The sequence below is a fragment of the Capricornis sumatraensis genome, chromosome 6 (assembly GCF_032405125.1).
Source record: "Capricornis sumatraensis isolate serow.1 chromosome 6, serow.2, whole genome shotgun sequence".
NCBI lineage: Eukaryota > Metazoa > Chordata > Mammalia > Artiodactyla > Bovidae > Capricornis > Capricornis sumatraensis.
Genome location: NC_091074.1, coordinates 35,417,700 through 35,706,057, shown reverse-complemented (window position 1 = coordinate 35,706,057; position 288,358 = coordinate 35,417,700). Strand labels below are relative to the sequence as shown.

Here is a 288,358-nt window from a genome sequence, read left to right as displayed (position 1 = left end):
CAACTCCCAGAGTTTACTCAAACTCATGTCCATCAAGTTGGTGATGCCATCCAGCCATCTAATCCTCTGCCGTCCCCTTCTCCTCCTGCCCCCAATCCCTCCCAGCATCAGATTCTTTTCCAATGAGTCAACTCTTTGCATGAGGTGGCCAAAGTGAAGCATCAGTCCTTCCAATGAACACCCAGGGCTGATCTCCTTTAGAATGGACTGGTTGGATCTCCTTGCAGTCCAAGGGACTCTCAAGAGTCTTCTCCAACACCAGAGTTCAAAAGCATCAAAAAAAAAGCACAATTTAAATATATTTCTCCAATAAAATATTTGGTTTTAGGAGATTTTTTAAAGATTCTTAGAAGAAAGCTGTCTCTGAAATCATTGTCCCTCAATAATGTAGACAAATCCATGTACAGTGGAAAAAGTCACTTAAAATCCTCAAATAGCTAACACGACATAAAAATTAGTAGACAAAACCCTGTTCACAGGTTAGAGCTGTTTAAAAGAATTATGTTTGGACACTAAATATGCATTCTAAACACAATGAAACTCCCATTAAGGTAACTGGAAAATCAGAAGTCAAGTACTAATCATGTAGAAAATAAAATACTAGATTGAATTCACGTTTGTTTTTTTTTTTTTGCATACCTCTATTCAATATTATTCTTCTCAAATATTTGATTTGACTTATCAAATTTTTTTCATCATACTAGCCTAGAAGAATAAAAATTTTCAATGGCCAGACTTGGAAGATGGGAGAATGGTAGGGAGAATGTGGCCAAGTAAAGGTATGTGAGATACTTTGTCACTTTGCATGTAATATGTTCTCATTAAAGAGCTGTTGAATTTCTTCTTCCCTCTGTGGCTTACCCCAGATTTAACTGATTTATCCCCAGGGTGTGACTAAATTAGAGCACTCTTCCTTAGGTGTGGTTTTCTTTCTCTGGATGAACTTCAAAAGGAGCAAGTGGTAAGAGCCTAGGGTTGAATCTTTGCATAACCATGACACTTTGGAACCAAGAAACTCACCACTTTCAACCGCTACAACTCCTGGAAACATAAGGATTAGCAGTTAATGTTATTTAAAGAATGGTTATCAAGAAAATTGATGAATTCTGCCTGAGTATTTAGGATACTGTTATTTAAATAACATTGAAAATCACAGGAGCTTTTAAAACCTTTAGGAGTGACCCCAAATAAAATTAATAGACAATTCACTATCATTAGTTGAACTACCATCAAGTGCCAGCCTTTGTATTAATACATTTCTTATTTCATTCAATCCTCCACATTTATGAAAGGTAGATACTATAATATTATTCTGCTTTTGTAGGAAAGTAATGCTCAGAAACTCAGGTGAGTTACTCCAATTAGTGGCAGAAAGGTGACTTTAATCAAGCCCCTATGTAGTTCTAGTGTTTTTCTACTTCACCATGATGCCTCATCTTCCAAATGTTTGTTGAGGGTTCTATGAATTTGTGTATCTTTTAAAGTTCCCATGGTGATTGTAATGTGTAGTTGGGTTTGTGTGCTCATGTCTGACTTTTGTGACTGATTCTTTCACTCTTTGCGACCTCATGGACCATAGCCTGCCAGGCTCCTCTGTCCATGGGATTTCCCAGGCAAGAATACTGGAGTGGGTTGTCATTTCCTCCTCTAGGGGATCTTCCTGACCCAGGGATAAAGCCCATGTCTCTTATGTCTCCTGCATTGGCAGGTGGATTCTTTACCACTGAGCCACCTGGTTATATACACATTTATACACACACATATGGCCTCAAGTGGTGAGTTGGATTTGAAGACACTCATTTAATAAAGGTATGAGGGTTTTACTGTGTTAATTCTGCAAGGGATATGGTACAGCGATATTATTTCAAAAGGCAAACACTGAGGAATTAGCAGTGTTTAACATAAATTCGGTCCCATCACTTCATGGGAAATAGATGGGGAAACAGTGGAAACAGTATCAGACTTTATTTTTTGGGGCTCCAAAATCACTACAGATGGTGACTGCAGCCATGAAATTAAAAGACGCTTACTCCTTGGAAGAAAAGTTATGATCAACCTAGATAGCATATTCAAAAGCAGAGACATTACTTTGCCGACTAAAGTCTGTCTAGTCCAGGCTATGGTTTTTCCAGTGGTCATGTATGGATGTGAGAGTTGGACTGTGAAGAAGGCTGAGCGCCAAAGAATTGAGGCTTTTGAACTGCAGTGTTGGAGAAGACTCTTGAGAGTCCCTTGGACTGCAAGGAGATCCAACCAGTCCATTCTGAAGGAGATCAGCCCTGGGATTTCTTTGGAAGGAATGATGCTAAAGCTGAAACTCCAGTACTTTGGCCACCTCATGTGAAGAGTTGACTCATAGGAAAAGACTTTGATGCTAGGAGGGATTGGGGGCAGGAGGAGAAGGGGATGACAGAGGATGAGATGGCTGGATGGCATCACAGACTTGATGGACATGAATCTGAATGAACTCTGGGAGTTGGTGATGGACAGGGAGGCCTGGCATGCTGCCATTCGTGGGGTCACAAAGAGTCGGACACGACTGAGCGACTGAACTGAACTGAACATATAGGAGTTTAAGTGGTTAGTGACTTTCATTCACTTCAGAGGTATTCCTGCTGCTGCTACCAAGTCGCTTCAGTTATGTCCGACTCTGTGCCACCCCATAGATGGCCTCCTACCCAGCTTCTCTGTCCCTGGGATTCTCCAGGCAAGAACACTGGAGTGGGTTGCCATTTCCTTCTCCAATGCATGAAAGTGAAAAGTGAAAGTGAAGTCACTCAGTCGTGTCCGACTCTTAGTGACCTCATGGACTGCAGCCTACGAGGCTCCTCCATCCATGGGATTTTCCAGGCAAGAGTACTGGAGTGGGGTGCCATTGCCTTTTCTGGAGATATTCCTGGGGAACACGCAAAGGATCTTAATGCAATCCTTGAATTATAGTAGAAAGGCAGATTTCTCTATCCTTCCCTGCCTTACAGTGCTTGTTTGTTCCATTCTGTAGCTGTGGCTTCTCAAACTCTATTTCTCAATCCACTATCAACTTGCTAAACTTCTGATAAATATTGCTTCAAAACAAAATATCTTAGTTCCTAAAAATTCTCTTTAATTTTTGTCATGAAAAGCAGTAAAATCACGAGTCTTTTTAGGTACATTTCTGAATGGGCGTATTTTAAGTTTTTCAGTGGGAAGATCTCCAAGTTTTCTTCTTAGGCTTGGAGTTCAGCAAGTCCAGCAGTTTGTGTCTACAAATGTCTTGTACCAAATGTGTAGGTTGGAGCCAGGCCTGCCTGGCATTTGGAATTCTCTACTTTTTCTTCAGGGCTTCCTGGTGGTGCAGAGGTTAAAGCGTCTGCCTGCAATGTGGGAGACCTGGGTTTGATCCCTGGGTTGGGAAGATCCCCTGGAGAAGGAAATGGCAACTCATTCTAGTATTCAATTCAGAGAAATGGATCTTTTCCTATTGTTTTAGATTATTTCTTCTTTCCCATTTTGTTATTTTATTCTTTCTGAGACATCTTTTAGGTGGATTATAGAATCTCTGGGACTATTGTTCTATATTTGTTTTTGTTTTTAGACCTAGCTTCACTGATATATACTTGACATATGACATTGTATTAGTTTAAGGTATATAACATAGTGATCTGATGTATGTACATACATTATACAATGATTGCCACAATAAATTTAGTTAAAATACATCAGCTGACATAGTTACAAAATTTTTTCTTGTGATAAGAACTTTTAAGATCTACTCTCAGCAATTTTCAAATGTACAATGTAGTATTGTTAACTATAGTCACCTACTATACATTATATCCCCAGAAGTAGAAGTTTGTACCTGTGACCACCTTCACCCATTCCTCCAACCCTCACCTCTGGAAAGCATCAATCTGTTTTCTGTTCCTATGAGTTTGGTTTATTTTAGATACCACATTTAAATTATACAGTTTTTGCCTTTCTGGTTTATTTCACATTTCACTTAGCATAATGCCCCAAGGTCCATCCATGTTGTTACAAATGGCAGAGTTTTCTTCTTTTTAGTAGCTGAGTAATACCCTGGTGTATATGTGTGCTCAGTGGCTTCAGTCATGTCCAACTCTTTGCCACCGTATGCACTGTAGCATGCCAGACTCCTCTGTTCTTGGGATTCTCCAGACAAGAATATTGGAGTGGGTTGCCATTTTCTCCTGTAGGGGATCTTCCTGACCCAGGGATCAAACCCGCATCTCTAGCACCTCCTGCATTGCAGGTGGATTCTTTACTGCTAAGCCACCAGGGAAGCACCTTGTATATATGCATACACACACACATACATGTCTATATGTATATACGTCTATGTCTATAATATATCTATAGATCACGTTTTGTTTATCCATTCATCTGCTGGTGAGCATCTAGTTTTTCCCATGTCTTGGCTATGATAGATAATGCTGCAATGGAAATGGAGATTTAGATATGTCTGTGATAGTGATTTTGTTTCCTTCAGATACATACCTAGAAGGGCAGTCACAAGGTGTTCTATTTTTAATTTCTTGAGGAGTATCCATACTGTTTCCCATAGTGGATGTTGGGGTTTACATTACCAACAAGAGTGCACAGGTTTCCCTATGTTGGACAACTTTGTCAACACTCACCTCTTGTCTTTTTGATAATAGCTGTTCTAACAGGTATGATGTGCTATCTCATTGTGGTTTGATTTGCATTTCCCTGTTGATTAGTGATGTTGAACATGTTTTCATGTACTTGTTGGCTATCTATATATCTTCCTTGGAAAAATGTTCAGGTCTTTTGCCCATTTTAAAATAGAACTATTTGGAGGTTTGTTTTTTTTTTTTTTTCCCCTACTCGGATATATGAATTCTTTACATATTTCAGATATTAACTACTTATCAGATATATGATTTATAGATGTTTTCTCTCAGTCCACCATTTGCCATCTCATTTTATTGATGGTTTGCTTTGCTTTGGCTGGTAGTAGAAATCATAGAAACTCAGAATGTAAGGACTCTACACCACTGTTACTTTAGAGATGGAGAGACCCACATGGGAAGGAACATGGTGGCCTGGAAAGGCTGACTGATAGGCAGAAAGGAGATAGGGACGTCAGACCTAAGCCTCAAGGAGGCAGATTCTGCCAACAACCTGGATGAACCTGGGAATTGTTCCCCAGAAGTTCCCAGCTGGCACCTTTTCCTGGCCTTAAGAAACCCTGAGCAGAGAAGCCGGTTGAGCCATGCTGGACCTCTGACCTACAGAACTATGGTCTAATGAGTGGATACTGTTTAAGACACTAAGTCTGAGGTAATACATAGCACAGAATACTGATACAGGGCCCATGCTATTAACCCTGATGGTTATAATGTCCTCTCCTTCCATGAGACCTCATATGAAGTGCCCCTGACCTCATCTTGTTCACTCTCCTCTGGGCTCCTTCTGGTTACTGGGAATTCCAGTTGTTTCCAGCCGCACTGGGCTTTTTCCAGTTGTTGATATACTTCATCCCTTCTTCACTCAGGACCAATCTCTTTGCTTGGAAGGTACTCTTACCAATTCACTCCCTCCTCTTGCCAAAAACTATTCAACCTTCACAATGGACTTAAAAATATCAATTTTCCAGGAGAAGCCTTCTCTGATTCCTCAGACTAGGCTGAGTGCTCCCACAAGACCCTCTATTTTGCTTTCTTAGCTCTTGCATCATTTGTAATGTATTTGTGTGATATTTTGATATATGTTTCAATTGGTCTCTTATTCTCAATTACAACATCATTTTATTCTCAGTTACAACCATCAAAGCAATTTTCTCAGTTTTTATTTTTCTGATCACTTGTTTGCTTTGCCCTTTGTCAAAGGTCTTCTCTACTTAGACTAAGTTTGCTGAAGACAGACACCAAGTGCACATGCTCACCTTTGCATCCTCAGAGCTTAGCTCAGTGCCAGCCAGAGCCAGCACTGGATAACCCATTTTATCCAATGAACAAGGAAACTACAAACTGCATTGTCCCCTTGGCTTATCCTGCTTCCCTTCCCCCACCCCGCTCCCTTTCTCCCCTGTCTCCCTCCCTCCTTCCCTCCCTCTCTCTCTCCCCTACACATACTACACACTGTTGCAACACTGTTATGGAGCCAAGCATGGGTCCATCTTGTGCATTCACTGTTTACTTTGAATTGTTTTGCTGGCGATTAAAAAAATGTTTTAAAAGGTGGCTACAAACAGTTAAAATATTAAGACCATGTACAGGATTCCTGCATAAGGTATCTGAATCATGCTCATTTTAATTCAGCCATCCAGCTATTCACAAAACCAATAAGTTATCTTCTAAAACATCTAGAAAAATGTATAAATTGCAACTGGGAGAAAATCTGAAAGAAGATAAAATATGTACTGTGTTAGAAACTAGAAAAACTGAGTTTGAACTTTGGCTGGGCTGAAACTATTACTAACCTCTTAGGGTCTGTTTGTCATATAAGAGTTTGAGATGATATATATGAGATCCATTTTCTAAATATAATTTTCCGAAGTTGTGTACCTATTACTGCTTACTTTGACAGTGCGATTTTGAAGTTATTATTTGATGGAAGTAACTTGTATATGATTTTAAAAAGTCTACAAGACAAATGATTTTTATAGACATACTGCACTTAATAGCAAGGAATAGATGAGTTCCAACAATGCTGGCATTAAAGTGAATTTTTATTAAGTAACTCTGCTTTTCCTTGATCTCTACCAGCCAATTGTAGATATGACTTACCAGAAACACTATCCTAAATAATGTTATAGATAATACTAAAATATTCATAAATACTGAGTATGCAGAAATAAAAATAAGATACAATAGAATGAAACATGGAAAAATGCAATAATAGTTTTTACATAAAAGTTAATGCTTAAAGAAGTTACAGTTCCTTAGGCTCAATCAAGTTAGCCCATTTTTTTCACCAGTCTCAAGTTCCCTTACCACTTACTGCTTTAAACCAGTGTAATTGTCAATATTTTCCTGTAACAAACAATTTTTCCAGTCTCTTTTGTTCAACTTTATCCAATAATCGTGATCTGAATCTATTCACTTAGTTATGTATTTGACAGACATTTACCAAGGTTCCACTTTTTGCCAAGTTTGCTAAATTAAATCATATTGACCCTTTTATGAAATGTATTCTGAGACTTATCACTGTTTCCACCAAGCTAATGTCTGATAGTTATCAAAAAATGTGTAAATTTATAAATATTACTGTATTTCCAACATTACCCCAACTAATAAAGTTTATGAGAGGGAATCCAGATATTTTGAGAAAGAAACCCACAAAAGCCATGGAGTAGGAGAAAGTCAGAGAACGGCTTTTGTTAGTAATACATGCCCTGCTAAGCCTGTAGACATTGCCTGTAACTAGTGCTGTTATAATCCTGATACATTGGGCAGGAATGATTGGAGATGGAAGAGTGAAGAGAGGCATGTTCAGACTCCTGATGCAGTGGGAGGATTTGATTGATTTAAAAGGAATGAGTCTGATGTGAAAAATAAAGGTGGGAATGGGAAGAAAGGACATCTTGCACAAACTCTAGTATTTCTTCTTTTCCTTACCCCTAAATAAATAGTGCCCCTACATTTGACGATATCCATTCTGAATAGTAATTTAAAAGATTGTTTTGATGTGTATGTGTTTGTGTGACTATAAGTATAAAAGTGAATATATACATCAAGCAGTTTCTTCAACGAATTGTAGATTGCAGACTATGATCAGATTGCATGCTGTTTTAAAATTCTATATAACAACTTGCCTGTGGTTGCTCTTAACAAAGTGGTTGATATCTCACTATTGTTTCTGTTCTTGTATTAATTTTAGAGGAAAGATTATTTAAGTGAATATACATTCACTTTTGTATTTATATGAAACCTGTTAAGTTTCTTGTATCATTTCTTATCTTTATGCCAGACCCCTTTCCTAGACAGTGTGAAATTTTTTGGAAAGTGTTAAACTTGTACTTAGCATATTACTTAGCCTATTGCAATTACATATTGCAAGTATAAGTGAAGAAAAATATAACTTTAAGAAGTCAGAATGTTTCAAATTTTTGTTACAAGTCAGCAGATGAAATTCAAGTGCGTAATTCATAGAAAGTAATGTGAAACTGCTTCATTCTGATTTGGAATAGTCAATGGGGCTTATATTCTACAAGGAAGTAAGCTGCTATCAATGTTCACTGTGGCTTACTAAACTGAAAAATTATGGTTAGTATTTGTTCTCTCCCAAAAGAATGTATTAATGAAATATAAATGTGTTGGTTTGAAATACTCTTGGTCCGGCAATCTCTTCCATATCGAAATTATAATTGTCGTTTGGTATATAATGCTAATTCTAATATCACTCTAATTTTCCATTTTTAAGTAGAGGTAATTCTACAATATAAAATCATGTACACTATTAAAATTCTGAGAGTATAGGAAAATAAAAGAGAGGAAGGGAATCCCAGAAACGTTTTACATTTGGGTTCAACCTAGCTAGCCTGTCACATGTGAGATTTCATAAAAGCTGCAGCAAAAGCCAAATGGGATTGTAATTTGCATCATCTGTGAATCACTTATTGCAAGAAATACTTCTTTAAGGAATTGCAAACTACAGACTATGTCCGACTACGTTCTGTTTTCATTTTCTATTTGAAAACATGTGGCTGTTCTTTTTTCAGCTGCTATTACTTTCTGTGTTGTTCCTTCTCTCTATTAATTTTAGAGGAACGGTCCTTTAGATATTTAAACAAATGCAAAGAAATATTCATAAAATAAAATGCTATATAGTATGATAGGATATGAAAACAATCTGACTGTGAGAAACATCTTATGAGTTGCCTCACTTGATGGCTAAGATTTGACCCCAAGAGTTGTCTGACCTGGCATGCAGAGCTATGAAAGCTGGTGGAAGAGAAAAGCCTAGTGTTCCTGCACATTCCAAGTCATTCCCAGACGTGCTCCCTTGTTTTTCGGATGTTTGTTGAATATCCATGGAAAGCCCATATGTAAATTTCTCTTTATTCCCTTATATTGTAATTTAGGAGTAAATCTGATAGATGTCAAGCTGAAGTTATTATTCTTATAGCAATTAGAGTATATTTTTTAGATTTGGCTTCTCCTTTTATGTTGGTTTGATAATAAAACCAAAAATCAGTAATTAACACACAGTATTAATAAATCCCATGGTTAATATGCCTTCAAATTCAAAGAAATACCGAAAGAAAATGAACTTTGGATTTTGGCATGTTTCTATCCCCAAAGTAGCTGAACTACAGATTTTTAAATTGTCTTTTGGAAATAATTGACTCTAAGCTAGAGATTTTGTTGGCTAAATTTTGTCCCAAAGCCATTTTTTAAACTACCGATTTTATAACTACTGAAAACAAAGAGTAATAAGGAAAGTGCTGATGACAGTGTAATTTACAAGAGCCATGTTTGGAGGCTTTTTAAATGACAACATTGGACTGGGAGTTAGGAATCATGGGTTTTCTGATTGATCTTGTTACAGACTCCCTTTGTAACCTTGGGTGAGTCACTTGGCCTCTGTGGCTTGACTCCATCAGTGCCCTCCAAAAGAGCACAGCATTAAACTAACAAGATGGAAGGTGTATCATAGCCTTTCCACAACTCTCTGGTTTTACTTTTCATGAAGATTATTAACATTTGGCAAAGAGTCGTTACTTGACAATTTATTATCCTGTTCAAATCCAGGTAGGTTAAAAGTTTAAACTTTTTACACCAAAAGTCAAACCTCTTGTGCTTTATAGAAACCCCAGATACCACATGGTAAAAAAAAAAAAAAAAAATCATGAATTTCATTGGAAAAGCCTCATTTCTGGCACACAGGCTCTGCATTATAATGAAATATTCCATTGAAACGTCTGCTCTGGCACCGTGAACGGAGAAAAGTCTTGTGTTTGTATATTCTGCGAAGTTGAACAACAATTTCCAACATATGTTAGGAGAGGCTGCCCTCTTTGGAGATGGGAAAATGGATAGCTCCAGAGGGAAAAGAGAACTGAGCGCTGAAAAGTTTTTGTTAATCTTTTACTGGTGAAACATGGCTGGGAACAGAGCAGCCTGTTGGCTGCGGGAAGGCTGGAGCCAAAAGGCCCAACCCACAGGAAATGAACGCTGTCCTCCTCAGTGAGGCTACTTAAGCAGAGAGAAAACATTTACAGTACTTGTAATTACGATGGTTTTCGGCACCTAAATTGTCATAAATCACATTTATAAAAGCCATCTTCACACCAGTCAAATTTTGAAAGCTGCAAAATATATTCAGCTGGTGAGTAGTTTGAAACGGTGGTACATATGTTTGGAATAAATACATGTTATAATTATGGTTTTTAATACTGGGAGGTTTCTTATGAGGATTTATACTCACATACTGATGATAATGGAGTACATTGTGAACATAATAAAGTGGTGATGGGCGGTATTTGTTCCGGCGTTTCTACAAAATACTGCTTCCAACTCTAAGGGGTATGTTCCTATGTAAATCCCCATACATCAAGATAAAAATATACTTCTCTGTGTATTTCCTGGAGCAAACTACCTAGAGAGAAAATACCTGCATTTTCACAACCAATTCATGGATCTTAAAACATAATTATGTCTTATTGCATTGTTGATCCCAGAGCAGTATTTGAATTAAAAAGGAGTGCCAATAGAATTGGTAGAAAGTAAAAGAGCTCTATTTTATAGCCATGAGCATGGTGGAGTGAAATCTAGTTTTAATAAAAGACTAGTATCATAATAAGCAGATGAGTCTAACTGGTAATTAGAGTTTTTATTATATATGTGTTGCTGCTCCTGCTGTTGCTGCTAAGTTGCTTTAGTCGTGTCCGACTCTGTGCGACCCCATAGACGGCAGCCCACCAGGCTCCGCTGTCCCCTCCAGGCAAGAACAATGGAGTAGGTTGCCATTTCCTTCTCCAGTGCATGAAAGTGAAAAGTGAAAGTGAAAGTTGAAGTCACGCAGTCGTGTCCAACTCTTCATGACCCCAAGGACTGTAGCCCACCAGGCTCCTCCGTCCATGGGGTTTTCTAGGCAAAAGTACTGGAATGGGTTGCCATTGCCTTCTCTGAGAAAATGAAGAGAAGAGGTGGTAATAGATTACGTAGCTTGGCAGGGTCAGGGAGAAATCTGAATAAACTCTTTACACAGTTGTAACACATTGGACAACTGTATTTGTGAGAACCTGGCCTGAGCTATAGCTCTCTAATAATCTTTCATTCAATTATTTACTCATTCAACAAATATTTGCTAAGCACTACTTATATGCCAGGCACTTACCTAGTCCCCGGGGCCAGAGTATGAGTAAGTTGGCATCTAGTCTTTGAGGAGTTCCTGATTTTGAGAGAAATAAAGCCATAAATGATTACAATATATTCTGTGCACTGATAGAAGTGTGAATATCATTTTTGTCTCGACATGCATTTCCATTATAAACCCTGTAGTACATGACGTGCACTATGGGTTTATTGCTGCTGGGGACTGGTCAGAGATTATAGCAGTCTAGGTAATGAATCTATTTAAGATTGAACTTGGTCAGCAGATTCAGAATGATATCCTATAGCTCTTGGTCTTGCTTCATTTCTATAAACATTTAAAAAAACATGCATCTCTTATTGCCAATGTGTGTATTTCACAGGATCCCTTTCCTATTTTGAAAGTTTGTGTCTTAGACCAGAAAATGTGATTAGACTGCCAAGTTAATGGGCTGCTCTGGGAATGCAGTGCCTCATCATAGAAAAAGAGACAGTAATCAGGTATATCAGGATTTTGCTGTCTCTCCAAGTACATGTCTGCTTCTGCCTCCACGCCCCCACCATGTCAAAATTCAATTGTAGATATTTTGTTCCATTTTTCACTTCTGTCTAGCTGTAAATCATTTGCCACCTAGTGTGACTGAACTTCAAGTCATTTTTTTGAAGTAGAATGAAGTTGTTTCCTTGAGAATGAAGGAAGGGTGTGTAAAAGGAGAAGGAGATGATGCTCAAGTGGAAGCCTGTGAAGATACCAGACTGGAGGTTCTAGAGACAAGCCCCACCTTCACATTGACTGTAAGGTGGCTTGTGGGTATGTGTGCACCTTGTTCAGCTAGCTAGGCCCAAGGTACACTGTGATGTTGATGGCAACACCCCCTGTTTGGGTTAGAGGTCTATCTTTCTCCTCGCTTTTTTAGCAAAGCTACAAATGTGGGTTTTGGAGTAGCACATGTCTTCAACAGTTATTAGAAAAATATTTGAGAGTAAGAATGTGCTAGGCACTGTGCTAGGAGCTAGAAATAAAACAGTGAGTGAAACAGTGTGTGATTTCATGCAGAGCTCCTGAATGGGGAGCGTATTGTGACTGATGGCTGATTGCTGCTCATTTGGATCCATCCCCACATTAACACCAAGAGTACATGTTCCAAGGACTGCTGCCAACCAATGGATGAGCACACTGGGGTATGAATGCAAGCCTATTCCTGCAACATATAAAATGGCTTGCTCTTTGAATGCCTCTGTTGTGGTTAGTTGCTCAGTCATGTCTGACTCTTTGCGACCCCATGGACGGTAGCTTGCCAGGCTCCTCTGTCCATGGGGATTCTCCAGGCAGGAATACTGGAGTGGGTTGCCATGCCCTCTGCCATTCGATCCTAACCCAGGGATCGAACCCAGGTCTCCCACACTGTAGGTGGATTCTTTACCATCTGAGCCACCAGAGAAGCCCAAGAGTACTGGAGTGGGTAGCCTATCCCTTTTCCACGGGAATCTTCCCAAACCAGGAATCGAATTGGAGTCTCCTGCATTACAGGTGGATTCTTTACCAGCTGAACTACCAGGGAAGCCCCTTTGAATCCATAGACAGAGTCAAATGGTAGTTGCAAGGGGCTGAAGGGTGGGAGAACTGGGTAGATGTAGGTCAAATGGTATAAATGTATAGTTATAAGTAAGTTCTGGGATATAATGAACAACATGGTGACTGTAGTTAACAATACTGCATTGAATACTTGAAAGATGCCAGGAGAGTAGAGCTTTAATGTTCTCCCCATAGCAAAAACAACAATAAAGAAATGGTAATTATGTGGGGTGAAGTATGTGTTAACCAACCTAATTGTGGGAAATGCTTCCCAATATATATACATATACCAAATCATCACATGGTACACCTTAAATTTACACAATGTTATATGTCAGTTATATTCACATTAAGCTGGGAAAAAAAGAAAACTAGAGGAAATCAACTTGACTGAAACTCTCTTAGATCTTAACTGAGGTTTGTGGCTCTTCCTGCCCCTCCTTAGCTTCCTCCGCTTCATCTTACACAAGCATCTCTTATACAGCTAATCCTTTGGGTCTGCTTTTCAGAGGATTTGAACTAACAAGTGGTATCCTGAGTCATCTGAGAAAACAGGCAGCAGGATGGGGACTGGTGACTGCTCATAGGCCAAAAAACACCATCCGGAGTGGCATATGGGATACAGATAATCCCTAAGGCAAAGTGGTGGCCCAACTGTTCCATATTTCCCTAATGGTGGGAGCTGAGAAAATGTCCTGGTGATGGTGCTCATCAGTGAGGGTACAAAATGGGAAGAAGGAAAGGCAAGGCCTCCAAGGGCAACGGAATTGACTCCATGCTGCTAAATTGTTTTGACACCCTGCAGAAGGCTAATGAGTGGATGAGGGCTGTTATCTAAGTTAAAGGCCATGTGTAAGAGTCAGAGGCTCTCTTGAGTAGCTTTCAGAGAGGCTCTTATCTCCTTCAGAGGCAGAGCTGACTTGACTGAGTGGCAGATGTGGGATCTGATACAGTCCCAGAGCTTCTGAGAGGTGTTTGGTGAATGACTGCTCAGACAAGGCAGGTCTGTTATGCTAAAGTCAGGGCCCTGATCAGAAAATTGGGCTCGTAAGCGACATCTGTGGACATCTGGATGATGTCCTGCATTCTGAGATGCTGGCTCTGCAGACCTCCTGTTACCTTTAGAGACTGCAGAGGTGCCCATGCTTCTCTAGTCAGAGCTTGCATTTTCATGGTGTTTGAAGACACAAAACATCATTCCTGAAAGGGCACAGGTTTTCATTCCCCTGAGGAGTTGCTTCCACCTCCTCTTTTTATTATCAGATCAAAACCTGGAATTAAGTTCCAGCATAATCCACTGGGGATATGATAGTCTTATAAGGGACAGAGGAGATGATATGCTGAAGAAGTGGTGAGAACTAGCTGCTATGTTTCACCAGTGACTAGCGAAGCATCTCTGGGATTGTATTTTGAAGACATTGGACCAAGGGAGCCAGAATATATGACTGAATAAGCAAGAATTCTTTAGGACACTGGATCTAACCTGCTGCAAAGGCTCACAGTGGATAGGACAGTTTGCTGCTGGCACACTTTGAAGTGTAGTTAAAGTGATGGTGAGTACTAAGTGAAACAGAAATGCCTGGGTCTTCCCAGCACAAGATATAGGAAGGAATAGAGTCTGGGGAAAGCTGTCATGCTAGAATGGATATATTATGTCAGGTCAAAAGACTTACTGGGAGATTATGCTCAACAAGAGGGCCCAGAGGACACACCACTTACCAAGGCCATTAGAAATGAGCTGGTGAAAGGGGGACCAGTATCACTAAATGTTCAGTGATGACAAACCCCAGTGTGAGAATTGCAATGTAGATCCCTGGGACATTGGAACACTGGAATGCCTTCTACAGCAGAGAATTAAATGCCTTTTGATTAACTGTCCCTGATATGTTACTGTGTCCTGGTAGAGATGTAAACACCTGATAATGGGACATCAACTGACTCTGAACCTAGCTGCCTAGAATTGGCTATATTCTTCCAGGACTGCCAAGTCACAAAGTCAGACTGACCCACCAACAGTGACAGTCTGTCTCAAGCTGGAAATGGTGTGGCCAGGCTAAACTGTGTGGGCAGGGAGCTCAGATCCCCTTGTCACCCACCACAGTCACACCAGCACCTTTCACAGCCCCTGTGGCTATGTGGGAAGGGAGTAAGTGTGTATCCTATACATCTGAAGGAGGAAGGAGAAAATGTGGATTTGGCTCACAGATGAGCTGGTTCAGTAGGTGGAAACAACCCAAAAATGAGTTAGTGCCTGCATGACAGCCACATTCAGCATTGTTCTTGAAAGGGTGAAGGGGACTATCTTTCCAAAGGGTGGATCTGCAGTCAGTTGACTTGTTCATCCATCTGCTGCTGCTGCTGCTAAGTCGCGTCAGTTGTGTCCGACTCTGTGCAACCCCAGAGACGGCAGCCCACCGGGCTCTCCCATCCCTGGGATTCTCCAGGCAAGAATACTGGAGTGGGTTGCCATTTCCTTCTCCAATGCATGAAAGTGAAAAGTGAAAGTGAAGTCGCTCAGTCGTGTACGACTCTTAGCGACCCCATGGACTGCAGCCTACCAGACTCCTCCGTCCATGGGATTTTCCGGGCAAGAGTACTGGAGTGGGGTGCCATTGCCTTCTCCATCATCCATCTGCAATAAATACTTATGTGATGTTTAGTGAATGAATGAATCAATGAATAAACACAGAGTGTAGGAGATATTCAACTCCACATGATAATAATTTCCATCAGCAAGCAAGGGATCAAATTATTGCAGAAGTTGAGCCTCTAGGACTTGTAGTCTCTTGTAGTCAGAATACGTGACTTAGACAGCAAGGAAAGTTTTGCCCAAACTCTATTAGGAAATTCCAGAAAGAGAGGACTTCATCTAGATTATCAGAATATTACCTTGAACATAAAGTGCCTTCTGTTAACATGAAGTATTCAATAAGGTCTTTCTTTACCTCAGTGTATAAAGTAGACCAAGTTGTGGCAAAAATAAAGGTTATGAAAAGCTTGAGTAGGAAGTGCATTTTGTGGGAACCTACTTTCCTATAACTCAGAGCAAGGACTGAAGGGAACAATTTAAAAAGGGAGATGAGGGAAGTCCTTTTGGATTAAAAAAAAAATCTACCTGCCTCAAAATTACTTTGCAGAGTACGTACAAATGTGCAGAACAAAGACACCTTTATCTCAGCAACACTATGAAATACTATTGGTCAACTGGCACCATTTAAAACCAGTTTGTACTCAGCATTAGTCAAACTCTATCCTCATCCTTCAAAATAAATGCTGTTACAAGAAGATTATTAACAAATATGATGCTGATTCACTTGTAAGTCTATCCATGTGATAAAAGGAGAGAAATCTGTTTTTAAAGGTACTAAACTAAGAAAAAATATTTAGGCTTACATATATCATCATGAATTATAATGCTGATATTTTATCATTTCATTTTTATTTTTCATGTAATTTACCCACATATTAGAATAAGAAATATGACAAATATATACTAAAGAAAGTAGCATTGTAAAATATATTTTGTCCTATAATAAAAACCAGTGACATTTCTGGTTGGATTATTGGCATAGACTTTTTAAAAATATCACTGGTTAGACTATTCCTGAGTTCTCAGACCAAAAACATTCCATAGGAAGCCAAGAAATATAATTTTAGTTGCAGTATAATTTTCCAGCTATTACACATAGCCATATTTTGGCATGTTTAAAAACTAGTAAAAATGTAAGGAAATATAAACCATCTGATGATTGAATCCATTTTTGTGTTTAACAACTGGGCAAGAAGTTTTACAAGCCACTGATTCTTATCTTATTTCACAGTACCTTTGTCACAAATAAAGCCAAAACTTGGTTTATAAAATCCTAGTGACTCTCCAAGATCCCTGGGACATGTGCATATGAAAATGACCCTGACAGACATGGATATAGCTCCCTGTTTTTCACTTTGCTTAGGAGATCAAGAAAAGATGAAACACAAGGTTTGATTTTCATTTTGCGTTTCAAGGAAACATCTCATCAAATAGGTAACAGCTAAGTATCAGCTAAAATCAACTGCAAGTCCAAACTGATCATTTTTGAAGAAAACAGTCCCAACTTAGATCCATCTTAATAATGATCACATCAACTCACATCCCCAGTCAACCGAAACTTTGTGCACTTCCTGGTGGCTGACAGTAACACCATTAGCAGAGGGTAGAAAAACCCATTTGGATGTTGGGTGAAGTTTCAGGACCTCTTCTCAGAAGAAGGCTCTAAATTCTCATATAAAACATGTTTTTAAAGAGTAAAAGAAAACGGAACATGTGGCATCAGAAAGGAAATCAATTACTGAAATATAACTGTCAAAATATTTAAAACAATTTTATGAGGTAGTAATTCATATGCTTCTTCATTAATGCATTAAATAACACGATCTTGCAGCAGGTCTGGTAACTACTATTATTTCAAAATAGTGATGAGAGCAAACAATATTTTTGGATTATCTGTAGTAGCTGTACCATGTTATGAAAATAGCTGTGATTTCTATTAGTGTCAACATCACAGGTGCTGGATATGCTGATATTGTTCACATGCATGATTTAAGAAATGCTACTTTGCAGTTAGAGGTTAGTGAAGATAAAGATGCAATGATCTTTCTGTCTGAATTCACTGAAGCCCTGAATTTTAGCCCTCGTGTAGGAAAAAGATCTAATATTTCAGTTATTATCTGTGTGTTGGGCCTCTGCAGTGTCGGGTATGTTCACTCATCTTATCTCACTGTGCCACTCAGAGGGGATTACTGGTGCTGTGTTACAAAAGAGAACTCTGATATCCAGAAGGTTTCTTGTGCAAAGTCTGGGGTTCCAACCCAAGTGTGGCTGATCCCAAAGCTGACTGATCCTCTGATCTTTTTGCTTTAAGTCTTCACTCCCCTATAGCAATCACCTAGCTCTTTGTTTTATCGAAATGAAGCATGTGTGTGTTTATTCTAAATAAGTTCAAAACCTCTGTGGGAGTAAGTGAAGTATAAATGATAAGCTAGTCATCTGTTTATCAATGTTCTGACTAAACCAAGTTCAAGCTCATTCCTTGGCTACCACATTTTATTTCCCTCTTCTCTAGTTCTAGTCCCTACATTATCTAAATAGAAATGAAAGTTGGCATTTACTTTCCCCTAAATGATGAACTTCAGTACATTATACTGACAAAAGGCTCTTTCATTTCATTCTCTTTTAATAACCAGCTCCCCACTTGTGAAGTAAGTGGGTAGCTTGGTCCCAAAAAGACCTCTACCTTCCCCAAGTCAAAAAGGGAGCCAACAGCTGCAGCTTGATCCTCCCAGAGTTTCCAACCTCAGCCTTGCCAGAGAGAGACAGTGCTCCTTCTAATAAGAGGTCATTCCGTCCCCCTGGGCTCATTACAAACTCCTCCTGATCAGAGGCTGCTGGTTCTAAACAGTGCCAAATTATGTGAGGTGGTTTTTCTTACCATGTACTACTGTCCACCAGGGATGGAATTGAAACCACTAAAATAATTCTATGTGGTAGTTTAGGTCTAACTCATATTTAAGAGAAATATTTGGATACTGGTATATTTTAACTTCAGGATAAACTCTTAGCAATTCCCAGATGCAATAGTTTGTGTAACTTAGAAGAATCCTAAACATGATAAATGTATCAGACACATGTCTTGATGTCAAGGATAGAATTTATCCAATATAAGATCAGACAGGTTTAATAGACCACTTAAGTGTTATAAGGCATGATTCATACTAGGATGAATTATGTCCCTATCTGTTATTCAATGTGTATGTTCTATCATTTTCAGTATTGAATAAAAAAACCTTATATAAATAATGTGAAATGTCTGATTTAAAGCAATAAATGCTAATAAAGCCAAATTGAAGGCTGACAGACCTTCAGTAACTCATATAGATTGCTTAGGAAAGGTATAATAGGGACAGTTTTAAAGATGGAGTCCTAGGATACTTTACTTTAATAAGTCTGTTGAAAATCATCTTGAGTACCCTAAATTATTCAAAGGCAAATCCATTAAATTGGCAGAATTTTAAATGTTGACAATTATAATATTTGGCTTACAGCATCTGTTTTAGTGACTAATTTGCCGTGCCTGTTTTCCTGACAATATATTTCTAAAAGACTGGTGCTTTAGTTGTGTTTCAGTATGTCCACTCTAGAGATATTCCTTATGCTTACAGTGGGTTGTGTTTCTGCTGGATGTTCCTTTAAGGAAAAATGATTAAACCAAACAAATCTGATTTGTTTCCTATTATAACAATAGCACAGCAGTGTGTTATATTGGTTGAGAACCTGAAGCCCAGCTTTTCACAGAAACAAATTCAGGTAAATCTTAATTGTGGTATGCCTAAGAAAACACATAGTCATACAGAATTTGAAAAAAAAAATTCTTTCCTTATGAAAATTATCACAAGTAACTTTGAGAATCTTTTTGAGACAAGGATCATTTGATGAATGTTACAGAAATCAGTTCAGCAATGTCAGTTTTATTTCTCTCCAGTTTCTATCACAAATGATGTGGCAGCTTTGCACAGGTACTGGGCCAAAAAGTTCTTTTATTTCCTTCTGGACAGAAAACCTTTCTGCTTTCCAGAACTTATATCTCGGCCATCCTAGCTTCATCTTGCACCCTGATATTATGTAAGGCATCACTACCTTAAAAATGCATGAACTGGGACTTCCCTGGCAGGCCAGTGGTTAAGATTCTGTGCTTCTAATGTAGGGTGTGCAGGTTCAATCCCTGGTTGGGGAACAGATTCTTCATGTCTAGTGGGATGGCCAAAACAAAACAAGAAAAAAAAAATGCTATGAACCAACCCTTATTTGCACTGAATTTTTCATCCTTTGATCCTTGTTACAATGTTCTTTCACTATGTCCAAAAGCTTCAAAGCTTTGGCTTGAGTGGTAGCCAAACTCAAAGCTGAATTAGATCCTGATTTCACAAATCTAAAATCTTTTCCATCTTAGCTGTATATCTGACAACTTTATTTGAATCAATGGACAACAACCATTACTAAACTGCTTTCAGTCATTTTAAGGACCAGGTTTGTAGTATGAAGACTGGTTTGAGCTAATGAAACTAACATTTTTAAGTTAAAGGGCCAAACGAGTACTTATAGAAAGGAGCATTGCACTATAAAGTAATCCTTTGGGAAGTCATATACTTAGTCCAATGATGATGTTATTTCTCAAAACAATTTTGGAGATTTTCCTTTGGCCTTCAGAGAGAGCGTACTGGTTGCAAAGGTAAACAAGTTTTATTTCTTTATGGCCAAGGAGGTACAAGTCTCAGACTGCAAAATCAGCTGTGCAAAAAAAACAACCACCTTATTTTCTCTAACTGAACTTAATTTCAGTCTTCCTCAACTCAGGTTAACTTTAATCACTGATTCAACCAGTTCAGGATTTTTTCCCACCCTTTTCTCCTTGAGTTCCTTCTCAGTTTGAAAGCTTTAAGTCATGATGTCCATGAGGTAGGAGAGGACCACTGGTCTTCAGAAATGGTGGCATTTAGTGCTGTCCAGGGCTTCCCAGGTGGCACTAGTAGTGAAGAACCCACTTGCCAATGCAGGAGACATGAGACATGGGTTCAGTCACTGGGTTGGGAAGATCCCCTGGAGGAGGGCATGGCAACCCTCTCCAGTATTCTTGCCTGGAGAATCCATGGACAGAGGAGCCCGTCAGGCTACACACCATAGGGTCACAAACAGCTGGACACGGCTGAAGTGACTTAGCACACACTGTGGTGTCCAGGCACAGGTGTCCATCCCTGAAGACATCCTCAAGGTGGCCTTGATCTCCTCTGGACTCACAACTTTTAGTCTACACTCCTGACATGACTGGTAGGCTGCTTGAGGCCCCTGAGCCTATCTTTTGCACCTCTCTTTGAATGAACCAGACTTCCCTTATGGCTTAGACGGTAAAGCGCCTGTCTACAATGCGGGGGACCTGAGTTTGATCCCTGGGTCGGGAAGATTCCCCTGGAGAAGGAAATGACAACCCACTCCAGTACTATTGCCTGGAAAATCCCATGGACAGAGGAGCTATAGTCCATGGGGTCGCAAAGAGTCAGACACGGCTGAGAGACTTCACTTTCCTTTGAATGAGAGGACAAGGAAGCCCAGGAAATGTTTGGATGCCCTCCTGTGCTGCTCTGGGGCTCCATGCCACTCTGACATGGTCACCAGCTCCCACCTTTACTTTGCTCTTGTGGAAGAGGTGGGCGGGAAGCAGTGCGAGGCTTACTGCCTCCTCAGGTTCCACTTAGGAATCAAGGCACAAGTCTTCCTTTGCTCTGACTCCCACCCTACTTGGGGAATTTGACATTTTTGGTGGGTGTGGCAAACTTCATACTTAGGTCATCACAACATTATTTTCTCTAAATCTGTTGCTTAAAGCATTAACCTCATGCTCAGAGTCAGGACTGTGACTTTTTGCCCTCTAAAAAATTTCTGTCCAACTGCTAACTGCTGTGAGTTTCAAGGTGTCACAGTGTAGAGATTAGGAGGATAGACTCTTCAGCCAGGCTTGTTGGGACTGAATACTGGCTCCACCACACACTAGTTTTAGTGCCCTGGGACTCTCTCTTTCTCCATGTTCTCATCTTTAAAAATAGGGATGATGATAATAATGCCTACCTTGTGGAGTTGTTTTGGGGATTCAGTTCAGTTCAGTTCAGTCGCTCAGTCGTGTCCAACTCTTTGCGACCCCATGAATCGCAGCACGCCAGGCCTCCTTGTCCATCACCATCTCCCGGAGTTCACCGTTTTGGGGATTAAGGAGTTAATATTTATAAAGCACTTAGAACAATACCTGCACATAGTAAACCTTATGTATTATTAGTTATATTTGAAAAATAAGTTCATAGATCTCAACAGCTGAGCATTAGCTCTGTTTTTGTTTGGTGCCTGATGCTGTCTGAGTGGGATGAAGGAGAGGGGAAGGAAGGAAATTTGGAGAGATGCTGTGATTGTTAATTTTATGCATCACCTTAAACTCATCATGGGGTGCCCTGATATTTGGTAAAACATTATTCTGGATGTGTTTGTGAGAGTGTTTCTGGGTGAAATTAGCATTTGCATCAGTAGATTGAGTAAAGCATAGCTCTCCCCAATGTGGGTGGGCCTCATCCAATCCATTGGAGGCCTTTTTCGTACAGAAAGGTATAGGAAGGGATAATTCACCCTCTCTGCCTGACTACCTTTAAACTGAGATGTTTGTTTTCTCCTGCCTTTGCACTTGAGCTTAAACTGGAGCTTACACCATTGAATATTCTGGTCCTCAAACCTTGGGAATCATACTGGAATGATACCACCCGCTCTCTTGGGTCTCCAACTGGCCAACTGTAGATTGTGGGACATCTCAGCCTCTGTCTGTTTATGTGCCAATTCCATTTAATGACTTCTTTCTCCTTCTCTTTTTGTATGTGTGTATTCCTATTGATTCTGTTTTTCTAACAAAAACCATACCAATACAGATGCATAGACTAAAATTTCAAAATATTATCCAGCCAAAATCATCTCAAAATTTTCTTTCTCTCTGTTTAGTTTTTCCCCATTTTGTTTCATTTCCTTCTTTGCTCAGCTTAGTCTAGCTGACTCAGCTTCAGGTTAGTTCAGTTGCTCAGTCATGTTCAACTCTTTGCGACCTCATGGACTGCAGCACATGAGGCTTCCCATTCATCACCAACTCCTGGAGCTTGCTCAAACTCATGTCCATCGAATTGGTGGTGCCATCCAACCATCTCATCCTCTGTCGTCCCCTTCTCTTCCTGCCTTCAATCTTTTTCAGTATCAGAGTCTTTTCCAGTGAGTCAGTTCTTCTCATAGTGGCCAAAGTATCGGAGTTTCAGCTTCAGTATCAATCCTTCCAATGAATATTCAGGACTGATTTCCTTTAGGATTGACTGCCTTGATCTCCTTGCAGTCCAAGAGACTCTCAAGAGTCTTCTCCAACATCATAGTTCAAAAGCATCAATTCTTTGGTGCTCAGCTTCCTTTATAGTCCAAGTCTAACATCCATACATGACTACTGAAAAAATCATAGGTTTGACTAGATGGACCTTTGTCAGCAATGTCTCTGCTTTTTAATATGCTGTGTAGCTCAGTCATAGCTTTTCTTCCAAGGAGCAAGTGTCTTTTAGTTTCATGGCTACAGTCACCATCTGCAGTGATTTTGGAGCCCCAAAAGTAAAGTCTTTCACTTTATTGGAAACAATGGACATGTGACATGTTTCCATTGTTTCCCCATTTACTTGTCATGAAGTGATGGGACTGGATGCCATTCTCTTAGTTTTCTGGATGTTGAGTTTTAAGCCAGCATTTTCACTCTCCTCTTTCACTTTCATCAAGAGGCTCTAGTTTTTTGCTTTCTGCCATAAGGGTGGTGTCATCTGTATATCTGAGGTTATTGATATTTCCCCCAGTAATCTTGATTCCAGCTTGTGCTTCATCCAGCTTGGCATTTATAAGTTAAATAAGCAGGGTGACAATATACAGCCTTGACGTACTCATTTCCCAATTTGGAACCAGTCTGTTGCTTCATGTCCAGTTCTAACTGTTGCTTCTTGACCTGAATACAGATTTCTCAGGAGGCAGGTAAGGTGGTCTGGTATTCCCATGTCTTGAAGAATTTTTCAAAGTTTGTTGTGATCTACACAGTCAAAGGCTTTGGCATAGTCAATAAAGCAGAAATAGATGTTTTTCTGGAACTGTCTTGCTTTTTCTATGATCCAAAGGATATTGGTCATTTGATCTCTGGTTCTTTGCCTTTTCTAAATCCAGCTTAAACATCTGGAAGTTCACCATTCATGTACTATTAAAACCTGGCTTAGAGAATTTTGAGTATTACATTGCTAGTGTGTGAGATGAGTGCAATTGTGTGGTAGTTTGAACATTCTTTGGCATTACCCTTCTTTGGGATTGGAATGAAAACTGACCTTTTCCAGTCCTGTGGCCACTGCTGAGTTTTCCAAATTTGCTGGCATATTGAGTGCAGCACTTTCACAGCATCATCTTTTAGGATTTGAAATAGCTCAACTGGAATTCCACCACCTCCCCTAGCTTTGTTCATAGTGATGCTTCCTAAGGCCTTGACTTGACTTCACATTCCAGGATGTCTGGCTCTAGATGAGTGATCACACCATCATGGTTATCTGAGTCTTAAAGATTTTTTTTTTTTTTGTACAGTTCTTCTGTATATTCTTGTCACCTCTTCTTGATATGTTCTGTTTCTGTTAGGTCCATACCATTTCTGTCCTTTATTGTGCCCATCTTTGCATGAAATGTTCCCTTGGTATCTCTGATTTTCTTGAAGAGATCTCTAGTCTTTCCCATTCTATTGTTTCCTCTATTTCTTTGCATTGATCTCTAAGGAAGGCTTTCTTATGTCTCTGTGCTATTCTTTGGAACTCTGCATTCAAACGGGTATATCTTTCCTTTTCTCCTTTGCCTTTTGTTTCTCTTCTTTTCTCAGCTATTTGTAGCCCTCCTCAGAGAACCATTTTGTCTTTTTGCATTTATTTTTTCTTGGGGATGGTCTTGCTCCCTGTCTCCTGTACAATGTCACAAACCTCTGTTAATAGTTTTTCAGGCACTGAGTCTAATTCCTTGAATTTATTTGTTACTTCCACTGTATAATCATAAGGGATTTGATTATAGGTCACACATGACTGGTCTAGTGGTTTTCCCTTCTTTCTTCAATTTAAGTCTGAATTTGGCAACAAGGAGTTCATGATCTGAACCACAGTCAGCTCCCAGTCTTGTTTTTACTGATGGTATAGAGCTTTTCCATCTTTGGCTGCAAAGAATATAATCAATCTGATTTTGGTATTTACCATCTGGTGATGTCCATGTGTAGAGTCTTCTCTTGTGTTGTTGGGAGAGGGTTTTTGGTATGGCCAGTGTGTTCTCTTGGCAAAACTCTGTTAGCCTTTGCCCTATTCATTTTGTACTCCGAGGCCAAAGTTGCCTGTTACTCCAGTTATCTCTTGACTTCCTACTGTTGCATTCCAGTCCCCTATGATGAAAAGGGCACCTTTTTGGGATGTTAGTTCTAGAAGGTCTTGCAGGTCTTCATAGAACCATTCAACTTTGGCTTCTTCAGCATTACTGGTTGGGACATTGACTTGGATTACTGTGATATTGAATGGTTTGTCTTGGAGGTGAATAGAGATCATTGTGTTGTTTATGAGGTTGCATTCAAGTACTGCATTTCAGACTCTTTTGTTGACTATGATGGCTACTCCATTTCTTCTAAGGGATTCTTGCCTGCAGTAGTAGATTTAATGGTCATCTGAAAATAAATTCACCCATTCCAGTTCATTTTAGTTCACTGATTCCTAAAATGTCAATGTTCACTCTTGCCATCTCCTGTTTGACTGCTTCTAATTTACCTTGATTCATGGACCTAACATTCCAAGTTCCTATGCAATATTGCTCTTTACAGCATGGGACTTAACTTCCATCACCAGTCATATGCACAACTGGGCGCTGTTTTTGCTTTGGCTCTGTCTCTTCATTCTTTCTGGAGTTATTTCTTCACTCTTCTCCAGTAGCATATTAGGCACCTATTGACCTGGGGAGTTCATCTTTCAGTGTAATATCTTCTTGTCTTTTCACACTGTTCATACTGATTCAGCTTAGGAGTAGAAATAAATGAAGGAAAGCCTATGGGAGCAGACTAAGTTGGGAGTTTGAGGTCACTTGTGATATCTATCTGGACATGGCCTGACATGACATGTCTGGACATAGCCTGACGGGATCTTATCCTTGAGAAGTGTAGGTATCATGAGTGTATGACAGGAGACTAAGCTTACTGAATGGGCTATGCCTATTCAAGGCTACCTCCATGTGTAGTATGCTAAGAATTGATTGTGTCAGGCATATGTTAATTTCTGATTTTTAAATTACATTTTTTTAACTGGAAGATTTATTTTCAACAGAGATGCCATAAATTATGTGATTTATTTAATATAGACATTTTTATTAGCAATATCAAAATTGCTCACATTAGAAGCTTCAGGTTCATGACATGCTATTTGTCAAAAGAAAGTCTGTTGTCCTATATGTTATCTTGCTTCTGTGATTTCTGATGAGAATTGAAAATCAGAATCTTCTGTGTCCTAATTCTCTTTCTAAAACTTTGTCTTATTACAGTCATCAGCATGTCATTTAATCTCTCCTTGACTCAGATTCTCCATTGGTAAAATGAAACCATTAATAATATTTGCCTCTTATAGAATTGTTGTAAAGATTAGTTAGCTAATGTTTTTAAAAATTCTCTCACCATGGAAAAAGCTATCATCCTGTGGACTCTTAAGATGGGTACTGCCCACATTTTCCCTTTATAGAATAGCCAGTCTTTAAAATGTCCTTCCAGTGAATTTTGCAGATGGATAGATTTATTGGTTGTGCATTGTCTATGTTTTTTGTTGATCCATTTGAGAATTCAGGGAGTTGCAGTATATTGTTGTGATTATCCTCTTTTTAAAATAATTCTTTGTGGTTCTAAGCACACAGTCATGTACACACATACACAGACACCTATCCTATCCAAATATCTCAGTAGATGATTTTCTGATAATATTTGCAATGTGTAATGTGGCTCTGTATAGCTTAGTAATTTTAATTATTCATCTTCCATGTGAGGTGACATGTTTTTCCAGAATATATGGGGGACTGCTAATCTGAACTATTTGTCTTTTTTTTTTTGAGGAGGATGAGTTCAGTTCAGTTGCTCAATTGTGTCCGACCATTTGTGACCCCATGGACTGCAGCATGACAGCCTTCTGTGTCCATCACCAACTCCTGGAGCTTGCTCAAAGTCATATCCAGTGAGTTGGTGATGCCATCTGACCATCTCATTCTCTGTTGTCCCTCTCTCCTCCTGCCTTCAATCTTTCCCAGCATCAGGGTCTTTTTCAGTGAGTCACCTCTTCACATCAGGTGGCCAAAGTATTGCAGTTTCAGCTTCAGCACTAGTCCTTCCAATGAATATTCAGGACTGATTTCCTTTAGAATTGAGGAGAATACACAGGGAGAAAGGAAAAATCATATGTTTAGAGCTTTGATTTAGGAAAAAAATGGCATGGTGTCTACTCTTCTGTCTTCTGTATTTAAAAGTAATAATATGGATGAAATACTCTAAGACAAATTTTGTACTTGGATTTTTGTATTCCCTTCAAAGATTTTGCTAGATTTCAGTGGGAAATGTGTAGTGGGCAATCAATTTTCTTATTCCACAGAGATTTTGGGGTATGTGGAGGAAGAGTGAAAAGACAAATAGGCCTGATATTTTCTCTAATTCCATTATTTATTGCTTTTCTAGTTCACTATATCAAAGCATGCCATGTAGTATATGCCCATCTCCTAATCAAGGAAGTAACAGGGGAACACTGTGTTTTCAAGCTATAAATTTATTGTGATTATTCAGTATTCATTGGAAGGAAAATTTGCAATAAAATGTCAAATAATATTAACAAGTGGTTGTAAATGTCTTGAATCTCTGAATGAAGAAATCTGGGTAGAAAAAATATTTAGTACCCACTTTACTGCTAAGGACATCTTTTAAGGCAAATAAGAAGTAGTTAGAAGTTATAAATGAATACTAAAAAGACTGGAAGGCATTCACTGGATAGATGGATGTGGAATGGAGAATAAGGACGGAGTCAGTGACTTGGAATATAGGTGTAGGATGGGAGGGACAGGGTGCTAAGTGGCCCTCTTTCCTGGGTGACCAGTTAAGTAAGAATTACTTATGTGAACATAGCAATCTACAGGATTTCAACATTTATATATTTTGTCACTGTATTGTGCTGTGCTAAGTTGCTTAGTCGTGTCTGACTCTTTGTGACCCCATGGACTGTAGCCTGCCAGACTCCTCTGTCCATGAGAATTCTCCAGGTAAGAATATTGGAGTGGGTTGCCATGCCCTCCTCCAGGGGATCTTCCCAACCCAGGAATCGAACCCAGGTCTCCTGTATTGCAGGTGGATTCTTTACCATCTGAGCCACCAGGAAAGCCCTTGTGTGTTTCTAGGAAATGTTAAAAGATAACAATATCAAAACCATTTTCATCCAACTAAAAGCCCTGGAAATATTGGGAAAGAACATGGAAAGAAAATATTTGGAATCATCACTTTTGGAGAGACTGTTGATCATCCTCTGAATGCTTCTTTTCTCTCTGAGTTTCCATTTTCAGGAAGGTTCAGTTCAGTTCAGTTTAGTTGCTCAGTCGTGTCTGACTCTTTGCAACCCCATGGACTGCAGCACACCAGGCTTCCCTGTCCATCACAACTCCCGGAGTCTACCCAAACTCATGCCCATTGAGTCGGTGATGCCATCCAACCATCTCATCCTCTGTCACCCCCTTCTCCACCTGCCCTCAATCTTTCCCAGCATCAGGGTCTTTTCAAATGAGTCAGCTCTTTGCATTAGGTGGCCAAAGTACTGGAGTTTCAGCTTCAACGTCAAACCTTCCAATGAACACACAGGACTGATCTCCTTTAGGATGGACTGGTTGGATCTCCTTACAGTCCAAGGGACTCTCAAGAGTCTTCTGCAATACCACGGTTCAAAAGCATCAATTCTTCGGCGTTCAGCTTTCTTCATAGTCCAACTCTCCCATCTACATGGTAATTGAGGTATAAAGAACTATGCCTATTATCAGATGTTTCTTTTCTTGTCTAACCCAATTTCCCCACAAATTATTTTTTTCCTTTCTATTTGTCTTTCTCTTTCTTCTTTTCTTTTAAATCACTATTATTAATTTGGGCAGATACATGTAAATATCCTGGAATCTGCCAAATCACAGCTTACATGTTTCTTGCATCTCCCATCTTGAAAGACAGTCTATAGAACTAAAATTTATTTAGTTGTCAGAGTGTTTTTAAAAGCTCAACCTTTGAACTTCTTATTTCTACCCTTCTTGAAATAAGGATTTTCTGCTTAAAAATCCATCCCCAAACTTTTGAAACTCAAAAATGCTATGACTTTGAGCTGATGCAGTGCTTCTACAACATATAAACTTTTTAGCTGAAAGACTGAAATAAGGAAGATATTGTTGCTAGGTTGAGTAGAACTTTAGATGGAAGGATTCATTTAGTGAGTTATACTCATTTCAAATATACACAAGACTCATAAGTGAAATCTGTCAGGAGAACTCGGGGGCACAGAGTAGTCCTTCCCTCAACATGGTTTCTATGAATTGTGATTTCCTGTTGGAGATTAGCTTACTCTTCTTACCTGAAGTTTTAAACACGTAAAGTAAACAGAAGATCACACTCTCTCAAAAAAAATTACCTGACACTGATTGTTGTTGCTTTTCTGAAATGTAAGTCTGTAGAGGGGTTAAAAATGTTGTTCTTAAATCTCAATTCTAAAAAAAAGTCTCAGAGTTAGCTTGGAATTCTGTAAAACCAGTGTTCTCCAGGCTACACGGAAACAGGAGGCTTCAAATATTTCTAGAGTAGCTGGGATCTTAGCAGTCAAATAAGCCTCTCAGAAGTGGAATAATTTGGAGCAAGTACTTTGAAAGCCCATTCACATCTTTTATCACTTAGAGGTAACTATTCCTTTTCAGAATCATCCTTTTTCTTCTCCAGGACACCTACCTAACATTTATTAGGACAAGAAAATTTAAAATCTGTTCCTGAATGAATAGTGGTTCAGAATTCAGGAAAGGAGACCGGCTCTCACAGAAATATGCTGATTGTTTAGTTGTAAAATAACGAGGCAAGGGAACAGGGACATACACTGTTCAGTCCAGCTCCTAGCGTGTGGCTGCCAGCTCACCAAAAGAGATCACATAATTTGGCTGAGCAAAGGACCAGACCACAGCCAGGGACTGTAGGGGTAGCAAGCAAGGCACGTCGCTGAAGTACACCCAGCTTGATCTCTACAGAGCCCAGCACTGGGATCTGGTGGTCTCAGCAGGACAAAGGCTATCCAATACCTTCCAGCCAAACCACTCTGTGCTCCTCTGAGCCAGCCTGCTTTTGACCAAGGCCCTTAACACCCCCTCTTGCTGAGTTGCCTCTGCTCTCCCTGGAATCTCTTGGCTTAGCACCTCTCTGGCCCCTCCCAACGGGACCACTCCTGGGACAGCATGTGCTCTGCGTGGAATAACAAGGTTAACTGAACAAGGTTGAATAGCCCTGTGACGGCAGTGCCTTCAAGCCACACGACAGAAGTGAAACAGGGCCACATACGTCATAAGGGCCATGCTGGAGGAGAATCAGATTCTTCTCAAGAGTTCCAGTCCTGACCTGGTTCTCTGAGATATCCTGACTCCTCCTTTCTTTCTCTCCTCTTAACGGCAGAAACACAGAATAGCATCCCTCAAAAGTGGTCAGAGAGGAGGAATGAAGTGTAGGAATAGTTATTTTTACAACAGTTTATCTCTAAATCTCATCCTGACCAAAAGTTTTGGGAAAAGTGAAATCACTCAACCTAGGGGATGCCTGAGGAAGTGTAAAGAAGTCTTGGAAATCCCCTGAGGAAAAAGAAAAAGATCAACTAAAGTTTGATTTTGTGTTTGTTGTCAATTTTTTGGCTCAGTCATTTGCAGCAACATAAGAGGTTCCAGGCAGAAAGCAGCAGCAGGTGTTAGGAAATGACTTTTTCTGCACATGGTAAAACCCGGTACGCAAGGCTGAAAAAGCAGGGCAGTGCTTCCTGAGTGCAGCCTCGGGGCCGCATAAGTTAGGGTAGAGCTGTAGTGTTGAGTGATGAGACTGGAGTTTTCAGAAGCAGGGGAATGAGAGCAGCAGAGTGGCTGAGCAGCCTACGTGTTGGTGGAATCAGCCTGCAGGCAGGCGGCCTGGGTACCAGAAGGCAAGACAACGCAGTGGGGCAAGGTAAACTCCAGAGAATTAAGATGCAGAGTCGGACACGACTGAAGCGACTTAGCAGCAGCAGCAGCAGGAAGAACAAAGCGGTAAGTCAAAGACTCCACAACCATGATAAACTAGGTGATCTGCAAGAACTAAAATCCTGAGCCAGATGTCAGGTCTGGATGCAGGGAGTGGCTGAAGTGAGACCTGAGGCAGGCAATCTAAGTCACATATTGGTGATTCCCAGCAATGGGAGGATCTAGATCCTGAAGTTAGACTCACTCCAACCAGGAAAACTCTTATGCAGGATAAGACAACTGTTTTTTAAAAAACAGACATGCAAAACAAATCAGTTTTCGGAAATGATACATTATTCCCCATCACCTCTCACCAGGAAGGTGCACTGGCTTATCTTGTCTTCCTACCTTTGGTCTTTCCTGACAGTCTGTTCCTCATACAGCTGCCAAAGCAATTCTAAAATGCAAGTCTGATCATATCTCCCTTTGCCTAAATTCTTGCACTGACTGCTTATTGCTCAAGCAAGATTCTCCAAAATGTTTTGGTGAATGTTAGTTCTGTGAGGTGACTAGCCAAAGAAAGGTGTGTAGTCAAATAACCTGGAAATCTTTCAGTCCCTTCTTAGAGATTTCCAATGGAGAGATGCATTTTAAAGACTCTGAGAAGTCCTGCATCAATTTGTTGAAGGTTGATTAACCAATACTTTCCTGTTTTCTAATCATGGGTACTTTTCTTTCTTTGTTTTCTTTCATAAAATCTCTCAACATTGATTTAAAATGCTCTAAGAAGAACTGACCTATTGGAGAAGAAAATCCATCTTGCTTGGCTTGAATTTTCTAAGGCTCCTTTTGTCTGCTGGTCCCCTCCCACCCCATTCCCTGCTTTCTGCCTATGTTGCTCATCTCCCAGTGATCCTTCTCTTGGGTCTTATGCTTTGGCAAGACAATGTAGACCATTATTTTCACATGTAGCACTATGGTTTGGAAATCTAGTTTGTTTAACCAAAATATTTTCTCTGCATCTTCCCTAACCCCTAACTTGAAAATGTTGCTTATTATTCAAAATCTTGCCCATATATCAACTCCAGAGGAGGTTGTCTCTTAACTTAGGGCAAAGGTCAATCAACTTTTTCTGTAAAAAGTCAGACATAGAAAATCTGTAAATGAATGGGCATGATTATGTTCCAATAAAACTTTATTTACAAACATAGAAAGCAGACTGAATTTGGCTCATGAGGTATAGATTGCTGACCTCTGTTTTAGAGTCACACTTTATATAGTTCTTACTGAAGCAAAAATTAAATCTCTAGATGTGGAAAATCCAAGGCCTGTACAGGTAGGAAGCAGTATATCCATGTATTTGGTTAGAATAGACACAAAGGCAGAGATAAGGCTCAGTCTAACTAATGAAGCATTGGACACGCTTAGAGTTTTTATTTTAGACTTTTGTCATCACTCTGTGAAAGGTAACATAAATTTAGAGACACTTCTATAATGTCAGTTTAGGAATCAGCCTTTGAAAAATATTACCAGAGGCAAAATATCTATTAAAAACTGACTGAGACACTGTTATAAAGAACAATTTATACCTAAAGAGCTATGCACTCATTACCTGGTTAAAAAGCACCTCTACTCCCCTAAACAGCTGCTGTCTGGAAAAGAAAGTGACCTAGTACACCAGCAAAAGAGAAATGTGATGGACCAGGTGAAGCTTATTACTCTGCACTGCAGAATTGGCTGTGGGGGACTTTGGGTGTTTGGATTACCAGAAAGGGAGTACATCAGAAAATTGGAAGGTCCAGTATTCTTGCCTGGAAAATCCCACGGGCAGAGCAGCCTGGCAGGCTATAGTCCATAGGGTCACAAAAAAGTAGGACACAACTTAGCATGCATGCATGCTAAACGGTAAGTATCTTAAGGACTTCAATGAAAATCCAAACCTGCCTCCACCTGTTCATAAGGAAAAGGGCCAGTTTCAACCATAACAAGGGAAAAGCTAGAAAATTTAAAACTTAATCCTCAATGTAATTTAAATTTGAAGAGCAAAAAAATAAAACCTCAATAAATGGAGAGAGTTCCATTGTTTATAGATGAGAAGATTCAGTTCTGTAAGATGTCAAACCTCACCCCCAATTAAAAAAAAAATAAAGTTGGAAGGGAGAGGGAGACCTGCCCTGGAAAGGGAGTAACCAGAGGGGCATGACCCAGGGCTGCTGCTGGTCATGGTAGGCAGGAATCTCCGGTTATGAGATGCAGGGGATGAAATTCATGAGGCTTCTGAGATTAAAAACTGACAGAAAAAAAATAGACTATAGTAAGGATGAAACAGAGGGGATTGAGAATAACTTCACTGGACCCTTTTGAATAGTTCCAGTTCCAAAAATGCCCCCTCCTGTCTTAAAGTTGCAACACTCTGTGTCCAGCTTGGTAACCATGAACATTGTGAATGTTCATTATTGAATGTTCAAGCTCAGGACTTCCCTGGTGGTCCAGTGGTTAAGAATCTGCCTTGCAACCCAGGGGACACAGGTTCAGTCCCTGGATGAGGAACTAAGATCCTACATACTGCAGGGCAACTAAGCCTGCAAGCCACAATGAAAGATTCCACATGATGCAATGAAGATCCTTAGTGTGCCACAACTAAGACTCAGTGCAGCTAAATAAATGAATATTCTTTTCAAAAAACATGTTCAGGCTCCCTGTCCATGAAACCGAATTATTACAGGGATGTCATTTCTGAGCCCCCTAGCCCCTTTGCTTGTAGGTGGAGGCATGAGACTGAGTTCAGGCCAATGGAATCTGGGTGGAAATGATTTACATCACTTCTGGGCTTGGCTCATAAAATCTTCCACTGGGTCCTCTGCTATTTGTCTACCCTATCTGCTGACTAGATTTGAGCAATTTCAGATACCATGTGTTGAAGGCAGCAGAGCTTCTATCAGTTTAAGTCTCTGATGGACTCTTTGGAACAGAATGTATCTCCTCCTCATTCAAACACACAGTACTACCAGCATAAACTTACACCATGTTAAGCCACTGAGATTTCAGAGTTTACCTACTATGAAAAGCAGTACTTACTTGACAAGTACAAGCAGAAAATGAGCATTGCTTTAATAAGTGAAAAGGTTCTATAATATAAAGCAATTCTAGAAAAGTATATGGGATTCACTGAACCAGAAAACATAGTGAAGACTCCACAATTTATAGATAAGCCATTATTTTCAATTTCAAATAAATGCTACTTCCTTTAACAAATCATGTTTTTGGAAATAAATTTGTATGTGTGTCACAATCTATATTGTCAAATCAATCAACTAAAAAATCCCACTTCTTTTAGGAGCTTTAGGAAAACAAAAACAAAAACACCCAAAGGAGTAAAAGTAAAAAGAAATAAAACCTAAAAACCAAACAAACATGAGCATTGCTTAAAAACAAACTGAAAATGAAGTTCAGCCTTTTCCAGAGAAAAAATATTGGAAAGAAGAAAATTGAACAAAATGGGAACATAATTAGCAATATCAATTATTATCTAGTGAGAGCATTGTCAATAGATTTAAAAGTACTCAGTTTGGTTACCTGTCTTCCTCAGATCATGGTGGAACCCATTTCAAAAGCTGTTCAGATTTCTTCATTTTTAATTTTTACTTTTTTTCCCGTAAAGTGATAGCTAAACAGTATTACTTTCCCCTCAGTTTTACTGAAGTGTAATTTACATTTAACATCATATTAGTCCAAAGTATACAACATAATGATTTGATATATGTGTATATTATGAAATGATTACCACAGTAAATTTAATTAATATCTATCATCTCACATAGTTACAGTTCTTTTCTTGTAATAAGAACTTTAAAGATCTACTTTCTTAGCAACTTGGAAATATATGAGTATTCTTAGCTATAGTCACCATGCTGTATGTTACATCTGCAGGCCTTATTTATCTTATAGCTAGAAAGTTTTACTTTTTGACCACTTTCACCCATTTCCCCTGCATCTTAAGGAATCTTTTTCCTAGGTGAGATTATGTTTGTATCTTTATGACAACAATGACAAAAAAACGCAAAGCATGTAATTATTGATAGATATTCTAGGTGAGATAAAGTTCAGTTTGGTCATTACAGTATGTTCAGTTACAAATAACCAATCGCAATCTGTTGGGCTACTCTGGAGAAATACAACTTTGAAATGTCAATTATTTAGAAGGCTTCCTAAGATATCCATTATATTGGACTAGCCAAAAAGTTTATTTGGATTTTCCTATATGGTCTTATGTAAAAACCCAAAAACCTTTTAGGAAAATCCAATATTATCATGACACTTAAAATTACTGTCCTTTTCTAGATTGAAGCAGATTAGTGTAGCAGTTAAGAACATAAGCACTATGTTCAAAGTACTATTACAAAAGTGAAAAGACAAAGAGTAAGAGATGCTAATCATAATACATATTTGGACAAAGTATCATATTCTTAGTGTATAAATACTTCTCAAAATCAATGAGCAAAAGATGAGCAACCTAATAGAAAAATGGGCAAAAGACTTGAACAGGTACTCAATGGTTTGTTCAACATTATTTTTAGAGAAATGCAGATTCAAACCACAATAAGATACCATTACACATCCAGCAAAATGACCAAAAATTAAAAGGCAGACAATACCAAGTGTTGGTGATGATATGGAATAACTGGAACTCTCATGCACTGTTGGTGAAAGAGTAAATTGGTACAAGCACTTTGAAAATTGTTTAAAGATTTCATTTGAAGCGAGCATAAATGTCCTGTAACCCAGCAATTGCATTTCATTATATATATATAATATGATGTAATATATATCATAATATATCATCATATATAATATATATATATGATGATATACATATATGCTGTGCTGTGCTTAGTCCCTCAGTCATGTCTGACTCTTTGAGCCCCATGGACTGTCGTCTACCAGGTTCCTCTGTCCATGGGGATTCTCCAGGCAGGAATACTGGAGTGGTTTGCCATGCCCTCCTCCAGGGGATCTTCCCAACTGAAGGGCTGAACCCAGGTCTCCCACATTGCAGGCAGATTCTTTACTATCTGAGCCACCACGGACGCCCATAATATATACTATATGCCACATAAAAGTGTACATATGTGCCCAAAATAATGAGAATGAGAATCTTAAGAATAGCATTTTTTTTAGTAGCCCCAAACTGGGAGCTGTTCTTATTTCCCACAATAGTAGGATGGGTAAATAAATTGTGATGTAGTCATACGTTAGAATACTATATAACAATAAAGCTAACTGCCTCTCTCCACAGTAACAAGGATCATATTTTTATAATCCTGTTATATGATTCCATTCATAGGAAGTTCATAAAGAAACAAAACAAATCTCTGGTGTTAGGAGTCAGGATATTAGTTATCTATGGAAAGAGAATAAGAGGGAGGAGGCACAAAGAAGGACTTCTAGGGTTCTTGGTCATGCTTCATTTCTTGATTTGGGTGGTATTGCCCAAATGTGTTTTCTTTGTGAAAATTCACTGAGTTGCACATGATTTATGTACTTTTCTCCATGATATACTCTAGTACAAAGTTTACTAGAAAAGGAGGAAAGAGTGTAGACTCTGATTCAAATTCCCAGTTTCACATTACAACTGTACTCCTCACTAGTCAAGATCCTTGGAAAAGTTGTCTAACCTTTCTTTGTCTCAGGTTACTCATCTGTGAAAGGGAGATTATACAATTACCTTCCTCACAGACTATTAGGATAAATCTGACAATGCATACCAAGCTCATAGAACAGTACCAGGCACGTGTTTCACATTCAATAAATGTCAGATGTTGTCATTCTTATCATTAACTCTCGGGAGGACCAACTGATAAATATTATCTTAAAATGTCACTGGATCCAAGGTAAGAACAATTAGAATAACACAGAAAACCGTCTGATATTTTTATTTACCTTCATTATTTTTTGACTTCTTGACCTTCAAACCAGGGAGTTTCTCAGAAAAACCAACAAGGACGACTCCCAAAGCAAAAAAACAAAATTCATTTGAAAACCATGAGGTAGTCCCAACTAATATTAATATTATTGCTATGAAGGACATCTGTAAGTAGGTAAAGTGCTTGAGAAGGAAAAAAGATCAGGTTACAATTATATAAGGCATGAATTCTTACTTTAAAAAGGTTAGTAATACAATGCTCACACCTCAAGATGGAAGGAATTAGTCAATTTATCCTTGTATGCAACGGGACATGGTTTTTTTACAGTGTAGATTTTTTTTATTCATTAACAACATTTAAAATTTTACCCCTCTGGCTACTAGGTTTTCTACTTCAGTATATGATCCAATATTTAAAATGGTTTCTACTATACTTTCATGTTAACACTTTATCTCATTTATATACAAATTTGTCCTGTGTTTGCTTTTATTTCTGAAATTAGGTCAGAAAATTCAAACCCCAACTACCAATATTAGCTTAGGAAATTCAAACCAGAGCTTGGACCTTTATCAATATTGTACTCGATTTTGTACCTTTAAACTAACAGATCCAACCATAGAGCTCTTGAAATACTGACATCCTTATTCAAAATTTGTAAGTTTAGTGTTATGTTTCTACACTTCCGTGAGAATCTTAGAAGAGAGCTTTCAGTTTTATGCAGGTTCATCTTCCATCATTTGCACTGTGTGACAGCTGTGTTGGCTTCAAAACAGCTTATTTTTATGTGCTTCTTATTCAGTCAGTTCTTACTTTCCAAGCTGAAAAATTCAAGAGAATGGGACCATGTCTGCCTTGTCAATTATTATATTACCAGTGTTCCAGACAGTGCCTGGAATATAAGTGTTGACAAGTTTCTTGTATCAGCAAATGAATTTAAGAATGCAGACCTTTGGATATAAATTCTTAAGCAGCACATGACTCAGAAATAAAAAAATATAAAAGCAATAATTAGAATTTTGAGTTATTAAGATTGATTCATATGGTCTGGGCTTTAATTGTAGGAAAAACAAACAAATTACTCCAAACAGTTCACAGATGTGGGGTTTTCTTCATGCTCGGATCTCTTTAATGTGACCCAAATGAGAGACTTGATGTGAAACGATCCACTAAAAGCAGATGACCTTGGCTCGCCATGGAGAAGAGCTTAGGGCACCTTTTGCCTTCTGTCCCAAGTGTGCTTGTGTGAGTGTGGACAGATAAAGGAAGGATGGCTTTTTGAAGAATGATTCCCCCACGTGGGCTCTGACAGCATGGGGCAGGGAGTGGCTGGGACCTTCTCTGTGAGAGTCCTTTGGAATTATCACTTAGCAGGAAAAAGTAGTCATGCTCTTCAGAATGATTTTCTGAACTAGTGCTGTAAAGGAAGGTTACAAGGTCTGTAAGGAAAAAAGTTTCTTTTTTTTTTAATGCATGAGGGTGTCTTAACCATTCCAATTCTGGGCTATTTTGTTTAATCAGGTTTTCTTGTAATAATGACTCTGAAATTAGGTAATGCATAGGTGCTTCTGATGTCCCAGATATATTCTCAGCTTTTCTAATAACATGACAGCAGTTGCTTATGACCATTCAGCCCCTCCCTTTTCTTTCCCATTTCTCTCTCCATTTTGAAGAGAAAATGAAGCTCTTTTCAGAAATATGAAAAAAATTTACTTCAAAGGGCTGGTGTCTTTTTAAATTTGTTGAATCTTTTTTTTTTTTTTTGGCTTGGCTGATATTTTAGATCCCCAAGTCCAACCCACACCTTGTTGAATCCATTTTTAAGGGACATAAGAACAAGAAAAATTATGTAACTAATGATTAATTTTAATTATTTTTCATTAATTTAAGTCAAGTAATACAGAGGCATATAAAGAATTGTTAATCTTCTCTCTTGCTACCTCTTACTACCACTGCCTGTGAGCTAAACATAGTTAACAGTTTAGTATTTATACATCCTTCTATATGTTTCTCCATGCTCAGAAAATATATTTATTATATAGTTCTCTTTTAAAAAATGAGATGACCCTGTTTACATTCCTTTGCAAAATTTTTTTCTACTTCACATGGAAAACCTTCCTGGTTAACGTATAAAATTGTAGCAATATTTTAATAGCCAAATAAACTACATAGTATGGCCGTACCATGATTTATTCAATCATTCTCCTATTAATGGATAGTTCAGTTGATTCCAGATTTTGATCACTTTCAATGATGTTGTAATAACTCCACACATGTGCTCCAGCATACGAACAGCTGGCCACATGTAGGAAGGCGTTCCTCTTTTCAGGATCGATTCCCAGTGTGACATTGCTGGATCAAAAATAAAGTGCATTTTGCATTTCACAGATGCTATTACTTTATAAAAAGATTATAGCAATTCACCTACTAATCAGCAATTAATAAAAGTGTTACTGATCATTCAAGGGGGGAAATGATATCTCATTATTATTTATTTTTTAATGTAAAATATACCATATATTCCAAAATATAAAATACCATACCTGCAAAAGAAAATTTATAGTACATATATGTGCTTTTAGAAGGATTACTATTTTAAACACCTATGTGACTGCTATGACACTTATTAGTAATATTTTATTTAATAAATAAGTGATACAACAAATAGTTTACTACCAACATTTTAACATCCCAGATGTGCTCGAGCACCATGCCCCATTTGCCCTGGTGTGGGTAGCACTACTCTGATTTGTTTTTTGTTCCTTTGTATTTCTTCATATTTTACCATATGTATATATCCATACATAGTGTATTACTTAGTTTTGCGTGATTTTGAATTTAATACACATGGAAGAAGTTTGTATGCATTCTATGACTTGCTTATTCTACTCAGCATTATGTTTATAATACTAATTCCTGCTGATGGGTGCAACTAGTTCACTGATTTTTGCTGTTTTTTTCCATTGAATGAATATACCACAATTTATCCTTTCCCAAATCAGTAGACATTTTGGCTGTTTATACATTTTTTTGCCATTATAAACATAGGCACTGAGAACAATTTTGCCAATGTTTCCTGCTATGTATATGTGAGAATATTTCTACAGTAATGGTTCTCAAACTTTTTGGTTAGGAAACCTCCATACCTGTAAAAATTATTGAAAACCTCAAGGTGACAGGTGTTTATGTCATAATACTTACAGATATTTACTGCATTAGAAATTAAAACAGGAATTTTAAAATATTTATTAATTCATTTAAAATGACAATAATAAACACATTCCATGTGAACATAAACCCTTTTTTTATTTGCAAAAATATATATTTTCCAAAATAAAAATACTTAGCAACAAGAGTGGCATAGTTATACAGTTTTGTGAAAGTTTTTAATGTCTGATTAATTAAATAACAGTTAGTTTCTCTTCTCTGCTTTTGCATCAGTTTTTTGCTATACATTGTTTTTATTGATGTGTATGAAAGAAGTCTAATCTCACACAGATATGAAGTGGGAAAAGAGAGCAGTAATTGAATAGCCTTTTCAGATACTTGTAGATAGGTTTGTTGGGATGGTACACCAAAACTTGACAAGTAGTGGCTTCTTAAAAGTTAGTTGTTTAATAGAATTTGAAACTGTAGAAATGAACATTCTATACTCTTTTACATTAAAACCCACTGTCTGTCTTCTACTTTGAATGAGTATTTCACTCATGCAAGGTTTTATATTATATATTGGTCAAAATATTGGTTAACTGTGGGTTCTTCTAATATGAAATTCTTTTTTAAAAAATTTATTTATTTATTTGAATGGAGGCTAATTACTTTATAATATTGTAGTAGGTTTTGCCATACATTGACATGAATTTGGCTATGGATATGCATGTGTTCCCCATCCTGAAACCCCTTCCCACCTCCCTCCCCATCCCATCCCTCAGGGTCATCCCAGTGCACCAGCCCTGAGCACCCTGTCTCATGCATTGAACTTGGACTGGTGGTCTGTTTCATATATGGTAATATACAGGTTCCAATACTATTCTCTCAAATCTTCCCATCCTTGCCTTCTCCCACAGAGTCCAAAAGTCTGTTCTTTACATCTGTGTCTCTTTTGCTGTCTTGCGTATAGGGTCATCATTACCATCTTTGTAAATTCCATATATATGCATTAATATACTATATTGATGTTTGTCTTTCTGACTTACTTCACTTTATATAATAGGCTCCAGTTTCATACACCTCATTAGAACTTATTCAAATGCATTCTTTTAAATAGCTGAGTTCCACTGTGTATATGTACCATAGCTTTCTTATCCATTCATCTGCCAATGGACATCTAGGTTGCTTCCATGTCCTGACTATTATAAACAGTGCTGCGATGAACATTGAGGTACACGTGTCTCTTTCAATTCTGGTTTCCTCAGTGTGTATGCCCAGCAATGGGCCTGCTGGGTCATATGGCAGTTCTACTTCCAGTTTATTAAGGGATCTCCACACTTCTCCATAGTGGCTATACTAGTTTGCATTTCCACAAACAGGGTATGAGGGTTCCCTTTTCTCCAGACCCTCTCCAACATTTATTGTTTGTAGACTTTTTGATAGCCATTCTGACCAGTGTGAGATGGTACCTCACTGTGGTTTTGATTTACATTTCTCTGATAATGAATGATGTTGAGCATATTTTAATGTGTTTCTTAGCCATCTGTATGTCTTCTTTGGAGAAATATCTGTTTAGTTCTTTGGCCCAGTTTTTGATTGGGTCGTTTATTTTTCTGCAATTGAGCTGCATGAGCTGCTTGTATATTCTTGAGATTAATTCTTTGTCAGTTGCTTTGTTTGCTATTAATTCTCCCATTCTGAAGCCTGTCTTTTTACCTTGCTTATAGTTTCCTTTGTTGTGCAAAAGCTTTTAAGTTTAATTAGGTACCATTTGTTTATTTTTGCTTTTATTTCCATTACTTTGGGAGGTGGGTCATAGAGGATCCTGCTGTGATTTATGTTGGATAGTGTTCTGCCTGTGTTTTCCTCTAGGAGTTTTATAGTTTATGGTCTTACATTTAGATCTTTAATCCATTTTGAGTTTATTTTTGTGTATGATGTTAGAAAGTGTTCTAGTTTTATTCTTTTACAAGTGGTTGACCAGTTTTCCCCACACCACTTGTTAAAGAGGTTGTCTTTTCTCCATTGTATATTCTTGCCTCCTTTGTCAAAGATAAGATATCCATATGTGTGTAGATTTATCTCTGGGCTTTCTATTTTGTTCCATTGAGCTATATTTCTGTCTTTGTGTCAGTATATACTATCTTAATGACTATAGCTTTGTAGTATAGTCTAAAGTCAGGCAGGTTGATTCCAGCTCCATTCTTCTTTCTCAAGATTGCTTTGGCTATTCAATGTTTTTTGTATTTCCATACAAATTGTGAAATTATTTGTTCTAGTTCTCTGAAAAATTGGTAGCTTGATGGGGATTGCATTGAATCTATAGATTGCTTTGGGTAGTATACTCATTTTCACTAAATTGATTCTTGCAATCCACAAACATGGTATATTTCTCCATCTATTTGTGTCATCTTTGATGTCTTTCATCAGTGTTTTATAGTTTTCTATATATAGGTCTTTTGTTTAGGTAGATTTATTCCTAAGTATTTTATTCTTTTCATTGCAATGATGAATGGAATTTTTTCCTTAATTTCTCTGTTTTCTCATTATTAGTGTATAGGAAAGCAAGGGATTTCTGTGTGTTGATTTTATAGCCTGCAGCTTTACTATATTCATTGATTAGCTCTAGTAATTTTCTGGTGGTGGATGACACATTTCATTATACAAAATTTAAAAATCATATTTTTAATATTGCTATCAATCTCTTGAGCAGGGATGCAACGGGGGTGAGGAAAATGAGTCATCTGGGGTGCAGAATTAAGGAGAAAGTCACTCTCAGGGTTGTGCACCCCTGTATTTGCCTGACTCTAAAAGTGAGTACCTCCTTGAGAGTGAGGTGCCTCGCTGCAAGTGAGTGTCTCTTTACATTTTGTGCCCTAGGCACCTCACTTGCTTCACACTGGTCTTCATTCTACTCACCAGAAAAAGTCTTTTAAGCTGTTATGGTCACAATGGTTGAGACATTTACCAAATTCTAAAGTTTCTTTAAGGCTGAATTTTACCATTATTGACAAATACTGTCAGATGTTTTCCTTAAACAGATAAGTTCATTTTGTTCATTTTTGAGATGTTTGCTAAATCTCTGTCTGAATTCTATAGCTTGTCATGAGTCACACTTTCAAGTAAAAGTGGTATTCCATGAAAAAAAGTGGCTAAGTCAGTTTATAATAGAAATGATCCCTTAAGTACTTTTCCTTGGGATAGTCATCCTGCTTTAGTATTCTGAGGAAGTGCTTTTTGCTTGCTTTCTCTTTTGTCACACAGCCTATTAAAAAGACATACACTCAAAGGTTAAGTTTAATAACACTAATAATTTTTATTTCTTTGTCAAGGGCATTCTTTAATAAAACTGCTTTTGTGTTTTTATTTTATTTTTATTGAGATAATTTTGATTTCTAACATTATATAAGGAACAAGTATATATTATATTTCTACTTCTGTATACACTACAGCATGATCACCTCCAAAAATGTAGTTTCCATTCATCACCATACAACTGGGGACTTCCCTGGTGGTCTAGTGTTTAAGACATTGCATTCCCATTGTAGGGGGCACAAGTTTGAACCTTAGTCCAGGAAATAACATCCAACATGCCAAGTGGAATGGCAAAACAAACCCCTTAAAACTGTGTCGTACAGTTGATCTTCTTATACTCATTTAAGTGTACAGTTCAGTGGTGTTAGGTACATTCACATTGTTATACAACCATTATCAGCATCTGTCTCAGAACTCTTTTCATCTTGCAAAACTGAAATTACTACCCATTAAACATAACTCCCTATGCACTCTGCACACCATAGCCACTGGTACCACCATTCCACTTTCTACTTCAATGAATGTGACTAATTTAGGTATCTCATATAGATGGACTCCTACAGTACTGATCTTTTTTGTGACTGATTTACTTTACTTAACATAAAGTCCTCAAAGTTCATGCATGTTGTAGCATGTGTCCGACTTTCTTCCCTTTTAAGGTGGAATGGTATTCCATTGTACAGATAGTTCGTTCAGTTCAGTCACTAAGTCGTGTCCGACTCTGCAACCCATGAACCTCAGCACGCCAGGCCTCCCTGTCCATCACCAACTCCCGAAGTCCACCCAAACCCATGTCCATCGAGTAGGCGACGCCGTCGAACCATCTCATCCTCTGTCGTCCCCTTCTCCTCCTGCCCTCAATCTTTCCCAGCATCAGGGTCTTTTCAAATGCGTCAGCTCTTCGCATCAGGTGGCCAAAATATTGGAGTTTCAGCTTCAGCATCAGTCCTTCCAATGAACACCCAGGACTGATTTCCTTTAGGATGGACTGGTTGGATCTCCTTACAGTCCAAGGGACTCTCAAGAGTCTTCTCCAACACCACAGTTCAAAAGCATCAATTCTTTGGTGTTCAGCTTTCTCCACAGTCCAGCTCTCACATCCATACATGACCACTGGAAAAACTATAGCCTTGACTAGACAGACCTTTGTTGGCAAAGTAATGTCTCTGCTTTTTAATATGCTGTCTAGATTGGTCATAACTTTACTTCCAAGGAGTAAGCGTCTTTTAATTTCACTGCTGCAATCACCATCTGCAGTGATTTGGAGCCCCTAAAAATAAAGTCAGCCATTGTTTCCACTGTTTCCCCATCTATTTCCCATGAAGTGACGGGACCAGATGTCATGATCTTCGTTTTCTGAATGTTGAGCTTTAAGCCAACTTTTTCAGTCTCCTCTTTCATTTTCAACAAGAGGCTTTTTAACTCCTCTTCACTTTCTGCCATAAGGGTGGTGTCATCTGTATATCTGAGGTTATTGATATTTCTCCCAGCAATCTTGATTCCAGCTTGTGTTTCTTCCAGTCCAGTGTTTCTCATGATGTACTCTGCATATAAGTTAAATAAGCAGGGTGACAATATACAGCCTTAAAGTACTCCTTTTCCTATTTGGAACCAGTCTGTTGTTCCATGTCCAGTTGTAACTGTTGCTTCCTGACCTGCGTACAGATTTCTCAAGAGGCAGGTTAGGGGGTCTGGTATTCCCATCTCTTTCAGAATTTTCCACAGTTTATTGTGATCCAAACAGTCAAAGGCTTTGGCATAGTCAATGAAGCAGAAAAAGATGTTTTTCTGGAACTCTCTTGCTTTTTCCATGATCCAGTGGATGTTGGCAATTTTATCTCTGGTTCCTCTGCCTTTTCTAAAATTAGCTTGAACATCTGGAAGTTCACGGTTCACATATTGCTGAAGCCTGGCTTGGAGAATTTTAAGCATTATTTTACCTGCGTGTGAGATGAGTGCAATTGTGTGGTACTTTGAGCATTCTTTGGCATTGCCTTTCTTTGGGATTGAAAAAGCAAAATGGCTGTCTGAGGAGGCCTTACAAGTAGCTGTGAAAAGAAGGGAAGCGAAAAGCAAAGGAGAAAAGGAAAGATATACCTATTTGAATACAGAGTTCCAAAGAATAGTAAGGAGAGATAAGAAAGCCTTCCTCAGCAATCAATGCAAAGAAATAGAGGAAAACAATAGGACGGGAAAGACTAGAGATCTCTTCAAGAAAATTAGAGATACCAACGGAACATTTTATGCAAAGATGGGCTCAATAAAGGACAGAAATGGTATGGACCTAACAGAAGCAGAAGATATTAAGAACAGGTGGAAACAATACACAGAAGAACTGTACAAAAATGATCTTCATGATCTGGATAATCACGATGATGTGATCATTCACCTAGAGCCAGACATCCTGGAATGTGAAGTCAAGTGGGCCTTAGGAAACATAACTATGAACAAAGCTAAGGGAGGTGATGGAATTCCAGTTGAGCTGTTTCAAATCCTGAAAGATGATGCTGCGAAAGTGCTGCACTCAATATGCCAGCAAATTTGGAAAACTCAGCAGTGGCCGGCCACAGGACTGGAAAAGGTCAGGTTTCATTTCAATCCCAAAGAAAGGCAATGCCATTGTATAGTAATGCCACCTTTTATTTATCCATTTATCAATCAATGTACACGTGTTGTTTCTATATTTTGGCTACTGTGGATAATGTTGCTATAAACATGAGTGTGCAAAATTCTATATGAGACCTTGCTTTCAGTTCTTTTGGGTATATACCCAGAGTGGAATTGCTGGATCATACAATAGTTCAATTTTTAATTTTGGGGGGAACTGCTATACTGTTTTCTTGGGCTTCCCTGATAACTTAGGGGGTAAAGAATATGCCTGCAATGCAGGAGACATAGGAGACTCAGGTTCGATCCCTGAGTTGGGAAGATCCCCTGGAGGAGGAAATGGCAACCCACTCCAGGATTCTTGCCTGAAGAAGCCCATGGATAGAGGAGCCCAGTGGGCTACAGTCCAAAGTGATGAAAAGAGTCAGACATGACTGAGTGTACACACACACACACACACACACACACACACACACACTGTACTGTTTTCTAGAGCACCTATATCATTTTACATTCCCACCAGCAGCAAACAAATATTTAAATTTCTCTACATCCTTTCCAACAGTTTTTATTTCCTGTTTGTTTGGTGTTTTGCTCTTGACAGTAGTTATCCTAACGATTGTGAGGTGGTTTCTTGTTATGATTTTGATTTACATTTTCTTAATGATTAGTGATGTTGAGGATCATTTCAAAGGGGCATTGGCAATTTGCATATTTTCTTTGGAGCAATGTCTATTCAGGTCCTTTACCCATCAGGTGTTTATTTTTTTCTTATTTCCCTTTTAAAGCCAACGATTCATTAGCAATAAATTTTATTTTAGAAAAAACTTATTTTAAAATAACAGTTTTACATGAAATTTAAACATATTAAAAGTTTTTAAAATAAGACAGCAGGCTATACTTATTCTTGTTGTATTTCCATAGGTGCTGGGAACATTTTGAAATTTCAGAATAATGATTTATTGGATTATAAAAGATAACCAAACCTAACTTACAAGGGAAATTCAGGGATGATGTAAATTCAGGGATGCAGTAGAATTTCAAGGATGAAGTTGAGTTAGTCCCTGAAAATGCAAACTTTTATATCCTAAACCTTCTAGATTAGAAAATTTGGAAAATACAAGAATACACAAGCATGCATTCTATCAGTTATAAAAGCAACTGTGTCCTCACACATGATCAAGTCCCTTGAAAACACCACTGGATACTCATGAGAAATTAAAAGACATTTACTCCTTGGAAGAAAAGCTAGGACAAAACTAGGCAGCACATTAAAAAGCAGATACATCACTTCGTCGACTAATGGGCACGAGTTTGAGAGAGACAAACTCTGGGAGATAGTGAGGGACAGGTAAACCCAGCAAGCTGCAGTCCCTGGGATTGCAAAGAGTCAGACACAACTGAGTGACTGAACAACAACCACACACTCGTGAGATAAGGGCATTGATCATGGAAGTAGTATTATAAAAACTGTTTTGAATTTACAGACCCTGCCAAAAGTTTTTAGAGACCTTCAAGTTTTTTCTGGAACACACCTTGAGAAATACTTTTCTAGATTATCTCCCTATAAATGGAGTTTATATTTTGTATACTCTGTGCCTCTTCATTTTCGCTAAATAATGCCATTTTTTCCAACGTTTTTTTTTTTTTTTTTTTACCAATTTATACTCCTACCACCAGCAACACAGAGTGAATATTTTTCCACCTCTCTCATTGTTAGTTTTGTGTTAGTTTGGGTTTCTAAAAGCAGCTGTCACAACAGGATTATAAGTTCAAGATATGTTAGGTAAATAACTATAAAACATAAAGGAGAAGGAAAAGGAGAAAGAAGAGATAGTCTTTGAACCATAATTCAGGTGTGGCATCTGTAAAGGGTTGGGGAGAGAATTGGGTAGAAGAGTCTCATATCTTAGCATAGTTTGAAGAAAGCTTCTGCCAGTGTGAGTGAAAGTCAATCAGTCATGTCCAACTCTTTGTGACCCTATGGACTATACAGTCCATGGAATTCTCGAGGCCAGAATACTGGAGTGGGTAGCCTTTCCCTTCTCCAGTGGATCTTTCTGACCTAGGAATTGAACTGGGATCTCCTGCAATGCAAGCAGATTCTTTACCAACTGAGATATCAGGGAAGCCCAACTGATGGTAAATCCCCAAGCCAATGACCAGAGAGTCCTACTTGTCACAGGAATGAGCTTGCATTTGCACCTCCACTGTACACAGTCATTGACTGGCAGTTCCTTGGAAAGCTTGGCCTTTGTGGATCTTGCAAGACAACAGCTGAAGTCATCACTCAGTTACGATCTTCCCAGACAGGGATCTGACCATTCATGGGCTCCAAGCAAGTTATTTATCCTTGGATCTTATTGTATGACAAGTGTCTTTTTGACCTTATATCCTAGAAATTTCTTATTAATTTCCACCCTAATTTCTATTGTTGTTACTATTCAGTCCCTAAGTCATGTCTGACTCTTTGAGACCCCCTGGATTGCAGCATCCCAGGATTCCCTGTTCTCAATCTCCTGGAGTTTGCTCCCACTCACATCAATTGAGATAGTGATGCCATCCAACCATCTCATCCTCTGTCACCCACTTCTTTTCCTGCCCTCAGTCTTTCCCAGCATCAGGGTCTTTTCCAATGAGTCAGCTCTTTGCATCAGGTGACCAAAGTATTGGAGCTTCAGCTTCAGCCTCAGTCCTTCCAATGAAAATTCAGGATTGATCTCCTTTAGGATTGACTGAAGTGATCTCCAAGGGACTCTCAAGAATCTTCTCAAGCACCACATTTCAAAAGCTTCAATTCGTCAGCACTTAGCCTTCTTTATGGTCCAACTCTCACATCTGTACATGACTACTGGAAAAACCATAGCTTTGGCTATAATGACCTATGTTAGCAAAGTGATGTCGCTGCTGTTTAATATGCTGTATAGGTTTTCATACCTTTTCTTCCAAGGAGCAAGCATCTTTTAATTTCACGGGTGCAGTCATTACCTGCAGTGATTTTGGAGCCCAAGAAAGTAGAGTCTGTCACTGTTCCCATTTTTTCCCCATCTATTTGCCATGTAGTAATGGGACTGGATGCCATGATCTTAGTGTTTTTTGAATGTTGAATTTTAAGCCAGCTTTTTCACTCTCCTCTTTCAACCTCATTAAGAGGCTCTTTAGTTCCTAGTTGCCTTCTTCCATTAGGGTCGTATCATCTGCATATCAAGAAGAGAAGGGAAAGGCAAAGGAGAAAAGGAAAGATATACCCATTTGAATGCAAAGTTCCAAAGAATAGCAAGAAGAGATAAGAAAGCCTTCCTCAGTGATCAGTGCAAAGAAATAGAGGAAAACAATAGGATGGGAAAGACTAGAGATCTCCTTAAGAAAACTAGAGATACCAAGGGAACATTTCATGCAAAGACAGAGGCACAATAAAGGACAGAAATGGTATGGACCTAACAGAAGCAGAAGATATTAAGAAGAGGTGGCAAGAATACACAGAAGAACTGTACAAAAATGATCTTCATGACCCGGATAATCATGATGGTATAATCACTCACCTAGAGCCAGACATCCTGGAATGCGGAGTCAAGTGGGCCATAGAAAGCATCACTATGAACAAAGCTAGGAGAGGTGATGGAATTCCAGTTGAGCTATTTCAAATCCTGAAAGATGATGCTGTGAAAGTGCTACACTCAATATGCCAGCAAATTTGAAAAACTCAGCAGTGACCATGGGACTGGAAAAGGTCAGTTTTCATTCTAATCCCAAAGAAGGGCAATGACAAAGATGTTCAAACTATTGCACACTTGCATTCATCTCACACACTAGTAAAGTAATGCTCAAAATTCAAAAGGCAGAGAAACCAGATATCAAATGGCCAACATCCTTTGGATCACTGAAAAAGCAAGAGAGTTCCAGAAAAACATCTGCTTTATTGACTACGCCAAAGCCTTTGATTGTGTGGATCACAACAAACTCTGGAAGATTCTTCAAGAGATGGAAATACCAGACCTGCCTCTTGAGAAATCTGTATGCAGGTCAGGAAGCAACAGTTAGAACTGAACACAGAACAACAGACTGGTTCCAAAAAGGGAAAGGAATATGTCAAGGCTGTGTATTGTCACCCTGCTTCTTTAACTTATATGCAGAGTACATCATGAGAAATGCTGGGCTGGATGAAGCACAAGCTGGAATCAAGATTGCAGGGAGAAATATCAATAACTTCAGGTATGCAGATGACACCACACTTATGGCAGAAAGTGAAGAACTCAAGAGCCTCTTGATGAAAGTGAAAAGAGAGAGTGAAAAAGTTGGTTTAAAACACAAAATTCAGAAAACTAAGATCATGGCATCTGGTCCCATCACTTCATGGCAAATAGATGGGGAAACAATGCAAACAGTGACAGACTTCATTTTTTGCACTCCCAATCACTGCAGATGGTGACTGGCCATGAAACTAAAAGATGCTTGCTCCTTGGAAGAAAAGCTATGATCAAGCTAAACAGGATATTAAAAAGCAGAGACATTACTTTGCCAACAAAGGTCCATCTAGTCAAAGCTATGGTTTTTCCAGTAGTCATGTATGGATGTGAGAGTTGGACTATAAGCAAACCTGAGCACTAAAGAATTGATGCTTTTGAACTGTGGTGTCGGAGAAGACTCATGAGAGTCCCTTGCACAGCAAGGATATCCAACCAGTCAATCCTAAAGGAAATCAGTCTTGAATATTCACTGAAAGGACTGATGCTGAAGCTGAAACTCCAGTACTTTGGCCACCTGATGAGAACTGTCTCTTTTGAAAAGGCCCTGATGCTGGGAAAGAATGAAGGCTGGAAGAGAAGGGGACCATAGAGGCTAAGATCGTTGGATGGCATTACTGAGTCAATTAACATGAGATGGAGAAAACTCTAGGAGTTGGTGATTGACAGGGAGGCCTGGCATGCTGCAGTCATGGGGTTGCAGAGTCAGACACAAACGAGTGACTGAACTGAACTGAACTGAACATCTGCATATCTGAGGTTGTTGATATTTCTTCCAGCAATCTTGGTTCCAACTTGTCTTTGTGCCAGTACCATACTGTCTTGATGACTGTGGCTTTGTAGTAGAGCCTGAAGTCAGGCAAGTTGATTCCTCCAGTTCCATTCTTCTTTCTCAAGATTGAATTCATCTAGCCCAGCACTGCTTGATGAACTCTGAATATAAGTTAAATAAGTAGGGTGACAGAATACAGCCTTGACGTATTCTTTTCCCAATTCTGAACCATTCCATTGTTCCATTTCCGGTTCTAACTGTTGCTTCTTGATCTGCATAAAGGTTTCTCAGGAGGCAGGTAAGGTGATCTGATATTCCCATTCCTTTAAGAGTTTTTCACAGTTTGTTGTAATCCACACAGTCAAAGGCTTTCATGTAATCAATGAAGCAGAAGTAGATGCTTTTTCTGGAATTCCCTTGTTTTTTCTATGATCCAGTGGCTGTTGGCAATTTGATCTCTGCCTCTGCCTTCTCTAAATCCAGCTTGTACGTCTGGAAGTTCCTGGTTCATGTACTGGATTGTGTTTGTCTTCTAAATTGATAAGGTCTTTGTGCGTAAAAATTATTAGCTCATGTTTTGTCATATATAATTTCTCTTAGTTAACTATCTTTAGATTTTGAATGTGATACTTTTTTTCATACAAATAATTTTAATTTTTGACACAGATAGATCTATTGTTGTTTTTTCTTTTATACTTGCTTAGTCTTTGAATTGTTAAAAAAAAATTTCCCAACTCCTACATCCTATAAAGTATTCTCCTAAATTTTCTTCTGTTGTCTAACAGGTTTTTTTTTTTTTTTTTTTGCATTTACATTTGTAATTCATTTGGATGTTTTTGTTGTATATTTATAGTGAAGTAGAATAGCCAATTATGCAAGCATTATTTGTTAGAGTATCATTCATTTTCCATGGCATTGAAAGTCCACCTTTATTCTGTCTAATCTGAGATCTTAGAAACATGTAACTTCAATTTTCCTCAGTACATTCACTTCAGTACCTGGAAGAGAGTAAATCAGATCATTTTGGGAAAACAAATGATACTAAGTTGTATATGAGTAAAAGGTGCCAGTTCCCTGAAAGTAGCATAAGATTGCCAGAGACTTAAGATGTACTTTTTTCTAGGAGGAAAAAGAGAAAGAAAAAAATCTGTCTCCTACTAGTGTCACAAACAATGATGATTTTAATGTTAACTTTTACTTTCAACGTTTCAGAAAGGAAGGAAAAAATTATAGTGAAAACATATGGAATGATATAAATCCTCAGCATAGTAGACTTTTTAATCTATTTGCTACTTTAAAGGGGAAATTGTCCAAAAAATTGGTTTTATGAAATTATGATAAAGAATCCTCCTGCCAGTGCAGGAGATGCAGTTTCAGTCCCTGGAAGATCCCTTGGAGAAGAGAATGACAACCCACTCCAGTATTCTTGCCTGGAGAATTCCATGGACAGCGGAGCCTGGTGGGCTACAGTCCATTGGATTGCCATGAGTCAGACGTGACTAAGAGACTGAGCATGCACAGATATGCATATGTAAAGTTCTGTGTATATATAATTTCCCCATGATCTAGGTTCAATGATGTAGTCATGTGACTATATAAATTATTTAGCTTTCTTGAAACTCAAATTTTAATAGACAGTTGTGATGAAAGCCAATTGTAATGCTTTCAATAAAACCTGTCTGTGCTAAATCTTGTTATCATAAATGTTAGGTGACACCCTTAATTAAGCCATTCTTTAGAAATGCTCACTATCAGGCCTTTTAGTGCAACAATGAGTTAAGTATGCTACTTCCTGTACCAATGTGCAGAGACAAGTGAACGCTGACAGCTCTACCCACCAAATCCAAGGACAAGTCTCCAAATTGTTCAGCTACTACTAAAGAAGCAATTGTCTCACAGTGGGGTGATCACTCTTGGAAGCAGCACACACTTAATTGATCTTGTATGAAGGAGCAATCCTTTCCAGGAAATCCTTAGGAACGGATTATTTTCTCAACAAGTAGAGACCAAGTAGTGGCGGTTTTTCAATGACTGAGAGACATTTGGCAGAACAAAAACTTGGAAATTGTGGTTTGCAAGGGTGTGTGCAAATCTCAACATAATGGGTCCTAGTCTAGGTATCTGGAGGTTAGCGTGACTGCAAGGATAATTGTTTTGTGGGTGAAAATACAAAGATATATATCTTAGCAACAAATAGGAGTTCTGGAGGGAAAATCAGGCTAAACCATGAAATGGCAGAACCCTGAATGTTGATGTCATTTGTAAAGAACACTTTAGTACTCTCTAAAAATACACAGAAGTGCTTGCACAGTTTCATGAATGCAACTCTCTCTCATTTGCTCCTGGCATGTTATTGAACTAATGCCCCCATTTAGGAGCCTAAGTATCTTTGAATGTCTGACAAAATTAGAGATTTCCAAGTATTAGGAGGGAGAACTTAGCTTTCTGAAAGAGGCAATGACTGTTGTTTCACACTTAATTATTTCCATGCTTTGTCCGTTGTTAAATTTTGTTACAAACTGTGCAGCGGTAAAATGGAGAACAAAACTCAACAGCAGACTCCTTTAGGGCTGTGTTTAACTGTAGTCCAAGAAAAAATAATATTTACATGTTACATTATTCCAGTGTCATAGATTATCTCACAGGGATCACTTTTCATTTCTATCCTTTTCATTTTTGGTGTTACTTATAATTGGGAGGGGGGATCATTTGTGTATGGAAACTTGACTTTGTTTACACAGTCTCCTCAATTTTATGTAGAGTAAAAGTATATTCCTGCCAATCATAACATTCTCTTCCCATCATTTAAATACTTTGCAATTTTCTATAAGCAGCTTCATATGTACTCTTACTTTGTGATTTAGTAAATTTTGCACATAGCAATTAGACCTGGCAGGCCATATTTATATAATAAAGTGTTACTTAGTACTTACAATAATATCAGAGAGTAGGAGAGAAGAGTGTTTAACCTCTGAAAAAATGGGGTTGGCTAAATATTTGAGAATTTTACTGTTAATATGTTTGGCTTGTCCAATATTTGTAATAGAGGTTTCATTTGAGCTCCTATTTTTTCTACAATTTAAGGAAAGTACAAAGAACTCCAGGCATTCTTACCTCTGCTGGAATTTTATTGAGAGGATCACTGAAGTCAGGGAAGGGTCACTGACTCCAATCCTGGACTGTTCAGATGATGGTACACAGATTACTTAATATGTTTTCTCTCTTCTCTAAATCAGCTTCTACTCTACTGTGTTTATAACATCAAACATTTGTTGTCTAGCCCTAGAAAATAAGACAGTTTTAAGTGTGGACAGTCATTCTTCTATGTGTTTATTAATTGCAGAATAGGAGAGGGTAGTACTGGGCTCTGGAAGTTCTTTTTTGAATTTGACATCCAGTGTTAATGTCAGAAAACAAGTGGAAGAATCCTGAGGTTATATGTTGTAACTAACATCCAGCAGGGACTTCTCTCTCTTGTTTTGAGTCCTTTCTTTTTTTTTTTTTTTTAGGAAAGTACTCTTTCCAAAAAATATATAAAAATATAATTCTTCCAAAGTCTTGAAAAATAGTATGTCTCTACTAAGTTAATGTTTAAACATGTGTAAAGGGAAAGAATTACATCTCACTGTACCGAGTAAAGTAAACCTTCCTAAAAATTCTTGTTACCTTGGTGTCTCCTTAAAGTTCCTTGTCTGTGTAGTGGCTCGTTAGTGCTTTTCAGTATCTTCCTCTCAAAACTGTAGTTACTATGTAGTCTGTTTCTTTTTCTCTCTCTTTGCAGATTTTTCTTTCCTAGGGCAGCATGGTGTCCTTGCCTGTGTACATTAATCTACTCCCTTCTTCTGAAAGTGTTAGTTGCTCAGTCGTGCCTGACTCTTTGTGACCCTATGAACTGTAGCCCATCAGGCTCCTCTGTCCACAGAATTCTCCAGCCAAGAATACTGGAGTGGGTTGCTATTTCCTCCTCTAGGGGATCTTCTTGACTCAGGGATTGAACCCCGGTCTCTTTCATTGCCGGCAGATTCTTTATTGTCTGAGCCACCAGGAACTACTCCCTGCTTCTAATGCTTTCAATTCTGTCGTTCTGTTCATTTCTACAATTGTCAAAACAGGGACCCAAGTCCTATAGCATGCTGAGCAACAGAGAATGTTTTCTTCTTGACAGTAGGGTGGAGCCAATGCTTCTATGTTAGTTTAATTTCATCCTTGTCACATGTATCGTGGGGTATATCCAGGAAACACACAGTAAAGGCCTCCTGGAGGATGGCCTTTTATATACTACAGATAGCCCAGTAGATCAAGAATCATCCAGCACTAGGAAAGCTAATACCTAAAGTTTGCCTCCCATGATCAAAAGTTCTATAAAAGTATAGCAAGTTAACAGAAACCTCTGATGTTATTTGGAAATATTTAAATCTACAGCAGATTTTCAGAATGTATAGTGAAAGTATTACAATTAGGGGGGAAACCAGAGAAAATGTAGAGTTTAGGTAAAAATGAGGCAATAATTGGAGTTTTGCACTTGGTTTCATTGACTGCCAACAATCCAAGTGGTGCACAATGAAATCCATAAAACATGTTGCCAAGTTTCTGGTCAGTTGAAACTGCTATATTTCATTCTTCTCTGGTAAAAAAAAAAGTCTTCATTTTGGCCACGTGATATTATTTGTCTCTTCTGGTTTCTTGGAGACTGAAGGCCCCTTCTTAACTGCACTAATAAATAGAAGAGTCACAAAGACACTGGGAGAAACGATACAGCAACGCCACCCACTGAAGTCACTGTGGGAGTGACAACGGATGACTGCAGGCCCCACTGATGGTAAAAGAATAAGAAGACAGGGAGCTGTTTTGGGGTAAAATCTAACTTGCAAACTGGCTAGGATTCTGAGAAGAGGCACTGTGATGCGGTGGAGTGTGCTTTGGAATCACTTGGACTCATGTGTCCTCAGGCAAATGACTTGTTCTCTCTGAGCCAGTTTTCTCCTCTTTAAACATTGGAAGGGAAAATTTTTCTGCCTTTGACCTTGCAATTTAATGCGTTTCATCGACTCTAAGATTCCTTTTGTTCTCCCTACATTTTAACATTCCTGAAATGGTGTGTGCTTTGTAATCAATAGTGACTTACAATAACTGTTGTCTCAGTGTGCTTATGTCCCATTACCTGTGCCCTTATAAACATAAAATGTGCCAGTATCAAAACTACAAAATGTGAATGGGGGTCTTGAAAGAAAATCACAAGTGTAGAATATAGTGGAATGGTGTTTTACCCTTCAAGATTTAATAAGGAGAGAGTGAGGAGGTGATGAATCAGATGTATGGAGCTTTATCTACAAAGCTGAAGTCAAAAGCTAACTACATAATAGCAAAGCAGATTTAAGAACTCAAACTCAGTGCTCAGATGCTCTGACTCTTTGGACCCATGGACTGCAGCCCACTTGATTCCTCTGTCTGTAGAATTTTCCAGGCAAGAATAGTGGAGCGGGTTGCCATTTCCTAGTCCAGGGGATCTTCTCAACCCAGGGATAGAACCTACCTCTCCTGCATTGGCAACCAGATTCTTTACCATTGAGATACATGGGAAGCTCCAAGAACGAAAGACCAGTGGTTTAATTATTTCATGTAGTCTTTTAAGAAATGCAGCATCACCAGTGCCTTTGATGAACAGAGGAAAGTATTATACTGGAAAATGTGGACAACAATTCTGAGGGGGGAAGTGATTTAGAAGACAACGCCTCAATGTGCAGCAGGGTTAGGAAAAACTTAATCAACTCATTTTGCCCACATTTCCTATGTATGCAGAAGCATGATATATAATTTTTTTAAAGTGCTCTGAGACTGTAAAATGAACATGTTAAGTGACAAGAAAGCACAGTGTTTGTTTTTAAATGAAAATTATCTTTGCTTTCTGGTTTTTAAAATATTTGTGTCTTAATGGCAAGTTGTCTTAAATTCAACAAGTTTCAATGTATCAGTAGAAGTCTATCCACTAAAGCAAAACATACTGCCCAATACCTAGAGATGTTTTTACTGGACACTGATAGAGTGACTCTTTGGTTTTATGACTAACCTCCTCCCTGCCGCCTCCTCCCCGAATAAAAAGGACTGAAAAATTGCACTTATGGAAGCTGTTCATAATTAGGGAAGCTTTATAGCTTGTTCATAGAGTTTGCATAAACCCTGATGTACAACCCTTACTAGAGTTAATTTGTTGTTGTTTAGTCGCTAAGTTATGTCCAACTTTTTTTGTGACCCCATGGACTGCAGCCTGCCAGACTCCTCTCTCCATGGGATTTTCCAGGCAGGAATACTGGAATGGGTAGCCATTTCCTTCTCCAGGGGATCTAACTGACCCAGGTCTTGAAGCCACATCTCCTGCATTGGCAGGTGGATTCTTTACTACTGAGCCACCTGGGAAGCCCTAGGATTAATTAATGTGTAGTAAATTATAAACAATTTATGAAAAGATCCCAGCCTAGTCTGATACAAAATAGTTTATATAATTATGGCTACCATTATTAATAAAAAGTATATAGTCTATATATGAAAGCAAATAAAAGTGATTTTGGGTAAATAAATCAATTATTATACACTTTTATGAATCAATAAATTTAGTTACAGTATGGTCAATTGACCTGCCCAAACCATATAGTTTGCTATTCTAGAACCAGGGCTTGAATTAGGTTTTCCTGATTCAGTTATTATCATGTGGCTTCATTTGCCGATGGCCTACTACATGGACACTGGGTCCAGGTACAAAAGTGTGTACAGTGTAGTCACATTACATGTGCATTTGCTTTATTCAAATTCAACCAAAGCACCAGGAAATGTGAATGAGAGTGAGAGGCAATTTAAGAGAGCAGCTAGTTCTGCCCACCCTCCCACTCAGTAAGCACGTGTCCAGAGTGAGTGTGAGGTTGGGGCTGTGAATGCTTCCTTTCCTCAAAAGTCTGAGCTTTCACGTGTTTCTCATGACGTGAACCTCTCACCACACTGAGCATGATGATTGTTTTTATAGATATGCATGTATCATACAACATCACCCTAAAACACAATTCAACTACTCCATCGAGTGTTTAGCATGAAGATACAATCTGTTCTAGTGCAGGAAAAACAACTAGCTATGTTGAACTAACTGGGAGATTTATTTAATACACTTAATGTTTGTTCTCTAGTGTGTTAACAAAACTACTTCATACTATGCTTTCTAGACCCAAATATTTAAGAAATTTTCAAAGGTAATTTTGACTCTGTTTCTTAAAATCTTGGAGCTTGTGGTACATGAAGAAGGATACAATGATGGATGTGGGGGTAGTGGATTGACAAGATGGATCAGAGAGGATAAAAATGGACAGGGAACCCAGTTAGAAGACTCCCACAATACTTGGAGCAAATGATAACAGATGTCTCAACCAATACAGTGGCAGCAAGGGCAGAGAAAAAGGGACTATGGAGCAGGTATGGAAGAGGCAGAAACAACAGGTAGGCAATGACTAGTTGTGGCCTCTTCTAGGGAAGGAAGAATTAAAGCTTACTGAGTTTTCTAATCTGGTAGATAAGAACAATGATTAGGATAAAAATGACAAGTGAAACAGAGAACTTACATGAATCATTTTATCAATTTGAGGGAATATTTTGTGGCCCCATGTGAGGTCAGTTGTGGATATATTGAGCTAGCAGTGTTTGAGAGACTGTGGGGTGGAAAGCTCCAGTATGCAGAAAATACAAGATTTGTATTGGGGGGCATTGGGGGCTTCATATTTTAATCTAGTGAAGAAAACACAACTTCAATTAACTTACCTTCGCTAGACTGAGAAGTATAGAATGAGAGAGTCTTGCATTTTAATATCCCAGATTACAATGGCTCTAGCCCCACTAACTGATTGCCCAACCATAGCTCCACCCTATCTGATTCTTTGTTCCCCAGAAAGCAGAACCTGATGCAAACCCTTGTGCACCACTTCATTGTTAGGGATTTTAACCCCAGGTCACTGAAATGAGGGAAAAGGGGAGTGAGGCAGTAAAGAAGAGGAGCTGGCATAAGAGTGTGTTAATTAGATTGCCAACACTTGGTATCAAAGATAATAATGGATTACCCAATCTCCCAAGATTCCATTGACATGACTAGTTCTCAGGGAAGCCTAGAGGGGGGAAGAGGGATTAATTTACTTTCTGGCTCCATTTCACCTAGGTCAAAGATTGTAGTGTGTAACTCTCTCAGGCTTTCAGGTAGTCTTGCATGGGTACTGCAGGGATCCCACTGCCTCTAAAGCCACAAAGTCTTACAAGGAAGCTCTCAGGTGAGGGCAACATGTGGGTGGTATGGGATGACTCTTGTGTTTTGCCCTGTGAACTCATGGCTGGTCACCAGAGCAGTGTCACAGTGGAAACAAATTGCTAAAGGCTCTGGAAGATTGGAAAGGTCAAGAGGACCTCTGAGGGGTAAATATCTAACCTAAAGATGTCCCAGTAGATTCTGAGGATTCTGAGAGTCCCCAGAAGAATGCCTGAGAAGTGCCCATAAACCAGTCTGCCCACTTCATTGACTATGCTCACTCCAGCTTTGCGCCATCCAACTGATGCCACTCTGAGGTCCTCAAGAAAATGGCAGTGCCTCTGCTGGCAGCGATCTTCAGGCAACAGTAGTGTCTGAGCAAGTTTGTGGTTCTGTGTTGCTGCCAAAGCCACTACTTGTGGGGTGTCAGAATTATTCTGGGTTCGTGTGATGGTTGGGAATGAGGAAAAGGACAAGAATTTAATCTCCAGCCTCTTTCCACACTTGTCACCAGCACCTGAAAAACTCTGCTCTTACTGGTCACATGAAGTCCCGCAGGACTGCTTCAACTTCTCCCTTGTGTTTCTCAGCTTCAGATCATCCCTCTCCTCAATCCACACACCGAAACAGTTCATGGTTCTCTCATGAACTCATCTCTATCCAAAGTAAACAAACAAAAACCACCTTCCAAAAATTAACAAACCTATTCCCCAACCCCACTCCCACGAAACAAAGGCAAGAAGTTCAGAGAAGCTGTCTTAAGCAAAAGCAGGAATTTATGTAGGAATCTAGTACACTGAGTACCAGTGCTCAGGTAAGAATATTTTCAGTTTCTCTGAGGACCATGGGTAGCTACTTACTTTTCATTTATGTCACCAAACGGGCCTATTCCAGTGACCCCCACCCTCCTCCAAAGACTAGTCTTAGGCTCCAAATTAATTGAAGTCTCTTACCTTAGAGATAAAACTGCACAGAAGATAATCCTTGAAGTTAAATACTACTTGACTTAATAGATGAGTGTCTTAGCTTGGTTTTTCCCCAAAACAACATGAGGCAAAGACTTGCAGCAGAAAATTCCTCTGGAAATTTGATCCCAGGGAGCAGAAGTTAAAAAGGAGTAAATTCAGGGAAGGAGAGGAAGCCAATTAAGAAGTCATTATCAAACTGTTAACTAGTAAGGGTGTCCTGGGACCGTGCGAGCAGCTGTTTGAAATGAGGTTCTGAACCACTCACCTAAGGGCTAAAAGAGAGACGGAAGTGTTGATCTGTTGTCTCTTGTTCTCCATTGGTCAGGGTGCCCTCAGAAGAGTGGACTTACCTGTATGTTTGTGTTGCAAGTTTTCTGCAACTGGCCCATGTCAAGAAATACCTGTTAGGGACCTGAAGTGAGGTGCTGTGGGTTGCATCCGTGAGAAACTGGCCAGAGCCTGCAAGGACTGGTCACCACAGCAGTGGCTGTAGAGGGAAGTGGGGTTCAGAGGATATGAGTGGTACACAAGCAAGTCTGATCCATCTGACACAATGAGGTTTTCTTTATGAAGCAAGAAAAAAGAAGAGGCCCAAGAACACACATACACTTAGGAGTCTGGAGGAAAGATAGAAGGGGTTGAGAAGAGACCAATGAAAAGACACCAGAGAAGAAATAATAGCAATAATAACAGCTGCAGCTATAACAACCACAGCAGTAGTAAAAATACTAATAACAGCAAGTACTCTATAAATGTAGATGCTGGGAGGCACTCTTCTATAATTAATTCATTTAATACACCCCTATGAGTTGGGCACAGTTATTATCCCCATTTTATACATGGGGACTCCAAGTTGCTAAGAAGTTAGGATCAGCACTCTTGATTGGTGGAGACAAGATTTGACTCTAGAGCCTGTACTCTTCATCACACTGACCCAAGGAATAGAAATATCTATGAGAGTAGGGAATGGGATAATTTAACAAAGAAGGGAGTGGGCAAAGGTCAGTGTTACTTATTAGGGAGAAGTGAATGAAGATAAAGAAAAGGCCATCTAATTTGTGACCGAGAGGTAACTGTCACTTTTGGAAAAGAAGTTTGAGCTGAGTGGAGAGGGTGGTGTAGAGCCCCAGATCCATTTCTGAAGACATTTGCTAATAAAGGGAGCAGTGTATTATTTTAGTGTAATACTCCCTTGTCCTAATTTCCTCATAGAAGAGAGGGATTTTACATTTTGAGAAGGAGAAGGCAATCATCAGGACTCTAAATATTGCTAAGTTTGAAATGGCACAGTTCTGTTAGGTACAGAAAACTTGCCTCAGGTGATGTCCCCCCTTGGGCTAAATGTCATCAATGAAAGGTTAAGGAGCAACACAGGACCCATCAGTGACAGACAAACTCTTTGGAGAGAAGAATAATGAGTATATTTCATTCTCTCTCTTTTTTGCCATTTCTGATTTCCCACAAAATGGCAGAAAGGGACACACTCTGTTGCCAACCTTTTCTTTCCCTCCTCCCACCTCATTATCTGAGGCCAGCCATTATACTACATTTTCTGTGCCTTTGGATAGAAAAGCCAACTCTTCAAACCATAACGTTGGCAGCAGTTTTCTTCCTACAGTTTGTAAAAATTAGCTCACAAATCAAAAGAATATGAGCCAAACATGCCACAGCCATTTGGATTTACATGAAAGAGAAGCCATCAACACCTCCCTATCTTGACTGATGAATGTATCTGATATTGCAGACTTCTTTCTTGGTTCTTTCATGACCGCAAGACCAAAACTAATCACTCCAATTAGACAAACTTCCAGATTATAGCTCTGAAGTCAACTCAACAAGTAACATATCCAGCAATGTAATTTGCCAAGTCTAATTCAGAGGTTGAGGGAGGGTGGTAGGTGGAGGGGAGACAGTTCCTGATTTATCACAGCAGCTAAAACCATACTTCAGTCTGAATACAAAACAAAGCAATAAAGCTAGATTCAGGGCATTCTAGCTTCTGATTATCACACTTTACCAATATTAAAAAAAAAAAGAAAAGAAAGAAAAGAGAAAAACCTAAGTTGAGAACATTATCTTGTAGAAGCTCACAAAATAGTTGCAAAATATGAGAGACATCTTCAAAGGATTTAGTTAAATATTTTTAAAAATCAAACCCAAAGAGAACTAGAATATATGCACAAATATTTACCTATTATGATGGTAGGGTGGTCTTTCATAGAATGGAAAAGAAATAAAAATCATGTGGAAAAAGATTAACAGATTTCTTATTACAAATACTTAATTTTTCTGTACTAAACAAAGACTGCCTCAGTTCAGTTCAGTTCAGCCGCTCAGTTGTGTCCGACTCTTTGTGACTCCATGAACTGCAGCACGCCAGGCCTCCCTGTGCATCACCAACTCCTGGAGTCCACCCAAATCCATGTCCATCGAGTCAGTGATGCCATCCAACCATCTCATCCTCTGTTGTCCCCTTTTCCTCCTGCCCTCAATCTTTCCCAGCATCAGGGTCTTTTCAAATGAGTCAGCTCTCCACATCATTGGCCAAAGTATTGGAGTTTCAGCTTCAGCATCAGTCCTTCCAATGAACACCCAGGACTGATCTCCCTTAGGATGGACTGGTTGGATCTTGCAGTCCAAGGGACTCTCAAGAGTCTTCTCCAACACCACAGTTCAAAAGCATCATTTCTTCCTGCTCAGCTTTCTTTATAGCCCAACTCTCACATCTATACATGACCACTGGAAAAACCATAGCCTTGACTAGATGGACCTTTGTTGGCAAAGTAATGTCTCTGCCTACCTGCCTGCTAATTCACTTCAGTTGTGTCCAACTCTTTGTGACCCCATGGACTGTAGCCTGCCAGGCTCCTCTGTCCATGGGATTCTCCAGGCAAGAATACTGAAGTGGGTTACCATGCCCTCCTCCAGGAGATCTTCCTGACCCAAGGATCGAACCTGTATCTCCTTCAGCTCCTGCATTGCAGGCAGATTCTTTACCTGTCCTAAGACAAATGGAGAAGTATATTTTCAACATATATAATATGCAAATGATTTATAACCTTAATTTACTTTTAAAAGATACATTGGAATGTAATTCACATACCATAAAATTTACCCAGTTTAAGTGTACAATTAATGGTATTTTGTATAATCACTGCAATTAATTTTAGAATATTTTATTACCTCAAAAAGAAACCTCTGTGCCTGTTAAAGATCATTCCCATTTCCTCCCATCCCCTCAGCCCTAGGGGGCTTCTACTTTCTGTATCTGGATATTTTCCACTGAGGGCATTTCATATAAATCGAATCAAGCAAAAAGCAGTCTTTTGTGATTGGCTTCTTAGCATGTTTTCAAGGTTCAACCATTTGCAACATCTATTAGTACTTGGCTCCTTTTTTTTTCCCATTGAGATGTAATTCCCATGGCATAGATTTAACCCTTTTAAAGTATACAATTCAGTAGTTGTTTTGTATATTCAAAAAGTCATGTAGCCATCACCTCTATCTGATTCCTGACATTTTTGTCACTCAAAAAGAATTACCACACCCATTAGCAGTCAGTCCTCATTTCCCCCTTTCTCTAGTCTCTGGTAACAAGCAGCCCACCTACTCTGTGGATTTGTGTATTCTGGATAATTCAAATCGATGGAGTCAGAAAACATGTTGTCTTCTTTCACTTAAAATACTGTTTTCTAAATCCATCCATGTTATAGTATGAATTGGTACTTAATTCCTTTTTAATGGCTGAATAATATTACATTATATGGGTATGCCATATTTTATTTATTCATTTACCAACAGATGGACATTTGCTGGGGTTTTCCACTACTTAGCTATTAAAAATAATATTGTTACACACACCCATATACAAGTTTTATGGGTTTTTTTGTGAATATGCGTTTTCATTTCTCTTGACTATATGCTTAAGAATTTCTGGGTCATATAGTAAATCTATGTTTAACCTTTTGAAAAACTGTCTTCCTATATCAAGATATTCCCACCAGCAATTTATGAGGACCCTGACTTCTCTACATCCTCTTCAAAACTTGTTATGATCTTTTAGTTTATAACCATCTTAGTGAATGAAAGTGATACCTCATTGTGATCTGGATTTACATTTCCCAATACACTACTTTAATACTTTAATACCTAATGATGTTGAGATTCTTTTCATGTGCTTATTGGTCATTTCTATATTTTCTTTGGAGAAATGTCTGATGACATCTTTTGTTCATTTCTTAATTGGGTTATTCGTAGTTTTGTTATTAAGTTGTAAGTGTACTTTATGTATTCTGGACACAAGTCCCTTATCTGATAGATAATTTATAAATATTTTATCCCTTCTTTGGGTTTTCTTTTCATTTTCTTGACAGTGTTCTTTGAAACACAAAATATTTTAGTCTGAAAATGTCCAGGTTTTTTATTTTGCTGGGGTTTTGGGTGTTGCATTTAAGAATTCTTGCCTAATCCAAGGTCATAAGGGTTTACCCATATTTTCTTCTAAGAATTTTATAACTTTTAGATCTTATATATATGTTTGATCCCTTTTGAGTTAATTTTTTTGTGTTATAAATTCTCTTGCATTTTTTACATGTAAGTCTCCAGGTGTCTCAGCATTATTTATTGAAGTGACTTTTCCAGTGAATTGTCTTGGCTTTCCTGTCAAAAAGTCAACTGACCATAGATATAAGGATTTATTTCTGGGCTGTAATTCTATTCCATTGATCTATTTGTCTATCCTTTTGCTGGTGATACTGTCTTAATTCCTGTAGCTTTGCAATAACTTTGAAATCAGGAATTTTAAGTCCTCCAAATTTGTTCTTTTTTTAAAAAAATATTGTTTTGGTTCTTCTGGGTCCTTTAATTTTTGATACGAATTTTAAGATCAACTTGTCACTTTCTGAAGCTGTGATTTTGATAGGCACTATGTTGAATCTGTAGAGCATTTTTGGAAATATTACCATCTAAACAACACTAAGTCTTTGTCCTAGAAACATGGGATATTGTTCCAATTAGGTATTCTTTAATTTCTTTCAATGATTTTTTGCTGCTTTCAGAATACAAGTTTTGTGCCTCTTTTGTTAAATTTTGTTTTATTCCTAAGCATTAAATTTTAATGCTATTTATAAAGGAATTTTAAACTTTATTTTTATTTTTTGTTATTGTATAAAAATACAATTGATTTTTGAATTATGGTCTTATACAGACACCTTGGTGAAACTGCTTGAACTTGTTCAAACAGTTTTTTAGTAGCTGCCTTAGGATTCTTATATACAAAATTATGTTATCACAAATAGTTATACTTCTCATATCCTTAACTTTTAAGAAGTTCTTTCAAAGCAGCAAGAAAAAGACAAACACCCTAACAAAAATTGGCCGTGAATGTGAGTACATAGTTCACAAGAAAACTGTACATGGCCAGTAAGATACACTTAACCTCACTAGGCATTAAAGGGGTGCAAATTTAATCAATATGATACTACAATTAGCCTATGAAAATAGCAACACTTTTAAAAAAGGAATAATATCCATTTTTGACCAGAATCCTACACTTAACTGAGTGGACAATTCTCCTGTAGTGTTATTTGGGGATGTGTATTAATTGTTTTAATGATGTCTACAATGTTAATCTGATAATTCTTATTCCAGGAATTTATTCTAAGGAACTAATCATAGATGTACATAATGATCTGTGTTCAAAGAGGCTCATAAAGCATTATTTGTAATATAGAAAAATGGAAAAATCTCAGATTGTTGACAATAAAAAACAGATTCATATTCATATAATAGAATACTACAATATCATAAAAAATTAATTGCTTGAGATATGCATGGTCATAGGAACAGGCCCATGATATATTATTAATTGAAATAAACATGCATAATATAATTCCAATTTTGTTAAAAATTACTTTGTGTATGTGTGTTAGGAGTGTAAATATATAAACATATACACATAGTGGTTTATTGGTGAATGAGAAAATGTGAATTCATGTGATTTATTTTCTTCTTTATACTACTTTTATTCTCCAAGTTTTAAACTTATACTTATTTGTTACTTTTATAATAACAAAAAGCCATAAAATCATTAAAACTTATCAAGGCTAATGTTCTGATCCATAGATCCTCTACAGCTAGGACAATTGAAGTGGCATCAAAAACCAGATTCTTCCAAGTGGGAAGGCTGTGCTATGCAAGTGTAGCTAAATACAAATAGAGTAACTGAAAATTTTCTGACCTCTGTTGCCAGCCTTGAACATACAGTACGTGCATGTTCAGGCTCTAAGTCGTGTCCCACTCTTTGCAACCTCATGGACCATATTCTGCCAGACTCCTTTGGTCATGGGCTTTCCCAGGCAAGAATACTGGAGTGGGTTGTCATTTCCTTCTCCAGGGCATCTTCCCAACCCAGGGATCAAATGGTACTTTTCCCCTGTGTTGGTTTATGTGACTTTTTTCCCTTGTGAAGACTCACCCAAAGAGAATTAAAAAGTATGTCTGCTTCTCAGACTCTCTGCCCTGGAAAAAACAGACCTCTGATACAATTCTAAAGTATCTAGCATTCTATACACTGTCTCACTCCCACAAGTAAATGGATTTTGCACTTCAGGACCATTAAAGGGATTGACAGGGGCTTCTGAGAATCAGAAAATGTGGCATTGACTGGACTAAAGAAAGGAAGAGGGCAGACACTGAGAAAGGAACAGCCTTGGGGGCTAGTGAGTCCAACAGAAGCCCAGGTTGAATTTCCTTTCTGGTGAGGTGGCTGCAAGGTACACCTGGTGAGGCTAAATAACAGCCGTGGCTGCCTGGAATGTGCAGATTTGGGGAGATAGGTTTGGCCTAAAAGACTGGAGACACCTGACTTTGTTCAAAATGGATTAGGCTGCCCACTGTAAAACTCGGCAGTGACAGCGATGAACTGAAGGCCTGAGTGCCATTGTTCCAAATGTTCTGGACAGCATCAGTCCAGAGATTCTCTCTGGACCCTAGGAATGGTGTGTGAGACCTCTCCTCCTGTAATGATACTGTGCCTCTCAACAATCTGGCAAGTAGTGACTTAGGGCTAGAATTTAAAAGTAATATACTCTTTCCTGCATCTGAGTATCATGGATGGGATTCATAGCTATTTGGCAGTCATAAACCAAAATTAGCAAATTATCAATGCTCGCTAAAGGCTAGTTCAGCATTTTCCTAATAAGTCTGGCAGAAGTATAGTAATTTGGCTTCTACTCTGTGAAGTATTAGGAATTCCTACTAGTTTCAGAAAGAATGCAGAGTTATCTGTGTATCATTATTGTTGATTGAAACTTTCCATGATTTTCAACTTCCAATCTTTTAGCTTTTTCATTATTTCACTAATTTTAAATTTTACTGTCAGTTTCGCTTCACCCTTATTATTTTTGTTTGCTGTGGTTTGTTCAGTTCACCTAGTGATGCATATGATGATGTGTGTTTACATCAACAGAATTTTACCCTACAACTTCTCCAAATAGATTTTTAGACATCTGTTGGTCACTCTATATCAAACACATCCCTTGTTGCTAAACAGGTGTTTGTATAATAATTATGACTCCTCCCTCAATCAAATTGAATAGTGGAATTTCATTGTGATTTTCAATTTTCTTTTTCCTGCTAAAATTTGGAATAGGTGGAAACTTACTTACTAAACGAGACTTGATCAGTACGTTTGGGGATTCCCTCATAGCTCAGTTGGTAAAGAATCTGCCTGCAATGCAGGAGACCCCAGTTTGATTCCTGGGTCAGAAGATCCACTGGAGAAGGGATAGGCTACCCACTCCAGTATTCTTGGGCTTCCCTTTTGGCTCAGCTGGTTAAGAATCTGCCTGCAATGCAGAAGACCTGGGTTTGATCCCTGGGTTGGGAAGATTCCCCTGGAGAAGGGAAAGGCTACCCACTCCAGTATTCTGGCCTGGAGAATTCTATGTGCTGGGGGCCAGCGTGAGGAACTCCGCCCATGGCAAAGGTCATGAGGAAGGAGGCTTGGCATACGCAAAGGCATGATCAAGCCTCAGGAAACCCCCTGTTCCTGAGCATCTACCCCAAAACCAGAGTCTGTTTTATGCTCTCACCTACACCTCTGACTTTACGGGGGGCTCTCCCCCATAACCATTTCTCTCCGAGAAGGAGTTAACTTGCAGTTCCAAGTCAATAAAAATTCCTGGGCGTGACAAGAGTGTTTCAGCTTATGGACTCCTCTGAAGGTTATCTAGCTCACCTGTAAAGGTTCGTCCGGCCACATGTGATTGTTTACAGCCTCCCAATCTGAGAGGCACGAGATGTTTTAGACTTACTAAAGGCAAATTCTTTTGGGGAGTTGGAAATTATTAGTATAGTGGGTTGGTTAGCAATTATATTGGTGAAGGGTTTTTCATTTGTTGTGCCAATAATTGCTGCTAATTCCCTACGCTGGGTGTGACAAGGGTGTTTCAGGTCAAACCTCTCTGCTGACAAGACTAGCTTGTGTGACAGGATTATCCATGCTCCTGCCACTACGCACATGATTGTTTACTACCTCTCAACCATAAACAGCACAGAGTTTTGGAGTATTTTGAGAGTCTTAATTAGCATAGGGCTTTTCTCATTGTTGAGTCAATGATTGCACCAGGCCTCCATATCCTTAGGCACCTGGGAATATATTAATCAATGTATTTGGAATATAGAAAAGGAAATATAGTAGTTTTTAAGGTTAGCAATACTAGACTTTTTGAGTTAATGAATTTTCTCTTTTGTAATAGATCATTGTACTTTGTTATAAATCACTGTGTCCTTGCTATGTAAAAATGTAACTTTATCTCTATCTTAAGACTAAATAGATCTGAAGGGGAACATTGGTGAAAGGATTTTCATTTGTTGGGCTGATGTTTGCTGATAAATCTCCATATTCCCTGCCCTTATAATGAATATAACTAGCATATAGGAGAAATAAGTATTAACCTTTAAGCATATAGGAGAAATAAGTCTTAACCTTTAAGATTTATCATGTTAACCTTGGGTTAAATAAATTCCTTTCTTGATTGTAACTCACTACACCCTCACCCTATAGGAATGTAACTTTATTTGGAGGGTGGTGCCTGGTTTAAGAAAAAACACCCTTGGAAAAAATAAGTTTTTTTGTTATCAGAAAGAAAGGATCATAAAATGTCAGCAGATCTCATGGCCAGAAGATGATGTAATACCCCTAAGACCTTTTTTTTTAATATACATTTATGTGAAGCACCTGATTTTGATAAAGGTCAGGACTGCTGACCCCCGCATGACTCTGTATTCATCCGTATGTCTAACAAAAGGTATATAAGCAAACCCAAAAATAAAGAAATCAGATCAGTTTCCGGAAAGACTGATTCCCCCATATCGTTTTCTTTCTTGCTCCCTGTTTTTCTGGCTGAATTCCCATCTGGAGCATGGATGCTATTCCATGTAATCCAAGTTATTCAGCCTCTTTTTCTCCACTAATCTTCCTACTACACTATCCGTTTCTAATCTCTCTATATATCTGCAATTAAATATGTATTTTTCCAAGGATGCCGACGCCGTCCCCACCTTCGAATTCCCTGGATCAACCGGGGCTGGACCCCGGCAAATGGCACCCGGAACAGGCTATTCGAAGGTAAGTTCTTTGGAGCAAAAGCTCCCCCCTCCCAGAGCACTCTCTGTTGCTCCCCGCGGAGTGATTCAATCACTCCCCCCGGAGTAATTTTGGTTACTCCCCCAGTGTTGAGTTTTCCGGCTGGATAGGACCCCACTTAGGGTGCCGTGGACCCCCCTGTAGGATAGACAGGGTGAGTAGGAGTGGGAAGTGTGTATAGTCCATGGGGTCGCGAAGAGTCGAACACGACTGAGTGACTTTCACTTTCACTCAGATCATAACTACCCTGCTGTCTCTGAGGCTCTTGGCTTCTCCACTTTTTCCTTCCCTTGTCTTTTTGCCTCAGAAGTTATAGAAACAAGAGATGAAGTTCCAGTTGATCAGTTTCAGTGTTGGAACCATATGTTTTGCATTTGATATAAAAGTCATGAAGAGGTATTAGCTTATATAAAGTAAAAAAAATTTTTTGATGTGTCAGCAGCAAAAATTCTGTGAAGTAAATCACTTGTGATGATAAGTTTTAAGACTTGATTTATACCTTGCAAGTCAGCTATTCCGTAGCATTGATGCTAAATTTTATTTGGGGCAATGTTTTAAAATTATGAGAAAAAGCTATTTTTAGTACTTAAAAATGTAGAAAATAATGTAATGCATATTGTACCTAGCACCCACAATGTGTAAATGTTAACATTTTATATTAGTCCCTTCATTTAATTTTTTAAACTAAAACATTTCAGATATAGCTGAAGTTTCTCTTTTTATAGTTCTGTTTTCCTTTTTCCCAAGACAAGCATGTGCATAATTTTGATATACGTCTAACTTCTGGTACATGTTTCTGTACTATTGTTACATAAGTGTGTTTTCCTAAACTAAAGCATTGTTGTATGTTTTTAAAATTTGTTTATTTTTTAATTGAAGGATAATTGCTTTACAGAATTTTGTTGTTTTTTGTCAAACATCGACATGAATCAGCCATAGGTGTACATATGGTGTCCCGTCCCTCTTGAACCTCCCTCCCGTCTTCCTCCCCATTCCACCACTCTAGGTTGATACAGAGCCCCTGTTTGAGTTTCCTGAGACATACAGCAAATTCCCATAACAAGTGTCGATGTTACCCTCTCCATACATCTCCCCCTCTCCTCCCCTCTCCCCGTGTCCATAAGTCTGTTCTCTATGTCTGTTTCTCCATTGCTGCCCTGCAAATAAATTCATCAGTACCATCTTTCTAGATTCCATATATATGTGTTAGTATACGATATTTACCTTTCTCTTAGGTTCATCCACCTCATTAGAACTGACTCAAATATGGTCCCCTTATGGCTGAGTAACATTCCATTGTGTATATACACCACAACCTCTTTATGCATTCATCTGTTGATGGACAACTAGGTTGCTTCCATGTCCTAGCTATTGTAAATAGTGCTGCAATGAATATTGGGATATATGTGTCTTTCAATTTTGGTTTCCTCGGGGTATATGCTTATGAGTAGGATTGCTGGGTCATATGGTGGGCTTATTCCTAGTTTTTAAAGGAATCTCCATACTGTCTTCCATAGTGGCTGTATCAATTTATATTCCCACCAACAGTGCAAGAGGATTGTGTTGTGTTTTAAAATTTACTTAAATGACACTATAAAGTACATGTCATTCTGTAACTCTGTTTCTCATTCATCATTATGTTTTGGGAATTTGTTTACACATACACATTTATTTATCTATTTTATGTAGTTCATTATTTGGGGCTTCCTTGGTGGCTCAGATGGTAAAGAATCCACCTTCAATGCAGGAGACCGGAGTTCCATCCCTGGGTTGGGAAGATCCCCTGGAGAAAAAGAATGGCTATCTACTTCAGTCTTCTAACCTGGAGAATCCGATATATGTATAGCAATTTTAAGTTTTCCATTCAACTACTGGAGGGCCAATCAAAATTTATTCTGTAAGTTATCAGCATAGCTATCACATCCTACAGGAAGTTTTCTCTATCTCTTCCTTCTTCTCACCATCAAGTTATGTTAAATGCTCTTCTTCCTCTTCGCTTGGCCACCTGTATCATAGAGTTCATCATAGATTATTGAAAATGACTCCCTTTGTCTTAGATGATAGACTCCTCAAGATCAGGGACCCTGTAATCTGTTCATAGTATTCATGGTGCAGTCCCCCGGCCAGCACTGTGCATGGCACGTGGCTGGTGCTTTGGGATAAATGGATGAATAAATGATTTTGTGCTGTAGAATAACCTATGTCAACAACTTGCTGATGTAGCTTAAAATGAAGGTCCCAAACGAAGCCTTCATGAAGCCACAGTGTTCTATCTGCCAAACTTAGTTGTTCCTTCCAGTTGAATAATGGCAGTCTTTTACCCTTTGAGGTTACAGCAAATTAATCTAATGGATACAATATTCTTAATCTTAAGTTTGTTAAACCTTTGCCACCTGATACCACTTGGTCATCGTAAAATCTAACGTTAAATGGTATCTGCTTTTATTCTAAATTATGCACTCATTTTAAAATCAGTAAATCACAATTTTCTGATATTTCATAACAAATACTTACATTGTCAGGTGCCCTGCCACTTGAATAAATATGAGAAGCACTGTGTTTACTACATAAAACCATAGGTACTTAAGTTGCCCGCTGCTGCTGCTGCTGCTGCTGCTGCTGCTGCTGCTAAGTTGCTTCAGTCGTGTCCGACTCTGTGCGACCCCATGGACTGCAGCCTACCAGGCTCCTCCGTCCATGGGATTTTCCAGGCAAGAGTATTGGAGTGGGTTGCTATTGCCTTCTCTGAAGTCACCCTCTACTTTCATTAATAATGGTTTAAAAAAAAAATACAATTCAAAGTACTCAGTTTCCTAAAGTTAAAAAATAGGCTTATAGGTATAAAGGGATATTCTTTTCCCAGGAGAAAAACCTTATAAAATTTAAAGTAATTATTATTATACATTCTGACTCCCTCAGCCTAGCCAATTTGGTAGTGGCAAGAATTCATTCAGAGGCTTAGTGAGAAGGAGGCAGCTCTAGGCATAGCCCACCAGCCCATCCCCCTGTTGCCATGGATACCAGTGAAACCATGACTTTTCTATGGACTGCCACCCTATCCCTCATTTCTCCCTAGATGCTTGGAAGACCCAAACTTTAAAACTTCCTGTGCAAACAGGACTAGAAGAAAGGAGCTATCTCCCCCACCATCATAACTAAAATGCTTCCACTTCCAACTGTATAAGGATGCTTCCATCCTTGATAAGGATGATGTCCTAACTGCTTGCCCACTTACCAATCCCTCTCTGCACTGTCTCTGGTCTCTTTACCAACAAAGGGAGAGGAAGAATGGGTCATGAAAGGACAATGGCATCTCTGTGGGACTGTTGAGAACTCTTGTGGGGGGCATTGGACTTTGAAAAGTGCTTAAACAAATCTTCAAGCCAATTTTCTAATGTTATGGGGCAAGATGACCTCAGTTAGCATATGGATTGCACATGCATTAGCCTCTTTATTCCTCCCCACAACCCTAAAATGTAAGTATTATTTTATCCATGCTTTATAGATAAGGAAACTATAGTCTGGAAAACTTAGTAACTTTTCCCAAATCCAATTAGAGATGGAATTGGAATTTTTACCCATTATATAACATGGCCTCCCAGTCAACACATTTTAATGTACTAGCAAGATGTTATTTGCCTATGAAGTATCCCTATAAAAGTCTAGAGTGGAATGATAAAAGGATATTAACCCAAACAAATGGGTTTGCAGAGGGGTTGTCTTTTTTCTTTTTATAGTTCATCTATTTAATTCATTCAAACAGCATTTATGGAACATTTATTTTATTCTAAGCATTTGATGAAAAAGATACATGGTTTCTACCACTGAGTGGTATATACATTTATGTAATTATGATGGAGTCTCATAGGTATCCCAGGAATGGAATATGCAAAGTATATGGGAATCAGGGGAGTGGATGACAACTTTATAGAGTTGTACAAATCTTCAAAGATACATTAGATTAATCTATGAAATCGTGTAGGCTTCCCTAGTGACTCATTGGTAAAGAATCTGCTTGCAATGCAGGAGACACAGGAAATGCAGGTTCAATTCCTGGGTTAAGAAGATCCCCTGGAGAAGGGCATGGCAACCCACTCCAGTATTCTTGCCTGGAGAATCCCATGGACAGAGGAGCCTGGCGGGCTATAGTCCATAGGGTCACAAAGAGTTGGACACGACGAAGCAACTGAACATGCAAACATATGCGTGAAATTGTGTAGAATGGAGAGTCATGATGAAAGACCTGGTTAAAAAATATTAGTTCTTTATCTGATGTGACTTTGGGCAACTAACAATATTTCTGAGTCTTATGTCTCCTCATGGTGGAGACAAAAAAATATATTCCTCACCCAGTTGACGGAAAGATTATACATAACAGTGGAAGTAATCCTTATAGATGGTTGAAGAGGTAATTCATGAACAGAGAAAGTGAAAGTGAAGTCGCTCAGTCGTGTCCGATTATTTGCGACCCCATGGACTGTAGCCTACTAGGTTCCTCTGTCCATGGGATTTTCCAGGCAAGAGTACTGAGTGGGTTGCCATTTCCTTCTCCAGAAGATCTTTCTGACCCAGGGATTGAACCCAGGTCTCCGGCGTTGTAGGCAGACACTTTACCGTTTGAGCCACCAGGGAGGTCATCAGTGACAGTGATTGTTATAGATGGTTGAAGAGGTAGTTCATGAACAGAGAAGCCCCAGTGAAAACCTTAGTGGTGCTGCAAGCCCTTACTGGTTACTGCTGTCAGCTGTATTGCCCCCTAGACCAGAGGCTACTGCTCTTTTAACTTGCATATGCAAACGATAGCTCTGCAGATTTCTGTTCCAGACTTACCCCTAGATACAAAGCTGAGGAGATGGACTTGTAGCCCCTATTCTGGAGAAGTTCTATGCTGCTTTGGGGACCAGACAACTGGCAGTGAGACAGGGAAGGCAGAAGGGCCTGCAATCTATTATTCACCCCACCTCCCATCCTCATCAGAGAAATTTACACAGTCCTCCCAGTTTTACTCCTTTGAATCCTTTCTCAGGTCCAGGCCACTTTTCTAATTTTTTTTTCCTTAACTGTTCCTCTAGAATTTTCCCTAACAATAAAAACTATTAATGTTATTAACACAATTTCTTTGTCTTGAGTAATTTTACTGAATATAGATATGCCTATGCTTGATTCAGCCAAACTTACACAAAATTTTTCTCTAAGTCATCTATGACTGAGTGGGGATCCCAGAATAGCAGCTCCTCTCTGCTTGCCACTGTTCTAAGTATTGTAACTCTATTCACTCATTTCATCCTGATGACATCCTTGTGAGGGAGGCAGTCATCACCGCACTTTTACTAGCAGGAAAACTACAGCAGAAGAACACAAAGCAATGTGTCCAAAGTCAAGTTGTTGGTAGTGGCAGAGCAACTGAACCCTGGCAATCTACTATGTACTTTTAACCACCATGCTATCCTGCACCTGTAGAGAATATTCAACCAATATCTATATACATGATGTTTAACCAAAGAAGCTAAATTTTAGGTTGGCCCCAAATCAATCTTCTGACCTGTGCTGTGGTACCAGTGGTTTTAATTATATTGTTTTTTTGGTGTGATTTGGATTGACGCCTAGAGAGTAAAAGAGAATAAAGATAATAAGTAGGTCAATATGTAACTGGCTTGTTTTGATTACTCTGAAATGCTCCATGTTCTAAGATGACATCTTGGCCTCAACAAATTTGTGGCACAATTCCAGGGTATTTACACAATCCAGTCATTTGAAAGAAGGGGAAGAGGGGTAGAAGGGAGGAAGAAGGAGGGAGAAGGAGGAAGAGGAAGAAAACAAGAAGTACACAGAGATTAAGTGGGGTGAAATTTCCAGGGGGAAAAAGTGATCAAGCCTCTAGAAGTGTGGAGTAGATACAGAATTTAAATGCCTTTTAACATTATTTGAAAATTTTTATGTGTGTGTGTTAGTTGCTCAGTTGTGTTTGACTCTGCGACCCTATGGACTCTAGCCCACCAGGCTCCTCTGGCCATGGGATTCTCCAGGCAAGTAACAGTAAAAGAAAAGATCTTAAGATTAAAAACTGGATATTAAGCAAATTAGAGAGGTTGCCAGTGATGTCCACCAATTTATCAATGTTCCTTGGAGTCCCCTATGCTTTGTTTGATCATTTAACTAATGTCTTCTAATTCCTTTTCCAAACAGCCACCCTGAACACATTAACACTGATACTGCTCAGGCCCAGCCGATTCAAACACCATTTATATAGCAGGATGTTTTGTTAAGGTTTTCCAATAAGAAGGAGATTTTTGAAAAATCATTTCATTTACTTGCAAGAATAAGTGGTTTTAGAATTTCAAATATCAGAGTTATTCAACATACACCTTATCTTCTTAAATGGAGATTTGTCTTGGGGAACTTTTAAAACAAAATCTGTAGAGCTGGAATTATCCAATGGCTAGAGAATCCATTAAGCAAAGAAAGGGAAAAGCAAATCATGTTCTCTCAATATCTAGCTCGGTTAGGTTACCAGCTATTGATTTAGTCTGGGATACAGTTGCATTAAATCTTCTTCATTATACAAGTCCTGTATATCTTTTTAGCTTCTCTATCTATGCTTTAATCTCTGAGTTCAAAATGAAGCACAACATGCACAAGCCCTTTAAAATGTTTTTGTGTAACTGGGCACATGTTTGTTCAGAAAGTCTCTCCCAGCCTTGTGATTTGATTTGGTTTGGCCAGGAGTTCCTCTAATAATTAAAACATCCTACCATTTACCCTGTATGGCCATCTGACCTGAAAACTATTCAACGAGAAAATCCTTTTGTTTGTGATTTCTTCTTTGGACTATTATCCTACTTTTCTGAATTCTGATTATGAATTATGCATAATAACCTGGATCAGAGTGATTCCCTCAAGTTTTCCAAGGCCTTGCACTGGAAATGCAGAATTTGGGGGCCCTACTCAAGTGGAGCTCCTAAGTTGAACTCTGCCTTCTAACAGCCTCTAAGCGAATGGTGAACATCTAAGAATGATGCAGTGGTAAGGACTCCGCCTGCCAATGAGGAGATGCAGATTTAATCCCTGGGTCAGGAGGATCCCTGCAGTAGGAAATGGCAACCCACTCCACTCCAGTATTTTTGCCTGGAAAATTCCATGGACAGAGGGGCCTGGCAGGCTACAGTCCATGGGGTCATAGAGAGTGGGACATGACTGAGCAACTGAGCATGCATGCAAGTGAACGGTAGATACATTCAAGTGTGAGAAGCTGTGCTCTAAGGAGTGGCTGCATAGGGTGATATCAGTCAAGCAGAGGTCAGAGAATAGCCTTTCTTCAACTTGCTCATGAAAAAAGAAAAAGCATTTTTCTTTGGCAATGAATGTAGAAGTAAGTACCAAAATATTGTGTTCTTGAGCTGCAATCGCATTTATTTCTGAGCAAAAGAGCATGACTTAAGCTGTTAAAGAGAGTGAAGTGATAAGGTAGTGGGTTAATTTGACTGCAGGAAGTTCAACCTGATCAGGTGTGAGGATCGCATCCAGTCCGGTTTTTAGTACCCGCAGCAACTGGTTTAGGTTTTCATCTGTCATTTTTATTCATCATTTTTTTTTAACTCCCATTGACAACTCACAGATCACCAGGCATGATTAACTGTTAATCGTTTTTACAAGATGCTTTATGTCACCACTTTAATTGTTGTAGCATTGATCTGGGAACATTTTTTATTTTTTTTTAAAACATTTCTTTGTCATTTTATATTCTTTCTTTGTTTAGATCATCATGATATAGAATAAGTTAAGAAAAATAAAGGTAAGTGAATAATTTTGTTTTGAAAATATTCCAGAAAAATAGTTTAGTTTGCTAGATTTATGAACACTAATATTCATAATCTTCTTCACTGGAATATAAAAATAATAATTACAGGACTAGGTTTTCTAGGTGTTTCCCAGGTGGCTCAGTGGGTAAAGAATTCTCCTGCAATGCAGAAGACTCAGGAGATGTGGGTTCAATCTCTCGGTTGGGAAGATTCCCTGGAGAAGGGCATGACAATCCACTCCAGTATTCTTTCTGGAGAATCCCATGGACCGAGCAGCCTGGCGGGCTACAGACCATGCGGTCACAAAAAGTTGGACATGACTGAGTGCCAAACACACATGCATGTATTTTCTAGATCCCTAAATTAAAACATCCATTACCAAGAACAAAATATGTAAAATTAGAATATCTTGGGAAAACTGATTAGTAGGTTAATTATTGTTCATAAATTGAAAGATGATTTTAGAAAAATTTATAGACTCATAGTGGAATTAAATGAAACACTATTTTAGGTAACATTCCTAATCTTTTAGAGGACTCAATATGCATACTATCGCTTATATTTTTAAGACTGTTAGTTGAAATGCAAAGTATTCAGGGAAAGGTACATATTATTCTAAATATATCACTTGATACATTTTCACAGAAGGAACATACTCAAGAAGCAGAATAGAACCAACACCACAAAGCCCCTCTTGTGCTCTCTTGTATTCCCTTTCACTCACTATACTGCCTTTTAACAGCATGATTTAGTCTTACCTGTATTTGTACTTCTGTATAAATAGAATTACAGAGGTATTCTCTATTTCTTTCGACATTGTTTTTGAGATACACCCAAATTACTGTGTGTAGTTTTAGTTCATTCATTCTAATTGCTGTATAGAATTTCACTGTGAAGATATAAAACACACTGTATCCCTTCTACTGTTGATGGGCCTGTAGGCAGTTTCAGTTTTTTGGATATTACAATTAGTGCTGTTCTGAACATTCTAGTATGTATCCGTGGGTGAACCCAGATTGGTATTTGTGTATCTACTTGAGAGTGCAATTGCTAGATTTATAATGTTTTGTTTTAGTAGATTTTGCCAACTAAAATAAGTTTTATCTGTTTATACCCTGGTATATGAGATTAAGGGCTACCCAGGTGCTCTAGTAGTAAAGAGTCTGCCCATTAATGTAGGAGATGTAAGAGATGAGGGTTTGATCCCTGGGTCAGGGAAGATGCCCTGGAGAGGGGCATGGCAACCCACTCCAACATTCTTGCCTGGAGAATCCCATGGACAGAGGAGCGTGGCAGGATACAGTCCATAAGTTTATAGAGTTGGACATGACTGAAGCGTCTTAGCACATACGCACATATGAGATCAAATTTTTCCACCTTCTCTCCAATGGTTGTTATCATTTAACGTCTCATGTTTAGATTTTGCTTTGTATTTTGATATGCCTTACATTTTAGCCAAGGTTCAAAGAGAAACTTTTGTTGAATCTTTGTTGTCAGTGGTCTCAGCTCTCCTACAGTTACCCAAGCACCATGCTTAAGCAGGGTAACTAGGCATGATGTGAGAGATCTGAAACGTTTATTTGCTGAAAATTATCTCCTCCATGAGATTTTATTTGAAATTTTCATTTTTGACATTTACCCTTTTTAAGAGTCTTGTGCAGCTGTGGACCTCTTGCCTGAGCTAGAGAATTATGCAGCCTGTAGAAATTATGTAAGTAATAATTGAATATTTAATTTGATTAGCTCATCCACCATTACTTATCACCTGATGATGAAAAGGTCCTTGAAAATCAAAAAATGTGTCTTGATGGGAGTGTGTTAGAGAATGGAACAGGGCACGTGGGGGAATGAATGAGGCAGGGAAGTGAAAACGTGTCAAGCACAAAGCAATGCATGAACATGTAGGGGCCATCAAGAGGCCCAGGGGAGCCAGGGAGCTGCCCATCAGGGGGGGAGCAAGGAGTGACCAGGAGGGCATTATTGCTCTAGAAGTCTATATTATGAACAAATTAGTTTAGAGTTGTACCCACACTTGGCCCTGACTGCAATAGACAGGTGCAGGTTTTTTGTGTAAAGAGAAAATAGACTTACAGTCCTAGACAGCAAATGTTCATCAACTTCAAATTACACCTCAAATGCTGCTGGTGTCTGGACCATTGATGGATGAGCTAGGTGTTTCCAGGTCTAATGCTGAGTAATGCAAATTAGATTCTCCTGAGTTATGCCTAGTGCAGCTGGAGGACACAAAAGAGCTGCCAGGGACATATCTCCATGCCAAATTCTTGCCAGCATTGTTAATGGCATTGTACCCTGTACATGTGCAAGCACTCTTAGTTTTATTAATGACAATACTGTGCTTTTGCCCTTTCTTTCACCTTTTCATTTTTGGGTAGAGAATAACTTTGGTTTCATTCTGACTCTTCACAAAGCAAATGCTAAGCTGAAAGGCATTCCGTCCATCCTACCATGCAAGCAGTGAACAGGATCCACTGAGATAAATTTGGCTGTGCTGTCTCACACAGATTTGTGTGCCACGGGGAACAGACAATGTGAAGGAGGGAGGGAAATGCCTGGGGAATGTCATGGGCAGGAATCACATTTCTGGTTTGTTTTTTTTTTTTTTAGGCTTGTGGCTGGCCACCCATTCAACTCAGCCCTTGTCCTCTGACCCAGTAACAAACTCCTTGTCATTTTTTTTCCTGGGAATTGTAAGGAGAAGTGTTCACACACGAGTCATGCTAATTACTGGTTATGAGTGAGAATATAGTGGAAAGATGATGATTCTTCTCCGTTATACACTAAGAACAGAGAGAAAGTGAAGATGGCTCTATATGGAGCTGCTCTCACACTGCGATGTTCATTTGCAAGTTATGTAAGTAAAGGCATTGTTAAAATATACAGTAGATTTTGATAGTTCTGGTAGACGTTATAAGCCTCTTTACCATGATGCCTCAAGAAACTCCTTTGAACCACATCATTTCAATCCGATTAGAGTCTTTACGTGAAATACGGGATTACTGTCAAGTGCTTATTAAAACAGGAGACTATTACAAATATGTAACCAATTTGCGCCTTCAAATCACATCCTACATACTTTATTTAGGTTTCTGTTACAATATGAGAAGTCTGTTGCCTTGCCAAAAAAGCTCTCAGCTGTCTATGGAATACAATTCTTAGGAAAGAACGGTTTAACAGGAATTTCAGGTGAGACCAAAAGAACCAAGACTCACCGAGGCATGCTAACCACTAGAGGGCAATGTTGGACGCACACTTAGGGGCTCTAACTCTAGAGAGCGGTGTACCTATAGAATGGATTGCTTTATACACAAATTTTTGTGAACACCCAGTGTGTGCTGGAGTACTGCGTTCTGTAGTGTTCATGGCCCTGGAAAAGACCTTATGCTTCATCTTGAGGAGCATATATTAAAAAATAAGAGCTTATAATCATGTACGGATTATGATAGAACTGTAAACTATATAATTTATTTTTATTGAAGTATAGTTGATTTATTAGTTTCAGGTGATGGGAAGGGGTGTGTGTGCTTAGTCACTCAGTCATGTCTGACTCTTTGAGATCCCATGGACTTGCCTGCCAGGCTCCTCTGTCCATGGAATTTTCCAGACTGGAGTGGGTTGTCATTTCCTATTCCAAGGCATTTTCCCAACCCAGGAATTGAAACTGGGTCTCCTGTTTGGAAGGCGGATTCTTTACTACTGTGCCACCTGGGAAGCCAGGTGATGTAAACTGTATTTTAAATTATTTTTAGTTATCAACTGATAGATGATATTTATTTATTTAGATATCAACTCATAGAAAAATGAGTTGGTAGGGGAGGAAAAATACTTTTCCCTCTGCCCTTCTAGGTTCTTGGCTGAGACCCTCCCTCTAGTGAAAGATTAACAGACGGAAAAACAAACTGAAGTTTAACAACATGTATACCTTCTATATATATGGCAGATCCCAAGGAGGCTGAGTAACTCCCCCAAATGGCCCAAGCAACATATTAAATACCATCTTCAGCTAAAGAAAAAAGAAACATTTTGAGTTGCGGGGAGCCAGGTATGAGAAATTATCAGACAAAGCACAGTCAACAAGGGTCCAGTTGTTAAACAGACTTAAGACTCTGCCTTCTCTGTGCATAAGAGTTTCTAGAGATTTAGTCATCCCCTATTCCTGGTCTAGGGGGAGAAACGCCCCTACAAACGGAAATTTCCCTTATCAATGTCTTTTACAAAGGGTGATTCCACTCCGTTTTCAGAGCTTCTCTTGTGTCTGATGTTTCTTAAAAAGAATCAGCCTAAAATAATTCTTGTGCCAAAAGGCATATTCTGTTCTTTTGTAATATATCCAATTTGATGTAGGTGACATTAAAGAGGTGCAATCACTGCCCCTTAAAAAACTATGCAAAGCATAAATATAATTAATTTGGAAGTCTGTTTGGCATAAATTAGTATTAGAGGACAGACTAAGCTATTTTTATTTCGTCTTGTCTATAGAATACCCTAAGTTAATAAAGATGCTTGCTAAATTTTTAATAGGTCATTAATTTTTCTTCTTCTAGTGTAGATATACTACCTAGTTCCCTTAGTAGTAAACCCAATTTTCACTCAATTTACTGGTGAAAAGATGAGAATAAATTCTTACTGAATTATTCGTCATTTGTCTGTAGGATTAAAAATTATTTTTAATTCAAATTGAATATTAGCTTAACTAGTTACTTCATAAATTAAATGGAGACTAGAGTCAGTATAAATCCATAATTTTATTACTTTATTGACTTTGCCCATTAGCATAAAAAAGTATCTCAGGAATATCAACTAATATTTATTAGGCACTTTTAAGATACTTTAAGCAATCCTATCAAGTGCAAGTTCTTAATTTTTAAGAAATATCAGACACTATCTTGGTATAGTAATGTGATACCAAGAAACCTATTTTTTATTAAGACAACATTTGGTTTGCGTGTTTCTTAAACATCAAAGATTTTAAAAATGTAGTACCATTAAAACTGACAGTTTTTCAGTCCATGTTGATTGAATTAAACTCAGTTTGGAGAGTAGGAAATGAAGAAACTAGACCAGAGCAAATAAAAAAGTCTCAATTAGTGACATTACAGTTTTGACATGTGGACAAAAGCCAGATTATGCAGATGCTATCATCAATTCATTTGTAGTCATGTTTGCAATGTGGCAACTGGCTCCAGAGACAGAGGTGGTATATCCTGGGACACTGTTTTCTGTTTACTCCGCAAATGATAATCAGTCATAATGATGCGGCGATATTGGTGTTTGCATGAGGAACTGTCAAAGCAGAAATCAAGAGAGACCAAAGCATTAGCACATGCTATTCTACTTTAGAAAATAAAAAATATTACTTAACACATTTTCCTCAAATTTCTTAGCTTTCCCCAAAAGGAAAACAAACTCTCCTTCTCTACCCACCCACCCACAAAAAAATCTACAAGCATTTAAAATACATCAGCAACTTATTTATCACAGACATAACTTAAGTAGGTCAAGAGACCAGAATTCCATCAAGTGAAGAGATAGGCATGCATTACATGGCTCCTTTATTTAATTACAAAATACAAAAGCCCATTAGCAGAATGGCCTGTTGGCCTGGAGAAAGGATGCTTAGCCTGCCATGTGGTGGACCTGCAGCTTTCTCTCCTGCTCTGGCTTGCCAAGCTGGCAGGGGCTTGAGAGCAGGCATTTGTGCACACGGTCAGTCTCAAGAAGGTTATGTATAATGATGCTGAACTATGACTACTTCGTTGTTTTCACATTAGGGAAACATACCTATGAAATTCCTGCAAAATATGACTATTAAAGAAGTTTTGTAAATGTTTTATTTATGTGAGTTTGAATAAAGTATCTTAAGGGGCAAAGTATGAAAGTATAATACAAATCTATAATCTAGTTTGGTTCTGCTACCAGCTGTACGATGTGGGGTTGAGTGGGGGAGAAATCATCTTAAATCAGTGATTGGAATGCCTGGTTTTCTCATTAGTAATGGAGATAACTGACCTAACCACAGGAAGTTTATATGGATCACGTGAGATTATGTGTAAACAACACCATGTAAATTGGAAAGCAGAGGTCCTTATTCTGGCATCCATGACTGGTTTGGGGACCATCTCTAAAATTGCAGTCAGAACTGACTGTGAATGTTCTTACAGACATTTTCCTGGAGAGTTTATATCTGTTTCTCAAAAACAGATATATTAAACAAATATAAATCTATTTTTAACCCCAAAATAGATTTAAAAGAAATCTACTGTATTTTTACTATTGTGAAATAGGAAATAGATACTTGGCCTTACTTTAATTATTACTATTTCATTAAATGGTTCATCTTGATTAATTTTAATCTATTTTTTCAGAATTGTATGGTAATTTTAATCTCACCATTAATATTGTCTACCCAGCTGACACATACATATCCCTTTCATATGTGAGGAATAGATAAAATAAATACTTTTGACATAAGATTATCATACTTCTCAGATTGAGAAAATTTTTAGTGTAATTTTAATGTCAATAATACCAAACATCCATTGCAAGAAGGAAGAGATGCTTAGGAGGAAGGAGGTAGGCCTAAGACAGTGCACTGTCCAAAGAGAGCCTTTCACAAGGAAAGAGACATTCCCATTGGCTGGGATTCCATCAAACTCTCTTTTATTCCCCAGTCCAGTCCAGTTTTATTTAAAATAAAGAAGAAATATTGTTGTTTTTGGGCTTCCCTGGTGGCTCAGATGGTAAAGCGTCTGTCTGCAATGCAGGAGAGAGACCCAGGTTCGATCCCTGGGTTGGGAAGATCCCCTGAAGGAGGAAATGGCAGCCCACTCAGTACTCTTGCCTGGAAAATCCCATGGATGGAGGAGCCTGGTAGGCTACAGTCCATGGGGTCATACAGAGTGAGCTAAGTCAGAAAGAGAAAAACAAATATCATATATTAACACATATAGATGGAATCTAAAAAATGGTACCAATGAACCTAATTGTAGGGCAGCGGTAGAGATGCTCACATAGAGAACAGATTTGTGGACACAGTAGGGAGAGGAGAGGGTGGGACAAATTCAGAGGGTAGCATGGAAACAAACATTGCCGTATATAAAACAGATAGGCAGTGGGAATTTGCTGTATGATGCAGGGAGCTCGACCTGCTGCTCTGTGACAGCCTAGAGGGGTGGGATGGGATGGGTGGTGGGAGGGAAGTTCAAGAGGGAGCAGACCTATGGCTGATTTATGTTGATGTCTGGCAGAAACCAACACAACACTATAAAGCAATTATCCTTTGATTAAAAATAAATAATTTTTAAAAAATCAAAATAAAATATCAGTTTTTAATTATAAATTATTTCCTCTTTGTAGAAATTTTTCAGATAACACAGACTTCCAAGGAATGAAAAATCCTTCATTACCTAACTCTTAACTGCCTAAAAGTAACTACTATTAAATGCAGAAGAATTAAAATTCTCAAATAATAACCTAGAGTCACTTTGCATATTATATGTTAAGTTGGTATTTATGGAAGGCTAGACAAGGAGTATCTGACTCTGTTAGACTCAGAGATGGAGAAAGAGAACAAGATGGGTTCAGTTTCTGTCTTCATGGAGTTAACAATTAAGTAGGGGTCATGGAAAAGCGAACCTGTGTGCTAAACATGGCATCAGACAATGGGAAATTACAGGGGCACCATCGGAGGAGAGAAAGGAGGTCTAAGCTGAGATTTAGAGCAGGAGTGAGCTGGACAATTGGTGCGGGGGTGGAGTGGTCATGTTTTATTATAGTACATATATAAAAAGCCACTCATATAATCAATTTTAGCAAATCTTGTTTTGGAGTCTTTCTGTAAATGTCTTATCTGCCCATTAAAACATTGGTTGAACTGATGGTTGGTTGATAAAGTTTTCCACCTACACAGCAACCAAATCCTATCATTTTTAGTGGCGCCAGCCATGGTACAACCAGTTACCTGTCAAAGCTGCCTAATCATTCAAACCCTGTAAAACACATAAAATAAAACTGAATTAGATATGGTCATAAAATTATTCTCTGTTTCATTTATACAAGTTTCAAACGTATTAGAAGCAGGAAAAAACATGTATTTGTTTGTATGCCCTAGCACAGTATTTTTCAATATTTTTTTTTTTACTGCAACCCACAGAAAAAAATACATTGTACTTTGGGATCCAATATGTACATATATAATGCACTCTGATGTTTTATATTTCATTTCTTTAAAAATACATGCTAATTGTGACCCACCAAATGGATTTTATGACCCTAAATTGATTTCCTTATGGGTCTTAACCCACAATTTGAAAAATACTTCTCTAACATTTGTAGTACAGTTGGGGCACAGATTTAGGGGTCAGTTAAAAAATAAACCCTCTTCCTAATTGATCTGTTTAATTAGAATGTTACTTCAGCCACACAGGAGAGAAGGCCTTTGAACTCACAGCTTACATTATTTGGTATATAAGGAATATAGGAAAGTTATAGGGGCCAGAGCCATTCTTCCCAGAATTGTGATTTTCATCCATTACCCCTAGCATGAAGTCGAAGCAAGAAGCAGAATGGAAAAGCCCAATGGTCCTGAGTCAGATCTTCACAGCATCACTTCTTTTGTGTTGCTTGAAGTGTTTTGATGGAAAACAAAGTCAAATATAGATGATTTGGTTATTTTCTGTCATTTTAAATTTTGCATATTTGTTCCATTTTACTTTATGAATTTATATCACAATATCTGGAGCCTGGGGAACACACAGAGGAAGTGATTCTATCTGCAGAAATTAGAGATGGGTGCAAAAGCAGCAGAACAAAATAGATGGGTGATTTGGGAAGGTTTATCAGAATAAATCAGTAAAGACCCTTGAGGAATTTTTCTAACATTGCTGGTGAGGAAAAAGAGGCAGGGCGCTGCACAGAGGCCAGCATTAGCACAATCTCAATATAAGGGTCCTGGCAGGAGGATTAGATACTGTGACTGACCGAACAGGAGCCAAAAAGCAGAAGGATCAAAGATAATGTCTCAGACAATTAGCTGACTGGTGGTGACAAAAAAAAGGAACTCAAAATGAGGAGGGCTCAGAGGTTTGGGGAGGAAAATATTGCATTTGGCTTTAGACATACCAGTGTCAGATTCATTTAAATGAACCATCGTGGGTAAAATGACAAAATCAATGGAAAATTAAATTCAGTGAAAATTATATAAAACTGTACTACTGTAAAATTCCTTTATATACTGTCTCATGGAATTACTTATGAAATGAATTCAAGTAGACTGGCATAAGAGTACTGTCACAAGTATTAAAATCTGGCTCCAAGAATGTGAATATCAGCGATGATAAATGACAATGTATTGGAAATAGGGAGTTGTCTAAAGGTGTGGTTGGTGTAAAGGTTAGTCTTGTTTAACATTAATAATGAGCTAGAAGATAAATTAGCAGATGATACATAAGGAAGATGAGAAGAATAACACAAGTGGATGGATGAGGATAAATTTAAACTAGATTTGGAAGATGATTCTATTCGTGGATAATTTATAGAGAACACAAATATTCAATGGCTGGGGAGAACATCTGGAAAGTTACAAAGACAAAATAGGTATGGAGGTAAATAGGTATTACATTAAACTTAATTTATAGCAAGAAATAACAAAACTGAAATTAATACATTACAAAGAGGTAATTTTTCCAAAACTTTGTAGTAATACTTTTCTTCCACAGGCCCTTGGCAGTCTGTGTAACATAGAATGTTAATAATAATTGCTGAGGAATACAGAGAAACAGGTGACCAAAAAAAAAAAAACAAACACCACACTTGGCCAGCCAGTAATTTCCATATCTTTTAAAACTCATGTAAAAGGCATGATCATATAAATGTGCAGATCCAAAATGAAAAAATAAAATCAAATATGAGCTCTGTAGCCCTTATTTTTCTTCTCTCATTTTGGATGGTTGTATGCATCCAGTGAAATGTTGCTAAGGCTACAGGCTGTTATGACAGTGAAAATTTCCCTCTGAACATAAGAAGTATTCTCTAAGGAAATCTTACATTTAAAGTTATTCCTGGGGTACAAACTAGATAACATCATTTTTTATCTTTGTTCTATTTTTTATGAGTTATCTTTCCTGATTACCAAATAACATTTATTGTAAAAAATGATTTTTAAAAAAACACAAGTAATTTAAATTACTCATGATAATAGCATCATTTAAGTTAACCCAGAGTTAACCTTAGTCTGTATTCTTCCAATATATTTTCTAAGCCCATAGAAACAAAATAAAATTGGGAACACATTACAAATGTTGTTTTGTAAAATTTTCACTTAATAATAAATGACGAGAAGTTCTTATGTTTTTAAATAGTCTCTGATAACATGAGTTTCATCACATGAATGTACCATACTTTAAGAGCATTTTGTTTTGTATATAAGTTGCTTCTCATTTTTAGTGTTATAAATAACATGATGAACAGCTTTGCGCCTAAACCTTTGTTTATCTGATTTATTATAAATCTAAAGGATATAATTCCTAGGAGTAGAACTGCTGGATCAGAGAGTATTAATGCTTTTTTATAGCATGAAAATGTATTACTATCCCTTCCATAAAAGTTTCACTGGGGCATGAAGTACCTGTTTAACCTCCTCTCTGCATGGCTACACAGTGAGGAGATATTTACATACCACATAATAATAATATTGTCTTACATGTGTTTAGTGTTCACATTTTTCCAAAATATTTTCTAATTTGGCTCCAAGTATATTGTACATCATGACTGATCCCCAAAGACTAGTTAATGTTTTCTCAGAGAAGAACAATGTTTAACTAAAAGAAATTTTTTGTATTTGACATATCCAAAAACAATCTATGCATCTGAGCCAGGGCCATGTAGTCACAGGGATGCAAACTTGAGATAGGAAAGAGGCCTGGGACTATCTTGTCTTGGCAGAGAAATCAAGTGTCTGGTCTAGGAAGAGATGGATTGGTCAGACCAGCAGCAGATACCTGGCAGAGGCCCAGGGGATGCAGGGATACATAACCAATGGTTAAGCAGAAATCAGAATATACTTGGAGGGAAAACACAGTGACCTTGAATTTCTATAGACTTAGTTGATCTATCTATGAAATAGGGCATCATAATAGTAGTCATAATATAAGCCCAAATATTCATTTGAGGATTAAATGAGATAATGTTTTTGAGAGTACTTTGCACATTTTAAAACCACTATAGAAAAGCTAGTTATTATCACGCTGAAGGGAAATGCAATGAAGTGACAATCAGATAAACAATCTGTGATGTCATATTTGACAGGCTTTACATTTTAATTTTTAAATCTTCAATTTTTTATATAACATCTATAAATGTTATTATTTTCTGACTGCAGAAGTGCTACATGTCTACTACTAGCACACACAAAAAATTAAAATGACCTTCTTTTTTACCATCCTGTGATGTGTGTGTGTGTGAAGTCGCTCAGTCGTGTCCGACTCTTTGCGACCCTATGGACTGTAGCCTGCCAGGCTCCTCTGTCCATGGGATTTTCCAGGCAAGAATACTGGAGTGGATTGCCACTTCCTCCTCCAGGGGATCTTCCTGACCCAGGGATAGAACCTGTATCTCCTGCATTGGCAGCTGGATTCTTTACCATTGAGCCACCTGGGAAGCCCAACCTTGTTAAATGCCTGGCTCAAATTCCACTTTCCTATTTACCAGAGGTGGGACTTTGGTAAATTATCTCAAGGAAATAAGAATGGTAATAATAAAAACGCTTTTCAATTATTGTATACTTATCATTGCCAGTGCTGCAATCATTACTTCATTTGGATTAATTCATCTCAAACTTACACCTTATGAAGTAGACCTTGTAATTATCCCCATTTTACAGATGAGGAAGCTAGGCTTAGCGAGGTTCTCTGTGCTATACAGTAGGTCCTGGTTGGTTATCTAGTTTATACATACTAGCATGTATATGTTAATCCCAAACTCCTAGCTTACTCTTTCCCCACTTTCCCCTTTGGTAACCATAAGTTTGTTTCCCATGTCTGTGAATCTCTTGCTGTCTTAGGCAAAGCTGTTCTCAGTTCACATGGTGTTAAAAATCTATCAATATTTATGCTATTCCAAAAAGAATACCATGACTTTACAGATGCTTTCCATCTGAGCAACTTTGAGAACATGTGTGTTTGTGTTTGGCATTTCATATTGCACACACACAATATGTTTTTCTCCCAGGAAAATTGTCCTTAGTTCATATGAAATTAAATATATCAGCATTTCATAATACATTACAAAGAATACCATAGATTTTCAGGTGCTTTCCATCTGGACAAATCTGTGGGTGGATGATGAAATATTCTATAAGGTTTCTCCCAGCTCCTTTTGAAATTCTTCATTTCTAAAAGTGTTTCCTTAAATTGTTCCTTCTGGTCATCCTCCTCTTACCATTTTTTACAAACCCCATTTCAGGTCTTTTATCCTGCCATCATCTGTTCTGTATGCAGCCAGTTCCGGAGGGTTGCTTTGCTATGAGTAGAGTGCAACACATACAGGAAGGGCTGGATATTTTCTAGCATCTCAGTACTGCTAGACTAGTCTCCCATTCAGGGGTCAGTCCTGGGAATCTGACTGAAGCTCTTAGACAACACCTCATTCTAGCTTTTAGGCATAAATGTTGAAAGTCAATCAGTAATAGGATTTGCGTGTGTGTGTGTGTGTGTGTGTGTGTGTGTGTGTGTGTGTGTGTGTCTGTGTGTTGTAAATGAAAGATACGGCTAGATAAGTCTAGATTTCCTGGAGGCCTTGTCTAGGCTTACCTCTGCTTTATGATCTTTGACAGCAGCTAGATTCTATACCTTCCTGGAGTGGTTTTCTGTCTTGTCGATTTAGCAAGTTTGGAACTATTTTTCCTGGAATCTCTTTGCCTACAGGGTAGTGGGTTAAGGGTTGTGCCAAGAGAGTTTTGCACAAAATTTGGAAGGCACAGGTGAGGGCGTGGTCATTCTGTTCTAGCATTTGGTGGCAACAGGAACGCTGCAGCTTGTGCACATTATTGCTGATTGGCTAGCTCTAACCTGCCCTCCCACGGTCCAGTTTCTTTCTCCCCTGTATCACGTCCAGTATCTCCTTCCTCCTGCTAATCCTACTGCTCCACAGTGACTTCAGGTAGATGCAGAAGCAACATTCTTCATAGATTCCCCAGCTTCCACAATTGTGTAAAGTCTAATCCCTGTAATAAATTTTTCAGTCCACAGTGCTCATGGTGATTCTGCTTTGCTGATGGAACTCTATGCTGCTTTTTCAACCTTGCTTTACCATATAGAAATGTATTAATATTAGGAAGAAACACATCCAAGCCTTTTCTCTGCCCAGAGCAGTCCTTCAGGAGAATGCAGTTGATCTTGCTTCTCTCAAGAGCACTGCTGTCTGATATGACTCAGAGCACCACTCTTGGAAGTAGATATGGATTGGAGGAAATGCATACAGAGATGAAAAGAAAACATTCACTCAAAAGGTTGTCTCTGCTGCTGCTGCTGCTGCTGCTACTGCTAAGTTGCTTCAGTCGTGTCTGACTCTGTGTGACCCCATAGACAGCAGCCCACCAGGCTCCCCTGTCCCTGGGATTCTCCAGGCAAGAATGCTGGAGTGGGTTGCCATTTCCTTCTCCAATGCATGAAAGTGAAAAGTGAAAGTGAAGTCACTTAGTCATGTCCGACTCCTAGCGACCCCATGGACTGCAGCCCGCCAGGCTCCTGCGTCCATGGGATTTTCCAGGCAAGAGTACTGGAGTGGGGTGCCATTGCCTTCTCCCGTCTCTGCACTAGCTTCCAATTTATGGCTCATATTCTCTCATTTTCAGAATGCTGCTTCAGTTTGGTCCTGTGATTTCTGTGGTGCCTTCAATCTCAGGAACTAAAGATCAGTGTTCTAGGTATCTCAGTGGCCATTGGAACAACTCACTTCATCGTAAATGAAACTCTACTTGTGCTATAAGGAAGGAGTTGAACTTTTTTGATGAAAGGCTCATGGGACTGGGGGTGGGTCATTACTGTTTTTCCAAGCAAACAATCACAGAAAACAGGAGCTTCTCCTTAAACCTACCACCACTCTGAGAATAGGGTAGGCTGTGATTCTTTACCCAGAAATGGGAGAACAAATGTCAGAAATGTCTTTACTTTCAAGGAAGCCTACAGCCTGGACTTCCTTTTTTTTAAATTTAATTTTAGGGTTAGTGCTCATTGCTACTCTGACACTTCTAGCAGTCAGAGCCAGAACTCAGTCCTCCTTGTACCAGGCTAATATTTTACAAACTTCACTTATTTATGTACCTATCTTCATAATTTCATACACCTGTGTTTTTTTTAACTTAATAATTTCTACTTAAACTTAAGTATATTGACCATATTTCATTGAATCTAATGTAGGATTCATTACAAGATACACCTTTGTTTTTTGTGCCACCAAGAAAAAAATTGTTTTTTCAAACTAAATTGCACAATTCCTTATCTTAGAAGTTTTATCTTCCACGTATTGAAAGGGCTTGTTTAGATTTCCCCTCAGACCTGAATGAGTTCTCTATTTCCTGTGTGTGTGTGAGCTAACTCGCTTCAGTCATGTCCAACTCTTTTCAACCCTGTGGACTGTAGCTCACCAGGCTCCTCTGTCCATGGGATTCTCCAGGCAAGAATACTGGAATTGGTTGCCATGCTCTCCTCCAGGGGATCTTCCAGACCTAGGGAGTGAACCTGCATCTCTTAATGTCTCCTGCATTGGCAGGAAGGTTCTTTACCACTAATGCCACCTGGGAAGCCCCAACTATTTTCAACTTAAAAAAAAATGTCTTTACGATTTGTGTACATAGCTGATGAATATTAACACTGAGTAACTAGCCCAAATAAATCCACTTTTCCTTGCAGTAGGCTTGTCTAATGCAAGACTTCTGAGTTTTCAATCCAAGGAGTCCCAGCTTCGTGTATGGAGTAGAGAAGAACAGGACAAGGAACCTGGATGGGCTGAGCTGGAGAGAAGGGTTAGGGAAGGGTTGTGAGTAGCTACCTTAGAGCTGCTTTGCTTTGCTCCATGGAACAAGAAGGCAGCTAGAGGCAGCAAAAGTCTTTGAGACACATCCTGATTTCAGAGGCATTAAAACATGAAAAAAAAAAATGCATCTTAGACTCAACAAAATAATTTCTTAAAAAGGAAACTTTATATTGCCACCAGAGCCAGAAAGCCATGTAACTTCCTAGATATATAAACAGAATGTAGTACAATAAAATAGATGATATTAATCTCTAACTAGACACTATAACTGTGGAGGCTGTCTACCTGGGACATGCTCTAAAAAGGGACATTTGTCAGTGTTAAATCATGTTGGTACCAAACAAAGACTTTCTTCTTGGTTTAATGAGAAGGATTGGAAGAGAGTTGGAAAGTTATTAACCTTTCCAGTTGAGACTCAGTGTTAATTAATGCTGATTCAGGGAGCCATCAGAAACCATGTCAGTAGATACCACTAGTAGTTTGCAGCTTACACTTTGTCCTTGATCTTTTCTGTTCTTATCTGCCAGCAAGAGCACTAACAAGTAGACCAGGAAAGATCAAAAAAAGTTTTTTATCAGGTCCAAGCAAGGATGAGTAGATAAGAGGGATAAGGCACAGCTGGAAAAATGAGTCCTTATGTGACTTCAGAATTGGCAGAACCATCTGCCAAACTGACTACTGAAGCACTATTGGATTTTCTGAGTTCGTAACAAATTACCTCAAATTTAGCAATTTGAAACAACCTCTATCTATTAGCTCTGTGTGTGGGAGAAGTCTTACCTACAATGTTCAGTAGAGTTTTCTGTTTAGGGTCTCATAAGGTGTCAGCCATGCTGAGCTCTTATCTGGAGTATCAGGGGAAAAATTTGCTTCCAAGCTTATTCAGATTGTTGGCAGAATTCAGTTCCTTGTGATTGTAGGGCTGAAGTCTTCAGTGTTTTCTTATTGACTATCAACTAGGAGGTCATACCAAGTTCCTCTTTGCTCTGGTCCTTGCCTCATGGATCCTCCATCTTTGAAGCCTGTCAAACCCTTGTTTTTGACAATGATTTTCTCTTCTGCTAGTAGTCAGAGCAAACTCTGCTTTAAAGGGCTCATGTGATTAGATCAGGATTTTACAACTGCAAAATACTATCTGCATTAACATTTGATTGAACAACCAGAGGCAGGAATCTTGATGGGCCATCTTTAGAATTCTGCTACCAGAGTTGTCCTTTGAGAACAAGCTGAACTGCATAGAAATAAAAATGAGACCCTCGATATGTTTCTATAATAATTTTGGACAGAATTAAAAATGGACTTTAAACTAAGATGTCTTTTTGTTGGTAAAACTATAGTCTCCAAAATAAATCACAAGTCATAACAAATACAGGGGAATTAACCTATTTATATTATGTGAACACAGGTTATTTCACAATAATCCATTAGCGAATTTCACTTAGAAATAACACTTTGACAAACAAATAAATTATCTAAATCTCCACCTTTCTGTTTTCTGAGATGCTCCTAAACACTAATAGAGATTTTTTTTTTGGCTATTAAATCTTGAACTGGGGTCAATTTTCATAATCAAATTAATTCTCTCATCTTTTAAAAATAATTTTGGGGCTAAAAATATCGATATTTAAGTATGTGAACTGCACATATACACTTTTATCTGTGTCTGCTTAAAAGCTGGAATCAACAGTTGACCTCTCACTTTATTACTCAGAACTCAGTCACTGTAGGAACACAGAGAAGTTCAAAGATACAACATGATTTTGAAGCCAAAATACACTAACTTCTTCCTATTGAAAGGAGACGGTTGTGTCCCACTGAGATGATGGAGTTCAGGCTGCAACGAAAGTTCAGGCAGGCCTGCTGCAGCTCCTCCCCTCTCTGCAGTATGCAGCTTCTATCTGGTGCTCCCCAGAGCTGGGAATTTACCACAAACACTGCCTTGGGGAACAGTGTTAGCAGCTGAGAAACTGCAGAAACAAGCTGCTTCTCAGTGAATCCCAGATATTATCAGAATGCAAGAAAATAATTAAAATCCTAATTAAGTAGTTTCTCATCTGGTCCATTTGAAGATGCTCCAAAACGATCAGATTTAAGGCATGATAAACAGCTGAAGTGTTGAATGTGCTTGTTAGTTAAAACCTTTGTCAGAGGTCCGGTCTACATGTGAAATATGAAATGAATTGAGGTGATATCTGTGTAATTCAAAGCCAAAGCAATTTTGCTAGTGTTATTTGTATTTTTCAAGTGAAAAACCTATCTTTATTTTACTTAATTTTTTGCACAAATACTGATTCATCATTTTTTAGCATAGTATTCTCTCAGGATTAGTTTTCAAATTCATAAGTGACATGGAGAACATGGGAAATGGGCTGAAAAAAATCTGAAGAATACAATGAAGTTTTAAATGCTAATTAGTTAAAATTTTTCATTTTTTTAACTATAAAATTATAAAGCTATATATGTTATACTGCCTTGTATTGTGTCTCATCATACACAATACATGGTTTAGTCGCTAAGTTGTGTTCCACTCTTGAGACCCCATGGACTGCAATCTGCCAGGCTCCTCTGTCCATGGGATTCACTGGGCAAGAATACTGGAGTGTGTTGCCAATTCCTTCTCCAGGGGATATTTCCGACCCAGGGATCAAACCTGGGTCTCCTGCGTTGCAGGCAGATTCTTTACCAACTGAGCTAGCAGGGAAGCCCATATAGCCTTGTATTAATTTTATGCTAATAACTTAAATACAAAATATATGATATCTGTTTATCTTTACAAGTGAAATTTAATCTTGGCTCTCTACTTTGCAGTCTGATTTTCTTCTGGGTACCTTCTCTCAGTTTTACTTTATTTCTCCTTTTTTATGGATCAAGTAAGAAATGAACATTCTGTGTTTTCCACAAATGTCATTTCCTAGAAAACATTTGTTAGAATTATACTGTAAAAACTGCATCTAAGTATACTAATCCATAATCTTTGACCTGTGTATATGTATGTAGGGGGTATACTCTACAGATTCCTCAAAAGTAATTTATGTTATTGCTTTGAAATTGCTATTTAGAGGTGAATACACTTACCTATATTTAGAATTTTAAGTATGAGTAGTGTCATACTCAATTTTATATCCAGGCATTTTTTTCCCTTTTTTTGTGGCAGCTGATTTTTTTTTTTTTTTGTAAATGCACTACTTCACAGTCATCTGGGAAACTAGTTTGGTCCAGCCAGCTACCCTTCTCCCAACAAGCTTTGGGGGAATGGCATGGAGTGAGAGGCTCCCCTCTGCAGTGTACTGCTGCCCATGCACTCCCAAGGGGGAAGGGAGGCATTTGGAAATTATATAAACCCCTGCCTCTGGATATACGAGTGAGGGCAGATGGCAGCACTCCTGGGACCTCCCTGCCCCGGGTGATGCAGGGTCTGGGCGGCTGGAATGGCCAGTCCAGGCAGGCCCCAACTTGCCCTACTCCAAACCTCTGCGCTGCTTTCCTAGTAGACACCAGGGACTTATTTTCTAACCAGGAGAAAGGGCAGGGTCTGGATGGAGCAACAGCCACCTCCAGCCTTTTTTCTGCAGAGGCTTAGGGAGACCACCCTGCTTCCAAAAGTTATGTCTGACTTCCAACTCTCACCAGGCTGAACCCTGGGAATGTTAACTGAAGATAAGAAGGCATGGAGAGGGGAAACCAGGATGGTGGGTGAACAGGGTGGGTTGAGTTTTACATTGGTTGTTGTTTAGTCGCTAAGTTGTGTCCCGACTCTTTATGACCCCATGCACTGTAGCCCTGTAGGAGCTCGCCAGCCTCCTCTTTCCAGGGGATTTTCCAGCTAAGAATACTGGAGTGGGTTACCATTTCCTACTCCATATATCCAGGCAAATTTTTTAAAAGAAGCATGCATCTCTGGTGATTCTCACCATTTTCAGATTCTCCCTGACCTTGTTTGTTTTGCCAAACCTTGCCCCTGGGAGTCTTATCAATTTGTTGTTTCCTCTTTTCTGATTCTTCCTCCCACTGTATTAAAAAATTGAATAAATTTGACTTGTAACATTGTGTAAGTTTAAACAATCTAAAACGGGCAGAAGAACAGTTTTCCAAAGGGGTTATCAAAATGGTCAACAGGCACATGAGAGACATCTCTAGCCATCAGGGAAAGCAAATCCATCTGTACCTGTTAGAATGGCTGTCATCAGGATGCGAGACAGCAGGTGACGGTGAGCGTGCGGTGAAAACGGAACACTTATGCATTGTTGGTGGGAATATAAATTGGTCCAATCACTGTGGAAAAACAAGATGGAGTTTCCTCAAAAAACTAAAAATATATGTATCATATAATCCAGCAATTCTACTTCTGTGCATGTACCCCAAATAAGTGAAAACAAAATTTCTGCCACATATTTGCACTCCATGGTTATTGCAGCACTGTTTACAATAAACAAGATGAGGAGACAATTCAAACAGCCATCAGTGGATGAATGGATCCAAAGGGTGTGGGGTGTCTATACAATGGAATATAATTTAGTCTTGAGAAAGGAGGATATCTTCTTCCTGCTCTTCCTCTCTTTTACAAACCTTTTCTTTGGAGAAGAGATTAGTGTTTCAAAGCATGAACCTTGGAACTGGACTGCCTGGTTTGAATCCCAATTGTGACACTTATAAACCATATGATGTTGGGGAAATCACTTAATCAGTCTTGCTTGTTTCTTCAAACTGGAAAAATGAAGAGAATGTTAACACTAACCTTGGATTGTTGTGAAGAGCGAATGAGTTAAACATATATTGCCTACTTGTTTAAGTATTTCCTTGGTTACATTGCTAAAAGTTAATTCCTAGGTAAAACTATATATACATTAAAATGTATTACACAAAGAATCATTACACAAAGAATACTTGGAAGTTGTAAAAAAGTCCAGTCATTAAAATACATTCAAATATATATTTGTCTACTCACACTCTCCATTTTAAGTGTTGCTAGAGTGAAAATTTAAAGATATTTAATATTTTCCTTAGGATAATTCCTAGATATCATATTGCTAGATCTCAGATGTGCATTTTGAAAACTCTGACAACAAAAATGAGCTTAATTATAAGATAGAAACAGACTCCCAGACATGGAAAACAAACTAATAGTTACCAAAAAGGAAAGGGAATGAAGGAGAGATAAATTGGGAGTATGGGATTAGCAGATACAAACTACTATATATAAATAGATAAACAACAAGGTCCTACTGTATAGCCCAGGAATATTCAGTATTCTGTAATAAGCCATAATGGAAAAATACCACAAAGAATATGTATATATGTATCACTGAATCACTTTGCTGTATACCAGAAACTAACACAACATTGTAAATCAACTACACTTCAATAAAAAGAAGAAAGAAAAGCTCTGACATACACACCAAATTGCCCTTTCTTCCAGCCATACATGAATTCTGTTTTCCCTGATCTAGCCCAATAACAGATACTACCAAATAAAAAAGATCTTTGTCAGTTTGGTAAGTGAAAAGTTGTAACTTAAAAAAAAAAAAAAGCTGTACTTTTGATTTGTGGTGCTGTCAAATGCCTTAAAATTATTGGATTTATTTCATTTTGGGCAAATTATCTGTTCATATACTTGTTTGCTTTTTCTATTAAGTCATGCTTCAGAGACTGGCTAGCTCTTTAGCGAACTCATTTAATGTTTCTCCTAAGCACACAGACTACCATTTACTAGCCTCCTATGCAGTTGTGTAAGAAAATACCAAACCAAGTTCTAGCCCAGGCTGTAATAAACCTCTATAGGTCACAGGTTTGGTACAGGTCTCACCAGGCTAAAGTCCAAGTGTCAGAAGGGTTTGTATTCCTTTCTGCAGGCCCTAGAGGAGAGAGAATCTGCTTTCTGGCTCATTTGGGTTGCTGGCAGAATTCACTTCCATGTGGTGATAAGACTGCCTTCCTCTTTCAGTTTGCTCCCACTCAGGTGAGGGCTGTTCCTAACTTCTAGAAATGCCAGCATTCCTGGACTGTCACCTCTCCTTGTCCACATTTGAAATCAGCAATGGCAGTCCCTCTCCTGCTGCAAGTTCTCCTGCTCCATCTCTCTGACTCATGCTTCCGCCTTCTGCTTCCACTTAAAGGGCCAATGTGATTGCACCTGGGTGATACAGGATAACCTCCCTGTTTTAAGGTCAGTGGATTAGCAACCTCAATTCCAACCTTGGTTTCCTTCTGCAGTGTAAGGTATTATATTCATAGACATAATACAAGTAGGCAAAGATACTGGAGCCAATATCCTGCTGACCACATACTCTCTTTCTCTTCCTTTCCAGAATGTAATGTGTAGGACAAGTATCATAATCTTTGTTTAGACCAGTGCTTGGCACAAGTAGTGTAGCTAAGAGTTACTGATGAATATATGAAGGAAATTTCCATCAAATAACTTGAAAATACTGTATCATTAAGCCTGCATTCCACTATCCTTGTATTTCAGTAACCATTCTGTGCAGCTTTATATGGTTTTGAGATAAACAAATAACATGTTTTCCAAAACATACCATTAACTTTGGTAAAATACTATTTTTTAATACATTATTTTCTTGTCTTACTCTTCTTGATACGGCCTTTCATTTTTTTCAATAAGCCTTCTGTGGGTGTGGAAAATATAGCCAATTCCAAGTAGAAATTGAGATAAATATTTAAGTAAAATTCTCAAAATAAGCCTTTGTAAAGATAGGATTATAAGGCTTGCACAATTAATTTCTCATGGGTATATCCCTATCATAAAACCGAATAATCTCTGCTTCTTCCATTTTTATAGTGATAAAATATATATGCTGCTGCTGCCACTGCTAAGTCACTTCAGTCGTGTCCAACTCTTCACGACCCCATGGACTGCAGCCCACCAGGCTCCTCCGTCCATGGGATTTTCCAGGCAGGAGTACTGGAGTAGGGTGCCATCGCCTTCTCTGAAAATATATATACATAACATAAAATTTGCTATTTTACCCATTTTTTATGTGTATTATTCAGTGGCATTAATTACATTCACACAATTGTGCAACCATCACCACCCTTTCCAAAGCTTCTCATTACTCTAATATCAAAAAATTTCTTTTAAGAAACTTTTAAAATGAACTCATTTCAGTTTTCAACAATTTATGAGTTTAAACATTCATACTTTCAAGGAAAATCTCCTGTGACAGTTGCCCATCACAAGGTATGATTCAAAGATCCATAATTATTTGGAATTGGTAAGTTTGATAAAAATCTTTTCCCCCCATCAAACATGTGCCTAGTGAATCTTGTTTTCTCAATTTTATTTTCAGTATCAATTTAAGGATATCTTTCTATGAAAAATATTTTAGTCAAAAGATGAATAAGCTTACAAGCAAATGTAAAAACAACTTTTCTCAGATAAATATTCATGAAGATATTTAAAGAATCTTATTTATTATTTATTTATTTAAATAAATATTATATTTTATTTATAATAAAATATTCAGTTCAGTTCAGTTGCTCAGTCATGTCTGACTCTTTGCAATCCCATGAATCGCAGCATACCAGTTCTCCCTGTCCATCACCAACTCCCAGAGTATACCCAAACTCACGTCCATCGAGTCGGTGATGCCATCTAGCCATCTCATCCTCTGTCGTCCCCTTCTCCTCCTGCCCCCAATGCCTCCCAGCATCAGGGTCTTTTCCAATGAGTCAACTCTTCACATGAGGTGGCAAAAGTATTGGAGTTTCAGCTTCAACATCAGTCCTTTCAATGAACACCCAGGACTGATCTCCTTTAGGATGGACGTGTTGGATTTCCTTGCAGTCCAAGAGACTCTCAAGAGTCTTCTCCAACACCACAGTTCAAAAGCATCAATTCTTCGGTGCTTAGCTCTTCACAGTGCAACTCTCACATCCATACATGACCACTGGAAAAACCATAGCCTTGACTAGATAGAACTTTGTTGGCAAAGTAATGTCTCTGCTTTTTAATTTGTTATCTAGGTTGGTCATAACTTTCCTTCCTAGGAGTAAGCGTCTTTTAATTTCATGGCTGCAGTCACCATCTGCAGCGATTTTGGAGCCCCCAAAAATAAAGTCTGACACTGTTTCCAATGTTTCCCCATCTATTTTCCATGATGATGGAACCAGATGCCATGATCTTCATTTTCTGAATGTTGAGCTTTAAGCCAACTTTTTCATTCTCTTCTTTCACTTTTATCAAGAGGTTTTTTAGTTCCTCTTCACTTTCTGCCATAAGGGTGGTGTCATCTGCATATCTGAGGTTATTGTTATTTCTCCCAGCAACCTTGATTCCAGCTTGTGCTTCTTCCAGCCCAGCGTTTCTCATGATGTACTCAGCATATAAGTTAAATAAGCAGGGTGACAATATACAGCCTTGAAGTACTCCTTTTCCTATTTGGAACCAGTCTGTTGCTCCATGTCCAGTTCTAACTGTTGCTTCCTGACCTGCATATAGGTTTCTCAGGAGGCAGGTCAGATGGTCTGGTATTCCCATCTCTTTCAGAATTTTCCGCAGTTTATTGTGATCCACACAGTCAAAGGCTTTGGCATAATCAATAAAGCAGGAAAAGATGTTTTTCTGGAACTCTCTTGCTTTTTCCATGATCCAGGGGATGTTGGCAATTTGATCTTTGGTTCATCTGCCTTTTCTAAAACCAGCTTGAACATCTGGATGTACATGGTTCACGTATTGCTGAAGCCTGGCTTGGAGAATTTTGAGCATTATTTTTCTAGCATGTGAAATGAGTGCAATTGTGTGGTAGTTTGAGCATTCTTTGGCATTGCCTTTCTTTGGGATTGGAATGAAAACTGACCTTTTCCAGTCCTGTGGCCACTGCTGACTTTTCCAAATTTGCTGGCATATTGAGTGCAGCACTTTCACAGCATCATCTTTCAGGATTTGAAATAGCTCAACTGGAATTCCATCACCTCCACTAGTTTTGTTCATAATTATGCTTTCTAAGGCCCACTTGACTTCACATTCCAGGATGTCTGGCTCTAGGTGAGTGACCACACCATTGTGATTATCTTGGTTGTGAAGATCTTTTTTGTATAGTTCTTCTGTATATTTTTGCCACCTCTTCTTAATATCTTCTGCTTCTGTTAGGTCCATACCATTTCTGTCCTTTATCGAGTCCATCTTTCAATGAAATGTTCCCTTGATATCTCTAATTTTCTTGAAGAGATCTCTAGTCATTCCCACTCTGTTCTTTTCCTCTATTTCTTTGCACTGATCGCTGAGGAAGGCTTTCTTACCTCTCCTTGCTATTCTTTGGAACTCTGCATTCATATGCTTATATCTTTCCTTTTCTCCTTAGCTTTTCACTTCTCTTCTTTTCACAGCTATTTGTAAGGCCTCCTCAGACAGCCATTTTGCTTTTTTGCATTTCTTTTCCATGGGTAAGATCTTGATCCCTGTCTCCTGTACAATGTCATGAACCTCTGTCCATAGTTCATCAGGCACTCTGTCTGTCAGATCTAGTCTCTTAAATCTATTTCTCAGGTCTGATGCTGTAAAGAGCAATATTGCATGGGAACCTGGAATGTTAGATCCATGAATCAAGGCAAATTGGAAGTGGTCAAACAGGAGATGGCAAGAGTGAACATTGACACTCTAGGAATCAGCGAACTAAAATGTACTGGAATGGGTGAATTTAACTCAGATGACCATTATATCTACTACTGTGGGCAGGAATCCCTTAGAAGATATGGAGTAGCCATCATGGTCAACAAAAGAGTCCAAAATGCAGTACTTGGATGCAATCTCAAAAATGACAGAAGGAACTTTATTCATTTCCGAGGCAAACCATTCAATATCAAGGTAATCCAAGTCTATGCCCCGACCAGTAATGCTGAAGAAGCTGAAGTTGAACAGTTCTATGAAGACCTACAAGACCTTTTAGAACTAACACCCCAAAAAGATGTCCTTTTCATTATGTTGCTACCGCTGCTAAGTCGCTTCAGTCGTGTCTGACTCTGTGCAACCCCACAGACAGCAGCACACCAGGCTCCGCTGTCCCTGGGATTCTCCAGGCAAGAACACTGGAGTGGGTTGCCATTTCCTTCTCCAGTGCATGAAAGTGAAAAGTGAAAGTGAAGTCACTGAGTCGTGTCCAACTCTCAGTGACCCCATGGACTGCAGCCCACCAGGTTCCTCTGTCCATGGGAGTTTCCAGGCAAGAGTACTGGAGTGGGGTGCCATTGCCTTCTCCGCCTTTTCATTATAGGCGATTGGAATGCAAAAGTAGGAAGTCAAGAAACACCTGGAATAACAGGCAAATTTGGCCTTGGAGTACAGAATGAAGCAGGGCAAAGGCTAGCAGAGTTCTGCCAAGAGAACGCACTGGTCATAGCCAACACCCTCTTCCAACAACACAAGAGAAGACTCTACACATGGACATCACCAGATAGTCAACACCAAAATCAGATTGATTATATTCTTTGCAGCCAAAGATGGAGAAGCTCTATACAGTCAGCAAAAACAAGACCAGGAGCTGACTGTGGCTCAGATCATGAACTCCTTATTGCCAAATTTAGACTTAAAGTGAAGAAAGTAGGGAAAACTACTAGACCATTCAGGTATGACCTAAATCAAATCCCTTATGATTATATTAAAATATAATATATATTGAACTATTTTAAAAATTATATCTTATTATTTAATTATTTATTAGTTAAGAATCAAAGAATCTCCTTATTGCAAAACTCAGACTGAAATTGAAGAAGGTAGGGAAAACCACTAGACCATTCAGGTATGACCTAAATCGAATCCCTTATGATTATATAGTGGAAGTGACAAATAGTGTCAAAGGATTAGATCTGATAGACACAGTGCCTAAACAATTATGGATAGAGGTTGGTGACACTGTAGAGAAGGCATTGATCAAGACCATTTCAAGAAAAAGAAATGCAAAAAAAGCAAAATGGTTCTCTGACGAGGCCTTACAAATAGCTGAGAAAAGAAGAGAAGTGAAAGGCAAAGGAGAAAAGGAAAGATTGAAATGCAGAGTTCCAAAGAATAGCAAGGAGAGATAAGAAAGCCTTCCTCAGTGAACAATGCAAAGTAGAGGAAATCAATAGAATGAGAAAGACTAGAGATCTCTTCAAGAAAATCAGAGCTACCAAGGGAACATTTCATTGAAAGATGGGCTCAATAAAGGACAGAAATGGTATGGACAGAAGCAAAAAAATGGTATGGACCTAACAGAAGCAGAAGATATTAAGAAGAGGTGGCAATAATACACAGAAGAACTGTACAAAAAAAGATCTTGATGACCCAGATAACCGCGATGGTATGATCACTCACCTAGAGCCAGACATCCTGGAATCTGAAGTCAAGTGGGTCTTAGGAAGCATCACTATGAACAAAGCTAGGGGACGTGATGGAATTCCAGTTGAGCTATTTCAAATCCTGAAAGATGATGCTGTGAAAATGCTGCACTCAATATGCCAGCAAATTTGGAAAAGTCAGCAGTGGCCACAGGACTGGAAAAGGTCAGTTTTCATTCCAAGCCCAAAGAAGAGCAATACCAAAGATGTTCAAACTACCACACATTGCATCCATCTCACACTAAAAAAGTAATGCTCAAAATTCTCCAAGCCAGGCTTCAGCAATACGTGAACCATGAATTTCCAGATTGTCAAGCTGGATTTAGAAAAGGCAGATGAACCAGAGATCAAATAGGCAACATCTGCTGGATCATCGAAAAAGCAAGAGTTTTCCAGGAAAACATCTACTTCTGCCTTATTGAGTATGCCAAAGCCTTTGACTGTGTGGGTCAAAACAAATTGTGGAAAATTCTTAAACAGATGGGAATACTAGACCACCTACCTGTCTCCTGAGAAATCTGCATACAGGTCAAGAAGCAACAGTTAGAACTGGACATGGAACAATGGATTCATTCCAAATCGGCAAAGGAATAATTCAAGGCTGCATATTGTCACCCTGCTTATTTAACTTCTATGCAGAGTACATCACAAGAAATGCCGGGCTGGATGCAGCACAAGGTGGAATCAAGATTGCCGGGAGAAATATCAATAATCTCAGATAAGCAGATGACACCATTCTTATGGCAGAAAGTGAAGAAGAGCTAAAGAGCCTCTTGAGGAAAGTGAAAGAAGTGAGTGAAATATTTGGTTTATAACTCAACATTCAGAAAACTAAGATCATGGCATCCGATCTGGTCACTTCATGGCAAATAGATGGGAAAAATTGGAAAGTGTGAAAGACTGCAGATGGTGACTGCAGCTATGAAATTAAAAGATGCTTATTCCTTGGAAGAAAAACTATGACCAACCTAGACAGCATATTAAAAAGCAGAGACATTACTTTGCCAACAAAGGCCTATCTAGTCAAAGCTGTGGTTTATCAAGTAGTCATGTGTGGATGTGAGAGTTGGACTATAAAGAAATCTGAGCACTGAAGAATTTATGCTTTTGAACTGTGGTGTTGGAGAAGACTCTTGAGAGTCCCTTGGACAGCAAGGAGATCAAACTAGTCAATCCTAAGGAAATCAGTCCTGAATATTCATTGGAAGGACTGATGCTGAAGCTGAAGCTCCAATACTTTGGCCACCTGATGCGAAGAACTGACTCATTTGAAAAGACCCTGATGCTAGGAAAGATTGAAGGCAGGAGAAGAAGGGGACGACAGAGGATGAGATGGTTGGATGTCATCATCAACTTGATCGACATGAGTTTGAGCAAGCTCCGGGAGTTGGTGATGGACAGGGAAGCCTGGCATTCTGCAGTCCATGGGGTCACAAAGAATCAGACATGACTGAGCGAGTAAACTAAACTGAACTGATCTTAAAGACACTAGGAAAAGACAGGGCATAGAAATTATTAGATATTGTACTGTTAGGGTGGGCAAGAGATTTAGAAGAGTCAGTTGCATGATAATATGAAACGTACACTCCATCAACAATAGAATCAGGGGACTGAGTGATGGGGCATACACCTACTTCCCACTGCTGTTTTCTTGCACTGCTGTCCATATTGATGCAATTTTCCAATTCTTCCTTAATCTTTACTTGTTAATAGAAAAAAATATTCATTGCTTTTAAAGTATTTTGGAATTATATATGTATTGTCCATTTCTGCCTCTATTTCATTCTTTGTTTAGAGAGATAATATAAAGCCCCAAGGAAGAATCACAGAAATCTGTTTTCTTTTAAAATTCAACACTGTTGACTGGGGTTAGATTTAAAATGGTTATCAAAGAGACCTAAACATTGTGGAAAGTGGACTAAATAATGAATTACATGCTAGTTTGGGTTACATGATGTTAACAATATGAATATTTAGTTCTATTGATAACAAGGTATATGTAAACTTAGAAAAAATCTTTGGGTGTGTTGCACAAGAAAAAAAGAAACTTTTGGTTATTTTGTGAAACAATGGACAAGCTTCACTTCATATATGAGGAGGTGGAATCTTGTGGAATTGAAGAAAACTCATCTTACACCCATACTAACTAATGTTTGAAACATAGAGGGGCTCACTCTCTCCTCAGATGCCTTCTCAGTGTAAGGACAGGGTATAAATGCAGAGTTGGTGGTGCGAGATGATGGATGAGGGTTCCTCTGGTTGCCAGAGGATCTGTGACCAGCACAAAAACTGCTTGGTCTGGGTTAATTAATTGCAGGAACAGTTTATTCAGATGCAGGGCAAGCACCTTGGCTAAAATCTCAGCATCTGTGTTGATTAAAGATCTGAGGCTGAAGGAAGCACATAGTTGGGGGTCTTAGATAGGTTTGTGAGCCATATGGGCTTCTTTTAATGAGGGAGGGTTCTGTGATCCAAGTCTCAAAGCTATGCTGTTCTAGTCAGCACTAATGGAGCATCTCTTGTCCAGCACCAAAGTACTTCACAGTCCTATTAGGGCAATCATTTTTCCTGGTTATTTGTTTCAATAATCTTTTCAGAATCTCAACACTTTTTCATTTCTTACAGACCTAGTGATAAGAGAACAAGGTGCAAAATCTTGCTGGCCTCGTTTAAGTTCAGGGTAGATCCTGAATAAAAATGTTTTGAATATTATTGCTGATGAAACGTTCACTAGTCTATTATAGCACTGTAAAGATGTGAGTTGTAGAATATATATTCTCTGAAATTTTATCTTTAGGATATTATGTCTATGATCAGTTTTTCTTGGCTTTGACTTTCTGTTCATTATAGCTATAGAAATGGACACAGAAGTTCAACTGAAAAGGAAATTATAATAAAAATTAAAAAATACAGCTGTGTCAATAAAACTGAACTTCTTTGGGCTGCACAATCTCCTGAAACATTCATAATTTGAAAATACTGTGGACCTTATCAAAGGATTTTTAAGAATTATAAAGCTCTGCCACACAAGGATCTAAGTCAGATGTAAAGTTAGATGCTCACTTAGGGAAACAAAAGCTTGAGTTATGAGCAGTGTTTTTTTCCCTCAAGTTCTTTGTTCTCGTTACTCCATTTGATTTCTATACAGATCTAAGTCAACTACTGGCATTAGAGTCTATTCATCCAGGTCATCAGACTTAAATATCTCTTTATCTTGTGAGTTTATTTGTAAAGTTTTCTATTATGAAATGTGTCACAAATAAATGAGGGCATGTAATGTACAAGTAGATTCCTAAAATAATGATAAAGTAAGCATCCATTTTTCTCTCACCTTAAGAATTAGTACATCTTTAATTTGTCCTGATTCTCCTCCAAATTGTGATCTCCAACCTTTCTCAGAGGTAACCATCATTGGCATTTATATGATTTGCTATTTCCCATTCCTTTACTTTTAAGTTTTCCACCTACATAGCTATTTGTCCTATAAATAAGTTGGAATCATATGTTTTGTTCTGTAACTTGTCTGTGTTGCTTTCAATATACTGCAGAGATCATCCATGTGGATGTGTATACTTGTGGTTCATTCATTTTCACTGCTGAAGTGTATCTATTGAATAAATATACTATAATTTATCAATCAGTTCTACTGATGAAAGACTGTGGATGGTTTCAATTTTTGCTATTGGGAAAAGAGTAAATATAAAGAGGTCTTTTTGTACAAATGGGCAAGAATTTTTCTAGATACAGAACTAAGAGTAGAATTACTGGTTTATGAAGCCTGTATATACCAGAATCAAAATTTCTAAGTATTGTCTAATGGTTTTCTATAATGATTTTTACCAATATTTACCAATATTTACATTAACCATTATACATTTCACATTACATTAAACATTTTACCAATATTTACATTAACATTAACAGTTAACTACATTAACTGTTACATGAGTTTATGAGGGTTCAAGTCTCTGCCAACTTGATATGGTCATAATATATATGTAAATATGTATATTTGTATAATATATACAAATGTATGTAATCAAGTTGTGATATCCTGTATCATAACTTTAATTAATATTTCACTAGTTGCTCATGAGATATAGCACACTTTAATATGTTTATTGGCTATTTTTCATCTTCTATGAAATGTCTGTGCTATTGTTTTTATTGGACTATTGATAACTTAGAAAAATTCTCATTCACTCTTTATATAGTCTGTATACTAATTCATTATCGGTTAGGCAAATATCTTCTCCCAGTTTGTGGTTCTCTTCTCACTGCCTTAGTTGTGCTTATTGATGAATAGAGTGCTGAATATTTTTGAATCTTAATGTTGAAATAACTGTAGGTTCACATGCAGTTGTAAGAGATAATACAGAGAGATCCCATATACCCTTCTCAAAGTTTTAACATCTTGTACAGCTGTAGTACAATATCACAATCAGGAAACACATTGATACAATCTATTGATCTTCTTCAAACGTCAGCAGTTCTGCATAGACTTTTGTGTGTGTGTATTTAGTTCTGTTCGAATTTTATCACTTGCTTTATCTTGATATAGCAATCACCACCTTCAAGATACAGAACTGTTTCATCATCTTAGGGTTCTCTCATATTATTATTCCTTTAGGCTCACATTCACCCCCGTTCCCCCACCATCCCTAACCACAGGTAACCTCTCATTTCTAGAATGTTATATAAATGGAATAATAAAATATATTACTTATTATTTGAACCTCCCTCCCATACCCCTATGTTGTCACCCAGAGCCCTGTATTGAGCTCCCTATGTTATACATCAGCTTCCAACTAGATATCTGTTTTACATATGGTAATGTGTGTTTCAATGACACTCTAAGTATATTACTTTTTGAGGTTGGTTTTTCTCACACAGCAGAATTCCTTTTAGATTCATCCAAGTGTTCGATCCCTGGGTTGGTTGGGAAGACCCCCTGGAGAAGCGAAAGGCTAGCCACTCCAGTAATCTGGCCTGGAGAATTCCATGGACTGTATAGTCCATAGGGTCATAAAGAGTCAGACATGACTGACTTTCACATTTTTTTTTTAAGTTGCATGTGTCAATAGCTAATTTCCTCTTGTTGCTGAGTATTATTCCATGTTATAGATGTATCACAGTTTATTTAACCATTCACTCATTGAAGGACATCTGGGTGCTTCCAGTTTTTGGCTATTATAAGTAAATTTAAAAAAAAGAATTAATAGACTTAAAAAAAGTTTTTAGGTTGACAGAAAAGGAGCAGAAAGTACAGTGAATTTCCATATATACCACTCCTCCCCCACTTTCCCATCTTATTAACATTTTACACTAGTTTTGCACATTTATTACAATTGGTGAGCTAATATTGATACAATACTATTCACTAAAGTCCATATTTAAACATTATGTTTCACTCTTGGTGTTGTATATTCTATGAGTTAGGAAAAATTTACCATTAGAGTTTCATACAGAATAGTTACCTGGCCGTAAAAATCCTCTGTGCCCTGCTTATTCCTCCTTTCCTACTCCAACCCCTGGCAATCACTACTCTTTTTACTGTCCTCATAGTATTGCCTTTTCCAAAATATCGTATAGATGGAATCATAACAGCACATAGCCTTTCCAGATTGGCTTTTTTTTAAGTTAATACATATTTAAGTTTCTCCATGTCTGTTTGTGACTTGATAGCTTGTTTGTTTTTAGCACTGAATCATATCACATAGTCTAGATGTATCACAGCTAATTTACCCATTTATGTATTAAAGGACATCTTGGTTGCTTCCAGATTTGGGCAATTATGAATAATAATGCTGTAAACATCCATGTATAGGTTGTTATGTGAATATAACTTGTTGGCTCATTTGAGTTAGTAACAAGTTGCTATTTTCTCCCACAGGGGAAAAGTGAGAGTGTATGAGTGACAGCCAGACTTCCCTAGCCCTGCAGGACACTGTCCAGGAGGTCTAGTTCTTTCTTGCTTCATTCATATGGATGAGGAAATCTACAAGATTGAGGGACTGGGAAAGGCTGGGAGCAAAGTAGCCAGGGCTCAGAACTCATCAAAGGGACACTACTAATGGCTTTTCATTTCTTCCTACTAACCACATCACAGACTCTATTAGGAAGCTCACCCACTAGCCACTAGCCTCACCTGTGGGCCTCTGCAACTGGCCCACAGGTACCCACACCACTATGAGATTCTCATCCATACTCACATCTTTCCTTCCTCCCCCCATTCTAGCAGACTGTATAGATGGCAAGAGTGAGCCTTTGCAGGTAGCTAATAAGGAGGTATAGAAAGTCAACCTAATGGTGGGATCAAGAACAAGCTCACAAACTTGAGCATTTTAGGGTATTGCCCTAGAGAAAACAAATAGGAACCTCAAAGTACTCAGGCTGACTTTGTGGGATTGAGAAAAAGCATATAATTTTAAGAACTCCTCATGAAGAGGGAACTAGAAGTGTGAACCAGACACATCCATAGAAAATCCTCAGAATTCTTAACCAGGTGAAGATAAAGTGAAAGTGAAAGTTGCTCAGTCATGTCTGACTCTTTGCAACCCCATTGACTGTACCATGGAATTCTCCAGGCCAGAATACTGGAGCCTTTCCCTTCTCCTGGGAATCTTCCCAACCCAGGGATCAAACCTAAGTTCCATATTGCAGGTGGATTCTTTACCAGCTGAGCCGCAAGGGAAGCCCTTGTGAAGGTGAAGATATATGTCTCCCAAAGCCAGCCTGCAAGGCTGCATGAAGTGATTACTGCTTCAAATGCAAAGACATCAATGCAAAACCTCAAGGAACACATAAAATCAAGGAAACATGACTTCACAAAAGGAACATGATAGCTTTCCAGTTTCAGACTACAGAGAAATGGAGACCTACATATTTCCTGGCAAACAACTGAAAATAACTGTTTTAAGGATGCTCAGTGACCTACAAGAGAACATAAATAGATAACTCAGTGAAATCAGGAAAATACTACATGAATAAAACGAGAGGTTCAACAGAGAGCTATAAATCATAAAAATAAAAGCAAATTCTAAAAATGAAGAATACAAATAATGAAGTGAAAAATGAAACAGATTTTCAACATCAGATGTGGTCAGCAAATGGAAAAAGTCTGTGAGCTTAAAGACAAGTCATTTACAGTTATCCAATCAGGATACTCAGATACCACAGAAATACATAGTATTAATATCAGAGACTATTATGAACATTCATATGAGAACAAGTTGAATAAGTTAGAAGATATGGGTAAATTCCTAGAAATACACTCTACCAAGACTGAAATCATGAAGAAATAGAAAATCTAAGTAGATCTATAACTGGTAAAGAGATTGAATCAGTAACCAAAAACTTCCCAAGAAAGAAAAGCCTAGATGTACATGGTTTGGCTGGTGAATTCTACCAAACATTTAAAAAAGAATAAATAATAATGTTTTTCAAACTATTCCAAAAAACTGAAGAGGAGGGAACACTTCCAAATGCATTTTACAGAGCTAGCGTTACCCTGACACCCAAATCAGATCAAGACACTACAAGAAAAGAAATCTATAGACCAACATCTCTGATGAACATAGGTGTGAAAGTCTTCAACAAAATATTAACAAACTGAATTCAACAATACTTTAAAAGGATTGTACTCTCTGAAGTGGGATTTATCTCAATCATGCCAGGATAATTCAACAAATACATTAATAATGTGATAAACCACATTAACAGAATGAAAAATAAAAAATCATATGATAATCTCAGTAGATGCAGAAAAAGCACTGAACAACAACATTCAACATCCTTTCATGATAAAAACTCTCGACAAACTTAAGCACAGAGTGAATGTATTTCAACATAATAAAGACCGTACATGAGAAATCCACCACTAACATCATGCTTAATGATGAAAAGTTGAAAAAATTTCCTCTAAGATTAGATGTCTATTCAACAGCCCAATTTTTTAGCCAGTTAGTTGTTCTATGTCCAGTTCTAACTGTTGTTTCTTGACCTGCATATAGGTTTCTAGGTTGAAGCATCCCAAACAGAAAATGATATTCAGAGGAAAAGCGCTTAACTGGATACTAGAACAGAGCATTATAAAAGTTTTTTCCAACACCATTCACTTAAACATTTCATCTTATTCCCCTTTTCTACTCTCATCCTGCATTGAGCTATACCTGAAAAGGGACTGAATTCCCCCCACAAATTTGGCCATCTAATTTATGTCTATTGATGCTTGAAACTATTTATCTATTGCCCACTGTTCTATTTGTACATTTTAATTTAACATGATGTCTAAATATTTTCCTAGTTTTGAAAAATGTCATACTTTTCCTTGGAAAAGTAACACATAACAAAAAATTACTTCCTAAGATAAACTCACTTACCTGAAACATAAATATAGTTCTTAAAAGTAATGAAAAATATTTGGGTAATTACATATATTTACACATTATCAAAACCTGTGCCAAACAAAGTTATAAATATGAACTAAGTTCATGGATTTAGAGGGAAAAAAATTCAGCATAAGGTGCCATGAAATAAATTCAAAATACTCATTTCCCAGACTCACAGATTATTACCCAAATCAGCATGTATAAACAAATCTTTGTTTCCATTTCAAACTATGCTATTTAAAATATTTCCTCATTCATAGAGGGAAAATTCACAAGATATAGCATGTAAATCTGAATGGAGTATGCTGCTCTAAAAATGTAGAATGATTATTTAAAGGTGAGTGTGATGCTTACAACTTTATGACATCGAAGAACAGATAAACAAAAAGATAAAGTGGTTGACAGAGGACCACTTACTGGTATGGCCTCAGCCTATTAATACTATTTTCAGTTAATAAAACTCAGACAGAAGTAGAAATTTTTAATTTAGGGCATAGGAACAAATCAAATGGCACAAAACTAGTGTTGTATAAAACAATTATTGAATGTCATAAGCAAATAAACAGGTTTATGGGTCTCAAAATTGACTCTGACAAACTCAGGAGCATATACAAAAGGAAAGTCACGGAAAAAGTGATCAGTGCACATGATTATAAAAGAAAGGCTAAGTTTTCAATAATTGTCATATTATAACTTCACTCATGTTACAAACATTTAATTAATATTTTCCCTAGTATAACAATCAGTCTATGACTGCCTCTTACACACTATTATTCTGTTTAGACTAGCTGGTAATTACAGGAGACAAAATTTCACCTAAAATGTAAAAGTTGTCCAGATGAAATGAAATAAAGATACTATTTAAACCTTGCTTCTGGACAGTACTAAAACCAAGAATGTCTGGTCCGGACAAATTTTGAAATATTGCATAGTTTTCTGTAATTTTGCACATGTACAGCAGAGGGCACTAATATAATTATAGTGGTTGGGCCTGCTGGGAGTAATTATCTGTGATTTTGGGATTCACTGGAAGTAGTAAACTAGAAAGTCTTTCTCATCTTCATCAGTGAATAGTTTCCTACTATCTAAATAGGGAAATTCTTTGCATGAAATTTACTTAATTTTTATAGCTAAAGGGCCATAATAATAGAAAGTTAACGTTGATTATTCCCTAAGAAATCAACAACACAACGAGTGATCTTTGAATATCATAAACCAGCTTCCTCAAAAGACCAATAACACTCCATCAACCTCTCTCCCACATCCTTTTGCTCTCACATAGCTACACTCACCTAACTGCATCTTTTCCCAAAACACCGTCCCAGAAATCTAAAAGTGGAAAAACTTTTGGCTATGTTAGCACCTTTTTATGATACAGTTGAAGCATTGTCTGATCGTAATGATCTGTATAAGGTGATGGAAACTTTGAGACAAGTGGAAAGACTAACAATTAGCTGTTGTTAGGAGAAGGAAATGGCAACCCACTCCAGTATTCTTGCCTGGAGAATCCCGTGGACAGAGGAGCCTGGTGGGCTGCCATCTATGGGGTCGCACGAAGACGACTGAAGTGACTTAGCAGTAGCAGCAGCAGCAGCAGAGAGAGTTAGCTGAAATCACCCTCAAATATGTTGTTTCATTACAAAGAGGGAGAACAGATGGTCAAACAGTTTTGTGGTCTTCATTTTCTAGGCAAAGTTAGTAGAATAATTGCTATTTCTAGCAAAGCATGAAGTATGTATAGCAGAGAAAACAATCACTTGTTTTACAAATTTCACCATGATAGATGTATGGGGTTTGCTTTCTGGGAGATCACCACATCCGTTTCATCCCTTCAAATATCCTGGTGCGAGCCAGCATCATCTCTTACTTGAACTGGTTTTCCTGTGTCTAGTGCCCTTTTCCTAACCCCACAATCCATTCTTCCCACAGTGGAGTGGCCTTTTATTAATGTAGAGGAATCATATCTCTCCTCTGCTTAAAATCCTTCTGGAGTTTCCTGTAGTCTTAGAGCAAAATCCAGATTCCTTCCTTCATCTTACACCACGTTTTCTTTCACTCTAACTCCTATCATAGTTGCCTCCTTTCTGTTTTAAGAGCATACCAAGAAACTTTGTTCCTCAGGGCTTTTGTATTTGCTATTCACATGCCAAGCTTTTTAAATGGTTTCTCATCTTTCAGATTTCAGCTTAAATTATATCTCTCCAGAGAGGGCTTTTCTCATCAACCTAACAAAAGTAGTCTATCCAGATACTCTCTATCTCATCGTACTTTCCTGTCCAGCAGGTATCACACACTCCCTCTCTTTTTAAGTTGTTTATATCGCCTTTTGCCATTTCTAGTTCCCTGAAGATAGGGACTGGTTTACCCTTTCGCATCTGCATCTCCAGTGCTAAGCTTTTAGCACATAATAGGTACTCTGTATATAATTCGATTCACTAACTGTAAAATCACAAGATATCTTTTGCATTCCAGAAGCAATGCCTGGCTTGTTTTTGTTTTTTAATTTTTAAAAGCTTAACTCATGTATTTTAACAAGATTGCTTCTCAGTTGACTGCATGTCAGACTCACTTGCACGTTAGGTCCCCTCAGTCGTGTCTGACTCTGTGCGACTCCATGGGCTGTAGCCTGCCAGGCTCCTCTGTTCATGAAATTTTCCAGGCAAGAATACTGTAGTGGGCTACCATTTCCTTCTCCGCAAACTCAGTTGGGGAACTTGGAAAAAAAATTAACAACACCTCAGTCCCACACCACACCTGTTAAATCAGAATCTCTGGAGATGAGACCCAGGTATTATTTGAAGAGATCCTTTGATTCTGATCTGCAGCCAGCATGGGAAAAACACAGAGTAAATATCATTCCCTTTTCTTTAAACTCCTTCTCAGCTCCTTTGTTAATCCATTAACATCCTTTAGTGTGATTCCTTTCCAAATGATTTCTGTAAGAAATGTTTCTGGGAAACCAGAGATAGAAAATCCTTGTGGCTCTTACCAACCCACTTCAAACTGGAGTTTGCTTGTGGATCACAAACCTTGATCTCTAGTCACGTGGATACTTTTATCCACTTGGAATGGGCTCCTTTGGGGCTCCATGAAAACAGACATTTCCTGGGAAATAGTTTATGTGGATGTATCAACCTATGAAACACTGCAGTATTTAGATTTCGCTTATAAGCTTTTGCTTTTTATTCATACTTTGATTTCCCCTGTTGTCTGATAGCCTCCCAAATATGTGCATGGTATGCTTCCCACTCGTTGAAGTAACTATCATTTATTTAAACGTTCCTCTTGGATATACTATCCCTGATCACACTGCCTAAAACAGGGCTTAATCACTGCCTTCACTCACTCTTTCCTTCCTTTGCTTTATTTCTGTCTATATAACTGCACTAATTAACAAGTATATTTCCTTGTTTATGATGTGTTTTCCCCTACTAGAACATAAGCTCCGTAAAAGCCAGGATTGTGACTGTTCACTGCTATATCCCGAGCAGTGTTCAGTATTTGTTGAAAAACAATTAAGGGATAAATGAACAGTGTCTGGCAAGGGGTTCGCAAATTGATTTAATTTTCTTTCTTTCTTCCTATTATCCCACAGAATTTTGCTATATCAAAAAGCATCATATAGGAAAAAAAATGTTACTGGCAAAAGGAACTATTTTCATTAATTTAACAGTTTCATTTTTTTCCCAAGTAGTAGTTAGCATACATGCGATATATTTATATTAGATTTTAACTTTGATAAAAGTTACCCATAAAAATCGGGCTTCCCCAAGTGTTTCAGTGGTAAAGAATCCATCTGCAATAAGATGTGGTTCGATCCCTGGGTCCGGAAGTTCCCCTGGAGGAGGAAATGAAACCCACTCCAATATTCTTGCCTGAGAAATCCCATGGACAGAGGAGCCTGGGGGGCTGCAGTCCAAGGGATTGCAAAGAGTTGGACACGACTAAACAACTGAGCACACATGCCTCTGTAAAAATATTTCCTGTTCAAAGCAATGTCCCACTAATGTGAGATGTAATTAACAACCATCAGGAATGTCTGGTAATTGCTGCAGGCAAGACTTTTCTTTGGCCTATAGGGAGCTAGTTGAGAGACATTCCTTGAGAGCTTCTTTTGTAAGGTCATTGTAATAGGCTTCATGAGAAATAAGAGGGTACAAAATAAGAGGGTTTTCTGCCTGCTAGGACCTTACAATCTGTTTAGAGTTATAAACCAAGAGTATTAAATGTGAGAATAATAAAATTATGAGATGCAAAATATAAAATAGATGCAGAATGAAAATTGAATAATATTACCTTGGGAGATTCTTTCTCTCTGTGTATACATGTGTATACACACACATAAACACACACACACATCTCAAATTAGATAAAGTGGCCTAGAACTTCTGTAAACTGAGTTTTTTTTTTTTTTTTAAACTGTTTACTTATTTATTTTAGCTGTGTTGGGTCTTTGTTGCTATGTAAGGGCTCCCTCCGGTTGCAGCAAGTGGGGGCTACTCTTTGTTGCCACATGTGGGCTTCTCACTGCAGCGGCTTCTGCTGTCGTGGAGTACGGGCTCTAGGGTGTGGGGGCTTCAGTAGTTGTAGCAAATGGGCTCAGTAGCTGTGGCCCTTAGGCTCTGGAGCACAGGCTCAGGAGATGTGGCACACGGCTTAGTTGCTCCTCATGTCTTTTCTTCCCTGACCAGGGATTAAATCCGTGTCCTCTGTCGGCAAGCAGATTCTTAAGCACTGGATCACTAGGGGAAGCCCTGGAAACCAAGTTTTAATGCAGAATGTGAACGCAATAAAGAAAATAGATGCATTCCCTTTGGTGCTTTTCTGTTCACAAGCTCTATATTCTTTATCTAACCTGTTTTTAGATTCCGTTCCCTCTTCTTTATAACATGTGACTTCCCTTTTTCTCCTATGGACTTGTAGGTTAAAGTCCAAGCAGCTGCCATGTGAACCATGTAAAAGTTGTTACTTTTATTTGCTAGTAACAGGATGCTATTTATTCTGTGACCCAGTTGTTGCTTCTTAAACTACATTGGCTTCTTGAGCTGGATACTTTGTTTGCCCCTTCAGATTGTCTCTTGATATATATATATATATATATATATATATATATATATATATATATAATTCCACTGTGTTCCGTATCCTGGTGGGTTGCCCTATAAGAACTGGTTGGATTCAGCCAGTGGAGAGCATGGGAGGAGATGGGCCTGGGGGAAGAGAGTGAGGTTTGAGTATTTGTTCCCCTGGCTTCCAATTTTTTGGTTTGAGTCTTTTCACCAGCCAGCTCTCTGGACACAGCCCTTTTGTCTCCTCGTACCAAGGGCTGCTCATTCCCCTCACTCTTTTGAGTTTAGGGTGATAACATCTCCCACCCTTTAATAAGCCTTGAAGCACTGCACTATCCTTTGTGCTTTCTCTGGATCCTCCAGTTACATTTGTAATCAGTTTGTGTTTTAACTGTTCCCAAAGTACTTTATGTGAATTTCCATCACCTTCCTACTGAGACTCTGATCCCCTTGCCAAGCAGAAAGGGAATCAGAACCTGGAAATTCCAACCCTCTAATCACAGGATTGGTTGGCTCCCCACAGCAGTCAGGCCCCATCCTTAGGTGCTTTCCAAAAGTCAATTCCTTAACCTAAAAAGACACCTTTAAGCTCTCACTGAAGAAACTGCAAGGGTTTTAGGTGCTTGGTGCCAGAAATGGGGATGGGGACAAAGACCAAATAAGTATTTCTTATCATAAATCACAGTATCGCAAAAGGCAAAATGCCACTCTATGTGTGTGAAGGTGTGCATGTATGGCTATATGCTATGATAATGTATGAACACTGTTATAGGCAATAGATAAGCATCATCAAAACAGAGATATTAAACCAGATCACTGGCAATGGAAGAAGACCTTCATGTTTGAGGTGAAGCCAGAGAAACAAAATAGGTGGGAGAATTGGAGTACTTTTGCAATATTGTCTTGAGAGTAAAGAAAATATACAGAAAATACTAAGGATCATGGATCTATCATGCTGTGTGTTAGGGAGGAGAAACTGAAATATAGGTGAGAAAGCTCAAAAAAACCAGTGTTGTCTCATTCCAGTCATGTTAAAGATCCTAAACCATGCAACCTTGTGTATCAAATTAGCTGAGATTCTCAGGGAATTTGGGGTTGTATTCTAAACTTAGTGAGGTAAGTAAGCTGATAAAAGTTACTCAAAATAATAGGACATGGCCTTTTTTTTTTTCTTTAGGACAACACCCACACTGAGAGTTAGGACTTAATGGAAATAGTTTTAGAAAAGCCTATTATTAGGGAAAAAAAGACAGTTATTTAAACAGTTTTGGACTGTTGTATCATCATTTAAGATGAAAATGGAAAATTAAATTCTGCTTTTCTAATACTGCTAGCTCATTCTTTTGGAATTGTGTGAAAATTAAATGGGACAACTGGAACTGATGATGCCATCCTTGGATACCTATGATCTTGACTTAGAACAGTCTCAGGACTGATCAATAGGTGCCAGGTATCACTCAGATAAAATTGTAGTATAGTCTTCCCTCAGTATCCTAGGGGTATTGGTTCTAGGATCCCCCTCGATACCAAAATCCGCTGATACTCGAGTCCCTTGTATTCTATGAAGTTGTACTTGCATGTAATCTATATACATACTCCTATATCCTTTTAATCATCTCTAGAATACTTGTAATGCCCAATACAATGTAGATGCTGTATAAATAGTTGCTGGTGTGTGGCAAATTCAAGTTTTGCTCTTTGGAACTTTCTTGAATTTTTTAAAAATTCAAAAAAACTTATTTTGGGCCACGCTTGGTCTCTGATGGTGCACTTGGGCTGCCTCTAGTTGAGAGCAGGGGCTTCTCACTGTGGGGGCGTCTTTGGTTGCAGTGCGCAGGCTCTAGCCGCGCAGGCCTCAGTAACTGCTGCTCGAGGGCTCAGAAGTAGTTGCCTCACAGGCTCTAGAGTGTGGGCTCAGTAGTTGCGGCGTGCAGGCTTAGTTGCTGTGGAATCTTCCTGGACCAGGGATTGAACCAGTGTCCTGTGCATTGCAAGGTGGATTCTTAGCCACTGGACCACCAGGGAAGTACTTGAATTTCTTTTTTTTCTGAACATTTTTGATCCAATGTTGGTTGAATCTGCAGTGGAACCTGTGGGTACAAGGGCCAGCATTAATTATAAGAACAATACAATTGTCTTGGTTTACTCTAACTCCTGGATTGGAATTGGTCTTATCATGTCATGGTCCTGACATGATATGCCTGCTATTGATTCAAATGTCACATTGGCACATCCTAGCTTGTGGGATTCTCTTTTAATGCTGAAGGGGTGACAGCAGGCTATTTTTGATTTAGATCCCTAGGATATGACAAGACCCTAAAAACTGTGATAAATTTCAAAATGATATGAAAGAAATCTATGATAGTTAATGTATTACCAATACCTAATTGTGGCTTTAAATTTAAATTTGTTGACTAAATAAAGAGTGTATCAAATTGGTAAAGAAGAAATGAACATGTCTTAAAATTTGGCATTCTTTCTGAAAAACAAGAATTGTAAAGGCTGAGAAATTGCTAATACATTTTCTCTTTTTAAATAGTCATTAGATATAATTTTTAAAATTAAAGTGAGAAGTGCAATTCAAATACCACATTAATTTGCACGTTTTCCTTGCTTCCCCAATATTTCACACATACAGTGGTGATATAGTGAGAATTATGTGTTTCTATAGTTTAAAATCCTTTATCCTCAGCAGATTTTAATATGTATTTCTAAAGACCAGACATCATCACTTTTAAATAGTTGAACAGAAAATTGCACAGGAGAAACACTTGATTGTCTTGGACATTTTTATTCATGTATTACTGCAGATCTTTAACTTATCTTTCTGAATTAGAAGTGTTAATACTCAGTGTTTCACAAGTTTCTGTCATTTTAGCAAATAACTAATAGAAGAAAGAACTCCCTATGTATGCTCTGAAAATGTGCAAGTTTCAATTCTTGAAAATTGTCTGCTGGTGGTGGCTCAGAGGTTAAAGTGTCTGCCTGCAATGCGGGAAACCAGGGTTTGATCCGTGGATCGGGAAGATCCCCTGGAGAAGGAAGTGGCAACCCACTCCAGTATTCTTGCCTGGTAGGCTACAATCCACTGGGTTGCAGAGTCGGACACGACGAGCTACTTCACTTCAAAGTACTATTAACAACTCAATAACAAAAAGACAACCTAATTAATAAATGGACAAAAAGTCTGAATTGACCTTTCTGCAAAGAAGATAAATGTCTAACAAACGCAGGAAAACATGATCAATGTCATTAGTCATTAGGGAAATGCAAATCATTATAATCAGTATAATCATTAAAAAAAAAGAAAAATGTTTTTGAAGATGCAGAGAATTTCAAATTTTCATACGTTGTTGGTGGGATTGTAAATGCTACAGCCACTGTGGCAAACAGATTGTTCCTCAGTAACTTAAATATAGAATTACCAAATGGCCCAACAATTTCACTCTTAGGTATAGACACAAAGAAACTGAAAATAGGTATTCAAATAATAACCTGTATATGAATTTTCATAGTAGCTCTTCACAGAGGAGCCTGGTTGGCTAGTCCATAGACTCCCAAGGAGTTGGATATGACTGAATATCTGAGCAGACACACACAAGTGATTCACTTTGCTGTACACCTGAAACTAACACAACATTGTAAATCAACTATACTATAGTAGAAAATTTAAAAATTGTCTAGTCATTGATTCAAATATCCTTCTTTTGAGTTGACCATGTATACCTACCCATTGTATATAATGGAAGAGACTTCACTGCTTTTCAAAATAATTTTTCTGTATTCAGATGAAATAATGCCCTTCTGCTGCTGCTAAGTCGCTTTAGTCATGTCTGACTCTGTGAGACCCCCCAGATGACAGCCTACCAGGCTCCTCTGTCCCTGGGAGTTTCCAGGCAAGAGTACTGGAGTGGGTTGCCATTGCCTTCTCCGAATGCCCTTCTGCTGCTGCTGCTGCTAAGTCGCTTCAGTCGTGTCCGACTCTGTGAGACCCCATAGACAGAAGCCCACCAGGCTCCCCCATCCCTGGGATTCTCCAGGCAAGAACACTGGAGTGGGTTGCCATTTCCTTCTCCAATGCATGAAAGTGAAAAGTGAAAGGGAGGTCGCTCAGTCGTGTCGGATTCTTAGTGACCCCATGGACTACAGCCTACCAGGCTTCTCCATCCATGGGATTTTCCAGGCAAGAGGACTGGAGTGGGGTGCCACTGCCTTCTCTGGAATGCCCTTCTGAGTGAGTACCAAATAGACATGAAAATGTGCATTGACATTGATTTCATGCCAAACGTGAATCATGTGATTGGGATTCCTACAGACTTGAACTCAGTGAAGTCTCGTGTTATCACACTAATGCTGTATTTCAAGTGACAGGTATGGTGTGAAGGTAGGGATCCAAGGGACAGGTTTTAGAGTTAAGTGGAACCATATTCTAGCTTTTCTAATACCAAATGTGGGACTTCAGGCAAGGTAGCGTAATTCCCCAAATTTCAATTTCCTTACTAGTAAAATGAGGATAATACCTATTTTACTCTCATGTTGTAAGAATTGAATGAGTATATATAAATGAAAAGTAGTTATCACTGGACTCAGCATATAGTAAATGTTCAGTATGGTAACTACTATTTTAAAAAGAACTTTTGTATTCCCCTCTTTTAAAAGAAAGATTCATTTATTTATTTTTGGCTGTGCTGGGTCTTCACTGCTACAAACGCTTTTCTCTAGTTGTTGCAAGCAGGGGCTACTCTCTAGTTGCCGTGCTCCGGCTTCTCATTGCAGTGGTTTCTCTTGTTGCAAAGATGAGGCTATAGGCACCTTGGCTTCAGTAGCTGTGGCTCCTGGGCTTAGTTGCCCCAGAGCAGGAGGGATCTTATTGGACCGGGGATCCAACCTGTCCTCTGCATTGGTAGGCAGATTCAAAATCACTAGACCATCAGGGAAGTCCCAATAACTGGTTTTAAGACAGGATTATATATACTTTTTCTAATGCAATCCTTTTATAAATTTTGTTAAGTACTCACCTTCAGTGGGAAGGAAGTCCAATCATCCTGCCTCAGCAGAATTCTGATTGGGAGGGTGTCTTTTGAGGTGCTGACTAGATTCTGGCACAGAGTGGTAATTCTGATTAAACGAAGAAGTCATCAGTTAAAGCAGTCACCTCTCTATTTCCACAGTTCTCCCCACCCCACCGCAGCTCTCCACGTGCTCTGCAATCTTTACAGCAGAGGACAGCGATCTAGCCTTTGGTAGAACCCGATTGCTAGCACAACGCGCATCTCCTTATGAAACTCATTACAAGTAGGACGTGTTTCAATGACAGAAAAAGAGGAGGTTATTTCTTATTCAAAGTTGATAAAGAAAGAAAGCAGGAAGGAAGGAAGGGGAAAAAAAGGAAAAAAAGAGAATGAACAATAAAGAAAGCTGGCCGTTTTTTCTTTAACCACGCTCCAAATTACTAATTTCAGAGGATTCAAACTCCGGAGAATGCGGGTCACACTCCCTCTGATACGCAGCCAACTGCATAAAGAAGTTGACATAAAAAAAGGAAATCATGACTCTTGCAAAACAGAAGACAAAGGCGCACAAGGGGTCATAATTCCAATGGGAAACCTGCTCGATAGTCCCAGCTCAGCACAAGGCTTTCCACATCTCCCAGACATCAGTCAGCTGGTTGTCAGCTGTATGTAAAGCAGTTTTGCTAAAGGGTGTGAAGAAAAAATTTAAGTGTAAAACTTATTCCTGATCCTCAAGGAGCGCTGGAGGGATTAGCCCTGTAACTAACACTCCAGGGCGGTCAATGAAACGTGACAAACGAGTTGGCAAGGGTCTTGAAGGCGGAGGAATTCACAGTTAGGGATCATTTGGGGCCAGGAGCTTGTCAAGAAAGGCTTTAAGAAGTGGGGTGTAAGCTAGGCGCCAAGTAGCGGCTGGTAGTGTTTTAGATTGATGGGAAGTCGTGGGGTGGTGGGTTGAATACTGACCAGGGCACTCAAGGGTGCGGTGCAGGGCGGACGGGACTAACTCCTGCGGCCCAGGACGCGTGCGCCACCAACGCTCGCGCCGGGCGCGCGGCCCGTGGGAAGCCAGCCAGGACCCGCGAGCGCGAGACCCCGCGCGCCAAGGCGGGAAAAAGCTGGCGCATGCGCGGCTCGGGGCTTCGGGCTCGCCAGGATGGGGAAGAGGAGGTGGAGTTTCCTAGAGGGAACTTGACCCGTTAGCAGCCGCGGCAATGGCGGCGCGGTCGCCGCCCTCACAGCTCCCTCCGCCCCCGGCGCGACACTTGGGGCCCTGGTCCCCACGTGTTGGGCGGGGAGCTGTGGCACACGCAGTGCGCAGCGAGACCTCGGGTCTTGAGGGCGCAGCGCGGGAGCGCGTCGTGGACAAAAGCGATTTACCCTGGCGGGGCGAAGAAGGGTCAGAGGGCCAGCGAGGGCCAGCGGGGACAGCTCCGGCTCAGGCTCCCCTCCTCAGCGCGCCCATGGGGTCCATGCGGCTAGAGGGCATCTCGGTAGAGGAGGCGATGGTGACCCGGACGCAGCTGCTGGAGGAAGAGCTGAGCAGCGTAAAGGAGGAGCTGGCCCTGTGTCAGGTATCGAAGTGGCCGCCGGCCTTTCCCCCCCACAGCGGGGCTGGGGCCGCGTCCCTCTCCCTCTGCCTGCGTCTGTGTCGCTGCGCGGGTTTAGGACCCACCCACCTCTGCCCGGCGGCGCTGCGTCCCAGCTCCCACAGCCCCGCCGGCCCGCTGCTCGCTGCTGAGGGAGGCGGCCGCGCCCAGCTAGGCGACCTCTGGCTCCTGCCCTTCTCTGGACCTTGGCCGGGCAGGGACAGCCTCGGCTGTCTCTGGTTTGGGGGGTTTGGTTGCCTTCACTTGGATCCCACCAAAACGGGCGGACGCACCCCACCGTCCCTAAGTTCAAGTTCTCTGTTGACTGTAGTGGTACTTGGTGCAGAAGGAATGCAGTCTCATAGAGTTGAAATGTGGAACAGGAAAGTGGAAGCACTTTTATTAAAATAAAACCCATCGCTGAAGGAGCCTGTTTTTAATCATCAGATCGACACTTGCCCTTGTTCCTATGTAAAACTGAAGTTTTAAAAACAGATCAATAATTTTTAGGGAGTCTCAGGCTGGGAATTTTCACACATAGTAGAGGATGCTAGATATTTATTAACCAACTATGTTAACTAGTGAGAAATGTTAATTTCATGTCATGTTGCCTGTGAAAAGCATTTACTAAATCAGTTACCTTAACATTACTTTCCGGTTATTTGTGTAGTTTGTGAGTACCAAAGGTGGCTTGAGTACTCACGTTCAGGAAGTTTTGTATCCTTACCACCATCTCTTTTATGATTTTACCAGAACCTTTGACGGGATTGGGTGACTAAATGTTGGGAATTTACTCAACAGTAGGTCTTTGAGTCACTCTGTCTCAAGATAGAACCCATTAAGACGTGCTGAACAGCAAGGTAACTATAAAATATCATAAGTTTAGATTAATAAGAATTCATAAATTTCATTCTCACGGTTTGTTCTATTTGATTCTGTTGTCCCTTTTGTAGGATTTTCCTGACTGGGTCAAGAATGTAAAACCAGAAGTCTTATTCAATCTGAAATGTTTAATCACTAAGTTGTATCCAACTCTTTTGTGACCTCTTGGACTGTAGCCCACGGGCTCCTCTGTCCATGGAATTCTCCAGGCAAAAATACTAGAGTGGGTTGCCATTTCCTTCTCCAGGGGATCTTCCCAACCCAGGGATCGAACCTATGTCTCTTGTATCTCCTGGATTGCAGACAGATTCTTTACCACTGAGCCACCTGGGAAGCGCTAAAGTTGATTATGTCTTTGTTTAAACAAATAGGGGAGTTATTATGTGACTTCTTCCTTTTCAATGTCTTATTTTCAATGTTCTGTTTCTAGTCTTTAGTGGTTAACGAGCATAGGGATAAACAAAAGACTTGTTTAGTTGCTAAATCACATCTAACGTTTTTGCGACTTCATGGACTGTACCTCACCAGGCTCCTCTGTCCATGTGTTTTACCAGGCAAGAATACTGGAATGAATTGCCATTTCCTTCTCCAGGGGATCTTCCTGACCCAGGGTTCAAACCCATCTCTCTTGTTTGGCAGGCAAATTCTTTACCACTGAGCCACCAGGGAAACCCACCCTTCATCTTATTGTTCAGTGACTAAATTGTGTCTGACTCTTTACAACCCTGTGGACTACAGCAGGTCAGGCTCCCATGTCCTTTACTATCTCCTGGGTTTTGCTCAGGTTCATGGCCATTGAATCGCCAATGCTATCTAACTACCTCATCCTCTGCCGACCCCCTTCTCTTTTGCTTTGCGTGTTTCCGAGCATCAGGGTCTTTTCCAGTGAATTAGCTCTTCGCATCAGGTGGCCAAAGTATTGGAGCTTCAGCTGCAGCATCAGTCCTTCCAGTGAATATTCAGAGTTGATTTCCTTTAGGATTGATAGATGATCTCCTTGTAGTCCAAGGAACTCTCAGGAGTCTTCTCCAGCTCCACAGTTTGAAAGCATCAATTCTTCGGTCCTCAGCCTTCTTTATGGTTCAACTCTCACATCTGTACATGATGACTGGAAAAATCATAGTGTTGACTGTATGTACTTTATCGGCAAAGTAATGTCTCTGCTTTTTAATATGCTGCCTAGGTTTGTCATGGCGTTCCTTCTAAGGAGCAAACATCTTTTAATTTCATGGTTGCAGTCACTGTCTGCAGTGATTTTATAGCCCAAGGAAAGAAAATCTGTCACTGCTTCCAGTTCCCCCCATCTCTATTTGGCATAAAGTGATGGAACCAGATGCCATGATCTTAGTTTTCTGAATGTTGAGTTTTAAGCCAGCTTTTTCATCTCCTCTTTCACCTTCATCAAGAAGCTCTTTCCTTAGGGTAAAGATGTGAATCCATGATGAAGGCCTCTGTTATTTTGACCAGCCTTAATCTGAGATAGTTTTGCCCATATCTTCTACACCTTTTCACCCCCACCCCTTACTCCATATTTTCCATAGTTGTGTCCTTAGCTGGATAAGGAACTAATATATTTACTTTTGTGACTGCTTTGATTGAGAAATCAGTCTGTTGGAAACAGCCCAGTGACCTCTCTCCCAATCCATTTACTATTATATTCTTTAAAAATGTGGCTAGGCAGATGTAAGAATTGAGATGGTCATAGTTGGCCTAAAACAATGGTTCTTGAGATTATTAGTATTGATACTTTTTGATGATCATAGGCATTTCAGTAATGTGAGATGAGGTTGGCAGTATCCCATACCATAAAGTTTCAGTTAAGTCAGACTCCTGCTCTTTGGGAAACTTGGAAGACATAATAATGAATTGTTTTATAAAAGGCATTTAAATAATTAAATATTCATTTTCATAATTTTCAAATTAGTTCTTCCACTTACTCATTCAACTAGAAATCATAGTATCCAAGTATACATAGTATTAACCCTTTGTTTGCCACAACTATCAACAATTGTACCCAAAATAAATTCATTTTATGTGTCACCATAATAGGAATATACGCATTCACATACTATCATAAAGAACGTTTTACCATGTGTGTCATGAACACTGATATTTTCTTTTAAAGTCTTTTATTTAAGAAAGTGCTGCTAAATTAATATATTAAATTAATTTCAAAATGAATGGTCATTTCAAAGGACCAAGTAATGAGTCAAATAGGCAGTTTGGGAAAAAGCACTCTGTTAATTAATTAGTCTCTGGTCATAAGTTGCAGCATCCTTTAAGTTGTTTTTTCCCCACATTTAACTTCAGTTCAGTCACTCAGTTGTGTCCGACTCTTTGCGACCCCATGAATCGGAGCATGCCAGGCCTCCCTGGCCATCATCAACTTCCAGAATTTACCCAAACTCATGTCCTTTGAGTCGGTGATGCCATGTAACCATCTCATCGTCTGTTGTCCCCTTCTCCTCCTGCCCTCAATCTTTCCCAACGTCAGGGTCTTTTCAAATGAATCAGCTCTTTGCATCAGGTTGCCAAAGTATTGGAGTTTCAGAACACCCAGGACTGATCTCCTTTAGGATGGACTGGTTGGATCTCCTTGCAGTCCAAGGGACTCTCAAAAGAGTCTTCTCCAACTCCACAGTTCAAAAGCATCAATTCTTCTGCACTCAGCTTTCTTTATAGTCCAACTCTCACATCCATACATGACTACTGGAAAAACCATAGCCTTGACTAGATGGACCTTTGTTGACAAAGTCATGTCTCTGCTTTTTCTTATGCTGTCTAGATTGGTCATAACTTTCCTTCCAAGGAGTAAGCATCTTTTAATTTCATGGTTGCAGTCACCATCTGCAGTGATTCTGGAGCCCAGAAAAATAAAATCAGCTACTGTTTCCACTGTTTTCCCATCTATTTGCCATGAAGTGATGGGACTGGATGCCGTGATCTTACTTTTCTGAATATTGAGCTTTAAGCCAACTTTTTCACTCTCCTCTTTCACTTTTATCAAGAGGCTCTTTAGTTCTTTTTCACTTTCTGCCCTAAGGGTAGTGTCATCTGCATATCTGAGGTTATTGATATTTCTCCCAGCAACCTTGATTCCAGCTTGTGCTTCTTCCAGCCCAGCGTTTCTAATGATGTACTCTGCATATAAGTTAAATAAGCAGGCTGACAATATACAGCCTTGATGTACTCCTTTTCCTATTTAGAACCAGTCTGTTGTTGCATGTCCAGTTCTAACTGTTGCTTCCTGACCTGCATACAGGTTTCTCAAGAGGTAGGTCAGGTGGTCTCATATGACCATCTCTTTCAGAATTTTCCACAGTTGATTGTGATCCACATAGTCAAAGTCTTTGGCATAGTCAATAAAGCAGAAATAGATGTTTTTCTGGAACTCTCTTGCTTTTTCCATGATCCAGGGGATGTTGGCAATTTGATCTCTGGTTCCTCTGCCTTTTCGAAATCCAGCTTGAACATCAGGAAGTTCACGGTTCACGTATTGCTGAAGCCTGGCTTGGAGAATTTTGAGCATTACTTCACTAGCTTGTAAGATGAGTGCAATTGTGCAGTAGTTTGAGCATTCTTTGGCATTGCCTTTCTTTGGGATTGGAATGAAAACTAACCTTTTCCAGTCCTGTGGCTGCTGTTGTTTTCCAAATTTGCTGGCATATTGAGTGCAGCACTTTCACAGCATCAACTTTTAGGATTTGAAATAGCTCCACTGGAATTCCATCACCTCCCCTAGCTATGTTCATAATGATGCTTTCTAAGGCCCACTTGACTTCACATTCCAGGATGTCTGGCTCTAGGTGAGTGATCACACCATCATGATTGTCTGGGTCATGAAGATCTTTTTTGTATAGTTCTTCTGTGTATTCTTGGCACCCCTTCTGAATATCTGCTTCTGTTAGCTCCCTACCATTTCTGTCCTTTATTGTGCCCATTTTTGCATGAAATGTTCCCTTGTATCTCTAATTTTCTTGAAGAAATCTCTAGTGTTTCGCATTCTATTGTTTTCCTCTATTTCTTTGCACGAGGAAGGCTTTCTTATCTCTTCTTGCTGTTCTTTGGAACTCTGAATTCATATGGGTATATCTTTCCTTTTCTCCTTTGCTTTTCGCTTCTCTTCTTTTCACAGCTATTTGTAAGGCCTCCTCAGATGGCCATTTTGCTTTTTTGCATTTCTTTTTCTTAGGGATGGTCCTGATCCCTGTCTCCTGTACAATGTCACAAACCTCCATCCATAGTTCATCAGGCACTCTGTCTATCATATCTAGTCCCTTAAATCTATTTCTTACTTCCATTGTATATTCATAAGGGATTTGATTTATGTCATATCTGAATGGTCTAGTGGTTTTCATCACTTTCTTCAGTTTAAGTCTGAAAATTTAACTTAAAGGAATTCAATTATATATACTTGGTGAAGAGAAAGAAAGGGATTCCATGTACTGTTTCAGTCTATCAGGATGAGTCAGAATTAAGCATGTAACTCTGTTCCAAGTGTTTCTCTTAATATGAATATCTCATCTTACTCTATGTAATTGTGATATTTCAAGTTTTTTTCTTATGGTCCCAGGTTAGCAAGCAACATACATACACTTCCCTGGTGGCTCAGATGGTAAAAGCGTCTGACTACAATGCAGGAGACCAGGATTCGATCCCCGGGCGGGAAGGTCCCCTGGAGAAGGAAATGGCAACTACTACAGTACTCTTGCCTGGAAAATCTCATGGATGGTGGAGCCTAGTAGGCTACAGTCCATGGGGTCGCAAAGAGTCGGACACAGCTGAGCAACTTCGCTTTCACAATGCATACACTTAGCTGAAGAAAAAGTGATTAATTGTGGGAAGAAAAGTTGTGGTACCACAATTTGAGAGCATCAGTTCTTTGATACTCAGCCTTCTTAATGGTCCAACTCTCACATCCATAGATGACTACTGGAAAAACCACAGCTTTGACTATACGGACGTTTGTCGGCAAAGAAATGTCTCTCTTTTGGATATGCTGTTTATCATAAGTTTGTCATAGCTTTTCTTCCAAGGGGCAAGTGTCTTTTAATTTCTTGGCTACAGTCACCATCAGCAGTGATTTTGGAGCCCAAGAAAATAAAGTCTGTCATTGTTTCCATTGTATTCCCATCTATTTTCCATGAAATTATAGAACCAAATGCCATGATCTTAGTTTTTTGAATGTTGAGTTTTAAGCCAGCTCTTTTCTCTTTCACCCTCATCAAGAGGCTTTTCAGTTCGTTTTTGCCTTTTTCCATTAGGGTATCATTTGCATATCTGAGTTTGTTGATATTTCTGCCAGCAGTCTTGATTCCAGCTTGTGATTCATCTAGCCTGGTATTTCACATGATGTACTCTGCATAGAAGTTAAGTAAACAGGGTGATAGTGTACAGCCTTGTCATACTCCTTTCTCAGTTTTGAACCACTCAGTTTTTCCGTGTCTGGTTTTAAAAGTTGCTTCTTGATCTGCATACAGATTTCTCAGGAGAAAAGGTGGTCTGGTATTCCTGTCTCTTTAAGAATATTTCACAGTTTGTTGTGATCCACAGAGTCAAATGCTTTAGCATAGTCAGTGAAGTAGAAGTAGATGTTTTTCTGGAATTCCCTTGCTTTCTGTACCATCCAGTGAATTTTGGCAATTTGATCTCTGGTTCCTATGCCTTTTTGAAACCTAACTTGTCTGTTCACATACTGCTGAACCTAGCTTGGAGGATTTTGGGCATAACCTTACTAGCATGTGGAATGAACACAATTGTATGGTATTTGAACATTCTTTGGCATTGCTTTCTTTTGAACTGGAGTGAAAACACCTTTTCCAGTCCTGTGGCTACTGTTTAGTTTCCCAGATTTCCTGACAGATTGAATGCAGCACTTTTAACAGCATCATCTTTTAGCATTTTAAATACTTCAGTTGGATTTCCTGCATTCCTGTGTCTATATTGGAAGACCTAAGTCAATTGAAAATTTTCAATGACACATATTTCATTGGCAGAATTCAGTCATAGAGATCGTAGGTAAGAGAGGCCAGTCTTTTAGTTGACAGCAAAGAGCTAAAATGATTTCTGTCACTAAGAGGAAGGGGAGAATGGATGATGGAGACAGAAATATATGCCATACAAGTAATCCCAAACAAATAAACAACCAGCAAATATAGTATTATGAAATGTGATTTGAAAAGCCATTAAACAGGCTAAGCAGTTATGAGAGACTTGTGGGTTTTGGTGTCTGTAGGGAAGACTTTCTTGAAGAGGTAACATTTAAACAATGTCTTGAGTGAAGTGAAGTAATAATGTACATGAAAATCTGATAGATGTTATACGTACGAAGGACTTGGTACCACAGAGCAAGAAGGTTCTTGTGAACAAGAGTGATAGGTGAGGTTGGAGAGGTGTATATAGGGTCAGATAGTATGGGATCATGTGGCTGTGATAAAATCTGGATTGTTTTCCTAATGTAACAAATCTATTAGAAGATTTTAGCTGTCAGGAGCCCATGGGGCTATTGTAGAGAACTAGGCAAGAATCCCAGGGACAGGGGAGCCTGGTAGGCTGCTGTCTATGGGGTCGCACAGAGTCGGACACGACTGAAGTGACTTAGCAGCAGCAGCAGCAGGCAAGAAGTGGAGTTGACTTAGACTAGGATGATGGTGGTGAAAGTATTTAGAATTGGGATATATTTTGTAGGTAAGTCTAATGGGATTTACTAATGGTTTGGATATGAAATGTGAAGAAACAGAGCAACCAAGATTGACTCCAGATCTTAAGTCTTTGAACACTGAGTAGGTGGTGGGGTCATTTTCTGAGAGGCAGAGAGGCCAGGTTTGTGAGAGAATAGGAAGTCAAGAACTTTATTTTGGATAGATTACATTTGAGGTGCCTATTAACATTTTTCAATATCGAGGACCTTGAAAAATGATTTTAGCATTATGTTGGGGAGGGAAATCTGACTGGGGAGGTTACAGAGTGAATGGGGATGAGGAAAAGAGACAGTGATTGTAGGCAACACTTTTAAGGAATTTTGCTGAAAAGGGCAGCTGAAAGGTGGATCAATAGCTAGAGGACAGTCTCATTTTGGAACAAATTTACCTTGATATTCAGCATTTCAATATTTGCATCTTTAAATGTGGGTTACAGGTGTAAGAAGTTTTTAAAATTAAGCTTTCCTATTCTACTTTTCAAGAATCTGTTTTATTGTTAAAGAACTAGGGGTCAAGAAATTATGTTTTTAAATTTCTTAATTTAAGGCAGTATCTTACCTTCTTTGCTATAGCTACAAAGCAATGCATTTAAAATGTTTTTTATTTTTTTAAGGCTGATAAAGAATTTGTATGGTCTTTGTGGAAACGCCTCCAGGTGACAAATCCAGATGTCACACAAGCAGTCAGTTTGGTTGTGGAAAGGTGAGTTACTAAGTTCTTTTTCTGTTGGTATTTCATTTATCGAATTTATTTCTTTTCATTATTAAAATTAACACGTAGCGTTAATCTCCTGAAGAGATTCATTTGATTTCCAGAGGAAAGTTGAGCATGATATTATAGTTATTTGACTTATTTCAAGGTGTGTCAGTTTGCTAAGTACAGCTAAGCCTTATCTTCTGCTCATATTCTGACATATTTGGGAAGTTTGCAGGTAAGAGATCTAACTACGACCTCTACACTATGTGTGTGTGTGTATTTACGTGTGTGTTTTGAGCTTTTTCTGCTCACCTTTAAAACTGGAGAAGTTCCTGTTGTTTGGCTTCAGAGACTGCCCGTGTAGATACATTCCTAGACATGATCTTTCCTAGACATGGCTCAGTTTTTTTCCCCTAAGATAATTGGAGTGTGTACTTGAGAGCCTGAGATGACCTTGCCGGAATAGAGTAAGTGTTCTGGAATAGGTTGAGAGATTTCGCTCAGCACTCTCTATTACTCTGTAGGGGATGCCCAGTCATTTAACTATAGATTATTGGGCCTCTCCTTGGTCATTAGAAACAGTGGAGTGATGCTGGGTACTCTTTATCAAACATTTGGTATACAGTAGTCCCATGACACTTAACATAGCAATTAAAACACTTGCTTTCCTATTAAATGGATTTCATTACATTTTGTAAATGAGAAGCTAAGCATATGGTTGCCTTTTCTTTTTTCTTTATTGGAATTATGATTATATAATCTGAATATCATTTTGTGATAACTTGAACTATATTCACCTTTGGAGTTTCTAGCCCTGGGATCATTCTAACATTGTCTGGAATTTGACTTTGAAAAATCTGTGATACATGCCTATGTTTAATTTTAGCATTCTTGATTATTGTGAACTTTTAAATAGTTTCTTTTCATGGTCCTGTATGTCTAATTCATCAATCAGTTTTTCCCTTTGGATAAACAGAATTAAGTCTTTTGTTGAAGTACCTTTGTTAGTTCCTCAATCTTTCTTGAAATTAAATGTGATCCCTTTCAGTTTCTCTGTTTTTTAGTAGAATAGACCTTTAAAAGATATATTCTTGGGATTTCTTTTGTCATTTCTGTGATTCTTTCATTATACTTCTCTCCTTTTATTTGTATATATTTTTTACAACTTTCTAAAGCTATTCTTAATTTTTCCTTTATTCTTGGTTGAGACAGAAACAATAAAATAATTTAAGGCCATTTTTCTCATTCTTTACGATTTGTATTTTTCACATTTTATAACATATATAATATATGGTCACATAAAAGTATATCAAGAATTTATAAATAAATATACATGTATGTTTTGGGGTGAGTACTCAGAAGCCTTTTGGTTATAACGTAGGTAATGGGAAATTTTGGAGGTTTTTGCTTTACAGCCATGATCTTCAAAACCTTATATTTGGAGAATTTATTAAAATGCAGATGTTCAAGCTGGATTTAGCAAAGGCAGAGGAACCAGAGATCAAATTGCCAACATCCGCTGGATCATTAAAAAAGCAAGAGAATTCCAGGAAAACATATACTTCTGCTTTATTGACTACGCCAAAGCCTTTGACTTATGTGGATCACAACAAACTGTGGAAAATTATTTAAGAGATGGGAATACCAGACCACCTTACCTGCCTCCTGAGAAATCTGTATGCAGGTCGAGAAGCAACACTTAGAACTAGACATGAAACAGCAGATTGGTTCCAAATCAGGAAAGGAGTACGTCAAGGCTATATATTGTCATCCTGCTTATTTAACGTATATACAAAGTACATCATGTGAAATGCTGGGCTGGATGCAGCACAAGCTGGAATCAAGATTGCTGGGAGAAATATCAATAACCTCAGATATGCAGATAACACCACCCTTAAGGCAGAAAGTGAAGAAGAACTAAAGAGCCTCTTGATTAAAGTGAAAGAAGTGAGTGAAAAAGTTGGTTTAAAACTCAACATTCAGAAAACTAAGGTCATGGCATCCAGTCCCATCATTTCATGGCAAATAGATGGGGAAACAATGGAAACAGTGACAGACTTTCTTTTTGGAGGCTCCAAAATCACAGCAGATGGTGAATGCAGCCATGAAATTAAAAGACACTTGCTCCTTGGAAGAAAAGCTATGACCAACCTAGATACCATATTAAAAAGCAGATATATTACTTTGCCAAAAAAGGTCTGTCTAGTCAAAGCTATGGTTTTTCCAGTCGTTGTGTATAGATGTGAGAGTTGGACTAGAAAGAAAGCTGAGTGCCGAAGAATTGATGCTTTTGAACTGTGGTGTTGGAGAAGACTCTTGAGAGTCCCTTGGACTGCAAGGAGATCCAACCAGTCCATCCTAAAGGAATTCAGTTCTGAATATTTATTGGAAGGACTGATGCTGGAGCTGAAACTCCAGTACTTCGGCCACCTGATGCGAAGAACTGACTCATTTGAAAAGACCCTGATACTGGGAAAGATTGAAAGTGGGAGGAAAAGGGGACGACAGAGGATGAGATGGTTGGATGGCATCAGTGACTCCATCGACATGAGTTTGAGTAAGCTCTGGGAGTTGGTGATGGACAAGGAAGCCTGGCATGCTACAGTCCATGGGGTTGCAAAGAGCTGGACATGACTCAGTGACTGAATTGAACTGATTAAAATGGAAGAGGAGACCCAGAGGTCTTTAAACTTTCCAGGTAATTCTGATGTCCATAGATCATATGATTAGATACCTTGGAATTCAAATTGACCTTTAAAATTGGAAACCTGTAAATTGCATTTCTGATTTTATAATTACATAAGTATTTCTTTCCTTGAGAACCATGTAACATGTTCGGACTTGATATAGGAAATAGTATGATTAAAGATAGAATATTCTAAGTATCAATGTCAAATAGAATTTCTTTTTTATAGTCCATTAATTACCCAAATTTTTCTACATTCAAGTCATTTTATATTTGTGCCTTGGTCTTCCTAGACAACATTTTTTCTCCCTGGTATTTCACTATTTGACATTGCTTTTCTTTTCTAGTCTTTCTTTTTTTTTTCAAAATGAGAGAAATTCATTTAAAATACTGGAAGAATAAAAATATGTTTATAAATTCAACAGTTTTCCTTCAGTTCAGTTCTGTTCAGTCGCTCAGTCATGTCTGACTCTTTGCGACCCCAGGAATCGCAGCACGCCAGGTCTCCCTGTCCATCACCAACTCCCAGAGTTCACTCAGACTCATGCCCATCAAGTCAGTGATGCCATCCAGCCATCTCATCTTCTGTCGTCCCTTTCTCTTCCAGCCCCCAATCCCTCCCAGCATCAGAGTCTTTCCCAATGAGTCAACTCTTTGCATGAGGTGGCCAAAGTACTGGAGTTTCAGCTTTAGCATCATTCATTCCAAAGAAATCCCAGGGCTGATCTCCTTCAGAATGGACTGGTTGGATCTCCTTGCAGTCCAAGGGACTCTCAAGAGTCTTCTCCAACACCACAGTTCAAAAGCATTAATTCTTCGGCGCTCAGCTTTCTTCACAGTCCAACTCTCACATCCATACGACCACAGGAAATACCATAGCCTTGACTAGACGGACGTTTTTTGGCAAAGTAATGTCTCTGCTTTTCAACATGCTATCTAGGTTAGTCATAACTTTTCTTCCCAGGAGTAAGTGTCTTTTAATTTCATGGCTGCAGTCACAATCTGCAGTGATTTTGGAGCCCCCAAAAATAAAGTCTGACACTGTTTCCGCTGTTTCCCCATTTATTTCCCATGAAGTGATGGGACCGGATGCCATGATCTTCGTTTTCTGAATGTTGAGCTTTAAGTCAACTTTTTCACTCTCCACTTTCACTTTCATCAAGAGGCTTTTCAGTCCCTCTTCACTTTCTGCCATAAGGGTGGTGTCATCTGCATATCTGAGGTTATGGATATTTCTGTCAGCAATCTTGATTCCAGCTTGTGCTTCTTCCAGCCCAGCGTTTCTCATGATGTACTCTACATAGAAGTTAAATAAGCAGGGTGACAATACATAGCCTTGATGTACTCCTTTTCCTATTTGGAACCAGTCTGTTGTTCCATGTCCAGTTCTAACTGTTGCTTCCTGAACTGCATATAGGTTTCTCAAGAGGCCGGTCAGGTGGCCTCGTATGACCATCTCTTTCAGAATTTTCCACAGTTTATTGTGATCCACACAGGCAAAGGCTTTGGCATAGTCAATAAAGTAGAAATAGATGTATTTCTGGAACTGTCTTGCTTTTTCCATAATCCAGCAAATGTTGGCAATTTGATCTCTGGTTCCTCTGCCTTTTCTAAAACCAGCTTGAACATCTGGAAGTTCACAGTTCACATATTGCTGAAGCCTGGCTTGGAGAATTTTGAGCATTACTTTACTAGTGTGTGAGATGAGTGCAACTGTGCGGTAGTTTGAGCATTCTTTGACATTTCGCTTCTTTGGGATTGGAATGAAAATTGCACTTTTCCAGGCCTGTTACCACTGCTGAGTTTTCCAAATTTGCTGGCATCTTGAGTGCAGCACTTTCCCAGCATCATCTTTCAGGATTTGAAATAGCTCAACTGGAATTCCATCACCTCCACTAGCTTTGTTCGTAGTGATGCTTTCTAGGACCCACTTGACTTCACATTCCAGGATGTCTGGCTCTAGGTGAGTGATCACACCATCGTGATTATCTCGGTCATGAAGATCTTTTCTGTACAGTTCTTCTGTGTATTCTTGCCACCTCTTCTTAATATCCTCTGCTTCTGTTAGGTCCATACCATTTCTGTCCTTTATCGAGCCCATTTTTGCATGAAATGTTCCCTTGGTATCTCTAATTTTCTTGAAGAGATCTCTAGTCTTTCCCGTTCTGTTGTTTTCCTCTATTTCTTTGCATTGATTGCTGAGGAAGGCTTTCTTACCTCTTCTTGTTATTTTTTGGAACTTTGCATTCAGATGGTTATATCTTTCCTTTTCTCCTTTGCTTTTCACTTTTCAGTTTCCCTTAGATAAATATAAAAACTTAATCAGATGGAAAAAAAAACTGATATGGCTAAAACATGCAGGAGGTAATTAAAATTTTTGTCCAACAATTGCCACCAAAACTGTTCTTTGACACTGAGTTGCTTTGTCTTATCAAAGTTTCAATAAAGATGTAACTCCTATATTATGTAAAAATTCCAAAGTGCAGAAGACTATAAAACACCTCTTTAACCATTGTGCATAAAGAAGATTACTTGGATATCAAAAGCAAAAAAAAAATAAAATAAAAAATCTACAGACTAATATTAGTTTTGAACACAAGCTAAATTTTTAAATAGAATATTATCAAATTAAAATCAGTTTTATAGAGCATGAACCAGATATCCAAATATGTATACATTATTCTGGAAATTTAAAAATAGTTTATATTTTGAGTATTAATTAGAATAATTTATTACATCAAAACCTTCTTGTTGTTCAGTCTCTGAGTCATGGCCAACTCTTTGTGACTCCATGGACTGCAGCACACCAGACTTCCCTGTTCTTCACCATCACCCAGAGCTTCTTCAAACTCATGTCCATTGAGTCAGTAATGCCATCCAACCATCTCATTCTCTTTCATCCTCTTGTCCTCCTGCCTTCAATCTTTCCCAGCAACAGGATCGTTTCTAATGATTCAGCTCTTTGCATCAGAGGGCCAAAGTATTGGAACTTTAGCTTCCACATCAGTCCTTCTAGTGAATATTCAGGATTGATTTCCTTTAGGATGATTAGTTTGGTCTCCTTGCAGTCTAAGGGACTCTCAAGAGTCTTCTCCAACACTACAGCTCAAAAGCATCTGTTCTTCAGCGTTTAGCCTTCTCTATGGTCCAACTCACACATCCATACTGGAAAAACCATAGCTTTGACTAGATGGACCTCTGTGGGCAAAGTAATATCTCTGCTTTTTAATATACTGTCTAGGTTTGTCATAGTTTTTCATCCAAGGAACAAGCATCTTTTAATTTCATGGCTGCAGTTGCCACCCTTAGTGATTTTGGAGCCCGAGAAAATAAAATTTGTCTGTGTCTCCATTGTTTCCCCATCTATTTGGCATGAAGTGATGGGACCAGATGCCATGATCTTTGTTTTTTTTGTAAGTTTTAAGCCAGCTTTTTCACTTTCCTCTTTCACCTTCATCCAGAAGCTATTTCCTCTTTGCTTTCTGCCATAAGGGTGGTGTCATCTGCGATTCTGAGTTTATTGATATTTCTCCCAGCAATCTTGATTCCAGCTTGTGATTCTTCCAGCCTGGCATTTCACATGATGTACTCGCCGAAGGGCGAAGCTTCTCAGGCGGCCTCCGGGCTGCGCACAATGCTCATCTCGGGGCGCAGCATCCTCCCATCCTTTGTCAGTAACCGGCGGAGCTCTCCTCCTGGGCTGGCGGAAGGACGGCGGGCGGCAGGGCAACTGCTCTGGCGCGGCTTCCCAGCCTCTCCCCTCCCCTCCTCCCTCCCCTTCTTTGTCCCCCTTGTGGAGCTGGCACTCACTAGCTCCCATGATGTCATCTGATGAAAATCTGCCATGGTCAAACCCGGCGCGCACGCGGGGACGCAGCGCGGGCGGAGGCGGCGTGGAACCCGAGATGCGCCGAGTCCGCCCGACAAGGATCGCGGGAGTCAAGAACAGTACAGGGAGGGGTCTTTTTCTAGTGTTTCTTAGCATAAAGAATGTCAGCGTTCAAACATTTAAATGGTGGGCTGAAGACATTCTTCCTTGGGCCCTTGGTTTATGGTATGAATTTTGGCCAATTGGTTTTTAAACCTACTCATAGCTATCATCTGGGATTTCTTTTTATTGCACTGCTGAGCTAGTTCCAGAGTTTCTAGAATCCCACATCTTTTTTGTTGTTGTTGGATTATATTTTTGAAGTTTTTTTTTCTCAGGAGGGATGCATAAGTGGTTCATTTTCTGACTCCTTATATGCCCAAAATGTCTTTTGTACTTAACATTTGCTTGATAGTTTAGGTGAAGATAAATTTTAAGTCCATCTAATTTCCCTCAGATTTTTTTAAAGTATAGCAGTGGTGTTATCAAGTGTATTTGTGATCCCAGTGCAAGTGAGATTCTTACTTCTTTCTATGTAGCTTGCTTGAAGTTTTTAGGATTCTCTGTATATATTTTTAAATTTCAGCATTGTTTATTAATTTGAGCCTTTTAAAAATTCAGAATTCTCAACCTTTGTGGGGTTCTTTCAACATCAAGACTTAAGATTTTATTTTAATTGAAGAAAAGTATGATTCTCATATTTTCCTCCTTGTCTGTTCTTCACACTCTTAGAGGTTAGACCTTCTGGACTTGGCCTTCTTTTCTATCTTATTTTCTGTCTTTTAATTTTATCTCCTGAGTTTTATTATGTTTTATTGCATCAATATAACACTTTTTAGAAGTCAAAATTTTATTTCTAAGGTTTTTCTTATTTGGTTTTTACTTTTTCATAAGTCTTTAATAGAATGACTTTTTTATCTTTTTGATAATAATTTTTAAGTTCTTTTCTGTTTCTGACATTATCTTTGTTTCCTGTTGGATAACTTTTATTCCTACATTTTTACTTTAATGCTGATGGTTTCCTTCAAGTGTATGATGGTTCTTTACTAACTGTCATATTTTTGTGTGAAAGTGTAAATTGCATAATGTAGAAATGTTGCTTTTAATGAATTTACTTTGCATTTTTCTATATTTGTTTACCAAAATGCTTCTCCTCTGAATGAGAGGATTGACTGTGGATATTGTGTAAGAGAAGGGAGCAGACTATCAACAAGCTTTCCTGAGGGATGTATGGCAAATGGGCTTCACTGTACAGAATGAAAAGTAGACTCTTAAGTCATTCCCTTTTCTGATTGTATTGTTTGTCCCAGCAACCATAGTGGGGACCTTTTTCAGGAACATGGTTCTTTTGAGTAGTCTTGGGCCATTTATTGTAGGCAAATATTGCAGGTAGCTCTTCTGAACATGGATGAATAGGAAGCCCAGATTTTTGATTAATGGTTCTTTAGTTAGTCATCTTGATCCAGTGCTTACTAATTGGGTAATTTCCAGAAAAACTAGCTTCCTCTTCCATTATAGACACTGTGTAGATTTTTATTTTTCTCTTCTGGATTTGTCTCTATGAGTCCATCCTTCTGTTAGTCAGATATTTGTCCATTTTGGACCCCTCTACTTATTTCCGTCTAGTCGAGGCTATGGTTTTTCCAGTGGTCATGTATGGATGTGAGAGTTGGACTGTGAACAAAGCTGAGCGCCGAAGAATTGATGCTTTTGAACTGTGGTGTTGGAGAAGACTCTTGAGAGTCCCTTGGACTGCAAGGAGATCCAACCAGTCCATTCTGAAGGAGATCAGCCCTGGGATTTCTTTGGAAGGAATGATGCTGAAGCTGAAGCTCCAGTACTTTGGCCACCTCATGCGAAGAGTTGACTCATTGCAAAAGACTCTGATGCTGGGAGGGATTGGGGGCAGGAGGAGAAGGGGACGATCCAGGATGAGATGGCTGGATGGCATCACTGACTCGATAGATGTGAGTCTGAGTGAACTCTGGGAGTTGGTGATGGACAGGGAGGCCTGGCATGCTGCGATTTATGGGGTCGCAAAGTGTCGGACACGACTGAGCGACTGAACTGAACTGAACTGATTTCCAGGCTAGGAGACTCAAGGCGGTGTGATTTAGGCATGTTAGTGCCATGTCAGTTCATTTTTTCAAGAGGGATATAATTACCATTTTCTTCAAGAGAAGATAATATTTTTGGAATTACAATATCTTTCATTTTGATATGTCATCTTATTTGACCAGTATCTTACTGTACATTACAGTTACTTTATTTTTAAAAAAAACTTTATGATGATCTTTCATGATGAATGGCCTTGTGGATAAAGTTTTATCTACAAGGATAAATGGTCTTAACCAGTGGTGCTACTGACAGAGTAGATAAAGGTGGGAAATGCTAAACATCCTGAATTAAATAGGATGCTCTTGCTCAATTAACTAACCTTTGGAGATATTGGGTGTTCATTCTAGACCACTGTTTTAAAGTGAATAGTGAAATAAAATAAGTCACACCAATTATTTGTTTTCAAGTGTATATAAAAGTTATGTTTATACTATACTGTAGACTATTAAGTGCACAACAGCATATGTCTAAAAACAATGTACATAATTTAAATATATTGCTAAAAAATGCTCTCATCTGAGCCTTCAGTGAGTTATACATTTTTTGCAATAGTGACATCAAAGATCACTCACTGATCACACATCATCATAACAAATATAATAATAATGAAAAAGTCTGACATATTGTGAGAATTACAAAAATGTGACAGAGAGACATTCAGTTAGCGTTGTTGGAAAAATGGTGCTGGTAGATTTGTTTGATGAAGGGTTTCCACAAACCTTCAATTTGTAAAATGTAGTATCTGTGAAGCACAATAAGCAAAGTTCAGTAAAATGAGTTATGCCTGTTCTGCTTCAAATGCCCTTGGTCCCCTTTGGAAAAATGCTTATCAGTAATTCTTTTTTTTTTTTTTTTAACCTTTTTGGTACTGTATTATATGCCTTAGAAAACTTTTTAGTGGGGTGTCTATATACATATTTTGGGGTTGCACATGTTTTACTTTTTATTATGGAAAATTTTAATCTGATGTAAAGGCAGAGAAAATACATTAATGAGCTCCCATGTTTATTCATCACTCAGCTTGAACAGTTTTCCGCAGATGACCAATCTTGTTTCATCTGTAAACTTCTTCTTCCTTTCTTTTGCTCTACTGCCTCTACCACTGATGGATTATTTTGAAGGAAATTCCAGACATCATGTTATGTTACCCACAGTTACATTGGTGTTTACAGTGAGTTCCTTTTATTCACAGGAGAGCTCATGACTGATGGTACTATAACTCATGTCTGAACACGGTTTGTCTAACACAGTCTTCTCCATAAGCAAGTCACAGCCTTCTTGCACTTAAAAACACTAGATAGCACTTCATCACTGTGCTTGGTGGCCATTTGAAACCACAAAATCATCAACAAAGGGCAAAAATGTGAAAAATGTGGTACTAAATAGACCATGTGAAGAATACTTGTTTACAGTATGAGAGGTGAAACAAGAAGACAGAGTGTTCCCTTGTTTGACTTCAGCTGGGAAAATGTGGTTCAGGTGACTTAAATTTTTCACCACTTTGTACATGTTTGCAAATGACTGAAAAAGTGCCTGGGTATTGATTTTATGCTTACAAGTAAGTTTTAGTAAGTAGGAAAGTGCACAAGTTCTGGATATGTGAATAAGTATTGACTCTATCTCTAAAAAATAAGCCTTTTAAAAAATATAACCATGAAATCTTTTTCATACTTAGAATTCTATAATTATTTGCTAATATAATCAAATATCCAGTTTTCAGATTTCTCCAGCTTTCTTATAACTTTCTTTTGAAAAGTGGTTTGTTCCTATGAGGATTCAAACATAGTCTACCCACTGAACATATGGGTTGCTTCTCTCTCCTTTTCTTTGCAGTTTATTTTTGGAATAAGTTGGGTTGTTTATCCTGTAGAGTTTTCCACATTCTGGATTTTTCTGATTATAATTTTTTTTACTCTATAATTATCATACATTTGTAATGAGACCTAGAGGTTTATTCAGTTTCAGGTTTTATGTTTTGGCAAAGAAGTCTTCTTTGGTGTAATATGATTCTTAGTACATCACATCAGGAGACACATAGTATATTATCCAAATCTTTTTTTTTTGGCATTGTTGTGGTTGATCACTGGATTGTATTTCTTTAATCTAGAACAGCCTATCTTCTTCTCTTAATGGGTCAGTTTGGGTGATATTGCTGTTTTAACAATGTTAAATCTTCTATATTATGAACATGAAATGTGTTTCTAGTTATTTATATCTTCTAAAATTTCTTGAAATAATGTTTTATAGTTTTAGAGTATGTTTGAAACTTTTTTGATAACTTTGTTCCTTAATATTTTATTCTTTCTGATTTTATTATAAGTGAAATTGTTTTCTTAAGTTTATTTTCAGATTGTTTAGTGTAAGTGTATAGATTACAGTTGATTTTTTTTTTTTTTTTTATTGACTGCCTATCCTGCAAGTGTGCTGAACTCATTTTTCAGTTGTAATTTTTTTGGGTAGATTCCTTAGGATTTTCTACTTACAAGATCATGTAATCTGCAAATAGAAATAGTTTTGTTTCTTTTATTCCAAACTTGGTGCCTTTTGTTTCTTTCTTTTGGCTGCTTACCCTGGTTAGAACGTCAATACATTGTTGAGTTGAAGTGGCCAGAGCAGACAACTTTGTCTTACTCCCGGTCATAGGGAGAAAACACCCAGTCCTTCACTACTAACTATAAAATTATCTGTCAGTTTTTCATAGATGTCCTTTAGCAAGTTTAGGAAGTTCCCTTCTATTCCTAGTTTGTTAAGTGTTTTTATTATGAAAGGTAGTTGAATTTTGTCAAATATATCTTCTGTACCTATTGATATGATCGTGTGATTTTTGTTTCATATTTTAGTGATATGATTTATTATGATAATTGATTTTCAAATATGAAACAACCCTTACAACAACCCTGGAATAAATTCCAGCTAGTCATGGTATATAATTCTTTTAATATGTTGTTGAATTTTGTTTGCTAGTATTTGTTTAGAACTTTTGCATCTATATTGATGAGAGATATTAGTCTGTAGTTTTCTTAGGATGTTTCTGTGTGTGTGTGTGTGTGTGTGTGTGTGTTTTTGTATTAGGGTAATACTGGCTATATGAAATGGGTTGGGAAATACTCTCTTCTATTTTTTTGAATTTTTTTTTTTAAGAATTGGTATTAATTCTTTCAGTGTTTGGTAGAATTCAGGGGTGAAGCCATCCAGGCCTGGACTTTTGTTTGTGGGTAATTTTTAAAAAAATTACAATTAGAATTTCTTTACTTATTACAGGTCAACTCAGAATTTTATTTTACTTTTGGTATTTGTGTTTTCTAGGAATTCACCTATTCCTTTTAAGTATCCAGTTTGCTGGCATACAATTTTTCACAGTATTCCTTTATAATGCTTTTTATTTTTGTTAGGTTAATGTTAATATACCATTTTTTTCTTTCCAATTCTGATAGTTTGAGGCTTCTTTCTTTTTAATATTGTCAGTATAGCTAAAGGTTTGTCAGTTTTGTTGATCTTTTCAAGGAAGCATTTTTTGGTTTCCATCCATTTTCTGTTGTTCTGTTGCTAAGTTGTGTCGGACTCTTTGCAACCCCATGGACGGTAGCACACCAGGCTTTCCTGTCTTTCACTATTAGCCAGAATTTGCTCAGACTCATGTCTGTTGAGTTGGTGATGCTATTTAGCCATCTCATCCTCTGTTGCCCTCTTCTCTTCCTGCCCTCAATCTTTCCCAACATCAGGGTCTTTCCCAGTGAGTCAGCCCTTTACATCAGGTGGCCAGAGTATTAGTGCTTCTGTATTGTTTTTCTATTCTCTGTTTCTTGAATTTCTTCTCAAATCTTTATTTCTTCTTTCTAATTGCTTTAGGCTTAATTTGCTCTTATTTTTCCAGTGTCTTATGGTAGAATATTAGGTTACTTATTTCAGATCTTTCTTCTAGCTTAATATAGGTATTTATAGCTATAAATTTTTCTCTAAGCACTGTTTTAGCTGCATCCCATACATTTTGATATTTTATGCCTTATTTGTGCTCATCTTAAAGTATTTTTTGATTTACCTTTTGATTTCCTCTTGACCCTTTTTTTAATGGTGTTTTGTTTAATTCCCACACATTTGTGAGTATTTTCATTTGATTTCTAATTTTATTTTATTGTGGTCAGAGAACATAATTTACATTATTTTTATCTTTTTACGTTTATTGAGTTAAAAAAATAGTCTAACATGATTTATCCTGAGAATGTTCCTTATACACTTGAAAATTATATGAATTTAACTGTCATTTTTTAGAGGGGTATCTGATGATGTTTGCAAGGTCTAGGTTGTAGTGTTGCTGAGGTCTTCTATTTCTTTGTTGATCTTCTGTCTCCTTGTCTGTCTGTTATTGAAAGTGAGTGTATTGGTATTCTCCAGAGAAACAGAACCGAAAGGACGTGTGTGAGTATATATATAGAAAAAGACTTATTATAAAGAACTGGCTTACATAATTTTGGAGACTGGCATGTCCACATACGCAGTTTGATCAGTTTGAGACCAGGAAAGTTGATGGTGTAGATAAAGGCAGTCTCTGGAGATTTCTTGTTCAGGAATGCTGGTCTTTTTATTCTGTTTTGGCCTTCAACCGATTGGATAAAGCCTACTTACATTATGAAGGGTATTATGCTTATTTAGAGTTCACCAATTTAACTGTTAATCTCATCTAAAAATGCCCTCCCAGTTGACCATCACGGTGGCTATTGAAGTCTCCAACTATTATAATTGAATTGTCCAGTTCCTATTTCATATCTGTCATTTTCCCTTCAGGCATTTTAATCCACTATTAGGTACATATGTGTTTATAAATGTCATATCTTCCTGATGGGTTGACTCTGTCAGGAACTTGTTATAAAATGTGCCTCTCTTTTAGTGACTTTTTTGCTTTAAGTTTATTTTGTCTGACATTAATGTAGTTACTCCATCTTTCTTGTGGTTAGTATTTGCCTATGTATTTTCTCATTCTTTACTTTCAGTGTATTTATGCCTCTGAATCTTTCTTTTGCATTAAGTGAATATCTTCTAATATAGCATTTTAATTTCTTTTTCACTATATTTTTTTGAGATTTTTTTTTAAGTCATTGCTCTAAGATTTACTATATGTAACTTAACAAATAAGGTCCAGGTTTAGCCAAGCTTAATTAATATTACAAACACAACACAAGCTTATTAATATTACAAACACAACAATACATTATTATAACTATTGCTTTATTATTTGTAGTCATTTCCTTAGCCCAATAAAAGTTTGCTACTACCTACCTCATTTATGCTGTTACTGGCAATTATATTAAACATAAAACATTTATGTTTTGAGCCTGTGAATACATTATATACCTATTACTTTAAGCAGTTGTTTTACAAGTTAGATAAGAGAAGAAAATAGAAATGTACTTGAAAATGGTCTTTTATTATAATTATATAATTACCTTTCCCAGTAAATGTTTGTTTTCACATGTGGATTCAAGTTACGGTCATCCCTCAATATCCACTGAGGACTGGATCCTGGAACCCCACAGATACCTAAATTCTAGAATCCTCAAGTCCTTTGCATAGAATGGTATATGTTTGCATATAACCTATGCATATCCTCTTAAAGTGTAAATCATCAGCATTTTTAGATTACTTGTACTACCTAGTGCAATGTAAATGCTATGTAAATAGTTGCATATATAATGTAAATAGTTGCCAGCACATGGCACATTTGAATTTCGCTTTTTATTTTATTTATTTATTATTTTACTTTATTTTACTTTACAATACTGTATGAACTTTGCTTTTTAGAACTTCCTGAAAAAAATTTTTTTTCAACAATTTTTGAGTCTCAGTTGATTGATTCCATGGATGTGGTAACCATGGGTATGGATGGCTGTACTGCCTTGAGTCACTTGGTTCTTTTACAATTTCTTTCTCTCTGATTTTCTCTATTTGATGTGATATTGTTATGATATCTTTCTTTACTTTTAAAACCATGGTTTCTTTAGTTTTATGAACATATTTATAATGGCTACTGTGAAGCCTTTTTTCTTTTTTCCAAATATGGTCACCTTCCCAGATAGTTACTTGTCTGCTATTCTTCCTAGTGTATGGGTGATGTTTTCCTGTTTTTTGCACGAGAATTTTTTGATGGAAAGTGAATATTTCACATATTATATTGTAGCAAATTTGGTTACTGTTCTCCTGCACCCTTTTCCTCCAAACCTGTTTATTTAATTGGTGACCAATTGGATTATGTTGCTGCTGCTGCTGCTAAGTCGCTTCAGTCATGTCGGACTCTGTGCGACCCCATGGATGGCAGCCCAACAGGCTCCCCCATCCCTGGGATTCTTAGTAAAGTCTATTTCCCCTCCCACAGTGTTAAGTCTCTGATGTTGCTTTTAAGTGCAGCTTTGGAGAATCCCAGGGACGGGGGAGCCTGGTGGGCAGCCGTCTATGGGGTCACACAGAGTTGGACATGACTGAAGCGACTTAGCAGCAGCAGCAGCAGCAGCTTTGGAGAAGGAAATGACAACCCACTCCAGTATTCCTGCTTGGAGAATCCCATGGACAGATGAGCCTGGCAGGCTGCAGTCCATGGAGTCACAAGAGTTGGATACGACTTAGCGACTAAACCACCACCAGCTTTGGGTATGCTTACAGTCATCCTAGCATGACAGTGATTTTGATTCTCCTCTTTTTTTTTGACCACAACCAGTCTTCACCAGTTGGTGCCTTCAGTAATTGGTGGCTGATTGCTCAGTTGTTTTCAACAATGCCCTAGAGCATAAAATGCTTCACAAACCAATGTAATCAAATTGTGACTCCTTTGATATTTCTGAGTCAGTGTTTGATATTATCATTTTCAACCCCTGAAGGACTTCTTTCATCCTTATTCCTCTCCTGCAAATAAGCAGGCCTACAATTTAGCCTGTGTCTTAACTCTCCTTCCAGTTGTTTTTTTTTTACCATAACCTACATTCTTCTTGAGAGTGTCTCTAGACTTAAACTTCTTCACACTGTGTTGCAAATGAAGTCACTTCCCTTTGGGAAGAGATTAGGATTGCATACTTTGTATCCTGCCTCTTTACCCCATATTTCCAACCAGGCAAAATCTGAGCCAGGCCTCTGGAGGTGGGACAGTATCATGCTTCTCTGAGTGACATCTCCATTCTATGTGCTGATTTCAGTAACCTTAGGTTCTCTTGACTTGCCTTGCCTGGGGTAGAACCACTGTGTCATAAGCTAGGGCAAGGGTGTTTGGGTCTCCAATATTCTCGGTGTTCTGCACCTGAGATAGAATATTTATTCCACAGACAGACGCTGAACAGAGAATGGAGCCTTCACCACTCAATTGCACTTGCCTGGGATTTGTCTGTAGCCAGAGTTACCTATGTGTTAGGGAGGGGAGGATGAGAAATGGTGATATCTTGCTCCTCCTGGGAAGAAAAGTTCTCTGACTGGAAACTTGGAGAAAATAGAGTCTTGTTTTCTTGGCTGTATCAATCTGGAGTAGACTCTTCACCTTCCTGAGGACGGAGGGTAGAGGGGAGGAAATGGTCTTGGTTCAGATACCATGTGTGTGCTTAGTCTCTCAGTCGTGTCCAACTCTTTGTGACCCCAAGGACTATAGCCCACAAGGCACCTCTGTCCATGGGGATTCTCCAGGCAAGAATACTGGAGTGGGTTGCCATGCCCTCCTCCAGGGGAACTTCCCAACCCAAGGATTGAACCCAGGTCTCCTGCATTGCGGGATGATTCTATACCATCTGAGCCACCAGGGAAGCCCTCAGTTACCATAAGATGTTTTAAATAATGTTTTTTTTTTTTTTTTTTTCCCAGTAGCTTTCACCAGTATCACTAGGAAGTGGGTTAGCAGAGCTCCTCAAACTGTCATGTGAGAAGTTGATCTCCCAGCATTTGTTCTTTTAGGCTGCTAAATTTTGGGGTAATTTGTTACCTAGCAATAGATGGCTTATATACCAGATCAGAAGGCTTAAGCGTCCTGTGCTTTGTCACTCAGTTGTGTCTGACTCTTTGCAACCCCATGGACTGTAGCCTGCCAGGCACCTCTCTGTCCATGGGGATTCTCCAGGCAAGAGTACTGGAGTCGGTTGCTGATAGGGCCCACATGGGGTCTCATTGTTAAGGTGGCTCATTATGTTGACCTCGCAAACAAAGAATAAAATCAGTGATCCTTGAGACTGACCAAATTGCCCAAACGACATTCTGTTTTCTCACTGGTGCCTACCTTCGCAAAGCTACGAGACCACCAGATTCCAGACCTCTGGCTACGTGACCATTTCATTGGTGGGATATAAGAAAGACCCTGCGAGAAAGGGAGGACGCTGGTTCTCCTTAAGGGCCCGTCACCCTCTCGTTTGCCTCTAATAAATTTACCTTTTCTTGCCTGACTGCACGGCTCGCTCTCTTTTTCTCTGCATTTGCCTTATAGTTGCCATGACCTCCTCCAGGGGATCTTCCTAACCCAGGGATCAAACCCAGGCCTTCTGCATTGCAGGTGGATTCTTTACCATCTGAGCCACCACAGTTGTATATGATAAATACTGCCTATTGTTTCACCAGATTATACTTCTACTAGCAATGTAAAAATGTACTGATGTTTTTCCACATCTTGGCCATCACAGTTTTAATTTTTTATATCTTTGCTAATCTGAAAGGTAAAAAAAAGTATACTGAAATAATTTTTACTTGCAATTTTGTTACTACGTGTGAGAGAAGACTAAGACATTTTATATCCTTTTCTGTGGACTTCTTATTTTGTATATCTTTCTATATCCCTTGCTTGTGGCATTTCTATTTAATGTCCTATGGTACCCTTCAAATTCAGTGTAATGTGTACAGAACTTATTGGCTTCTCCTCTGAGTTTTTTTAACTACCTAACTTTTTCTCTACTACAAACATGCCATTTTCTTCCTTTTCTCTAAATTTCACATTTAAAGAGTAATCTTTGATATTTTTTGGTCTCTTTGAACAGAAAATCAATTCGCAAGTTCAGTCGCTTTTTGTTTTGCCATGTCACTCAAATCCAGTAATTCCTCTGTGTCCTTAACATCCAGACCCTCCATCTAGGCCCTTAATATCTCAGCTCTGAACAACTTATTGATTTCTTTCTCAAACATCAGTTCTGTTTTACATCTTCACTGTGAGACAAAGCAAGAGATAAAGCACCAAAAAATTTATTAAAAAATTTAGGTTAAAGGTGACCAATGAAAATTCTAAGACCTTTTAAATGGATATGTTAGGTAGTTAGAATAGGAAAAAGTAGTCCAAAATGGTGATGGCTAGAAGACAAAGAAGGGAGAAGCCTGCAAAAATAGAACAAAAGAGAATTCCAGGACAGGAGTGAGAACCTCAGGTGAAACAAACAGCTCTCCTTGGCTAACCCAATTTACATAGGGCAGGCTCAGGGGGAGGAGACCAGACATATAAAAAGAGGAGCCAAAATTGAGCCTCTCTCTTCTTTTCGGTTGGCGTGGCCTCACGACTCTAGGATGTATTTTCTTTTCCTTGCCAAATAAAACTGAGCTTTAACCAAGCTATAACACTGGTCTGTCATTTCAAATTTTTAGGTGTTTTTCTGGAACTCTCTTGCTTTTTCCATGATCCAGCGGATGTTGGCAATTTGATCTCTGGTTCCTCTGCCTTTTCTAAAACCAGCTTGAACATCAGGAAGTTCACAGTTCATGTATTGATGAAGGCTAGCTTGGAGAATTTTGAGCATTACTTTACTAGCATGTGAGGTGAGTGCAATTGTGTGGTAGTTTGAGCATTCTTTGGCATTGCCTTTCTTAGGGATTGGAATGAAAACTGACCTTTTCCAGTCCTGTGGCCACTGCTGAGTTTTCCAAATGTGCTGGCATATTGAGTGGAGCACTTTCACAGCATCATTTTTCAGGATTTGAAACAGCTCTACTGGAATTCTGTCACCTCCACTAGCTTTGTTTGTAATGATGCTTTCAAAGGCCCACTTGACTTCAGATTCCAGGATATCTGGCTCTAGATGAGTGATCACACCATCATGATTATCTGGGTCTTGAAGATCTTTTTTGTATAGTTCTTCTGTGTATTCTTGCCACCTCTTCTTAATATCTTCTGCTTCTGTTAGGTCCATAACATTTCTGTCTTTATCGAGCCCATCTTTGCATGAAATGTTCCCTTGGTACCTCTAATTTTCTTGAAGAGATCTCTAGTCTTCCCCATTCTGTTGTTTTCCTCTATTTCTTTGCATTGATCACTGAAGAAGGCTTTCTTATCTCTTCTTGCTATTGTCTGGAACTCTGCATTCAGATACTTATATCTTTCCTTTTCTCCTTTGCTTTTCGCCTCTCTTCTTTTCACAGCTATTTGTAAGGCCTCCCCAGACAGCCATTTTGCTTTTTTGCATTGCTTTTCCATGGGGATGGTCTTGATCCCTCTCTCCTGTACAATGTCATGAACCTCATTCCATAGTTCATCAGGCACTTTATCAGATCTAGGCCCTTAAATTTATTTCTCACTTCCACTGTATAATCATAAGGGATTTGATTTAGGTCATACCTGAATGGTCTAGTGGTTTTCCCTACTTTCTTCAATTTAAGTCTGAATTTGATAATAAGGAGTACATGATCTGAGCCACAGTCAGCTCCTGGTCTTGTTTTTGTTGACTGTATAGAGCTTCCCATCTTTGGCTGCAAATAATCCATCTGATTTCAGTGTTTACCATCTGGTGAAGTCCATGTGTAGAGTCTTCTCTTGTGTTGTTGGAAGAGGGTGTTTGCTATGACCACTGCATTTTCTTGGCAGAACTCTATTAGTCTTTGCCCTGCTTCATTCCATATTCCAAGGCCAAATTTGCCTGTTACTCCAGGTGTTTCTTGACTTCCTACTTTTGCATTCCAGTCCCCTATAATGCAAAGGACATCTTTTTGGGGTGTTAGTTCTAAAAGGTCTTGTAGGTCTTCATAGAACCGTTCAACTTCAGCTTCTTCAGTGTTACTGGTTGGGGCATAGACTTGGATAACTGTGATATGCTCAAACTACTGCACAATTGCACTCATCTCACATGCTAGTAAAGTAATGCTCAAAATTCTCCAAGCTAGCCTTCAGCAATACGTGAACCGTGAACTTCCTGATGTTCAAGCTGGTTTTAGAAAAGGCAGAAAAACCAGAGATCAAATTGCCAACATCCGCTGGATCATGGAAAAAGCAAGAGAGTGCCAGGAAAACATCTATTTCTGCTTTATTGACTATGCCAAAGCCTTTGACAGTGTGGATCACAATAAACTGTGGAAAATTCTGAAAGAGATGGGAATACCAGCCCACCTAACCTGCCTCTTGAGAAATCTGTATGCAGGTCAGGAAGCAACAGTTAGAACTGGACATGGAACAACAGACTGGTTCCAAATAGGAAAAGGAGTACATCAAGGCTGTATATTGTCAGCCTGCTTATTTAACTTATATGCAGAGTACATCATTAGAAACGCTGGACTGGAAGAAGCACAAGCTGGAATCAAGATTGCTGGGAGAAATATCCATAACCTCAGATATGCAGATGACACCACCCTTATGGCAGAAAGTGAAGAGCTAAAAAGCCTCTTGATGAAAGTGAAAGTGGAGAGTGAAAAAGTTGGCTTAAAGCTCAACATTCAGAAAACGAAGATCATGGCATCCAGTCCCATCATCTGATGGTAAATAGATGGGGAGACAGTGGAAACAGTGTCAGACTTTATTTTTGGGGGCTCCGAAATCACTGCAGATGGTGACTGCAGCCATGAAATTAAAAGATGCTTATTCCTTGGAAGAAAATTTATGACCAACCTAGATAGTATATTCAAAAGCAGAGACATTACTTTGCTGACTAAGGTCCGTCTAGTCAAGGCTATGGTTTTTCCAGTGGTCATGTATGGATGTGAGAGTTGGACTGTGAGGAAGGCTGAGCACCAAAGAATTGCTGCTTTTGAACTGTGGTGTTGGAGAAGACTTGAGAGTTCCTTGGACTGCAAGGAGATCCAACCAGTCCATTCTGAAGGAGATCAGCCCTGGGATTTCCTTGGAAGGAATGATGCTAAAGCTGAAACTCCAGTACTTTGGCCACCTCATGGGAAGAGTTGACTCATTGGAAAAGACTCTGATGCTGGGAGGGATTGGGGGCAGTAGGAGAAGGGGACGACCGAGGATGAGATGGCTGGATGGCATCATGGACTCGATGGACGTGAGTCTGAGTGAACTCCGGGAGTTGGTGTTGGACAGGGAGGCCTGGCGTGCTGTGATTCATGGGGTCGCAAAGAGTCGGACATTACTGAGCGACTGAACTGAACTGCCTTGGCAACGAACAGAGATCATTCTGTCTTTTTTTGAGATTGCATCCAAGTACTGCATTTCGGACTCTTGTTGACCATGATGGCTACTCCATTTCTTCTGAGGGATTCCTGCCCGCAGTAATAGATGTAATGGTCATCTGAGTTAAATTCACCCATTCCTGTCCAGTTTAGTTCGCTGATTTCTAGAATATTGACATTCACTCTTGCCATCTCTTATTTGACCACTTTCAATTTGCCTTGATTCATGGACCTCACATTCCAGGTTCCTATGCAATATTGCTCTTTACAGCATCGGACCTTGCTTGTATCACCAGTCACATCCACAGCTGGGTATTGTTTTTGCTTTGGCTCCATCCCTTCATTCTTTCTGGAGTTATTTCTCCACTGATCTCCAGTAGCATATTGGGCACCTAATGACCTGGGGAGGTCCTCTTTCAGTATCCTATCATTTTGCCTTTTCATACTGTTCATAGGGTTCTCAAGGCAAGAATACTGAAGTGGTTTGCCATTCCCTTCTCCAGTGGACCACATTCTGTCAGACCTCTCCACCATGACCCGCCCATCTTGGGTTGCCCTGTGGGCATGGCTTAGTTGCATTGAGTTAGACAAGGCTGTGGTCCTAGTGGGATTAGATTGGTTAGTTTTCTGTGAGTATGGCTTCAGTGTGTCTGCCCTCTGATGCCCTCTTGCAATACCTACCATCTTACTTGGGTTTCTCTTTTCTTGGGCGTGGGGTATCTCTTCATGGCTGCTCCAGCAAAGTGCAGCCGCTGCTCCTTATCTTGGAAGGGTGTAGCTCCTCACCTCCGCCCTTTCTGACCTTCAATGTGGGATAGCTCCTCTAGTCCCTGCTGAGCCCGCGCAGCCACCACTCCTTGGACTTTGGGTTGCTCCTCCCAGCCGCCGCCCCTGGCCTCGGACTTGGGTAGCTCTTCTCAACTGTTCCTGTGCCGTCGCAGCCTGGTACTCTCAGCCGCTGCCCCTGATCTCGGACGTGGGGTAACTCCTCTTGGCTGCCGCCTTTCAGGCATGGGGTCCTTCCAGCTTCTGCCCCTGACCTCGGACGTGGGGTAGTTCCTCTCCGCCGCACTTAGTGCGCGGGTCACAGCTGCCTCCGCTTATGTTGCCAGGAAATAGGACTTTAAGATCCAGAAGTGCATGGCCATAATTAAAACAGCTATCTCCACTGCATTTACGCATTCAACAAATATCAGTTGAGTGTTGTGTGAGTGTCAGATGCTGAGCTAAAAGTTGGGGGAAAGTTCTGTGTTTGACCACTAAGGAGTTCTGTTTAGTCAAAAAGTTATTTGTAGAAAGAGAAAATTTGTAATAGAGTTTGCTAAGAACTGTTTTTAAGTATATTCATACATATGTAATTATTTCTCTCCTTGATCTGGAAAAAGATGTACAAAGAATTATCACTAATTCTGTTTAATTAGAATTTTAGCTGCTGATGTTCAGTCACTAAGTTATGTCCTATTCTTTGTGACCCCATTGACTGTAACCTGCCAAGCTCCTCTGTCATGGGATATTCCAGGCAAGAATAATGGAGTGCATTGCCATTTTCTTCTCCAGGGGATCTTCCTGACCCACAGATCAAACTCATGTCTCCTCCTTTGCAGACAAATTCTTTACCACTGAGCTATCTGGGAATTCCAAGTAGAAGTTTATGCTACAGAAAATAAAATTTTGATTTTCCTAAGTTCTATTAGAGAATGATATGATATAAATAGAAACATTTGTTACATTATTTTCCTTATGAATTTGTTTTTAGAAACTATTATTTTCTATGATTTATAGATATTTGCATTTACCTGCCATTTTTTGAGTTTATTATGAACTGCTCTTGCTAGAAGCACATTCTGAATATATAATTTCTTGTTTATTAGCCCTGAAAATCTAATTTCCTTGCTATTATATATAAACTCTCACTTCACACTATCATTAGTGTCATAAGAGCACAGTCACTGTATTTGATCTTTGAACGCATAAGGAAACATTACAACTTGAATAGGTAGGAATGATAAACATTGAAGAAACAGTGTTATTTATGGTGTTTCATGGACTAGCAATACATTAGGAACTTGAATTGTTCACCTTTTCTTTGGGTAACTAAATATGTGTCATGGAGAAGGCAATGGCACGCCACTCCAGTACTCTTGCCTGGAAAATCGCATGGATGGAGGAGCCTGGAAGGCTGCAGTCCATGGGGTCGCTGAGAGTCGGACACGACTAAGCGACTTCACTTTCACTTTTCACTTTCATGCATTCAAGAGGGAAATGGCAACCCACTCCAGTGTTCTTGCTTGGAGAATCAATCCCAGGGACAGGGGAGCCTGGTGGGCTGCCATCTATGTGGTCGCACAGAGTCAGACACGACTGAAGCGACTTAGCAGCAGCAGTAGCAGCAAATATGTGTCATAGTGATTTTTGTGATCCAGCCAGGTTTGTGCCTCAGACAGACTTCATCCTAACCTTTAAAATTAATAATACATCATTTTGTCTATTATGATTACTACTTAAAAATAAAAAAGAATACTAGTTTGAGTTTGAAGCATTTAGAACAACAGAAACTGCTATTATTTTGCTTACTAACATTATATAAATAATTTTATGGACTTAACCAACAATATACAGTTCTGTATTTTATGTGTATGTACTCTGTTGCTTAGTTGTCTGATTCTTTGTGTGTTTTATGTAGCTCAGCGTTAAAGTACTGAGCTCGTGATCTACCTTTAATGACAAAGAATCCTAGGAACTGTCTTTCTCTGTTTTGTTATCTCATGCAAAGTGTTGACTCATTGGAAAAGACCCTGATGATGGGAGGGATTGGGGGCAGGAGGAGAAGGGGACGACAGAGAATGAGATGGCTGGATGGCATCACCGACTTGATGGGCCTGAGTTTGGTAAACTCCGGGAGTTGGTGATGGACAGGGAGGCCTGGCGTTCTGCGATTCGTGGGGTCGCAAAGTCAGACGTGACTGAGCGACTGAACTGAACTGAACTGAATCCATTCAGAGTTGGGCTATAGCTTCTTTATCACTTTTATATTTGCTACTCATGGTAATCTCTTCTGCCTTTCTTTTCTGTTATTTGATATATAAGACAGAAAAGCTACAGTGGTCTAATAAATATGGTCTGTAGCCCTGTGTCAGAATGTAAATCAAACTTATGACTTCTAAGTGAAAATCTTGTTATTGATACTTCTTTACTTCGTAGAAGACCAGTAATAACCAATTCAGAGCCCTGCATTTTGAGTAGTACTACCTTACGATTATGCACTATAATACGTACTGCCTTCACTAGAAATACTCTAAGCTCTGTGAATGAAATAAGAGAAATTATGAAGAAAGCCAGAATAGTAGTCTTCAAGGAATCACCAACAATTCTTGAAGCCATTATTAAACATACACGAGGAAAATACATCATAAAAGTTCTGTTAAATTTTAAGTTTTGGAAATAATGAAACTAAGAAAATTAGAAAGAGGCATTGATACTTTCTTTGCTTAATTGATAGAGAAGGAAATTATGGGTGGATTTTATATATGTATGAGCTTCAGATCTCTTTTTGGTGATGTACCTAATTTGTTTTCCACATGAATGTTTCCCTGAGTTGCTGAATTTGACTTTTTTTTAAACTGCACCTGATGATGGCTTGAGGGAGGTTGTCTGGTGGGAAGGAAAGCCTATAGGTCACTGGACATGGAGTACTGATTTTAAGTGAGTCTGAAGTACTTTTTATTTGTGTGGGGTAAAGTTATCTTTTTCATGGTTTCAATGAATTAAATGGTTTTTCATACTTATTATTGATTTCAAATTAGGTCAGAGGATGTTAACTAGATTCTTATGTAGATTTCTGGTTTGGGTTATATCTCGAGAATTAGTACTAATGCATTTCTTTTATTATCATGATAATTATAGAGCATGGCTCAGTCAGTAAAGAATCTGCCTGCAATGCAGGAGACCCAGGTTGAATCCCTGGGTTGAGAAGATGCCCTAGAGAAGGGCATGGCAACCCACTCCAGTATTCTTGCCTAGAGAATTCCATGGACCGAGGAGCCTGGTGGGCTACAGTCTATCGGGTCACTAAGAGTCAGACACAACTGAAATGAGCACACATAGAGCAAAATAAATTGTATTTAAATTGATGTTAATTCTGTTTTTGTGATTGATTAAATAGTATTAAGCAGATCATATACAGAGACCTCTTCTGCTTTTGTGAGTCTATAGGTTCTTGAATACTGCTTTCTCAACATTTATATTTCAATTTAATTATTTATATGTGTCAGTCTTTTGATTTTCCTATTGAACATTGTGAGGATAGAACCATATTATATGTATTTTTCATAGTGCTTAACATAGTCCTTGAATTAGTGCACAGACACACTGAATAAATGAATGAATAAGCGAGTGAATGATTTTAAAATACAAGGTGGGAGAAACTAATTTCTTGAACAGAAGAATAAGTAAGTGTGATTGTACGTTAAGGAGGTAATGTTAGGAAATAGTCTAAGAAGGTCCTCAAATTTGTTTTGTTCATGGATCCTGTGAATTAACTGTTTGATTCAGTAAATTTTAAAAGTAATGTTGATTTATTGAAAGGATCTTTCATTCTTTTACATAAGGCGTTTGTTAGGTTTAATTTAATAAACCATAAGACCAAGTTTTGGATTTGACATTAGTATTTGGATAGTCTGTATTTTTATTTAGGTCTTTAACCTCAGCTGGACTGAAAGTATAGACTCCTAGAAATTTTTTGTTACTTTTTAATAAATAATTAATTTGAACATTAAGTCACATATACTGCCAAAGAGAAAACATCACATCATTAGCATATGTAAAAAGAAAATTTGAAACTGTAACAACAGGAACTTCAGTAAATATGGTGGCTTGAGCAAAAATGTTTATCTCTACTTCCTCTTAAAATCTCACTAAAATGACTGTAAAAGATTTTCAAGAATACATAGTGCCTATGGATAAAGAGAAGAGAAAAGATAACAGTGGGCAAAGAGATGTTAGTAAATTTTTGAATGATGAAAAATGAATTTATGAGTGCTAACTTACTAAGCAAAATGGAGAAGGTTGAAATCCAATCTATAAAGCTTTAGGAATAGGTGATGACACTGACCTCTGATGGTTGGAATGAGGGATGATGATACTGAAAAACAGAAAGATTGAATTAAAGTCTATATAAAGAACATATACACTCTATAGTCTTCCTCTCATCTACGTAGGAAGCACAAGTTTTATTTTTTTGAGATATTGAAACAGGGAGCCTCTGGACTTAAGGATATCAACATATCAAGGTACAGGGTTTAGGATTATGCTGAAAACTGAGGGAATGAAAGCCCATTCTTCTGAACATTGAGTACTCACTGAATTGTTCAGCTCTGAGGTTACTGGAACCTGTACATTGTCTTATCCAGGCAGAAGTCTTGAAAATTCTTCTGTGGAGAAAATTAGTAAATCTAGAGAAAGAAAAAGAGATACTAATATATGAAGGTCTCCTAAGAAAATGACAGGTGCCCCATTTAGGTGCCAGTTGAGAAGATCTGTTGGCAAGCTGTTCTTCCCCCAGGTCAGGAAAACTACCAACAAATTTTTAGTACCACATTTTTATATATAAATGGACAGCAAAGGATCTTGAGACATGTGAGGAAAACCTCCAATGTGAAAGACAAGAAGTCAAAAGTAAAGAGATGTTGTATGTATGAAGCATGACCAGGAGGCAAAGAATGAGAAAGAGCACATGGAAGTTAAATGTGATTGTCAAAATAAAGAAGTAACTGGTAGTGAGGGAGGGCTAAATAAACAAAAAATAGAGTAAGTCTTCCAAAAATTAGAACAAAGAGCTAGTAAACAGCAAAAAGGAAAAAATAGAGACTCAATCTAGGTGCTCTAACAGTGATTATTAGAAATTTCAAAAGTAGAGAACAGAGAAATGGACAGTATTAAAGAAGCCATTCAAGAAAATTCTCAGACTCAAGGAATATGAGTTTCTAGATTGAAATGCTTTTGACCATGTAGGTAAAAAAAAATTGATAAATCATACAGAAAGGTATTTTACAGTTCTTTTCAAGAATTCTGGAAAGAGTTAAAATGTAAATTCAAAAAACTGAGCAAATAACAAAAGTGATGCAATTTTTGTTTTTTTTAAAAAGAAGAGTTTTAATACTTTAATTAAACACTAAATCATTACCTCCTGGTAGGATTCCAGATGTGATGCCATATTGATTATGAGAGGAATGAGAGCCTCAGTCCTTTGAGATTTCTTGTTCTGGAGAGTCCCCTTTAAAAAAATGTCCCCAGTGTTCTATTCTTTTTCATTTCTCAGTTATTGCATCTTACCTTTTATATTGCTTATTAGAGACATTGTCTGTACTTTGATTTTACTTTGTGATCCATACACAATTCAAGGGTCTGAAATTTAGCATAAGTTTTTTCTTCTTTTAGGGCATATGTTAATAATAGAAGGAAAGAAAGGAGAATAAAGCTTTTAAAGGCCTGATAGAACCTGAAAGTAAAAAATGTACCAAAGTTAAAGGAGCACTAAAAAGCAAGTAAGGAAATTTTTTGCTTGTCTCTAACAGTTGGCATTAAGTGAAAAATTCTACATTGAGATGACGTACATATCTTCACCGTGACATTAATTGAGTCAGCTAAATGATAAAGTCATTGGTAACAGAGTGACATTTCTTAATTCCACTAAGAACAAACATATATGAAAGGAAATGTAATTATTGTACACTGTATTGCTCAACTGTGAACAAGAATTATTTTGTATAGGAGTAATATGAATGTATTATTAATATGAACAATTACTGTTGATGGAACCAAAAGTGGCGTAATAAGGATAAGTCAGAATACCCCGTCAGAGGTGCTTGAGTAGTCTACTTTGGGGGAAATTCAGAGAGGGAATCCCAGGTAAATGTGCAGGTACTCTGTGTACTGTCCTCTTCACTCTGGGCTGCATGGAACAGTCTGGCAAGGCTGCATATGTCTTTCTCTGGGAGAATGACCCTCATTACTGCATGATGAGCAGAGCACCTCTCCTGTTTGATGAGAGGATGAGGGACTGGAAATCATGAGTAACGTACATATAATTACTTTTTGCTATCCAAACTTTCACTTGAGTATAGATAGTGAAAGCTTGGATGGTGAGGATATTATGTTATTGAAATCTATTGGTTTTTGTATTTTAGATGGCAAATAGCAAGAGTTTATATAGCAAGGGGTATAAGCCCTGTAACACACACAAAATAAAATATGCTTCAATCTCTTCCTGACCATTGGCTTCAAGTGATCACCGTATTGGGAGAAGATGGGTAAGGAGTATAAAGATTATGTGTCAGAAATCCAAAGAAGAGTTCAAGTGAGGTGCAACATCAGCAAGATGGTGAATAGAAACACAGTCCCCCCAGAAACACTGACTTAATGATATGCAGATCAAAATACCTCTATGAGAAGTCTAGCTTATAGTTAAGTTGCAGGACCCAAGATGAACACAAAACAGGAACATTGCATTGAAACAGATAAGAGCAATTTCGTTTTACCTGCATTAATTCTTCTCCAAGCAGGCACAGCTCAGCACCAAGAGACTGCTTCAGCCTACAACTTCCTCCTTGTGGTCGATGGGAGTGGGGAAGAGAGAGTGGAATGTCCATCAAATATTGTTGGCCTTTTGGTGCACTGCCTGAGGGGCCAGGTTGTGTCACATCTCATTCAAAGTGCTGATGGATCCAGCATAGCTCAGGCACCTGGGGCAGCTAAGAGCAAAAGACGACCATGGGCAGCTTGCTGCTGCCTGGCAAAACTCTTGGGGCTTGGGAGAAGGCACAGAAACTGAGGCTTCTCCAGAAGGGAAGGAGAGGAGTGGAGCATTCCTGGCCTTATGGTGTGCTATCCAAGGGACCAGTTTTTGTTTCATCTTAGGAGGAGTGCTGATGAGACTGGCATACTTTGATGGGGGTAGCTAAAAACAAAGGAAGAGTGATAGGTTCTTTCTGTTTGAGAGGCTCCCAGAATCTCTGGCTGGGCTTACTGCTGTAGGTCTTTCCTTGTGAAATCCAGTTTATAATACCTGGGAGAGAGGTGGCTGTTTCTTCAAAGGCACAGTTACCAACACAAAGCAGTGAGGAGCATGAAGAATAAGGGAACATTAAACAATCAAAGGAATAAAATAAATCTCTAGTAACTTCCCCTAGAGAAATGGACTTTTATGAATAGCTTGACAATGATTTGAAAGTAATCATTTTAAAGAAGCTCAGAGAGTTACAGGAGAACACAGACAATGAAAGGAAATCAAGAAAATGATACATGAGGAAAAAATGAGAATATCAACAAAAAGACTAAATAACCACAGAACAAAGTTTGGAACTGAAGAATACAATAAATATGGAAAGATTCAGTTAAAAAGGGTTTGGCAGGATATTCCATCAAGCAGATGGAAAAGTCAACAAATTTCAAGACAAGTAGTTTGTAATTAGCCAGTCAGAGGAGCAAAAAGAATGAAAAAGAGTAAAGAGAGTCTAAGGGACTAATGGACCAACATTAGTGATTAATTAGCATTATGGGAGTATCAGAAGTAAAAGAAAGAATGTTGCAAAAAGTTTATTTAAAGAAATAATGGGCTGGGACTTCCCTGGTGGTCCAGGGGTTATGAATCTACCTTGCAGTGTAGGAGACACAGGTTTGATCTCAGTTTGGGGAACTAATATTCTATATGCTGTGGAGCAACTAAACCTGTGCTCCGCAACTAGAGTTCATGCACCATAATGAAAGATAGCGCATGATGCAACGAATATCCTGTATGCCACAACTAAGACCTTACACTGCCAGATAAAATCAGTTAAAAAAAGAAATAATGGGCTAAAACTTCCCAAACCTGGGTAGGGAAATAGACATCCAGATTGCTGAAGTTCAAAGGAGTCTTAAAAAGATGAACCTAAGGAATCCTACACAGAAAAAAAAAGTGTAGCTGACCTTTCAACAACTGGGTTTGAAATGTGCAGATGCACTTATACCCAGATTTTTTCAATAAATATACAGTTGGCCTTTTGTATTTTAAGCTTTTACACTCAGAGATTCAACAACCTGCAGATCAAAATTTCCATCCATGGTTGGTTGAATCTGCAGATGTGAAATGTGTGGATATGGAGGGCCTACTGTACTATGCCAGTTTATATAAGGGACTTGAGCATCAGTATAGTCTGGGGCTCTAGGAACCACTTCCCCATGAATACTGAAGGCCAACTGTATGATCAAATTCTCAGAGGTTAAAGACAAAGAAAGATTTTGAAAACAGTGAGAGAAAAGTGACTAGTCATATACAAGGGAGTCCGAGTCCCCATTAGCCAATAAGCACATTTATCAGGGGAGACATTAAAGGCCAAAAGGTAGTGGGATAATATTTTCAAAATTTAGAAAGAAAAAAGCCTGCCAGCCAAGGATCTTATACCTGGCAGAACTGTCCTTCAAAAATGATAGATAAACAGTTTTCCAGATGGAAGCTAAAGCAATTCATCACCACTAGAACTGCCTTAACAAAAAATGCTAAAGGATGTATTTTATGTTGAATCAAAAGGATACTGAACAGCAACATATAATAGTATAAAATTCACTGCTATGATAAATACATAGACAGAGAAGACTCCAATACCATAATGGTGATGTATAAGTCACTTTTAATTCTAAAAGAGAGTTAAGAGACAAAAATCTTGAGAATAGCTAACTATAACTACAAAAATATATTTGTGAATATACAATATAAAAAAGCAAATTGTGACCTCAGTAACATGTAATGTGTATGAGGAAAAGTAAATGTAGTTTTTGCATGTGGTTGAAGTTTAAGTTGTTATCACCCTTTAATAGAGTGTTATATCTTAAGTTGTTTCATGTTGACCTCCTGGTGACCACACAGAAAATACCTCTAGAGGATACACAAAAGGAAAAGAGGAAAGAATCAAAGAATATCACCAGAAAATGTTAATATTTGCAAAGAAAGATATCAAGAGAAGAAAAGGTAGAGAAAAGAATTATAAGACCGAAAACAATTTTTAAAAATGGCAGTAGTAAGTCCTTACCCATCAGTAATTACTTTGTATATAAATACACTAAATGCTTTTTAAAATATACATTTATTTATTTTAATTGAAGGTTAATTACTGTACAATATTGTATTGGTTTTGCCATACATCAACATGAATCCTCCACAGGTATACATGTGTTCCCCATCCTGAACCCCCCTCCCTCCTCGCTGTCCGTACCATCCCTCTGGGTTGTCCCAGTGCACCAGCCCCGAGCATCCTGTATCCTGCATCGAACCTGGACTGGCGATTCGTGTCATATATGATATTATACATGTTTCAATGCCGTTCTCCCAAATCATCCCACCCTTGCCCTCTCCCACAGAGTCCAAAAGACTGTTCTATACATCTGTGTCTCTTTTGCTGTCTCACATACAGGGTTATCATTACCATCTTTCTAAATTCCATATATATGCGTTCTAGTCAGGGCTGTGGTTTTTCCAGTGGTCATGTATGGATGTGAGAGTTGGACTGTGAAGAAAGCTGAGCGCCGAAGAATTGATGCTTTTGAACTGTGGTGTTGGAGAAGACTCTTGAGAGTCCCTTGGACTGCAAGGAGATCCAACCAGTCCATTCTAAAGGAGATCCATCCTGGGATTTCCTTGGAGGGAATGATGCTGAAGCTGAAACTCCAGTACTTTGGCCACCTCATGCGAAGAGTTGACTCATTGGAAAAGACTCTGATGCTGGGAGGGATTGGGGGCAGGAGAAGAAGGGGATGACAGAGGATCAGATGGCTGGATGGCCTCACTGACTCGATGGACGTGAGTCAGAGTGAACTCCAGGAGATGGTGATGGACAGGGAGGCCTGGCGTGCTGCGATTCATGGGGTCGCAAAGCGTCAAACACGACTGAGCGACTGAACTGAACTGAACTGAACTGATACTGTATTGGTGTTTTTCTTTCTGGCTTACTTCACTCTGTATAATAGGCTCCAGTTGCAGCCACCTCATTAGAACTGATTCAAATGTATTCTTTTTTTTTATTTTTTATTTTTTTTAATTTTTTTTAATTTTAAAATCTTTAATTCTTACATGTGTTCCCAAACATGAACCCCCCTCCCACCTCCCTCCCCATAACATCTCTGTGGGTCATCCCCATGCACCAGCCCCAAGCATGCTGTATCCTGCGTCAGACATAGACTGGCGATTCAATTCTTACATGATAGTATACATGATAGAATGCCATTCTCCCAAATCATCCCACCCTCTCCCTCTCCCTCTGAGTCCAAAAGTCCGTTATACACAGCTGTGTCTTTTTTCCTGTCTTGCATACAGGGTCGTCATTGCCATCTTTCTAAATTCCATATATATGTGTTAGTATACTGTATTGGTGTTTTTCTTTCTGGCTTACTTCACTCTGTATAATCGGCTCCAGTTTCATCCATCTCATCAGAAGTGATTCAAATGAATTCTTTTTAACGGCTGAGTAATACTCCATTGTGTATATGTACCACAGCTTTCTTATCCATTCATCTGCTGATGGACATCTAGGTTGCTTCCATGTCCTGGCTATTATAAACAGTGCTGCGATGAACATTGAGGTACACATGTCTCTTTCAATTCTGGTTTCCTTGGTGTGTATGCCCAGCAGTGGGATTGCTGGGTCATAAGGCAGTTCTATTTCCAGTTTTTTTAAGGAATCTCCACACTGTCATTAAATGCTTTAATTAAAAAACCTAGAGTGAGTGGATGAATAGAATTTATATCAGACAAAATAGATTTTAAGCCAAAACTGTCAAAAGAGACTAAAAGGTCATTATATAATGACAAAAGATCCAATTTATCTGGAATGTAAAATAATTATATAATGAGATATGCCCTTAACATCACAGCACCTAAATTTATAAAGGAAACATTGACAAATCTGAAGAGAGAAATAGCTAATAGTACAATAATAGTAGGAGACTTCAGTACCCCACTTTCAGTAATGGAGAGAGTATCTAGGTAGACCATCAATAAGAAAATAGTAGACTTCAGTGGCACTATTGACCAAGGGAACTGACAGAATTATATAGCACATCCACTCAATAACAACAGAATACACATTCTTCTTAAGTGCCCATGGAATATTTTCAGGGTAAATCACATGTTAGGTAACAAAACAAGTATTAACAAATGTAAGAAAATTAAAGTCATATCTGGATCTTTTCCAATGACAGTGAAATGAAACTAGAAATAAATAACAGAAAACTGGAAAATACACAAAGATGTAAAAATTAGATAACACATTCTTAAAGAACCAATGACTTAACAAATTAAAGGGAGTAAGAAATCTGAGACAAATGAAATGAGATGCAGCAAAAGCAGTATTAAGAAGGAATTTCACATCGATAAAAAATCTACATTAAAAAATGAGGATAAAAAAAAATAAAAGAGAACCTACTTTACACCCCATGGAACTTGGAATGGATAAGTAAAGAGCCCAGGGTAAGCAGGAGGGAAGACATAAAAATAGAACAGGAATAAAAGGACAGATCAGAAAAGCAATAGTGAAAGCCCAATAAAACTAAGAGTTGGAAAAAAAAATCAGTGACACTAGGAGCTGTTTTTGTGCAAAGATCAACAAAATTGACAAACCTTTAGCTAGAGTAATTAAGAAAAAAAGGCTTAAGTAAAACCAGAGATGAAAGAAGCAGCGTTACGACTGATCCCACAAATACAAAGAATTCTGAGACACTGTTATGAACAAATATATGCCAACAAATAGGATAACTTGGAAGAAGCATATAAATTCATAGAAATAGACAACCTACAAAAACTGAATTCTGAAGAAGTAAAAAAAGTGAGAAACCTGTTAGTAAAGAGATTGGATCAGTAAGCAAAAACTATCAAAGGAAACTGTAGAAACAGATGGCTTCATTGGTGACTTTTGCCTAATACTTAAAGATGTATTAACACTTATTAAATGCATCCAAAAGCATTGAAGCCGAGTAAACATGTCTAAACTCATTTTATGAGGCCAGCATTACCCTGATATCAAAGCTAGAAAAGACAAATAAGAAAACTGCAGAGCAATATCCCTGATAGAAATAGATGTTAAAATCCTCAACAAAATACTATTACAGCAACTATGATAGCAACCTGAATTGAACAGTACTTTTAAGGATCACACACCACAATCAAGTAGGATTCATTCCTGAGGTGTTTAAGGCTGGTTTGACTTACACAAATCAATAACTGTAACACACTACAGAAACACAATGAAGTTTAAAAATTATATGATCATCTCAATGCTGAAGAACCATTTGACAAAATCCAATGTTTCATTGAATTACATAAAAATCTTTCAACAAACTAGTTATAGGTGGAATTTACCTCATCATAATAAAGACCATATGTGAAAATCCCACAACTAACAAATACTATTTAATAATGAAAAGCTGAGAGCTTTTCCTTTAAGAGCAGAGCAAGGCAAAGATGCCTAGTCTCTACCTGTTCTGTTCAACACAATATTGGAATTCCTAGCCAGAGGAATTAGGCAAGCAAAAGAAATGAATGGCATCAAGTTGGAAAGGAAGAAGATTTTCTCTAGAGATGACATATCTACCTGTAGAAAACCCTAATGATTCCACAAAAAACTATTAAACAAATTTTATAGTGTTACAGTATGCAAAATCAATATACAAAAATCAGTTGTGCTTCTATATACTAGCAAAGGACAATCTTAAATCAGCTGTCCTTAAAATATCTTTATAATATATTTAAAATATCTTTATAACATCTTTAAAATATCTTTATAACATTGTCAGGAAGAATAACTTAACGGATAAACATAATAACAAAGGAGATAAAAGACTTGTACACTGAAATATCAGTGAAAGAAATTTAAAACACGAATAAATGAAACAACATCCTGGGTGCATAGAGTATTCATAGTTGAGAAAACTTAATATTGTTTAAATATCTGTTCTGTTCAGTTCAGTTCAGTTGCTCAGTTGTGTCCGAGTCTCTGCAACCGCATGAATCACAGCACGCCAGGCCTCCCTGTCCATCACCAACTCCCGGAGTTCACTCAGACTCATGTCCATTGAGTCGGTGATGCCATCCAGCCATCTCATCCTCTGTCGTCCCCTTCTCCTCCTGCCCCCAATCCCTCCCAGCATCAGGGTCTTTTCCAATGAGTCAACTCTTCCCATGAGGTGGCCAAAGTATTGGAGTTTCAGCTTCAGCATCATTCCTTCCAAAAAACACCCAGGACTGATCTCCTTTAGGATGGACTGATTGGATCTCCTTGCAGTCCAAGGGACTCTCAAGAGTCTTCTTCAACGCCACGGTTCAAAAGCATCAATTCTTCGGCGCTCAGCTTTCTCACAGTCCAACTCTCACATCCATACATGACCACTGGAAAAACTGAAGCCTTGACTAGACAGACCTTTATTGGCAAAGTAATGTCTCTGCTTTTCAGTATGCTATCTAGGGTGGTCATAACTTTTCTTCCAAGGAGTAAGCGTCTTAATTTCATGGATGCAGTCACCATCTGCAGGGATTTTGGAGCCCCCCAAAATAAAGTCTGACACTGTTTCCACTGTTTCCCCATCTATTTGCCATGAAGTAATGGGACCAGATACCATGATCTTCATTTTCTGAATGTTGAGCTTTAAGCCAACTTTTTCACTCTCCTCTTTCACTTTTATCAAGAGGCTTTTTAGTTCCTCTTCACTTTCTGCCATGAAGGTGGTGTCATATGCATATCTGAGCTTATTGATATTTCTCCCAGCAACCTTGATTTCAGCTTGTGCTTCTTCCAGCCCAGCGTTTCTTATGATGTACTCTGCATATAAGTTAAATAAGCAGGGTGACAATATACAGCCTTGATGTACTCCTTTTCCTATGTGGAACCAGTCTGTTGTTCCATGTCCAGTTCTAACTGTTGCTTCCTGACTTGCATACAGATTTCTCAAGAGGCAGGTCAGGTGGTCTGGTATTCCCATCTCTTTCAGAATTTTCCACAGTTTACTGTGATCCACACAGTCAAAGGCTTTGGCATAGTCAATAAAGCAGAAATAGATGTTTTTTTGGAACTCTCTTGCTTTTTCGATGATCCAGCGGATGTTGGCAATTTGATCCCTGGGTTTTCTGCCTTTTCTAAAACCAGCTTGAACATCTGGAAGTTAACGGTTCACGTAATACTCAGCAGTCTACAGGTTTAATGCAGTCCCTTTCAAAATCCCAATGTACTTTTCACAATAGGACAATGCTAAAGTTCATGCGGAACCAAAAACGAGCCCAGATATCCACAGCAAGCTTGAGCAAGAAGAACAAAGGTGGGGGCATTATATTTCAACATAGAGTGAATTAAAATCAATTCAAAATGAATTAAGGATTTAAATTTAAGACCTGAAACTGTAAGACCTGTGGAAGAAATCATAAGGGAAAGCTTTATGACGTTGATCTTGGAAATGACTTCTTTGAAAAATTTTCTGAAAAAATTAGAAATAGAACTAATGTGATTCATCAATCCCACTTCTGTATATATACCTGAAGGGAATGAAGGCGTGATCTCAAACAGATATCTGTACTTTAATGTTGATTGCAGCATTATTCACAGTAGCGAGATCTGGAACCAATACAAATGTTCATTGATGGATGAATAGATAAATAAAAATGTGATTATATATATATATGTGTGTGTGTGTGTGTGTGTGTGTGTGTGTATGTATGTGTATATATATTTATATATGCAGTGGGATATTACTAAGATTTAAAAAGAGAAGGAAATCTTGCAATAACAACATGGATGAACCTGGAGAACATTATGCTGAGTAAAATAAGATAGTTCAGTTCAGTCTCTCAGTCGTGTCTGACTCTTTGTGACCCCATGAATCGCAGCACGCCAGGCCTCCCTGTCCATCACCAACTCCCGGAGTTCACTCAGACTCACGTCCATCGAGTCCGTGATGCCATCCAGCCATCTCATCCTCGGTCGTCCCCTTCTTCTCCTGCCCCCAATCCCTCCCAGCATCAGAGTCTTTTCCAATGAGTCAGCTCTTCATATGAGGTGGCCAAAGTACTGGAGCTTCAGCTTTAGCATCATTCCTTCCAAAGAAATCCCAGTGTTGATCTCAGAAGGACAAATACCCCATGACTCCACTTACATGAAGTATCTACGATAATCAAACTGGTAGAAACAGAGGGTAGAACTGTTTTTTGGGGAGGGAGGTCCGTTGGAGAGGCAGAAGTGGGGGAGGTCTTGTTCAGTGTGTATTTAGTTTCAGTTATGCAAGACAAGTTATAGAGATCACCTGTATAGTATTATACCTGTATTTAACAATACTGTATTGTGCACTTACAATTCAAGAGGATAGATTTAATATTACATTTTCTTACCACAATAAAAAAATTTTAATATGAAATACATGAGGAGATACAGACAGATCCTCATTTTATTAAAGGAATTTTAGCAACGAAAAGGAATCGCAAAAGTGTATATCAATTAAGGAAGACATTAATGAGTGTTGAGAAGTACTGTTTTTTGTTTGTTTTTTATGTCTTTTTATTATTTAAATTACTATGTTTGAGTGAAAATGTAACATATATAAATTGGTTAAAAATAGATAAAAATATGTGACCATTCTGATTCTGAATGTATTGATCTGTTAATTTGAAAATTGTTTATATAAGCATAGCAGATTTTGAGGCCTCTTATTTTGAAAATTCTTAAGTTACTTGAATAAATATTCTATATTAAGCATGATTTATTAACCACAAATGTTTATTTTGTTATATTCTGTGAGCCATTTGTTATAAACACCTTTTTCCTGTTTTGGTTTATTTATTTGAAACCTGAGTGGTTTAAAACCTTCTTGAATAATGATTATGACTGGGGACATGGAGTGTGGTAAGGCGGGGTATCAGTTCTGAGGTTTTGTGTTGGTTCTAATTAGGGCAATAGTCTTACCAGGAGACCAGATCAGTTTCAGCCACAAACTATGAGAGTAAGAAATTTTGGAAAGTTTGTTCACTGATAGTCTGGCAACCCGTTTTTACATTGAGTTTGAATAGTTTTAGACTCTTGCTGCTGCTGCTGCTGCTGAGTCGCTTCAGTCGTGTCCGACTCTGTGCGACCCCATAGACGGCAGCCCACCAGGCTCCCCTGTTCCTGGGAGCCTCCAGGCAAGAATACTGGAGTGGGTTACCATTTCCTTCGGTGCATGAAAGTGAAAAGTGAAAGTGAAGTCGCTCAGTCGTGTCCGACTGTTAGCGACTCCATGGACTGCAGCCCACCAGGGTCCTCCATCCATGGGATTTTCCAAGCAAGAGTACTGGAGTGGGGTGCCACTGCCTTCTCCATTTAGACTCTTGAGTAATCCTAAAATGGATGGAGTATGTTGGCGGTCTTATAAATAAATACCCAGGATCTCTTTTGATTGTTTTAGATAGATCCTGGTACATACTTTGAATCACTGAAAATGCCTCTCACTCTGGGTATATGACTTGAAACTAAAAATAAAACTATTTAGAAGGTCTAATTTATGCTTTTATTAGAAGAGAAAAAAAGGCTAGGCCATTTTTGCTTTTCTTAGATGAGCTTCGAATAACCCTTCCAACTTGAAAGTGTAAAACTTAAAATACGTTGTCCCTTGTTAGAGATAGTTACCCTGAAAACCAGCTCTTACTTTCTTTATATAGAAATATAGTGCTTCTGCTTCACTGTTATTTAGAAAATTGTTAATTAATGGATACTGAATATTATAATTTTAACATGGTTTCTTTCTATTGATTAATTGACTGATTTAGCATCACATATTTATGGAATGTTTGTGAAAGACTCAGCAGTGTACCAAGCACTGTGAATACAGTGATGAACAGGGCAAATATAACCTATTGGTGCATAGAATTGTGGCCAAACCATACTTGTGTCTGCAATATAAGGAATATCAAACTGTATTTAAAATAGTTCATATATAATTATTTCATTTCTTCAGACTTCTAATAAAGTTCTGATACTGTTGTGGCAGAGACTGCTGGTGCTAACCAGCATCTGTACTCTTTTTGGGGGCATCCAGGAAGACTGTATTTCCCAATTTCCCTTGCCTTTAGGTATGATATTTTGACTGAGCTCTGGTGAGTTGGCTGTGTGTGTGTGTGGGGTATATACTGGCATATCTTGTTTTATTGCACTTACAGATACTTCGTTTTTTACCAATTGAAGGTTTGTGGCAACTCTGTGTCCAGCAAGTCTATTGGCAGCATTTTGGCTATAGCATTTGCTCATATTTGTTATGGTGATGTGTGATCAGTGATCTTCAGTGTTACTATTACAATTGTTTTGGGGTACCAAAAACTGTGCATAAGATGGTGAATGTAATTGATAAATGATATATGTGTTCTTACTGGACTTCCCAGGTGCACTCATGATAAGAACCCACCTGCCAATACAGGAGTTGTAACAGACTCGGGTTCGGTCCCTGGGTTGGGAAGATCCCCCTGGATGAGGACCTGGCAACCCACTGCAGTATTCTTGCCTGGAGAATCTCATGGATAGAGGAGCCTGGCAGGCTACAGTCCATAGGGTCACACATAGTCGGACAAGACTGAAGTGACTTTGTGCACACACACACGTATGTGTTCTGACTATCCCTTTGACTGGCAGTTCCCTACCTTTCTTCCCCTTGGGCCTCTGTATTCCTTGAGACACAACAGTTTTGGAATTAGGCCAATTAAAAACCTTACAGTTGCTTCTGTTTAAATGAAAGGAACCGTTCCAGTTCTCTCACTTTAAATCAAAAACTAGAAATGATAAGCTCAGTGAGGAAGACATGTTGAAAGTTGAAATAGTTCTAAAGCTAGGCCTCTTGTGCTAGTTAGCCAACCTGTCAAAGCAGAATTCTTGAAGTCTGTTAAAATGCTATTCCAGTGAATGTATGACTGATAAAGCAAAGCAGCCTTATTGCTGAGATGGAGAAAGTTTTAGTGGTCTGTATAGAACATCACAACCAGCCACAACATTCTCTTAGACCAAATTCTAATGCAGATCAAGGCCCTAACTCACTTCAGTTCTGTGAAGCTTGAGAGAGGTTATGAAACTACAGGAGAAAAGTTTGAAGCTAGTAGTGGCTGGTTCATCGAGTTTAAAGGAGGAAGCCACTTCCAGAACATGCAGGAGTAAGGTGAAACAGCAAGTGCTGATGTAGAAGCTGCAGCAAGTTATGGAAGATCTAGCTAAGGTTTTTAATGAAGGTAGGAGAGTGAAAAAGTTGGCTTAAAGCGCAACATTCAGAAAACTAAGATTATGGCATCTGGTCCCATCACTTCATGGCAAATAGATGGGGAAACAGTGGAAACAGTGTCAGACTTTATTTTGGGAGGCTCCAAAATCCCTGCAGATGGTGATTGCATCCATGAAATTAAAAGATGCTTATTCCTTGGAAGAAAAGTTATGACCACCCTAGATAGCATATTGAAAAGCAGAGACATTGCCAACAAAGGTCCATCTAGCCGAGGCTATGGTTTTTCCAGTGGTCATGTATGGATGTGAAAGTTAGACTGTGAAGAAAGCTGAGCGCCGAAGACTTGATGCTTTTGAACTGTGGTGTTGGAGAACACTCTTGAGAGTCCTTTAGTCTGTAAGGAGATCCAGACAGTCCATTCTAAAGGAGATCAGTCCTGAGTGTTCTGTGGAAGGACTGATGCTAAAGCTGAAATTCCAATACTTTGAGTATCTCATGGGAAAAGACTGATGCTGGGAGGGATTGGGGACAGGAAGAGAAGGGGATGACAGAGGATGAGATGGCTGGATGACATCACCGACTCGATGGACATGAGTTTGGGTGAACTCCGGGAGCTGGTGATGGACATGGAGGCCGGGCATGCTGCGGTTCACGGGGTCACAAGAGTCGGACACAGCTGAGCGAGTGAACTGAATTGAACACTAAACAAGGGATTTTCAGTGTGGATGAAACAGCTTTCTATTGGAAGAAGATGACATCTAGGATTTTGATAGCTCAAGAAGGGAAATCAACAGCCTGATTCAAAGCTTCAAAGGACAGGCTGACTCTTGTTAGGGGCTAATGTAGCTGGTGGCTTTAATTTGACGCCAGTGCACCTTTATTGTTCAGTCACCCAGTCATGTCCAACTCTGCAACCCCATGAACTGTTGCATGCCAGGCCTCCCTGTCCCTCACCATCTCCTGGAGTTTGCCCAAGTTCATGTGATTGCATTGGTGATGCTGTCCAGCCAAGGATAACTGCATCGTCGTGGCAAAGAGGCTTGTTTAACTCAGTGAAGCTATGAACCATGCAGTACAGGGCCACCCAAGATGGATGGGTCATATTAGAGAGTTCTGACAAAACATGGTCCGCTGGAGGAGGGAATGGCAAACCACCCCAGTATACTTGGTGTGAGAACCTCCTGCCTTGAGAACTGTATAAAAGGCAAAAAGTGCTCATTTACCATTTCAAAATCCGTAAGAATTATGGATTCTACTGAGATGCTAGATCTACTGGTTGTACTCTGTAAGTGAAACAGCAAAGTCTGGATGATAGCACGTCTGCCTACAACATGGTTTACTAAGTGTTTTAAGCCCACTGTTGAGACCAAATGTTTAGAAAAAAAGATTCAAAATATTTCTGCTTAATGACATTGCACCCCGTTACCCAAGAGTTCTGATAGAGTTGTGCAGTGTGACTAATGTTATTTTCATGTGTGATACACAACATTCATTCTGAAAATCATAGATTAAGAAGAAATTTTGATCCTCAAGTCTTACTTTTTAAGAAGTACATTTTGTAAGGCTATAGCTGCCATTGTGATTCCTCTGATGAATCTGGTTCAATTGAAAAACTTATGGAAAGAATTGTATAAACTTAGTTGATAAAGCAGCAGCAGCAGGGTTTGAGAGAATTGGCTCCAGCTTTGAAAGAAGTTCTATTATGGGTAAAATGCTGTCAAACAGCATTGTATGCTACAGAGAAATCTTTCATGAAAGGAAGAGTTGATCCATTGAGCAAGCTTCATTGTCATCTTATTTTAAGGAATTGATACAACCACCCAACCTTCAGCAACCACCACCTTGATTAGTTAGCAGACATCAATATTGAGGCAAGACCCACCACCAGGAAGAAGATTGCAGCGACACATTGAAAGCTCAGGTGATGGTTAGGTTAGTATTTTTAGCAATAAATGATGTTAAATTATGTACATTTTGACATAATATTGTACAATGAATAGACTACAATATAGTTAAAACATAACTTTTATATGCACAGGGGAACCAAAAAAAAAGAAAAGTAAGCCACAGGGCTTACTTAATTGTGATGTTTGCTTTATTGCACTGTTGGATCCAAACCTGTAATATCTCTGAGGTATACCTGTACCACCTTTAGGCCTGGCACAATATAGTCACTTTGAGGCGCTCTTCTTTCTACGAGCTCTGTTATCTCATCTGCCAGCTGAATGGAGAGGATTTTCAGGACTCAGCACACACCAAAAATACACTCAGGAAGCCTAAGTCTCTAAGTGACTGAGTAGATCAGAGCATTCTTCCTCTTGAATCTTTTTCTAACTTTTGCCAGAATAATATGAAAGAGAAGTAACGGGGTTTAGGTACGTGCTAAGCCATTGAGATCTTGGGGTTGCCTTATTTTAAAACTTGATTCTTTTTCTTTTGAAAATTTTGAAGCAATAGTTGTTTTAACGTTTTGTAAAATGCACATCAAACTATCCTTTTTTGATTTCTTCTCTTTTTTGGTTTCTAGTTGGAGGTAACTAAGGATAGTTTTCTTTGCTATCATGCACTATGCCAATAGGTAAAAAAATCCACGGGTATTTTAAGAATCCCAAATGAATGAAATATATCATGGGTGTTAGCTAGAGTGTTATGAAGTACTTAAATAAAATAATTGCAAATACTTGATATGTTTAATGCCTTTAAACTAAATGCTTTTCATAATTATAACAGATATGACTGACTAAGGTTTTTAAATCACTGTTCTTTTTATTTTATCTTATTGAAAATAGTTGACTTATAATGTCATGTTAGTTTCAGGCATACAGCACAGTGATTCCATTATATATATGTTCTTTTTCAGATTATTTTTTCCTTATAGATTATTACAAAATAATGAGTATAGTTCCCTGTGCTATATGGTAGGTCCTGGTTGGTTATCTGTTTTATATACAGTAGTACATGCACTGTTCTTTTTATTTTCTGAATATTATTTAAAATTGACTAAACTTTTAAAACTTAAGAGTGAAGAATTTTATTTAGAAAAGTCTGAATGTAATAAAATACATAGTATGTCATACATAAAACTCTAGAACTTTTAGTTTACTTACTGCTAATTCTATTTATAAATGTACATACAGTCCTTAATAAGATATTTGATGTAACAAGTTTTTACATTAAAGCCTCCAACATCATTGTTGTTGTTTACGACACCATGAACTGCAGAATGCCAGGCTTCCCTGTCATTCCCTATCTCCTGGAGTTTGCTTAGATTCATGTCCATTGAGTCAGTGATACTATCCAACCATCTCATCCTCTGCTGCCCTCTTTGCCTTTTGCTTTCAGTCTTTCCCAGCATCAGGGTTTTTTCCAGTGAGTTGTCTCATTGCATCAGGTGGCCAGAGTATTGGAGCTTCAGCTTTAGCATCCGTCTTTCCAGTGAATATTCAGGGTTGATTTCCTTGAAGATTGACTGGTTTAATCTCCTTGATGTACAAGGGACTTTCAAGAGTCTCCTGCAGCACCACAATTTGAAAGCATCAATTCTTTGGCATTCAGCCTACTTTATGGTTAACACCCCTATATGACTGTTGGAAAAACCATAGCTTTGACTATATGGACCTTTGTCAGCAAAGTGATGTTTTCTTTGCTTTTGAATATGCTGTCTAGGTTTGTCATGGCTTTCCTTCCAAGGAGCAAGTGTCTTCGAATTTCATGGCTGCAGTCACTGCAGACAGTGATTTTGGAACCCAAAAAAGAAAATCTGTCATTGCTTCCACATTTTCCCCTTGAAGTGATGGGACCAAATGCCATGATCTTAGTTTTCTGAATATTGACTTTCGAGCCAGCTTTTTCACTGTCTTCTTCCACCCTCATAAAGAGGCTCTTTAGTTCCTCTTCACTTTCTGCCATTAGAGTGGTATCATCGGCAGATCTGGGGTTGTTGATATTTCTCCTGGCAATCTGGATTGCAGCCTGAACTTCATCCAGCCCAGCATTTTGTATGATCTATGCTGCATATTTGGAGAAGGTGATGGCATCCGACTCCAGTACTCTTGCCTGGAAAATCCCATGGATGGAGGAGCCTGGTAGGCTCTAGTCCAAGGGGTTGCGAAGAGTCGGACACGACTGAGTGACCTCACTTTCACTTTTCACTTTCATGCATTGGAGAAGGAAATGGTAACCCACTCCAGTGTTCTTGCCTGGAGAATCCCAGGGATGGCGGAGCCTGGTGGGCTGCCGTCTATGGGGTCGCACAGAGTCGGACACGACTGAAGCGACTTAGCAGCAGCAGCAGCATGCTGCATATAATTTAAATAAGCAGAGTGACAGTGTACAGCTTTGTCATACTCCTTTCCCAATTTTGAACCAGTCCTTTGTTTCCTGTCCATTTCTAACTGTTGTTTCTTGACCTGCATATAGGTTTCTTAGGATACAGGTAAGGTGGTCTGGTATTCCCATCTCTTTAAGTATTTTCTGTGATCCACACAGTCAAAGGCTTTTGGATAGTCAATGAAACAGAAGTAGATGTTTTTCTGGAATTCCCTTGCTTTTTCTATGATCTAATGAATGTTGGTAATTTGATCTCTGGTTCCTTTGCCTTTTCTAAACCCATCTTGTATATCTGGAAGTTCTTAGTTCATGTACTGCTGCAGCCTAGCTTCAAGGATTTTGAGCATAACCTTACTAGCATGTGAAATGTGTGCAGTTGTGTGATAGGTTGAACATTCTTTGGCATTGCCTTTCTTTGGAATTGTAATGAAATTGGTTTTTGCTCATGTTCTCCTTTTTGTGTCATAAAGTTTAGGGAATAGTCTTTGAAAATATGTGGGGAAACTTAAAAATTTTTTCAAGATTTATAGTTGTGGTTTATCGGAGGATTTCTAGAAATTTTTATAGAGAAAAAATAAAGTTAATGTCTTCAGCAGAAGTGAGGACTAGTAGTTTTTGTTTGTATTGTACTCCCTCTGGTTCACTGATTCTTACTCTGTTCTCTACAGAAAGTTATTGAGTCCATCCACTGAGTTGTTTATTTTGATTTTTATACTTACCACTTCGGAAATTTTCATTTGGTTCTTCTTTGTATCTTCTTTCTCTTTGCTGAGACTTACGACTTTGCTGAGGCTTCTAGTTTCTTTCTTCTGTCTTTATAATTGCTTGTTAAACCATTTTTATTATGTCTGCTTTAAAATTATTGAATAATTCTAACATTTCTGTCATTTTGCTTTTAACTTTTATTGGTTGCTTTTTATTCAGTTTTATATATTCTTGGTTCTTGGTATGATGAGTGATTTAATTACAGCTAGTCATTCAGATACGATGGGCTATGTGTCTTATGTAAACCTTTTGTTAAGTTTGCTTTCTCTGAAATCACTCCACCAGGGGAAGAAGTGGTGTTTCTTTTCTACTGCCAGGAGAGGTTGGAAGTTCAGGTTCCTGTCTTGATTCATGTCAACGCTTGAGGAGTGGGGAGGGCTTCTCATTACTGCTGGATTGGCTTGGGTTTTACCGCTCTCTCCTATGACTCCACTGACATATTCTGTTTGGGAGGAGCAGTAGTGCCTCTTTAGGGTTCCTCGTGTGGCTTCCACTCAGACATGGTGGGACAGGAGCCTTTGTTGGGCAGGGGTGAAGGTCCAGCACTCTGACTCTCTACTGCCCCAGTAGGGAAAGGGATGTGGGGAGTCTTACTACATATTTGCAAGGATTGGAGTCTAGGTTCCCCAGTTGGCCTTTGCTGGTGTGGGTGGTAGTTGAAACAAGGTTTTTTTTTCTTTTTTTTGTGGAGAATGATAGACTGGGGTAGTGTGGTTATTGTGTAAATGTTTTCTTTTTTATTAGGCTATCCCCTTCCTGTTCTGTTTTTGCTAGGACTTTTTCTTACTGACTTCCCTGGTGGCCCAGATGGTAAAGCATCTGTTTACAATGCGGGAGACCCAGGTTTGATCCCTTGGTCGGGAAGATCCCCTGGAGAAGAAAATGGCAACCCACTCCAGTACTCTTGCCTGGAAAATCCCATGGACAGAGGAGCCTGGTAGGCTACAGTCCAAGGGGTCGCAAAGAGTCAGACATGACTGAGCGACTCAAGTTTTCTTACTGCGCTCATTGCACCATTTATACTGCATTAGGTCATTGACATTTTTTGCTCCAGGTCTGGGAAATATGAGACAAAAAGAAAGTCATAATTTTCTTATCACTGTGTTGTTTCTTAACAATCTTTCTTTCAAGATTCCTAGCCAGTCTGTCTTTTGCCCCCCATACCATTGGAGTTTTCATGTTTATTTTATATATAACGACCATGAGTTTTGGTTGTGTTTTGAGGGAGACAGAAGGAAAAAGTACATTGTAGTTCTTTTTTCTAGGAGTGGAAGATGATTATGTTTTTTAAATCTTATATTTTGACACTATATTTGGGAGTTAATAGTACTGGAGAAGGAAATGGCAACCCACTCCAGTATTCTTGCCTGGAGAATTGCAGGGACAGAGGAGCATGGTGGGCTGCTGTCTCTGGGGTCGCACAGAGTCGGACATGACTGATGCGACTTAGCAGCAGAAGCAGCAGTACTGATGTTGTTGGAACCCAGTGTTCAAAGTGGGGCTTAAACAGTTTAATAAGTGATGATTTTACCCTGCGGGAGAGTGTTGTATCCTCCTCCTTCCCCTTCCATTTCATTTTAGTCTTTACTGAGTGTTCACAACTCTCTTTCCTATTGAGTTCTGAATTAAAATAGCATTCTGGTCAGCCTTCTGCTATGCGTTTGCACAGGTGAGAGAGCCTGTTTGTGATATCTGCTCTAGCGTGTTTATTCAGTTGAACATAATTAAGTGAATTAAAATGCTGCTGCTGCTGCTGCTGCTGCTAAGTTGCTTCAGTCGTGTCCGACTCTATGCGACCCCATAGACAGCAGCCCACCAGGCTCCCCCGTCCCTGGGATTCTCCAGGCAAGAACACTGGAGTGGGTTGCCATTTCCTTCTCCAGAATTAAAATGGGAGGGTCCCAACTGGAATACATTCAACATCTATAAAGTTGATGTAGTTACTCATAAAGTCAAGTGAAATAGGTCATTAACTATTACTTGGGGGTCTTTGTCTTCAGACTATCTTGTCTTCATCTATATGCAGGCTGTTGTATCCTAGAATTCTAGCAGTTAAGAGTAGGCTGTCAAATAAGAAAGCTGTGGTACATACACACAATGGAATATTACTCAGCTATTAAAAAGAATGCATTAGAATTAATTCTAATGAGGTGGATGAAACTGGAGCCTGTTATATGGAGTGAAGTGAGTCAGAAACAAAAACACCGATACAGTATATTAACGCATATATATGGAATTTAGAAAGATGGTGATGATAACCCTATATGCGAGATAGCAAAAGCAACACGGATATAAAGAACAGACTTTTGGACTCTGTGGGAGAAGGCGAGGGTGGGATGATTTGAGAGAAGAGCATAGAAACATGTATATTACCATATGTGAAATAGATCAGCAGTCCAGGTTTGATGCATGAGACAGGGTGCTCAGGGCTGGTGCACTGGGATGACCCTGAGGGATGGGATGGGGAGGAAGGTGGGAGAGGGGTTCAGGATGGGGAACACATGTACACCCATGGCTGATTCATATCAATCAATGTACAGCAAAAACCACTACAATATTGTAAAGTAATTAGCCTCCAATTAAAATAAATAAATTAAAAAAAAGAAGAGTAGGTCTTCAAGTACTGCCACTGGGAATTATCATTTAGATTTTTTGTTTGTTTGTTTAGGGGAGTTATATAATAAATTTATAATTAGTAAACAAATCAAAAAGTTTTAAAAACATCTGTAATCTAAGCTGTGTTTTTCCTATGAATGGCAGGTATAACCAGTCTGTCGCCTGGAAATATCACTGAGAAATCTTCATTCTTTTAATAAATTTATAGTTTTATAAGGTAACTCAGGAGAATATAGATTGGATCAATAGAGGTGATGACAAAAATTCATTGAGTAGGATTGTAGTACTTTCAGTTAAGTTCAGTTGCTCAGTCGTATCTGATTCTTTGTGATCCCCCATGAATCGCAGCATGCCAGGCCTCCCTGTCCATCACCAGCTCCCAGAATCTACCCAGACCCATGTCCATTGTGTCGGTGATGCCATGCAACCATCACATTCTCCATCGTCCCCTTCTCCTCCTGTCCTCAATCTTTCCCAGCGTCAGGGTCTTTTCCAATGAGTCAGCTCTCTGCATCAGGTTGCCAAAGTATTGTAGTTTCAGCTTCAACATCAGTTCCACCAATGAACACCCAGGACTGATCTCCTTTAGGATGGACTGGCTGGATCTCCTTGCAGTCCAAGGGACTCTCAAGAGTCTTCTCCAATGCCACAGTTCAAAAGCATCAGTTTTTCGGCACTCAGGTTTCTTTATAGTCCAACTCACATCCATACATGACTGCTGGAAAAACCATAGCCTTGACTAGATGGACCTTTGTTGGCAATTAATGTCTCTGCTTTTTAATATGCTGTCTAGGTTGATCATAACTTTCCTTCCAAGGAGTAAGTGTCTTTTAATTTCATGGCTGCAGTCACCATCCACAGTGATTTTGGAGCCCAGAAAAATAAAGTCAGCCACTGTTTCCACATCTATTTGCCATGAAGTGATGGGACCGATGCCATGATCTTAATTTTCTGAATGTACTTTACTATATATTAAATTTTTGAAAACTTATAGCAATAAAAATTACCTTTTGAACAAATGTTGCTTCTTTTTAAAAAATTAAGAAAAGACAGGTAAATGTTCAAATAAAATCTCAAGCATTAGAAAATATAAACAATTATGGTAACTTTAAAATGTTCACATGAGACCATGACATAAATATTTGGCCACTCAGTAGCATTGATAAAGGCTTTCTTATTCTTTTCAGTGTCTTTTGTAAATTTTCATGTTATCATCAAAAATAAATGTTTCAAAGGAAAATGAGCTAGATATAATTATATATAAACAATGCTGAGATCAATAGCATTTAAAGTAGTTAAGAAGTAAAATGAACATGAAATACACTTCTGCATCTGCTTATTTTAAAATACCTGGAGGCCTTGTTTTATCCCAAAGGCATCTCTAATTTGCATAGCAAAGATAATATTATTTATATTTTCCTTTAATATTCAGATATGTTTATTTTCACCAGAGAAGAAATGCACCTAACATGTGAAAGCTGGTATCTAAATCTGTGCTTAAGAATCAGTAAGGTTTAAAGTAAATAACTTCTGGTTGAAATGGAAAAATAGTGAACTTTCTGAGTTTCACATTGAGGTCATGAAATAATCTGATTTATGATAGCATATGAAAGACAACAAATGATCCCAAATTATCATCTCACACTTTGGATTAAACTGAGTTTCTATAGATACTAATTTGAAAAATGGATTTTTTGAAATATCTTGAAAGTGATAATTTTACCAACAAAATGACTCTTGGAATTTTAAATGAACTTTATTACTTGAAAAATTATCAAGTATATATATGCGTTAATAAAATTCTTGCTATTTTAGAATTTGAATTTTAACTTATATAAACATGAAATGAAGTGAAGTCTCTCAGTCGTGTCCGACTCTTTGTGACCCCCTGGATGGTAACCTACCAGGCTCCGCGGTCCATGAGATTTTCCAGGCAAGAATACTGGAGTGGGCTGCCATTTCCTTCTCCAGGGGATCTTCCCAACCCAGGGATCGAACCTAGGTCTCCTGCATTGTAGACAGACACTTTACCGTCTGAGCCACTAGGGAAGCCCATACAAACATGAATATTTATTATAACATATACTGTTATCTTTGTGGTATTCAATAAATTTTTAAAAATTTAGTAGTTAAAAAGCAGTTAAATACAGTACTTATGATAAAGATGTCAAAATTTCACTTTATATTTGAAGATATGGTTCAAGAGTGAGCAAATTAATGGAGGTAAAAAGTATTATAAAAAGATAAAATGAGATAATCTTCCAGTTGTGCATATGGATAGTTGTGAAGTAGGAAGTAGCTTCGGAGAAGGTGATGGCACCCCACTCCAGTACTCTAGTTTGAGTGAACTCTGGGAGTTGGTGATGGACAGGGAGGCCTGGCGTGCTGCAGATTGAGGGACTGAACTGAACTGAACTGAACTGAAACTCATGGAGATTGGAGAAGGCAATGGCAACCCACTCCAGTACTCTTGCCTGGAAAATCCCATAGATGGAGGAGCCTGGTAGGCTGCGGTCCATGGGGTCACAAAGAGTCAGACATGACTGAGTGACTTCCCTTTTGCTTTTCACTTTCATGCATTAGAGAAGGAAATGGCAACCCACTCCAGTGTTCTTGCCTGGAGAACCCGAGGGACGGGGTGGGCTGCCATCTATGGGGTCGCACAGAGTCGGACACTGAAGTGACTTAGCAGCAGCAGCAGCAGCAGGAGGAAGTAGCTTTGGAATTGTGAATTGTATTGAGGAGGAAGTACAGCCTTACTTCTATGACCATGTACACATTTGCCATTGGGGTTATAAATTGGCTTCATTAGGAAATAATGAAGTAACTACCGTTTTAGCAGAATGGCCACCATCATAATTGGTATAGCAAGATTAACCTATTAAACCAAAAATAGCAGTACATATTAATAACTGTACTTATAACTGCCTTTGCTAAAGAAGCATATCTTTATTCAGAACATGATAGGCTCTAAGAGGATCTCTTTGGTGAATAGTTGAAATGATAGAAGAAGGTATCCATAATTCTTTTTCAATCTAAAGGTTCTTCAGAACAGTTAAGTGGCTTCAGCCAGTGAGGTAGAGGAAGCGACAAAACGTATAGAAAGAGCTTTCCTATGCCATGGAGATTTCACCTTGCTAGGAGAGGATTTCTCTCGTCGCTTTGCTTTTTGAAGTATTTTTAATTCTCAGAATAAGTGAAACTTTGTGTTTCCTGAGGGTAATCTGTCTCATCTTGTTGAACCCTGTTTATAATTTTTCTGTAGATACTCTATATTTTGTCATGTATATGTGCCCACTGAGTAACTGTAATCTCTTTGAGCAAGGTCTTTGTCTTTGATTCACTGATGCTTGTGTTCGTGCCCTGTTGCTTCAGCCGTGTCTGACTCTCTGCGACCCTGGAGTCAGAGGCTGGACAGGCTCGTCTGTCCATGGGATTCTCCAGGCAAGAATATTGGAGTGGGTTGCCATGCCCTCCTCCAGAGGCTCTTCCCCACCCAGGGATCGACCCGTGTCTCCTGCGTCTTTCTGCATCGCAGGTGGATTCTATACTGCTGAGCCACCAGAGAAGCTCCCAAGAGAGTCTTGTAGCAAACCTAATAGGATACATGGTGGTAGGCATTAGGAAGTAGTGAGAACATATATTCGAATTAATTTTGACTTCCTTAACTAAGACATCTGTTAACGCTGAGGTTTCCAGTCTGTTGTTCAAAAATGTTTATTAAATATCTATCTCATATTTGATTTTGGATTAGAAATCCTAGTCAGGCTATTTTACCAAGTATACTTTAGTAGTGGGTGCTCCCTTTCCTTTTGCAGAATTATAGGTATTATTGGTTCTTTTCCTTATTTGTAGTTTATATGTGCCCATCATGTGGATTTATTTTGGTTTTACTACCACTTAAAAGACACATTAAACAAAGATTACCTTATATAATTTAGAAACTTAATGTGTAAAATATTATAAAGCATCATTTGATTATCTACATATGTATAGTTCTGATAGTTTCTTTTTATGCATATTTAATATAAATATTACTGTCCTTCCTACAATATATTTGATTTCTATATTCTCCACTCTAACTAGATTGTTTACTTAATATTTTATATGCAAACCTAAATTTGATGAAGCAGGATGCTTTTACTTTTAGTTGAGTCTTTGATGTCTGGATTGTTTGGTTCTTTGCATACTACTTTTACTTTGAACCAGTGGCATAATTTCTGACTTCTGATGTTCTAACTCAATTTTCAGAAAGGGCTAGTCATCAAGTGGAAGAGACTGAGATATGGATTTACAAACATATGTTTTAATTTTACTTTGCTGCCTTTTAGCTTTGATTTTTGGTAAGTTTTAAGTTGTTGTTGTTTAGTCACTAAGTCATGCCCAGCTCTTTTGCAACCTTATGGACTGTCGCCTGCCATGCTCTTCTGTCCATGGGATTTCCTAGGCAAGAATACTGGAATGGGTTGCCATTTTCTCCTCCAGAGGATCTTCCCAAAGGAAGATCCATTTTTCAGTGTTAGAAATATTGCTGTGATAAATATATTTGAAAAAAATCTACTTAAAATCTTGAATCAAGTATTTGAACTTTAAAGAAGCTACACAATATATAGCCAGCAGCACTATATATGAGTACCTATTTCATAGCATCGTCACCAGCTTTGTGTAGTTTATTATCATGAGATAGGTGTGTAAAAATGAGTATGGAATAATCTGACAGCACTTCTACATTCTACATAAGTATTAAAACCTTATATATGTATAATTGTCATTTTTTGGCACTCTTTCCAAATATTAATTTTACTTTCTCTCTATAGACTTTTATACCTAAAAACATTATACTTTTCTTTGAAAAGCATAATGTTGTTTACAGTTTTATTGAGATATAATTAACAAAATGTAAACATTATATAAATTTAAGATAACAACATGATGTTTTGATTCATATAGATTGCTAAATGTTTGCAATCAAGCTAATTAACATATCCATTACTTCTCATAGTTACCTTTTCTGTGTGTGTTTTGGCTACTTAAGATCTACTCTTTAAATTTCAAGTATATAATATTAATCACTATAGTCACCAAGCTATATATTATATCTCCAGAACTTACTCATCTTACATAACCAAAATATTGTATCCCTTGAACATCTCCTCAGTTCTCCCATCCCCTGAAGCCTGGCAACCACCATTTTACTTTCTGCTTTTATGAGTTTGACTTTTTCAGATTCCACATGTAAGTCAGATCGCAAAGTATTTGTCTTTCTGTGTCTGACTAATTTTAAGTATCATAATGCCCTCCAGGTTCATTCGTGTTGTCACCAACGGAAGTATTTCCTTCTATTTTAAGGCTGAATAACATTCCATTAAATGTGTATAATTTTATTTATCTCTTCGTCCGTTGATGGACAATTAGGTTGTTACCATATCTTGCCTATTGTGCGTAATGTTGCAGTGAACGTGAGTGTGTAGATAATTAACTCTCCAAGGTCCAGCTTTCGTTGCCTCTGAATGTATACATGGAAGCAGAGTAACTGACTCATGAGGTAGTCTATTTTAATTGCGTGAGGAACCTCCATAGTGTTTTCCATAGTGGCTGTTCCAGTTATGTTCCCATCTGAGAATGTACAGGGGTTCTCTTTTTTTCCCGCTTTCTCATCAGCGCTTGTTATCCCTTGTCTTTTGATGTTAGCTAACAGGTTTGGAGTGATAATTCATTTGATTTTGGTTTGCATTTCCCTGATGGTCAGTGAGTGTCTTTTCGTGTACCTATAGGCCGTTTGTATATGCTCTTTGGAAAAATGTCTATTCAGATTTTCTGCCCCTTTTAAAAATCAGACTTCTTGTTGTTGTTGTTGTATTATGTATTTTAGGTATTAACCTCTTATAAGATTTATGATCTGCAAATTGTTTTGCCATTTTTTAGGTTGCATTTTCATTCTGTTGATTGTTTCTTTTGCTGTGCTTTTTAGTTTATTTTAGTGCTTTTTAGTTTGATTTGGCCCCACTTTTTGATTTTTGGCCATTTTTGTGCTTTCAGTGTAATATCCAAAAAAAAAACAAACCAGTGTTGTCAAGAGCATTGTTACGTTTTCTCAAGTTTTCTTCTAGGAGTTTTATACTTTCAATTTTTATGTTTTAAGTTTTTAATCAACTTTAATTCTTGTGAGTGGTGTAGATAGGGGTCCACATTCATTCTTCCACTGTGGTTATCTAGTTTTCCCCAAAATATTTACCAATGAGAACTTCCTTTTCCCACTGAGTACTCATGGCTCCAATTGACTATGTATGTAAGGGTTTGTTTCTGAGCTCTTGATTATATTCCATTGATTTATGTGTCTGATTTTATGCCAGTACCCTACTATTTTGATTACTGTAGATTTGTTAAATGTAGTTTGAAATTGCAAAGTGTGAGGCCTCCAGTCTTTTTTTTCTTTCTGAGGATTACATTGGCTATTAGGGATCTTTAATGATTCTGCAGATATTTTAGGATTGTTTGTGTTATTTAAGTGAAGATTGCCATTAGAATTTTTATAGAGATTGCATTGAATAAATAGATGGCTTTATGTACTATGGATATTTTAGTAATATTATTTATTCCATTTCATGAACATGGAGTATCTTTCATTTGTTTGTATCTTTTTCAGTTTCTTTCATCAAAGTCTTGTAGTTTTCAGTGTACAGGTGCTTTTACCTTCTTATTTCTAATTTTTTAAATTGTTTTTGCTGCTGTTATGAATGGGATTGTTTTATTTCTTTGTTAAAAATTATTTATTTAATTGGAGGCTAATTGCTTTACAATATTAAGGTGGTTTTTGCCATACACTGACATGAATTAGCCATAGATGCACATGTGTTCCCCCCATCCTGAACCCCCTTCCCACCTCCCTCCCCACCCCATCCCTCTAGGTTGTCCCAGAGCACTGGCTTTGAGTGCCCTGCTTCATGCATCAAACTTGCACTGGTCATCTATTTTACATATGGTAATATACATGCTTCAATGCTATTCTCTCAAATCATCCCACCCTTGGCTTCTCCCACAGAGTCCAAAAGTCTGTTCTTTACATCTGTGTCTCTTTTGTCTTGGATAAGACACACAAATGTAATTTTGTCTTTCATATAGGGTCATTGTTATTGTCTTTCTAAGTTAATATACTGCATTGGTGTTTATCTTTCTGACTTACTTCACACTGTATAATAGGCTCCAGTTTCATCCACCTTATTAGAACTGACTCAAATACATTGTTTTTTAATAGCTGAGTAATATTCCATTGTGTATATGTACAACAACTTCCTTGTCCGTTCATCTGCCAAAGGAAATCTAGGTTACTTCCATGTTCTAGCTGTGGTACACAGTTCTGCAGTGAACATCAGCGTACATGTGTCTCTTTCAGTTCAGATTTCCTTGGTGTGTATGCCCAGCACTTTATTTCTTTTTAAATGTTTCATTGTTAGTGTATAGAAGCACACTTACTTCTTTATGTTGATTTTTATGCACTGCAACTTTATTGAATTGATTGATTAGTTCTGCCGGTGTTTTGATGGAGTCTTTAGGATTTTTTGTATGTAAGATCATCTGATTGAAAATGGAAAACAGTTTTACTTCTTTTCTAATTTGGGCACCTTTTATTTCTTTTTCTTGCCTGATTACTCTGCCTAGGATCACCAGTACCATGTGCTAAGTCATTATTTCACTTGTGTCCTACTTTGTGCAACTTCATGGACTATAGCCTGCCAGGCTCCTCAGTCCATGGGATTCTCCAGGCAAGAATACTGGAGTGGGTTGTCATTTCCTTCTACAGGGATAATCCCGAACCAGGGATTGAACCCATGTCTCTTATGTCTAACCTGCCTTGACAGGCGAGTTCTTTACCACTAGCGCCACCTGGGAAGGCCACCAGTATCATGCTAAATAATAATAGAAGTAATGACAGTGAATATCTTTGTCTTATTCCTGATCTTAGATGGAAAGCTTTCAAATGTTAACTGTTTAGTATTATTTCAGCTATCGATTCATCATATATATCTTTTATTATGCTGAAGGATATTCTGTTTATACTCAATTTGTTGAGTGTTTTTTAATCATAAAAGGATGTTTTATTTTGTGAAATTCCTTTTCTGCATCTACTGAGATGATCATATATGAGTTTTATTCTTTAATTCTGTTAATGTGGTATTTCACATTTATTAATTTGAATATATTGAACCATCTTTGTGTACCTGGGATAGCTCTCACTTTATCTTGTTGTATGGTCCTTTCAATGTGCTGTTAAATTCAGTTTGCCAGAATGTTGAGGACTTCTACACCTTGTGTTTATCTGGAATTTTGGTCTGCAGTTTTCCTGTAGTTCTCTTGCCGGGTTTTGCTTTCAAGATAATGGAGGTGTGGAAAATGAGTGTAAATGTGATTTTTTCTTGACTACTTTGGAAGAGTTTAAGAAGGATGGCATTGATTCATTTTTTAGATGTTTGGTAGAAATGACCAATAAACTATTGGAATTGAGCTTTGTTTTCTGGGGATATTTTGGATTCAATTTAACCTCCTTTTCAGATTTTCTCTTTCTTCATGATTAAGTCTTGGTAGGTTGTCTCTTTCCTCAAATTATTCCATCTCTTCTATGTTATCCAGTTTGTTCGCAGATAATTCTTTATAGTAGTCTCTTAACTATGCTTTATATTTCTGTTGTATCTTTTGTACTATGTCTTATTTCATCTATAGTTTTGAGTCTTCTCTCATTTTTCTCGCTAAAGGTTTGTCAATTTTGTTTATCAATAAATCAACTCAATTTCATAGATATTTTTCTTTCTTTTAGTCCCTACTTGTTCCATTTATTTCTGCTCTATTTTTTATTAATTCCTTCCTTCTGCTATTTTTGGCCTGAGGTCTTTTTTTTTTTTTGAAGTTCTTTGAAGTGTAAAGTTAGGTTGTTTGAGATCTTTCTTTTTCTTAATGTAGGCATTTCTTGCTATAGTTTTTTCTCTTAGAATTGTTCTTATTATTCCATAGAGTTTTAAAGTACTTTTTCATTTTTATCAAGTTATTTTTTATTTTTTGCTGTCCAAAAGTGTGTTATTTAATTTGCACATATCTGCAAGTCTCCCAGTTTCCTCCTGTTACTGATTTCTGATTTCATGGCATTGTGCTGCTGCTGCTGCTGCTGCTAAGTCGCTTCAGTCGTGTCTGACTCTGTGCGACCCCATAGATGGCAGCCCACCAGGCTCCCCCGTCTCTGGGATTCTCCAGGCAAGAACACTGGAGTGGGTTGCCATTTCCTTCTCCAATGCGTGAAAGTGAAAAGTGAAAGTGAAGTCGCTCAGTCATGTCCGACCCTCAGCGACCCCATGGACTGCAGCCTTCCATGGCATTGTGGTTATGTGGATATTTGAAGTGATTTCAGTCTTCTTAAACTTGTAAATCTTGTATTATGGATCAGCATATGATCTGTGCAATAATTATGTGAGAGTACAGAATCCCACTGACATCAATGGACATATCAACCAGACAAAAAATTAAATAAGGCAACAGAATCCTATGTGACATTGTAGACTAGTTGGACTAAATTGATACTTACAGGACATTGTATCCAAGAAAAATTAGAATAGACATTCTTTTCAACCATGCATGTAATGTAATGTTCTCAAGGATAGTCAGTATAATAGGTCACAAAACAAGCCTCAACAGACTTTAAAGTGTAGAAGTTACTTAAGCCTAAATTCTGACCACAGAAACAAAAATGGAAAAAGTATGAACACATGGAGGCTAAACGTGCTATTAAAAAAACCAATGGGTCAACAATAAAATCAAAGAAGAAATCAAAATATCTCAAGACAATCAAAAATAAAAACACAATCTTATAAGATCTTAGGGATTCAACATAGCAGTTCTAAGTGGGAAGTTCACAGTGATAAGGCCTTCCTCAAGAAACAAAAATCTCAAGTAAATGACTTAACTTGCCACCTAAAAGCACTGGGGAAAAAAGTTCACCCAAGAGGTAGCAGAGGGAGGGAAGTAATAAAGATTAAAGAAGAAATAAAATAGAGATCAAGTAAATAATAGTTCTGATCAATAAAACCAAGAGCTGACTTTTTGAAAAAGAAGTCAACAAATCTCTAGCCAGGCCTTATGAAGAGGAAAATACAGAAGGCTGAAATGAATAAAATAAGAAGTGAAAGAGGAGACATAACAACTGATACCACAGAGGGGGGGAGAAAAGTCCTAGGACACTACTGTGAACAGTTATATCAATTAAATGGACAACCTAGAAGAAATGGTTAAGTTTCTGAATACATAACTGCAAAAGCTGAGTAAACCAAAAAATGACAATTCAAATAGACTGATTACTATATATGAAAGAGAATCTTAAAAAACAAACAAAAAAACTACCTACAAACACAAGTCCAACACCAAATGACTTCACTGGAAATTTCCACCAAACATATAAGGAATTTATACTTGTCTTTCTTAAAATATACCTAGAAATTGAAGTGGAGTGAATATTTCCAAATTCGTTCTATGAAGCCACCATCATAGTGATATCAAAATCACAAAAAGCCACTATAAAGAAAATTATAGGCAAGAACTCTAATGAATATAGATGAAAAAATTCTCAACAAAATATTAGAAGTTAAATCCAACAGTACATAAAAAGGACCATATGCCATGATTAAGTTGGATTCATTTCAGGGTCTCAAGGATAGTTCAACATATGCAAATTAACCAGTGTTGACAACAGGAAAGACAAAAGCTACATGTTCATCTCAACAGATGAAGAAAAAGTATTTGACAAAATAGGACATCTCTTCATGTTGATAAAAATAATCAAAATGGGTTTAGAGGGAGCATATCTCAACCTAATAAAACTATTTTTGACAAATCCACAGCCAATGTAATACTAAAGGAGGAAAAGATGAAAGCCTCCCTGCTAAATTCAGGAACAAGCCAAGAATGTCTGCTCTCATCACTTGTATTTAACATATCGTACCCATAGTATTCAGCCAAGAAAAATTTAGAAAAGTATTCTGATCAGAAGAGAGAATATAACATTGTCCATATTTGCAGATGACTTGACACTCTATATAGAAAATACTAAAATCTCTACAACAAAGTATTAGGACTAATAATGGGCAGAGTAGCAGAATTCAAGATTAATATACAGAAATACATTGCATTTCTTTATACAAACAATGAAATATCAAAACGAGCAAGTAAATAATCCTGTTAAAAATCACTTCAAAAAATAAAATGTATATGAATAATCTTAACCAGAGATTAAAGAGCTGTATGCTGAAAACTGTATAACATTGGTAAAGGAAATTGAAGTTTATTTAAAGAAGTGGAAAAAGATCCTATTATTATTATTTTTTATTCCATTATTTTGTTTTGGAAGAATTAATATTGTTAAAGTGGCCATAATATCCAAAACAGTCTACAGATTTAATGCAATCCATATTGAAACACTCTTGACTTTTTCACAGAAGTGGAACAAATAATTTGAAGATTTATTATGGAACCATAAAAGATCCAGAATTGTCGAGGAAAAAGAACAATGTGGAGGCATAACCCTTCTAGACTTCAGACAGTACTACAAAGCTATAGTAATCAATACAGCATGATATTGGCACAGAAAGAGACATATACACTAATGGAATAGAACAGAAATCCCGGAAATAAATCACACATCTATGGTCAGTTAATCTTTGACCATAAAGGAGGCAAGTATATATAATGGAGAAAAGATAGTCTTTTCAGCCAGTGTTGTTGGGAAAACTGGACAGCCACACATACATCAGTATAGTTAGAATACTCCCTCATACCATGTACAAAAGTAAACTCAGAATGTTTTGAAGACTTAAATATAAGACATGACACCATAAAACTCCTAGAAGGGAATATAGGCAAAACAGTCTTTGACATAAATCATAGCAATATTTTCTTGTATCAATCTCACAAGGGAAAATGAGTAAAAGCAAAAATAAACAAATGGGACCTAATCAAACTTATGAGCTTTTGTACAGTAAAGAAAATTATCAACAAAATGAAAAGGCAGTCTGTGGACTGGGAGTAAATATTTGCAAATTATGTAACTGACAAACAATTTCAAAAATGTATAAAGAGCTCATAGAACTCAACATATACAAAAAAAGAAAAAACCAAACAACCTAATAAAAAATATGGGTGGAAGTTCTAAATAGATATTTCTCCAAAGAAAACATACAGATGGCCTATAGGCTAATGAAAAGATGCTCAGCATTGCTAATTATTAGAGAAATGAAAATCAAATGGGGGTATCACCTCACTCTAATCAGAATGGGTATTACCAAAAAGTCTGCAAATAATTAAAGTTGAAGGTGTGTAGAAGAGGGAACTCTCCTACACTGTTGGTAGGAATTTAAATCGACATAGCTGCTATGGAAAACAGTATGGAGGTTTCTTAATGAACTAAAAATGTAGTTATTATATGGTCCAGCAATATTACTTCTGGGCATCTATCTGAAAACATGAAAGCTGTAATTTGAAAGGGTACATGCACCCCCAATGTTCATAGCAGCCCTGTTTACAGTAACCAAGACAACTCAAGTACATCAGTGGACAAACGGTTTGGGAAGTTGTGGTATATACACACAATAAAATATTAGTTTAGTTCAGTTCAGTTGTCGCTCAGTCGTGTCCGACTCTTTGCGACCCCATGAATCGCAATACACCAGGCCTCCCTGTCCATCACCAACTCCTGGAGTTCACTCAGACTCACGTCCATCGAGTCCATGATGCCATCCAGCCATCTCATCCTCTGTCGTCCCCTTCTCCTCCTGCCCCCAAATCCCTCCCAGCATCAGAGTCTTTTCCAATGAGTCAACCCTTTGCATGAGGGGGCCAAAGTACTGGAGTTTCAGCTTTAGCATCATTCCTTCCAAAGAAATCCCAGGGCTGATCTCCTTTAGAATGGACTGATTGGATCTCCTTGCAGTCCAAGGGACTCTCAAGAGTCTTCTCCAACACCACAGTTCAAAAGCATCAATTCTTCGGCGCTCAGCCTTCTTCAAAGTCCAACTCTCACATCCATACATGACTACTGGAAAAACCATAGCCTTGACTAGACGGACCTTAGTCGGCAAAGTAATGTCTCTGCTTTTCAATATGCTATCTAGGTTGGTCATAACTTTTCTTCCAAGGAGTAAGTGTCTTTTAATTTCATGGCTGCAATCACCATCCGCAGTGATTTTATTACTCAACCATAAAAATGATTGAAATTTTGTCATTTGCAGCAACATGATTGGACCTGGAAAATATTATATTTAGTGAAGTAAGTCAAAGAAAGACAAATACTATGTGATATAAATTATATGTAATTGATCTGTATACAAAACATAATTTTATTTATTTATAAATCTATATACAAAACAGAAATAGACTCACAAATACAGGAAAATAACTTATGGTTACCAAAAGGGGTAGGGAAGGAGGGAGTGACAAATTAGGAATATGGGTTTAACAGATGCACACTATTATACATACAATAGGTAAGCAAGAAGGATTTACTGTATAGCAAAAGGTCTTATATTCAATATCTTGTAATAATCTATAATGGAATGTAATCTTAAAAAACCTGAATCACTTTGCTGTATACTTGAAACTAACACAATATTGTAAATTATCTATGCGTGTGTGCCTGCTAAGTAGCTTAAGTCATGTCTGACTCTGTGCGACCCTTTGGACTATAGCCTGCCAGGCTACTCTATCCATGGGATTCTCCAGGTAAGAATATTGGAGTGGGTTGCCATACCCTCCTCCAGGAAAATCACCTATACTTCAATTAAAAGTGACACTGCATAGGAGGAAAATCATCACATCTATAGATTTTTTGTTTGTGTTTCTAAGAGAAATTCTGAAGATTAATTCATTTCTACTTTGAGGGCGTGTATTATGGAGCATGTTTTTCATGTTCAAGTTAAAATCTAATAATTAAAAAAATATTTTATATTTATGTTGAATGCATTTATAGTTTCTAAAAAACATATTTTTTTTCCAACTTGCCATTACTTTTAAATTATTTTTCTTCACTGGTGAAAATTGTTGATTATCCAGATAGACAATATTGTTTTAAAAATGTTGTTTGGAGAATACTGTGATACTCATAAATAAGACCAAGTAGTTTCGCTAAAGGGTCTTAGTCATTGATATAAAAATACTTCAGCTATATTTTAAATAACTTTTATTCCTATTTTTCAAGTTTTATAATATTTCCCTATATACTATTTAATCTCCTGTTAATCCCTTCTAATGTGTTTTTCATTTCAGATATTAAAATGTTCACTTCTGAATGTTCTTACATTTTTAAAATCAATACATACTCCATTTTTTTTATAGTTATGGTTTTCTTTAAAATCTTGAGTATACTTATCATAGGCATTTAAGGTTCTAATTTCCTAATTTTATTATCTTAGTCATTGATATTTCTCTACATTTTGGATCATATGTTTCATCTTTGCATTCCTGGCAATTTTTGATTGAATTTCAGACAGTGTGAATTTTATGTGTGTTTGATGATTGTTATATGCCTTTAAAAATATTGAACTTTTTCTTGTATTCAGTTGTTACTTGTAGTTCAGTTTGATCTTTTGCAACTTTGTTAGCATAGATTGATTGCATGTGTGCTCAGTTGCAACCAACTCTTTGCAGTCCCATGAGCCTGCCAGGCTCATCTGTCCACTGAATTTTCCGGGTAAGAATACTGAAGTGTGTTGCCATTTCCCACTCCAGGGAATCTTTCCTACCCAGGGATCAAGGCTGTGTCTTTTTCGTTTCCTGCATTGGCAGGCATATTTTTTACTGACTGTGCTGCCTGGGAAGCTCCTAGCATAGATACAAAGAAGCATTTCTTCCTGTGTAGGGTGAATTTAGTTCCACTATTAAGACATGGCTGTTGTGGCAACTCTATCTTATCCCCTGTAGATTACAAGGTCCTTCCTCACAGGCTGATGGTAACGTGAATTATTTTTAGCCCTCTGTCCCCTCTTGAAATTGTTCAGTCAATTGCTTTCCTGAACTCCAGTCTGTGTCTACTCCATTTAATGAGACCCTGAGCTCTGGGTATCCCTTCCTTCATTGTAGCTTGGAAACTGTCTTTAGATAGTGAGCTACAGCAATCATACAGCTTACTTCATTAGTTTCCTTTCTTAAGGGTTCACAGTCCTTTGCTCTGTGGCAGGTGTCTGAAAATATTCTATATGTTATGTACAGTTTGTAAGTTTTTTAAGGCAGCTGGGTAATTTTTCATCTGTATCTCTTATATGGTTGGAAGCAGAAGTTAACTCAGCTTTATGGTGAAAAATGACCCAGAAAGTTCAGAAAATTTAAAATATATGATGCATTGTGAACAGTAACAACATAAAATTGAAGTTCTTGCAAGAAAGAAGATTTTTAAAAAATCTGATTAGCTTAATTTTATTAGCTTATTTTTTTCACATTGCAAGTTAAATTTTCCATTAAAATACCAGATATAAAAAAGTTCAACAAACTGTTGTATTCAGAGTTTTAGATAGCCCTCTTACAGTGAACTTGATTGACTGATGTAGATAATGATTTTACCTGGAAGCTCTTTGTGGTTAAAAATTTGTGCCAAAATATCTTACGTTTAACCTTGAGAGCATGTGACTTATTTCTCATTACCTGAGTTTCTATATTCTTAACACTCCTTCAGTCTTAGAGTTGAAGAGAAATGTATGAACTTGCTGAAATGGTTATGATATCATAGGATGAGGTAAGATTAAATTTGAATGAGACTGAGTAGAATTATAAGAATTAAGAACTACTTCCAAGAAGTTGAGAGACTTTTTAGTAAAGATCTCTGTTATGGTAAGTGTTGTAATTAATAACTGTTAACACATTATACTATTTAGTCATTTAAATAATAGATTTGTTTTCTTTAGATATTAATTGATAGTTTCCCAAATTGTCTCAGTTCATAGTGCCCTTACTATCTCAGTAATATTTTCATGGCACTTAAAGAGAAATACCTGAGAATACTGTCAACTAACTATGTATATCCTAACAATTCAATAATCATTGAAAATGTACATATAGATTAAAATAATATCTTAATTTAATTCTTTAATAGCCATAAGTGTTTGTTACAAGATGTGTGAGACTTTTGGGTACTAGACAGATTTCTCAAACTTTGGCATCAGATTGGACATTAACATCCTAATTTCTTATTTCACATTGCTTTTTGCTCTCAACTTGATTCTTATCACAGCAGTAGTCAAAAACCCACCTTGATAAGGTCATGATGCCTTGAAAGGAATGCAGTGCAATCTGACATTGAAACTCTGAACTTCTTTAGTTAGTAGTTTGTGCAGTGTCCAACAGCTGTCAGTCCATGCTGTTTTCACCTTATTTAAAATATCTAGCAGGGCCCCGGTGTTCGCTACAGGACCCGTGGGAGCCTTGGCACACACTCTGGGGGCTAGAATTAAATCATTCTTTTCTAATGTTTATTACTGTTTTATATGAAATTTCAGTATGGTTAGTGTCCTAACTAATTTTTCTACTTCAAAATATAGAATCCTTTTTGAGCTTTTGTGATTAGCAAATTTCTTAAGAAATTGATTTAATAATGGTGAAATAAAGGAATAGTGTAATTGGCATTTTTCTTTGATAGAAAAGTATTTATAGCAGAGACTGCATAGAAAAATGATTGAATACATTGGTTTTGTGCACCATATTTATAAACACCTGGAATACAAAAAGAAGTAGTGAGTGAACAAAATATTAAAATGTGATAATAAATGGAATTAAGATGGATACATTATTACTCTACAAGATAGTGTGAATAAATAGAAAAGAAAAATATGAATTTTATTGCAGGGGGGTTTAAGGGAAAATAGTTCAAACTATTGGTGTCAATTATTGTCTTGTAATAGACACAGAATATTACTGGTTGATTCTTAAAGAAAACTGTCCAATGAACTGATCTGTACTATGATTCAAATGATTTTTTAAAACAATATATTTATAAAGAAATATATTCTGAACTATGTACAAAGTGTTATTTTTGTGTACTGTTATGATACGTATATATTTTCAGTTCCATGTGTTTACACTTTAATACATCATAGAACAACCATAATGATAATAGTTTATATTAGCAAGTGTTCACTATGGGCCACACACAGTTCTTAGTGATTTCCGTATATTGACTGAATTCCTACAATAGTCCTATGAGATATACTCTATTATTCTCATTTTATATATCAAGGAAATGGACCACAGTGAAGTTTAAGTAATTTGCTCAAGCTAATGAGTGGTGGAATCAGAGTTTGAAATCAAGCAATATAGTTCCAGAGTTCTTGTTTTTCAGTTCAGTTCAGTTCAGTTCAGTCACTCAGTAGTGTCCGACTCTTTGAGATCCCATGAATTGCAGCACGCCAAGCTTCCCTGTCCATCACCAACTCCTGGAGTTCACCCAAACTCATGTGCATCAAGTCGGTGATGCCATCCAACCATCTCATCCTCTTGTTGTCCCCTTCTCCTCCTGCCCCCAGTCCCTCCCAGCATCAGGGTCTTTTCCAATGAGTCAGCTCTTCCCATGAGGTGGCCAAAGTATTGGAGTTTCAGCCTCAGCATCAGTCCTTCCAATGAACACCCAGGACTGGTCTCCTTTAGGATGGACTGGTTGGATCGCCTTGCAGTCCAAGGGACTCTCAAGAGTCTTCTCCAGCACCACAGTTGAAAAGCATCAATTCTTCTGCGATCAGCTTTCTTCACAGTCCAACTCTCACATCCATACATGACCACTGGAAAAACCATAGCCTTGACTAGACAGACCTTTGTTGGCAAAGTAATGTCTCTGCTTTTGAATATGCTATCTAGGTTGGTCATAACTTTCCTTCCAAGGAGTAAGTGTCTTTTAATTTCATGGCTGCAATCACCATCTGCAGTGATTTTGGAGCCCCCCAAAATAAAGTCTGACACTGTTTCCACTGTTTCCCCATCTATTTCCCATGAAGTGATGGGACCAGATGCCATGATCTTAGTTTTCTGAATGTTGAGCTTTAAGCCAACTTTTTCACTCTCCTCTTTCACTTTCATCAAGAGGCTCTTTAGTTCTTCTTCACTTTCTGCCATAAGGATGGTTAACCACTCCCTAAAGAGAAAATGAACTCCTGAGTGTTAACAAAGAAAATGCTTGTCACTTAAGAAAAAAGAAAACAAGTGAATGTGATCTACATTTATTTTAAGATCCTAGACTTTAAAGTTGTTTCTAAGTTATTAGTTCAGGGAAAAGGAGACAACCACAATGCCTTTAAACTTTGAAAAATAAAGTACATTTATTACTTAGTGATATTTTATCCCATTTAAGATTAAGTTAGAAATCTTAAATTTAAGATTACAATTTGAATATATTTCATGGTGATTTCAAGAAATTGTATTTTAATAGGTAATTACTGGCAGCTATTATTAAATCTGTTGCAGAGGTAATGCTGATGATTTAATGGGGGAGTATAACTATGCCTAATCATAATTTTGAACTATAATAATGCTAAAAATGAAAGCTATTTGGTTTATTGGGCCAGCACAGAAATATGATATTTTCCTTATATCTTTTGGTTATTAATGAAGACTAGTGTTTCTTTCTTTTAAAATATACTCTCCCATCTCAGCACAAAATCCCAAAGCATTCAATTAATATAGATATTTTTATTGTCTTTAGTCTTCTTGAAGTTTCTATTTTTTATGAGCTTTTAAGTTCTAGATTTATATAGATTGTATTAGAGTTTGTGTACCTATTGATGCTTAATAAATACTTTTAATTCAGAATTATTACCTGAATGCCTAGTATGTACTCAGAATTCTGCTTATTATGTTAGGAGAGAGCGGGTCAGGGAAAGAAAAAAACAGTGTCTCTTAGAAGCTAGTGGTAGTAAAAATGTAAACATTATTTTAGAGATATCTTCCCTGACCTCCTTTATTAACTAAACAAGCTCTCTTTCTGCATTTATTTTATCTTAAATATTGTTTGTTTTGTCATGCTTGTTAAATGAAAAAATCATTGTTTCTGTGATTAAAGAATTGTGAGTGATTCACCCATGAATCAGTTAGAGATATACATAAAATCAGAACTTCTGGAAGTCTATTTAAGATTAAATTTTAATGTCAGGAATTTTCAAATTGACAGTGTAAAAAGATGGTCTCTCAGCTCAGTCTATTTTAACAACATTCCATAAACTCGATATCACCAACTCGATGGACATGAGTTTGAGCGAGCTCTGCGAGTTGTGAAGGACAGGGATGTCTGGCCTGCTGCAGTCTATGGGGTTGCAAAGAGTTGGACATGACTGAGCTACTGAACTGACTGAAAAACTCTGTGACTTACGTGACAAATATTTACTTCTCACTCTCTGAAGACTGGAAGCACAAGATCAGGTTCTGTGGAGAGTCCTATCCTGGGTTGCAGGGTGCCAACTTCTTATATCCTCATATGGCAAGAAGAGAGAGCTCTGGTCTCTTCATTGCCACTTAAGGGCACCAATGCCATTCATGGGCTTCCCTGGTATCTAAGCTGGTCAAGAATCTGCCTGCAATGCAGGAGACCCTGGTTTGATTCCTGGGTCAGGAAGTTTCCCTGGAGAAGGGATACGCTACCCACTGCAGTATTCATGGGCATTCCTGCTGGCTCAGATGGTAAAGAATCCACCTACAATGTGGGAGACCTGGGTTAGATCCTTGGGTTGGGAAGATCCCCTGGAGGAGGGCATAGCAGCACACTCCAGTATATTTGCCTGGAGAATCCCCATGGACAGAGGAGCCTGGGAGGCTACAATCCATGGGGCTGCAAAGAGTTGGACATGACTGAGTGACTAAGCACAATCCCATTCATGAAGACTCTACTCTCATAACTTGATTACTTCCCAGTTCTGCACCTCCAAATACCATTATGTTAGGGGTTGTCACTGAAAGACACAAACTTTCAATCTGTGATGGATGGTTGAGATCATAGACTTAGAAGTCATACAGACCAGAATTTAAATTGCATCATTTCCATCCCTTCCTAACTTAAATACTCTAGGCCTCAGTTTCCACATCTGTTAAGAGGATTTTAAAAAGAGTTTGTTGAGGAATTAGAGAAGCATCTAGTTAAAAACTTTTCTAGTAGTAGGTACTCAAAATTGGCATTGATACTTAAAAGTTCTCTCAAGTGGTCAAAACTTTAATCAGGGATGTGTAAGGAATGTCTCATTTAATTTTAATCATTGAGTTCTATATGGAAAAAAGACTCATTTATATCAATATTTTCTTTACTGAGTAGTAGATTCATTTAAGAGCTTTTGAGCTATAATTTATTCATGACCTCTATGTGATTTATCAAGGTTTATGATGAGATTGGACTATCTGCATTTTAACACAGATTCACAGGCATTTCTGACATTCCAGAAGAGACTCTAAACTAGAAAGGTGAATATTTTTATCTTTAAGGATGAAGTAAATCTGAGGTTCAATATTTAACAGGTTTAAAGACAGGGAAAAATTTACACGTCTTTCATTAGAACTTCTGTAAAGAAGTTATTTTTAATGATTTATGGTTAAGAACACAGCTATGTAGACAGGACTACATGGTTTGGAACCTCGGCTCTACCACTTTCTTGTTGTATATATCGAGGCAAAATAATTACTTTTATATGCCTTAGCTTTCTTTTCGTTTTTTTTTTAACCTTAGTTTTCATTTTTGTGAAGTGAGAATAGTGAGTTGTTTTGAGTTAGTAGTGCATTATAATCATCACCATCATCTCCAGATCGTGTTATAGTTTAAGTATCTTGTGTCTGCCTGCAATGTGGGAGACCCGGGCTCGATCCCTGGGTTGGGAAGATCTTCTGGAGAAGGAAATGGCAACCCACTCCAGTATTCTTGCCTGGAGAATCCCACGAACGGAGGAGCATGGTAGGCTACAGTCCATGGGGTTGCAAAGAGTCGGACACGACTGAGCGACTTCACTCACTCACTCACTCAAGTTTGTTTTTGGAGAATCTTGAGAAAAGCCAGTTAGCATCTTCCAGAATATAGGCTTCCAAAAGTAACTCCTTTTTGATGTTATACTAGTTCATTAATATTAACTTTTTAATTCTTAAAATAATGTATATTGTACTTTAAGTTAAATACTCAAATTCAAACATATATCTAAATCTCAAATTGAAGATGTTTAGAGTTTATCAAAATTAATACTTTTATTGTTTCATACATACTTTCAAATGAAACCTATAGATATTGCTTTATTTTCCTATTTATTTTTATATCCAAACACCTTATATTTGTATAAATTTTAAAAATGTTTTACTTTCTTTTTAGCATTCTATACTTACAGTTTGATAGGCTTCTCAATAATTGTTTTCTTGTACTCGTCCCTTTTTAAGAATTCACTTTTTCAGAATGGAAAGTGTCTTGAAAAATGGTAACCATAAAAAGGAATTGAAGAAGTAAGAAGATGTTTAGTATTTGTTGCATATTTGCTTAAGATATACATGCTATATCCTTGAAATACTTTTATTTAAAAATTTAACCTCAAAGAGGATGAGAGATTATCTCATATTTATGTTTATAGTTAAAGTTTAGGTGCTTAATAATAAGGAGGCTGTTGTTATAAGGTTCTATTATATATTCTCATGATTGAGAAAACCTCCCTTATGCTCAATTCCACTCCTAAACACATGGGTTGCACAGCTGCTGTATGGTTGTACACCGTCTCTTGTGTTTTAAGCCAACACAGCCTGCAAAAGGGTTGCATTTTGGAGCATGGTAGTAGCATGGCTGGTTGGAGACCCCAGAAGTGTAGCTGCCAGAATTCTCCCATCTGGCAGCAGTGCTGCTAGGCAGCTCCACACAGGACATAAATATATTTTTGCTGAGCCCTTTTCTTGTTGCAACAGCCATGAATGCCTAGGCAATGATGTGGATGAATGGAAAGATGGTCAAAGTAACTAACAGAAGGGTGTTTAATTGGAAGTACTCTACTGTTTAAGGTAAAAGAACATCCAATAAAGTATGAAGAAATACATTTGAACTCTTAGTATAGATGCAAGAAGCTGACAAATAGTCTGTTAACTTTTATGAAGAGTTATAAATGGAAGAATTTTGAAATTCTAATGAAGCAAAGTTACTTAAAAATTATGCTTTTTATGCATGGCAGAGGGTGACACAGAAATATAATTTTTTATTTTAAGGGAAAATAATTGTGATTGTCATTATTTGGTGAAAGTTTATTTCTAGTTTCATTAAAAATTCCCAGAACATTGAACATAAGTCAACATTCCATGGAGAAGGAGGTATTATGCAGCTTGCATGTGTGCATATCTGCATATCGGAGCACAAAATATTGACATGATAATTGCAGTCAAGCCTGAGTGAACAGTGGCCTGTGGGAATTCAGCTGGTGTTGTACCAACTGGATGGCTGCTCAGGACACAGTTTGAAATGCAAGGTGCAAGTTAGCACTTTATTCAGCACAGGCAGGCATCATTTAAAAATCCTTGGAGGCAGCCCTGGTGATGTGCAGATGTTAAAACAGTCTGTTCTGGAGTGCTGATATTTTTGAACACTATAAGAGACTTCTTGATTCTGGGTAAAAAATATTTGCACAATTATTAAAGACATATAAGACAATCTTTTCTAATTCTTTTATGGATATTTTAGATAAATGTTGAGTATATATAGAAGTAACTGGGCATGTGATTTAAAAAAGGGAACAAGAAAATCAGAAACTAAATAAAGGTCATTTAATTTCCACCTATAAAATAGAGAAGATTTTGTTTTGAGTTTTAACTTTGTGTACTTAGAAATGATGTTATCTAGTATACTGTTTAGTTATGTATTAAATCTAATCTGTTAATTCTGTTAAGTTATTGCTTCTTTATTTAAAGAGTTCATCAATACTCCATAATTTAAAAAATTTGGATTCAGATATTGTAGCCTAATTTTATTCTTTGTTCAAGTTTGGAGCTACCTGATTGAACAGGGTAAAAAGAATAATTTTTCATGTCTCACGCTAACTCGGGTTTGGCTTTCACATATAGTTTATTTTTATTTTTTGTCCATGCCATGCAGCTTGTGGGATCTTAGTTTCCTGACCAGTGATTGAACCTGTGCTGCTGTATTAGACATGCAAACAAAGTATAATAGGGATTCTGGATTATCTAATAAAAATTAACTTCTGATCTTAGACAAAATAGGTATATCAAGTATACTTGGAGCTATAAAATATTTTTATACCAGAGTTGATTAAGATTTGTGGACTTAGTAATTTATTTTCATTCAGAATATTGTTTTTTTTTTTTTTGTAGAGCGGGTTTTACTGTGGAATAAGTGTGTTTGAAAAATATTCATGTTAGGTTTTAAAGTTTTTCTCTTTTTCAAGTTATCTTATTATTATATTATTCATCGATACCATTCTAGTAATTTACTATACATATTGAAAATAGAAAATAGTTATAAAGCAGTTTGTGGATAAAAGAATAAATAACTTGTAATGGTATAATTCTCATTTCCCTAAACTTCCATTTTTACTAGTGTTACTGTTTTAGAATTTTAATGCTTAATAGAAATTGAGAATGCATTTAAATGGAAAGTCCTTAATAAGAATAAAATATACATTTTAATAGATTGTGTTCTTAAAGGAAATGTTAATACAGTGTTTATATTTTTTGCATCAGTGTAATTTGTTAATTAAAAATAATCAACATCAGTGAGTTTTGCTTTCTTATTTTCTTTGTTTTCTAATTCAGGCCGATATTATTGCCTCATTTATAGTTAAATGTTTCTTTTAGACTCTAATATTTCATTTTTGACATCTCATTAAAAATGGGCTTAAGCCCAGAAAATACGATCCTGTCATATTGTATAATACATGGCATGGTCTATAACACAGTAAAATTTTGTTTCTTAATGCTTTAGAATAATTTCTCAGATTTTTAAGTTTAGAAAAATGGAAAAAAGTTAGCATGGTAATTCATGTGGCTAAGTACAGCAATGTTAAATGTTTAAATGGGTCATACTCTTGGGAAAAGTGATTGGAGCTTTAAACTCGTACAAATTTGACAGCCTCTTTTCACTTCATTTTTCATCCTAAAGAAGTCTGCAGATATTCTTAGCTCACATCATTATTGCACATCAGTGGTTCTAATTAGCTAAACAGGAGTTTGTTTCAGTCATTGATCATCATCAGCTTCTTGACAGTGTCTTTATTTTTAGTAACCTTTTTTTAATGTCTTGTAAATACATAGACTGTATATTAATTGAACTGACCAGATAGGTTGATGATCTTTAAACTCAAAGCAATTGTTTTCATTATATTATTCCAAGTAAAAAATATTGTATTCATATTGTAGCACTGTTTTCTCTTGGGAGAATTTTCCTGTTAGGAAAATATTAGACATCCCGTGCGACCAGGAGGAGTTGCTGGACAAATATCTATATAGATTTTAAACTGATTTTTTTTCTTTCAACTTCAAAATTGTAACATGGTAGTCTTTGGAATTTTTTGTTATAAAATATATCATTGAGGTCTATTTTGGAAGTTTATGTGAAGATTCATATTTCATTTATGACCTATGCTTTCAATATTATTCACCTTCGGTTGAGAAATGTGTCAGTTATTGTTATTTCAGTGATTCTCAGACTTTAGTGTGTATTAGAATTATCTGAGGCTTTGTCTCTTGTCACTTTGGGCTACTATAACCGAATTCCATAGAATGGGTGGCTTAAACAACAAACATTTATTTCTCGTAGTTCTGGAGGTGAGGAAACCCAATATCAAAGTGCCTGCCAACTCCATTCCTTCTGAGAGCTCTCTTGCAGACAGCTGCCTTCTTGAAGTATGCTCACATGACAGGAGAGAGAGATCATCTTTCTCTCTAATCTCTCCCACTAATCCTATTCGTGCCGGCCTTACTCTCATGACCCTTCCAAAGGCCCTACCTACAAATACCCTCACACTGGGAATTAGGGCTTCAACATACGGATATGAAACATTCAGTCCATAGCATCTTTTTGTCAAACACAGATTGCTGGGCTCCTCCCTCACAGTTTCTACTTTCAGGGTGGGCGGAGGATGGTACATTTCTAACAAGCTCCTAGGTGGTGCTGATGCTTCTTTGGTGACCCACACTATGAATAGCACTGAATTAGAGTGTGAGTGAGTTATGCACATACTTGTATCACAGGAGATAATTGCTCTGGTAAAGCTAATTTGGAAGCAGCAGGAGTGCCTTTGTTTGGGGTTTGTGGCATATAGTCTACTTTTCCATTACCTCATTTAAAAGGACCATTAGAATTTATTTTGACGATATTTTAGAAGTGAGCGAGTTAGAAAGAATTTATCTGTGTTAAGTTTAATTCCTGAGAAGTTAGAAATAGATTCATAGTATATTCAGGAAGGAATTTATAGAGGAATCTGACTAGAATTAATATCTTGACCATCTCAACCTGGGCCTTTCTCCCTGACTAACCCCTATCATGCCCTGTTTGTTGGGATTTGAGGTTATTAATATTTTTCCTGTGTGTGTGTGTGTGTGTGCGCGTGCGCATGCTAAGTCGCTTCAGTTATGTCCAGCTTTTTGCAGTGCTATGGACTGTTGCTTGCCTGGCTTCTCTGTCCATGGGATTCTCCAGGGGGAAATACTGGTGTAGGTTGCTATGCCCTCTCCAGGGGATCTTCCTGACCCAAAGACTGAACCCGCATCTCTATGTCTCTTCATTGGCAGGTAGGTTCTTTACTACTAGCACCACCTGGGAAGCCCTCAGTTTTTCTCTTAATCCATATACAGTTGACCCTGGAATGACCGGGGGGTTAATCCTTGTATAATTTACAGTCAGCCTCCATGTTCTTGGTATCACTGCATCCATAGTTTAACCAACTATGGGCTTGTGGTTCTACAGTGTTTACTATTGACGGACATCCACTATAAGTGGACACTGACAGTTCAAACTTGCATTGTTCATGAGTCAACTGTACCTTGAATAGAAGTAGCATTCTTTTGCAACATTTATGGTTTTATAACAGTAAATTACACATTCAAGTGACAATTTGAGATTATATGTTAGTGACAAGTGATAGGCAAGGGGCATATATTTTTAATATATAAAATAGTTTTGTAAATGAATAAAAACAGCAAGATGTAAAATAGGGCTTACCTGGTGGCTCAGAGGTTAAAGCGTCTGCCTGGAATGTGGGAGACCCCGGTTCAAACCCTGGACGGGGAAGATCCCCTGGAGAAGGAAATGGCAACCCACTCCAGTACTCTTGCCTGGAGAATCCTGTGGAGGGAGGAGCTTGGTAGGCTACAGTCCATGGGGTATATTGTAGGTATATTGACAGGCAATGGCAAATTTACAGGGGAAAGGCATTTCAATTTCTAAAAGTATGTTTAGTTTCGTTATTAATAAAAGAAGCACAAGTAAAAGGAAAGCCTGCTTGAAGACAGTGTATCGTGATCATACATTAAACATATTGTTAATGCCTAGTAAAGAGAAAGTTAGCAAAATAGTAAAAATAGTAGTCATAGCATGTTTACAAAATTTCAAACATTTATTCCAACTCTCTCCATCTACTGTGTGCCTACATCCAGAGGGCTAAACATGGCTAGATGAAAACTCTAAAATATGATGATTGGTCTTATGTAATTTAAATTTAGGACCATTAACCTCAGTGCTTAATACTAATTGGTAGTCATCCTGTTTTTTTCTCTGCTTCACTTACTGGCTCAGTATCCTAGAATACTATTTTATGCTTACTCAATTGTCAGCTTTTTTTTTTTTCTTTATAAGTTTTGGCCATGCCAGCAGCTTATGAGATTTTAGTCACCTGACCAGGGATCAAACTCAAGACTTTGACAGTGAGAGCACCAACTCCTAACTAATGGACTGCCAAGGAATTCCCAACTTCTAAAACTTCGTTTGCATCTTCCCTGGTGGCTCAGATGGTTTCTCATTCTTACTCCTAACTGGTAGCTGTTATAGATTTGTCAAATTAACACTTAACTCTGTCTTAAGTAGAGCACAGAGTGGTGGATAGTGAACCATGATTCAATAGCAGACCACAAGAAAAGTTGGGATAGAGAACTTTATTACTTACAGGTCCTGGAGGAAGTACTTAGCCTGCTTCAAGGGACAGTGCTCAGTGGTCAAGGCAGAGAGCTCCCGAGAAGGATAGACCTGGGGCATATGCCTCTATTAATGTTTATGGGTGGCATGCTTTCAGGTAAGCCCCACGAGGGTCTTATCTAAGTGACACACAAGAGGGAGAAGTGTTGGAAGGCGGGGGAGACTGTTGATCACGAGGGCTACTGGGGAATGCATTCAGTTCAGTCGTGTCTGACTCTTTGTGACCCCATGAAAGTCGCAGCACGCCAGGCCTCCCTGTCCATCACCAACTCCTGGAGTTCACTCAGACTCATGTCCATCGAGTCTGTGATGCCATCTAGCCATCTCATCCTCTGTCATCCCCTTCTCCTCCTGCCCCCAATCCCTCCAAGCATCAGGGTCTTTCCCAATGAGTCAGCTCTTCACATGAGGTGGCCAGAGTACTGGAGCTTCAGCCTCAGCATCAGTCCTTCCAGTGAATGATCTCTTTTAGAATGATCACCCAGGACTGATCTCCTTTAGGATGGACTGGTTGGATCTCCTTGCAGTCCAAGGGACTCTCAAGAGTGTTCTCCAACACCACAGTTCAAAAGCATCAATTCTTCGGCGCTCAGCTTTCTTCACAGTCCAACTCTCTCATCCATACATGACCACTGGAAAAACCATAGCTTTGACTAGATAGACGTTTGTTGGCAAAGTAATCTCTCTGCTTTTGAATATGCTATCTAGGTTGGTCATAACTTTCCTTCCAAGGAGTAAGCGTCTTTTAATTTAATGGCTGCAGTCACCATCTGCAGTGATTTTGGAGCCCCAAAAAATAAAGTCTGACACTGTTTCCACTGTTTCCCCATCTATTTCCCATGAAGTGATGGGACCGGATGCCATGATCTTAGTTTTCTGAATGTTGAGCTTTAAGCCAACTTTTTCACTCTCCACTTTCACTTTCATCAAGAGGCTTTTTAGTTCCTCTTCACTTTCTGCCAAATGCATATCAGACCCTTAAATTTACTTGTGACTCTGCAGGCTGCTATCTAAGGCATGAGCTTTCATGAGGGACTAGTGTCAGTTTATGCTTGCTGTTCTTTGAGTTATGCTCTTGCCTTAGTGCTTTGCACTTGGTACAGGTCCTGTGGCCTAAAAAACTCATGAGAGCTTCCCAGGTAGCTTAGTGTAAAGAATCTGCCTGCCAGTGCAGGAGATGCAAGAGATGTGGGTTTGATCCCTGGGTGGGGAATGTCCCCTGGAGTAGGAAATGGCAACCCACTCCAGTATTCTTGCCTGGAGAATCCCATGGACAGAGGAGCCTGTTGGGCTACAGTCCATGGGGTTGCAAAGAGTTGGACACAACTGAGCACACATGTATTCACCAGAAGCTCTGTGATTCTCACTTCCTTCCTTTACGTCTCCACCCAAATACACCTTTAAGGACTTATTTATTAATTATTCCATAGCAACAAACACCCTTGCTTTTGTTGCTCAGTTCTTTAACATAAGGCATCTCTTTCTTTGTTACCCTAGTTCATTGTCCTTTTTGTAGTTAAAGTCAAACTTACTATACTAAATTATTGGAAGTCTGATTTAAAATTTTTAATGTATTATTATTATTGCCATCTGCATTTGTCTCCTTTAATTATTGATATGCTTTTCCTTTTTTTAAATTGAAATATACTTGATATACAATATTAGTTTCAAGTGGACTACATAGTGATTTGACATTTACATACATTATGGAATGATATGGGAAGTCTAGTAAACCAATTGTCCCCATATAAACTTATTACACTCTTATTGTCACTATTCCTTATCTTGTGTGCTGCACGCCTGTAGTTTGTTTTAGAACAGGAGATTTGTATCTTTAATGCACTCCACGTATTTCTCTCCCTTTCTTCTCTGGCAATACCCATTTGTTTTCTGTATCTATGAGTATTCTGTTCGTTCCGTTTTTCTGATGCCACATATAAGTGAGCTCATATGATATTTGTCTTTGTCTGTATGACTTATTTCATTTAGCATAATTCCTCCTAGATCCATTCATGGTCTTGCAAATGGCAAGATTTCATTTTTTATACCTGACAAATATGCCATTGTGTGTGTGTGTGTGTGTGTGTGTGTGTATATATATATATATATATATATATATATATATATATAATATGTATATAAATATATCACATCTTTATCCATTCATCTATTGATAGGCACTTAGGTTGCTTCCATAACTTGGCTGTTATAAATAATGCTACAGTGACCCTTCGTATGCTTTTATCTTTTTGAACTAGTGTTTTTGTTTTCTTTGGGTTAAATACCCAGAAGAGAAATTGCTGGATCATTATGGCAGTTATATTTTAAACATTTTGAGGAACCTCTGTACTGTTTTTCATAATGGCTGTACCAACTTACACCCCACCAACAGTGCACATCTTTTCTAATACTCTTTATTTGTTGTCTTTTTGATGATTGGCATTCTAACAGGTGTGAGGTGGTACCTAATTTCATTTCCCTTATATAGTGATGTTGAGCCCCTTTTCATGTTTCTAGTGACCATCTGTTTGTCTTCTTTTGAAAAATATCTATTCAGATCATCTGCCCACTTTTAAATCAGGTTTTGATATTGAATTGTATCAATTCTTTGTATATTTTGGATATTAACCCCCTGTCATCAGTTATACTGTGTATAAATATCTTCTCCCATGTAGTATGTTGCCTTTTTGTTTAGTTAATTATTTTCTTCAGTGTGCAAAAGTGTTTTAGTTTTATGTAGTCCCATTTATTTATTTTCTAGTCCCATTTATTTATTTATTTATAAATATCTACTTATTTATTTATTTTTGTTTCTTAATTTCCTTTTGTGATAGCTCATTGTCAATATGTAGAAATATAACAGATTTTGATATATTTTGTATCCTGTACTTAATTGGATTCATATATTAGTTCTAGTAGTTTTTTGGTAGCTCTTTTAGCACTATCTGTACTATCATGTCAAGTGCAAACAGTGACAGTTTTACTTTTTTCTTTTCAATTCGTGTTTATTTATTTTCCACGTCTGATTGCTGTGGCTAGAAGTTCTAACAGTTTTTTGAAAAAAGTGGTGAGAGTCGGCATCTTTATCTTGTTCCTTATCTTAGAGAAAATGCTTTCAACTTTTTACCTTTGAGTATTATGTTGGCTGAGGGTTTGTCATATATGGCTCTTATTATGTTGAGGTAATTTCCCTCTGTATCCACTTTGTGGAGAGTTTTTATTGCACATGGTTGTTGAATTTTTGTCAAAAGCTTTCTCTACATCTACTGAGATGATCATATGATTTTTGTTCTTCAGTTTTTTTTAATGTGGTGTATTACATTGACTTGTGGATATTGACCATCCTTGCATCCCTGGGATAAATCTCACTTGATCATGGGGGTTTCCCTTGTGGCTCAGCTGGTCAATAATCCACCTGCAATGTGGGAGACTTGGGTTCGATCCCTGGGTTGGGAAAATCCCCTGGAGAAGCAAATGGCTACCCACTCTGATATTCTGGCCTGGAGAATTCCATGGACTGTATAGTCCATAGGGTCACAAAGTCGGACATGAATGAGCAGCTTTCACTTTTCATGATACTTTTAATGTATTGTAGATTAGTTTTACTAGTATTTTGTTGAGTATTTTTGCATCTATGTTCATCAGTGACATTAACCTGTAATTTTACTTTTTTAGATGCTTTGTCTAGTTTTGGTATCAGGGTAATCCTGACCTCACAGAATGAGTTTGTAAGCATTCCTTCCTGTGCAGTATTTTGGAATAGTTTGAGAAGCATGGGTGTTAGTTCAGTTCAGTTCAATTGCTCAGTCATGTCCGACTCTTTGCAACCCATGAAATGCAGCATGCCAGGCCTCTTTGTCCATCACCAACTCCCGGAGTCCACCCAAACCCTTGTCCATTTTATCAGTGATGACATCCAACCATCTAATCCTCTGTCATCCCCTTCTCCTCCTGCCCTCAATTTTTGCCAGCATCAGAGTCTTTTCCAGTGAGTCTTCTCTTTGCATCCGGTGGCCAAAATATTGGAGTTTCAGCTTCAACATCAGTCCTTCCAGTGAACACCTAGGACTGGTCTCCTTTAGTATGGACTGGTTGGATCTCCTTGCAGTTCAAGGGACTCTCAAGATGTCTTCTCCAACACCACAGTTCAAAAGCATCAGTACTTCGGTGCTCAGCCTTCTCTCTAGTCCAACTCTCACATCCATACATGACCACTGGAAAAACTATAGCCTTGACTAGACGGACCTTTGTTGGCAGAGTAATGTCTCTGCTTTTTAATATACTATCTAGGTTGGTCATAACTTTCCTTCCAAGGAGGAAGCGTCTTTTAATTTCATGGCTGCAGTCACAATCTGCAGTGATTTTGGAGCCTAGAAAAGTAAAGTCTGTCACTGTTCTCACTGTTTCCCCATCTATTTGCCATGAAGTGATGGGACCGGATGCCATAATCTTCGTTTTCTGAATGTTGAGCTTTAAGCCAACTTTTTCGCTCTCCTCTTTCAGTTTCATCAAGAGGCTCTTTAGTTAGTGTTTGCTTTCTTCCATAAGGGTGGTGTCATTTACATATCTGAGGTTATTGATATTTCTCCCAGCACTCTTGATTCCAGCTTGTACTTCTTCCAGCCCAGTGTTTCTCATGATGTACTCTGCATATAAGTTAAATAAGCAGGGTGACAATATACAGCCTTTACGTACTCGTTTTCCTATTTGGAACCAGTCTGTTGTTCCATGTCCAGTTCTAACTGTTGCTTCCTGACCTGCATATAGGTTTCTCAAGAGGTAGGTTAGGTGGTCTGGTATTCCCATCTCTTTCAGAATTTTCCAGTTTATTGTGATTCACACAGTCAAAGGCTTTGGCATAGTCAATAAAGCAGAAATAGATGTTTTTCTGGAACTCTCTTGCTTTTTCGATGATCCAGCGGATGTTGGCAATTTGATCTCTGGTTCATCTGCCTTTTCTAAAACCAACTTGAAACTCTGGAAGTTCATAGTTCATGTATTGCTGAAGCCTGGCTTGGATAATTTTGAGCATTACTTTACTAGTGTATGAGATGAGTGCAATTGTGCGGTTGTTTGAGCATTCTTTGGCATTGCCTTTCTTTGGATGAAAACTGACCTTTTCCAGTCCTGTGGCCGCTGCTGGGTTTTCTAAATTTGCTGGTATCTTGAGTGCAGCACTTTCACAGCATCATCTTTTAGGATTTGAAGTAACTCAACTGGAATTCCATCACCTCCACTAGCTTTGTTCATAGTGATGCTTCCTAAGGCCCTCCTGACTTCACATTCCAGGATGTCTGGCTCTAGGTGAGTGTGACTGATCACACCTTTGTGATTATCTGGGTCTTGAAGATCTTTTTTGTACAGTTCTTCTGTGTATTCTTGCCACCTCTTCTTAATATCTTCTGCTTCTGTTAGGTCCATACCATTTCTGTCCTTTATTGAGCCCATCTTTGCATGAAATGTTCCCTTGGTATCTCTAATTTTCTTTAAGAGATCTCTAGTTTTTCCCATTCTGTTGTTTTCCTCTATTTCTTTGCATTGATCACTGAGGAATGCTTTCGTATTTCTCCTTGCTATTCTTTGGAACTCTGCATTCAGATGCTTATATCTTTCCTTTTCTCCTTTGCTTTTCGCCTCTCTTCTTTTCACAGCTATTTGTAAGGCCTCCTCAGACAGCCTTTTTTTTTTTTTGCATTTCTTTTTCTTGGGGATGGCCTTGCTCCTTGTCTCCTATAAAATGCCACAAACCTCCATCCATAGTTCGTCAGGCACTCTATCAGATCTAGTCCCTTAAATCTATTTCTCACTTCCACTGTGTAGTCATAAGGGATTTGATTTAGGTCATACCTGAATGGTCTAGTAGTTTTCCCTACTTTCTTCAATTTAAGTCTGAATTTGGCAATAAGGAGTTCATAATCTGAGCCACAGTCAGAGCCACCAAGCTCCCAGTCTTGTTTTTGCTGACTGTATAGAGCTTTTCCATCTTTGGCTGCAAAGGATATAATCAGTCTGAGTTCGGTGTTGACCATCTGGTGATGTTCATGTGTAGAGTCTTCTCTTGCGTTGTTGGAAGAGGGTGTTTGCTATGACCAGTGCGTTCTCTTGGCAGAACTCTATTAGCCTTTGCCCTGCTTCATTCTGTACTCCAAGGCCAAATTTTCCTGTTACTCCAGGTATCTCTTGACTTCCTACTTTGCATTCCAGTCCCCTATAATGAAAAGGACATCTTTTTTGGGTGTTAGTTTGAGAAAGTCTTGTAGGTCTGCATAGAACTGTTCAACTTCAGCTTCTTCAGCGTTACCGGTTGGGGCATAGACTTGGTTTACAGTGATATTGAACAGTTTGCCTTGGAAACGAACAGAGATCATTCTGTCTTTTTGAGATTGTATCCAAGTACTGCATTTTGGACTCTTTTGTTGACTATGATGGCTACTCCATTTCTTCTAAGGGATTCCTGCCCGCAGTAGTAGATATAATGGTCATCTGAGTTAAGTTCACCCATTCCAGTCCATCTTAGTTCGCTGAGTCCTAGAAAGTCGATGTTCACTCTTACCATCTCCTGTTTGACCATTTCTAATTTGCCTTGATTCATGGACCTAACATTCCAGTTTCCTCTGCAATATTGCTCTTTACGGCATCGAACCTTGCTTCTATCTCCAGTCCCATCCACAATTGGGTGTGTTTTTGCTTTGACTTCATCCCTTCATTCTTTCTGGAGTTACTTCACTGATCTCCAGTAGCATATTGGGCATCTACTGACCTGGGGAGTTTCTCTTTCAGTATCCTATCTTTTTGCCTTTTCATATTGTTATGAGGTTCATCATGAGAAACGCTGGACTGGAAGAAGCACAAGCTGGAATCAAGATTGCTGGGAGAAATATCAATAACCTCAGATATGCAGATGACACCACCCTTATGGCAGAAAGTGAAGAGGAACTAAAAAGCCTCTTGATGACAGTGAAAGAGGAGAGTGAAAAAGTTGGCTTAAAGCTCAACATTCAGAAAACTAAGATCATAGCATCCAGTCCCATCACTCATGGGAAATAGATGGGGAAACAGTGGAAACAGTGTCAGACTTTATTTTTTTGGGCTCCAAAATCACTGCAGATGGTGATTGCAGCCATTAAATTAAAAGACGTTTACTCCTTGGAAGAAAAGTTATGACCAACCTAGATAGCACATTCAAAAGCAGAGTCATTACTTTGCCGACTAAGGTCCGTCTAGTCAATGCTATGGTTTTTCCTGTGGGCATGTATGGATGTGAGAGTTGGACTGTGAAGAAGGCTGAGCGCTGAAGAATTGATGCTTTTGAACTGTGGTATTGGAGACGACTCTTGAGAGTCCCTTGGACTGCAAGGAGGTCAGCCCTGGGATTTCTTTGGAAGGAATGATGCTAAAGCTGAAACTCCAGTACTTTGGCCACCTCATGCAAAGAGTTGACTCATTGGAAAAGACTCTGATGCTGGGAGGGATTGGGGGCAGGAGGAGAAGGGGATGACAGAGGATGAGATGGCTGGATGGCATCACTGACTCGATGGACGTGAGTCTGAGTGAACTCCTATAGTTGGTGATGGACAGGGAGTCCTGGCGTGCTGCAATTCATGGGGTCGCAGAGTCGGACACGACTAAGCGACTGAACTGAACTGAACTGAACTGATGGGGTTCTCAAGGCAAGAATACTGAAGTGGTTGCCATTCCCTTCTCCGGTGGACCACATTCTGTCAGACCTCTCCACCATGATCCTCCTGTCTTGTGTGGCCCCACACGGCATGGCTTAGTTTCATTGAGTTAGACAAGCTGTGGTACGTCTAATCAGATTGGCTAGTTGTCTTTGATTGTGGTTTCAGTCTGTCTGCCCTCTGATGCCCTCTCTCAGTGCCTACCATATTACTTGGGTTTCTCTTACTTTGGACATGGGGTATATCTTCACGGCTACTCCAGCAAAGCACAGTTGCTGCTCCTTACTTTGGACATGGGGTAGCTCCTCTCGGCCACTGCCCCTGACCTTGGACACAGGGTAGCTCCTCTCGGCTGTTGCCCCTGACCTTGGACATGGGAGTGTGGCAGCTGTGATGGCACAGGAGCAGTTTTTTCCAATAGTTTGAGAAGCATGGGTGTTAATTGTTTAAATACTTGGTAGAATTCACCTGTTAATCTGTCTGGGCCTGGACTTTATTTGTGGTGAGGTTTTTGATTACTGATTGGATTCCATTACTGTTAATTGATTTGTTTATATTTCCTGTTTCTTCCTGATTCAGCCTTAGGAGTTTGTATATTTCTGGGAATTTGTTTCTTCTAAGTTGTTCATTTTCTTGTACGTATGATTGTTCTCAGTAACATTTACGGTCCTTTGTATTTTTGTGGTGCTATTTTTAACTTGTCCTTACTTACTTCTGGTTTTATTTCTTTAGGCCCTTTTTTAATGACTGGTTTGAGTAAAATGTTCTATATGCATTGATTGATTACAGCTGATCTAATGTGTCATTTAAGGCCAGTGTTTCTTTATTGATTTATGCCTGCATGATCTCTCCATAGATATAAATGTTGTGTTAGAAATCCTCCACTATTATCATGTAACTTTCACTCTCTCCCTTTATGTTTCTTAATATTTGCTTTATGTATGTAGGTGCTCTTATGTTTAGTGTATATATATTTACAATTACATCTTTTTGATTCCTTGGTCATTATGTAATGTCCTTTCTTGCCTCTTGTTACAGTGTTTAAAGTCATCAATACTGCTAGCCCACCTTTCTTTTTATTTTTGTGGAACTATTTTTTCCCATCCCCTCGCTTGTAGTCTATGTGTATCTAGATCTATAGTGAGTCTCTCATAGGCAGCATAGCTATAGGACTTGTTTTTGTGTCCATTCAGCCACTCTTTGTCTTTTGACTAGAGCATTTAGTCAGTCCATTTACATTTAAAGTGATTATTTAATAGCCAAATATTTATTGCCATTTTGTTAATTGCTTTGGGGTTGTTTTTGTAGTTCTTTTTTGTTCATTCTTTTCTTGTTCTTTTGTTGTCTTCCCTTATGATTTGATGATTATCTCTAGTGTTATGTTTGGGTTCCTTTCTCTTTTTCCTTTGTGTATCTATTTTAGGCTTTTGATTTGCGTTTACCATGAGGTTTATATATGACAACGTATATATATGTGATTAACTTGATGATCTCTTTAAGTTCAGTGCATTCTTTTTTTTCTTAAGATATATATATTTATATATATATGTATATTTGAGGCACAGTTGATTTACAGTGTTTCAGGTGCACAGCAAGGTGATTCATTATACATATACATATCTTTGTTATACATATAGATATCTTCATTATACATATACATATACATATCTTCATTATACATATACATATACATGTCTTCATTATACATATACATATACATATCTTCCTGACCCAGGGATTGAACCCAGGTCTCCCGCATTGGGGGCAGATGCTTTAACCTCTTAGCCACCACGGAAGCCCTTATACATATACACATATATTATTTTTCAGATTATTTTTCATTATACGTTGTTATAAGATACTATAGTTCCCTGTGCTATAAAGTAAACCTTTGTTGCTTGTTGCTTGTTTATTTTTTTTCTAATTAGAAATCTAGCATTCTATTCATATGAAAGTCAAACAAGTGGAATTTAACTTGTGGAATCAAACAAGTGAAATAAAAAATTTTAGTTAGGCAAGAATTCATAAGTCTTCTAAAATATATATATTATGCATACTACTTATATATATGCATACAAAAACTTTTCTACTATGCTTGCAAAGGCTTGAGAAAAAACATCAAAAAGAGAAGAGATGGAGAAATTGGAAACATAAACTAAATGAAATGGGAGCACTGAATATGAAATAGGAAAAGTTAAACTGCTAAGAGATCATCATAGAGTCTAGTTGCTTTTAAACAGGGCTGTTCATTAGAAACATACCTGGAGCTTTGAGGAAAAAAAGAAATACTGGACATTTATATTTTTCAAAAAATTCCAAGATAATTCAGTATGCATTTGGATTTTAGAAAGTGATTATAGGTTTTTCTATTAAATAGTAGTTTTGGTGATATAGAATTCTATTATTTTTCTGTTGACCAATCATGATACAATGGTATTAAGTGATTGGTAGTTACATAATCACAATAGTAAAATATATTTATCAGTTTTCACAATCAATAGTGAGACCCGAAAGAAAAGATGATTACAGTTGCAAGCCATAATGGGAATATGATTAACCTAACAATATAAAATAATTACGTACAGTTTGAGGGGTAAGCAGAGTGATGTGGTAAGTGAGGAAGTGCATACATGCACTTGTTTTCATCTGCCCAGCCAGTCTGTATCTTTTGATTGGTGCGTTTTTTCCATCACCATTTTCTTAATTGTTTTGGGTTTATTTTCTGTAGGTCTTTTCTTTCTCTTGTGTTTCCTGTCTAGAGAAGTTCTTTTAGCATTTGTTGTAAAACTGATTTGGTGGTGCTGAATTATCTTAACTTTTGCTTGTCTGGAAAACTTTTGATTTCTCTATCAAGTCTGAATGAGAGTCTTACTGAGTAGAGTATTCTTGGTTGTCGTTTCTTCTCTTGCTTCACTTTAAATACATGGTGCCATTCCCTCAGGTTTGTAGATTTTCTGTTGAGAAATCAGCTGGTAACCTGATGGGTGTTCCCTTGTATGTTGTTTGTTGTTTTTCCCTTGTTGCTTTTAATATTTTATCTGTCTTTACTTTCTGTCAGTTTGATTACTGTTTGTCTCTATGTGTTCCTTCTTGGGTTTATCCTTCCTGGAGCGCTCTGTGCTTCCTGGATTTGGTTGACCATTTCTTTTCCCATCTTAGGGAAATTTTCAGCTGTTACCTCTTTAAGTATTTTCTCAGGTCCTTTCTTGCTCTCTTTCTTCTCCTTCTGGGACCCCTGTGATGTGAATGTCAGTGCGTTCAGTGTTGTCTCAGAGGTCTCTTAGGCTGTCTTTTTTAAAAAATTCTTTTTTCTATATTCTGTTCTGTGGCAGGGATTTCCACCATTCTGTCCTCTGTGTCATTTATTTGTTCTTCTGCCTCAAGTTATTCTGGTGTTGATTCTTTCTAGTGTATTATTCTCTCTTGTTTGTTCTTTAGTTCTTGTAGGTCTTTGGTAAACATTTCTTGTATGTTCTGCATTGTTTTTCTGAGGTCCTGGATCCTCTTCACTATCTTTACCTGGGATTTTATCTTGTCCTGTTATCTATAACTTCCTGCTTTTTTCATCCTGATTTACTTTCTGTAATGTGGTTTTGTTCTAGCTGCTGTGGGATTGTGGTTCTTTTTGCTTCTTCCTGCCATCTGACGGAGAAGGCTAAGAGGCTTGTGTAAGCATCTTGATGGGAGGGACTGGCCATGGGAAAAACTGGGCCTTGCTCTGCTCAGCAGGGCCTTGCTCAGTAAAACTTTAATCCAATTATCTGCTGATGGGTGGGGTTGCACTTCCTCTCTGTTAGTTGTTTGGCCTCAGGTTACCCAGCCCTGGGATCTATGGGCTCTGTGGTAGGTTTAATGGTGACCTCTAAGAGGGCTTATATCAAGGAGGGCCTTCCAGGATTGCTGCTGCCAGTGCCTCTATCCCTGTGGTAAGACCCTGCCAACTCACACCTTCACATGATACCCTCCAGCACTAGCAAGTAAGTAGTTTTGGTTCAGTCTTTTGTGGGATCACTGCTCATTTGCTCTGTGTCTTGGGCATGCAACATTTTGTTTGTGTCCTGCAAGGCTAGAGTCTCTGTTTCCTCCAGTCCTGTGGAAGTCCTGTAATCAAATCCTGCTGGCCTTCAAGGTCAGATTCCATGGGCATTTCCAGTCCCTTTGTCCAGTCCCCAGGCTGGGAAGCCTAACGTGTGGTTCAGAATCTTCCCAACGGTGAGAGATCTTTATTATTATTGTTCTCCAGTTTGTGGGTCACCCACCTGGTAGTTATTGGATTTGATTTTATTGTGATTTCTGCAGCTTCTTCTTTGTCATTGGACATGGAATATCTTATTTTTTGGTGGGTTCTAGTGCTCTCCTGTTGATGGTTATTCAACAGCTAGTTGCAATTTTGGTGCAACTAAAATTGCAGGAGGAGATGAGTGCAGATCCTTCTATTCCACCATCTTGAACCAGAAGCCAGTTCAATGCCTTTTAACAACCCTATGTTTTTACTCCACCCATCCACATATTTACTGTTCTTGATGTCTTTTTTTTTAAACTTTTAAATTTTGTATCCTTATTGTAATAGTTGCTTAGTGTGGAAATAGATGATTTTACTACTTTTGTCTTTTAACCTTACTACTAGATTTATCATTGACTGATCTACTGTTGGGACCTAACCTGAGCCATGACAGACTCAACAGGCCACACCAGGCCTAAGCCTCAGGGTCTTGTAAGCATGAGTCATAATTCTAGGAAGCCCCACCCTAGGAGAGTTCCTGCTGGAGCCAAACCGGATTAAAACCTGTCATGATTCCGGGGAACCACACCCTGGGAAAGTCAAACCTGAGCCAATCCAGATAGGATTTGGAAATCGCATGCCCGTAAGGCTCAGCCAGTCATTACCCGCCAGCTGTACTAAGAACCGCCTGTATAAAAGCAGCTGTGAGTCAGAGCTCAGGGCTCTTTCGTCAAGACTCCACTGCACTGGATGAGACAGGAGCCCTAGCTCGAGCTAGCAATAAACCCCTTTATGCTTTTGCATTGCTGTGGACGTCTTATTCTCTCAGTTTTGGGGACTCGGACTTCGGGCATAGCACTACCTTTACTATGTATTTGTCAGTGAGATTTTTCCTTCCATAATTTTCATATTTCTAGTTGTAGTCTTTTGTTTTTTTGCTTATGGAAGTCCCTTTAACATTTGCTGTAAAGCCAGTTTAGTGCTGCTAAACACTTTTAACTTTTGCTTGTCTGTAAAACTCTATCTTGTCCTTCAAATCTGAATAATATCTTTGCCAGGTAGAGCATTCTTTGTTGTAGACTTTTTCCTTTCATCTCTTCAAATATATTGTGTAACTCCCTTCTGGCCGGCAGAGTTTCTGCTGAAAAGTCAGCCAATCACCTTATATCAGTTTCTGTATACTTAACTGGTTGCTTTCCCCTTGCTGCTTCTAAGACTCTTGCTTTATTTTTTTTGCCATTTTAATTATGATGTGTCTTCGAGTGGACCTCTTTGGGGTCATGGTTCTGAGATGTCTCTGTGATTCCTGGCTTTGGATATCTGTTTCATTTCCCAGGTTAAGAAAATTTGGAGTATTATTTTTTAAAATAAGTTCCCTTCTACTTTATCTTTCTCTTCTTCTCTGGCACCCCTATATGCAAATGTTAGTATGCTTGATGTTGTTTCAGAAGTCTCTTAAAATATTTTCCTTTTTAAAACTTATTTTTTTCCTTTCTCCTTGGGAGATTTCTACTACTCTGTCTTCCAGATGCTCATCCGTTACTCTGTATCATCTAATCTACTGTTGAATCCTTCTACTGTATTTTTTATTAATAATAAAATCATTGTGTTTTTCAGCTCTGATTTTTATTTAAATTTTTAAACTCTTTGAAATTTTGACTAGGTTCATTCAGTTTTCTCTCCAGTTCATTGAACCTCTTGTTGACTATTCCTGAACTCTTTTCGGGTAGATTGTTTATCTCCACTTTGTTTTTTCTGTTTCTGAGGTTTAGTGTTATTTGTTTGGAACATATTTCTCTGTCTCCTCATTTTTCTGTATTCTCTACATTCATTTCTTTGTATTAGGTCAGTCAGGAGAAGTAGTCATTCCTTGGGGTCTGGCAGCACACTCTGATCACCAGAGCTGTATGCCTTAGGGGTCTCCTTATGTTGGCAGCATGTACCCTTCCACTGTTGTGGGGCTGAGTGCTGTCGATGTGTTGTTAGGCAGAGCTGGCCTCTGGCCCAGTTGGCTGTGAGACTGTGCCGCATGCAGTGGCTGTCGGCTTGCTGTAGGAAAAGGCAGGCTTCCTGTGTCATTGGCTGTATGTCCTGGGAGGGCCTAGGGCTAGGTCCCTGCATGACTGTCTATGTAGCCTGGGGTGATTTGCAGCTCATGTTAGCCTGCAGATGTGTGGGACATCCTCTCATGCTAATAGGGTAGAGGGAGGGTTCCAAAATAGTGCTTGCCAATGCTGGTGTTATTGCAGTAGAACAACTCCCCTAGAATGGATGTGTCCAACATCTCTGTGCCCAAGGCATCCCCAATTGCCTCCTGCCTTTCCAGGAGGTGTTACAAGACCAGCAGGAGTATCTGATCCAGGCTCCTGTCATACTGTTGTATCTCCACTGGAATTCGGACTGTGTGAGATTTTGTGCATGTTCTTGAAAAGTGGAATCTCTGTTTCCTGCAGCTCTCTAGCTCTTTCGAACATGAGACCCATACATTTGTGCTCAGTCATGTCCTACTCTCTGCGACCCTATGGACTGTCACTCACTGGGCTCCTCTGCCTACTGGGTTCCCCAGGCAAGAATACTGGAATGGGTTGCCATTTCCTTCTCTAGGGAGTCTTCCTGACCCAAGGATCAAACCCATGTCTCCTCTCTCTCCTACATTGGGCAGATTCTTTACCACTTAGCAACCTGGGAAGCAACATGTACACTACTAGTTTTCAAAACCCATTGTTCTGTAGTCTGATCTACTTGGTGTGGAATACCCAGGCTGGGGAGCTTGACTTGCTCCTTGGAGAAGATCTCTATATTTGTGATTATCCTCCCATTTAGGGGCCACTGATCTGGGGGTGGGAATACTGACTATATTGCATCTCCACTCCTCCTAACCATCATAGTGTGATTTCTTCATATCTTTATTTGTAGTGTATCTTTTCTGCTAATTTTCAGGGTTTTTTTTTTTTTTTTTTTACCATAAATAGCTGTTTCATAACTAGTTGTAATTTTTGTGTTGTCCATGGAAAGAGGTGAGTTTAGGGTCTTCCTACTCTGCCATCTTGGTCACCAGCAATGGTATGCTCTTATGTCATATATGTCTCTTAATTCTTATACCCATTTTTACCTTCTAAAGCCCTTTGCTTCATCTCATTTTTATTCTCAGGTGAGGGTTCTTAATTTCTTCCCACCTGTACACTTTGTGATTCATGAGTGATTTAGGTACAGATTTCTATTTATTTTACCTGTTTTAAAATTTAAAAAATATGATGAGCATCCAATAAATTTCTCTCTTATTTATTTAATGTTGATTGTTAGTAAACTCAACCTTTCTCTCCTTTAATTCTTTTACTTAAAAAATGGTTAAGTATTGTATTCTTAATTATTAATATTAATTATATTATATTATGATATATTTTATTATATTAATATTAGCTAATATTTAAATTGCAATATAAAGTATATTAACATGAACATATTAATATATTCAGTAATTATTTTAAATTTATGATATAGTGACTGTTGCAGTCAAGATTAAATGTGTTTTAAGTATGTTTTATAATGCATATAAATTAGAAACTTTTTTTGTATGAAGTTGTCTTAGTTGGCAGCAGTTATAAATTGTCGTCACTTGCCATATGGTTTCTGATTAAATCAGAAAGGGCTGTTAACATCGGATAATTTACTTTTCTATAGTTTAATGTGAAACTCATTATTAGGATGTGGAAATTAAAAGAATTGGCTACCAATAATGTCTAATAAACTTTCAAAAATAATGACTAATAAATTTTCAATATAGATATTTTTTATTTCTAGAGAAAAACGGAAATCTGAAGCTAAAGACAGAAAAGTTTTAGAAATTCTGCAAGTCAAGGATGCTAAAATACAAGAATTGGAACAGGTTGGTGTTATAACAGAAAATACTAAATTTATGATATTTATTTCATATGGTAGGTCTTTACAAACATTTTATTTTTTGCAATAATGGTCACAAGAATATCAGGGTCATTATGTGGTTCTATTAACTATAGTCAAGTTACTACTTTAGCCTGTTATTCTTCTTTGTGTTTTTGGGTTTTAGACTATGTTATTTATACATTAAAACTCTTAAGATGGTGTTTTAATTTTATAGTAATAACTATCTGTCACTCACTTTTTGTTGAAATTGCTTTTTATTTTTAACAATTATCATTTGCTTCTGAATCCTACAAATTTTTTAATGCTTTAATTTGTACAAAAGATTAACAATAACTAGGATGATTCTATTTGATGTTTTGAACTTGCACTTTCAAATTATGCAATCCTATAATTATAGTTAATACAATTATATGTAACTGTATATTTAAAATTATAGGTAATTATATCTTCAGTGTATTACCACTAGAAAAATCTACATGGTCATTGATTCCTCCCAAGAATCATTTTTGAGGTAGTAACATCTTAAAAATAAAGGTGAAATAAATTTATTTTAAGAATTGTCTATATCATGATATATTTAAATTCATTTTATACCCAATTGCCCATTATAGGCTAAATTATCTTTATTTTCTGGGTTAAATGAAAATTCTTTCTGGTAACTCTGCTTTTCCAAGTTCTGACTCTATTTTCCTTCCTACCCAATGAAACAGTCAGGATAATTTTCATCTAAGATTGGTTATTGTTATTAAGTTGTTTTATTAAAGGACTAAAAATGGAAGTTATGTGGATAATATTATTTTTATTATTCTCTCTATATGTTTGTTCTAAAATTGGATATACATTCCTATATGACATATAAATTTGAAATTTATACCTTCTCCAGAATTGTATTTTCCTTCTAGAAAATGTAATAAGTGAGTGAGTGACGTCACTTAGTCGTGTCTGACTCTTTGTGACCCCATGGACTGTAGCCTACCAGCTCCTCCATCCATGGAATTTTCCAGGCAAGAGTACTGGAGTGGGTTGCCATTTCCTTCTCCAGGATAGAAAATGTAATAATTATTGCTATAATGATAAAATTTTAAAAATAACTTTTTAGTTTGTTTTGGAGAATAATAGTTGTATTTCTGTCTTGAATGTTAAGCAATATCAAAATGAGTTCTAATATAGAAAAATACTGCCATGTGCCTAGTATATTAATTAGTTGGGAAGATCCCCGGGAGGATGGTATGGCAACCTACTCTAGTTTTCTTGCCTGGTAAATCCCATGGACAGAAGAGCCTGCCTACAGTCCATGGGGTCACAAAAAGTGAAACAGACTTAGCTATTAAATAATAACAAGCTACCTGATCAGTTCAGTTCAGTTCAGTTGCTCAGTTGTGTCTGACTCTAAGCTGCCTAACAGGTATAAAATTAAGACTTGGGAGTGGCAAACATCATTTATACCCACATTTCATTTAGAAAAACTACTCATATGGTTAACCCAATATTTAGTGAATTTGGGAAGAGTTACTTCCGGGCTGAGCAATCTCTTCCTCACATACAGGTCTACTCTATGGAAGAGAATGGATTTTGGCATTCTTTTTGATAACCTTTGGCAATAAGTCCGCAGTGCTTTAGGAAATACTCAGTTTAGCAGATCTAGATGGTCAATCAGTTCAGTTGCTCAGTCATGTTGGACTCTTTGCCAACCCCATGGTTGCAGCACGCCAGGTTTCCCTGTCCATCACCAACTCTCAGAGTTTGCTCAAACTCAGATCCATCGAGTTGGTGATGCAATCCAACCAGCTCATGCTCTGTCGTCCCCTTCTCCTCCTGCCTTTGATCTTTCCCAGCAAAAGGGTCTTTTCCAGTGAGTCAGTTCTTTGCATTAGATGGCCAGAGTATTGGAGTTTCATCTTCCGCATCAGTCCTTCCAATAAATATTCAGGACTGATTTCCTTTAGGATGAACTGGTTGGATTACCTTGCAGTCCAAGGAACTCTCAAGAGTCTTCTCCAACACCACAATTCAAAAGCATCAGTTCTTTGGCACTCAGCTTTCTTTCTAGTCCAACTCTCACATCCATGCATGACTACTGGAAAAACCATAGCTTTGACTCAGTAGACCTCTGTTGACAAAGTAATGTCTCTGCTTTTTAATATGCTGTCTAGGTTGGTCATAGCTTTTCTTCCAAAGAGTAAGTGTCTCTTAATTTCATGGCTGCAGTTACCATATGCAGTAATTTTGGAGCCCAACAAAATAAAGTCTGTCACTGTTCTTACTGTTCCCCATCTATTTGCCATGAAGTGATGGGACTGGATGCCATGATCTTCGTGTTTTTTTTTTTTTTAATTTTTATTTTTGCTTTATTTTACTTTACAATACTGTATTTGTTTTGCCATACATTGACATGAATCCACCATGGGTGTACATGCGATCCCAAACATGAACCCCTCTCCCACCTCCCTCCCCACAGCATCCCTCTGGGTCATCCCTGTGCACCAGCCCCAAGCATGCTGTATCCTGTGTCAGACATAGACTGGCGATTCGATTCTTACATGATAGTATACATGTTACAATGCCATTCTCCCAAATCATCCCACCCTCTCCCTCTCCCTCTGAGTCCAAAAGTCCACGATACACATCTGTGTCTTTTTTGCTGTCTTGCATACAGGGTCATCATTTCCATCTTTCTAAATTCCATATGTATGTGTTAGTATACTGTATTGGTGTTTTTCTTTCTGGCTTACTTCGCTCTGTATAATCGGCTCCAGTTTCATCCATCTCAACAGAACTGATTCAAATGTATTCTTTTTAACGGCTGAGTAATACTCCATTGTGTATATGTACCACAGCTTTCTTATCCATTCATCTGCTGATGGACATCTAGGTTGTTTCCATGTCCTGGCTATTATAAACAGTGCTGTGATGAACATTGGGGTACATGTGTCTCTTTCAATTCTGGTTTCCTTGGTGTGTATGCCCAGCAGTGGGATTGCTGGGTCATAAGGCAGTTCTATTTGCAATTTTTTAAGGAATCTCCACACTGTTCTCCATAGTGGCTGTACTAGTTTGCATTCCCACCAACAGTGTAGGAGGGTTCCCTTTTCTCCACACCCTCTCCAGCATTTATTGTTTGCAGATTTTTGGATTGCAGGCATTCTGACTGGTGTGAAGTGGTACCTCATTGTGGTTTTGATTTGCATTTCTCTGATAATGAGTGATGTTGAGCATCTTCTCATGTGTTTGTAAGCCATCCGTATGTCTTCTTTGGAGAAATGTCTATTTAATTCTTTGGCCCATTTTTTGATTGGGTTGTTTATTTTTCTGGAATTGAGATGCATAAGTTACTTGTATATTTTTGAGATTAGTTGTTTGTCAGTTGTTTCATTTGCTATTATTTTCTCCCATTCAGAAGGCTGTCTTTTCACCTTGCTTATATTTTCCTTTGTTGTGCAGAAGCTTTTAATTTTAATTAGATCCCATTTGTTTATTTTTGCTTTTATTTCCAGAATTCTGGGAGGTGGATCATAGAGGATCCTGCTGTGGTTTATGTCAGAGAGTGTTTTGCCTATGTTCTCCTCTAGGAGTTTTATAGTTTCTGGTCTTACATTTAGATTGTTAATCCATTTTGAGTTTATTTTTGTGTGCAGTGTTAGAAAGTGATCTAGTTTCATTCTTTTACAAGTGGTTGACCAGTTTTCCCAGCACCACTTGTTAAAGAGATTGTCTTTACTCCATTGTATATTCTTGCCTCCTTTGTCAAAGATAAGGTGTCCATATGTGTGTGGATTTATCTCTGGGCTTTCTGTTTTGTTCCATCAATCTATATTTCTGTCTTTGTGCCAGTACCATACTGTCTTGATGACTGTGGCTTTGTAGTAGAGCCTGAAGTCAGGCAAGTTGATTCCTCCAGTTCCATTCTTCTTTCTCAAGATTGCTTTGGCAATTTGAGGATGTTGAGATTTAAACCAACTTTTTCACTCTCCTCTTTCACTTTCATCAAGAGGCTCTTTAGTTCTTTGCTTTCTGTTGTAAGGGTGATATCATCTGCATATTTGAGGTTATTGATATTTCTCCTGACAGTCTTGATTCCAGCTGTGCTTCATCCAGCCTCACATTTTGCATGATGTATTCTGCATATAGGTTAAATAAGTATGATGACAATATACAGCCTTGTCGTACTCCTTTCTCGATGTGGAACCAGTCTGTTGTTCCGTGTCCAGTTCTAACTGTTGCTTTTTGACCTGCATACAGATTTCTCAGGAGGCAGGTCAGGTGCTCTGGTATTCCCATCTCTTTAAGAATTTTCGACAGTGTATTGTGATCCACACAGTCAAAGCCTTTGGCATAGTCAGTAAAGCAGAAGTAGATGTTTTTCTCGTACTGTCTTGCTTTTTCAATGATCTAAAGGATGTTGGCCATTTGATCTCTGGTTCCTCTGCCTTTTCTAAATCCAGATTGAACATTTGGAAGTTCATGGTTCACATACTATTGAAGCCTGGCTTGGAGAATTTTGAGCATTACTTCACTAGCATGTGAGATGAGTACAATTGTGCGGTAGTTAGAACATTCTTTGGCATTGCCCTTCTTTGGGATTGGAATGAAAAGTGACATTTTCCAGTCCTGTGGCCACTGCTGAGTTTTCCAAATTTGCTGGCATATTGAGTATAGCACTTTCACAGCATCACCTTTTAGGATTTGAAACAGCTCAACTGGAATTCCATCACCTCCACTTCTGTGTCGTAGTGATGCTTCCTAGGCCCACTTGACTTCACATCCCAGGATGTTTGGCTCTAGGTGAGTTATCACATCCTTGTGGTTATCTGGATCATGAAGATCTTTTTAGTATAGTTCTTCTGTGTATTCTTGCCACCTCTTCTCAATATCTTCTGTTCTGTTAGGTTCATACCATTTCTGAAGTGTTGACTTTCTTAAATGACAATATATTTTTCCTTTTTCTTTGCTAAATTCTTATCTTTTCTACTTCCTTTTCCTTGGATAGATATTATTTCATTATTTACATTTTGAGTAGAATGATTTACCTCATAAAATATTAAATGCCATGAAAGAAATTATTTATTTTTTGGGGGGGCACTTAATTTATCATTTAGAGCCTTTAATTCCTCAGCCTAAAGCATGTATAGTTTTGTGCAATAGTGTGTTTATATCTTAAAAATGATTTATGGGTTATATTTTCAGTTCAGTTCAACAAATTGCTGTATTAAATGTGGATATTATCATGTGATGGTACTCTGGAAAATTTAGAATTAAAATTCCTGCCTTTAATAAAGGATTTCTAAGTGTCTGTGAGCATTTGGGTGGGGATAAAAGTGAAGTGCAAGTAACCATATGCTCCTACATTAAATTACAGGTTCTATGAGCATGGGGACCATTTATACCCAACATGTAATATTTACCATATTGCCTGATTTATAATAGATGTTCTTTAAATATTTTTGAATATGTGACTTACATTAAATGAAACCAATATAAGTGCCATGAGAGAATCACAAGCAGAATGCTATTAAGATTCAAAAGAAGGAGAGATTAAATTATGTGGCAAAGTCTTAAGATACTCAAACAGTTTTAATAGGTAGAGATTTTAGGAGGATTTGCCCATGTCAAACACCAGGCAAAATTCAAGAAGGTAGGAGTGTAGCATATCTTTGGATGATACTGAAGTTTATAGTTTGTTTCATAGATAATATGTAGGAGTGTAGGCTGAGAAAAGACTAATGTTATATTGAACATGTATTAAAGAAAGGCCTTAATTGCTTGAATGAAAAAGTGTGGATTTTACTTAGAGGGCAAAGGAATTTATCTAGGCATTTCATTAACTTAAGTTAATTAAGCTGCAATCTGTGAAAATAAAACTAATAATCTAGTATAGAGTTAGAAAAAGGAAAGCAGAAAGTAGAATGATCTGTAAGGAGGTTATTTCATAGTCTCAGAGTAATGACATGAACCTGAACTATTAGTTTTGCAAGAATTAAAGATATATAAATTAGAACTATAAGGACTTGACAGTAATATGAAAGTGACTCTTAGGTTTTCAGTCTGGAGAATCCAGGAGAGCAGTGGCATTGCTATCAGGAAGAAGGTTATTATAAAGAGGTACAAGTTACTATGATGATAACTTTTGAGCTTCTTTTAGACAATTAAAATTTTAGCTATTGGTGGGAATACCGTTTAGAGATTTTTAAGTAAACTATTAAAAGCGTGAATTCAATCCTTGGGAAGGAGTTGTCTTCTTGATATAAAAATATTTAATGTTATAGTTAAGGAGAAGACTTTAAACAGAATTCTGAGAACTAGATATTTGCTGATAGTATTAATGGATGAGAGGAAAAGCACATTTTAGTAAAAGAGATGAAAAAAATTGTTCAGAGAAGTAGAAAGAGAGAAGTATAATATTGTATCTCATGATGTGAAAAAGAATTTCAAAGCAAAAGGTGGTTAATGCTGTACAAAGTTACAAGAAAAAGCAAAACATGAGGTTTCTGAAAAAAATTTTAATTTAGCAATCATGAATTTTTTAGTGATTTTAGAAAGTAACATGTAGAATGGCATGTGATATTTTAAGAAATCACTGAATTCTAACAAAATAATTAAACAAATTAGGAAATTTAACAGTGCAAAGAAGGATATTTTTGCATTTTAAAAAGTGTTAGCCAAAATATTTGAAAGTAATGGAGAAGAAAATTAAAATACACAGTACAAGAAAACTTAATTGTGTTAACAGATCTGGTTGAAAGAGGAAGCCATGAGTTCCAGAAGATAACCAGATTTAATACATTTATTGTAACCTTTTTGTCTTTTCAGGCATTCAGATTATATCTTAGTTTTTTCTTAACCTATTATCTTTCCTCTAGCATTCTTTCAATTAATTTGTTATATATTTGTTTATCCTTTAATATTGCATGTTTAGATGACTCTATTGTTTGTACTACTTGGTGGATTTTGTGTTTTGACTCAATTATATATGTATTTACCTTTTTAAAGGTAAGCTTATTCCATCTGCTTAAGATCTAATATACTTATTTGATCTTTATTCTCTGGTTAATCTTATGCTTTCTGTTTTAATATTTTGTTTTTTTTTTTAGCATTTGCCAGTTGTTTTCACTTCATTTGTGTGTGTGTCTTTGTGTATGTGCATGCACTCTAATGCTGATAATTTGGAAGGTTTAGGAGAACTGCATCAGTTCTTTTAGTGATTATATTTATTATTTTGTATATAATATTTAACACTATAGTTTTTTAGATTGAAGTATAGTTGATTTAAATGTTGTATTAGCTTCAGGTGTACAGCAAAGTGATTGTTATACACAGGTTTGTATGCATGTATGTATATGTATTCTTTTTCAGATTCTTTTCCATTATAGGTTATTATAAGACATTGAATATAGTTTTCTGTGCTATCCTATAGGTCTTTGTTTATCTACTTCATATATAGTGGTGTATATCTGTTAATCCAAATCTCCTAATTTATCCCTCCCTCCATTTTCTCTTTAGTAACAATAAGTTTGTTTTCTATGTCTGTGAGTCAGTTTTTGTGCTGTAAATAAGTTCATTTTGTCATTTTTTTGGTTCCTTCATATAAATATTATGTGATATTTTTCTGTCTTAACACTGTATACCTTTATTCTAGAATATTCTGAAAAATTTAGATAGTATCAGCTGCACACTTTAAAAAACTTGAGAAAATTAGTATATTTTTACTTATTCATCCTTTCTCCTGCATTTTAAAGTGAACTTACAGAGAGTAATTGGAGGACTTAATTTCCTGTTATTAGCATTATTTGGTTATATTTTTTATACTGTCAAGATTTCAAGTGTTTATGGTTTACATCCATTTTCTCTATTATTTTTTAGTATAAATTCTATAGGAAAATGCCTTGTGGTATGTTAGTTTTTCTCTTGCTGTTTAGCAATTTAAAACCTTAAAAGAATACACATATTTATTAAGTTGCAAAGAATACACATATTTTTTAAGGTGCTGTGGGTCAGCAGTCTGGGTGTAGGTTAGGTGCTTCCTCTGTTCCTTATTATATAAGGTTGTAATTGAGGTTTGATTAATTTATGTTTTCATCTGGAGATTTAATTTGGGAAGAATCTGCTTCCAGGCTTATTGAAGTTCAGAATCAAAGACCTTGCAGTTTAGGACTGAAGTTCTAAATAGGATCAAAGTCTTTGTTAGTCAGGGTTCCATAGAGAAACAGAACTAATTATGTGTCTGTAGATAGATAGTCAAAGACATGAGACAGAGACAGAGAAATTGATTTTAAGGCATTGTCTCATGTAGTTGTGGCTTCCCAGGTGGCTCAGTGGTAAAGAATCTGCCTTCCAAGGCAGAAGACAAGTGATGCAAGTTTAATCCCTGGGGTCAGGAAGATTCCCCTGGAGTAGGAAATGGTAACCTGCTCTAGTAATCTTGCTTGGAAAATCCCATGGACAGAAGAGCCTGCCAGGCTGCAATCCATGGGATCACAAAGAGTTGGACATGACTGAGCGACTGAGCATGCATTAATGCATGTAGCTGTGGGTTGGCAAATCTGAATTCTGCACAGCAAACTGGAGACCCAGGGAAGAGTTGATACAGCATCTGAGTCCAGAAGTATGCTGGTGGCAAAATTCCTTCTTTCTCAGATGAATAGTCCTCTTTCATAAGGTCTTCAATTGACCAGATGAGACTTACTCACATTATGGAGGGGTTATCTCCTTTACTCAAGTCTACTGATTTAAATGATAATCACATCTATGACAAAAACACTTTCACAGCAGTATCTAGATTGGTGTTTCCTTAAGAACTAGATATTGTGGGTACAGTGTATTAGCCAAGTTGACACAAAATTAACCAAATGAGTAAAATATACTGAGAGAAATAGGCCTAGGGTTTAGGCTGTGTTTACTGTTCTTTGAGCACAGGCTCAACTTTGCTTTGGTGTCTTTTTTTTGGGTGTCTTGAGAAACTTCTTAAATATCGTTTGAAACAACCAGTTCTTTCCGTTGCATTCCCTTGTTGTTATACAGAAGCCTATTGATGTAGTTTGTGAGGTGTCTCGGGGAGTGAAAGTACTCCATAGTTTTATGTTTAGGTCTCAGTCTTTTTGTGATCTTGTGCCCCTAGGTCTGACCTTCATAAGTGTGTCTCAGTTTTTTTTTTCCCCCCCTTTAGGAAAGATTGGAAGGCTCGAGGGTATTGGAGTTGGGCATTTAACTTCATTTGGGTTGGTTAGTCTCTGGTAAAATCCCAGCAGACTCTAGTAAAATAATTTTCTCTTGAGGGTAGGCCTTGTTAAGAATTATGTCCTTAGGTCATATTTTTAAATGTCTATGTTCCCTCTCCTCCTGCAGAGAGCAGGAAGATATTTCTCTCTGATCCTCACTGTGACAACCTAATAGTGTTCTGTATGTAAAACTCATGAAAGTATAGGAACCCTTCTACGACCAGGCCCTCCAGGACATTTTTAACTCTCATGCACGTCCACACTTATCCTCCAATGATTCGTTAATTGCAGATTTGGGTTCCTACTCTTGGTACTGGTTTCTATGCAGTTTTCTTGCGTCAGGGATTTTGCTCTGATAAATTGTGATTCTCTGTATCTGCCTGTCTCTCTCATTTGGGGAACAGCAATTTGCCCTATGACCTCAGTTCTCTGATGATTCTAAGAAGAGTTGCTGATTTTCAGTTTGTTCAACTTTTTTCATGTTGTTTGAATAGGAGAGACAACCTCCAACTTACTGCATCCAGTGCTGGAAGCCAGAAGTTCCTTCATCATGTGTTTATTGTTCCATCAAGTAATGTTAAATAGTTCTTACTTTTCCAAACTTGTAGTCTATGGAATAGAGTAACAAGAATGCTTATTCCTTAACCACATATCTGGTCAAACTACTAGAAAGTTATACACACAATTTTTTAGCTAGTTGCTGAAAAACTTTCATAGAACAATCTAATTCTATTATGTGCTTTATTGATAATAGTGTAGAAAAATGCCATGTAACTTCTTTTGGTAAGACTGTGCTTTAGCTTTGTCACTGCTAGTTATAAAGTAAATCTTGCAATAAATTTTCCTTCAAGTATTGTATTAGATAACTCGAGTCTGCTAATAACTTGCTGTATTGAATGAAATGATTTTAAAACATTGAATTTCCCTTTTTTCTTTCCTTCTAGGAAGCTCAGAAATAAGTTTCAGTTCTCAATTACATTCAATTCTCTCACCCCTTCCCTTTTATCCGTTTACCTTTGTTTTAGTTGTACTGATACCATTATTTCTCTGTTTTTCATTAAACTCTTTATGTACATTTTTAAGTAGGTCATATAAATAATATATTAACTATGCTCAAGTATTGTTTTATAGAGTTTTAGGTCTTTTGAACCACTGCCAACACACCCCACTTTTTTCCTAATTCATACCCACTATCATTCTCTTCTTACTGTATAGACTTCTTTTGACCATGATTTGAATTATTCATCTCATGGCTTATCCATAATAAATAATTTGTTCCAGCCATACTTTCTCTTGTCACCCTTTATGCTTTATGGTTCCTCTGAGTTCAATTTGCTATTTTAATATTAACTCAAGCCAGACCATTAAGAATGTACTTTATTCTATCCAGAAAAATTTGTTGAAAAGGTTTCATGAAGCTAAATTTAGGACTTGGAGGGTTATTAATGTTTAGTGAAATAAGTCAGAGAAAGATAAATACTGTACAGTGTCACTTATATGTGGAATCTGAACAATAAAACAAACTAGTGACTATAACAAAAAAGAAGCAGACTCACAAATATGGAGAACAAACTAGTAGTTACCAGTGGGGAGAGCAAAGTGGGAAGGGACAAAATAGGAGAAGGGGATTAAAAGGTACAAACTACTATGTATAAAGTAAATAAGCTATAAGGATATATTATATAGCAGAGGGAATATAGCATTTCAAATAACTATAAATGGAACATAACCTTTAAAATTGTGAAATCATGTTATATATCTAAAACTTATAGAGTTTATTATAAATCAACTATAGTTCTCTAAAAAGGAAAAGAAAAAGAATGAATTGTAACTATATATACTTGTGCTAAGGCTTCCGTGGTAGTTCAGTTGGTAAAGAATCTGCTTACAGTGCAGGAGACCTTGGTTCACTTCCTGGGTTGGGAAGATCTGCTAGAGAAGGTATAGGCTACCTACTCTAGTATTCTTGGGCTTCCCTGGTGGCTTAGCTGTTTTAGAATTTGCATGCAATGTGGGAGACCTGGGTTTGATCCCTGTGTTGGGAATATCCCCTGGAGAGGAAACGACTATCCACTCCTGTATTCTGGCCTGGAGAATTCCATGGACTGCATAGTCCATGGGGTTACAAAGAGTCGGACATGACTAAGTGACTGTCACTTCCATTACAAAAACTAGATCACTGAGGGTACATTTTATTAGGAAAATATTTTGAGTAAAATTTAACAGATCTTTGAGAGTTTATCAATTCTCTTCCATTGGGAATACATCTGTGTTTAACTTATTACTTTAATGATTGATGATATATAAAATCATTTATCAAACTAATTTTCAAAATATGAACCTGGGTCTCCTGGCTCAGGCAGCTTCTTTACCATCTGAGCCACCAGAGAAGCCCTCAAAATATGATGGTTTTGGTCCACTAAGTTCCTACTGTATATGTGTTTTTATTTAAAGATTAAGTCTATATATGTCCTGTAGATTACTAAATTCACTCAAATGCCAACTTTTTGATTATTAAATAACTTTCATGAAAGGACTTGTCATTGCTGTCATTTATGTTGTTTATTCAGAGAAGGAAATGGCAACCCACACCAGTACTCTTGCCTGGAAAATGCCATGAATGGAGGAGCCTGGTAGGCTACAGTCCATGGGGTCACGAAGAGTTGGACATGACAGAGCGACTTCACTTTCACTTTTCACTTTCATGCATAGGAGAAGGAAGTGGCAATGCACTCTAGTATTTTTGCCTGGAGAATCCCAGGGACAGAGGAGCCTGGTGGGCTGCTGTCTATGGGGTCGCACAGAGGTGGACTTGACTGAAGCAACTTAGCAGCAGCAGCAGCAGCATATTGTTTATTCCTGTTAGGTTTAGCTCACATTAATGGGCAAATTCTTCTAAACTGTAAATCATTTGGTCTAGTACCTCACCTTTCTAAAGTCTAAATAATCTCAAGGATAGATGAGGATGCTTAATTTTTGTTAACTCTCCTTTCAAAGGATAGGCCTGTAGATATTTCAGTGTCTTAGTGTTCATATGATTGAATTTATCAGTGTGAATCTCATTCATAAACATTTACTATAATTTAGTTTGGGAGATAGTATGAGTATATAGATAATTAGCAGCTCTAGGTAATATGTCCCAAATGAATAGTGTAGGTAATACAGAAACTTTGAAATAGCTGAAATTACTGTGATAGTTAGAAAGGCTTCATGGAGGAGGTGAAAATTGAACCTTGAAAGAGGCTGAGACTTAGATGAGAATAGAAAAATAGGTTATGAACTGTAGATGTTTGTGCATTTATTTTTATGCTGTTTGATTGATGTCAAACACATTTTGATATGCCCTAATAATTAAAATAGGCAATAAAAATTAAAACTATGTTGAGGTGCCATTTATACTTAATTTGTAAAACGTTACCAAGCCTGAATGTCTTATTGGTACAGATGTGGAGCTATGAGAACTCTAGAAGTTCAGTTGGCCTATGGACAAGTAATGTCACCTCTAAGTATAAATCAAGAACAACGTTTCATTAATATGATCCCTACACTGAGAAAACTACATTTTACTGCATAACCCAGTATCAGTTCCGTTCAGTTAAGTCGCTCAGTCTTGTCCAACTCTTTGCGACCCCATGAATTGCAACATGCCAGGCCTCCCTGTTCATCACCAACTCCCAGAGTTCACCCAAACCCATGTCCATCGAATCGGTGATGCCATCCAGTCATCTCATCTTCTGTCATCCCCTTCTCCTCCTGCCCCGAATCCTTCCCAGCATCAGAGTCTTTTCCAGTGAGTCAACTCTTCGCATGAGGTGGCCAAAGTATTGGCATTTCAGCTTTTTAGCATCAGTCCTTCCAATGAACACCCAGGACTGATCTTCAGAATGGACTGGTTGGATCTCTTTGCAGTCCAAGGGACTCTCAAGAGTCTTCTCCAACACCACCTTTCAAAAGCATTAATTCTTCGGCACTCAGCTTTCTTCACAGTCCAACTCTCACATCCATACATACTGGAAAAACCATAGCCTTCACTAGATGGACCTTTGTTGGCAAAGTAGTCTCTCTGCTTTTGAATATGCTATCTAGGTTGGTCATAACTTTCATTCCAAGGAGTAAGATCTTTTAATTTCATGGCTGCAATCACCATCTGCAGTGATTTTGGAGCCCCAAAAATAAAGTCTGACACTGTTTCCACTGTTTCCCCATCTATTTTCCATGAAGTGATGGGACCGGATGCCATGATCTTCGTTTTCTGAATGTTGACCTTTAAGCCAACTTTTTCACTCTCCTCCTTCACTTTCATCAAGAGGCTTTATAGTTCCTTTTCCCTTTCTGCCATAAGGGTGGTGTCATCTGCATATCTGAGGTGATTGATATTTCTCCTGGCAATCTTGATTCTAGCCTGTGGTTCTTCCAGCCCAGCGTTTCTCATGATGTACTCTGCATATAAGTTAAATAAGCAGGGTGACAATATACAGCCTTGATGTACTCCTTTTCCTATTTGGAACCAGTCTTTTGTTCCATGTCCAGTTCTAACTATTGCTTCCTGACCTGCATATAGGTTTCTCAAGAGGCAGGTTAGGTGGTCTGGTATTCCCATCTCTTTCAGAATTTTCCACAGTTTCTTGTGATCCACACAGTTAAAGGCTTTGGCATAGTCAATAAAGCAGAAATAGATATTTTTCTGGAACTCTGTTGCTTTTTTCGATGATTCAGTGAATGTTGGCCATTTGATCTCTGGTTCGTCTGCCTTTTCTAAAACCAGCTTGAACATCAGGAAGTTCACGGTTCACATATTGCTGAAGCCTGGCCTGGAGAATTTTGAGCATTACTTTACTAGCCTGTGAGATGAGTGCAGTTGTGCGGTAGTGTGAGCATTCTTTGGCATTGCCTTTCTTTGGGATTGGAATGAAAACTGACCTTTTCCAGTCCTGTGGCCACTGCTGAGTTTTCCAAATTTGCTGGCATTTTGAGTGTAGCACTTTCACAGCATCATCTTTTCAGTATTTGAAACAGCTCAACTGGAATTCCATCACCTCCACTAGTTTTGTTCATAATTATGCTTTCTAAGGCCCACTTGACTTCACATTCCAGGATGTCTGGCTCGAGGTGAGTGATCACACCATCGTGATTATCTTGGTCGTGAAGTTCTTTTTTGTACAGTTCTTCTGTGTATTCTTGCCACCTCTTCTTAATATCTTCTGCTTCTGTTAGGTCCATACCATTTCTGTCCTTTATTGAGCCCATCTGTGCATGAAATGTTCCCTTGGTATCTCTAATCTTCACTTTACTGTATAGCAGAAGCTAAGAATACATTGTAAATCAACTATACTCTAATAAAAAGTATCAATATTATAGTTCTTGCTATATAATATAAAGATATAACTACATATCAAATGTGAATTTGATACTATTTAAATAAAATGGAAATCCTAAATTAAACAGTGCAAGGAAACTTTGGAAGAATAGATTCAAATATTAGTTGAAAAAATAAGTGGGTTGACAAAATAAGTTTGGCAAAGAGTCAGTATTAGGGCATGGATATCAGTTTTAGCATGTTGGTTTGAGATGGCAGTAGATAATTAAAATGGAGATATTTTTATAGAAAACTGAAAACGTGGGATTGGTAGTTGAAAGAGAGTTAGGGCCAGGTTATGGATTGGGTAGTCTTTTAGACAGAGAGGAGACCAGTAGCCAGGAGAGTGGGTAAGATTTCTGAGGGAAAAGCTGTAAAGATTAGAAAGGAGAGAAACTAAGAAATGAGTCATGGATACATCGTTCAATTAGATTTAGATATTTCTGGTAGGTGAGAAGTATATTCGGTTAAAAATTATGGCAGTTTTAATGTTTTGAATATCTTTCTACACAGCAGGATATTTTGGGTATCAAAACAGACTTACCATTTTTCATTCTTTAAAATTGTTCATGCTTTCACAACTGTTTTTCTAAAAAAATGTTTTAGACAGAAGGTAATTCTTATTTTAGCTACATATGCCTTTTATTTAATTAGAATATTTTGTAAAATTTTGTTTTTTTTTTCCTGTTGCACAACTAAACCCAAAAAGTTGCTTTCTGTATAAGGTTGAATATTTTGTGTCCAGTTTGTATGTGTACTTCATTTTAAACTAGTAACTAGGCACATGTTTGCACATTTTACGTGACAGTATCTGGGCATGTTACAGGAAATGAGAAATTATGATGATGAATGTTATTATGAAAGCTAGTTAATTCTAATATTACCAATCAAAGTCTCAAACTTTTTATATGAAATTATCTTTTCTTAGAAATACCAATTTATCAGTAATTTTGCTTTTTTTCCAGAGAGAATCAGGACTAACACAGGAAATAAATGACCTTGTAAAACGAAAGATTTCAGTAGATGAAGAAAATGCTTTCTTAAGGAAGGAATTCGGTGACTTGCAGAAGAAATTTAAAGATAAAAGTCAAGAAGTTAAGGTGTGTTGACTTGTACATAGTTTTGTACTATTATTTCTTTGAAGTCCTACTTTAAGCTTTGTCAGCCTTTGTGGCACAGAAAGTGACAAGCTTGGAGGAAAAATTGCCTTAGGCCCTGCTGTACCATACAGTTTTCTCACATGAAAAAACTCTGAGAAAGATACTTTAAAGCTCAGACTCTAAGCTTTATAACTTTCCGATAAATAGTTAATGATGGAAATGGAGCTAAGAAAGTAGGAGTGTGAATATGTGGCTTCTTGTAATTAGATTCTGATGGGACTGGCATTATTAATTGATAAAACCCAGGTCTGGGAGGCTATGTCTGTGTGGGTCTCAAAAATAGCTGGGGACAGCATCAAAGGCAGCTTGATCAATTAATGGGCTCTTTGCAAATGTGTACTCATCAAAGCTGTCATCCAGTGAAAAAATATGACCCATCCACCTGCATGAAAAGAGGCCAATGAAAGTATACAGGTGACCTTGGCCATCAAATATAGAAGAAGCTTCTGGGAGGGTAAAATTGCACAGTTTGTATTTGCAGATTATTTCTCAGCTTTTTTTTTTTTGTTTTTTTTTTGTGTATCGGCCCTTGTGGTACTATTCTACGGGACACTAAGGAGTGTGTGCAGAATAAGGAAGAGCAAAACAGGCTGGTTATAAAAAATCTGAAGGAGGAAAATGAGAAATTAAGTACCCACTGCACTGAGTTGCTAAATGAGCTGGAGAAACTGAGGAAGCAGGAAGCACATTGGAGAAAAGAAAAATTTAGCATTGATGCAAAAGTAAAGGTATGGAATGAGAATGGAATCCATGCTGTTATTTTGAATCTAACTTCTTAGGAAGTTTATTACATGTTATTTTCTTTAAATAGCAAGTTATATATTCAAATCCACCAGTGGGGACTAGCATTAATTTATATTCCTTCACATAAGACCCATAGCTTTTTAAAAATTGATGTTGCAAAGCAGGAAACTGACTTCAAATACTTATCTAAAATGTAATCATTAAAAAATAAAGGCTATTGCATTTTGAAATAAAACATGTTTTGAAAAAACACATTTAGAATTATGAATTTTGGCTTTTTAAAATTAGGGCTTAAATTTATAGATATAACTAGAATTCAATGCAGTATAGTTTTCAGATTGTATTTTTCAAGTCCTTTAACAGTACATAAAAAAACATAAAGCAGTTAAAAAATACACGTGTTTTATATGTATTTCTTTGGCTTGAGGGGACCTTATTTGTAGTAAAATATAGAAGATAAAAGGTGCAATCAGTCCTTATTACCTTCTTATATCTTTTCTGATAAATATTTTTCAAAATAATTTTTTGTGGCTTTCTCTTGGTCTTGAGAATGTTTTTGTTCATTTTTTTCCCATTGAATTTCAGTTTTCTTCTTAACCATAGATTTTGTTGAAAAGGCTAACCCCTAAAATTTTGGTTCTAGTAAATATGATAGCCCCTCTATGTGTATGCATGCTTAAGAAGAATTTATAACACATGTGTAAATATACATATATATAGGTATTTAAATATGATACATATCGATATGTTTGTCCAAAGGTTTGTGTGAGTGCATGCTGGGGTGCCTGATTATTTAAGTTAGAAAAGGAAAGATAAGTCTTTCTGAGTGTGTGAATCTGTTCATTGCAGATTACTTTAAGGAAATACATACGTTAAATCTATTAGTGTACAGTCAGGGAATGATTTGAGTTTTTGAGAGAATTGAATTCTGGCAATTAAATTAGCAATGTTAGCAATGTTACTGAATTTTCTTGAACTAATTTTGTATCAGTTTATTCTTCCCTGCAACTTTTAAGCAGTTTATGTGATAAGGTTTCACGGCACTTCCTTGTCTTAATTCATAGCTACATGAGTTTTTTTTTTTTTTCAATTCTCCGAACCAATTGATTTATTTTTATTTCTTTATTTTTAATATAAATTTATTTTAATTAGAGGCTAATTACTTTACAATATTGTATTGGTTTTGTCATATATCAGCATGAATCCAGCACAGGTGTACACATGTTCCCCATCCTGAACCCCCCTCCCTCCTCCCTCCCCATACCATCCCTTTGGGTCATCCCACTGTGCCAGCCCCGAGCATCCTGTAGCATATATTGAACCTGGACTGGCGATTTGTTTCACATATGATATTATACATGTTTCAGTGTCATTCTCCCAGATCATCCCACCCTCACCCTCTCCAACAGAGTCCAAAAGACTGTTCTATACATCTGTGTCTCTTTTGCTGTCTCACATACATGGTTATTGTTACCATCTTTCTAAATTCCATATATATGCATTAGCATACTGTATTGGTGTTTTTCTTTCTGGCTTACTTCACTCTGTATATCATTAGTTCTAATCTACCTCATTAGAACTGATTCAAATGTATTCTTTTTAATGGCTGAGTAACACTCCATTGTGTATATGTACCACAGCTTTCTATTCCATTCGTCTGCTGATGGACATCTAGGTTTCTTCCAAGTCCTGGCTATTATAAACAGTGCTGCGATGAACGTTGGGGTACATGTGTCTCTTTCAATTCTGGTTTCCTCGGTGTGTATGCCCAGCAGTGGGATTGCTGGGTTGAATGGCAGTTCTATTTCCAGTTTTTTAAAGAATCTCCACACTGTTCTCCAGAGTGGCTGTACTAGTTTGCATTCCCACCAACAGTGTAAGAGGGTTCCCTTTTCCCCATCCTATCCAGCATTTATTGATTGCAGACTTTTGGATCGCAGCCATTCTGACTGGTGTGAAATGGTACCCCATTATGGTTTTGATTTGCATTTCTCTAGTAATGAATGATGTCCAGCATCTTTTCATGTGTTAGCCATCTGTACGTCTTCTTTGGAGAAATGTCTGTTTAGTTCTTTGGCCCATTTTTTGATTGGGTCTTTTATTTTCTGGAATTGAGCTGCAGCAGTTGCTTGTGTATTTTTGAGATTAGTTGTTTGTCAGTTGCTTCATTGGCTATTATTTTCTCCCATTCCAATGGCTGTCTTTTTCACTTTGCCTATAGTTTCCTTTGTTGTGCAGTTCAGTTCAGTTCAGTTGCTCAGGTGTGTCCAACTCTTTGGAACCCATGAATCACAGCATGCCAGGCCTCCCTGTCCATCACCAACTCCCGGAGTTCACTCAGACTCATGTCCATCGAGTCAGTGATGCCATCCAGCCATCTCATCCTCTGTCATCCCCTTCTCCTCCTGCCCCGAATCCTTCCCAGCATGAGTCTTTTCCAATGAGTCAACTCTTCGCATGAGGTGGCCAAAGTACTAGAGTTTCAGCTTTAGCATCATTCCTTCCAAAGAAATCCCAGGGCTGATCTCCTTCAGAATGGACTGGTTGGATTTACTTGCAGTCCAAGGGACTCTCAAGAGTCTTCTCCAACACCACAGTTCAAAAGCATCAATTCTTCAGCGCTCAGCCTTCTTCACAGTCCAACTCACAACCATACATGACCATAGAAAAAACCATAGCCTTGACTAGATGGACCTTCGTCAGCACAGTAATGTCTCTGCTTTTGAATATACTATCTAGGTTGGTCGTAACTTTTCTTCCAAGGAGTAAGTGTCTTTTAATTTCATGGCTGCAATCACCATCTGCAGTGATTTTGCAGCCCAAAAAATAAAGTCTGACACTGTGTCCACTGTTTCCCCATCTATTTCCCATGAAGTGATGGGACCGGATGCCATGATCTTCATTTTCTGAATGTTGAGCTTTAAGCCAATTTTTTCACTCTCCTCTTTCACTTTCATCAAGAGGCTTTTTAGTTCCCCTTCACTTTCTGCCATAAGGGTGGTATCATCTGCATATCTGAGGTTATTGATATTTCTCCTGGCAATCTTGATTCCAGCTTGTGTTTCTTCCAGTCCAGCATTTCTCATGATGTACTCTGCATATAAGTTAAATAAGCAGGGTGACAATATACAGCCTTGACGTACTCCTTTTCCTATTTGGAACCAGTCTCTTGACCCATGTCCAGTTCTAACTGTTGCTTCCTGACCTGCATACAGATTTCTCAAGAGGCAGGTCAGGTGGTCTGGTATTCCCATCTCTTTCAGAATTTTCCACAGTTTCTTGTGATCCACACAGTCAAAGGTTTTGGCATAGTCAATAAAGCAGAAATAGATGTTTTTCTGGAACTCTCTTGCTTTTTTCATGATCGAGTGGATGTTGGCAATTTGATCTCTGGTTCCTCTGCCTTTTCTAAAACCAGCTTGAACATCAGGAAGTTCACGGTTCACGTATTGCTGAAGCCTGGCTTGGAGAATTTTGAGCATTACTTTACTAACATGTGAGATGAGTGCAATTGTGCAGTAGTTTGAGCATTCTTTGGCTTTGCCTTTCTTTGGGATTGGAATGAAAACTGACCTTTTCCAGTCCTGTGGCCACTGCTGAGTTTTCCAAATTTGCTGGCATATTGAGTGTACCACTTTCCCAGCATCATCTTTCAGGATTTGAAACAGCTCCACTGGAATTCCATCACCTCCACTAGCTTTGTTCATAATGATACTTTCCAAAGCCCACTTGACTTCACATTCCAGGATGTCTGGCTCTAGATTAGTGATCACATCATCACGATTATCTGGGTCGTGAAGATATTTTTTGTACAGTTCTTCTGTGTATTCTTGTTGTGCAGAAGTTTTTATTTTTAATTAGGTTCCATTTGTTTAATTTTGCTTTTATTTCCAGTATTCTGGGAGGTGGGTCATAGAGAATCCTGCTGTGATTTATGTCAGAGAGTGTTTTGCCTATGTTCTCCTCTAGGAGTTTTTATAGTTTCTGGTCTTACGTTGAGATTGTTAATCCATTTTGAGTTTATTTTTGTGTATGGTGTTAGAAAGTGTTCTAGTTTCGTTCTTTTACAAGTGGTTGAGCAGTTTTCCCAGCACCACTTGTTAAAGAGATTGTCTTTTATCCATTGTATGTTCTTGCCTCTTTGTCAAAGATAAGGTGTCCATAGATGCGTGGATTTATCTCTAGGCTTTCTATTTTGTTCCATTGATCTATTTTTCTGTCTTTGTGCTAGTACCATACTGTCTTGATAACTGTGGCTTTGTAGTAGAGCCTGAAGTCAGGCAGGTTGATTCTTTCAGTTCCATTCTTCTTTCTCAAGATTGCTTTGGCTATTCGAGGTTTTTTGTATATCCATTCACATCTTGAAATTATTTGTTCTAGCTCTGTGAAAAATACCATTGGTAGCTTGATAGGGATTGCATTGAATCTATAGATTGCTTTGGGTAGTATACTCATTTTCACTATATTGATTCTTCCAATCCATGAACACGGTCTATTTCTCCATCTATTTGTGTCCTCTTTGATTTCTTTCACCAGTGTTTTATAGTTTTCGATATATAAGTCTTTAGTTTCTTTAGGTAGATATATTCCTAAGTATTTTATTCTTTTCATTGCAATGGTGAATGGAATTGTTTCCTTAATTTCTCTTTCTGTTTTCACATTAATAGTGTATAGGAATGCAAGGGATTTCTGTGTGTTAGTTTTATATCCTGGAACTTTAGTATATTCATTGATTAATTCTAGTAATTTTCTGGTGGAGTCTTTAGTGTTTTCTATGTATAGAATCATGTCCTCTGCAAACAGTGAGAATTTTACTTCTTCTTTTCCAATCTGGATTCCTTTTATTTCTTTTTCTGCTCTGATTGCTGTGGCCAAAACTTCCAAAACTATGTTGAATAGCAGTGGTGAAAGTGGGCACCCTTGTCTTGTTCCTGACTTTAGGGAAAATGCTTTCGATTTTTCACCATTGAGGATAATGTTTGCTGTGGGTTTGTCATATATAGCTTTTATTATGTTGAGCCGTGTTCCTACTATTCCTGCTTTCTGGAGATTTTTTTTTAGCATAAATGGATGTTGAATTTTGTCAAAGGTTTCTCTGCATCTGTTGAGATAATCATATGGCTTTTATTTTTCAATTTGTTAATGTGGTGAATGACATTGATTGATTTGCGGATATTGAAGAATCCTTGCATCCCTGGGATAAAGCCCACTTGGTCATGGTGTATGATCTTTTTAATGTTGTTGGATTCTGATTGCTAGAATTTTGTTGAGGATTTTTGCATCTATGTTCATCAGTGATATTGGCCTGTAGTTTTCTTTTTTTGTGACATTTTTGTCAGGTTTTGGTATTAGGGTGATGGTGGCCTCATAGAATGAGTTTGGAAGTTTACCTTCCTCTGCAATTTTCTGGAAGAGTTTGAGTATAATAGATGTTAGCCCTTCTCGAAATTTTTGGTAGAATTCAGCTGTGAAGCCGTCTGGACCTGGGCTTTTGTTTGCTGGAATATTTCTGATTACAGTTTCAATTTCTGTGCTTGTGATGGGTCTGTTAAGATTTTCTGTTTCTTCCTGGTTCAGTTTTGGAAAGTTGTACTTTTCTAAGAATTTGTCCATTTCTTCCACGTTGTCCATTTTATTGGCATATAATTGCTGATAGTAGTCTCTTATGGTCCTTTGTGTTTCTGTGTTGTCTGTTGTGATGTCTCCATTTTCATTTCTAATTTTGTTTATTTGATTTTTCTCCCTTTGTTTCTTGATGAGTCTGGCTAATGGTTTGTCAATTTTATTTATCTTCTCAAAGAACCAGCTTTTGGCTTTGTTAATTTTTGCTATGGTCTCTTTTGTTTCTTTTGCATTTATTTCTGCCCTAATTTTTAAGATTTCCTTCCTTCTACTAACCCTGGGGTTCTTCATTTCTTCCTTTTCTAGTTTTTTTACGTGTTGAGTTAGGTTATTTATGTGACTTTTTCTTTTTTCTTGAGGTGTGCCTGTATTGCTATGAACCTTCCCCTTAGCACTGCTTTTACAGTGTCCAAGAGGTTTTGGGTTGTTGTGTTTTCATTTTCATTTGTTTCTATGCATATTTTGATTTCTTTTTTGATTTCTTCTGTGATTTTTTGGTTATTCAGTAGCATGTTGTTCAGCCTCTGTATGTTGGAATTTTTAATAGTTTTTCTCCTGTAATTGAAATCTAATCTTACTGCATTATGGTCAGAAAAGATGCTTGGAGTGATTTCAGATTTTTTGAATTTACCAAGGCTAGAATTTATCCATGGCCCAGGATGTGATCTATCCTGGAGAAGGTTCCGTGTGCACTTGAGAAAAAGGTGAAATCCATTGTTTTGGGGTGAAATGTCCTATATATATCAATTAGGTCTAACTGGTCTATGGTATCATTTAAAGTTTGTATTTCCTTGTTAATTTTCTCTTTAGTTGATGTATCCATAGGTGTGAGTGGGGTATTAAAGTCTCCCACTATTATTGTGTTATTGTAATTTCCCCTTTCATACTTGTTAGCGTTTGTCTTACATATTGTGGTGCTCCTATGTTGGGTGCATATATATGTATAATTGTTATATCGTCTTCTTGGATTGGTCCTTTGATCATTATGTAGTGTCCTTCTTTGTCTCTTTTCACAGCCTTTTTTTTAAAGTCTATTTTATCTGATACGAGTATTGGTACTCCTGCTTTCCTTTGGTCTCTATTTGCGTGGTATATCTTTTTCCAGCCCTTCACTTTCCGTCTGTATGTGTCCCTTATTTTGAGGTGAGTCTCTTGTAGACAACATATATAGGGGTCTTGTTTTTGTATCCATACAGCCAGTCTTTGTCTTTTGGTTGGGGCATTCAATCCATTTACGTTTAAGGTAATTATTGATAAGTATGATCCCGTTGCCATTTACTTTATTGTTTTTGGTTTGAGTTTATATGCCCTTTTTGTGTTTCCTGTCTAGAGAATATCCTTTAGCATTTGTTGGAGAGCTGGTTTGGTGGTGCTGAATTCTCTCAGCTTTTGCTTGTCTGTGAAGCTTTTGATTTCTCCTTCGTATTTGAATGAGATCCTTGCTGGGTACAGTAATCTGGGCTGTAGGTTACTGTCTTTCATCACTTTAAGTATGTCCTGCCATTCCCTCCTGGCCTGAAGGGTTTCTATTGAAAGATCAGCTGTTATCCTTATGGGAATCCCCTTGTGTGTATTTGTTGTCTTTCCCTTGCTGCTTTTAATATTTGTTCTTTGTGTTTGATCTTTGTTAATTTGATTAATATGTGTCTTGGGGTGTTTCACGTTGGGTTTATTCTGTTTGGGACTCTCTGGGTTTCATGGACTTGGGTGATTATTTCCTTCCCCATTTTAGGGAAGTTTTCAACTATTATCTCCTCAAGTATTTTCTCATGGTCTTTCTTTTTGTCTTCTTCTTCTGGGACTGCTATGATTCGAATGTTGGGGCATTTAACATTGTCCCAGAGGTCTCTGAGATTGTCCTCATTTCTTTTAATTCATTTTTCTTTTTTCCTCTCTGATTCATTTATTTCTACTATTCAATCTTCTACTTGACTAATCCTATCTTCTGCCTCCATTATTCTACTATTTCTTCCCTCCGGAGTGTTTTTGATGTCATTTATTGCATTATTCATTGTATATTGACTCTTTTTTATTTCTTCTAGGTCCTTGTTAAACCTTTCTTGCATCTTCTCAATCCTTGTCTCCAGGCTGTTTATGTGTGATTCCATTTTGTTTTCAAGATTTTGGATCATTTTCACTATCATTATTTGGAATTCTTTCTCAGGTTGATTCCCTATCTCTGCCTCTTTTGTTTGGTTTGGTGGGCATTTATCCTGTTCCTTTACCTGCTGGGTATTCCTCTGTCTTTTCATCTTGTTTATATTGCTGTGTTTGGGGTGGCCTTTCTGGAGTTCTCTTTATTGTGAAGTTTCTTCACTGTGGATGGGGTTCTACAGGTGGCTTGTCAAGGTTTCCTGGTTAGGGAAGCTTGTGTTGGTGTATTGGTGGTTGGAGCTGGATTTCTTCTCTCTGGAGTCCAATGAAGTGTCCAGTAATGAGTTATGAGATGTCAGTGGGTTCGGAGTGACTTTGGGAAGCCTGTATATTAAAGCTCAGGGCTATGTTCCTGTGTTGCTGGAGAATTTGCGTGGTATGTCTTGCTCTGGAACTTGTTGGCCCTTGGGTGGTGCTTGGTTTCAGTGTAGGTATGGAGGCGTTTGATGAGCTCCTGTCGATTAATGTTACCTGGAGTCTGGAATTCTCTGGTGTTCTCAGGATTTGGACTTAAGCCTCCTGCTTCTGGTTTTCAGTCTTATTTTTACAGTAGCCTCAAGACTTCTCCATCTATACAGCACCATTGATAAAACATCTAGGTTAAAGATGAAAAGTTTCTCCACAGTGAGGGATACCCAGAGAGGTTCACAGAGTTACATGGAGAAGAGAAGAGGGAGGAGGGAGATACAGGTGACCTGCATAAGATGAGGTGGAATCAAAAGAGGAGAGAGCAAGCTAGCCAGTTTTCACTTCCTTATGTGCGCTCCACAGTCTGGACTGCTCAGAGATATTCACGAAGTTACACAGAGAAGAGAAGAGGGAGGAAGGAGACAGAGGTGGCCAGGAGATAAAGGGGGGAATCAAAAGGAGAGAGACAGATCCAGCCAGTAATCAGTTCTCTAAGTGTTCTCCACCATCTGGAACACATAAAGAGATTCACAGAGTTGGGTAGAGAAGAGAAGGGGCAGGTAGGAGATAGAGGCGACCTGGTCGAGAAAAAGGAGAGTCCAAAAGAGGAGAGAGCAGTAAAGCCAGTAATCTCACTCCCAAGTAAAAATGGGTACTGAAGATTGGGTTCTTAAAGGTACAAAATTGATAACAAATACCAAAAAGCAAAGACTAAAAATCTAGAGTAGAAGTTGGATTTTCAAAAATACAATATGAAAGAAAAAAAAACAGGGTCACAAAAAGTATAATATGTATATGTGTGTATATATATATATGAAGTTTGCTTTAAAAAATAGGGTCTCTTTTTTTTGGAAATTAATAGTAGATTATAAAAATGAAAATTAAAGGAGTAATAGAGAACTTAAAAATAGAAAAAAATTAAAAAAAATTAAAGGATGATAGAAAAAGTAGTAAAAATATATCTAGGACTTTCTCTGGTGTTATTGTGGGCAATGTGGGGTCAGTTCATTTTCAGATAGTTCCTTGATGTGGCTTATATTTTTCGAGATCTGTAGGCCCCTTCCTATGTAGTCGGTACTAACTACAGGGTTTTAATCTATTGCTCTTGTCACTCCCAAGGAGGTTTCCTGTGTTTTAGCTTCTTCTGTTTGCTGGTCTCTTCAGTGTCTAATTTCTGCCCTGACACAAGAGGGCGGTGGTGGAACTTTTTTAGGCTCACTTGTTCAGTCCTGCTGTGAGGAGGGAGGGACGCTGCAAACAAATAACACTGGCATGTGCTCGCAGTGTCTTGGCCACACTGGGTTTGACCTCGCTCATGGCGTGTGTGCTTTCCCTGTCTACACTGCTTAGGCTGTAGGTTGCTTTGCTGGGAACAGTCTGAGGCCGGCCCTGGGTTGTATGCAGCTTCCAGGTCTAAGTCACTCAAGTTCAGGTACTCGGGTACTCCTCAAAGGCGCAGACTCGGTTGGGCCTGTGTTTTGTCCCCTTCCCAGGTCTGAGCAGCTCAGATGACCAGGTGTTTGACGAGTGCAGTCGCTGTGACTTATCGCCTCCCCCATCCCTGCCACTAGGTTTTCTGGTTGTACAACTGGTGCACCTTCTCAGGCGGATGTTCACTGTCCAGAATCCCAAGAAATCTTGGTTAGCAATGAAGCCTGCTTGCAACTTGGTAGATAATGCCTCTCTGGGGCTGCGATTTCCCCCTTCCAGCTCTGGTTGTCCTTGCCTGCCTGTCACCGGGAGGGGATGGGCCGGTCTGCAGCCGGCTAGCTCTGCTTGGTCCTTTGTTCTCTGAGCAGGCCTGGTGGTGTCTTAGGTTAGGGCTTTTTGTGTGGTAGCTATCCCACAGTCTGGTTTGCTGTCCCAAGTTAGTTCCCTCAGCTTGTCCTCAGGGCATTCAGTCCTGGTCCTTACTCTAAGCAATGCAGCCTGCGCCTCCCTGCTCAGCCCCGGCTTGCTAGTGGAGGATGCATGCGTCTGCACTGCTTCTCCACTGAGGGAATTACCTTTGAGCATGTAACCTGTGGGGTTTAATTATTTATTTATTTTTCCTGCTGGTTATGTTGCCCTCATAAGGAAAGTCCTAGATAGCATATTGAAAAGCAGAAACATTACTTTGCCATTACTTTGTGGTTCCAAGGCTCGCCACAGACTTGCCAGTGAGAGTATTTCCTGGTGTTTGGAAACTTCTCTCTTTTTTAAGACTCCATTCCTGGGATGGAAGGGACAATTGCACTCCTCTCACACACTAGTAAAATAATGCTCAAAATTCTCCAAGCCAGGCTTCAGCAATACGTGAACCGTGAACTTCCTGATGTTCAAGCTGGTTTTAGAAAAGGCAGAGGAACCAGAGATCAAATTGCCAACATCCACTCGATCATCGAAAAAGCGAGAGAGTTCCAGAAAAACATCTATTTCTGCTTTATTGACTATGCCAAAGCCTTTGACTGTGTGGATTACAATAAACTGTGGAAAATTCTTCAAGAAATGGAAATACTAGACCACCTGACCTGCCTCTTGAGAAACCTATATGCAGGTCAGGAAGCAACAGTTAGAACTAGACATGGAACAACAGACTGGTTCCAAATAGGAAAAGGAATACGTCAAGGCTGTATATTGTCACCCTGCTTATTTAACTTCCATGCAGAGTACATCATGTGAAACGCTGGGCTGGAAGAAGCACAGGCTGGAATCAAGATTGCCAGGAGAAATATCAATAACCTCAGATATGCAGATGACACCACCCTTATGGCAGAAAGTGAAGAGGAGCTAAAAAGCCTCTTGATGAAAGTGAAAGAGGAGAGCGAAAAAGTTGGCTTAAAGGTCAACATTCAGAAAACGAAGATCATGGCATCTGGTCCCATCACTTCATGGGAAATAGATGGGGAAACAGTGGAAGCAGTGTCAGACTTTATTTTTCTGGTGATTGCAGCCATGAAATTAAAAGACGCTTATTCCTTGGAAGGAAAGTTATGACCAACCTAGATAGCATATTCAAAAGCAGAGACATTACTTTGCCAACAAAGGTCCATCTAGTGAAGGCTATGGTTTTTCCAGTTGTCATGCATGGATGTGAGAGGTGGACTGTTAAGAAAGCTGAGCACCAAAGAATTGATGCTTTTGAACTGTGTTGTTGGAGAAGACTCTTGAGAGTCCCTTGGACTGCAAGGAGATCCAACCAGTCCATTCTAAAGGAGATCAGTCCTGGGTTTTCATTGGAAGGACTGATGGTAAAGCTGAAACTCCAGTACTTTGGCCACCTCATGCGAAGAGTTGACTCATTGGAAAAGACTCTGATGCTGGGAGGGGTTAGGGGCAGGAGGAGAAGAGGACGGCAGAGGATGAGATGGCTGGATGGCATCACTGAGTCGATGGATGTGAGTTTGAGTGAACTCCTATAGTTGGTGATGGACAGGGAGGCCTGGGGTGCTGCAATTCATGGGGTTGCAAAGAGTAGATACGACTGAGCTACTGAACTGAACTGCACTGAACTCATGGGACTGAGATCCGTCCCTACCTCTTTTGCCTCTCTTTTTATCTTTTATATTTTTCCTACCTCCTTTCGAAGACAATGGGCTGCTTTTCTGGGTGCCTGATGTCCTCTGCCAGGATTCAGTTTTTTTGTGGAATTTACTCAGTGTTCAAATGTTCTTTTGATGAATTTGTGGGGAATAAAGTGGTCTCCCCGTCCTATTCCTCTGCTGTCTTAGGACTGTCTCCTAAATGAATTTTTGATGATGATTTTCATTCCCTTTTTTTGCCTTTCAGATAGTCCATTTTGTTATCTACTGTGATTTTTAGTCTTTTTTTCTATTAGAGTGTTTGCATTTTCTTATTAATTTGTAAGCATTCTTTATTCTAGATAGCAGTGCTTTGTTTTACATATATATTGCAAATACCTTCTGTCCCATGAATCTTGAATAATGTAAATTAGACATTCAAAATATGTAAATTTCTATAGTCATTTTTGTTAATTTCTTTTCTAATGTTTTTGTTCTAGTAATCCTATAGTCTTACGTTTCTCATACCCTGAAGTCTTTAGAATTCATATTGGAATATGGTTTTCCACACCGTATATTTAGTAGTTTATTGATTTGTGATGCAGTTTCTCTCACATCTTTAAGCTGCCATGTGTATATGAATTTATTTCTGGACTTCCTATTATTTTCATGTGTTCAGGTATTATAGTTTCATAATTTTACTCATTATTTGCTAGTGTGACCTACTTATTTATTCTTTTTGTAAGTATGAACTCTAATGTACCTCTTCTCTAGTAATATTTAAGGATCATTTTATTAGTTTTACTGAAAAATTCTATTAGAAGGCATATTGGAACATTATCTACTTTATGAATTGATTTGGGGAATAATTGTGATCTACTATTTAAGAATTTGGAATAAGGTTTTATAATTTTCTTAAAATGATGGCTCAGACGGTAAAGTGTCTGCCTGCCATGTGGGAGACCCAGGTTTGATCCCTGGGTTAAGAAGATACCCTTGAGAAGGAAATGGCAACTCACTCTAGTACTCTTGCCTGGAAAATTCCATGGATTGAGAAACCTGGTAGGCTACAATCCATGGGGTTGCAAAGAGTCAGACACGACTTCACTTTCACTTTACTTTTATTATGTTTATTACTAGCTATTCATATTATTGTAAAAATATCGTTTTATACAAAAAAAATTTAAATTATATTTTCATTAACCATTTACGGACATTAGCTGTGTTACTGAATTATGTTGAACTTCTTTTCAACAGTTTTTCCCAAATGTCTTATTAGTTCTAAAAACGTGTATATTTTCTATTTATATAATTACAGTGTCAGGAGGAAAGCTATCTCTTTTTTTTCTTTTGGTATAATTCTCATACCATACATTTAATCCATTTAAAGTGTACAGGCCAATACTTTTAGTTTTTGCAAGGTTTTACAACTATTACCAAAATTACTTTTAGAACATTTTCATCAACTCCAGAAGAAGCCCTATAACTTTTAATAATCATTCCTCATTTATCTTTAGCTTCGCAGCCCAAGATCACCACCTATGGGCTTTCTCACTGTATAGATTTATCTGTTCTAAACATTTCATATTAATGAAATGAATTTTAATGAATTATAAGATCTTTTGTGACTGACTTCCTCCACTTTGAATAATGTTTTCAAAGAGTTTATCCATGTTGTTGTATGTATCAGTACTTTATTATTTTTATAGTTGAATATACTCTATTATATAGATAATCTATATTCTATTTATGTGAATTAGATGGAGGTTTGTACTATAAACATGTGTGTTCAAGACTTTGTATATACATATATTTTTATTTCTCATAGGTGTATTCCAAGGAGTGAGGTATACATACAAGGTCATGTGGTAATTCTGTTTTTAAGCTTCTGAGGAACGGTCAGACAGTTTTCAAAAGCAGCTGTATTATTTTATATTCTGAACAGCGCTGTCTGAGGGTTCTGATTTCTCTTTGTCCTTGGCAACACTAGGGGCTTCCCTGGTGGCTCAGATGGTAAAGTGTCTGCCTGCAATGCGGGAGACCCAGGTTCGATTCCTGGGTCGGGAAGATCCCCTGGAGAAGGAAATGGCAATCCACTCCAGCACTCTTGCCTGGAAAATCTCATGGACGGAGGAGCCTGATAGGTTACAGTTCATGGGGTCGCAGAGTTGGACACGACTGAGCGACTTCACTTCACTTTGGCAACACTTACTGTTGTCTTTTTGATTTTTAGCCATCTTTGTGGATGTGAGTGGCCTCATTGTGATTTTTATTTTCATTTCACTGAAGGTGAATAATTTTGGTCAACTTTTTATGTTATTGGCCATTTGCATATCTCTGAAGAAATGTGTAATTTCTTTTGTGCATATTCTAGATACAAGTCTCTTTTTATTTATATAATTTCAAACTATTTTTTTTTAGTTCTCTGAGTTGTTTCTTACATCCTTAATGGTATTATTTGAACACAAAGTGTAAAACTTTTATATTTAATTTATCTACTTTTTCTTTTGTTGTCCATGCTTTTGGGCATTCTCAGATGCATCTCAGATGTGCATCTGAGAAACCATTGCTTGATCCAAGATCATGAAAATGATCCTTATGTTTTCTTCTAAGAGTTTTATTTCTTACATTTAGTTCTTTAATCCATTTTGAGTTAATTTTTAAATATGATGTTTGATAGGAATCCACTTACATTCTTTTGCATGTGTTATTCAATTGTCCCAGTTCCATTTGATAAAAAAAGGCAATAAAAGGAAATAACACTGAATTTATCCTAGCATATTTATTGAAAATCAATTGACTGTAAATATAAAGGTTTATTTCTGGATCTCAGTTCTGTTTCTTTGATCTGTGCATTTGTCCTTATGCCCATATCACACTATATTGATTATTGTAGATTTGTAATAAATTTTGCAATTAGGATTTGTGTGTCCTCAATATTTAGTCTTCTTTTTCAAGGTTAGCGTTTCTCTATCATTTACATTTCTATTTGAGTTTTAGAATCAGCTTTTCCATTTCTTCTGAAATAAAAGCAAGCTGATATTGTTTTGATAGAGATTCTGTTGAATCAGATCAATGTGGTGAGTGTTACCATCTTAACAGTATTGTAACTCCAATTCATAAATAGGAGATGTTTCATTTATTTAGAACCTACTTTAATTTCTTTCAGTAATGTGTGATAGTTTTCAGATTATAACTTTGCACTTCTTTGGGTACATACATTTAAAATATTTAATTATTTTTTCTGTTATTCTAAATGGAATTGTTTCTTAATTTCCTTTTTCTACAGTTCATTCCTAATGTTATGTATGCAATTAATTTTTGTATATTAGTCTTATATCTTGCAAACTACCTAAACAGATTGTTTCTGTAGGATTTTCTGTGTGTAAGATCATGTCATCTGTAAGTAGAACTCATATTCTTCCTTTCTAATTTGTATTTCTTTTATTTCCTTTTATTGCCTGTCACCCTAGCTAGAATCTCTAGTATGAAGTTAAATGGAAAAAAAGAGAGAGTGGAAATCTATATCTTCTTCCTGATCTCAGGAGGAAAGGATTTGCTCTTAGGTGTGGTATTAGCAATGAGCTTGTTGTTGATATACCTTATCAGTTAAGAAAATTCCCTTCTTTTCCTAGTGTGTTGAATTTTTTTTTTTAATCATAAAATGGTGTTGGGTTAGGCAAATAAATGCTTTTTATGTATCTATTGAAATGGTTAGGTGGTATTTGTCTTTCATTTTATTGGTGTGGCATATTACCTTGTTTTTTGGGTGTTAGACCAACCTTATGCTGCTGGGGTATCTTTTATTTTTATTTGACGTAAGTGTAATATTTTTATCTGACCTTAAGTGATAATGATAGCCTTAAAGAATGAGTTCAGAAGTGTTCCCTCGCTTACATTTTTGGAATAATTTGATCAGAATTAGTATGAAATCTTTTAAAATGTTTGGTAGAATTCACCAGTGAAACCATCTGGTCTGGGAATTTTCTGTTGGGAGATTTTAATAGCTGATTAAGTTCACTTATCATGGGTTGAGATTTTCTATTTATTCTTGAGTCAGTTTAGGTATTTTGTATGTTTCAGAATTTGTCCTTTTCATCTTGGTTATCTAAATTGTTGGACGATTGTTTATAGTATTCTCTAGTCATTTCTTAAATTTCTGTATGGTTAGTAGTACTGTCTTTACAAGTCACTTACATTCTTTCTCTTAATTCTGTTGCTGTATTCAAAAGAGCTTTAGAGTTCGTTGAATATATTGTATGCCTTGAAAAGTATTTCAACAATAATCTTGATTATTTCATTCCTTCCTTCTCCTTTTGGGTCACTCTGCTATACTTTTCTGTTTCCCTAAGCTATAAAGTTGCATTGTTGGTTTTAGATAGGTCACCTTTTTAGTATAGGCATTTACAGCTTTAAGTTTCCTTCTGACCTTTGTTACATCCTGTGAGTTTTGTCATGTTATGTTTTTGTTTTCATTTGTATCTGGATATTTTTGGATTTTCTTGTGGTTTCTCCTTTGATCGATTGTGTCTTCAAGAGTGTATTGTTTAATTTCCATGTGTTTTGAATTTTTCAGTTTTCCTTCTGTTAATTGAGTTTTAGCTCTATCTACTGTGCTCAGAGAAGATGCTTTGTATAGTTTTAATGTTTTTAAATTTATTGAGAGATGTTTTATGACTTGACGTATGGTCTGATATGTTGAATGTTCCATTTGTAGTTAAGAAAAATGTGTATTCTGCTGTTTGGGGGTAGAGTGAACCATATACATCTGTTAAATATACTTGGTTCATAGTGTTTTAAGGGTCTTTTTATCCTTAATGCTCAGCTATCTAGATGTTCTACCATTATTTAAAGTGGACTGTTGAGTTACCCAGCTATTAATATAAAACTCTTTATTCTTTCAGTTGTGTCCTTTGTATAATTTAGGGCTTTGGTTTTGGTGCATGTATGTTTATAGTGGTTACATCTTGATGAATTGACTTGACTCATTGATTAATATATAATGCCCTCTTTGGCCTCTTATAACTGTTTTTGACTTAGTCTTTTTTGTCCAGTATTCTTACATTCATCCTAGTTCTGTTTTGGTTATTATTTTCGTGAAATACTTTTTCTCATTCTTTCATTTTCTTTTTTTGTGTCTTTGGATCTGATAGTCTGTTCTAAAAACATATGGTTGTGTAATATTTTCTTTATTCCACTTCTGACTTTTGGTAGAATTTAATCTGTGTGCACTTAAAGTAGTTACTAGTAAATAAAGATTAACTTCTGCCACTTTATTGCCTGTTTGCTCTATGTCTTCTAGATTTTTTTTCCCCTCATTTTCTGTATTACTGCCTTCCTTTGTGTTCAGTTGATTTTTTTGTAGTGGCACATTTTTATTCCCTTCTCATTTTTGGGTATATGTTCTTTTGATTTTTTTTGTGGTAATCATCAATATTATATTTATCATCCTAAACTTGTAACAATATAATTTGAATTGATACTAACTTATCTTCAGTAACACAGAAAACTCTTTTGCTTTGTTGCTTTTTCCCTCTGTTTCAAGTTATTTTTGTCACCAGTTACATCTCTATAAAATGTGTGCTCTGCAATGTAGATTTATAACTTTTTATTTTTGGCTCTGAAGTTATATACAGAATAAAAATTAGAGCTAAAACCAACTATACAACAATACTGCATTTTATATTTGCCTATGTATTTACCTTTATTGGAGCCTTTATATTTTCAGATGGTTTTGAGTTACCATTTTACATTCTATCTGAGGTATTTCCATTAGCATTTCTTTTTTTTTATTAGCATTTCTTATTAGAGTTCTTAATGAACTCCCTCAGCTTTTGTTTATCTGTGAATGTCTTAATTATGCTCTGATATTAAAGGACAGTTTTGCTGGGTATAGAATTCAACATTGACATTTTTTCTTTCAAAACTTTAAATATATCATTTAAATATATATCATTGCCTTCTGACTTCCATGATTTCTGTTGAGAAATCAGGTGTTACTCTCATTAATGAGCCCTTGTGACTAGACACTCTCCTTTATTACTTTCATGATTCTCTTTTTGTTTTTGACTGATTTTACAAAGTTTAATTGTAGTGTATCTTAGTGTGGGTCACTTTCTGTTGATCTTACTTGGAGTCTGTTGTGGCCTTTGGCTTTACAGATACATGTATTTTATCAGAATTGAGACGTTTTGGGCCCTTATTTCTGCATGGTTGTTTCTGCCCCCCCACTCCTGTCTCTTGTTTCTTTGAGACTCCCATAATGTACATTTTTGTCTGTTAATAGTGTCCCACTGTTCTCTTAGGCTCTATTCAATTTTCTTCATTCATCTTTCTGCTTCTCAGATTCAATAAATTCACTGGTTCTTTTAGTTTCCTCACATCAGTTGACCCCTCTGGTGAATTACTCATTTTGGTTATTTTAATTTTTACCTCTAGAATTTGATTCATGTTTATAACCTCAGGCTCTTTATTGATATTTGTTTGGCTTATATTAATACATTGTTTTTCTGGTTTCCTCAGTTCTTTTACATATTCTTCTTTAAGTATACTTGAGATAGTTTTAAAGTTTTGCCTTGTAGATCTGATATCTGAGTTTCCTCAGGAATTGTTTCTGTTAATTTTTATGTTTCTTTGAATATGCCATATTGTCCTGTTTCTTTGTATGCTTTGCAACATTTTCTTGTTGTTGAAAGTTGGGCATTTGTGATAACAAATATATGATAACGCTGGAAATCAGATCCTACCCCTGCTTTAAATGCTGAAGGCTATGGTAGTATTTTGTTTAGTGCTTCAGTTTACTTTTGTAAAGTGTTTATTCTTTACTGTATTCAGTCAGTGAAGTCTTCGTCCTTTAGCTTTTGTCTCCTACTCTTGTGACCGAATTTCACCTTGACTGCCAACAGCTAAAATGAAAAAAACGAAAAAAAATCACACACAGAGATTCAAAACAAGTTCTTTTCCCAGTCCTTGTAGATTGGCTCTCTAATAAAACATTCCTTTAATACTTATCCAGATTTGCAGTGAGCTCAGAGGTTATCCCAAATGAAGTGCCTCTGGATTTTGTGAATATGCATCTTTCACTGAAGATATGTGTGGACTTATAAACTCTCCCATGTGAAAGGGTATTTTTGAATGTCTTAATCTCTCAAAGAATTTCCCACAACATTTAGTCCTGTGACTTAGGCATCCAATTGTATATGGTAACCAGTCATCTCTTGCCCTGTGCAAAGGCATTTGAGCCATGATGAGATGGTTGGATGGCATCACCAACTCGATGGATATGAGTTTGGACAAGCTCTAGGAGATGTGATGGATAGGGGAGCCTGGCATGCTGCAGTCCATGGGGTTGCAAAGAGTCAAACACAACTGAGTGACTGAACTGAACTGAACTCCACTTTTCCAGTCTGTGTTCAGAGTCTGGTCAGAGATAATCCCTTTGCATCTTTCCTTCTGGTCACCACTAGACCAATTATAACAGACACATACAATAATTTGCTAGCAGAGTTTATTTCTGCTCTTTCCCAAACCAGAAAAGATCACCTACTGGGAACACTGGCTACTGCCACTATATGAATTATACTGTTTTAAGATTCTTGGATTTAAGATGGCTAATGTATCAATGCAAAGAAATAGAGGAAAACAACAGAATTGAAAAGACTAGAGATCTGTTCAAGAAAATTAGAGATACCAAGGGAACATTTCATGCAAAGATGGGCTCGATAAAGGACAGAAATGGTATGGACCTAACAGAAGCAGAAGATATTAAGGAGAGGTGGCAAGAATACACAGAAGAACTATACAAAAAAGATCTTCATGACCCAGATAATCCTGATGGTGTGATCACTCACCTTGAGCCAGACATCCTGGATTGTGAAGTCAAGTGGGCCTTAGAAAGCATCATTACGAACAAAGCTAGTGGAGGTGATGGAATTCCAGTAGAGCTATTTCAAATCCTGAAAGATGATGCTGTGAAAGTGCTACACACAATATGCTAGCAAATTTGGAAAAGTCAGCAGTGGCCACAGGACTGTAAAAGGTCAGTTTTCATTCCAATCCCAAAGAAAGGCAATGCCAAAGAATGCTCAAACTGCCACACAATTGCACTCATCTCACATGCTAGTAAAGTAATGCTCAAAATTCTCCAAGCCAGGCTTCAGCAATACGTGAACCATGAACTTCCAGAATTTCAAGCTGGTTTTAGAAAAGGCAGAGCAACCAGAGATCAAATTGGCAACATCTGCTGGATCATGAAAAAAGCAAGAGAGTTCCAAAAATCATCTATTTCTGCTTTATTGACTATGACAAAGCCTTTGGCTGTGTGGATCACAATAAACTGTGGAAAATTCTGAAAGAGATGATCATGCGAGACCACCTGACCTGCCTCTTGAGAAACCTGTATGCAGGTCAGGAAGCAACAGTTAGAACTGGACATGGGTCAAGAGACTGGTTCCAAATAGGAAATGGAGTACATCAAGGCTATATATTGTCACCCTGCTTATTTAACTTCTATGCAGAGTACATCATGAGAAACGCTGGGCTGGAAGAAGCACAAGCTGGAACCAAGATTCCTGGGAGAAATATCAATCACCTCAGATATGCAGATGACACCACCCTTATGGCAGAAAGTGAAGAGGAACTAAAAAGCCTGTTGATGAAAGTGAAAGAGGAGAGTGAACATGTTGGCTTAAAGCTCAACATTCAGAGAACCTGACAGTGGCAGGGGAGGTGATGCACATGATTCTATCCCCCTGGCCACAGTGGTGCCTACAGCCACAAGAAACTGGGCAGCAGTGATAGTGAGGCCTTACTCTTGCCCTTCACTTGCACATCTGCAGCAGTGCAGCTTATGACCCGAATGCTACAGAGGTACCCGCAGGAAAATTAGAGCACTGGACACCACAGAGGTACCCACAGGAAAGTTATGACACCAAATACCATGGAGGCATCTGCAGGACCCTGCCTCCTCCTGTCTCTTCCCTCATGGTTGTGCAGCTTGCAATTCAGGATCCCAGATATGAGAGGATAGCCCACCATCCCAGTGCCCCAGGCAGTGGCAACTATGACACTTGTGGAAGCAGGGCAGCAATGACCCTGTAGACACAAGAAACAATAATGAAGGCACAGGGCCACATAGAGGCAGAGGAGCATGGAAAATGCAGACTCTCAGATATACCCAGAGGTAGCTCAAGTAAGAGAAACCCAAAACTTGTACTATATCACCACCTACTGGAAATTAAAAGAAAGACTTCTAATTTCTGACCTGTTGAATTGTTAGAATAAAGCAGACGGGTGTTCCCTATGTCTGTGTGTCATCAGAGGAAAAGCTTATCAAGCATCATGAAAAACCACAGTAACACTTTACCACAAAAAGAAAATGACAGTTCCCCAGAAGCTAAGCTTAAAAGTCATGGAGCATTGCAATCTGATTGATAGAGAATTCAAAATAGCTGTCATGAAGAAACTCAACTAGTTAACATGAAAACTCCGAAAGGTAGTTCATTGAGCTCAGGAATAAAGTTAATGAACAGAAGGAATACTTTACCAAAGATTTTTAAAACTGAAAAAGAAACAAATTATAGAACTTAGGAACTCAGTAAATGATATGAAGAATGCATTATAAAGTGCTGGATACTGAGCAGATCATAGTGAAGAGATAATTAGTGAGCTCAAAGATGGAAATTAAGAAATGATATAGTAGAAGAAGAAAAAGGATTGAGATATGAAAAATGAGAAAATTCTACAATAGTTATTCAACTGTTTTAAGAGGGCAACATTAGGGTAATGGGTATACCAGAAGGAGAAAAGAAGGAGAAGGGCACAGAAAATTTATCTGTGATAGCTGAGAGCCTCCCAAACATGGGGAAAGAACTGGGTATGCAAGTCCAGGAGGCTAAGAGAATAATTACCTCAATGCAAAAACCTTGTCTAAGACACATTTTATTAAACTTTCAAAAGTCAATGACAAAGATTTTGAAATTCAGCCAGGAAAAAAAAGGATGCTAATCTACCATGGCCAATGTAGACAGCATATTAAAAAGCAGAGACGTTACTTTGCCAACAAAGGTCCATCTAGTCAAGGTTATGGTTTTTCCAATAGTCATGTATGGATGTGAGAGTTGGACTATAAAGAAAGCTGAGTGCAGAAGAATTGATGCTTTTGAACTGTGGTGTTGGAGAAGACTCTTGAGAGTCCCTTGCAGACTCAACTGCAAGGAGGTCCAACCAGTCCATCCTAAAGGAAATCAGTCCTGAATATTCACTGGAAGGACTGATGTTGAAGCTGAAACTCCAATACTTTGGCCACCTGATGCGGACAGCTGACTGATTTGAGAAGACCCTGATGCTGGGAAAGATTGAAGGAGGGAGGAGAAGGGGATGGCAGAGGATGAGATGGTTGGATATCATCACTGACTCGATGGACATGATTTGAATAAACTCTGGGAGTTGGTGATGGACAGGGAGGCTTGGCGTGCTGCAGTCCATGGGGTCGCAAAGACATGACTGAGCGACTGAACTGAATTGAACTCAACCTCCAGGGGAACCCCTTTAAGGCTATCAGGAGATTTCTCAGTAGAAATCCTACAGGTCTGGAGGGATTGGAATAACAAATTCAAAATACTGAAAGATAAAAACTATTACCCAAGAGTACTCTATCCAGCAAAGTTATCGTTCAGCTATGAAGGAGAAATAAAGGTTTTCCAAGACAGGTAAAAGCTCAGGGAGTTCATCAAAACTAGACCTGTCGTACAAGAAATGTTGAAAAGTGTTCTTCTATCAGAAATAAAAAGGCAAAGGTGCACGTATTTTAGCAAGGGGATAAATAGAATGAGAAAAACTTAACTCTTTATTCCAATAGGCTTCTAAATACTTTATTATAGCAGAAACATTAAAGGGGGGAAAATATAACTATAGCCACTTGCAGTTTGGTAAAAAACTCAGAACATATAAAGGGATAATTTGAGACAGCAAAAACAAAAGGGAAGAGGAAAAGCATGTAATCCATAGACATAAATGAAGATGCTGTCAACAGAAAAAAAGAGGATTTTTGCCATTGAGATATTTTATACAAAACTCACAGTAAACACAAAATATAAATCTACAGCAGAGACATGAAAATGAACAAAGAATAAACTGAGAAAAGCATCGCAGAAAACCAGCAAACCAAAATGGCAGACATAAATACAAAGCAAAAGAAATGATGGAGATATAGAACAACCAGAAAACAAAAAGTAAAATGGCAGTACTTAGTTTCATCTATCAATTATAATTCATGTAATGGATTGAATTCACCAGTCAAAAGACACAGAGTAACCAGATGCATTGAAAAATAGTAAGACTATATGCTGTCTCCAGAAGACTCACCTCAGTTCTAAAGACAAATGCAAGGTCAAAGTGAAGGGATTGAATATGATACTCCAAGAAAATGATATTCAAAGGAAATCAGTGTAGACATACTCATATCAGACAAAATATACTTGAAGTCAAAAAAGTAATGAGACAAAATTGAACAGTATATAATGATAAAGGGGACCATTCATCAAGAAGATATAACATATATATATATAATATATATATATATATATATTTCCACACACACACACACACACACACATATCTAACATAGAAAGCACCAGAGTATATGTGAAACAGTTACTAACAAGCCTAAAAGGAGCAATTGACCATAACACAATAGTAGAGGACTTTAATACCCAACTTACATTGACGGATAGTTCATCCAGACAAAATTCAACAGTGATACAGTGGTCTTAAATGATGCATTAGACCAGATGGATTTGATAGATTTGTTCAGGATATTCAGTCCAAGTGCAGCAAAATGCATATGCTTCTCAAGTACATATGGAACTTTTCTCAAGTTTAGACCATATATTGAAACCAGTAAACCACCTGGGAAGCCCAGAGATCATAATGGAAATCAATTAAATGGAGAGTAAAAAGACAATAGGAAAAAAGATCAATGAAATTAGATAGCTCCTTGAAAAGATAAAATCAGCAAATCTTTATTTATACTCTTTAAGGATAAAAAAGACAAAGCTCTAGTAAATATGGAAATGAGTGAGGAGACATAACAATGAATACCACAGAAATATGAAGGATTATAAGATAATATTATGAACAGCTCTATGCGAACAAATTGAACAAACTAGAGGAAATGGTCAAATTCTTAGAATTATACAACTTCCAAGATTGAATCATGAAGAAATAGAAAATCTTAATGGACCATATCACTATATAGAAATTGAAATGATAATCAGAAAGCTCTCCAGACCTGGATGACTTCACTGATGAATTCTGCCAACCATTCAAAGAAGATTTAGTATCTGTTCTTCTCAGACTCTTCCAAAAAACTGAAGAGGAGGTTATGATTCCTAACTCATTTTATGAGGCTAACTCCACTCTTATACAAAAACCACGTAAAGACAACACACAGAAAAAGAAAATTACAGGCCAATATCTCTGATGAACATAGATGGAAAAATTCTGAACAGAGTATTAGCAAGTCAAGTAAAACAGTACATTAAAAGAATCATTACCATGATCAAGTGGGATTTATCCTAGGATATAAAGAGGTTTCAACATCTGCAGATCAATCAGGATACCATAATATAGGATACCATATTAACAAAATGAAGGATGAAAATCATATGATTATCTCAATAAATGCAAAAAAGGCATTTGACAAGATTCAGTGCTCATTTGTGATAAAAAAAAAACCTCTCAACTAAATGGTTATAAAAATAACATACCTCATCATAATAAAGTTTTAAATGACAAATCCACATCTAACATCATACTCAATGGTGAAAAACTGAAAGCTCTGTCTAACATCAGGACCAGAACAAAGGCCACTCTTGCCACTCTTATTCAGCATAATATTGGAAGTCCTAACAAGAGCAGTTAGGCAAGAAAAAGAAATAAAAGAACTCCAAATGGAAAGAAAGAAGTAAAAGTGTCACTGTTTGTGGATGACATGATTTTATAAAATGATTTAAAAAAACTCCACAAAAAAGCTATTAGAAAAAATAAATATGACAGAGTTGCAGGGTGCAAAATCAATATACAAAACTATGTTGCATTTATATATGTGAACAATGATATAGTAGGAAGATAAATTTAGAAAACCAGTTTTATTTATAATCAAAACAAAAGAATGCAATACTTAGGAATAAATTAAACCAAAGGTATAAAAGACCTGAACATTGTTAAGAAATTGGAAAAAATATATAAATTAAAAAATATCCTTTGCCTATGAGTTGGAATGATTAACATTGTTAAAATATCCATATGACCTAAAAACATATAGATTCAATGCAATCCATTTTAAAATCACAAGGACATTTTTGACACAAACAACAAAAATTTCTTAAATTTATAATGGAACCACTAAAGACCTTGAATAGCCAAAGCAATTCTGAGAAAAAAGAACAAAGCTAGTGGTATCACGTCCATGATTTCACCTAGACTGCAAAGCCATAGTAATCAAAACAGGATGGTATTTTCAGAGAAACACACACATACATCAGTGGAATAGAATTTAGAACCCAGAAATAAACCCACACTTATAAAGGCAATTAATAGACAACAAAGGAACAATGAAAATACAATGGAGAAAGGATAGCCTTTTCAATAAATGATGTTGGGAAGCCTGGACAGCCACATGGGGGAAAAAAAAAGTGAAACTAGACCACTATCTCATACCATACACACACAAAAGAAAAATGATAAAAAATTTAAATGTAAATCATGAAATCATAACACTTCCAGGATAACTTGGGTGGTATGCTCTTTGATACTGGTCTTAGCAATGTCATTCTGGATATGTCTTTTCAGGTAAGGGAAGTAAAAGCAAAAATAAATGGTACTGAAGGTCCATCTAGTCAAGGCTATGGTTTTTCCAGTAGTCATGTATGGATGTGAGAGTTGGACTATAAAGAAAGCTGAGTGCAGAAAATTGATGCATTTGAACTGTGGTGTTGGAGAAGACTCTTGAGAGTCCCTTGAACTGCAAGGAGATCCAACCAGTCCATCCTAAAGGAAATCAGTCCTGGGTGTTCATTGGAAGGACTGATGTTGAAGCTGAAACTCCAATATTTTGGCCACCTCATGTGAAGAGCTGACTCATTGGAAAAGACTCTGATGTTGGGAAAGATTGAAGGCAGGAGAAGGGGATGACAGAAGATGAGATGGTTAGATGGCATCACTGACTCAATGGACATGAGTTTGGGTAAACTCTGGGAGTTGGTGATGGACAGGGAGGCCTGGCATGCTGCAGTTCATGGGGTCACAAAGAGTCGGATACGACTGCAACTGAACTGAACTACGTCATCCTAAAAAGCTTTTGCATAGCAAAGGATACCATCTACAAATGAAAGACAATCTATTGAATATAAAAGATATCTGCAAATGATATATTTGATAAAGGATAAAGTCTAAAATCTATAAAGAACTCATACAACTCAACAAGATATAAACAGCCCAGTTAAAAACGAACAAAGGACCCAAATAAACATTTTCTCAAGGAAGATGTATATATGGACAACAGGCATATGAAAAGTTGATCAACATCACTCATTATTACAGAAATGCAAATCAAAACTAGTGAGGTATCACCTCACACCTTTTAGAATAGCTCTTTTCCAAAATAAAAGAAATAATAAGTATTGTTAAGGATGTTGAGAAAAGGGAAGTCTTATATATTCTTGTTGGGAATGTAAATTGGCAGCCACTGTGGAAAAAGTTATGGAGAATTCAATAAGTTAAGAATAGAACTGCCATATGATTCAGCTATCCTACTTATGGGTATTTGTTTAAAGAACACAAAGGCACTAATTTAAAAAGATACATGTACCACTGTGTTCATTGTGGCACTGTTTACAATAGCTAAGATAGGGAAACACCCTGAGTCCCTATCAGCCAATGAATGGATAAAGAAGATATGGTATACATATAATGCATATGTACACACACACACAGTAGAATACTACTCAGCTGTCAAAAAGATGAAATCTTGCCATTTGTGACAATATGGATGAACCTTGAGGGTATTATGTAAGTAAGATAGTCTAATGGAGAAAGAAAAACACCGTATGATTTCACTAATTTTATATTCACTGTAGAATATAAAAAGACAAAAACAAAATAGATAAACAGAAACAAATTCATAAATTCAGAGAACAGAGTAGTACTTTACTGGAGAAAGTTGTGCGGGGGAGGGGGTGTGACGTAGATAAAAAGGATTAGCCACTTCATCCCTTCTCTTGCCTCCCTTTCCTCCTGTTTTTCCTTCTGTCTCTATCTCTTTCTTCCATCCATCCACAAACCTACTGATATATATATATATATATATATATATAAATCATTACTCTTTTCTAATAAATGGGAATTTAAGAAGTACAGGTATACCTCAGAGATGTTTTGGGTTTGGTTCCAGACTGCCACAATAAAGTGAATATTGCAGTGAAGTAAGTTACATAAATTTTTTGGTTTCCCCATGCATATAAATGTTATATTTATGCTATACTGTAGTCTGTTAAGTGTGTAAGCATTATGTCTAAAGCAACAATTTACAAACACTATTTTAAAACACTTTATTGCTAAAAAAGTCTAATCATCATCTGAGCCTTTAGTAGGTTGTAGTGCTGTGCTTAATCTCTCAGTCATGACTGACTCCTTGCGATCCCCTGGATTGTAGCCCACCAGACTCCTCTGTCCATGGGATTCTCCAGGCAAGAATATTGGAGTGAGTTGCCATGCCTTCCTCCAGGGGATCTTCTCAACCCAGGGGCTGAATCCAGGTCTCCTGCAATCCACAGGTGGATTCTTTACTGTATGAGCCACAAGGGAAGCAGTAAATTGTAGTAACATCAAATATTCATCACAGATCACCATACCAAATATAATAATAATGAAAGAGTTGAATTACCAAAATGTGACAGAGACATGAAGTGAGCAAATGTTGGAAAAGTTGCATTGATAGATTTAACGAAAAATTGCCACAGTCCTTCAGTTTGTAAAAAAATGCAGTATCAGTGAAGTGCAATAAAAGGAAACATGATAAAATGAAATATGCATGTACTCACAGTGTTGTCTTGGCTAAAAACCAGTATTTTTTCTCTTCAAAAATTCATTCAAGTTACTACACAGTGATTATATGAGGTATGGGAGCATTTCTAGAGTATAATAGATTTTTAGTGCTTGACCTAAAATTTGTTGCTCAGTTTTGGATTGGAAATAATGAATGTATGGTGTATTTTTGATAGCTCAGTTGGTAAAGAATCCGCCTGCAATGCAGGAGACCCTGGTTCAATTCCTGGGTCCAGAAGATCCTCTGGAGAAGGGATAGGCCACCCACTCCAGTATTCTTGGGCTTCCCTTGTGGCTCAGCTGGTAAAGAATCTGCCTGCAATGCAAAAGATCTGGTTTGATCTCTGGATTGGGAAGATTCCCTGGAGAAGGGCAAGGCTACCCGCTCCAGTATTCTGGCTTGAAGAATTCCATGGACTGTATATGTATAGTCCATGGGTTTTGGAGAAGGAAATGGCAACCCACTCCAGTATTCTTGCCTGGAGAATCCCATGGACAGAGGAGCCTGGTGGGCTACAGTCCACGGGGTCACAAAGAGTCGGATACAACTGAGTGACTTCACTTTCACTTGCAAAGAGTCGGATACAACTGAGTGACTTCACTTTCACTTGCAAAGAGTCGGACACGAGTGAGCGACTTTCACTTTTTCACTTTCTAGTTTTAGATAAAATATTTATTTAATACTTTATGAAAATAATTTAGATTTTATATTTTTGAAAAAAGTGACATCAATTTTAAAATTGTTTCAAAGTGAAAACACAATTTAGAAAATTATGAGGAAAATACAAGGTTTGAAGAACTTTAGGTGAACTTTCACCACAGTCAAGTGAACTCAGCATGATCTGAATCTGAAACATTATAAACTTATTATTATTTTTTTGCTGCACCATTTTTTTCTTCTATGAGTATGTTTATGTATCTGCGTTTAAAATTAAGGCAATAATAAAATATTGGCTATTTGTCTTGAGTAATATTTAAGTTAATGAATTATTTTTTTGTTCATGTAATTAGCAACCTTTTTGTTGTACAGTCCTTTATTGAAATTTTAATAAGTAAATTTCTACATAGATTTTCAATTTTATTTGCTTCAGATTCTTAACTTTCATACCAGGACACCATGTTACTTTTACAGTTACTGAAAAAAATGACCTGTGACTGGTATAAAGTTTCTTTGATTGTACTAACATTCTTTTAATTAAATGAAAAAAAAAGTAAAATTGAAAACACTATTAATTTTTCACTGTTATTTTGTGGATTGTTTTTAGTTAAATATGACAGACTTTTATTTATTTATTTGATATTTATTATATTTGATTGTGATATGAATGCTCTAATTTTAGGCCTTTGAAGACAATTTAATTGAAGCAAGGAAAGAAATTGAAGTATCACAGAGTAAATATAATGCACTATCATTACAGCTGAATAATAAACAGACAGAACTTATGCAGAAGGATATGGATATTACCCTGGTCAGGCAAGTACTCTGACTCCTTAATTTAATTTATCGTTGTAGAAATGTCCTTAGTTATGCAGAATACCAGCATTTTTATATTTATTGTTAACACTCCAGAATGACAACAGTCTTTGTCTTCTGTGAGACCTATGTTTGTGTATTGGAACTATCTGGAATTACGTGGGACAGTTGGAGGTTCCACAGGGTTGGAAAAAGCATGCACAAAGAGTATCCCTGTTTCAGACGCATTCATCCATTCGTAGTTTCCTTATAAAATTTTTACCTTTGCTTTATATAATATTCATTATTATTACAGTGAGTAGTAAATGAGTAATCCAGTTTTCACTTTTTATTTTGTGCTGTGCTTAGTTGCTCAGTCATGTCCAACTCTTTGCAGCCCCATGACTGTAGCCTGCCAGGCTCCTCTGTCCATGAGGATTCTCCAGACAAGAATACTGGAGCAGGTTGGCATGCCCTCCTCCAGAGGATCTTCCCCACCAAGGGGTCAAACCTAGGTCTCCCATACTGCAGGCAGATTCTTTACCATCTGAGCCACCAGAGAAGCACATGTGCTAAATAGTTTTAGTTTGTGAAATACTTTTTCTATATCAAAATATTTAATTTTATACTACTGCGTATAAAGTGGAAGTACTTGAAAAACTTGTGTTTTAAAGTGTTTTGAAAGGTTTTAAACTACCTATTAATTTATTTTATAATAACCTTTATCAGAAAATGGTATTAGAACAAATCATAAAAGTATATATACATATACATATGTGTCATACATGTATATACATGTGTACATTCTAAATTTTAAGCTATTTAAATCACAATGTTTATCACATACTTGTATAAGTGCAATTTCAGTTTCTGGTGCTACCTGTAAAATATGTAATATATTTATATACATAATATAATATATGTATCATGTTTATATATGACACACATATATATATATATGACATATATAAATGGACAAATTCTTAGAAAAGTATCTTTCCAAAACTGAACCAGGAAGAAATAGAAATCTTAACAGACCCATCACAAGCACAGAAATTGAAACTGTAATCAGAAATCTTCCAGCAAACAAAAGCCAAGGACCAGATGGATTTACGGATGAATTCTACTAAAATTTAGAGTAGAGCTAACACCTATCTTACTCAAACTCTTCCAGAAAATGGGAGAGGAAGGTAAATATCCAAACTCATTTTATGAGGCCACCATTACCCTAATACCAAAACCAGACAAAGATGCCACAAAAAAAGAAAGCTACAGGCCAATATCACTTATGAACATAGGTACAAAAATTCTTAACAAAATTGCAGCAAAGAGAATCCAACAACATATTAAAAAGATCATACATCAAGACCAAGTGGGCTTTATCCCAGGAAAGCAAGGATTCTTTAATATCCACAAATCAATAAATGTAATAAACCACATTCACAAATTGAAAGATAAAAACCATATGATTATCTCAATAGATGCGGAGAAAGCCTTTGACAAAATTCAACATCCATTTATGATAAAAACCCTCCAGAAAGCAGGAATAGAAAGAACATACTTGAACATAATAAAAGCTATATATGACAAACTCACAGCAAACATTATCCGCAATGGTGAAAAATTGAAAGCATTTCCCCTAAAGTCAGGAACAAAGCAAAGGTGCCGCCTCTCACCACTACTGTTCAACATAGTTTTGGAAGTTTTGGCCACAGCAATCAGAGCAGAAAAAGAAATAAAAGGAATCCAGATTTGAAAAGAAGGAGTAAAACTCTCACTGTTTGCAGATGACATGATTCTCTACATAGAAAACGCTAAAGACTCCACCAGAATTTACTAGAGCTAATCAATGAATATAGTAAAGTTGGAGGATATAAAATTAACACATAGAAATCCCTTGCATTCCTATACACTAACAATGAGATCAGCCCTGGGATTTCTTTGGAAGGACTGATGGTAAAGCTGAAACTCCAGTACTTTGGCCACCTCATGTGAAGAGTTGACTCATTGCTGGATGGCATCACCGACTCGATGGATATGAGTTTGGGTGAACTCCGGGAGTTGGTGATGGACAGGGAGGCCTGGCGTGCTGCGATTCATGGGGTCGCAAAGCGTTGGACACAACTGAGCGACTGAACTGAACAATGAGAAAACAGAGAAATTAAGGAAACAATTCCATTCACCATTGCAATGAAAAGAATAAAATACTTAGAATATATCTACCTAAAGAAACCAAAGACCTGTGTATAGAAAACAATGAAACACTGATGAAAGAAATCAAAGAGGACACAAATAGATGGAGAAATATACTGTGTTCATGGATTGGAAGAATCAGTATAGTAAAAATAAGTATACTACCCAAAGCAATCTGTAGATTCAATGCAATCCCTATCAAGCTACCGACAGTATTTTTCACAGAACTAGAACAAGTAATTTCACTATTTGTATGGAAGTACAAAAAACCTCAAAATAGCCAAAGCAATCTTGAGAAAAAAGAAAGGAACTGGAAGAATCAACCTGCCTGACTTCAGGCTCTACTGCAAAGCTAGTCATGAAGACAGTATGGTACTTGCATAAAGACAGAAATATAGATCAATGGAACAAAATAGAAAGCCCAGAGATAAATCCATGCACCTATGGAAAACTTATCTTTGACACAGGAGGCAAGAATATACAATAGAGAAAAGACAGTCTCTTTAACAAGTGGTGCTGGGCAGACTGGTCAACCACTTGTAAAAGAATGAAACTAGAACACTTTCTAACACCATACACAAAAATAAACTCAAAATGGATTAAAGATCTTAACATAAGACCAGAAACTATAAAACTCCTAGAGGAAAACATAGGCAAAACACTCTCCGACATAAATCACACCATGACCCACCTCCCAGAGTAATGGAAATAAAAGCAAAACTAAACAAATGGGACCTAATTAAAATTAAAAGCTTTTGCACAACAAATGAAACTATAAGCAAGTGAAAAGACAGCCTTCAGAATGGGAGAATATAATAGCAAACGAAGCAACTGACAAAAAATTAATGTCAAAAATTTACAAGCAACTCCTGCAGCTCAATTCCAGAAAAATAAACAATTCAATCCAAAAATGGGCCAAAGAACTAAACAGACTTTTTTCCAAAGAAGACATACAGATGGCTAACAAACACATGAAAAGATGCTCAACATCACTCATTATCAGAGAAATGCAAATCAAAACCACAATGAGGTACCATCTCACACCAGTCAGAATGGCTGCTGTCCAAAAGTCTACAAGCAATAAATGCTGGAGAGGGTATGGAGAAAAGGGAACCCTCTTACCCTGTTGGTGGGAATGCAAACTAGTACAGCCACTATGGAGAACAGTGTGGAGATTCCTTAAAAAACTGGAAATAGAACTGCCATACAACCCAGCAGTCCCACTGCTGGGCATACACACTGAGGAAACTAGAATTGAAAGAGACACGTGTACCCCAGTGTTTATCGCAGCACTGTTTATAATAGCCAGGACATGAAAGCAACCTAGATGTCCATTGGCAGATGAATGGATAGGAAAGCTTGGTACATATACACAATGGAATATTGCACAGCTATTAAAAAGAATACACTTGAAACAGTTCTAGTGAGGTGGATGAAACTGGAGCCTATTATACAGAGTGAAGTAAGCCAGAAAGAAAAACACTGATACAATACAGTAACGCATATATATGGAATTTAGAAAGATGGTAACGATAACCCTATATGTGAGACAGCAAAGGAGACACGTATATATAGAACAGTCTTTTGGACTCTGTGGAGAAGGCGAGAGTGGGATAATCTGAGAGAATAGCATTGAAACATGTATATTACCATATGTGAAACAGATTGCCAGTCCAGGTTCAATGCATGAGACATGGTGCTCAGGGCTGATGCACTAGGATGACCCTGAGGGAAGGGGTGGGGAGGGAGGTGGGTGGGGGTTCAGGATGGGGAACACATGTACACCCATGGCTGATTCATGTCAATGTGTGGCAAAAACCACCCCAATATTATAAAGTAATTAGCCTCCATTAAAATAAATTTTAAAAAAGTATTATTAACTTCATATATAATTATGGTATACACAGATATTTATAAGCAGAGACATTACTTTGCCAACAAAGGTCCGTCTAGTCAAGGCTATGGTTTTTCCAGTGGTCATGTATGGATATGAAAGTTGGATTGTGAAGAAAGCTGAGCCCTGAGGAATTGATGCTTTTGAACTGTGGTGTTGGAGAAGACTCTTGAGATTCCTTGGACCGCAAGGAGATCCAACCAGTCCATTCTAAAGGAGATCAGTCCTGGGTGTTCTTTGGAAGGACTGATGCTAAAGCTGACACTCCAATGCATTGGCCACCTCATGTGAAGAGTTGACTCATTGGAAAAGATTCTGATGCTGGAAGGAATTGGGGGCAGGATGAGAAGGGGATGACAGAGGATGAGATGGCTGGATGGCATCACCAACTCGATGGATATGAGTTTGGGTGAACTCCAGGAGTTAGTGATGGACAGGGAGGCCTGGCGTGCTGCAATTCATGGGGTCGCAAAGAGTTGGACACTGCTGAATGACTGAACTGACTAAATGACTTAATATTTACTTGTATATATTTAGTGTATTGTAATATATATGTGTATATATGGGCAGGAGTTTTGCTTGGTTAATAGATTAATATATATTATATATACATTTATAGATACACATATGTATATATATATGATAAAAGAACCATAGTTTCTCATTTTAAAGATCGTACTATAGGGATGTGGAAAAGTACATCTTCACAGGTGACAGATGGATTGACTTTATCCACTCATGGTATAATTTTTTTAAGTCAATCATTGATGAATTCAAAAAGGTAATTCTAAATAGTAATAGAATCTTAATTTTAGAAGAAATCTTAAAATTATTATTTATTGCTATTTTCTTGCCAATAAAACAGCTCTTAGTCTTTGCTTGATGCTCTTAGTTTGTAAGTTTCTCAGTACTTTTCAAAGCTGTTCTGTTTATTTTGTTTAAATTTTACATTGATTCATGTATTTAGTTGAAATTTTCTTTTTTGCAGTATACACCATTTATCTTGTATGCTTATCTAGGAAATCTCAGAAACAGTCTAATCTCTGTTCTGTAGTTCGGACCTTCAAATGGTATAAGATAACTCTATTAATAATTTTTCCCATTAGTTTATCAATTGCTTTTATTTCTCATAATTTTTCATGTGTATGTTTCACAGACATTATACTGTTTTAGGTTGCCTTTCTGAGTGCATTCCCTATTGTCAGAGTTCTTATCATCAACTATTACTACCAACTAGGCCAGAAGGGCCAAGAAGAGAAGCTTTTTTTTCCTAATTTAATTGGAGGGTAATTACAGTATTGTGATGCTTATTGCTGTACATCAACATGAATTGGCCATAGGAATACATGTGTACCTTCTCTCCTGAGCCCCCTCCCCACTTCCCTTCCCACCCTATCCCTCCAAGTTGTCACAGAGCACCAGCTTGGGCTCCCTGAATCATACATCAAACCCATTGGCTATCTATTTTATATATAATAATGTACACGTTTCAGTGCTGTTCTCTCAAATTGTTCCACCTTTTCCTTCTCCCACTGTGAGAGAAAATTTTACTAGATATCTGTGACAAGTCTAGCCCTGGAAGGGAGGCTGTCTCATAGAAGTATTCTTAGATAGAGGAACAGAGATACTGCCAACAGTGGCTTAGTGGAGAGGGAGCTAGGAAAAGAAATCCCATGACCTCTTTTTCCTTTACTCTCTAATCATTGGCCAGCACTTTCAGCTACTCAAATTAAAACACGGAAGACTGGAAGCCAATGTAATGTAGTCTGTAGAGATTGGCTTCTCAGGCTAGAAAGTAGGCTAAGAGTAACTAGAGAGTAAGTAATATGGTAGAGATGATGAAAATTGGATAAGAGAATAGGTGACGCATTCTCCATTTCTGCTCTTTCACAGGTTTCCTGGGCATTTATTGCTTATTAATTTTTCCATGTAAACTTTAGGTTAAATTGGCTCATTTTGTGTTTGTTATTTTATTAGGGCATCAAATTGAAAAGTAAACTGAAGGAGAATTGAATCTTTATAATGTCAGTTTTTCTGTCTAGAGTATGGGATGCCATAACATTTGTTTCAATACCTTTGTGTCCTTATGAGATGTTTTGTTCCTTGTGTCAGTTTTGACATTTCTTCTTAAATTTACTCATAGTTATTACATGGCTTTTGTTATTATTTTAAATGGAATCTTTCCCATATAGTTTACAACTGATTTTCCTTTTATTGCTTATTAGTTTTTGTTGTGCTGTTTTCTTTTATGTGCTGTGATTTGGTGGGTAAAGTGTCCAACAAAGTTATTTTGTTTTTACTGTAAATTATACTTTGTACTTTTTTTTTATGATTATTTTTGCCTTGAGTTCCAATTTCTCTGAAATTAATGCTATTACTGCTACTCTTTTTTGTTTATATTTATATGATAACAAAGTACATAATTATTTTAATATAACTGTACATGTTAATATAGAAAAGTACAAAGAAAATAGAGGGAAAATCACGCTGAAATACAATCCTGGAGAAATAAGAGCCAGTAAAATTTTATTAGAATAATTCTGTGTTTTTTTCAATACATATTTATAGATTGAAGAGTAGACGAATGGGTTTTTCGATAAAAGGGACTATAATTGAGCATTTTTATTTATAAGTAATAACTTTAGTTTTTATAATGGAATGGAATGGTAAATAAGACACTGATGTTAAATTGAGGGAATTATTAAATCTCAGATAATTTTTTTTCTCTATAAGAACCACTAACCAGTTTCTAAGGTTAAGAAAGAAATGGCATGAAAAAACGGGAAGGTGATTTTTTTTTTTTTAAAAAACAACTATATTTCATTTTTAGCTGGTTTTGACATCATGCTGTGTATACTTAATACATACATTCAACCATTTTAACTCCTAATTTTGTGTCTCAAGATTTATAACGTTCATCTCCGTGCCTAAAGATACTTAGGTTTAGGTTTTTATACTGCTTCAGTGTTCATCAGTAAACTTTCCTACTCATCTGTGTTTTATTCCTGTACTCAGTGTTGATTCATCGTAAAGGTCCATTTTTACCAAAACCTTCTCTGTTGCTCAAGTATGCTTTCTCCCCCATTAACATCAGATTTAGCCATGTGACTTATTTTGGCCTGTGGAATGAGCTCATTCCATGTCATATCCTGGCAAGTGTTTTAAAAGAATCATTGCTTGAATTGCCTTTGTTTTTTGCCCTCTGCCGTTAGAGTGGCCTATTACTAATGATGTCTACCAGTTCCTGTTTGGGTTTTAGGAGAGGAGAAATTCTGCATGTGTGCACTCAGTCATGTCTGCCTCTTTGCAATTCCATGGACTGTAGCCTGCCAGGCTCCTCAGTCCATGGAATTTTCCAGGCTAGAATACTGGAGTGGGTTGCCATTTCCTTCTCCAGGGGATCTTCCCAGCTCAGGAATCAAACCCATGTCTCTTACATCTTCTCCATTGGCAGGCAGATTCTTTACAACTGGCACCACCTGGGAAGGCCTAGGATAGGAGAAAGACACATGTAATGTGTAGAAGCAAATTTTTATTTGTGTAACAGTGAGGTTTTTTTTAACTGCAAAATAATCTTTTGTAGCTGTCTGAAACCCTTTGTCAGTCTTTGCTATCAAATCTGATGTCTACAGGAACATTTTTTCATAATTTATCCTGTGGCTCATTCAGTCCCTTAGCATCACTGTAAATCAGCAACACAATATTTTTAATCAACATTCTTCCTGAGATAGGAAGAAGTGTCATTAGTTCTCAGCATGCTCTTAGCTCAACCCACATCTTTCTTTATTTTTTTTAGTCCATGTCTGGAGGAATTTCTCAAATTTGAACCTACCAATTAATTTTATTTTACATAAAATAAAATTTTAGGTTTTAGGTTTCCAAATAACTTCTCTCCTTATGTATTTTACTGCTATTTGATACCATTCTTTCTTAACAGTCCTTCTTTATGTTATCATTTTCATTTCATCCATTCAACAACTGTCTTATCCCATGTTTCCTAGAATACAGAGACTGTGAAGGTTAAGTACTCGCTCCTTACTTGAGGAATTCAATTCCATGGCAGAGTTAGTGAGAGAAGAATAATCTAAGGGTCTTTTCCCTCCCTCTCTTGTTTTATATTTTCTCAAGGTATTGTGCCATTATTGATTCTCTTCTTTCTCTTCCACCAGTTTTTGATTACTATTTTCTGCAGATTTCAGTTTTTTGAAAAGTGCAGAAAAGTGCTATAGTCTGAATGTTTATGTCTACCCAATATTCATATATTGAAGTTCTAATGCCTGATATGATGGTATTAGGAGGTGGGTCTTCAGGGAGGTGCTTTGGTAATGAGTGTGGAACCCTCACAAAAGAATAGTGCTCTTTTTGAAAAAGACCTCCCAGAGCCTCCTTTGCCTTCCACCACTAGATGTGAGGATATAACATGTCTATAACCTAGAAGAGAGCCCTCAGTTGACTATGCTGGCAGTCTGATGTCTGACTTCCAGCCTGCCCATTTATGAGAAATAACTTTCTGATATTTGCAAACTACCCAGTCTGTGTTGTTCTGTTAATATCAAAAGGACTAAGGCAGATGGTTTATCTACATGTATATGGGTTTAGGGGTTGCTGTTGTATCTGGAGAGCATTAATATTCTAAATCTCTAAAAAAGCAGAGCTCTGAAATTCCCTGGCAGTCCTGTGGTTAGGACTCAGCCTTTTTACCTGTGGCCTGGGTTCATTCCCTGGTCAGGGAACTAAATTTTACAAGCCCATAGAGCAGCAAAATAAATAAATAAAATAGATTAAAAAAAAACACAGCTCATTTCTCCCATATTAATAGTCATCCATATTGAACAAGTATCTGCATATCTTTTATGTTTCTTCTTTAAGATTTGTCTTACGTGAATGAATCGCCAGTTTGGGGTTATAAGTAAAGAAAAGTTTCCATTAAAATAGTCTTCAAAATATGCACTGTGATATATATTTATGTATTTTTATATTTATATATTTATATGAAATATAAATGTAAATATTTTTCTCTTCAAGTTTATTTTACAAAACATGTTCCAGTTTTATATGTGGTGGATTTACCACCACAGAAATCTGGAACCCTGTATCCAGAGGTATGGTTTTCTTGGACCCTTATGCCTTGAATACTATCCCTCCAGTTCATTTGTCCTTCGACTTACCACCCTGGGTGGGGTGGAAGAACTGATTACACCTTGTATTGCTCCCCTTCCTTCTGACGTTTTTGTCTCATCATTTCCTTCAGGGTCATTTAGAGGAGTCACAGGAATCTCAGCTCAGGCTTCTGAAGTTGCGAACTAGTTGTGCTTTAAAAAATTTTTGTTTGAAAACTAAATTTTCCTTTGGGATTGTTCTTACTACATTTAAGATTCTATATAATATAAAATGAACATTGAGTTACCCTATCAGATTTTTGGCATCAGTGTGTATCAATTCTTAGAGCTGAAGTGTAACTTAATTTCAGTAAGAAGGTGGTACTATGTCTGTATATTGAGGACTTTATTATGATCAAGCTATAAAAGAAAATTGATAGTTGTTTGGCTTTGAAAGTCATAGTGCCTCTATCAGTACTTTCTAGGTATATGTGTGATAAATATTAAATACTTTATATGTTATTTCTCTTATTAACATGTTTGCCTGCAGTAAAATTGGAGGCCGATCTGTAACTTTAGGTGAACACTGTTATTTAACTGAGATGATCTTTTTTCATGCTTCTCTCTATTTATTACTTGCTTTGCACAGGAAGGAGTTGCAGGAGCTACAGAATCTTTACAAACAGAACAGTGCACATACAGCACAGCAAGCTGAGCTGATCCAGCAGCTTCAGGTTCTGAATATGGACACACAGAAAGTACTGAGGAACCAGGAAGATGTTCACACAGCTGAAAGTATATCGTATCAAAAAGTATGCTTTTATTCTGTCATAAAAATGTAAATTTATATGCATGAACTTATAAAAATATATAGAATTCAAATTTTTGCACATTTCAACATTTCTTTATTACTCCCTTTTATTTGCTGCTTCAAAATTAAAAATGAAATATGGTTCAATTTGGTAATATTTAAAAGGATGTGAGTTTTCTTTATGGCTGTTAAAGCTGAAACATTTAAAATATATATGCAAATTTATTCTGTAGAATATTGTTTTTATAAATTGGAGTTTTGATATCTACTGTGAAACATACTAGGACTGCAGCCTGCAGACCAGGAAGGATTTGGGGAATGGAATGTATTCATCAAGTATGATTCTAGTTTATGACCCAAGCAGTCTTTCATTACAGAATTTGTGTGTTACTTTATTGGCAAATCTGCACAAACACAAATGGGTATGCTGATGAGGTCTTCAGGATCAATATTTGGCAAGGATTTTTCTCTTTTTATTTTGTGTGTTTCCTTTAAGTAGTCATTTTACTTTATAGTTGTTTAAGGAGCCCCTCAAGAAGTCTTACCCAGCTGAATAGGTATGCTGACTGATTCAGCAGCAATAATTATAGGTAGTAATTAAAAAATGCTTTTATTGAAGTTTTTGTTTAGTATATATATTTATAGAAATGACTTAGTTTCTACATACATCAACCCTCTGAGATTGACGTTATTTCGTCTCAATAGTTGAGGCAGCCAAGGCTTAGAGAGGTTAAGCAGTATAATCTATGTTACTTGGGGACTTTTTTCTATTCAAACTTAATCTTTTTCCAGAAAATGCACTGTGAAAATTCTGTATCAGTAATTAATATGAAATGAAACTATTAAGTGAACCTTAAACACATATTTTCAAATGATTCTTCAGAACAACGATTTTTTTTTAACTAAATTCTGTGTTCCCTTCAAGTTTCCTTCAAGACGTGGATGGTACCACACATTAGGGTAATGCCCATCCTCTTTGCTTTGAATAGAATAATTCTGTCCTTTTGTTTTATATGGTGGGATTACCCATTGTATTTTGGTTTCTAAACCAGACTCCATTGCTAAATTGACTTGAAAAATTAGACATTATTAGTTAACTTCAATTTTTTCTCTTTTTCACTGTGTATGAATTTAACACAGACATTTTTCCCTCTTAATTTTCGATTGAAAGCCCCCAACTCATTGCAGTTTGTATTAAAATGTATCTTTAGGGTTGCTTGTTGTTAAAGTTCATAATCCTTTTCTCTCATGTGCAAATACTTTTGGTGTTTCTCCTCTCAGCAAGAAAGAACTTGGTAAGGTGGTAGAAAAGGCAGTATTTCTTTTGTTATTTACTTTTTCAATCTTTTGTTCTAAGATTCCTTGTTCAGTCTTGCTTAACTTAAAATTTAAGATGGATTGTTTAAGGCTTAATTCTAATTTTTGGTTGATTTTCCTTGGCAGCCTTTGCAGAAAGCAATCATTTTTTAAAAATAACCTACCTGAGAACTTTAATAGATTCAGTATCATTTCACATAACTGAATGCTTAAACATTTTTATTTAAAGTGATTATTACCAAAGTAATACATGCTTGTGATACATTTTACAAAAATGCAAAGGTGTGTAAAAAAAAAAGTTCTTTGCCCTTTTGCCTGAAGCCCTTGCCCGAGACTTTACTGCTCTTAATATTTGAGAGTATATCCTAGAGTTTCTCTGGAAGAACAGAATATTTTAAAATTATGTCACCTTTAAAATTATATAAAATTTATATAATATATTGTTGTAAAAGTTGAAATGATACAGAAGTACTGATAAAGCTAGTGTAACAATTTGAGTTCTCTTCCATTCAACTCAGTTCATTTTGTTCCTTTCCCAGGGGTAATCATCTGAATAGTCATTCCAAACCTTTTCCATGTATTATATACTATGTATCTGTGTGCCTATGCACATATCCCCAATCAAACTATTTGATATTTTAAATATTAATTTGCCCTTTTTACTGTTCTTAAACTTGTTTTCAAATTATATGCTTTGGGTCTATTTCCATGATGGTATGTATAGCGCTTGCTCTCCTCCTTTTCCTCTCCGTGCTCCAGTAGGTGCATGTAAAGTACAGTGTGGATTTACCAGCATTTAACTTAATGATTACTAAGGTCTCTGTCTTAAAGTTTTTGTTACTATATACGCGCCTGCAGAAAGAGGAGTTGCCCATCTCTTTGACAGCATCAGTTTTTCCCTACTGGATCATTTATAACTATAACTATAACTATATATATATATACACACACACACACACACACACACACACACACACACACACACACACACACACACACACACACACACACACACACACACACACACACACACACACACACACACACATACATACACATGCTGTTATGTTTCTGATCTGCATGGAAGAACAGAAGAATTGATCAACAGCAAAAATACCTTTGTTGACCTTACTATATCCCTTTCCCTCTCTTCCTTTTGCTCCTTTTCCAGCAGTATTCCTTGAAAGAGTTATCTTGTCTCAAAATTATCTTCTTCTATTCTCTTTTGAACTTATTCCAATCAAGTCTTTGCCACTTTTACTTCACTAAAATTACTCTTTTCAAAATCATTTGTGTCTCCCACATTGCTAAATTCAGTTGTCTTTTCGCAGTCTTCATCTTGCCTCACTTATCAGCAATATTGTCACAGTTTATAACTCTGTCCATTGAAACACTTTTTTTTTTCTCCTGCCTGACAACACATCAAAGTTGTGTGGTTTTGTTCCTTCAATGTCTTAACTGTTCCTTTTCTGTTTCTTTCTAGTCTTCCCTATTCACCCTGTCCTTTAAATGTTAAAATGTTCCAAGTCAAAATCTTAGGATCCTTTCTTCCCTCCTGTTTAAATTCATACCCAAGGTGATTTTATCCACTCACCTAGGCTTTCAAAATCACACTGCTCTATGCTGATGACTCTTAGTTTCGATTGGCTACTCTGGATTTCTTCCATGAACTCTAGGAAAGAGTATATCTAATTGCCTGCTTAGCATCTTTTAACTCAGTGACTAATAGGCATCTCAAACTTCACATGTTCAAAACTAAACTATTCTCTGCTCTGCCTTCAAAGTGTGTCTGGAATCCTATTACTCCCCCCTATTCCTGCTATGACCACTAACTTGTCTTTCCTGAATGATTGTAATAGTTGTCTACTTTGTTTCTTTGCTCCTGACCTTACACACTTTGAGTTCATTCTCAACATAAATGCCAGAATGTCCTTGCTGAAACTTGGTTAGTCAAATCAAGTCAATCCTCTCTTAAACTCTATCTATTGGTTTCCTGTCTGATTGAAAGTAAAATCCGAGTTTTCTTACTACATACACCCTGTGAGATGCTACATGATCTGGCTCTGCGTTAATCTCTGTGATCTCCTCCTTGCTTTCTCTTCTTAATCTCTCCACTTTGACCACATTTATCTTTGTGTTTTTTTGCCTGAACATACCAGGTATTCTTCACCTTCAAGGTCTTTGTATGTGGTTCCATTGCCTGAAATCTCTTTCCCCAGTTATCTGCATAGATGACCTGTTTACTGTCTTTATTCTTAACCTCTCATAGCTTAAATCTGTTTGATAACAGACATTAAATAGGAAGTGTAATAATGATACATGTTCTAATAGTAGTAGGAAGAATGGGAACATACCTGGGGTAGGTTATTAGTTTAGGGATAGAAAAGGACTCTCCTTGATGAAGTGATATCAGTGTTGTTTATTCTGAGAAAATAAGACATCAATGAGACAGATTTTTCATAACTCTTCTGTGTGAACTATGGCCAAAGCCATAAATTTCCAAGTGAGTCAGTGCTTTTAAATTTAGAGGTAGAGCTTCTATACTCCTATTTGGAATATATGTCATAATCTGAACTTTGATCTGGCATACTTTTGAAACCACATATACCTTCCCCCCAGGATTATGATTGCCCTCTCCAAGAATCATTATCTATAATAATGAGAGATGTGATGGAAATATGTTTTGTTTATGAATAGCATGGAGGCAAATATATTATTTAAGCTGAGGTATGAATGTAAGTCATCTCCAGCAATAATATATTAATAATGGTGAACATTTATTGAGCTTACTGTGTATCAGCCACTGGGAAAAGGGCTTTTGCCTCACTATTTAAGCCCCACACCCACCCTATGTGGTATATTACTATAGGTATCCTTTAAAAAAAAAAAAAAGATCTAGTAACTGAGTGTTAGAGTATTGTCTAAAGTCAAACAGCTACCAGTGGCAGTACTCAAGTCTAGCTAAGTTCAAGTCCAGAACTCACAATGTTGAACTGTATTATAAAGCCTGTAAAATATTCAGTTATACATAGAATAATGTGGTTTTGTCCTTAAAGGGTATGTAATACATTTTATAAGCTTGCATTATTCATTCTACTCAAAATTCTTTCAGTGATTAATATATTTTAATGTTGGAGAATTTGTCTTGATATGTAAGTTAAATGTTATTCAAAAAAATTCCATTGCATTCTTTTTAATGAAAGCCTAGCCTATTAACATCCTCTGTAAAAAGAGCCCTTACCAGTATTCTTTAGCTAGTGTTTCTCCTGAGTGTACAAATTTAATTTTCTCTATTTTGCTACAGCACTGCAGCTTTAAGCTTTTTGACCTGCAATTTTTTTTTTATTAGACTTAGTCCCCCCACCCTGAAAATATTTCAGCTATGGAGTTAAGGATTTATAAATTTGGGAATGATCACATTATTTTATTTATCATGCATAAACAGTATGCTAATTTTCAGACTTCCAGTGTTCATTTACATCAAACTTTCATTCTAATCCTAGAACATTTTACTTAATACTTGTCTTTATTTCTTTTCCACAAGTAGTTTTCTAGATTTTTTTCAATAAATTTGAGTAATCAAGTAGTCCATACAACAATGAAAGGAAATTGTTTACTTACAAATTAAGATTTGTAAATATGTTTTCACATAAATTAATTGGACCTAGCTGTAAGACTCAGGTGAGTTGAATTCAAAAAAATACTACATTAATAGTTTATCTCCAATTTCTCCTAAGTTTACTTCTCTAAGAGTTATGTCTTCTTAAATTTCTGTTTCTAATGGAGCTTCACTGTTTGCTCTGTTCTCTTAATTCTCCTTTCTTTTTTCTCTCTCATTTCCCTTCCTTTTTTCTCACTTATTAAGGTGATTTATATCATAGTATTTATTTTATTATCTGAGAAAACAGTTGCCTTCAGTGATAGGATAAATGGAATGAGGAAGGGAGACAAAAGTTAGAAGAGCAAAGACAAAATTTTTGAGCCCAGGAAAGAGGTTTTTCACGAGGTCTCCATAACAAATCATTAGTCTCATATACAGATTTACCTAATACGTAGTATGGGGGCTTCTCTAGAAGAGAACACCCATCAAGAGAAATAAAAATAAGCTAGTATGTTTTCTTCCTTTGAGCATGCTGTAACCATTTACATAAGTTTTAATAGTTTTCCTGTATTTGCATGTCGTCTATATGTATATATATGTGTATGATTTAAATATAGATGAAAACTATATCAGCTTTTTCATCTTCTTGATCATCTAACATGTTTGGAGGTACTAAGTATGTATTTTATTGGTTTTTATTCTATTTAATGATAATTACATGACATGAGTAATGAGCTAATATCAGTCCAGGAAAATAAAGAGTTAGGTTATATACACTTTTAGATTAAACTGCATGGTAAAGCATATTCTTTTCTTCTCATTTTGTGCTATAAACAGGTATAGTTTTCACTTGTAAAATTTACTGTCTCAGTCAGAATAGCAAATAGTATACTTATGTGGAAACTGTTCTTCTTGAAATTCGATCATTGGGTCTCAAAGCTTATACATTTCCAAAATTTTTAAGGTAAATAATATATCATCTTGTTCCTCAACACTAATAAAAATATGAGAGGATGAGTACTTCAGTCTAAGCCCCTGAAAATTAAAGGGCTTGGGGTGTGGGGTGCTATCTCTGGAGGTAACTTGCTTTATGTCCTCTAGTGAGCCTGTTAATGTTTTTTCACTTTAATTTCTTCAACAAAAAACATGAAGAACAGTAAGTATAGTAAATTGTTATGTATTATAATGATTGATACTTCTAAAGTACATATGGGAATCTGTGGTTAAATATTTATAGGCCAGAATCTTCCCAAAGATTCTGATCTATTCCAGCTTTTTGGACTATTAGAGGGAAGTATTATAGAGAAAAGTGCCTTTCTGGAAACTTCTGAAAGTGACTGTGATTGCTAATAGAGAAAAAGGATGCCTATCAGGATTCCAAAACCCGTGCAGATGAATGCATTCTTTGTGTTAGCTAATTTACTCACTTGAGAATAGTTTTTTTTACTCACTCTGCTGTTATTAATGGGTTGAGAGTAAGATGGTATCTAACAACAGGACCAAAACATCCGAAACCTCTGCCTTTTTGCAGGATCTCCTAAAGAAACAAACATCCTGTCATCCTGAGGCTTTGTCACCAAAAATACTTTAGAAATAAAATAGACAGCCTCCTTGAAGGCTTTTCTGGCCACGTTTACTGGTGGACTGGAGATGAGAATTAAAAATGGCTCTCTACTCAAAGTCCAGAGCTGAGTCATCTTTTTGCTATTAAACAAGTGAAGTGCCATCAAGAAAAGGGCAAGTAGGAGATGTGTATTTTGAGCAAGAATTAGGGAATAATAGAGTTTGTCCCAATTCCTGGAGTAAGGCTGGTCTAAATCATCTGTTTCAGGTTCTTAAAAGTTTTTTTTAATTTTTTATCTGCTGCTTGGAAGGATGGATATTTTCAGAGAATGTAGAGCTTGCCTTTGTGTCTAAAGTAACCCACCCAGTCATATGTGATCAAGCCAGGGCAGCTTCTGAATAGGAAATACAACTGTGTAAATTTAATGGCTGAGAGAGCCAAATAGCAAACAGGAGGAGAGCCGTTAGTCTTCAATTTTGTGGAAGCAAGAAAGGAGAGAAGAGACAAGAGACACGAAGACAGAGCTTTTTTCCATGAAGGAATAGGCCTAGGAGCCTTACATCTGTGTAGGAAGGTCCTAAGTCATAACACACAAGAGAAGAGTATGCCACGTTTACAAATGGCAAGTAAATTGGTCCTCCTTCCTGATGACACACCATTATTATGCCTGCACCTTGGGCAATGGGATGGAAACTGTTGCCAATCCTAACTGATGTTCCTGAGATTCTTAAATATTTGAAATCTGTAGATTCTTATTAGAATTTTACTGAGGTATAATTTGAAAACTGTATGTTTTAAAGTAATATTATGTCCTGTTATTTTCCTCCAAAAAATTGTTCTGATTAGGTAAAAACTGGTTAGTACTGAGAAAGCACAGAGATAAGAGGGAACGGGGTTAAATAATCTTTAACTGAATAAGTGACTCTGTGTGCTATTGGGCACTCATCCTAGCTTCAGTTCTTTCTGGTCAACTTACTTCTTGTCTTTAGATTTAGCTTTTCTTTTCTACCCTGAACTCAATCATGGAAGCAGCAACAAAGCACAGGTAGGTCACTATAAGGCCCAATCTGATCCTTCCATCATTCCACAAAGCTGTCAGGTTCCTACTCTTTCTTTCCTTGTAGAGTATCCGATGCTATCAGCTGTGGAAAGGACACTGGACATATTCCCTGGTATAAAGGTAATTGGAAGGGAAAGCACAGATTTTTATTATGCAATACTTTTTAAATCATAAAGACAACCCTTTCTTTATAAAAATTATTTTAGACTGACTGTAATGTGAAATGGGTTATTTAAAGTATTTTTATTAATATAGAGGTATAATCTTTACAGAAAATAAAAACTATATTGAACTAATTCTATATCAGAGGAGTGATTTGGAGGGTCTTAGTTTTATGACAAAGTATATATCTGAAGAAAAGCATTTTTAAAAGATTTCACAAATCTTTTCTTTTAAACTTAAAAAAGTAAACTATTGCATACAAACAAAATATTCTGCCAACTTTTCTCTAGTTATATTTCTTCACATGAAGCAAGGAAGGCCAACTAGTCTGATTCTCCCTGTCTTCAACTGGATAAGCAAACCTAAAAACCTGTTGTCTTAACATAATTTTGAAATTCTGTCTTTGGGGATTTTGCTTTTGTTATAACCTCACTGACTCACTATTAGCCCTATTTTTAAATTTTAAAGCAGATATAATTCTTGGGTCACATTCCCAGTGTCATCAGCAAATATGTATATATATACACACACACAGATTTTGAAAAAATCAGAATCAGCTACTACAAATTGAATTATATATCATTAAATCACAATCATAAGTTAGGATTTTCATCACCAAGTAAGTTCATTTGTATTGGAGGAATACCATTGTTTACCATGTATGACTCTATGCTACCAGGTATATACCTTATACTGTCTCACAGTCTTAATAAACCCTCAATATAAATTTATTTAATTCATGTTGCCTTGAATTAAAAAATTTTAAAATTATCTGTCATCACTTTGGAACACTGATTCTATTTTTATCACTCTGATCAAGGTCTTCAGTGATTACCTGTTTTCTACGGGAACAAATCCATCTTCCTTAATCTGGCATTCGAGAGTCTTTGCATTCCATCTACAGTCTCATTGGCTGGCTTTATCTCCTACTATTCCTTCTGCTGCTCCTCCTCTACTTTAGCAGTAGATGCTTGTTTTACTAAATGGGAACATATCAGTCAACTTTCATGAACTCTCAATAAAAGTTTATTTTTTTTCTTTCAAATGTATATTTTGAGTCCAGTTAGGCTAATATTACTTATGTTCCCTTTCTGTTTCTTCCTACCACTGTACATAATTTTTTTTCTGCATTTATTCTAACTTTAGAATGACTTTTTTGTTTTCATTCAGTTTCTATAATATCATTACGGCTCAGTTCAGTTCCATTCTTTGTCATGACAATTAATATAGCTAGCTTAAAATGTTTATATGCCTATATTACAACTGGCTAGTAAAACATACTGTCTTTTTAACATCAGTTGAAGTTTTATATTGGCATATGGTTATATCATTTGGTTTCCCATTTGTTTATATATTGCTTTTCCTCTTAGACTATTAAGATAACTTGAGGGCAAGGAGTATGTCATATATAGACATATGTATGAATATGTTTGTTATATATATAGATGTATTTATTGGTTATTTATAAATTTGGATATATTTTTTAAAACAGCTTTACAATGAATTACATATTTGTTTTGAAACCACAAAATCAAGTGAAGCTATGCTCCGACAAAGGGTTGTTACTCTTCAGGATCAGCTATTTCAAAAAGAGCAAGAAAATGCTAAATTAAAAGAAAAGCTTCAGCAATCACAAGAAGCATTCTATCCTTTACCTCGAGAATGTGATTCAGACCGCTCAGAACAGGTGAGACATTTTCTAAAAATGTTCCTCTGTATAATATCATATTAAAGTATTTACTACAATTGACTGAAACACAAAAGTTAAATAAATTTGCATATATGAGAATATATGTGGCAGATTTGCATTGTGCTTTTATCATACTCTTTAGAAATGAATATTTTATATGGTGTGGATTCATGTAGAAATACAGGGGTTATCTGGTAGAGTTATTAGGTTGAAACATTTGGCTG

At 37.7% G+C, this 288,358-nt stretch overlaps 1 protein-coding gene across 1 annotated transcript; it reads left to right on the top strand.

Moving 5' to 3' along the window:
- Window positions 1–123,476: 123,476 nt before the first annotated feature.
- LOC138081004 (centlein-like) lies at window positions 123,477–278,771 on the top strand. The gene is made up of 7 exons (XM_068973961.1): window positions 123,477–123,836; window positions 132,048–132,136; window positions 222,929–223,013; window positions 238,564–238,697; window positions 239,306–239,486; window positions 268,631–268,768; window positions 278,583–278,771. Exons 1-7 carry the CDS (start codon window positions 123,477–123,479, stop codon window positions 278,769–278,771), a joined length of 1,176 nt encoding a protein of 391 aa, XP_068830062.1.
- The last annotated feature ends 9,587 nt before the right edge of the window (window positions 278,772–288,358 follow it).

Excerpts from the sequence above, each read along its gene's own strand:
- LOC138081004 (XM_068973961.1), top strand. The coding sequence starts at position 123,477 with ATGGCGGCGCGGTCGCCGCCCTCACAGCTCCCTCCGCCCCCGGCGCGA. Across the intron at positions 238,698-239,305 it reads GATAAAAGTCAAGAAGTTAA|GGACACTAAGGAGTGTGTGC; the intron begins GGTGTGTTGACT and ends TACTATTCTACG. Across the intron at positions 239,487-268,630 it reads GCATTGATGCAAAAGTAAAG|GCCTTTGAAGACAATTTAAT; the intron begins GTATGGAATGAG and ends CTCTAATTTTAG.